Source organism: Plectropomus leopardus, chromosome 6 (assembly GCF_026936395.1).
Source record: "Plectropomus leopardus strain MGB_pleo_1.0 chromosome 6, ASM2693639v1, whole genome shotgun sequence".
Classification (NCBI taxonomy): Eukaryota; Metazoa; Chordata; class Actinopteri; order Perciformes; family Serranidae; genus Plectropomus; species Plectropomus leopardus.
Genome location: NC_142181.1, coordinates 3,909,208 through 4,183,724, shown reverse-complemented (window position 1 = coordinate 4,183,724; position 274,517 = coordinate 3,909,208). Strand labels below are relative to the sequence as shown.

At 38.9% G+C, this 274,517-nt stretch overlaps 4 protein-coding genes across 26 annotated transcripts; 2 read left to right on the top strand and 2 right to left on the bottom strand.

The window, feature by feature from the left end:
• Nucleotides 1-2,161: 2,161 nt before the first annotated feature.
• Nucleotides 2,162-14,760, bottom strand: LOC121943303 (porphobilinogen deaminase-like). 2 transcript variants are annotated; one of them, XM_042486811.2, is made up of 14 exons: nt 14,566-14,760; nt 11,793-11,846; nt 10,958-11,030; nt 10,834-10,883; nt 9,525-9,580; nt 9,016-9,093; nt 8,333-8,410; nt 8,163-8,238; nt 7,928-8,041; nt 7,792-7,830; nt 7,562-7,681; nt 7,423-7,476; nt 6,621-6,707; nt 2,162-6,526 (listed from the first exon to the last, which is right to left on the bottom strand). In XM_042486811.2, the coding sequence occupies exons 1-14, from the start codon at nt 14,587-14,589 to the stop codon at nt 6,353-6,355; spliced, it is 1,077 nt and encodes a 358-aa protein (XP_042342745.1). In that variant the 5' UTR covers nt 14,590-14,760; the 3' UTR covers nt 2,162-6,352. The 2 variants fall into 2 exon arrangements, with proteins under 2 accessions (XP_042342745.1, XP_087934661.1); XM_088078535.1 differs by lacking the exon at nt 14,566-14,760 and adding an exon at nt 11,987-12,222.
• A 4,480-nt stretch (nt 14,761-19,240) lies between these two features.
• LOC121943240 (coatomer subunit delta) lies at nt 19,241-34,535 on the top strand. Its single transcript, XM_042486720.2, has 10 exons — nt 19,241-19,450; nt 22,223-22,486; nt 25,679-25,858; nt 26,604-26,809; nt 27,282-27,443; nt 29,050-29,215; nt 30,502-30,649; nt 31,277-31,385; nt 32,297-32,501; nt 32,859-34,535. The coding sequence occupies exons 1-10, from the start codon at nt 19,448-19,450 to the stop codon at nt 32,946-32,948; spliced, it is 1,533 nt and encodes a 510-aa protein (XP_042342654.1). The 5' UTR covers nt 19,241-19,447; the 3' UTR covers nt 32,949-34,535.
• A 16,598-nt stretch (nt 34,536-51,133) lies between these two features.
• phldb1b (pleckstrin homology-like domain, family B, member 1b) lies at nt 51,134-191,381 on the top strand. Of its 18 annotated transcripts, none has more exons than XM_088078519.1 (26): nt 51,134-51,394; nt 75,776-75,871; nt 81,225-81,348; nt 83,574-83,744; nt 113,245-113,370; nt 123,850-125,342; nt 151,245-151,562; nt 154,277-154,423; nt 155,323-155,460; nt 157,640-157,768; nt 160,671-160,826; nt 161,560-161,670; nt 162,930-163,019; nt 164,375-164,509; nt 167,587-167,748; nt 170,509-170,649; nt 172,096-172,194; nt 172,661-172,763; nt 174,292-174,336; nt 176,957-177,299; nt 179,323-179,413; nt 180,741-180,887; nt 182,249-182,468; nt 186,103-186,188; nt 186,352-186,381; nt 188,777-191,381. In XM_088078519.1, the coding sequence occupies exons 2-26, from the start codon at nt 75,812-75,814 to the stop codon at nt 188,915-188,917; spliced, it is 4,806 nt and encodes a 1,601-aa protein (XP_087934645.1). In that variant the 5' UTR covers nt 51,134-51,394; nt 75,776-75,811; the 3' UTR covers nt 188,918-191,381. The 18 variants fall into 18 exon arrangements, with proteins under 18 accessions (XP_087934645.1, XP_087934646.1, XP_087934650.1 ...); XM_088078520.1 differs by lacking the exon at nt 51,134-51,394 and adding an exon at nt 57,117-57,264; XM_088078515.1 differs by lacking the exon at nt 51,134-51,394 and adding an exon at nt 73,819-74,028.
• Nucleotides 191,382-193,635: 2,254 nt separating this feature from the next.
• Nucleotides 193,636-253,644, bottom strand: a2m1 (alpha-2-macroglobulin 1). Of its 5 annotated transcripts, none has more exons than XM_088078513.1 (36): nt 253,339-253,644; nt 251,051-251,231; nt 249,123-249,279; nt 246,061-246,113; nt 244,513-244,533; nt 243,932-244,100; nt 243,740-243,824; nt 242,566-242,686; nt 242,358-242,472; nt 241,797-241,906; nt 241,061-241,216; nt 240,662-240,898; nt 239,186-239,249; nt 238,015-238,160; nt 237,037-237,186; nt 235,926-236,168; nt 235,108-235,195; nt 234,862-235,027; nt 233,007-233,232; nt 232,197-232,323; nt 229,751-229,872; nt 228,403-228,454; nt 226,903-226,986; nt 226,581-226,757; nt 225,839-225,920; nt 221,951-222,107; nt 219,301-219,375; nt 218,982-219,147; nt 216,556-216,752; nt 216,247-216,462; nt 214,902-215,020; nt 196,607-196,697; nt 196,342-196,410; nt 195,791-195,896; nt 195,648-195,689; nt 193,636-194,373 (listed from the first exon to the last, which is right to left on the bottom strand). In XM_088078513.1, exons 1-36 carry the CDS (start codon nt 253,419-253,421, stop codon nt 194,351-194,353), a joined length of 4,476 nt encoding a protein of 1,491 aa, XP_087934639.1. In that variant the 5' UTR covers nt 253,422-253,644; the 3' UTR covers nt 193,636-194,350. The 5 variants fall into 5 exon arrangements, with proteins under 5 accessions (XP_087934639.1, XP_087934640.1, XP_042342251.2 ...); XM_088078514.1 differs by having other exon boundaries at nt 234,862-234,994; nt 253,339-253,643; XM_042486317.2 differs by having other exon boundaries at nt 234,862-234,991; nt 253,339-253,643.
• Nucleotides 253,645-274,517: the final 20,873 nt, after the last annotated feature.

The following is a 274,517-nucleotide window of genomic DNA, read 5'->3' as shown; positions in this document are numbered from 1 at the left end:
AATCATAAATATCAAATATTCATTAATTTCATGAATTTTAACCCTTTAAATGCGAGGTTTTTGTCATGATGCTACTACGTTTTAGATGAAAAAACGCCCATAAAAAATGAATTATTTCATATATACACTCAGACTGCTCTGCACACAAAATTTACTTTTCAAAAATTAGGCTTTAAAAATATTATACACAAATATATACATATAAATATGAATATATATATAAGCCAGTAAGCATTTTGTTCTGTCTGTAGAGTAAGAATACGAACAGTTAATCTGAGTTAACACGTTATTTAGTTTTGATTTGAGTGAAATTGTGATCATTCAAACTGAGATGAAATAGAAATGTTTTGCAGTGTTGCTGAGCGTTGAGTTCATTTATTAGCTGTGTTTTTTAGCTCATAAAAGTCACGTAAAGGAAACAATCTGACCTCATTTTTAGGTCAGGTTTTCTTTGAGAGTCTTTGGAGGAGATCCCAGAGATTTGGAGAACCGGATTGTAGTCCCGATGGGGAGTCCAGGACCTGCTACTGCACTGAGGAGGCTGTGACCTGAACACCTGCGTCAGAAACGGTAGGACTGAAGTAAGGATGCATGATTTTGGATTTTTTTACTGATATCTGATATGCCGACATATTAAGACTCAACTGGCCGATGAAAGATATCAACATACCCGTTTTCTCCGGATATTTTTAGTGCTCACGGAGTCTTTTTTTAATTAAGATCATATTATTGTGATGTCCCACCAGCAGCCGAAGACATAAAATGCAAAGCTGTCCAGTGTATGTAGTGTGTATGTGTGTGTATACTATTGTCTCCCAATGTCCGCTCTGCTCTAATTCTCCGCCGGTGTCTCCGCCGGTGTCTCTGAATGTCCGCTTAGTCCTCATTCTCCGCCGGTGTGAGCTTTCTGTTACAAAAATGTGATTTTCCACTTTTTTGTCTGAAATGTGGTATTTTTTTATGAAAATGCACGAATTAAATTCATCTGTACTCGCCTCATCTCAGCCTTTCAGGTCATGAAAAACAAGCACAATTATCGGTTATCTGTATCTTATCGTCCACGAGAAGCTGGAAATGATCAGTTTATCGGTTGAAATAATCATTATCGTGCATCACTACACTTACATCGTCACCAGAGGACAGATCATTTTAGAGGACATGTCTCAGTGGCTAATGGATGGATCGCCATGAAATTTCATTACACATTTATACATTTTATAAATAATGGATTCGGATGACTTTGGCGAGGCCTGATTTTTCTCTGGCTCTGACGTTTGTGGTTTTGAGTGAAACGTCTCGTTTATCGGACTCTTTGCAGTTTGGTTCAGACATTCACGTCGGCCTGCTGAGTTGTGTATTTCGTCGTATTAACGTTCATGATTGCCTGTAGACTTTTCTATCCCAAGAACTGATATTTTCTGCAATAATATCAATACAAACTTTATTTATCCAGCACCATTAAAAACATGTTTACAAAGTGCTTTAACAGAGAAACAAAGGCAGGAACTCAGGGAAAAATAAAATAAACATCAGCAAACAGAGAAAGGTCTATAAACGTAAAGGCAAGAACAAAAATGTGAACACAAAAGGTCGACAAGAATAAATAAAAAAGGAATAAAAGTAATAAAACAGGCAAGTCTCAAAAGGCAGTTTCAATTCTGAATGAATAAAGTTTCAGAAAATATAAGAATAATGTAAGAAATATAAAAAGACGACATCACATCAGTGGCAATAAAACAAAGACAAGGAGATAAAAACAGATACATCAAAGATAGGTGAAGAAGTAAATAGTAAAGAATAAATAAAGTAAAAAAAAAGTAAAAACAGCTAAATTAATAAAGGACGAAAGAAAAAAGAATAAATAAAAGTGAATTTTAAGAGGTGAGACGCATTAAGCGGTTTTTGAACATTAAAGCATGTGAAAGTATTTTAGTAGACCCCCAAAAAACAAATACGATCCCCAAAAATGAGCATAATGGGGCCCCTTTAACTGATTCTGGGAGCCTCGTTTCAGACTCGAGAGGCCCGCATGAATCAACAATAGTGTATTTTTTTAATTACAATATATTAACAAACGCATATATTAGTCGAAGTTTATCATTAACAAAAACAAGAGAGCCGTCTGCTGATATCTGATTAATCACACACACGACAGACGCTGGACACGTATAACACACACAGCTTTATTGACATTTGTTTATGGACATCAGTGGTTTCATTTAACACGATGTTTGCATGAGCGGCAAAACAAAGACACTTACGGAGAAGACGTAAACATTTCGTCACTAACGGAGTGACGAGTACGGAGATGAATCTAAATACAGACACTTTCTATGTTTATTCATACAGAAATTAAAGCTGAAAAACAAATACGCCTCACATCGTCTCAGGAGGTTTAAATTAAGAATAATACACAATAAAGACCTATAAAATAAAAGAAATACAATATGGCATCACTAACTGTACATACTGTGTATACTGATGAATTATGTAAGGCGGATATGCAGAAACGATACGTTTACTCAGATGGCACTTTAGACAAACATTCAAAACATTTATTTTATTTGACAAGTCATCAAGGCCAACAAGTTTAAAAATCTATTGCTTTTGGAAACTCGTAAGTTTTGATATGTGGAGTACAGCATCTTGCACGGCAACGCAACAGCGAATATAAATGTTTTTCATTCTTGTCTTTGTCAATTTGATCTGAACTGGTTAAACTGTACAAACATGCATTCACCAGTATGTAGTCACACTTCTGTATCTCTCAATTATGATGTAGCATCTCTCAAAATTACAGAATAATAATGTCGTAATTAAGAAAAAAGAGCAAGAAAAACCCAAAACCAGGATACGCTTCTCGTACTTATAAGATTAAGATCTCGTTATTAGGAGATAAGGACAATTATGAGAATACTGTCTCATCACGACTTTATCTTGTAGTTCCAAGAAAAAAAAAATGAGATAAAGTTTCTAATTTTTGTTTTGTTTGTTTGATGTAATGACGCTTAAGCATACGAGCAGCATCTGCATGAACGAGTCCGTAACGGCCTTTAATCTCGTCGTCGGTCGGTGTAATGAGTGTGGCAATACAGCTGTAAAACACAGATGTGGTTTACAGAAATAATCTGTGATATTTTCAGTTAAATAAAGTTTATTTGTCTACTTTACATCTGTAAAATTCCCAGTTCGTGAAAGCTAATGAGGAATTTCGCCGCTGTGCCGTTTACCTCTTACACAGTCCGTTATATTACCGTAAGTCCATAACTGTAGCATGTATTTCTAATTTAAAACACGTTAAGTTCACAGTTGATGCTTTATGTTTCTGCGAGTATTTCTGTGGTGATATCGCATCCGAGACACAATATCGTGCACTTTTAAAATCAGAGCAGGAAACTGAAAACCGGTGCGGGGGATAGCTCCAGCATTAAAACTAGCAATCTCTAATCACGTCAGGACTGTAGCAGTAGGGGTGTGACGATCCATCAATATATCGATTCAGTGACCAATGTTCACTTATCATCGATGCAAAGTGTAAACATCGATCCATATCCTCTTTCGAATGCGCTTTTATTTTGAAATTCTGCGTCTCTGTCACACAGCGTCAGGCAGATGAAGGCGAGCGGCCGAGAGAAAGACGATACATCATCAGTGTGGAAATGTTTTGTTTTCGGAGAAACTGCAAAGACAGACAAGAGTACAAAAGGCGTACTCGGCAAATGTAACGTCCCTGCCGGGCATCTCACTTTGCTAACTTCGTGCAACATTAGCTGCTCTGTTTTAACAATGTGAGACTGAAAAAACGTGCATGCAAACAAAAAAAGTAAAATGCTATATGCTTATGCTAAAAGACAGTTGTTTTTGTCGACAATTATTATGCAGCCAAGTTTTATACTTTGGTTGTTAATCCGGTTGTTTTAAGCGCTTTAAGTCAGACGTCCCTTAAGTTTTAGGAAAAATGTCATGGTTTTAGTTAAAATGAAAAAAAGTTTTTCCAGAAATCTTTCTGACAGATTGAACCTGTTTTAATTATTTACAATTATTTAGATGTTGTTTTTATTTTTTTGGGCCGAAGCTGTGTTAATGAGCTGATAATATCGGCTCATATTGATCGCTGGCTCCTAAAGCGAATTGAAGTTGTATCGTGGCAGATTTTGTGATATCGGCAAATATCGTATCATTGTCCAAAGAATCGATATGTTCTCCTTTCATGATGAAACCAGTGATGTACACCCCTAAAAAGCAGCTTACAAACTAAGCATCACTAGCTGACCCACAGGTGAGTAAAAGCAAACGCTCCGTCTGTCTTCTCCTCATTTATATTAAATATATTCTCTCTCTGTAAAAGACGCAGCGAGCGTACTCTTAAAAGCAGTGAACCTTCTCACCTGAAAATGTTGCATTCAATATGAGCTGACTGAAGTGTCGACGCTATGCAAAAAAAAAAAAAAGTAGCTTACTTATATTTTTCAGAAGGCAAACAATAAAACACCACTCCATCTGAGACCTTTATTACTGCCATGTGTTGACTTGTGGCCATAGAGCTGATGACTTAACCACTAAATTCACATTTATATTTACATTTCTCAACTTTCACACCTAAATGAGGCCAATTTCACCGCCAGCTCTGAACCGCTAAATGTGCAGACGTGCTCGGAAACTCATCTTTGGTGCCATCAGAGGTCAGCTTCTCCAAACGAGAATGCAGTTAAGAGCTGAGAGGAGAAGTCTTGGTGCATTTCTCTTTTTGGGACACTTCTTTACTTATACAGTATAATGTCACGCATATACGTTTCACGAACTTTACGCCCTGTTAGCTCTATAGTAACGTCACCTTTGCCTTCGACTTTAGTGATCAAAGTTGCCTTTTCACCCATCAGTTAGTTACCTCACTTTTCATAGTTTGTACATATTGTTAATAGCATTTACTGTTTATTTTTATGTATAGTGTTTTCGATCTTTTTAATAGCGAGGTTAGCTCGTCAGCAAGCTGCTGGAATAAAGAAAAAGCACCTTCAGGTTTATGAAGGCGGTCAGCTCTGTGGAGCTCAGTGCTCGCTTTCACAAGTTGTTTTTATACCTCTGTGCTGCCATTAGTCGTGGGCAAGGCACAGGAACGCCTGGGAGAATTTTTTTAAATTTTGGCACAAACATCCACTTGAATTAAGCAATGAACTGATTAAATTTTTGTGGTCAAAGGTCACTGTGACCTCGCTTGATTCATTCTTGTGAGCACAATATCTCAAAGGCATTTAGAGAATTTGCTCAAATTTGGCACAAACTTCCACTTGGACCCAAAAATGCACTAATTGGAATTTGGAGGTCAAAGATCAAGGTCACTTCGACCTTGCATCCATCTCAATTTCATTAATGTGATGTCTCAAGATAGCCTTTAGGGAATATCCTCAAATTTGGCACAAACGTCCACTTGGACTCAATAATGAACTGATTAGAATTTGAAGGTCAAAGGTCAAAGGTAAAGGTCCCAGTGGCTTCACAAAAAAAGTTCTTGACTATGACTCATTTTCATAGCTGGCTGGGTAAGATGACTCACTAAATCTCGCTATTTAAAGATTGAGGTGATTATCAAAAGGATCAGTGACACTTTACAAACGAATGACAAATACGATCAACGTGTTCAAAGCTCGCTGTGAAAACGGAGGAAAAGCTGACGAACTTTCGGTGAAAAAGCACTTTGATCACTATAGTTGGAGGCAGGTTACCGTAGAGCTGACAGGAAGTTAACAAAAGTGAAGTTCGGAAAACTGATAGACGTCACACTACATTGTGCAAGTAGAGAATAATGGACGCTGATGCTTTTTATGGGGAACATTGAATTTTCGAGGCATCCCATTAAATATACTGACACTAATACTTCACTGGTGCGCTTTTAAATAAACATAAAAATAAAAAAGGGTTTCACAATGAGGATATCAGCCAGTGATGGTACTGAGAGCGCTGACAGCGATGTTTAAAGGCCATTTTGTGTTTCTGACTAATAATCCCAGTAGGGTTGTTTCTACGCGGCTCAGGAGATGGTTCCTTGAGGTACTGAAAGAACAGGCTGGAACCAAGACCAGGAGTGCTCCACGCTCTGACCAAGCGTAAAATAACAGCAGCATTGTATCACTAAGCACAACTTTGGTCCAAGTAGTGTTTTAAAATCCTCGAAAATTCATCTGCCGTTGATTGAGTTTACCGAGTGCGACAGGGAGTCGCCAATCTTTTTCTAACGCAACGTCAAAAGTGTAAAATAAAGAAGGAATTCAAGTTTTTACTTGACAAAAGGTTGTGACTGACTGCACTCGAGGACCCCGGGACCTCTGGAGCCTCGCGCCTCAGCTGGGCGGGATTATCTGGCGTCGTTGAGCTGCCTGGCCACCGTCAAAATCTCCTTGGCTCCTTTGCTCAGCAGTAAGTTGGCCAAGTCGACCCCCAGCCGCTCGGCCCCGTCCAGGGCTCCGCTGGAGATCTTAATGGCTGTGACTCCAACTCGCTGGACGCGCTCGTCCACCTCCTCTACGCTCTGTCACACAAACACACGATCAAAATTAAGTTTGTTTATTAGGGCTGACGCAAATCATTCAGTTTGATCAACACGCCGTACGCTGAGCGGTTACCTTTTCATCCGTAGCGATGCTGGTCTGCATGGTTTCCTTCAGACTGTCCGATCCGTCCAGGCTGTACACCGCCCCCGTCAGGTAAAGCTGCAAAAACATCAACAATTTGACTTTTAATTTTTTGACTTTCATACATAAAAAAGATCTCCATCCATTGTTCTTTCACCCCGTCTTTTATTACGGAAGTAAGGTTGATTAATAAGTTGTAACCAGCTCAAATAAATACGGTGAATTCAGACACTAATCATGGTAGTGGGCTGGACGAGCGTTAATATTTACGTTCCTCCAGCCCACTACCATTACAATGACAAAAACAGGCAGCTGACGTTTGCCTATATTAAATTAGCAAACAACATTAATTAACTACGCAACTAACAATCCTGCAAGAGCTAAATAATGCAAATTTTTAGCAGTTTGACATCCACTTGGCTATTAGGTGATCCCTTTGTGAGCTGGGAGACAAGCCTCAGCCCAACGTTCTGGGCAACAAATGGTTAATAACAGACACAGAAACATATAGAGAGCTGCAGGGATGACTTTTCTGTAGGCTGACATGGTAGTTAGTGTCTCCCTCATTTCCTCGCCAAAAACGTGTGATTTTACTGTTGGATTCGGGATTATTGCAGAAAAATAGTGAGCGTAGATATTTACTGAATATTAATATTACTAAATATTCTTCAAATTTTAGTTACAATGTGGACACTATGGAAATAATGGCTGACCTCGTAAAAGTGCCCTAAAAAGTGACTAATTAATAATTATAGACACAGTCTGTGTGTCTGTCTCTGAGTAGCGTTCCTACCTGTGCGTCTTTGACTTCGGTGTGTACGGCCACAGGAACACTGCAGCCGCCCTCCTATGAGTGAAGCTAAAGTGAATACACAGGGATTTCTATATTCTTCAAAAGAGACAAAAAACGTGTGTGTGTGTGTGTGACGTACCAGGCGTTTGAGGAAGGCTCTCTCAGCGATGCAGCGCAGCACAGTGTCTGGGTGATGGAGGACAGACACCATCTCCAGGATGTCTTCATCTCTGGCCCGAACCTCCACCGCCAAAGCCCCCTGACAACACAAAAATACACGGATTTATACCCCCAAGAACACATACGGACGCAGTGCGGTATTATGAGGTATAATTTAGCCTTCTCCTCTTTGCATATTTTCCATCTCACCTGTCCAACAGCGTACATGCAGTCTTCAGGCTCCAGGATCTACCAGAGGACAGAATCAGACAGTTGGGACTGTTACATGATAAATATCACCCCGAGAGACGTCGCTGCGAGGAGCTGAGAGGACGTTGAACTGTACCTGGCTGATGCGGTTGTCCCAGCCCATCCTCTTGAGGCCGGCTGCAGCCAGGATGATGGCGGCGAAGTCCTCCTTCTCGTCCAGCTTCTTCAGACGTGTGTTCAGGTTCCCTCGCTACAGACGCCAGCTCAGGAAAACACTTCACAGACAAATATTCCTACTCGAGAAATATTATTCTCTAAATCTCTTTAACTTCAGCTCTCAGCGGGTTTTGATTGACAACATGAAAGGATACGATGTCTTTGAACTCCAGGTGCGGGAATCTCTTCTTCAGCTGAGCGGCACGGCGCAGTGAGCTGGTGCCAATCACGCTACGCAAACACACAGTATGAAGGCGAGTTATCAATATTTTTAATACGAGTGAAAACCAAACACAGTAAGTGGAATTTTCTCTGGGGGCCGTACCTGTTTTCTGGCAGAGTGTCAAGAGTTTTCCCTGCATGTTTGGGGTGTAAAACCACTGCGTCATGGGGGTTTTCTCTCCTAGACGGAAGCAAAATGTACTTTAAACGAATGTTAACTATTAAAATAAAAAACAAAATTAACGAACTGCAGTTACAAAAAAGTTAAATAAAATAGCTACTGTCATAATAAAGTTGAATACACTACATGTTATAATAACATTTAATAAAATCTGGTTATAAGGAAGTTAAAGTACTTTTATAATGAAATTTTATTAATATTAAATAAATCAGAGTGAGATCCATGGTGCTTTTATTTTGAAGGACCTGGCTCGTCTCGGGCTGGAAGTGTATGTTTTTGTGGTGGACTTGAACCTTTAATGGTATTTTCATATTGCAGTAGTGCTCCGTGGTAGCAAAATGTGACTAAATAGTCGAGATTGGAGCTCTGCAAAAGCTCTGCTTTGTGTGTGTGTCTGTGAGAGGCAGAGAGCGAGGGAACCTTAACACCGGTGGCTTATAAAAATGACGTAACAATTTAAACTTGATGATCATTATATGTCCTTTTATATACTGCACAAGCCGCATTACATCGAGTATTTTTAACGCCCCCGCCTATCAAAAACAACACGTTACAGTGCGTGTTTAAACGGACGTGCTGTACACTACATGTTTAAGTGCACTCACTTGAGCACAGCTCCGATGGTGAATCCTGAAGGCAGCGTGGTGGGAAGGTCTTTGAGCGAGTGAACAACCAGATCGACCCTGCAGGACACAAAGGAACAGTCATACATACGTGCTTCGTTTATGTCTCGCGGTATAATACAGCCATTCATCCATTGCATGTGTTACATGAGAGCAGAGCCACCTGTTAGATCTGAGGCTGCGGGGGAAATCAAAGGGTTTCCCTCTGCATGGATTTTGTGTGAAGCATACAGTTATGGATTTTTTTTTAGTTGTAAGTTGTGCATAGACGAAATGTCCTGGAATCTGCTCATAACTGTATTATTTATCAATGTTTTTTTCTCCTAAAGGGATTTTTTTTGCCATAAAATTCCTACTTGAGTATTTGCATTTGTCACTGACAGCTACGATACAAAACTCCCGTCAGTGAGACTGTAATGTTTGGTGTCTGTTGGTGAAACGGTGGTGTGAAGCCAGCGGTGTCAGCTGCAGATGACGGAGGAAACACTCACTCGTTCCTCTCCAGAGCGTTCTCCAACTCTTTGGTGAACAGACTCTTCTCTCCAATCTGCGTTCAAAAGAAAGAACAAACTGTGATTTTTATTGCGTCGATACATGACGTTCATCGGTTACATTAGGCGGATTTCCATTAACCCTCAAATTGCGAAAATTGAAATTGCGAATGTAACATATGACTAATGGAAACATGTTCGAAAAAAACTCCCATTTATCGCAAAAGTTTTTACACTTGCATGAGTTGGTATTTAAGTTTGTTCGAAAAAGCCAGAATTTGCAAAACTGCAATGGAAACACTTTTTTGCTTTTAAAGGTCACGTGATGCTGTGACGGGGTGCTTGTCGGTAGGATTTGGCTCATGATGCAGCATCACATAACTCTTCAAAAGTTGAGCGGATCATCCAGAAGTTTTGAATCTACAGTTTCTCTGTGAAATTGTGGACTATCAGCTCCTGGAAATCCTTCATACGTGGCCGCTCGTATGTATAAGTGGCTCGCCTTTCCATTATGGCTCTTGTAACTCGCCTACGTCACCTTGGATTGGAAATAATGACGGTTAGTGCGGTGGCTGCAATAGAAATAAAGCTGCTAATGTTTTGAACATCCATCACCATGCTTCTTTAATGTTATGGCCAGAGGAGAAGTCACGTAACATCACTCAGTGGAAATGCGGTCAACTCGCGATTGTGTTTTATCGAAATTTTGAAAATAAAAAAAGATGCGTCGCAAGTTAAACCATTGTTTCCCTACAGTACAGCGGGCCTGCCGGGGGGCTCCTCTCCTTCGTGTTTTTTCTGGCTGTGTTTTGGTGCGCATAAAAGTTAAAATATTTTCAACTTTTTTGCTCGGGGTACGTAGTCGCACCTCGTCAGTGTCATTTTGGCCACGCGCACGCAGCGCCGCTGCACAGGTGCTCCCAGCTGTTTTTCCAGATGCGCTTTCGATGCATTTTTGGAGCGGACGCACCTGGCGCGGTGCGTCTCGGTGTGATCGCCCCCTAAGTTTTGTGATGGAAACCTGCCTACTGTTACATGACAATCGTCTGTTACACTGAAAATAAGCCACAAGTAGCAGCATTGAACCTCTTTATGTATTTACAATTCGCATTTAGTTTTTTGTCATCATGTTACACGTTTGCAGTCTACTGTGGATAATTTAAATACTGACTGCTAAAAGTCCATGCGTGCATAGTTGTATTATTTGAATAATTGCCTGATTATCAATCGTCTGCTTGAGTTTTACAGACGTTGGAAGAGGCGAACATGTCTGTTAATAACGTAGACTTGGATTTGTGACGATCCTCACCTTTGATAGAGCTGTGTCCAGGATTTTGTCTCCGGTCGTTGACATGCCAACTGAAAGAGAGAAGATACAGATTCAGACCAGTAAAAACCAGTAAAAACACCAGGAAATGATGGGTGATCCTCACCGATCTCTAAGGTGATGTCGGGGTACAGTTCTTTCAACTTGTCCGCCACGCTGTCAGTCTGGATGCGAGCCAGCTGCGACAAAAAAAAACACACTTTAGCTGGATTGTTCAACTCCCATCTACAGAGCGGGTGACCATCAAATCCGTATGACACGCTGGAGGTGGACGCGTTATCTCAAACAGACATTAGGCGGGTTTCCGTTACAGATTTGTGCAAAACTTGAGCGATAGTTTTTAAATGTGAGGGATTTTTTGGAGGCGATAGTCCACTATTTCACAGAGGAATTGTGGATTCAAAACATCCGGATGATCCGCTCAACTTTTGAAGTTATGCGATGCAATAACAGCTCCTGTAGCAATTTTTCGACCCTTTGTTGTACATCACGTGACTTACAAAAGCGAAAAAAAAGCGTTTCCATTGCATTTTTTAATTTTTTTTTTCAAATCACCTGAAATACCACCTCATGCAAGCGTAAAAACTTTTTGCGACAAATGGGAGTTTTTTTCTAAAATTAACACATTTCCATTAGGTGTATTAATTTATATTTAAATTTTCCAATTTAAAGGTTGATGGAAACCCGCCTATTGTTGAGCCAGAGCCGCGTTATCTCTGCAGGAGGAGCTGCAGACATCTGGCTCTGCTGTATCTACACCAGCATGAATGAACGCTGCATCAGATAATAAACAGTTAACTGACACAATGAGGCTCCGAAAGGCGCATTTTAATTGGACCTAAAAACCTAAAATCGAACATTTAAAAGTAGCAATGATGCTAAAAAAAAAACATTTCTGAAATATTAAGCAAGCGTAATAAAAGTTTTAATTCATACTGTACCTGGCTCTTGCGAGTTCCAATCCGGATGACCCGCTTAACCTTTCCATTTCCATCCTGCCAAAAAAAAAAATAGTTAAAATTCACTTTCTGCCAACCCCATTTAAGATTTTCTAATTAATTTCCTTCAAAAGTCCCAACACGTAACAGCCACCTCTATAACTGGCTCATACACGCGTTTTCTCTGCTCGCCTCACCCTGATGTACTTGTAAGGTCCGTGCTCCATGGTCCGTGTGTCGGCGGAGAGCGTGTGCACTGTGGAGCCTATTGTGTCGCTGTGTGTCTGGGACTGCCTGCTGTGTCTTGGTGAGGAGCCGCACTGAGGTCATATAGCCTCTTGATTCTGAACAGTGGTCTTTTTTTTAAACCGGACACTCACCCCTCCTCCTTCAGGACCTCCACCCGCTGATATCTCTGGTTCCTAAAGATAAGTGTGCCAATTCACCGAGTCCGTTATAAAAGCAGGGAGGGGCTGCAGAGCGAGAGGCTGGTGTGCGAGGTGTGGTCACGGCGCAAAAAAAAAAAAAAAAAGCTGTTTTAATGTGTAGTTTAGTGTCAAAGACACTGAATTTATATGAAAAACATACATAACTGGTTGTGCATTTGTTTGCTATTTAATCTGTTTCATCCTTTTTACTGATTTTATTGCAATTTGTGACTTTTGATTGCCTTTTTTTTAGCTCAAAGTCTCGTTATTTATATATGTGTGTATCTGAATGTGTGTGTGTGTGTGTGTGTGTGTGTGTGAAGCACTTTGTGTTACAATCTCCTTGTATGAAAAGTGCTGTACAAATAAAGTCTGATTGATTGATTGATTGATTGATTGATTGCTGTTAGTAGTTTGTTTTTGTTGAATCTGTTGATATCATATGTTGTTTATCCCTTTGGCCGACTGAATGTGAATCCAGTGCTGTAAAAGAGCTTAATGCTCAATCAGTTTATTATAAACAATAAAAGCAATGGTCAATGATGATTAATATAATTAATTATACATTATATTCTTGTAGCTAATAGCACATTTAATAATAATGAGCTCGGTTTTAATATTGTTATTTTATTTTTGCAATTTACTTGCTTCATTTATATATTTCTTTACATGTTTTAAGTATGTGATTTATTAGACATTATATTACCTTATTTATTTATGTATTTATTTATAGCATTGGTCGCTATGGAGTTCCATCAACAATCGAAATAGGATTTGGCAATCTGTTGTCTTTCTTACATCAGTCTAAAAGCTGCATAAAAATATCTATTAATATAATGTGTCTGTGCTAGTCCTCAGGTCACTACATCTTAAGAAATTTTACAGTTATCAGCAGTGGTGGAATGTAACTAAGTATAATTACTCAGGTACTATATATAAGTACAAATTTGAGGTATCTGTACTCTACTGGAGAAATGCCATTTCATGAGACTTGATATTTCTAATAAAACAAAGAGAACCAAGAACTAGAGTGCTTTGGTACTTTTCTGTTTCATAACTAAGAACATTGTAACATAATAAAACTCATTTGGATATAAAAAAAAAAAAAAGAAAAAGAAAATCTGTCTGTGGTTCCATTAAATCAGTTTCCCATTCATTGTTTCTTTAGCAGCTCCAAACTTAATACCCCCTGACATCACATGTACTGAGACTTATTCTCTGGAAATTCTCGGAAAATTTGCTGCTTTTCTTCTGTTAAATTACAGTAAACTGAATAATTTGGAGGTTTGGACTGAGGGTTGCACCAAAGACCTTTGGAAGTGCCATGAATAAGTAATAATACATCAACCAACTATATGAATATAATGCTCAAACTTTTAATGCACGAGTATTAATAATACTATAGGTACTATAAAAGTACATACATGTATGTATAATATACATGTAGGCTATATGTAACGTGTCTATGCATGTATATACAACATTATAACATACATATATGAATGTGTGTCTCTATATATACGTAATAATAATATTTACAGGCTGCAGTACATACTATTACTTAAGTAACGTTCTCAGTGCAGAACTTTTACTTATAATGAGGTATTTTTACAGTGTGGTGTTGGTACTTTTATTTAAGAACAGGACCTGGATGTTTCTATGCCTCTGGCTGTCAGTTGGTTGGCATTATTTTATTCGGCGTGCTTAAAGTAGGACAAACACGACTAACTGTGATAAAAAATGCTAACTTTAGTTAGTGTCGCATGTTTAAGACTCCCATATACATGTAACGTTAGTAGGCGGGTCCAGGCAATGCTGCTCATTTCGTAAAACTGAATTTAGGTTACAAAAACAGCTTAAATAGGAAACGCTTCTGTTTGTTTTGTGCGCCGAATACCAATAAACACTCACCTCTTCAGAGGTTAACCACCATAATGTGTTTTGGATGTGTTTTGGCAAACATTTTGGGGTGTAAAGTTAAGCAGACGATCACGGACACTGAGGTTTGGTTGGAGATAAGGAAAAAGCTTTTTAAACCAAACATCCGTAGGGCATATTATCGTGGATTATTAACCTAACTGGTTAACATAGTTCTCAAAACGGTGTAATTTAAAAGTCAAGCCTTATTATTAGCTTTCTAGCTCGTTTAGGTCACAGTTTGACAGACCGCTCAGCTCTTTTTGATCGTCCAATAGGAGAGCTGAGCCGTGAAACAGACAGACGCGTTAACCAATCACCGCGCTCCAAATGACGGGGCACGCGGAAATGGCGCTCGCTGCTCACCGCGAGCTGTGAAGGTGCTCCGTGCGTGCTGCAAAAACCACCGGGTCACCGTGGCTAAGACCTACCGGAGATCGTGCTTCCTCCGACATGTCGGTGATCCGCTTCACTCCGCCGATGTTGCCCAAATCAACAGCCCGCTCAGCGTCACACAGAGCCCGCTAAAAACATGAAGTCCTCGAGGACAGTCAGGGCTCGCGTGCTGCTCCTCTATGAATGAACGCGGAACCCTGTGATGTCATTGGACCGGCTAGAGGTCATTTCCTTGTTCCGTCTATCTTTAACCCTTGAAACCCCTGCTCCCTCTGCGAAAATCCTCTGCAGATATACTATATCACGTATTTTGGTAATGTCCTCACACCTCTACATTTTGGTAAAAAAATTATGTTTTCATCTCCCATCATATAGAAATAAATTTTACATATGAAAATATATTGTTTGGATTTTTTTCAATACCCACCTTTAAAATCTGATCAGTATTATATAATTAATCTCATTATTTTTTTTTAGCAAAAGCCCATTTCCACAAATCCAAAATTTTAAATCAGAAGCCATGTTTCGCCCGCTTCAAAAATGAATCTAAACAATGTATTAAACTAATTTATAACTCAGAAAACAGGAAAGCAATCAAAACTATAAACATATGTACAATATTCAGTGTTTTTGTGAACTAAGTCTGGTTTGTGAAATAAGTCTGTTTCTTGGTATATTATGTTGCATAACTTCTATTATTCTGAATCTCCCTGGCGTTATATTTTCTGTACGCAGTTATACTGTCTATCCCCCTTCTTCTGTATAAATGTTTGTTTTCAGTTTAAAAAAAACAATTACAAAAAAACATGAAATATCTTAACTTTCCAAAGACATCTCAAACCCCAGAGCTATTTTTGCATGAAGAAACAACCTGTCATTCATCCCAGACTTTATGAATATCTACATTTATAGGTTTTCCCTCGTCACAATGCAGAAAAACTGCATTTTAACAGTGGAATCCACTTTTTTATTACAACACACCTGTCATAATTGTTTTCTTTACTAAAGTAGAGGTTTGTTGTTATTATTATTATTAAATTAAAAACATGGGAAGAAGGTGATGAGCAACAACAGAAATGTCCCAAAGGTTAGCAAGAAATCTGTAAAAAAATAAATAAATAAATAAATAAAAATACAAGAAAATTATCTGACAATTTGCCAAAAACTTAAACAAACAAAATACACACCATAAAATAAAACAAATATAAAATACAAAGCAAGAAATGACCTGAAAAAAAGCTTAACAAATAATTCTGTTAAATAATTAATAATAACAATAATAATAATACTTATGAATATAGTTCACTGGCCATTTTTCCTTACCCTTTAAAAAAAATCTTCTACATCTAACCTCCTTTTTAGTATTTCTCCTGTAATATCATCTCCTTTGATGCTCATGGTTTCAGTGAAATTAACTGAATGACTGAATTGTAGAGAATCTTACGAAATTAACATTATTTGTTATTATGTCCTTTTTGTTTCTCTTTTTTTTATTTCACAGCTTTATTTTACATAAATATGTCCAAAATATATCAGGTAAACAAGAACACAAACATACATGAAAGCACAGATGACTGACATTCTACACATATAATAAATAATAATAATATCAATACAAAAATCAATAAAACAAAGAAATGTATCCATAAACGAAACATTTTTCCATCTTTTCTTAACTGATTTCAGCTGAACACTTTCTTCACTTGATAACAAAAAAATAACAAAAAAGCAACAGATTTTAAGACTATTAAAAAAATATTTGTATAACCGGCTGATGTGATATGAAGCAGAATGAGGTAAATTTGACTTATTTTGTTTTCGTTTCCTTATTTATTTGATTTCTTCCTTTTTTCAATATTTGGTTGATACAGAAATACAAATAAACTTCCATATAAATAAAAATTCTCAGTCATTTTTTAGTTTTACAGATGGAATTCAATAATTGAATGAACGGACGACACACGGACCATTACAGGTGTCTTTTTTCCCTCTCATGACCTGATGATGTGGCCATAATAAACATCAGCTCTGGACTTGTCTGTCAGGTTCCACGCCTTTTTACAACTGCCACAACAAACTGGAGCCAGGAGGCACGGACAAGGCAAGTCAGAGGATTTTTTGGGAGGAAATGGCAGCAGATTTCAAAGAATACAGCTTGGCCCACACCACTAGTTTTCTTGGATATATTAGGAAGAGCAAGAGTGAAATGTGTTTCAACCTCTTATTGATATGAAATAAACAGAGCTACAGTGTGGCTCGTTTCCCTTCACACACACTTTAAATAATGACATCTGCTGACCAAAGAAAGTTACTGCAACACTTTAAATTTTGAAATATGGCAGAAGAGCCTGAGATGAGAATAAATCACGATCATTAATCATTTTAAAGTTGTGACACTTTTTATGCTTTCTTTAAAAGAAGGTCACCTTTTTCCAGGTTTGCATAATTAAATTTAAGACATTGTCTTAGGAATATTCAATTTATATATGCACAAACTCAGGTCATGTCAGTTGATATTGTGCTTATTAGTGGAAGAACCAACTAAAAAACTCTGACAAAAAGTTTATTTATCTCATGATTATTTATAATTCATATAGACCAATCAAATACTCAGTCATTATTAAACTACATGAAACCAATATTTTTTTTAAAAGTTTGAGACTTTTAAGTTAGCTGGTTTCTGGCTTTGAAAGACAGCTTAAGCTAAAAAATATTAAATTTTCCTCAGCCATGGAAATGACAAATTTGAATTTTTAATGTAGGCAAGGTTCCCCTTTAATGCTTTCAGATTTGTTGCTTTTCTTGTGTTAAATAACAGTAAAGTGAATCATTTTGAGGTTTGGACTGTCGGCCGGACAGCATTCAACCACAAGAATAAAGTACATACTGTTAAACCTTAAAAGCATGAGTATTCATAAGTCTAGTTATACGTATATGTATGTGTATGTATGTATATGTGTATTATGCGCACACACACACACACACACATATAGATATACACACATTTATATATATACACATAGTTTTGCATAATATTTTTTTTAATTATCTTCTGTATCTGTTAAAAATAAACGTACGAGGAGTTATAGTTGTATTAATATGTATGTGTATGCATGTATGCATGTACCTGTGTATTATATATATATATATATATATATATACACACACACAATATTGCACAATGAAATTGTTAGTCATCTTGCGTAGATACGGCATGTATATTCTCTTCAGTTGTAGACATAATTTAGCTTTTAATGTGTTGATTGGGGACAACTTTTTGTTTATCATGTAGACGTAGATGTCCTCATTCTCTGCCCACATTGCATGCTTGAATATGTCATGTTTAAAAAAATGCCAGTTTTGAGAAAAAAATAAAATAATATATATAGATATTTGTTTGTTTTGTTTTCCTTCTCAAAACTTGCCTGGCATTTTTTAAACATGCCATATTCAAGCATTTATTTATATATATACATATATAAAGGTGTGTGAAATGTGTGCAAAATAAACATAATAACATGATATTCTCTATATTACAGTGCACCTGTTTATATGGACCACCTACAGCAGACACATATCAGGACCAGCTAACCCAGCATTTTAAGATTATCACCGTAAACTGACATCATCCCATAATTAAAATGTGAATGTGTGTGTCAGATTATCATGATGATGAGGCTCAAAGTTCATTTTCTGGCGCTGCAAACATCTTTAACCTGTTAAAGAAGTACAGGTACCTGGGTGTTCACCTCAACAACAAACTGGACTGGGCACACAAGAAGGGCCAGAGTCGTCTCCACCTGTTGAGGAGACTGAGGTCCTTCGGTGTGAGCAGGACTCTGTTAAGGTCATTTTATGACTCGGTGGTGGCATCAGCCATCTCCTATGCTGTGGTCTGCTCACAGCAGGGCCGGCTCAGTCTCGGACTGTCCCCTGGACTCCATCGAGGAGGTGGGTGAGAGGAGGATAATGGCCAGGCTGACATCCATCATGGACAACCCCTCTCACCCCCTTCATGAGACTGTGGGAGACCTGAGCAGCTCCTTCAGCAGCAGACTGCGGTACCCACGCTGCAGGCAGAAACGCTACCGCAGGTCCTTCCTTCCATCGGCCATCAGGCTATACAACACCAGCCTGAGCAGCAACAACCTGGACTCACCACAATCAAAAGTTTCTGCCAGTTGCATCTCTGCACATGTCACTTTTTTCTCTTTCAGTTGTATTTCAAAAATTGCCCCTGCCTAATTATCCTTATTATCCTTATTACTATTTATTACAATACAACAACAGTGCTCCCTCATTCTCCCACATTCTTACCTGCATCTTGTTTAATCTGTATATCTTTGATTTTTTTTCTGGTATATCTTTGATTTTTGTATTTAAAACCTGTACATTTTTTTTCTTCTTCTTTGATACATGCCTATTTTTGCACTTTTGTATATTTTATATTTTCTATATATTGATATTTTACATATTTTTTCTGTACACACGGCTGCTGTGACAAGTTAATTTCCCACAAGTGGGATAAATAAACGTGTCTAAGTCTAAGTCTAAGTCTTATACACAGTGAAAATACAGCTGTAAAGTAGATATACGGAGCTGCTAGGTTGTTTGCACCACCTGACAGTCTAAATAGCAGAGCTACACGCCTGTGAAAGCGGTGACAGTAACTTATTTATGCAACAGGGCCAACATTTTGGGGCCCACGTCATTGGTTTGCACGGTGGGCAGTTCTGCCGCCGCTCTTCCGGTGGAGACGTGGCTCTGTGCTGCTGCCATATTGACGCTAGCGAGCTAACAATCACACAACCTGAAGTCAGCTGTACACCCGCACCGCGCTCTTCCACAGGGACAAGAGATCACCAAACCGACACACACGAGAGACGGAAGATCGTCGTACCATAGAGAGAGACCAAAATGGTGAGTGACAGCGGGAAAAACGGGAGATATTAAGCTGGCTTTCATCGGGCCTAGCAATTATCATAACACCAGCTAACCTGGCAGCTAGCTGAGGCTAGGTATCAGCTAGCTCCGAGAGCGAGATACGAGGAAAGACAAACGTTGCTTTTCATCGGGCTGACAGTTATAACCGCGTGTTTAATTGTTAAAATCGAGCAAATGAATCGTCGTTTCATGACACAGAGTCAAATTTCAGGTGAGTAGGCGGCTCTGAGTGTGCAGACATTGCTGACGTTAACTAGCTTGACAAGCTAGCGCTAACGTTAGCTCCTGTCATTAGCCGGATCCGAGCTAACTAACGTTACCTGCTGTCATATATCTTCAACCAGGCGACACTGGATATCGCTCATAAATACACCTTATCCATGTCTTCATTTGTGTTATCGTCGTTGTTAGCCAGCTGCAGCAACATTTATTTAATAGTGTCGGTGTTAATTGTTGTTGCTTGTCCATATGAAGCCAGTTCAGATCCATCGCAGTCGATGTCTTTCATTTCTAACTTGTCAACGTGGATTGATCGCAGCTCCTTCATTCATTTACCAGAGCAAAACAAAGAGTTTGTCATATTTAACTCACTGAAATGAAGATAAACGTACTGGACATGTACCTGCTGCTGTCTCCAGTGTGCTGAGAACACCAAACACCATTAAAAATATTGGATATTTTAAGTTTGTTTTAGTATGTTGGCAGAACAATGCACATTTGATTTATTTAGGACATATTTAAAAAGACAGTAGAGCAGTATTGTTTTTTCAGGGCCGATACCGATTTTAAGTCGTCACCCTAATTCACAGCATACTTTCTATCATGTTACACCTCTAATCGTGCTCTTGGATCATCAGACTGGACTTACTTATAGTCCCAAAAACTAAAAAAAAAAAAAACAACCCTAAAAAAAGCTGCAAGGCTGTTTTAAGTGCCTGTAATTCAAGATTATGGAACAACTCCTCTGCATATTCAGCAGTCAGAGTCTGTGAGCAGTTGTAAGGTGTGGTTGATGCATTAGTATTTTTTTGAATTTTTTTGTGTGTGTTTATTGTTATTATTTTTTGCATGTTTTATCTCATAATCTGTGTACTTTGTTACTGCTTTTATGCCATCATGTATCTCTTTTATTTCGGTGAAGCACTTTGAGTTGCATTTCATGTATGGAAGGTGCTATATAAATAAAATCTATTATTATTATTATCATTATTATTATTATTATTATTATTATTGTAGTTAATGAGTCTGATAACCGATATTTGGAATCGATATGCATTTACAATGTAAATAAAAATCTTTGTCAATATTTAGAATTTGAATTATAACAAACTCCAACACAAAACTTTGTTTAAATGCCTTTGACAGATGTTTAATCAAAACGAAGACTTTCAGCATCATATCCAGTAAACTCCCAGCAACTTTTTTTATTAAGTCAAGTAAAAATTAAAATAAAAATAGCTCCCTGAGGTTGTACAAAGTAAAAGTTCCTCCCATGCTGACATTTTCTTTGCACGTTTTATTAATCATAATTTTAGTGGCGATCATTCAAATAAAATGCAGATACAGATTATTGGCAAAATGAGAAATATCAGTCAGCCCTTTAATCTGACATCGAAACGGCAGTGTTATACATTTTAAGAAAATGAGACATGCAGTGGAAACCCAGAAAACCCTCAAGGGGCTTGATAAGTGGGGTTCTCTATGAAACTATCAACAAGTGCATACAGTTTCTTAACATTATCATTAATAATAATAATAATAATAATAATAATAATAATAATAATAATAACATTTTGTTTACACAATGTATTTTAGACTTATCATGGGAGCAGAGCTGGAAATTCCAAGAATAGACAAAAACACCCTCTTTGAATTGATTAAAACAAACAATCTTACATCTTATATATGTAAAAATATAAATAAGAAGAGACAAGCAGATGACAACAAAAATAATTATGTTAAGGAAAGAGAAGAGGAACAGGTAAACATGAAAAAACACACATAAGGTTGGTCTATTGTTATAGTAGGATATTTTTCACAGATTTTTTTTGAATGATGAAGGAGAACGTCTAACCAGTTGAGGAAATGAATTCCATATTTTGGAAACTGTGTATGTGATACTACGTTGTGATGAAGTGGTTTGTGACTGGGGATGTGGAGTGCTTTTCATGTTGAGTAATTATGAAATTGAATGTTAGCGATAAAGAGATTATTAAATAATGGGGGAAAAAGTTTTAATTAAAGAACCATGTACAAATTAAGCAACTTGGAAGTTGCTGATGTGATAAATATTGAGTCAGAAACATGACTTAAGGTCTTCTTAAATCATCTGGCAGCTTTGTCAGATTGTGCATACACATTATATCTGTGGCAGAAATTATTTGGAATAAATTGTCAGGTTGCCTTGAGCAGTGCGAACCAATAATACAAGTTGTACTTGTAGCTGAGTGGGTTATGTGTATGCTGAATCTACCACAATTTTGTTTGAAGACAATAAGAAATTTGCTGATGTTTAACTTGGCAAGATTTATTCTCCCTAGAAAGATTAAAACATTAGTGGGAACTCTGCAAGTTGAAGTAAAACGGGGAACTATCAGCCTAATTTATGTGTAAAGTTCCTTTAGCTCCATAACGTAGTTTTACCTCTCAGTAGCATTTTCATGCCTAAACATATAATGCATGCACAATGTGTTATAACACTGAAGCTCTGTGGGCAGTATCTTAGACAACTTTATTATTCCCTTGCAGGTGCTGTTGGCAGCGGCGGTGTGCACCAAGGCCGGCAAGGCCATCGTATCGCGGCAGTTTGTGGAAATGACCCGGACGCGTATTGAGGGTCTTCTGGCTGCATTCCCTAAACTCATGAACACGGGAAAGCAGCACACCTTTGTGGAAACAGACAGTGTTCGCTATGTGTACCAGCCACTGGAGAAACTCTACATGGTCCTCATCACCACCAAGAACAGCAACATCCTGGAGGACTTGGAGACGCTCAGACTCTTCTCCCGTGTGGTAAGAAGACATGGAGCTGACGCTCTGTTTCTGTTTGTGTCTGGAAATTAAATTATGTCCATCATCTGTTTGGTGGAAAGTTAACATGTCTGGTGGCAGTATAAGGAAATGGTAATTGCTTTATTGATATCCCTTCTGTAGCTTTAGTTCGTAATAGTTATGTTTAAATTATTCCAAATTACCGCATGTAATAGATGTATACTTTTCACATATCCAGTCACTGAAACCTCTCAGCACCTGCCACATGGTCCTTGTTATCCTTAAGTTTTCTAACATGCAGTGATTAGAGATTTTTCCAGCGTCTCGGTATATTTTAGTGTCATGTCTATGTAGAGTAGGGGTTGACCGATATTGGTTTTTCAGGACTGATAGTAATTATCATTACTTAATTAGACCCATATCCAAAATTTGAATTATAGTAAGCTCACACACAAAACTTTGTTTAAATGCCTTTAGCAAATGTTTAATCAAAACTGAAACTTTTAACATAATATACAGTAAGTTCCTGGTGACTTTTTTTCTATGAAAAGTACTCCCTTTACAAAGTTTCCTTTACAAAGTAAAACTTCCTCCCATGCTCACACTTTCTTTGCATATTGCAGACGGCCTTTCCTGGTGTTGATTGGGAGTAATACACACACCTTTTAATTAATTGATTTTTATTGGTCATCATTAAAATAAAATGCGGATACAGATAATTGAGAAAATGCCAAATATCGGCCCCAATAATCAGCCAGGCTGATAATCTGTCGACCCCTAATTTAGGGGTGGGATTTTCCACCAGTATTTGAAGATTAATATTCTGGGATAAATTTGTTGGCACAGCCATTTATGAGCCATTACATTTTTTTCATGGTGTTTGTTTCCAGTTTAGCTCTCATGTTGTGCCTGACAAGCAAAGACCGCAAACACTTACAGGTTTAACGCAAAGCCATGTTCAGCACTACGTCTTATTATTATACGTCATATTGTAAGAAGTGATATTGCATTGAATTATGGGAATATTATTTGGGGAGTAAGCAGAAAAGTGGACGAGAAAAGGTTTTATATGTCGTAGGGATGTGCGCAATTAGTCGTTTAAACTTTGCTACCTGATTAGTTGGTACAAGAAATATTAGTCAGTTAGACTTACTATCAAGTCATTATTGAGTTATTATTTTATTAATGCAGACATTTAAATCACATTTTAATGCATATTTTTTTAAACCTCAGGATAGGCTGTGTGCTATGCAATTGCGTCACCCCTGAAAAATGCTGTTGTGATAATAGGCACGTTACCAAGAGCTTCATTTTCCAAAAGAATGTTATTTTCCAAAAATGTTAGCTGCTAACTGTCATTTAGTGAGTTGTTGTCATGTTTTGTAGGTGTAAGTGCCAAATAATTCAGCAGTGTTAAAAGTACGATTTGGATATTAAAACGTAATTAATAATTACAAATTATTATCTACACAGTATTTTTTGGGACATTATTTAACCTTGTAGATGAAATTGTGCTCAATCTTGACTGTTTTCTGTGTGTTTTCCTACTTTAAAACTAGTCCACTAATGTAAGATTAAACTTCTGTTTAACTGTGAGGTTAATTAATCTGACACCCATTTTGCTTTTTCAAAACTATTGTAATTTGTTGTATTTCTGCTTTGTGTATTAGATAAAAACTGGAATACAATCTTAATTGCATTCAATAGGTGTTTTGAGTGATCAGCTTATAGTGTGAATGAGAAAGAGAGTAGAAATAGAGTCAGGGTAAACTTTTAGTTATTAATGTTTTCTCCAGTGTGGAAGAACTTAAATTACAATCGTGACGGATTACAATTTCTTTATTTATTACAAAGTTTCCTGAAGCTTTAGGATACATGATCATGGGTTAATAAAAGGATGTTCATTACAGTTGCTTAGAGCATGACGTGTTTATGCTCAAGGTTTTGAACATCAAGCTCTGCTATTTATACTGTACAACTGGTGTTTGTTTAACATGCATAAATTAGGAAACTGTTAACAGCTTATCAAATGTAGGTGAAAGGTACACACAACAAAAACATACTGAAAGAATCCGAATGCTTGAAATAATCTTAGTGTTAAAAAGTTTTTCAGTATCAGATTGTGATCAGTGGTGTTGTCAGTAGTCAAGCTTTTTACCTAGACTGTATTGTAGAAATGGTTTTTCTGCCACTTTTTAAAAAGTTTCACATCTCTCCCTTGTTGTCTGGGTGGGCGATATGTCGTGTATATACTGAAGGTATCACGACTTGTTCCACGTGTGATATATTTTAAATGAATATGTCACGAACATCGAGTATAATTGTCAAAGTGCCTCTCACAGAGACACACACACAAAGCAGGGCTTTTGCAGAGCTCCAGACTGTGACTGTTTAGTCACATTTTGCTACCATGGAGCACTACTGCCATTTGCAAATACTATTAATACATGAACTGAAGTTTGTTAGTTTGTTTCCAGCTTACAGAGAATTAATCAAGTTTAACGGCGCTGTGGTGACAGTCTAACTGAAATCAGTGGGCATGGCGGTAGAATAAGCTGGTGAGGCGTCTGTTTTTCTATCTGCAGAGCTTCGATCGCGACTATTTGGCCGCATTTTTCGACCACAGAGCACCAGTGCAACTTGAAAATATTAACAGTATATGACCTGCAGAGCTGTTAGTTTGTCGCTCACAGTGAATGAAACCTCGTGGTTAAAGGAGCTGCGGTATCTGTTTAACTGTCTGCTAATGCTAACATCCAACTGTTGACCGAAATCTTTAAGTCCACAACAAAAACATCAACACTTCTGACCTGAGAAAGGCAAAATAAAAGCATCATGGGTCCCGCTTTGATTTACTTAATTATAAAAATACTTTACATTAAAGTTACATTATAAAAGTACTTAATTTAACTTCCTTATAACCGTATTTTATTAAATGTTATTTCAACAGTAGTGTATTTAACTAGTAGCTACTTGATTTAACTTTATTGTAACTGCTGTTCATCCAGTAATTTTGTAGTTTAGTAGTTAACATTAGTTTAAAGGTCATTTAAAAATGTTCATATATATATCATGTATTACACTAAAGCTTTAAAATATCATTATTATCATCATTATTTTAAAGCCATATTTTAATTGTCAAGTCCTAACTCGCAGCACGTTTCAGATGCTCAAACTTGTCGAATCTTCATTTTTCTTTCCCTGCCATTTCAGATCCCAGAATACTGTCGTGTGCTGGAGGAGAGCGAAATATCGGAGCACTGTTTCGACCTGATCTTTGCCTTCGATGAGATTGTGGCACTGGGCTACAGAGAGAACGTCAACCTGGCTCAGATCCGCACCTTCACAGAGATGGATTCCCACGAGGAGAAGGTTTTCCGTGCTGTCAGAGAGGTGAGATCACACGCATTTTTATGGAAATCTGGGTCTACTATTTTTATCTCTCAACACTGCGATAGTTTGCAGCAATTAAAACACCAGTGCAAATGCAAAACTGCATTTCCAGAGTTCCTGCCGATTCTTAAAAATCCTCAAAAGGCATTGAATTCATTAATCTAAAAAAAACGTCTTAAATTAAAGTAATCTTTTTCAAAAGTCTTAAAAGTTCTCAGACATGGGAAGTAGCATTTTATGAATTGTTATCTCTGATGTTGCATTGTAAAATTTTTAAATAATTGGTGACATCTATTTGTTTTTTTTTAATTCTTTTTAAATATTTTATTAAGTTCCTCCTCTTAAACTCGTCATGTTGGGAATCCAAGCAGTGAAATCTTACATGCAGAGTAAAAAAACACAAAATCACCAAGAAATCCAGATAGAGGCGGCAGATGTTTCCATTTCTTTTGGTAAACTAAATAGATACTTTTATAATGAGATAATATATTTATTGTCTTCAGTGTATTTCATCCAAAATAGGGTTTTTATTCCAATATGTGAGATAGATAATCTTAAAATTTCATATTTTATGTCATAACATTTGGGCAACATGAATTGTCCCTCTTCAAATTTGGTTATTTCATTCCGAGTGGCATTTAAAAAGTCTTAAATTTAACATGACTTAAGCTGCAGGAACCCTGATTTTGAGTGTTTCCGTGTTGTAATTTAGAATAAATTTAAATGTTGTTTTGTTAAACTACAGACTCAGGAAAGAGAGGCCAAAGCAGAGATGAGGAGGAAGGCCAAGGAGCTGCAGCAGGCCAGGAGGGACGCCGAGCGCTCTGGGAAGAAGGTGCCAGCTTTCGGCGGTTTCGGCAGCGCCGGCATGACCAGCGTCTCCTCAGGGTCCATCATCACAGACACCATCGTTGAGCCCGAGAAGCCCAAGATCACACCAACTCCAGTCAGGTACAGCAAGTGAAAGCCTTTCGGGTCTGAACGTCTCTTTTTGCACTTGTGTTGGGTTGCAGAGGGACTTTTGTGGGCAGTCACTGGAGTTTTTCTGACTGGATGTGTTTAAAAGTTGATGTTTTTTTTAATTTTTAAAACAATATTTTTGCTGAAGATTCAACTGCACATCAAAAAAATAAATTATGTCAATATACAAATATAAATCCACTCAAGTGACCCACTCCCACAGAGAAAAGAGAACAAACAATGACAATAACAATAAGAATTGTAATAATAAAAGATGACAAATAAACCAAATCCATAAATTAGTTAGATTAAATATGATAAATAAATAGATATTAAAAGTAGAAAAGAATTTTAAAAAAAGAATAGTAATTCATTTAACAAACATCAAAATAATAAAACAAAAGGTTCTTTTAATGGTTGAAGACCACCATGAATGTTGAGTGTTTTTTTGTTTTTTTTCCAGACCAAGTGGGCCCAGTAAGGCGCTCAAACTGGGTGCTAAAGGGAAAGAAGTGGACAACTTTGTTGACAAGCTTAAGTCGGAGGGTGAAACCATCATGCCCACCACAGGAAAGAGAGGCTCGGATGTTTCTAAAGTTCTACCACCACCAGTCAATGTGGAGAGGTGAGGACTCAGCTCCGTCTGTATGACCAAACGCTGTTTTTCCTCTGCAGATGTCGGTGTTTATAAAGGACTCAGTGCCGACAGAAATATACTGAGGAGTTTGTGTGAGCATAGAAGTGGTCATCACCTTGACAAAGCATTATTTAATCAGCAAATGTTGACATATTTATTAGTTCTGATAATCTGATGACAATGAGGAGAACAAACAGGTAAAAGAAACTTTCTGAATGTGATGACAAAAGTGATATTGAAGGTTGATGATGTGTGTGACACGCTGTAACTCAAAACCCAGAATTACGACTGAGGCTGCACCCTAAACGTTGATTATTCTAATAATAAGTTGAGCAGAAAAATCTTGTTCTAGATCATTGCACTCTTTTTAAACTGCTTTATTGTTTTTGTCAAAATGACCAAACTGCAAAACTAATGTTGGAAATGGAGGTTATTGTGATGAAGAACGGCACAATCCAGTGTTAACTCTCTGACTCTTATTCATGTTTTAGGTCTGTCAAGCGATTTAAAAAAATAATCGAATAATTAAATGCTGTGTGAGTAATTAGTCTAAATAATCGCTTACATTTTTGCTGTGAAAGTATTTTTAAAATGTCAGTTTGGTTGAAATTGGACAGATGAGTGAATTAAAGAAGAATCTAAGTGTCCGCTCTGTCAGTGACGTGTGCAGTAACTCGGAGGTCGTTGTGATTGTTACCTGAAGTGAAGTGATCCACAGTCAGCGCAATAAATTCAGCCCTCGGCACTTCACCTTCTTTTTTCCTCTTTTCTTCGCTGTAAAGCTGCTGGATTTTGGACACACGCAGAGCTCAGAGGATGCTATCTGTAAAGCCTCTTATAACCCAAACTGGTCTGCAGTCTACTGAATCCATTTTGCAAGTTCGTCGGTCACAGGCGGACTCAGTTTGCGTCTGAACGCCTGGTCGAGTGCGGTTCGACGAGGCTCATACTGTCAGAGGCCGTGTTAGCTCGGACCTCCTGGCTCTCTGCTAAATGCTTTGTGTTGAGGTGATATTTCATGTTTGAAGTACTCTGATGGTACGAAAATTCATTTCACAAAGCCACTGTGGCCTAAATGACGCACTGGGCCAAAAGGCAACAACGAACGCGATTAATCAGCGATTTTAACACGTTATTTTTCCTGTGATTAATTAACATTTTTTTTAACACTTTATTTTGACAGCCCTAGTACTTTTACATGATGTTAGAAAAAGTCGAATTGTGTTCGTCCGACTTAAAAGAACTTAAAATGTTCGACTGAAATCGGTCTAAATCAATTTTCTTAAAATCTGGCTACGCAATTTAGTCGTTCTTTAACTGGACTCTGCGTTCTGTGCGTGCACCCATAAATAAATAAATAAATGATAAATAACCCTCTGTGCTGCCCTCGGGTCTTCAGGCAGGCTGATCCACAAACATAAACCATCGTAACAACAGGATGCGTCACCGTGAGATTTTGTTTTCATATGAACATCTGACATTATAACATTATATATTCAGCAGAAAAAAGAAGCACTACAGGTCCCCTTTAAGTGTGACCTGATTTGACTGTTTATTTTAGTTTAAAACATGTTCGGATGTGTTTCCTCTCCAGCGTACATCTGCGCGTGGAGGAAAAGATCTCGCTGACCTGCGGCCGTGACGGCGGCCTGCAGAACATGGAAGTGCTGGGCATGGTGACGCTCCGAGTCACAGACGACAAGAACGGACGCATCCGCCTCGTCATCAACAATAATGACAACAAAGGACTGCAGCTGCAAGTAGGTTTACCAAATATTATCAACATCTTCCGCAGACCGTTTTATGACATATGACTGAGTAGCTTCAGTTAATATGATGGAAAAAAAATAAAATAAAAAATGATATTAGAGGAGGCTACATGTGGGAGGTTATCTTTCATGTTTTTCACACAGGCAACAGAGAGGAAAAAAGTGAAAGAAGACAAATAAAACAACAGTTACTGCAAAAATATTTCTCAAAACCTGTTGCCCTTTCATTTTTAGTATTTTAACCCTTTATTATAACACACACTCGTGTGTGCGCCTTTCAAAATTAAGTTTAAAAAAATATCATTCTTTAATATTATTTTCTATTTTCAGTCTTATTGATGAATATCAAATAATCATCAATTTTCAGAATTTTAACCTTTTCAATGTTTGGTTTTTGTCATGATGCCACTATGTTTTTAGATGGAAAAACACAAAAAAATGATAATTTTTAGCATTTAACATTGATTTTTACACATTACTGTTTTTTGAGCAGTGTCTGATACTCACACTCATACTGTAAAAAATATTAAATATTAATATGATTTTCTACTTTCATTGAGTTTATTTTTTAATCAGCAGCAGTCTTAATCACAGATATCAAATAATTATTAATTTTCAGAATTTTAGCCCTTTGAATGCCAGGTTTTTGTCATGATGCCACTTTGCTTTTAAATGGAAAAAAAACAAAAAATGAATTGTTTTCAATACATGCAGAGTAGATTTCTTTTTGATTATCACAGTCTGGGATATGTCAGTGATTTGCAGCAACATTGATTGTGACAGTGCTATTAGAGGAAATAGCACGTATTTCCTCCATATGCCAAATATGGTAAAAATTATGTCATCAGGTGGGAAATAGTAAAAATGACAAATTCCAAAGTAAAAGCCCAGAATGACACCCAGAAATAACAAAAGTCATGTTTTTCAGCTTTGATGGCTGTGGGATCAAAAATGTCAGTTTGAATGGGTTTCAATGGAGCATTTTTTGCACTTAACAACATGAATGTAACAGTTTAGTTTCCACTGTGTATTTTAGACCTTTTGTCGGAGCTGAGCCAGAAATCCCAAGATTAAACAAAAATACACAATCTTGCCAAAATGCATGCCATATGCATGAACACGGCCAAAAAAAAAGCCAAACTATCAAAGAAGATGAAGAATGAAAAGTGTGAAATGCACCAGAGTCCATACGGGTTACTGTTGTGTGTACATACATCAACACACAACCTATGACAGTATTTGTGATAAATCTGTTTCTGTCTGTCTTGTCTTCTCAGACACATCCCAACGTGGACAAGAAGATGTTCACAGCCGAGTCGGTGATCGGCCTGAAGAACCCGGAGAAGTCCTTCCCTCTCAACAACGATGTTGGTGTGCTGAAGTGGAGACTACAGACCACAGACGAGTCCCTCATACCTCTAACCAGTAAGAGTCAATACATGAGCCAAATCTGAGGACTAACTGTTCATGAGACAATGAGAGTTTTGTGGTTTACGGTTATTCACTGTAGGCGGGTTTTCAGTTATCACAAAGTTTTTACTCTTGCATGAGGTGGTGTTTCAGGCGTTTGAAAAAGCCATGTAGGTCTAAGTCGCATGATCATGTCTGTGCTTGTCAGTAGGAACTGGTTCCCTCATGATGCAGCAGGAGCTCCAAGAGCTGTTATTGCATCACATAACTCTTAAAAGTTGAGCGGATCATTTGGAAGTTTTGAATTCACAATTCCTCTGTGAAATCGTGGACTATCAGCTCCCAGAAATCCCTCATACGTGGCCGTTCCCACGAATAAGAGGCTCGCCTTTCCATTATCGCTCACATAACACGCCTACGTGGCCTTGGATTGGAAATAATGACGGCTAGTGCGGTGGCTGCAACAGAAATAAACCTGCTAATGTTTTAAATTGCATAACATCACTCAGTGGAAACACAGTCATCTTAAGATTATTTTTTATCGACATTTTGAAAAATTGCTTTATTTTTGTGCAAATCTGTAAAGGAAACCCACCTAATGTTTGTACAGTGAGACTCTAATGTGTCTTGTTTTGTCCACAGTAAACTGCTGGCCTTCAGAGAGTGGCACCGGCTGCGATGTCAACATTGAATACGAGCTGCAGGAGGAGAGCCTCGAGCTGAACGACGTGGTCATCAGCATCCCTGTACCGTACGTACATCTTTTTTAACACATGTAGAAGCTCTAAAAGAGTTTGTGTCGTTGGTTATTGACACATAAAAAGCCACCATTTGTCCCCGTTTTTGATGTCCTGACCTGAGATTAACATGAACAAACATTAAAATGTTTTTCTTCAAACTATATTCTTGTGGAAAAGTGTCTGAAATAGTATTTAAGTGATAAGACTTAACACTCTGGTTTGTATGCGAGTGTCTGTTTGACCGCACACTGGTTTACCGCTGCCTCCATCAGCTGTTAAAGGTAAAGAGGAGCGAACATGCAAATACAGTGTGAAGTTACAATTGTACTGTTTTTTTTGAGGTGGCTAAAGTATGTTTTGCTGCTGCCGCGTCCACAGCAGCAGGGGGCTGGGTGTGGGGTGTGACTTTTTTTTATTCAAAATAAATATAAAAAACTACATTTTCAAGTTGCTTACATCTTTCTAAATGCCTGAAACCTTCCTCCCTCATAAATGACAAACAATCACAATCAAACACTGAGAGAGGCCGGCGAGACGAGGAGCATGTGCAGATCACATAGTCCACTCAAAGTCCATATATAATATAAATATGTATATATATACTTCGACTTTCAATGAAATTATCTGCATGTGTTAGTCAGATTTCGGTTGCACTAACATGTTTGCATGTATTTTAGAACACAATAACTGCACTTTTCTAACGTCATGTAAACATGCCGAGTGTGAAGCTCCATCAGATTTTAAGGATGTGGCTGAAATGAGGTAAAAATAATAGTTTTATACGGTTTCAGAAATCTGTGTTTTATGTGACTGAGATTCTTCACAAAGTGTTTCTGACACCACGAATCTGTTAACACGCCAGTTTTTGTGCAAAACGTTGAATTGGGAGTGACTTGTTTTCTGTTTTGCTCTTCCTCTGCAGGTCTGGTGTGGGAGCTCCCGTCATCGGTGATTTGGATGGAGAGTACAAACATGACAGCCGGCGAAACATCCTGGAGTGGTGCCTACCCGTCATCGATGCCAACAACAAGACCGGCAGCCTGGAGTTCAGCATCGCCGGACAGCCCAACGACTTCTTCCCCATCGCCGTGTCCTTTGTGTCCAAGCGCAACTACTGCGACATCCAGGTGGGTCTGAGAACAACGTTACCTGTTCGATTACTGTCATGGTAGAAAAATCTGTTGATTGTTTTCCTGATTAATGAGTTAGTTGTTTGCTCTGTAAAATGTCATAAAATTGTGACAAAAGCCCGAGGGGGCGTCCTCAAATGTCATGTTTTGTCCACAGCACAAATACATTCAGTTTACTGTCATAGAGGAGAAAAGAGACAGGAAAGATTTCACAATCAAATAATTTTAACTTTTTTTCTTTAAAAAAATACTCTAACTCATTAATCAAATAACAGACTAGTCAGTGATCAATAGTTGAACTCACTCCCGCATGTTTCAAATGATAAACTTCCTTTTTTTCGTCTTTTTTTCCAGGTTACCAAAGTGACTCACGTAGACGGCGACAGCTCTGTTAGATTCTCTTCAGAAACCTCCTTTGTTGTCGACAAATATGAAATCCTGTAAAATAAGAAAATTCAAACAAAACCACAAAATCAAACAAAAAAATCACCAAGAAAAAAAAAAAGTCCAAATCTATGCTACAGAGAAAGATTGAAGATTTCTTGCCTGCCCACCCTGTATACTATTTCAGAGACTGTACATCGACAGGACTGCGTCAGCCCTCCGGCAAAGCCTCTTCCTGTGGTGGAGCAGAGCAGCGGTGGTGTATTTATATGTTTGTATGAGAGAGGATCATCTATATATAGAGTTAATTGAAGCGGAAAAACCAACAAACACACAAAAAAAGAGAAAACTACACTGATGCTGTTGTGTTCGCCGAGCAGAACTGTAAAGAGGACTTGAGACTTAAGTAGAGGATGACTGCGGTCTATCGGTTAAGACCCTGCCCCGGGGCGAGAGAGGGGAGAACAGGGACCACTGAGGAGGCCGCCGTGTCAGTCTCCACGAGAACGAGCGCTGGTAGTTTAGCATCCCGCATCCTCCACGCCCTTTTTCTTCTTCAGTCGCGTTGCAATGGTTCATCGATAAAGCCGAAACGGGGTTCTTGCTTTCTTTGTTTTCAGATTTTCTTATCCATAATAACTGCAGAACTGTAGCTGTCTCAATCATTATAAGCCTGTCACTCTTTAATCGTAAAACTATTGTGATTTGCTCTATTGATATCTCACTTCAGACGAGTTTTTTTTTTTCCTTCCTCGTGAGGACTTTTTTTCGTAGAGGTAACACTTGGCTGAAAGCAAAACATGGCTCTGTGCTCAGTATATTGTCGTACTGTCTGCAGTTATCATCAGCAAAACTTTTGTCCTTTTTATTTTTAACTATTTTTTACTGTTTGATGTATAATTTGTCATGTTTACCACTAATCTGGATATTGAAATTTGATCGTGAGGAGCAGGACTTTGGAAGGAATTCTCAGCTGCAGGGCAAAGTCACCCACCAGTAAATGCATTTAACGATTGCATCTGTTGAATTTTCTTATCTTTATTTTTTATTTTTGGTAACACCATTGCAGCCACTCCTCACTTTGTCCAAAAGAGACGCCGCGTTTCACTCTGGTCCATTTAAGTCCAGTGATCTGCCCTCTGATATCAGGGTAAAAAGGACTTTGAACGCAGCCCAGAAACAACATCTAAGCCCTTAATCCAACATCACACGAGGCGTTTTAGATCTGAGATTGGGGTGGATGTGTGTTAGCATGATGGTGCAAATCCATGCACGCGCACACACACAGAGCAGGGACTGCCAGCGTGATACTCGACCCACTCGCCTCACATCAGGTAAGCAGAGACGCCACAGGAGCCCTCCTAAACTCTGCTGCTCATCACCCCGTCATCCTTTACTTACAATCTCACAGAACATCAACATTACTCGAGATATAACATTTGTCTTTCATGTTATTTTTTTTTTTTTTTTTTTTCTTCCATTTGTACTCCCCAAATTTCAATTTAGCAATGGTTGTGTGGATGTGGGGTTGAAAATGACTAGATTGAGCATTTTTAACTAAATTACTGAAGGGGAATCTTAACATTCCAGTGTACAATTAGAAAAAAAGAATCTTTAATGGAATAAAATGTATTATTGAAAATGTAAGTCTGACTCGGGTTTTTGTGTTGGTTATGCGCCTAATTAGCTCGGCTTCATTGGGAATTTACTTAGTTGGTGGTTATAAATAATGCAAGACTGTGTTTTAAGTGTGGTGCTGCTTGCTCCCTCTTGTTCTGAGCATTTTATGATTTTGGATCCACGCAGGTGGAGATTTATTAAGCGGGGAAGAAGATTTAAGAATGACATGAATTTATTTGTATTTTAATGGTAATAAGCATTGAAGTGATTACAGTTTATTAGATATTGAATATGACATAGCAAAGCAGCAGTCTTTGAGTCAGAGATGGTCCATGACAGTTTTTGGCTGACGGGGCCTTCCATATACATAAACCCCCACAATTTTTTTTTGTTAACCCTTTGTGTGCTGTTTTCAGGTGCCTTTTGCAAGTATTTAAACCCTTGAGCCCTGAGCATTGGGGAAAAATGTGGGGTAAAAGGCAATGAGCAACTGTGTAATAAATGTTCCACATATTGCAAGAAAGTGCTAGATTTAGAAAGTTATTTTTTAAAAGTTTGAAAAAAAAATCATAAAGGAAAGAACAAAAAAATGGGGAAAAACTATGTTTATAACTACGTATTTAAACTTATGTTAAACTTTATGTTACTTAAATGTGTTTCCAGGTCTTTTTTTTGTTTTTAAACTTTCCTTTATTTCTTTACTTTTTTGTTTGTTTTGCTAATTAATTTTCAGGTAAATGTCTTTTTGTTGTAATGTTGTTTTTTATTTTACTAATTTCTTGCTCATTTTTGTTCATTTCTTCTTTTGTTGCTCATTGCCTTCTCATGTTTTTGACAGAAATAAAGACACTTTGCTCTGGTTTAAAAATCCAAGTAAAACATTATTGCAAGAACTGAATTGAAATTTGAGGAGTTTCATTTTGTTGTTATGACTCATCCTGTCTGGTCATGTTTGCAACCATTACAAACGTATCTCCAGGTCATTTATTTATTTAACTTTCTTGTTTTGTTTTGTTATTTTTCAGGTAATTTTCTTTTGTTTTGTTTTTTTATTTCCTGCTAATTTTTGGCGATTTCTTCTTTGTTGCTTGTTGCCTTCTTCTCGTGTTTTTGACTAAAATAAGGCCAATTGGCTCTGGTTTTAAAGGGTCAACCATCCCAGAAAAAAAAATCTTGCAAGAACTGAGTTGAAATTTGAGGTGTTTCATATTGTTGTCTTCTGTGATGACTAACCACGTCAACTTTCAGCCCTCAAACTGTCTCATCCTGTCCTCATGTTAGATATCATTCATTAGCGTGAACTGTGAGGGTCACTGAGGCCAGACTAAACATGGAGCAGTGAGACACACGGGTTGTATTTACATGCATGACTCATCTCCGAGCTTTATTGTACCGCTGAAGTACAGGCGCCTCTGGTGAATCACAGTCGTTCCCAACCTTTTCTGTTTGCAGCCCTCTTAAATCCAGCATTACAACTCCATGTGACCAGCTGGATAAATCCATAGACTGTATATAAAGATGTATATTTCTTTATATACAGACTGGATAAATCAAACACTTGTGAGCGATTCACTCTGGAAGTGTAATAGCGAATGTTTTACATTATGCAATAAATCACACATTTACTCCACTGCCATGCTCGTGGCTGCACAGCAGAGTTTAGAGATAACTGCTAATAACGACCTTTAGAGGGCGTAATGTTCACCATGTGCGCCATCATTTTGAATAATGTGTTATATTATTATTATTATTATTATCATTTAACATTTGTTAAATAGGACTTTACTCAAACCCCAGCTGAGGATGATGGGAATGCCATTAGTTTGCAGGTATTTGCTTGGACATATAAACTGTATAAAAAAGATTTAATTAACATTGCCAACGTGACGTCACCCAGTGGTTTGTGGGTAATTGTTTTGAGGCCATATATTTGGTGTTTGGCCAAAAGTGTTCACTAATGGACGAAAGGGTGGAGCTGTAGTTGAGTGACGTGTGGATCCAATTGGGGACGATATCCGCAGGAAGTCTGTCACTCAAACACTCAAAAGGGCCAAGACCTTAATCAGGGTTCCCATGAATCCTTAAAAAGTCTTAAAAGGCATTGGATCTATTAATCTCAAACTAAAGCCTTGATGGGCATTAAAATGTATCAGATCAATCTTTCAAAAGTCTCAAAAAAATTCTCAGACATTAGACGTAGGATTTTTTATTTTATTTGTTTTCTGACATTGTAATGAAAGAAAGCTTAAAATATAGGTAACATTAAAAATAATAATATTTTACAGAATTCCTCTTGCATTGACATCCCCAAAGAATCATGTTTTATGTTACAATAAATATTTGAAAAATACATTTTCCACCTAAACTACAGTAATTAATGTAGGTACATGTTTTTTGCCTTCAGTATTGGTTTCTGTAAAATTTGCCTTTAATTTATTTCCCAGTGGCATTAAAAGTCATAAAAAGGCTTAAATCCCACTTATTTTAAGCAGTTGGAACCCCATTAATTATGAATATCTTTAAGCCTTAATAAACTTCAAACGGGTGAGTTTATTTCTGCTGTAAAGCTAAACATTTTAATGTGGAGGTGTACAGGGATTGGCTCGTTGTTGGAGTCAGCCTCAGGTGGCCATTACAGGAACTGCAGTTTTTGGCCTGTTACTGGCTTCATTTTTCAATTTTTTAAAGAAAAAAAAGGTTCTGTAATCTTGAATGTTGATTTGAAAACGTTCTTCCTTTGTTCTCATGTAACACTGTGGGAGCGTTTTGTAAAAAACAAGTCTAAAATTCTAAAAAAAATCCTTAAAATGTTGCAGTTATAATTATGCATCTTAGTCACCATTTAGCCTTATAGTGACAGTTTTTAAAATGATAAACATCCTTAAAACATTTGTTGACTAAAATGTTCTCTTTTAAACATTATTGCAACTTCTGGGAACATTCCTCAGACTGCGCCTGCGCTGGTCTCAGAATTTAGTTAGGATGAGCCCATGACTGACAGGGGGTCCGAAAAATATAAAAACATTAGGATAAAAAAAAGAACATTATTAACATGACATATTAAACAGGATATTTTATTTAAAAATTGCTTACTAATACACGCGGTTTCTTTTTCCTTTCTTGTTTTGGGAAAAAAGGGTAAACATCCAGAGAGTTTTGCCTCTTCCCCCCTGTATTTTCATGAAATGGTTCGGTCCAAACCCTAAACCTGGCGCGAGCGTTAGTCATTTCTGGCGTTAGCTACGTGCTAACGGAGCATAAAGAGGAGTGTTGTCGGCGTTGAGCCTGTTTGTCAGCTTCTTAAAGAAAAGTTTGGCTACCAGAAATGAGAATAAAGAGGAGAGAAGTCACCCAGCTCTTCACAAAAAAAGGTGGGTCACAGAGAGTTGTGGAAATTAACCTGTTAAGTCCACACTGAAAAATAGGTTTGCTCCCCCAAAAGTTAGCTAACATCAGATCATTCTGTTTACATTTTGCTCCACTTTTAACTGCCGTTTATTCAGTGTAGCCAAACTTTCAGCAAGTTATTTTATATTAAATCAGCTGTCGCTGTCTTGTATTAGGTCAGAGTACAGAAATCCTCAGCGGCCTGGTCTCCACCTGTCCATGACCCGGACCTGCCCTCACCTGAGGAGAGGTGAGCAGCACTGTCCAATCACATGTCAGCTGATAGTAACTCAAATTTTGGTTATAATGTTATTTCCAGTGGTGGGAGATGTACTCAGACTTTTTCCTTAAGTAAAGGTAGAAATACCGGAGTCTAAAAATACTACATTTCAAGAAAAACTCCTGGATTATCATGAGCTCTTTAGGTTATGATAGTGTCATATATTCATATTAGTGTAATCTGTCAGTGTAGATACTTTATATCAGGAGTGGGTAACCTCTTCGGTATGAGGTGCCACGTTAAAAATGACCTTGCCAATCAGTGTGCCATAATAAATAGTTAATTGTTCCTCAAATACTTCATTAAAACTTTGGCTATGTTGTTTGAGGCATTGGTTTTATGGTTGCCGGTTTAACGGTTGCTGAACATGGTTTGTCATTCAGAAACAAGCTTTCATCAAGTGGGATGCTAAATACTGTTTTTTTTTCATATCAGCTGTCCAATGCACTGTAGTGGAGTAATAAGTGCATGCATTTAAAGTCATTTTAAGCTTTTAATAGGTCAATTTGGTCCCAGAGGTGTAGTTATAGTATTGTAGGGCCCAGTGAGATATATTTTCATGGGCAAAACATCCCTGGCCTACTGGGTAGATTAGTAGTATAATACTTAATACATCAATAAATAAATGATTATATATAAATATATTTTATTTGACATTTACATTATCTTTAATATATTGTTTGCAAAAGAATAAATCTGAAAAAGTTTGCAAATATTGCTCTAAATGTAATTAAAAAGGGACTTTGATACATCCACACCTTTTTTAAATTATGTTTTAGAGCTAAATGTGGAGAAATGTTTCTGTTTCTTTCAGAGTGCACAACTTTTAAATCCGCGCCTCATACACTTGGTCTCATTTTGTGTCACTACATTAACATTTTCACCTTTAGTAAATGTTCTCAAATCTTGATAAAACTCCAGATTATAATAATTTTACATTGCAGTGGCCATCCCCACCACTGACATGGAGTCTTTTATTTTAGAAATCCTTGCGGTGTAAATGTTGTGTAGCTGCAGAGTGAGGTTTATATTTTCGTACAGATGGATTGTGAGAGAGAGGAACAGCCATGAAGATGAGGCGAGTCAGATGTTGAGCTGAGACGCCGCGGCCCGACAGATGGGTGAATGCTGGGACATGAGCGTTGTGAGGGGGTGGGAGGGCTTTAAAGGGTCAGAGGGGGCGAGTTCAAGAGAGCTTAGCAGCACCCATATTTGGACTGTAGGGTGTTGTTAGAGGAGGGGGGTGTTAATAGCAGCCCTCCAGTCATAAAAAGAGGGTGTGTCTGTTTTCCAAATGAATGAGCAGGCTGATTAGCCTTGTGAAAGGGTCTCAGAGGGGGAGAGGGAGAGGGGAGAGCAGGGTGACACTGGAGCAGACACTGTTGTTTCTGGCACGTTAAACACAGTCGGCAGGCGGACACTGAGTTTGGATGTTTTGACTGGATTTGGATTCAGAGGATCGACTTGTTGGAATTTTGTGGAAGGTTTTCAGTGAATGGAGTGTAGAGTTGGAAAAGTTTGGTGAAGTTTGGCTCATTTTTGTTGCGTTGAACTCACCTGGAGTCGAGGATGATGCTCAAGAAAGTGCGATTTAAGGTAGGAAAACGCTCCTTACTGCGAGTCACAGTCGAGCTCGTCATGTTGTTGTGGATGGACTCTGTTGTGGTGACAAAGCGACTAGACGCTTGTGTTAGACACAGTCAGTCCACACCATCATCATATATGACAAACACTGTTGTTTCTAATGGAATACTGTTTAGAGTAATAATTCAACTTTAAACTGAGAAACTTTTAACCTGTTTAGGCCTAACTTAATTATTTTACCAAGAAAAATGTCCCTCAAAGTTTGTTATCCAATACTCTGTTACAAAACTAATATGTGACATGTTCACAGAGAAAACTTAAGCTTTAGATTACACAGCAGTGATCCAACAAATGCCGAACACTCAGTACGTTTACATGCACAATTAAGTGGAGTTACAGTCATAGCTTTATTAGGCCGTTTAACTGGACTACTACTACTACTACTACTACTGCTACTACTACTACTGCTACTACTAATACTACTACTACTAATAATAATAATAACAGATAGGACTTTTGTAGTGCTTTTCTAGGTACTCAAAGATGCTTAACATGAAATACAAAAAGCAAAAATAGAGAAGTACAAAATACTGAAAAAATACTTAGAACAGATAAAAGAGCAGAATATAACTTGTCCCAGTATACAAGCACCGGGGGAGAATCGATTTATTGACAGAAGTATGTCCGAGTCCGCCACAGTAGCTGGCCATATGCCCTCTTGACCTGTGGTTCTGGTTGACCTTTTTGCACCACAGACCAAACAAGTTAGCGAGCGGCAGACGGGTTGCGTGTGGAACAGTGAAACATGGATAACTCTCTGGCGCTGTACATTTTGTATGTATTCTTGGCTTTACTTGGTTTCTTCATCTTGCTTTGTTTTCTTCTCGTATACGTCTTTTTTTTTTCAAATATTTTATGAATTTATGCTGTTTGACTTCTGGGTCAAAGCCCAGTGTGGGGACTATGGAGCATGCTCAGAACGCATAGGACAGTTCAGGCCCAGTTGAGGCGTAAATCGACCTTTTAACACACGATCTGAATGTGTTAGTCCGACGTTGAGAAATTCCACTTAGTCCACGCAATATTTCCACTTTTTCCAACATCATGTAAAGACTGGCTGTCTGCTCCTTCCTGGTTAAATCCTTTGGCTCACAGGAAGTAATGTGTTTTACTTTATTTGGAAGAAACTCATGCCATTGTGACTCAAACACCATCTCAGACATGCTGGGCTGATGTGCCAAACCAACCCAAACCAACCCAAGAAAAGTGGAAAAGTGGTATTTGAGTGTTATGTGACCCCTGTAAAGCATAAAGGACAAACACAGCCTAACATCAGGGATAAAATACAAGTAAATGCAGATTACCAGTCTAACCTTCTCTGTATCCAGTTTAACCGTGGTGAACAACTCTTAATCCACCTGTAATGCACATGCTTTGTGTCCCTCTGCTTTTAAGAAACCCAGTCTCAGACTGTGTCTGAACAAAGCCATGTTGGCTCGTCAGCAGCAGTTCAAAGGGAGAAGCTGCTTCCCTGTGTGTGTGTGTGTGTGTGTGTGTGTGTGTGTGTGTGTGTGTGTGTGTGTGTGTGTGTGTGTGTGTGGTGACACTGAGGTGATAATTAGAGAACAGGGAGCAGAACAGGAGTATCTGCAGCTACAGCACTGATTTAAATACTAAAGATTTACCGTTGTCACTAATGCAGGTATGAGCCAGACAACTCCTATTATCTGACATTTATTATTATATATTATATATATTATATATATTAAGCCCATGTGTCTGCCTTTATCATCACTTTGCACACCTTTGAATCTTAACTTCTTTAGGTCTTTCAGGCGCTCCATTAATCCACCATTATTAACAAATTAACAGTAAAAGTTACCTTAAAAGTGCCTTAGAGACATTGAGGGAAATAATAAGATTAACCCTGAAAAAACCTGGATCGACATGTCTTTTCGTGTAGTACATTCATATGATTTTCACAAGTATTTAAACTTCTAAACCTCTGGAAAAAGGTAATAAGCAACTTGGCAAGAAGTGTCTTGCAAATTGCATCCAAACGTTTCCGTCAATGCTGATCGGAGTCAGATGCAATAAATACCTTTGACCACTACCGATTGTTACCGTTCCAAAAAAAAGTCAGATAGTACCAGGTCTTAATGTTTTTGTTGTTATTGTTGGTGGTGTTTTTTTGCAGTGGGAAAGGGGCTTAAGACTTGACCTGGTTTCCGGTAGAAAGTAAAGTGATGATTTCTATCCACTGTGATCTCTGCAGGAAATAAACAGACTGCTGGGTCACAGCAGGGAGGCGTGAGAGTCGGGGGATTCATTACTGTTAAAGCTGTAGTTGGTAACTTTGATGAGAAGTAACTTTTTGTCATATTCTCTGACATTGTCACTACTACTTTTCGATTCGGTTGGAAGACCACCTCATGCAAGAGTAAAAAGTTTGCGGTTTGCACAGTTACACACACTTACATCAACTGTGACTAAAAGTTATAAAGCTGTAACTGTCACAGCTGGCATGAGTCACGATGGCGTACAGTGAGTTTAGACGCCACAGATAATGTTGTCTGATGTCATTTACATTCTCACCTGTTAGTGCCAGCTGTTCCCGCCGTGCACTGAGAGGTGACACTTTTCTCGAGCAGTGTCACAGAGAGAGTGAGGAAGAGGGGCAAAAAAAAAAAAAAGTGAGAGTAAAAGAGAGTAAATAAACAAAGCAGCTTAAGAGAGAAGTGAAGGCTTTTCAGTAGCTCTTTAGTTATGTTAGTAATCAATATGTAAGAAAATAGTATTAATGATAACACTGTGATTTGTCGAATACAGTGATACATAGTGAGATGCAGATTCCCAGTGGTGGAAGAAGTATTTAGATCCTTTACTTAGGTAAAAGTACTTCTACCACACTGTGAAAGTACTTCAGTGCAAGTTAAAGTCCTGCATTTAAAACCTTGATGAAGTAAAAGTTTGTAAGTATTAGCAAAATTTACTGAAAGTATGAAAGTACTGATATGGCAGTAAAATGTTCCCGTCAGTGTTTTCCCATTCGCCTGTTGTTTTGGATTAATATTGCTGCTTTGTTAATGTGTATGAGTTAAGGATGTGCTCATTTTTGCTCCTTTGTATACTGTTGGGTGGCTTAATCTACAGCAATGCATTATGGTCTATAAGATCATCCTATGTATGTAGCACGGCTGTCCCGTGAGAACCAGGTATCTCTAAAAAGTCAGAAAAACAGCCCTGTTTTCAGCTTTGTGACGATACATTTTCCAGCTGAACTGACAGAGTTTTAGCTTAAGAAGGAGGAGGATACATAAAGGAGTACTTTATCATTCAGTTAAACATTTGAAATCATCATATTTGGAGGTACATGGTTTTCACCGGGGGAGAAGGGGAGGAAAAACTGTAATCTGAAATGTACCTAAAGCTGTCAGATTAAGTACAATATTTGTCTCGAGATTTTGTCAAGAAAAGTTGCATTAAGTGGAAATACTCAAGTACAAGCATCCCAGTTCAGTATTTGTGTAAATGTACTTAGTAACATTCCCCTACTGGGAATTCACCATCAGATGTGCACCTCTGTACTGAGATGAGATGATGAACAGTAAATTCGGCATACATACTGGCACAACTGGCTGAGCTTTACATCGTTACATCTGGCAAAGGTGACTTATTAAAGCTATGATACATGTATTTGTAGCATTACACAGATATTGGAGCATCATGAAGGCCTATTTATAACCATGGAGGCCTGGTTTACACTTTTCTATATCCTTCATAAAGGCCCCAAAAAACATAAAAGAATTGTGCAACAGTGCTTTCTTTATTAAGAGTAGAGCAGAAAGACAGACAGGATATTGGTTGAATTCTGTATCCATATGTGGAATTTCCTGTGTGAGCGTTCAAACGGCCGTGGCTCAGCTGACCGTCAACCTGTGCTCAGCAGCTTTTTGTTTGCTGCTCTGCTCACACTGTCCCGCCACATTCTGCCCGACACCCTGTCCCCGACACCCAGCTTCAGTTCACTTTATAAAATAAGGATCACCTCAGATGTTCATGACTTTTTAACTTGTTGCCAAACTTGAGCACAGATCCATCTTTTGTGGAGTTCAAGTGTCGTCTTTAACCATCAGTTATCATGAGAGCAAACAGTTTACTAGACTGACACTGTACTGCCCCTAAAAACAATACAGGCATTTACTTACTACCAGGGTTTCCATTATTTTGTGGAAAAGTAATATTTTCAAAATGTCGATTAAATCTGATTGTGAGGTGACTGCTTTTCCACTGAGTGATGTTGTCTTCCAGTAACCATGGCGATGGATGTTCATAACATCAGCAGGTTTATTTCTATTGCAGTGCACAGTTTTTTGTATCACAAAACTGTAGCTTTTTTAAATTAGCAACTTACATGCAAATATTTGCAGTATATATATATATATATATATATATATATATACACACACACACATATATATATATATATATATGTATATAGGCCAGAGGGGCCAGAGCTTGAAAACAGGTTAAAGAAATTGAAATATATTAAACAACAAAAGTAAAAACAGTAAAAGCGCATAAAAAGGATAAAACATTTTTAAGAAATAACTACAATATTAGATAAAAATAAATAGAAGGTGGAATAAGTTAAAAGCTGGAGCACAGAAATGGGTCTGGAGCTGCTTCTTAAAACTATCTGCAGAGGCTGCTTCTCTTATTTGTATGGGCAGTCTGTTCATTGATGCATAAAACATAACGCTGCTTCACCGTAATTTTTCGTAATTCACTTTTGGTACATTAAGCAGGTCAGCACCGGAGGACCTGAGAGATCGGGTGGGAACCTATTCAGATAAGCAGTCAGACAGGTAGTTAATCAGTACTGAAATGCGGTAAAAGAAGCAGAGGTAGGACCACACATCTGTAATTGGCTTCCATCATGTTTAATTTGGGTCCAGCTGCTTCTCGGCGTCTGATTTCTCCCGTCAGCGGTGATGCAGATCATATGAGCAGCACTAGATGGCACTAGTGCTCTGCTGTTTCCCCGCTCTCTCCCTCTCAGACAGCAGAAAGAAACGCCGCCTGAAGCTAAACTCTCAGTAATCCCTCCAAACAGCAGCACTCCCAGACTCTCGTCTCCATAAACCACTGCCGGCCATTGTCACAAACGGGAACAACATTTCGGCATTGAAAGATGGAGCATGACATGAAGATTGACATGGGAGTTATTGTAGGAATCCTCAGTCACTCGGCGATAGTGTCGTTCAATACAACATTTCTCTGGTGGCACATTGTAGGGCCCACAACAGAGCCGCAGCTTCCGACAGTATGGCCCCGGGCTCCAGGGGCAACATGTGGGAGTCTGATCCACCACCCATCAACTGCAAACACATCCTGCCAAAATGAGAAGAAAAAATGATGACCCATTTCCTTCAAATCTTTACATTCCTCCCCCTCTGCCGGCCCTGAATCGCTTGGTAATTGAATTTCCATCCCGCGCAGATACGTCCAAGCTTTTTGTTCCCTGAGTGAGATACTCCAATCATCTCAGAGGATCAAGTCAGCGCCCATCGAGGCCTTTGATGTTCATAATGAGCGCTTCCCTCAGCTCAGCCCCGCAGCGCTGTACTGTATGTTTCTATAAAGGCGTTAGGATTTGAATGGGTGCGTGGGTGCTGGTGTGGTGCAGGGGAGGAGGGGAGCAGAACCAAATATGCTTTTCATTAAAGATGAAAGGAGAGAGAGCTTTTACTGTCTCTGACGTCTGTTTATGCTAAGTGTGAGGGTGTGTGTGTGTGTGTGTGTGTTCACATAAAAGAGAAATTTGCCTTTGACCCCCAGTGATTTGGTTTCACCTGGAGGCTCGTCCGTGCAGTGTGACTGCAACTGCATGTCTGCTGCCTTTTTACTGCATCCATAACAAGGATGTGAGGCTCAGTGCCATGTCATCGCTCCATCCACACAGATATTTAACAGGAAAGACAATCTTCTGTGCACGTTTCTTGGTAGATTCACAGTCCAATAATAACCCTTTCAAGCATATGCAAATTGGCTTGTTTTCTTAAACAAGTAAATTTATAAGACATGACCCAAAAATTAGCAAGAAATTAGTAGAAAAGAAAAGAAAAAAAGAAAAACTAACTAAACATAATTTTAATAAATAATTAAGAGAATTATGTATATTTAGTTTTCTGGATATTTTCCCCTTGTTTTTGGTAGTATCTCATTATCTCCCCACACTGATTGTCAGATTAATTCCTTGTCACCTTTTAATTGTTTTTTACAGATAATTTGACATTTCTTGCCAAGTTGCTTATTATGTTTTTGCCGTTTTTGGAAAGAAATCAACCATTTCTTTTAGGTTTCAAAGGTTTTAATGCAAGCAAAAGGTGTCTGAACAAGCAGAAAAATAATTGAAAATATGAAAAACAAAGGAACAATCAATCAAACAAAACCAAGAAAATTACCCAGTGAAAGTGCAAAAAATTAAGAAAATCTATTTTCCTTTTTTCTGTGGCTTAATTTTAAATATATGAAATATATATTTAAGAGAATTCTATATAGTTTTCTGGACATTTCCGCTTGTTTTTGATTAAATATAATTTTTTTTATTTTATTTTTTTATTTTTGCAGTTAGCTTGACATTTCTTGTCAGGCTGCTCATTGTGTTTTCTGCCCTTTTTTTTTCTTTTGGGTTTCAAAGCTTTTAATGCTAGTAAAAGGCACCTGAATGCACCACAAGAAACCTGATATTGATCCACATGTTTAAGGTGCAGTCAGTAATTGCAATCCCACTCTACTCCCACTAGACGTTTTGTCAAACTCAGTAAAGATCTCCTTATAGTCCCATAGCTGTCCTTTCTGTGTGCGCTGAAAACAAGAAAAATCCTGTGTTCATTTATAGCCTCTCACTCTGTAAATGGGAAACTAATAAAGTGACCCAGACGCACAGCACCCGTCCAGCCAGTCAGCAGCAGGGGGCATCGGTGCTCACGCTCAGGACAGGGGAAAGACTGTGGATGTATATAGAGAGAGGCAGGAAGCAGACGGATGGTAAATGTAGCACATGCAAACGTGCTGAGTGTGCAATATCAACTATCTTTCTGCAGAATCGCTGACTCCACATTTAAAACAGCTCGAGGCGATCTTGTACATATTCAGCTCAGACAGAGAACTGTGTTACGTTTTTTTCATCCTGAGCTTCCAAGTACAAATCCAGTGATGTGATGTGTGTGTGCTCAGAGTGTGAGAGTAATGGAATACAAGTAACTGAGTTATATATTTAAAATACAAAACACTTGTAACCTTTTTAAGTTACAGTTTATATTGGTGGTATTCTTGGTGCGATTGCTTGTCTGTAAAAATGGATGACTTTACTTTATTTGTTTGGTTTTGTTTGCTTTAACAGATATTTTTAAAAAAGGGCGCCATATGGGGAGAAAATTTAGGATAATTCCAAGGGCTTATGACTGCTGGGGGTAGGATGCACATAAAGCATCCATGTTTTCACAGATATGTAAACTCTTAAGTGCAGCTTGACTGGTGCACATAGAGCTGTATGGCGGCATTTCTGTTTTTATTATATTTTTTTTGTTTTTTGCAAAAAAGGTCTGATAAATGAACTGTATGCCACCAGTAAGTAGCAAACATGTTGTTTTTCCCACAGAGGGGTGAGCTGACTACTAACAGCTAATACAAATGTTTAGTGAAGAAGGAATATGTACAAACTGATGTTATGGGAAGAACTGGAGGAATAAAAGTCCTTTAAGCTTGAGAACAGCCTGTCATGCATATTTGCTGAGCAGTTGAAAATGCGGGTAGGTGTTCATGGTGGGAGGTAAATTGAGAATGAGCAAGAAAGGGAGTTTTGAAAGCCTCTCAGTGGTGATTAACACTCCTATCAGCCCACATTGATATACCACAGTTATGTTCTGTGCAACTCAAAGTGTCTGCAGAGGCGATTTCCGACCAGCTGCTGTAACTGACATCAGAGTTTGAAGACGTCTCATTCAGTTCGGTTGGGATGTTTTTTCTCTGTAGCAGTGCAGCTGTGTGATTTAGGCCAACATATGATGAGTGTACTTCATATAAATCATGATAAATCCCATCCAGCCGTACAGGAATGTTAGGCATGTGCAGTTTGTCGTATCATTCAAAATGAAGCTTTTCCACACCGGGATATGCAGGCTTGTGCTGAACAATAGAAACACACCGATGCACGCTGTGGTTTCAGCAGGAATTTGGGCTCAGTGATATCACAGTGGAGACGCTGGTTCGATGACCAGTTTGGCCAGAGAGGAACCAGCAGCTATTCAGATGACAGTCTGCTGTGGTTCTGCTAACCTCAGCTGTACCGGAGACTTTGAAAAACAGAGACACAGCTTTACTTTTCCATGTAAAAAAAACAGTCTGACAGAATGATTTCATTTCTGTGCAGCATAACTCTGCATTACAGCAAACATCACTCAGACATCATTCTCTGGTACACTGTGGCTGTAAATATCCGTATTTGTGCAACCTTAGTCTGGACATTTGTTTTCTTTTTATGATGACTTGTTCTCGTGTAGAGCCAACATAGTGGTCTGTAGGCGGGTTTCCATTGAACCTCAAATTGAAACTGAATATAAAATATGCCTAATGGAAACACGTCCATTTTGAAAAAGCTCCCGTTTATCGAAAAAAGTTTTTACGCTCACATGAGGTGGAATTTCAGGGGATCTGAAAAAGCCATATTTCACAACACTGCAATGGAAACACTTTTTTGGCTTTTATAGATCACATGATGCTATGACTATGCTTGTCGGTGGGAACTGGCTCCCTCATGATGCAGCAGACCTCCATGCGTTAAAACCTGTAATATTCTCTGGCAACAACATGAAGGAACAAGAGCCATAATTGAATTTTTTTGTCGTGTATGTTGTCAGGACTCTTGTCATCAAAACACCAAATGCCTGTGCTTGTTAGGGTTGCGTTGATTCTGGTGCTGTTATTCCAGCAGTTTGTAGGCACCAAAAATGGGTGTTTTTTGGCAACCTGTCGCTGTTTTCTTGCATTTTCTTTTAGGGCACCAAACATGGATGTTTTTTACCAAGCTGTCGCTGTTTTCCAGCACTTTTCTCTGCACCAAATGTGGGTGTTTAGTAGTGACCTGTCACTATTTGTGCATCAGCTTCCTAGACATAAAACATCTGCGTTTTGTAGTGACCTGTGCTGTTTTAACAGCGGCTTTCTAAGCACCAAACTGTGGTTTACTGTAGTTACCTGTCACTGTTTTTCCAGTGGCTTTTTGGGCACCAAACATAGTGTGATTTGTGGCAACTTGTTGCTGTCTTTCCAGCACCTCTGTCGGCGCTGAATGGTAGTGTTTAGTACCAACCCATCACTGTTTTTGCAGCAGTTTTCTAGACACCAAACATCTGCATTTTGGGATTTTTATAGCACCCATTGCTGTTTTTCCAGCAGTTTTATAGGCACCAAATGTTGGTGTTTTCCGGCAATCCCTCGCTGACTTTCAGCTGATTTCGAGGCACGAAACTATGGTGTGTTGTAGTTACCTGTGACTGCTTTTCCAGCTGCATTTTTGGGCACCAAATATGGGTGTCTTGTAGCAACTTGTTACTGTTTTTCGAGCCCCTTTCTCTGCACCAAATTTAGGTGTTTAGTAGCGACCTGTTGCTATTTTGCAGCAGATTTTTAGACACCAAACATCTTCGTTTTGTAGTGACCTGTGTAGTTTTTACAGCGGCTTTCTCAGCACCAAACATAGCTGTTTTGGAGCAACCCGTCGCTGTTTTTCCAGCGGATTTTTAGGCACCAAACATGACTGTTTTGCAATGATCCACAGCTGTCTTTCAGCAGCTTTCTAGGCATCACACTATGGTGTTTTGCAGCTACTGGTCACTGTTTTTTTTCCAGTGGCATTTTTGGGCACCAGACATGGTTGTCTTGTAGAGACAGATTACTGTCTCTGCAGCAGGGATAGTAGCATGAAAAGCAGTGGGTTTTTTTTGTTTCTTTTTACCTAGGTATTGATGCATTTCCAGCAGGGATTGTGTCTCCAAAACCAGTGGTTCTAAGCTAAAACATAATCTTTCCTTAACCACAACCCAGTGAGTTTTCTGCCTTAAATTAACCACGTTAATCACGGTGTGGTTAACAGCTATGTTGAAGCTGCAACATATCAACTACATAATAACTTGCAAATGCGACATTTCTATGGTTTGCTGAAACATACAAGTCCATCTTTTCTTTTCTAGTGATTGGCTTGATTAGAAATAGCTGCTTTGTTTGATCTAATTTTGAATAATTTCTTTTGAATTACCATTTAATTACATAACATCTTTCATCATTTTGGACCCCAAAAGGAACAGGAATCCAATAAAATAAACACATGTGTAAAAGAATCTTAAAATATGTGCTTAAAAACTGTTAAAGACCGTATTAATGGGTAGAAGTGTTCATTATTGGCTTAGATGGTAGGCAGATTATACAGTTACTTGAGCCAGTGGTGGCACACATCCTGGCATTACGCAGCCTGTTAGCTTTCACTGAGGCCAGAGGAAACCTTTGCCACGGACAGAGCCTCACACACATTAGCAGATCTCACTCGTGGCATGAGTGTAGATGAAGTCATGTTTTTTCCAGCTCTTAGAGCTCAACATTTTTCACACACCAACAGACCATTTACATTTGTTTTTTGACTATCTGTATCTTTTCAGATTCCATTAAGGACGTACAGATGTTATGGTATAATTTAGCCGCTAACTGTCTTTGTCTTGTGCAGACAGTTGTAGAAATTAACACCAAATTCAAACACTGGATGAAATGTCTTTAAGTGATAGAGAGGAAAAAATGAGACATTTTATTTAGAATATAGCGGCGCATAATAGACCGAGGAGAGGTGAACATGTGGGGAAATGTGGCTCAGAGTAACAGTAGGTCCAGTGTGAGAGAAAAAATGGCCAGTTGCCCCCTCGCTGTGCTCCACTCTCTTTCACCACCTTGTTTACCTACGAGTCCCGTTTAAGGTGAACATTTCTGCAGGTTTTCATGAACAACACAGCGTGTCTTTATCCGAAAGAATGAGCGCCTTGTGCCCACGTGTTGGGGCGAGGCTGACCGGACAGGAAAGCCCAGAGAGAGACAGAGAGAGAGAGAGAGTGTGTGTGTGTGTGTGTGTGTGTGTGTGTGCGTGCGTGCATGCGTGCGTGTGTGTGTGTGTGGAGAGAGAGAGAGATTGAAAGCGTGAGCATGTTAGTCAAGGGAGAGTGAGAGGGAGGGGCCCAGCAGCAGCCAGACAGTGTGTGTCAGCAGCCACATGGCTTTAGCTCAGTGTGTGTTATGACAGTGACAGACAGTGTGTGTGTGTGTGTGTGTGTGTGTGTGTGTTTGGCGAGAGAGTGAGAGACCCTGACAACACGAGAGCGAGAGAGAGAGTGGGGACAAAACAAAGAAAGGAGCTTCCTCTTTGGATACCAGTCAGAGTTTTGTCTCTTTCTTTGTGTTTTGGAGTTTTTTGACACCGGCAGCAGTTTACGCTCCCGTTCTGACTTTATGAGCAGCAGCAGCGTGTTTGTTTAGTCCTGTGGTGTTACTGGACCACCGCACCCAACACACACAGCCTCCACTCCGTCAGGTAAAGTTAAAGCTTCACGTATTTAAGATAACAGACCGACTTTTCTTTTTATGTTGTTTTCAAGAAGCTCTGTGTGTGTGTGTGTGTGTGTGTGTGTGTGTGTGTGTGCACGTGCACGTGTGCACATGTGTGTGAAAAGTGCAAGTGTCAGACAGCCAGCAGGCTTGATTATAAAGCTTCTGTAACATCTTCTTTTAATCTTTTTTTGGTTAACACTTAGAGTACAGTGTGATTCAAAGCAGTGAAATTCTTATATCACGCTGTAATCATATTCATTTTCATGCACATGTAGTATAGAAGCTGCTGATGATGTCAGAAAGAAGTACATGACACAAAATATCCCTGATGATTTGGTGAAAACACTATAAAATTTGCATATTTGAAGTATAATAACTTCACAATTGTTACAGTAACTAATGATTTATAAGAGTTAACACTTATTTTTAAGTTATGATGTAGTTATAACATGACAAAATGGCTTGTATAAGAGAAATTATTGTTTTTTTTAGCCAAGTTAGAGTGACATTTTGTGATGTTTCTAGTGACACAGTCTGATAACTATGAGCAGTACTATCAGTGTCTAAATAAGTGATGTTAGCAAATGATGTAATTCCCAAAGGGTTGTCATGAACTTAGGGTTGTCTGTGTTGATTAAAGGACATATAGGGCAGTTTTCCATGTTCAGAATAACCATGGGTGTTTTATGTTTTTACTATGATAATCCACTAATGCATTATTATGATAATCCAAGAATGCAGTCTGCAAAAAAACTTGGAGTCAAACCTGATTAATGACCTTCTGTTACCACTGCATTCATCGAAATGGCTCAATAGAAGGTTAACATTGTCTTTGTCCAGTGTGGGATCTTTGGGATGTTTCCTTGTCTGGAAGTTGAGTGTGTCCTTTGCTTATCAGCAGCAGACACAGCGAGTCTAGCTGAGCTTGTCAGGTGGAGTCTGCTAACTGTAAAGCCTGAGACAGTTGGCTGGCCAGCATGTTGGATCACATACTGAGCGAGATAAGTTAGTTTATATATCAGCCACAACAAAGTCGCTACGGCTGGTGTTGGTTTCACTTTGTGAGTCTGTGTTTGTGTGTGTCATCTTGGCAAAATGTAGTCCTGGTCACACCTTTTGTGGTGGTAACCACCTCAGAAACTATGTGTGATACGGCAGGTATTATATGTCTGTCTTTCTGACAGATTTTTGCCAGTGTGATAACTAAAAGATGGAGTCATGAAACTTTACAGTTTTGTAGTCGAGATAAAAATGAAGGTCAAGTTCAAAGATGGGTTTGGTCAGGCACGGGGTTCAGAAGTAGGGGGATAGGAAGTAAGGAGGAGGCCATTGGCTGCCTACTTTAGGCCCCTGGCCCACGTTCGTTTGTCATACAAGGGAGACTTGTTAGTCATTTTTTAAACTTTGCATTTGTCCTTGATCCTGCTACATCTTTGGAGTTGAAGGATAAGTTGATTACAATCAGCAGCTACTATGAAAAATTCCATCCTGTTGCTTGAGCATGTTGCTGCTGATGACAATATTCAATTCCTGCAGGGCATTTTTTGAATTTGTATCGGAGTCTTCTGTCCTTTTGGCTCTGAACAAGGTCTGCTCATGCAGTGCAGTAGCTTTATCAGGGATTGTAGGGGTTAACCATGCCTCTGTGAAGATGTGTGCTGAGCAGACTCTGATCTCCTGTAGCTGAGTGAGCCTTAATCACATCTAATCCACTTTATTCTCCTGCGACCAGACATTAGCCAGAAGAAGGCTTGGTTAAGGAACAGCTCTTGGTCCAAGTTGGGTCAGCCTCGCCCTGATGTCGGCTCTCCTCCCTCTCTTTGTCTGGTGCTTTTGGTTTCGTTTCTTACCTCTGGTCGGACTGGCTGCTCTGCATGCAGTTGGTGAAGGTCCTCAAGTCTTTTGCTGCATTCAGTCCAAACCCCACGTAACTTTCCCCGATATTGATAAGTGCTTCTCTATCATTGAAAAGTCGTGCTTCAGCAGAAGGGGCCATGGAGTCAAACAAACAGAAAAATATAGCAAAAAAGTAGCAAGGATTTGAGGAGCTACTGGCTGCTGCAGCTACATTCACAGCTGTGGTCATAGCAACATTGTCGCAGATCATTGTATTGTGGTTTGACTCATCCAGCATGTTCTCATTTTAAAGTTGTCAAATATTGCTGCTTTGACAGTGCTTACGGCATACGATCCCGATGCCAAAGCCACCTTTTGTGTCCACACTGTATGCACCTGAACGGCATTAGCTGAGACTGTGGCCAAACTGAATCAGTTGCGTTGTATATTTTGTCAAAAAACACTCCACAGTCAGTCATGCAGTATGAGTTTAATCCCATCAACTATCATCAATTGCTTTAACCTGGAATGACCAGATCGACAGTGTTGCTGTACCTGAGTAAAGACGTTAGAGACGGAGAGTAAAACAGCAAAGCCTGGGCCTGAGAGAGAGGCAGAGCTCTCTCACTGCCACATTAGCCTCTCGGTCTTCCCACCCTTCTGAAACACTAGCTGCTTTATAGGCCGAGTGCGAAAGAGACCCATACAGGGATCGTTGTTGTTTGAACCTCCCGACCAAAGCAGAGCTGGGCCACATTTTTTGGGCGCCTGGCAGAGAAAACGGCTGTGCAGAGTTCCCAGACCACAGCAACTCTCCAGCTAGTGATAATAAATCCTTTGTTATGTGAACTCATTCTGTTGAGAGCATAATCAGGCCAGCACAGAAGCACTCTATCTACCCCCTCCGTCACCCTCAACCCCAAACCCAGCATCCATCCAGCCCCTTTCTGCCCCCCAGCCCTCCTGTGTTGGGTCTTAATGCCTCCTCTGGGTGCTCCGGGTGTCCCACTTCTGCTGTCAGCGATATGGGTGACCTTGAATGTGATCTGGCAGTGGTGTTATTTTCCTGGAGAGAGCCAGCCTTGTAGGATGTTCACCAGCAGAGGACTGTAATAAGCTTGTAATTTCAGTGCATCATGGCTGCTTAGTGTAAGAGCCATGGGAAATGAGTGCATTTATGGAGGAAAAATTAGCAAATGTTGGCAGTTGTTGGATATAAATTTGGAGTAGGAGTCTGAGCATCATTACATGCAGACAATTTGCATCAAAACCACTCAATTACAACATCAGGGTCTGGGTGGTGATTATTTATCAGTGCGGAGCAGTTTTAGTGGTGATTGACCTCCGTGTGTAAGCTCAAGTGGGTGTGTGCTTCTGATTGGTTCGTGTCCGTTCATGTAACGTGACACCATTTGACTGTATTCAGCAAAAACCGAAGGCGTGGTGAAGGATGAATCTCTGCAGTGAGCTGCAGAATTAACAATAATTGGCCTGATGGGTGTGCTATTATTAAAGTGAAAAAAGAAAAAGAAAATCTCAGATAAAAGAGATCCAACGTAGAGGAAACCTTGGGGGATGATCCCCTTTGATGATGCATGTTGTAATTTAAAAGAACACATTCATTGACCTGATGAAGTTGCTCCGTATCAGTCATTAGATAGGCTTTCAAGTTCAATTTCAAATGATGAAATAGTAATAATAACTGAAAAAATATTGCATCCATTTTGTTTTAGTTAAATTTTCAGTTTTCTTATCAACCCACATAAATTTTATATTGCACACATCACTTTGGACAATGCAGTTAACCCTTTAATGCCTCAGCAAATTGGCTGAATCTCTTGTCAAGACATGGGAAGAGAGGCATGAGCAATTTAACAAGAAATTAAGAAATTGCAAGAAATTATTAAAGGTTACGTGATTATAAAGTCATAGGAGAATTAATTGAAAATAAGAAAAAAAATCAAGAAAATGACAAGGAAATGCTAGTAAATAATAATGTTTTAATTTTTTTCTGTAACATAATTTGAAAAGCATAATTAAGATAATTATATATGAAGTTTTCTGGACATTTTGCTCACTATGAAGGAGGTCTGCTCTGCAAAGTCTCAGCTGTTTGCTGTCCTGCAAAGCAAACTGGCCCAAACTATCCAACTCCTACTAATACACAAGCTGTAATAAAGTGGAGTTATCCAAAAAATATCCCCAAAAAATGTAAAAAAAAAAAAAAAAAATCTGAATCTTACTGTGTGGGGATGATGCAGTTAGGACAAGCTCCCCATCGGGACAGCAGAGGTTACTATAGGTCATGACATATTGCTTACTTCACTGTGTTATTCACAGAAACAGCTGTACCATCTACAGTCTGCTGCCTCTGCAACAGCTGCAGCATGTACAGCTCTTACACACACACACACACACACACACACACACACACACACACAGGCAGCCAATCATAATGCATGTCATCTGCAGACTGGGATATGACCTCTGCAGATTTCTCTCCCTTTCTTTTGCCTCCCCCATCATTTCCTCCCTTCATTGTCTTTGTCTTTTATGTGCTGCATGCCTTCAGGCCGGCAATTCATCCCAAAACAAAGACATAATCATTCTCAGACTGCTCACCTCACTTCACTCCACCTCGCTCTTTGAAAAGCTTTCCCTCTATCACGCTCTCGTGCTCACACTCCGACATAAAGGCCGTTTGAGACACTGGTGGCTTATAATATGACGTTTTACAAGTGACTGCAAGGAATAATGCTGCAGTCACTCACACACACACACACGCACATGTACACAAAAACAAATACACACAGTGTTTTCCCTGTGGAGTTGCCATGGTAACAAAGGATTTGGCAGAGGCAGCAGACTGGTAAAGGATGATCTCATGGTGTTTTGGCTGCTGCTCCTTGTGTTCACCTGGCCTATTTGGACACACACACACGCGCATGCACGCACGCACACACACACACACTCACTCACAAGGCTTACGGGTGTGTCATAAGCTATAAAAGAAATTTCAGTCATCCTTTCAGGGATATTACAAAATATAGCAAGACACACCCAAAAAAGAGCTTTGTGATATCAATAGCAAATGTGACTTTTTGAAAAATACTGGGGTTCAACCACGAAACACTGTAGATGCATTTTAGAAAAAAATAAGTGGCCGGGACATATAAAGACAAATAAGTATGGAAATATGATATGAAATCAACATAAGGCAAGCAAAAGTTATTCCTTTGCTTTTTGATAACAGATAAAAGAAATTTCAGGATAATTCCTTATTTTCCTCATTTGTTAAAACGAGTGCCATTTTTTTCTCAGTCAGTTCTTTTTCTGGGAAAAAACTTAAAATTATCCTAAAAAAAAAGAAGAAAAAAATATTTTTCACAGATAAAAAAAAAAAATAAAAAAAATTCGGATTTATTTTTTGTCATTTTTTTAATGAATGTGGAAAAAATTTAGAAAATGATCACGAGAAAAAAAATGCCTCTATGACTCAAAAACATTCAGTACATATAGGAATTATAACCCAACAGAAGAAAATGAAGTGAACTCCATCATATTAACCGGTGAACACAGAGAACGTGTGTGTTCGGTAATGACATTATGCCTGTTTTCCATAAGGAAGTACAGTAAGTGTTTCCAGAAGCTGTTGAATGTCCTCTCAGTGTAATGAGGCTGAATGACAGGACAATACAAAGAGACACAGAGGGCTGTTTGGCTGTCTGTGAGCATGTCTGCTCTTTGGATCAGTTTCCATGACTCAAAGGGATATCCCACGCTGCCTCCAGCGTCCCCTCCTCTCCCCTTCATTTCCCTTCCCTCCCCTGTCTCCACCTCCTCCCTGTCACTCCCTTCTTTCATAGTGTACCACCAACAATGTTCAATCCTACATATGACTGAGCGGGGTGGATTTTGGAAGTATTAGTAAAGGGACCCTCGATGGATTTTGCAGCTTACTTTTGGATGAGTTGATAGTTGCGAAGGAGAGCATCAAGCTGAATAAGAGAGAGGAGGGTGAGTGACACCGTGAATATGTGTGTGTGTGTGTGTGTGTGTGTGTGTGACTGCTGTATATAGCGTTGAAGTTGAAGCTCCTCCTTCAGGAGCCCTGAGAGAAACACGCTGCCTGTTTGTTTTGGGGACAGATAGGATGATGTTGGCTCATTAGTGAACCTGTTTTACACTGGTGGCATCTGTTGGTTAAACTTGTTTATTGGCAGGTTAATACATGAGGTTCTGTTAACGCTGGTCAAGTCAGATCTGACATGATGTGGTTTGATTTATTTCATATTTATTATTGAATTAATCAGTATTGTGCCAGTTGCCTTTCGGGAACTTTTAATCCGAAGTACCTCTAATGCACAACAACAAGCACTGATGTGTTTATGTAGAGAGTGGAGTAATTTAGTTTTTTAAGGAAACTAATGAGACTCAGTACGTTTACGTGCACAGTTTAGTTGAGCTACGGTTATGGATCGATTAGGCCATTTAATGGGACTGTTATCCTTGTCCCAGTACACCAGCACTGGGGGAGAATTGATTTATTGATTTCAGTGATATATGATACGAGATATGCCCTCTTTCAGCTCGTAGACCAGACATCACCAACTGGTGGACCGTGGTCCGGATCTGGAACAAAACTTCGTCCTGTCCGGACCCGTGGTCAAGTTGTAACGAAATGTAAGAATGAGAACAATATTTTTTAAGGAGTAGTGCTGGGCACATAATTGAAAACAACATTCAGAAATTATTGTGTTAATCCCACTAAAATGGATTTTTAAAATACTTGTAAACATGTTAGTCCGACTGAAATTGGACTAAATCGAATTTCTCAAACTTGGACTAATATCTAGAACATTCGAGCTATTCTGTCATATAAACACCTTAGTCGGACTTTAAGTGGACTAGATGTTCGGCTCGTCATCATTGTGTCGGCCTCCCTCCGTGGTTAGCAATAGGGACTGTTCTTCACTTCTGAAGGGAAAAGGGGTGCTGCAATAAATCTGAGCACTGGCGAGGGACTTGTGTTTTTAATTTTGGTTTAGGTGAGGGACATACAACTTAAAAAATTATTATCTCACATTTATTTTGAATAAAGCCTCCTCTCCTCTGATAAATAAAGTACAGTCCCTCAACACTGTCACAGAAGCTAAGTGATGTACTGCTGTGGACAGGGCCACAGCAAAACATACTTTAGCCACCTAAAAACATCATATCTGCTTAAGTGTACATATATTTAAATATTAAGTAGACAAGTGGCCCTGAAAAAACAGTATTGGTCAAAATATAATGCAGATATCTGCTTATAGAGATTAGCTGAAATGACCAGTGGACAAAAGAGGAAATTTTGTCTCCGATATCCTCTGGCTACACCAGATCAGCCCAAATTATTGTCCCTCATTGTCGTCAGATGATAGCCAATTGGTGCCAAGATTGTGTTGAAGATAACAAGCCACTTCAATTGACAAACAATTGCATAACTGACAAAATATTAGAAATGTGCACAGTGCACAGCTTTGAAATATATCCACTGTTTGATAAAAGCCCAGTTTTGGTCCCAAATATATCGGTCCAACCCTCACACACACACACACACAGTCCTGTCTCTGGTGCGTTGTGGTCGTGCAGCCTCAGTGTGGGTCTTGTAGTCCAGTATGCAGCAGCAGGCCAGCAGCGCTCCCACTCCTCCTCCAGAGGATTACTGCTGTTGAAAGAGTCTCTTTGTCCCCGTAAGGCTAGAATGCCCGTCCAGCTCCACGTCTTTGGGAAAACTGAGCCAAAAGTCAACGGAGCCACTGAGCAATGGATTACCTCTGGAATACCAGATTCCCAGTCACCCACTTCCAGTGATTTCACTGTTCAGTCACCCTGCTCAAGGGGGAGGTAAAACACGACAGTTCTCTCACTGTCCCAGGTGTTTTTGTCTTCAGGTCTTCGTGAAGGTTGAAAATCAAATCAGTGTTTTGCTGGTCGGTCTACTTGTGAGTGGGCAGATATTCTTTCTATATTTGTCACTGAAAGTACAGAAATACACATATAACTTGTTAGGTCAAACTACATTCCTGGAGGGATGTTTTAAAGTCTTTGTTCTGGTTTACAGCTTGCCCCCCCGATGACCATTTGTATACCACTTACTCACATGTGTTGCATTGAATTCACGAAGAAAACTTTCTCTTGCATGCCTCTGTGGTGAACCGAGCATCCTAAAACTGAGAAAAATTCTAGTTGAACTGAAGTCATAGGGGTGAGTGTTAAACAACAGCAAAGCTATATTAAAACATCAGTTTAGAAACTCTCACACGACTCATGCAGTATAATCCAAGTCTCATTTATCCAGTTTAATGCTTAGTACTTTACAAACACAGACCTTCCCAACAGGCGAGAGCACAGGCAGCCTCCATGGCAGCGGCTGTCCCCGCTGTCGTGTTGTGCCACACAGTGCTCTCGCCTGTTTTATGGTTTGCTGGCAAAATTTTTATTTCTGTAATATAATATCCCCATTCTCATAAAAATATGACTTTATTCTCGGAAAATTCTGACTTTTTTTCTCATAAATTTACGACTTCATTATTGTAATATTACAACTTTATTCTCATAAAATTCTTACTCTTTTCCCATAAAATTACGACTTTTTTTCTTGTAAAATTCTGACTTTATTTCATAATATTACGACTTTATTCTCATAAAATTGCAGTCTTTTTCCTGGTAAACAGTGACTTCATTCTCGTAATATTATGACTCTTTTTCTCACAATACTACGACTTTATTTTCGAAATGATTTTATTCTCATAATATCATGACTTTTTTTTCTTTAACGTGGCCCTAATCCTCCGGCGTACTTCCACAAAACACGGCAGTTTGTTTTCAGTATTCTCGTAAAATTACGACCCACGGGGGGAGATTTGATACTCACTCTGGACTTTGAGTGGTGTAAACCTTTCACAGCTAACTTACTGCAAGTGGAAATAATGAGCTAATGCAATATATCTGCAACTGGAGTAGGGAGGTGGTGCTGAATCAAATTTTTAATAATTTACTGTAACAGAGGCGTGCCTTTTATAAGTAAAAAAATTATATTTTACAACTGTTTCCACCCCTGCTCCTGAGTAAAGAGGCAGCCAGAGAAACACTGAGTCATCTCCGCCTGTGGCTGCAGCTCGGGGTCTTAGTCAAAGTTGCCACTTTGCTGGATAACAGTGGTTTGGATACTGACAACAAGTCGTGGAAGCTCTGAGGTATAATTTCTGCTGTCACTGGAGACAATAATCTGATAATGACAGGCTCTGTGATCCTCTGAACTGCTGCGCTGCAGTTTCACACATCTCTGTTGGCAGTGATTTCTCAGCTTTGATGACAAACACGCCCCAACATATAGGTTTTTGTGTTGTGTTATTTGCTCGTTTTACCTCTGTATTTATGCCATGGCCTGTATTCATGTGTGGAAAGTCACCTGAGGATCATTTTTCAGTCAAAGGTAGTCGTCATTGAGGAAGGAGAGAGGTATATTCATTCACTCTGTTCACCTATTTTTCCCCATTCAGTCCTTGGATTCATTTCTGTAACCTCTTATCTCCTGCCACTCTAGTGTGTACGTTATATTTGTGTGTAGAATTGTGCACGTGTGTGTTCACACCGCTTTGTGTTGGTACAGACACGGTTGGGGCAGCTGGTGTGTTTAGCTGCCGGCTGATGATGGCGTGTCTCCAATGCTTAGCGTTTCGTGCCAGAATAATGAATCAGTGTTTACTCATGCTATCAGGCTACGAGGGACACACTGGTATCGTACTGAGCATACATTTGCATTTTAATGTGTGGTGGTTAGGCTCAGTTTTATCTGTGGAAAAATACTACACTGCGTAGAGGTAATCATTCAAATGTGATTCATTGATCAAACTGATATATTTGAATGACCTTTTTAAAAAGGTCTGAATAATGTCTTTATGCATCCCTGGTTTTGCACAGTTTAAATGTCAGCAAATAATTCACTGATTGGAACAAGACCATGCTGACAGGCTGATCCAAACCAAATCTCATATAAAAACAGAGTGTAGCCCAAAAGAAACCATTTTCTGCACCAAATATCTCATCGCCAGGGAGCTTTTTTAGCCAGATTAGGCTTTGCTTGAGACAGTCCTTTCACAAAAACACTGAAACAGCAACTTCCCTATTTTATACCAAAACAAACGCTGCAAAACAAATGCTCCATTACTGAATTAATGAGTTATAAAAGTGGTTTCCATCTTTTTAATACTGTACATGTTTTTATTATAAGGTGTTGCAACATTACAGCAGCTGGTATTGGTTTCATTTTGTGAGTCTGTGTGTGTGCAATCATGGCAAATGTGGTCCTGGCGACACCTGTTGTGGTAAGAACTACCACAGGAGCTGTTTTTAGTCCTTTGCCAGATTTTTATTTTATGCATATGCATAAAACAGCGCTGGACAGAACCAGTCACAGTGTTGTGGCTGGTGGACGGCTGGATGGCTCCTGCCTTTGTCACTTGACAACGTGGAATATCAGGAATGCCTGTTGGGTAAGCGGGCGGGTAGGTGGGTCCAGCAAACCCCGGACTTTTAATGCGGAAGTCAGGTGTTAGCTTTCTCTCTGAATGGAAATTACAAAAAAATTATTAAAAAATTATTAAAAAATTTAAAAAAAAATAAAATAAATTAAATTAAAAATTAGTAGAGTTTTATTTTTTAAAAAAAATTTCCAGAGAACTTTATCTTTAGTTATCATGATTACATATTTAAAACTAATTTACATATATATATATATATATATATATATATATATATATATATATATATATATATATATATATATAATTTTCTTATACTTTTTAATTAAATTTTTTTGCTAATTTCTGGGTCATTTCCTCTTAAGTTGCTCATTGCCTTCCTCCCATGGTTTTGAAAGAAATCAAGCCAATTTGACCAGTTTTTAAAGGGTTGAAAGATGTTGAGAGGGGTTATTAACTTTTCACCTCAGCAAGAAAGACAATATTATGAAAGATACTGAGAGAATGAGTTGAAATCAGCTGTACTCTTTTAAAATACATACGTAGATGAATACATGTTAGTGAGGAAAATAAATTTATTTTATACAAGTATGAAATTAAGGCAGCGGAAACCCTTTTTCCCAACAGTACCAGTTCCACCACTCAAAGAGCAAAACTAAATTGAAGAAGTCTGAGCAGATGTGATAATAACACAGCGGTCGTGTTCATAGCTGAGGTCAGTCTCGTCCCACAGCAGAGGTTAACCCTGACCTTGGCCCGTGTCACTAACAGGAAATGGGCCCTGGCTCGGCTCTCTGTACAGGAAGTCTACATATAGTGACACTCAGACTGCTGGATGAAGCGTCTCTGTATGTCATCTTCTTCCTCTGTCTGTCACACACTTCCTCCTGTTTCTCCCAGACTCTTTTTCTGCTTTTCTTTGAGTCTGGCCATGTGCCTGAGTACAAATGCATTGCTTACAGACAAAGGTTTGGCAGGAGATGTACGTGTAATCCCATATGCCAGTGTAATCTACATTATTTCAAATATGCAAATATATATTCCAGTTATATTTTTTCTTCCTCAGAGTAACTGGTCAGTTGGTTTGTGTTGAAACCTGGAACCACACCAGCTTTCACATGCATTTAAACCTTTAAAACCTGAGCAAATTGGTTTCTTTTGAAAACATGGATAAAAAGGCAATGAGCAACTTGCAAAGAGATGTCCCACATTAGGAACAGGTGTCAAGAAAATGGCCTGAAAATTAGTTTTAAAAAAGAGGCAGAGATAGATGGAAAAACGGTTGGAAGTTAATAAAGTTAATGATAATTTTTTAAAAAATAATTCTTTTTTTTTTTTTTTAACCTTTTTTGTTCTCATTTTTAGGTAATTTTCTTGTAATTTGTAACTTCTTGCCATGCTTTTGAAAGAAATCAAGCTGATTTTGCTCAGGTTTCCAGGGGTTTATTTTACCCTGCCTTTTTCTGACATTAATTATGTAAATTATTGACATTTAAAAGCATAAATATGACACAATTAAGATAACTATATCATCCTATAAGAGAAAAGAAAGCTTATTTTCTTTATCAATTACATTTTTTTAACCTTTCTTTACATTGTTTGATGGATTTGCAACAAGATGAACTGTAAAGACTCACAGAAGAGAAAGTTGTTGTTTTTGTCGCAGTTGTTTCTTGAAGCCGAGACGCCACAACTGAGGACGCCACCTAACCACAGCTATTCAGCATCGGCCCATGAAGCTCGTAAATGCCATGTTTAGGTTTGGATGCCTCCTCTGTGTGGGCACAGAGCAATGATGCTCGTGCAGTCTGCCATTATGTAGTAAAAAAATGTGGAAAAAGAGTCGAAGAACATGAATTGTCATACCTAAACTTCCATAAGTGGACTTCTTCCTGTGTCATTCATTGTGTTCACTAGGGCTGGGCGATATGGCCTAAAAATAAAATCTCTGATTTCTTACAAATGACAGAGAAATTACTCAAAACAAGTTTCGCTTTGATTTTAGCAATAAAAATGAGCAAAAGCAAACTGAAAAATGTAGTCAGTCAGTGTTGCATATTGCACAGTTTTGCAGTTTAACCGTAGAGTATTGAAAATGACCGATTCTGAAATGATACAACTGTCGTTCAGCGTTATTTCTTTGTTAAATAATGTTATTGGTCGTGTTTAAATGACTGAACTTAGGTCTGTTGTAGTGGAGTTAAATGACATCTCCAGCTCTCTGTGATCTTTTCACGTGTACGATTGTACAGACGAGGCAGGGCGGCTTTGTAGCACATACATGAGGGTTGATAGTTTTCAGCATGTGGATAAACCTGCAGGCTTTTCCACCATATTTAGGGGTATCGTATCTTTAGTGATATGCAGCGCGACCACATCGGTAATAGCTTTGCAGCGGGTCGCTTCCCTGTCATACAGGACACAACGAGAAAATTATTTCACTGATGTTGGCTTCTTTTCAGCTGGCTGTTTGTGGACTGACACGGTCTTGTTCATCTCGGAGTCAGACACTTTTCTCACACTCAGCTGCTGCCTCTGTTTGAGGTGTTGAAATAAATCCGTCATGCTGCTGCAGTTAGTTGCAACAACCTTTAAACAAACTTTGCAGCGGACTGTGGTTTGTTCGAGATCTGATGCTGCAAAACGACAGATGAGGCGGTGCTTTTTTTTGGGAAATGTACTCGTCATTGTCAGTATAGCTTGCTGTTATGTTGTCGTGTGTCTGTATCTCTAGGAGGGAAGCCAAGCCCCCAGGCAGTGCACCAGGCTCTGATGCAAATTTTACATAGTGGCCAAAAGTGGAATTACAGCATCCGGGTTGGTCTCATGATGCCAACAGGCCCAGAGAAACATTTCCCTACCGACGTCCATCGGGAAAGAGCCGTCTGTAAATCATCTTTTTTGAGCATCAAAACCCCCACGAAATGACTCATTTCACCATCTAGATTTAAGCCATTCAGTTTGATAACTTTGTGAAAGTCTAAAAGAGCCGCAAGATTAAACTGGAAGTCAGGCTCTGCCGCCGTAAGTCTCTAGTGCACATGCCTTATGGGCCAGTAGATCCGGGTATTTTATACCTGGAAAAATAGCTTTTTTTGCCTCATGAGCAGCTCTCATAGGAGTGAACGAGGCCCCACCTCTAACGCTGTATCCAGATTCTTAATACATCCATGAGGTAAATGCATGAGGGGAGGGCGCAGCCTAGCGGCTTATAAAACTTTCAGAGAAAATCTAGATTTTCATTTAAAAAAATCATCTTAAATAGATGTATCCCCCAGCCCTGGTATTCAGTGATAACTCTGATGTCACATGTCTGTCCTGATCTGGCCGAAACACTTTTGTCTCAGTTTAAGAAATATTTTGGCTGCTACAAATTGGCAACATTTGTAAATGAACAAATGTCTCACTCTGAGTGAAAGAATCTGTTGGTGGGCGTCTGAGGGGTTTGGAGCTGAGATCAGTTGAAGGCCGTCTGCTGGGATTGTCAGACTGTGGTTTCATACGTACATGTTGTGTTTGAGCTGTGCTGCCTCCTCCTCGCTGCCATAAATTCACTCTCAGCTTTGAGTCTGGCTGTGTGTTGAGTTTATGTTGTGGTTTCCAGATGTTTAATTATCTTGTCATTGTTGTTATCGTGTTTTACCAAAATCAGTTACCTCATCTCATGCCATTAGTTTCACACACTCAGCGTGTAAATGCAGCTGAAAGAAGCACTTACCCCAGAGGATTTTACAGCTGGAAAAGAGTGATTGTATGCTTAGTTGCGCCATCAGTAGCAACATTTTTAGACAGTTTACCTCTTGTGATTGGTGGAATTTTTACGCAGCATATGTTCGGCACGTCGTCGTGTTTGAAAAGGAGCCTATAGTGAATCCACCCTTCTTCCCACGGCACAACTTACTGCATATCTGTGGTTTGGTTCTAAAAACAGAATGTGTCATTTGGCTTTGGCTGCACGCTGAAGAGAAAAACAAAAGTAACACTGCAGCACACGGTGTCCCTGAAATGCCAAAAATTTTCAACTCTTTTTCTGTGCAGAACGCGCTGTGATACCACTGACACACACTTACTCTCAATCAATCAATCAATCGATCAGACTTTACTTGTATAGCACTTTTCATACAAGCAGACTGTAACCCAAAGTGCTTCACACAGTGAACGTAACCCCCCCAACACACACGCACACACACGTTCAAATACACACATGCATGAATAATTGCAGAATTGAGGAAGCGCTGCCATAAGTGAGGAAACACCAGAGGCAGAATAAACCTATGAAGAAAAGAAATAAAATAAAAAATACATCAAATAAGATAAAATACGTAAATAAATAATAATCAACAGGTAAAAAAGAAATAAACAGGTAAATAAATAATACACAGGTAAAGATACTGATGAAATGATAATAGTAATAATAAAAGATAAATAAGTAAAATACTCAAACTGTAGATAAGAGGCAAATGACAACATAACAGCACAAAGTAAAAAAAGTACATATGTTAAAATGATATGTAAAATATTAAAACTGTAAAACAGATTTAAAAATAACTAAATAAAATATAAAATAGAATAAATGTTCATAAAAAATAAAAAGTTCAGTTGAAAGCCAAACTAAACAGGTAGGTCTTGAGCTCTGTTGCACAACTCAAAAATAAACAAAAAAATGACCACGCATCAATCAACCCGTCCTTCAAGTTGTGTCTTTTGTCTGTCGCTCTGGTGTGTATAAATAAAACCCCAAAGTCAGCGAGAACGCAGGCAGAGAAAACTGTGAAAAAAGCTAAAGAAATGGAGGAATTAAGAGGAGATTAATAATGTGAAATAGACAGACACAGAGACATGTGGACGGATGTATGGGAAGATGTCCCTGCAGAAGGAGGATTACCCAACAGGCTTTATTATCACAAGTCAGGGGACCCGAGCAGAGCTGTGTGGACGAGATAGAAGCAAAACACACAGTATCAGCTCCTCTGCTGCTACTGTCTGTCCTAATACTCCTCCTCCATCATCCTGCTGTCTTCTCTCTGTCCCCTCCTCCCTTCATCCGCTCTCAGCTGATGAAGTAGAGGAACAGTCATCCTTCGCTGTTTGTTTTCCGTCTCAGTTGTTTCTGCCTCCTTGACACTGAAAAAAGGTCGTTGTTCACGTGGGTCCATGGCTCCGTTTGGACATGGTGTCAACATGTGTCCTCTGTGATCAGATCGTAGGTGGACAGCTCTAAATGCAGTTTTGGATGCAGCAAATGTGTCCTCAGTGTGTCTTGAGATCTCAGGGCTCAGACCACAGTTGGAGATAGTCTTGGTCTGTCTTTTTAAATATATGGACGCCTCAGTGAAATGAATCAGTCACTCTCATGTTCTGTGTAACAGTGCGCCAAATATTGATCCTTTTGGCAACTGCAGACCTGATTTTACTGGACGTGTCTTATACCCCAATTACATGACACAATACTCCTCTTTTTAAGAAAGATGTCGTAATAGCATCAGTTATATTAGAACAGAGGAGTATTTCTTCATTGAAAGAAGAGGCTGTAACCAAAGCTTTTCCCAATGAGAAAGATGTTTTCGCTCTTCTCTCGACTGGCCTGTGATTAGGGATCGACAGATACTGGTTTTTCAGGGTCGATACCGATTATTCAGAGTTTGTTTAAATGTTTTTAGCAAATGTTTAATCAAAACTGAAACTTTCAACATCACATACAGAAAGTTCCCAGCAACTTTTTTTTTATAAAGACAAGTGAAAATTTTAATTAAAAATGAATAAATAAAAACAGCATCCAGGGGTTTTACAAAGTAAAAAGTTCCTCCCATGCCGACACTTTCTTTATACTTTTTAATTAATTAATTGAATCAGCAATCATTCAAATAAAATGCAGATAATCGGCAAAATGCCAAATATTGGCCCCAATAATCAGGCCAATAATCTGTCGACCCCTGCCTGTGATAGATGGTTCATCCCATCAGCTGCCAAGTACTTTTTGAGACGCCCTTTCCCAAACTGTCTCCTGTGACGGCTCAGATGCTTCTGTGTAACAAACCATCTGGCACGTTACGTTATCGTTTGGAGGCAGACCAACTAAAAATGGAGACAAACCCCCCAGCACAGCGGGAATCAAACCCCCCAGCACAGCGGGAATCAAACCCCCCAGCACAGCGGGAATCTTGAAGTCAGGTTACTCCCGACATAGAGAGCACAGGCTGGATTTCCTCCCGGACACAGAGATGTGGTTTTGGAAAAGAGCTTCTTAAAGGATAAAGAGCAGCCAGTTATTTGATGTTTCAGGTGTCTTTACAGGTGTTGTTGTATGCTTTGCCATTATTTGCACACAGACTGTCGTCCGTTGGACCTCCATAAAGCAGCCAGGTGTGTTTGCAAGGAAGTTTGTGACACATCTGCAAAGCCCCGATGCCTCCTTCCTCCTCTTTCATTAAAATGCTCATCGCCGTTTTTTCTAGCATTTTCCTGCTATGAGCATCTCACAGACACGGCGTCTCGCCTTTGGCTACAAATTGCATCCAGCCGAATAATTTGAACACATGATCAAACCTGCAAATATGTCACAGGCTGGTAGGAGATTGAGGAGTATTGCTTCTATCATAAAGAACAAAGGCTATAAAGTTGTTCCTGGGTGAATGTTAAGGGTTAATGTGACCAGACGTGCTTTTGTAGCAAGTATGTACATTTTATGAAAGTATGTGAAAGAATCCATAGATAATACATATAGATATGTAAGATTTTTTTTGGGGGGGGGGTTAAGGCAGTAGGATAGTGTATAACCATGAAAGGGGGAAGAGAGAGGGGGCCACACGCAGCAAAGGGCCACGAGCTGGACGCAAACGTCAAAGATATTACCTTAATACACGGGCGCCCACAATACCCACTGAGCTCCCCTTATTTATGTATGTATGTATATATATATATATACTGTGTTATATATATGCATATGTGTGGATTTTATGAAATGTAAATGATATAATTCTTAAAAATGTTTGAAATGGACAAAGACACATTTTCTCCAATCACACGAAAAATACAATTGCAGTTTTAAATGAATAAAAGTAGGTGAATTTGGGGGATTCAGTGACATCTAGTGGTGATGATGGCAGATTGCAACCAGCTGAAACTTCTCCTGGTTACAATTCCTTCAGTGTTAATTGTACAGGAGGTTTTTACCAGGAGCCTAAATACCTGCACAGGTCTATTCCTCTTCAAAACATGGGGATTAAAAAGTGGTAAAATCACAGAAGAAAATCCAGTTTGACATATCCAGCCTGCTTAATACCTTCAGATCTGTGCCCTCTTTAATTCTGAGCGAGATCAGGAGATTTTTAGTTGAAGCCAAATTATGCGCAGAGGTCTCTGCCTCTCAAAAACAAATGGCCCCGCTAATTAAAATGGGTAAAAACACTGAATAATGCAGTTTCACATAAATAAATCAGTGTTTTTTCGAAACTGCTCATTGCTGAGGGGCTGTTTACTGTGGCGGCCAATGCCAGCGCGCGACTGATCCTATTTAGTGCCAGTGTTTGGTTTGTCCAGTCTGTAGAAACATGGACTGGCTCCCTATGCAGATTTAAACGGCTTATTCTAAGGTAATTAGAATTTCAGGTAATTATACGCTAAAGAGAACATAGTCACTATATTATATTCATAGTTTGAATTACGGGGAAGCTAAGGGGAACTCCAAAAAATTGTTCATTTTTGTGTTATAGATTTTCTGCACATAAAGGTTCCGGAAATAATTAAAATAAAATTGAATTAATGTCAGTGTTGTAGTGTTTATTCACTCTTAAATTCCATTTCCGAACATCTGTCGCCTCTATTTAACTTCCGTGTTTATCCTGCTGTGGCCACCTGTGCGTGAAGCGGCGCTGCACTCAAATCCCGACATTTAGACACCTGAACTCCTCATCATCACAGAAGGGACAGAGGGAGAGAGGTTGTTGTTATAAACTAGTTTGCTAAATAATGCTCAGCTTTTTTGTTCTCGTGATGTGTTGTTCTTGAAGGGTTGTGTATCAGAAGCAGAAAGATGTTACCTGCGCCCTCTGCTTTATGATTTTGGTTTTCTCCGATTAGGTTATTGAAGTTCTTGGTGATTTTTATGTTGTTGTTATTGTGCGATGGTATCAGCTGCTCACAGTTTTTTCGCAGTAACCTTGTTATTGACCGCACGCTGCCGCACACTTTGTGCATGTGACATGTTTTAGTGGCGCCCACCAGAAAATGAGGCTCTGTGTAATTCGAACCCTGATTATATTCCACTTCTGCCTGTATATGTTCCTTTAAATCCTGCACAGTGGACCTTTAAACAGCTCCGAGTGGCCCCGCAGCTGTGCAGCAACCAACTGAACCTCAACATGTTAGACTGACATAAAAGGAAAGGCAGATTCATTCCTGAGTATGAAGTGACCCGTCCATTTTTCTGTTTTCACATTCCCGATTATCTCCACATTCTCTGAGATGGCCCCTCGTCTGCTTAACTGACCACTTTATTTGTCCCAGATGAGTGACTGCTGTCCCGGATGAGAGGGCGGACAGTAGATCCTCTTCACACACTCGCAGCTCAGGAGCTACGTTAGGTTACTGTGGTTATGTGGATATGCGTGCTCCCCAGATGATTCATCTTTTCATTTTTGGCACGGTGTGAACATTTTTGCCTGCCATCAAGACAAAATGTCTAATTTGCATACAAGATATCTAATAATCTAGAATTATTTCAACAAAATTTGCTCATTTTGCTCTTAGGAAGATCGAGTCATTTCATTTGGATCAGTCTGCCGTATTTGTGACAGGACAACCTTTACATCTTTAGTCCAACAACTGGTATTGGTGTTTATTTATAACCCAAGTGGGGGTATAAATGTTTCTATTTTGTTTTTTTTATTTTAAATCTAGATTTTAGAATTTGTCTGCACCAGATATTAACTCTTTGAAACCTGAGTAAATTGGCCTATTTAAAAAAACATGGGGGAAAGGCAATGAGAAATGTAAGCAGACCCCCCCCCCCCCAAAAAAGTATAGGAAAATAGACAATAGAAAATGTAAAAAAAAACCCCAAAAAAACCCAACAACAAGTAAACAAAAAAACACACAAACAAAAAACCCAATCAGACAAGAATATGACCAGAAAAAGTGTTTAAAAATAATTATAATAATTAAATAAAACATTTTAAACATCTAATTATGATAATTAAAAGTATTGTTTTTTCTCTTTTTCATTTCTAAATTCATTTTTGAACTTAACAGCACATTGCTCTCCGTTCTCAGACATTAAAACAGACAGACAAATAAAATAAAAGTAACAATAATGATAATAATAAATACACAAAAAATTGACAATTACTAAAATAAAGACAAAATAAAGGGGGAAAAACATCATCTACATTTGAAAAGGCAGATATATTAAGAAAGATGACCAAGTTCTCTCAAATAGACCATCATCCCCTTTCACTCGTGCCGTTAGTCTTCCTAAATGTAAGACGTATGTAAGTTTCGCAGTGCCACTGTGTGACTGAGGGAGGTTAGTCACTTACTTTAACTGCTTTAAAATACATCTCCAAGCAAGGAGACGGAGTTAGTCGCGTAGTTTGAGTCCAGATTTACTCGGGGACAGTGTTTTAAATGGCAAACTCAGTATGAAGAGTCCTGCATCTTTGGTTATTACTTGTGCAGGTGCTAGAACGCAGCACGCTTCGAACGGTAATAAAAAGGCGTTGTGCACCTAAAAATGAAAAAGTTTGCATCTATGAAGACATGCCACCATAATTAAGGTTTTCACTTGTACTTCGGTGATTGATGCACTGAAAAAGATAACCCTTTGAAAAACAACCTGTCTGCAGCTGCGTTTCATTTCACCTTTTCTTTTTATCTGTCTGTCATCTCTATTATTCATCCCATCTACATTTTTATTCACCATCCAGTTGGCAGGCTGTCAGCTTCCCTCCCCGCGTCTACATTTTTGCATTCCAGCTAAATGGTGAGCCTCCCTCCCTCCCTCGCTTTCATAACCCCTTCAAAAAAAAAAGAGAAGAAAAAGAAAAGAGAGATTCTCTCATGTGTGAGGAGAGATCCATGCCGGCTCTACAGGAAACAATGCCAGCCTTTCTGCCCTGGCATGAGGGGGACAGAGGGAGGGAGGGACAGAAAGAAAGAAATAGAGATTGAGACTTCTTTGTGTGTCCAGTGAGAGTTTGTGGATGTGAGAGAAAAGAAAAGCTGCTGATTTCCTCCCACAGTCGCAGAGAAACTTTGATGTGGTGGGAACAAACAGCCATACCACTCACATGCAATATGAGAGTTCAGTTCTAGTTTTAATTACATTTAACAGCAAAGAATGAACTCTTCAGAGAAAATAAAAATGGCAGTAACTTCTCTTCTTTGTCCTTTGGTCACTGTGGTATTTTGAAGATCAGCAGTCCAGTTATTTGGCATATTTAGGCGACGTTTAGACGAGAACGGCACTACTGAAAACATAGTATTTGTATAATATGTATCTAAATTTATGCTTTTGTTTTACTTTTTCTTACTTCGGCATATGCCTCTGCATTCTTTTCTTTTTTCTTCTCACTTATATTATTGAATACAGTTTAGAAAAACAGAATCAGAAAACCTCCTTGACAAAAAAGAAACTGCACTATAGGGCCACTACTAAGGCCACGTTTAGATGAGAACAGCCCTACTAAAAATGGAAAAGTTTTTTCTTTGCATTTAAAAAAAATCTGCATTAATATGATAACATCGTGAAAATAATCCTCGTGTACACGGATCTGCAAAAACGACTGAAAATGCTGCAGTATGCATGCCAGACCAGAAGTTGGCGGTGTATCTTTGTAATGACTCACTGTTCTTCTACAGAGCGGAGAGTATAAACAAACACAAAGACAATGGCGAATGCACGCATGAGAACCAACAGCGTTAGCAGCTAAAATATGTGTGAATATGTATCTACCAACCTGTTTTTGAAATTAAATGTTTAAGCTGCAGTGATAATGATGATTATCAATAATGCAATCAATAATACACAGAGACCACAAATAAAAGTTGACATTTGGCAGTAATTATGTACTAATGAAACAAATCATCCACACACACACACACACACACACACTTGTCTGCTGCAGAGCCATGTACACAACTCTGCTCTTCTGGCGATGGGACAAAAGTCTAAAGCCTTTTTTTAAGCAGGTTTACACGTGCTAATTTGGGTAGTAAAGGGGTCTAAATTAACTGCTTAGTCAAGAATAATATTTTAATTTTTTTCTATTTTGTTTTGTTTTGTTTTATTTTATTTTCATTTATTTTATTGGTAGTTGATTGATTAATTGGTGCATTAATTAATTATCTTTGATTACTATTTTCAATGCAGTTGTGTTTTTGTATTAACATTATTATTTTTATTTTTTCCACGTATTTATTTTATTTATTACTATTATTACTATTCATTTTTATCACTGTTTTTTGCTGTTGTAATGTTATGTTGTCTTGGACCCCAGGACAAGAAGGCTTGTTGCTGTTGTCAGCTAATGGGGATCTTTTTAATATACATATAAACAAATAAATAAAATCTGCCTAAATTACATGTAAATGTGTATCTGCAGACCTATTTTGGGGCTGAAATGTTTAAGCTGCAAGAAAGTGATGATTGATTAACGTTAGCATCAGGGAGCTACATTCGGCTATTTTTCTCTTTCTTTTACAAATAAATAATTCAACAAGGAAAACATACCACTATATCATAACCTGTGTTTTATTCACAGTGGCGCGTTCAGTCAGGCGTTGAGGTTTATTTACATTGTGCATATTTACAGAGCTCCTCCTTCCTCCCTCAGCATGTTCACCTCTTTGTTTCTCGGCTTTATTTTTATCAAATCACTTCAGTCATCACTCTCTTCCTCCCTTCCTCTTTTTCTTCTCCTGCTCTCTTTTGATCACGGCTTACACACACACGCACACTAACACACACACTCATGTTTCTGTTATCTGGGACTCAGGAATGTAGGTCTTGGTTTAGTGGAGCAAGCAGCAACAGGTCCACCTCCTGAATGGGAGTTTGTGGAAGATACTGCGCCGGTAGACAAAGAACCGAGATCAGGACAAAGAGACAATCTGTGTTTCATGGGAAGAAGAGACGTTGAAGACGTAGTGTTGAAAGAGGTGTCCTGGTCAATCAAGCTCACACTGGTAGGATTGAGTCAGTAGCCAGGAGCAGCTCTTTGCCATGGAGGCTATGCATGTGCTGGACAACTGGAGGAAGGTAATTATTATATTTAGAAACAAAGGACAGGTTAGCACTTAAAAAGTTTCACATTAGAAGCATTGCATAAAACCTGAGGGGGGAAAACAGTTTGCAGAATGATTGCAGCTTCTGGCTCAGAAAAGAGTTTCTTTTTGCACAAAAGTGTTTCCAGAAAGAATTTTTCTCAACATTTGTTTTTATTTTCTGGCTGTTTTGTGATTTACTGTTTGAGGCTTCCCCGAGGCTGACTCCGCTGAATATCATTTCACGGGTCTGTCAGAAGAGCAAATATGATGATATTGCAGCAGTGTTTTGTTCTCCTGAGGGCAGAGTACATCAGAAACACATTTTCCATCCCCGCTGCACAACATTTTAGGCATGCAAATGACTCCGGGTACACTCTGCTTCTCTGTGATTGCTGTAATTATGTGTTTTCTAACCTTACCGTGTGGTTTGCTGTGCTTCCTCACAACCACAAGCTTCTCACATCTCATATAATGACTGCAAAAGTGTTTTCTCACATTTAAATTTACCCTCATACAGAATCTGGACACTTAACCCTTTGAAACTTGAGCAAACGGGCTTGATTAGCAAGACATTATTTTATTTTGTTTTATTTGTTATTAGGGATAAAGTGAACAAAACAAACACATGTATACAATACAACATGAAGAACAAAACTGAAAAACACATAAGAACAAAAATTACAGACAATAACATTTAATAAGATATGGTATAAGTCCAGGAGTAGATTTAATTATATGTGCAAGAAATTAGTAAAAATCTACAAAACAATTACTTGAAATTAGCATTAAAATGAAAAGTAATATATAAAAATGGGGTATGACCTGAAAGAAGTGATTAAAAAAAAAAAAATAATAATTGTCATTGTTATTATTATTATTATTATTATTATTATTATTATTATTATTATTATTATTATTATTATTATTAATTCATTTTTCTATTTTTCTCTGTAACCTTATTTTAAATAAATAATTATAATAATTAATCTCGTTTTCTTGATATTTTCCTGAGTTATTTGATTATTTTCCAACGATTATCTCTTTTTCTTTTTTAAAACTAAGTTTGAAGGTTTACATGCTCGTGAAAGGCATCTGAAAGCAGCAGAAGAAAAGTTATGTTGATCCAGATTTTAGTGGGTTAACAAGTGTCCCAAGATAGACATAGAATATATTTATAGCTGATTGCTTAGTGCTGACTTGATGGAAATACCCCAAAATGACTGAGTAAGAAGAGAGGAATTTGTGGGATTTGGGTGCAGTGTGTGTGTGTGTGTGTGTGTGTGTGTGTGTGTGTGTGTGAGTGTGTGTGTGTGTGTGTGTGAGTGTGTGAGTGTGTGTGAGTGTGTGTGTGAGTGTGTGAGTGTTTTCATAAAGACTGAGAGACCAGAGAGCAGCCAAGGTGGCTGATTTCCCGTGAATGTGTCAACTACCAAGAGATTTAAATGTGTGTTTGTGTTTTAAGTGTGTTACTTCCTCAGAGTGTGTTGCTAAATGCTGACAACCATCTGTTACGTGTGTGTGTGCGCTCACACTATGAATCACACCTTGACACATTAGTGTCGGTGGAGAGGGGAGGGGGAATCCCACTAAATATGGTCACACTTTGACCACGGCTACACAAAACACACAAAATGTCGATGCTGTAACTTAACCGTTTCTGTCCAGCAGAGATGAAGTCACCCATGACGACATTTATCGCTCACCATCCGGCTAATAAAGTGTCCTCATTTCCTTCTCAGGACCTTCATGTGTCGCAGGGAGACAGCTCAGTGGACATGGACCGACTGAACAGGAACATGCCCGAGTGTGGACGGCAAACCCACCAGGTGTTACAGGTGAGTGTGTTTTTGGAGATGTTAAAAAAGGAACAATAGAGAGAGCAAGAGTTGGCAAAAGTAACAGAAAAACAATGTCATATGTTCTCAGTGTGTCAGATTTGTTCCATGTTTCCAGTGTGAACTCATTCCTACACACAGTGCGCGCTCTCTTCTTCTGATAACAGCATCCATTGATGCTAAATGTCAGCACGTCGGCCGCTCTGGCAGATTTTTGGCGCTCCGTGATGATGTGATGAATACACAGCTGGAGGTCTGACTGAGGGAAGAGGCGGCAGGTCGGGTCAGGCAGTACAGCTGGGACGCGTCCTGACAGCATATGTCAGCGTGCTGTAAAGCAGGAATCTTCAGCCAGAGTCAGTAATTAGACAGAGCCGGAGATTGGTTGTGTGCGTTTCCCACCTGCTGGGTCCGACAATCCTATCAGGCATTAAAGGGAAGGCAGTGTGTGTGCGTGTCCAACTTAGGCTACCTTCTGGGACACTTAAGACTGAAGGCCAGTTAATTGGGGACAGCTTGTGCAAATGGGGCCAAAAGCTGTGTCCCCAATTGGGGAAAAAAACAGGTTTGGGGGTCAGTGGTTAGGGTTACGGGCAGTCTCCAGAAATTTAATGTAAGTCTATAAAATGTGACCAAAAATGACATAAGTTACTGTGTGTGTGTGTGTTTTCAGACTTTTTTTTCTGTAAATGTATGGCAGTTAGAAGCTGCAAGAAGTGAAGATAAACACGACAAGATGAAATTTTAATGATTCATGTGGGGAAACTGGGACGCTGCCGATATTTCAAGGAAAACGGGAACATAAATAAGAATACAGCAAGAACGTAATTTTCCAGCATGTTCGACAAAAGAATGATTCTGTTGAGTTGAATAATGAAAAGTAAACAAATTATTATTAATGGAGAAGAAAATTGTTTCTCTGTGCTGACAGTTAGCTTAACCATTTACTTTTCTTGTGCTGCTTTTAGATGCTTTTCACAAGTATTTAACCCTTTGAAACTTGAGTGAATTTATTTGATTTCTTTCAAAAACACAGCAAAAAAAAGCAATGAGAAACTTGGTAGGAAATGTTCCACAAATTCCAAGAAATAAATAGATTTAGAAAAATATTTTTTTTGAAATAATTCTTTATATAAAAGCTACGATCCAAGAATGGGAACAAAGGTGAAGCGGAGCGGACACTTGTGGAGAATGAGAGCGAACATTCGGAGACACCGTCGGAGAATGAGAGCGGACACCAACGGGGACACCGTCGGAGAATGAGAGCGAACATTCGGGGACACCGTCGGAGAATGAGAGCGGAGCGGATACCAACGGAGACACTGGTGGATAATGAGAACTTAGGAGACACCGGCGGAAAATAAGAGCAGAGCGTAGCCTACGTATGGAGACACAGGCGGAGAATGAGAGCGGTGCGGACAACGGCAGAGACACCTGCGGAGAATAAGAGCGGAGCGGACATTCGGAAAGAGCAGAGCGGACATTCGGAGACACCGGCGGAGACACATGATCGGGCAGATAATTGTCAGTCCTGATCATTATCGTGCATCGATAATTTACATACATATACAAAAACGGTCTGTAGTACAGATGTGTTCTGTAAAAACCTAATCAAAAACATTATTTTAAAGTTACAGATGTAGAAACATCTGGTATTTACTGCGTATGCAGATTCAGACCTGCGCATTACATGTTGTGTATGAACTGACAGACAGAGGCTGTTGCTGCGTGCACCACATGGGAGCAGCAGCACACAGCAGATGAGGCCGTATGAATCCTGCATTGTTGCCCCCACACTGGCACATCTCCCCTCTCCTCCCATTCCTCCCAGTAAGCCTCCCAGTGCCTCCCAGCGAGTCTCTATCTCAGCAATCCTCTTAGGCTTGACCCCACTCCACCGACGGCACCACCACAATCACATAATCCTATTAGCACACACACGGCTAGCTAACCAGGCGAGAGGCTGGGTCAATGACCGCGTACAGGTTGTAAATAAGGAATGTAAGGGCTCCAAAATTGGGACAAAAAGTCACTTTTTTAAAAATGCAAATCCCATGCCAGTGAGTGACTCCACGCCCATCACAACTCATTTAACACTTCACCTGGCACAGAGCGTTATCAGCACTATGGAGCACGCTCTTCTTCAGTCGACTCAAAATAAATGTGAGTGAAAAATCATTTGCTGTGATGTGAAACTAATTTGTAAAGTAAAGTGAATGCTAAGTGATGGAGGCACACCTCGCTGTCACTGGCATGATATGCTGAATTTCCAGTGATGCTGAATTATAAAAGATATCAAATCATCTGTTAAATCATTAAATTATGAAGCAGAGTTGCTCCGATCACTACACAGGATCACTTGATAAATAGACAGGATCCTGAAATATTTATGCATTTTGATGTGTTTTTAATCAAGCAAGCAGGGGTGAAATGTTCTGTAAATGCTATATGCAGAACACTTCATGCACCAAAGCATAAAACACAAAATTAAGCAATACTAAACAATATACAGCTTTATAATTTTGTCAAACTGGCGAAGGCGCCGGCATTTCCAGATGCCTCTCTGTCAGTTCCAGTAAAGTTCTGCTAAATTTAGGCTCTTTTGTCTATTTTGCAAGAAAAAATTATCATTCATGGAAACAGGTTCCAGCTTGTGTGTTCTGAGTGTGCACAGTCTGTGGTGCACCGTCCTCACCACAGTGTGTCCTGTGTTTCACCAACATGCAGCAGCTGATTAGAGAGTTAATACCGAAAATGCACAGAAATAGTTTTGTTTTCATGAAACGTGCCTGTATACAGAGTGTGTGCCAGGTGTGTGCGCATGTTGATGCGAGAGCGAAGCTCAGTCTGGCCATTCCTCTGTGAACCCAAATAACTGAGATTGATTTTACTATTTTCAACAAATGACAAAAAAAGTAGGCCTACTGAAAATAAGTGACACATTTTGCTGATCGCACGACTGATGGATAGATCGCAGCAGACTGACAGAACAGTCAAAATTTACACTGTGGAAAGTGACTTCTGCAGAAGTTTTACTCTCAGTGCGTCGCTCCGTCTCTCATCCAGCTGCTCTCTGCTGCTTTAGTTGTTATTTTTTGTTATTTTGTGTGTGTGTGTGTGTGCGTGCGTGTGTGTGTGCGTGCGTGCACGTGCGTTCCTATTTTTTTATATCTATTTTGCATCCTCCCTTATCTTGAGGTCTCAAGGTTGAAAAGTATGTTCATACCTTCCATGTGACAGAAAAATGATTGGTCGATTTGATTGATCTAAATTATCGGATAGTATGGCAAAATCGGACAATTGAAATAATTGGCTGTTGCTAAAATGTATGCACCATACACAAAATGTAAGGGGAAGGGGCGATCAGTCCTGCGGGCTGTACTGGCGTACTGCCTATTTCTCTCTGATACACCAAAATATATATAACTCTTTTTCTTTTCTCTCATTGGAATAACAGGAGAAGTAATTTGTTTGATTATGTCAAACCCTGGGAGGTAAAGCTGCAGAGAAAAACCCAACATAACACATTCTGCTGCACCCCTGCCAGAACTCCCCTCCGCACTCAGTAATTTGACAATGAGGAGACGACTAAAAAGCCGGATTGTCTTTATGCTCAGGCATCGCTGTGCTGAGAAGTGCTCATCACAAGTTAGCTCGTTGATCGCCCTCCAGGAGCTTCATGTTTCTTAATTGCGGAGTGCTGTTGCTATGGTGACATCCCTTCCCCCTCGCTGTGCCGAGAGCACACGGTGGTGCTTCAGGCAGAGCTGCAAGGGGGAGAGGGGGGAGAAGGGGAAGACGACACACACAGACACACACACACACACACACACACACACACACACACACACACACACACACACTTCCTTCAGTGTGTGGAGGAATATGTAAACAGCCAGAGCAGCCAGCTATGGAAATGACCTCCCATAGTGAAGACATTCAGACTCCTCTTCTCAGCTCCAGAGGGGAAGATGGACCGCTTGCTGTAGGCCTGGTGCATTAGTGGAGCAGTAAAACTGCCATTTGTGCAGGACAGAAATATGAGTGTTATCTCTCCTCTAATAAGAGATATTCACTTTGTTTGTGTCATGCAAAACCAATTAGTTCAGCTAATGGACAGGAAATAATTGCTGATGAGGTCCCATTCACGGTGTGCCGTTCGTTGTCCAGACAGCAGCACTTTGTACACAGAGATCCTGCTGTAGGGCTGCAGGTCCATTTTTTTTAGCCTCTTTTATTTTTTTAGAACCAAATGATGGCAGCATCATCCCACTCAAAGTGTGTAATATTAGACAGCATGCCGGCATAGCAGAATCAAAATAGGCGTGAGGGGTGTGACGTTTCACACAACATTGTCAGCCTCTATTGTGACATATAACATAAGCATTGGCAGCACTTTCTAAACAACAAAACAGCTTCTCATGTGTACAGATTACACTCTCGGTATCCTCCCGCGTCTGCTGTTGATGTTCCGGGATGCTACAACCAGTGCCAGGATGTTAACAAAAGCACATGGTTAGGATTAGGTAATAAAAGCATGTGCTTAGGTTTAAAAAAAAATCATGGTTTAGCTTTATATTCGTTAGAAGTGAAAGTCCTGGGTTTGTTTGACCCATCCATCGTCCCTCCCATCTGCCCTACAGGGACCTTCCAGCTCCTTATATTACGTTGTAACCTGCAGCATTTCAACCTGAAGCTGTCCAGCGGCGTATCCACACTGTTACTACCTCATGTGACGCAGGAAAGACAAGACAAATTCTCTAATTCTGTAATTGTACCTTATGTACACAATGGCGAGGTGGCAGAGTGGCGTGATATTCCCACCTTGAACAGTCAGTGATAAAGGGGCTAGAGTTTTGCCGTAGAGACAGAAAATGTGACACACAGTATGTTGCAATGTCTGCAAAGCTGTGATTGACATTTTCTTTGTGGAGACTTTCAGTGTAGGTGTTCCCAGTCAGTCTCTGATTTATAGCACCTGTAGCTTGGAGTGAGTTTGTACAAATAGTTATTTAGTACAAAATAAATACCACTTTATTTGAATGATATAATGCAATTTGTGGCATGTTTGTGTGGAAAAAAATGCAACAATAAATGGCACTAAAATGGTAGTAAAGCCTACCAAGAAGTGGGATTTTTATAACCACCCTTATTAAGAACATCCCCCTCTATGATTACAAGTAAACCACATTTTCCGCAAATGTTTTTATTTTCCTGGCCAAAGAAAGGAAAAGCCTCATAATCAGTCAATTTGAACGGTACATTTACAACAAACTGTTGATTTAAAAAAAGGCACATTCATCCAAACTCAAGATAAATGTAATTAACACTTTATTTGTGACCCACTTTTTAGAGCACTCCACTGGATCTATTTGAGACTGGAAAGGGGCTGAAGTTCCAGGCAGAGCGCCCCCATCTGGTCAGCCTGGGCAGTGGACGACTGAGCACAGCCATCACCCTGCTGCCCCTGCCTGAGGGTGAGATATAATCTGAATTATATTACAATAAAAATAATATAATAATTGTTATATTATTATTTTTAGATAAAAGAATAGAATATCTTTATTGTCATTGTAAATGTAACATGAAATTGGATGATATTATTTTCATTATTATTTTTGAAAACTTTTTAGGACACTTTTAACATTTCTAATCACACTTGCATTATTCAGTTGTAGTCAAAAACAGAGCAGTAAACGTATTAGGTTTCAACCTCACATTGATTTTCGATATTAACTTTTTATTGTGCTGCCAGCTTTATTACATTAAGTGCATTTTAGATTACTTTTATTACATTTATCAAGTTTTACAAAGGGCCACAACAACAACAACAAAACACACACTTATACGTCTCTGTTGACCTGTTATCACCTCTGTCTATCTTTCAACTTCGCCTGTCTCAGTCTGAGCTGCAGGCAGGCTTCATCATGTGTTTCTGTCTGCTGACTTCTTGGCCTTTGGTTTGCCTTTTTGCATGATAGTCTTTTTGTTTTCTGTGTGTGTATGTGCGCGTGTGCGTGCATGTGTGTTTGTGTGTGTGTGTGTGGGTGTGTGTGTGCGTATGCATGTGTGTGTCTGGCTGTACCTGTGCGTCTGCCGGCCTTCCTGTCTCTGTCTGTGCCTCTGCAGGCTGGTATGCAGGGGGATTCCAGAGGTTATGTCCAGGCAAGGATAGTGTGTGTGAGTCAGTGTGTGGGGGGAGTGTGTGTGTAAAAGTGTGTGTGTAAAGTGTTTTTGTTTGTTATGCTTGCCTTTGAGATTTTACCAGACTCTGAAGGGCAACACTGCTACTATTGTTCCTACTACTCAAGGTTGATTTTCTTAGGGTGAAAACTGCAGGTTGACAGCTACATTGAAGAAAACCAAAGACCGATGAAAGCAGAACAAAAACTCGCACACTGCAATCAAGAGTGAACTTTAATAACAACAGTTTGCGATTGGTGTGACCTAATTGATCTACATGGGTCAAACAACCTATTTAAAATTATCATATTGTCTTTTAAGATAACCCGATGAAAGTCTTTGTACTGAAACGTTTGATTAAACTTTACTCTTGATCGCAAATGAGGTGTGCGGGATGTCGATTTTCTCACTAAAGTCTCTCTGAATGTTGTCCTCTGACTTTTGGGACATCACAGTCCAAATGAGAGAGGATTAAATGTTGATACACGCATCTGAGTCGCCTTCACTTATAACCGTGTGCACAGAGCAATAAGCTTTGCAGCGAGTGGTGGGACAAGTGCGTCCTCTTTTTGCCCTCGGTTTTGCCTTTCAGGTCACAGACAGGCTGCACTTCCTTATTGTTGGCAAGGCTGTTCAATGAAGGCTTGGATACACTCTTTGACCCCATGGCAGCTATGTGGTATGACATATGTGCAGTGTAACTGGAGATTTTGGAGGGTTACAGCAGACAGCCGAGGAATAAAGAGACTGTGGCAGCGCAGGTGCTTTTGGGTGGAATTTTTTTCTCTTATAATCCAGATTTTTTCCAATAATAACAAATTTGGAATTCTTGTCTATATCTTTATTTTTCATGCAAAAATATTCTGACTGAAGGAGGGTTAACACCTGAGTAAAATGAATCAATCATCCCAATGTTCTATGATAGTGCACCAGCTATTGAGCCTTTTGGCAAGAGCAGACCTGATTTCATTGCACATGTGTTGCACCCCATAAGTATGATGTGATGTGAGGCTATGACTTCTCCTTTTAACCAATTAAAAACAAATTATTTACAAGTGCTATATTTAATCATTGGTCAAAGATAACACAATCAAGCAGTGCTTCTTGTAGTTGTTTGGAATAAAGAATATATATTAGGAATCTACATATAAAGAAAAAGGTGTAAAGTAGGATTATGATACAGAGGTTTATAAAGCATATAAAACACAATTGTTGTTGGTGTTGTTCATTTCTGCAAACCACAGATTCACAGATCATGTTTTGGCATAAAATCACTATAGAAACACTGATATGACATGTAGAAAACGTTGAATTGTAGATCATTTGTGGTTTGCAGAATTGTACAATGTCGACGTCTTCTTGGAGACCCGGCTGCATTTTCTTTATTATACTGTCTTTGTTATGGAAAGAAAAAAACAATAATCTGTTTTATCTGAACTCCTTGTTAGTTTATTTTTGTATATTATATTATCAGAGGTGGACCACTGGTGTTTTCCTAACTCTTCCTCCCTTCCCCCAGGCCGGACCACACTGGGTCATGGTCCCATGGACATCAACATCCAGGGCCCCGGAGTGGCTGCCCAGCACTGCTACATAGAGAACAGGTCAGGGGTCATCACGCTACACCCCTGTGGGAACCTCTGTGCTATAGACGGGCGCCAGGTCACACAGCCCGTCCGCCTGTCACAAGGTAGGAATTGGCTCAAACGCCTGTCCCATGATGCACTCTGTTGCACTGGATGCTCTCTGTTTCTGCAAGTTTGGTCGCACTTTACCTACCTGCCTGCCTGCGTGTATGATCTCATTTCCATCCGCTCCGTGCCTGGTCAATGAAAACGCAGCGTACAAGGCAGTAGGTTGGTTCAATAAAATGCACAGTCTGAGCTTTTAAATAGCTACAATTGAAGAACAGCCAGAGGTTCTGGTGTTAATGAGTTAACAGCTTGAGCTTTCAGGCACGCAGATGTCGAAGAAACCAGAGGAAGAGATGAATTGATTTTCTATCGGCTGCAGCCTGGGTGGATCTTAGATTTAGATGCTGTGTAGAATTTTACTAAAATGACCCCCTGGGATTTGGCATTTAAAAGGTAAAGGATTGCGAGGAAGCGAGGGCAGAGGTTAACTGGATTTTTCAGACTCCAGAAACACAAACCCAGAAAGTAGACAGACACAGGATAATGTAAATGAGTAAAAAATGGCATGTTGTTGCTGATGACATCATTCAATTCCTGCAGTGCATTTTTGAATTTGCATCAGAGTCTTGTGTCCTGTCGGCTCTGAACATGGTCCACCCATCCAGTGTAATAGCTTATCTGGGGTGTTAGGGGTTAACCGTGTCTCTGTGAAGATGTGTGCAGAGCAGTCTCTGATCTCCTGTTGCTGAGTGAGCCTCAATCACATCTCATCCACTTTATTCTCCTGCGACTGGACATTAGCCAGGAGAAGGCTTGGTAAAGGAACAGCACTCAGTCCAAGTCGGGTCAGCCTTGCCTTGATGCCGGCTCTCTTCCCTCTCTTCATCCGTCACTTTTGGTGTCGTTTCTCCCCTCTGATCTGATTGGCCGCTTGGCAAATGCCATTGGTGGAGATCATTTCGTGATCTACTCCATTCAGTCCAAACCCCACACAGCTTTTCCTGATGTTGAGAAGTTCTCTATCATAGAAAAGTTTTGCTGCAGCAGAAGGGGCCATGGAGTCGAAAAATAGAAAAATATACCAAAAAAGTTGCAAGGATTTGAGGAGCTACTGGCTGCTGCATCTACATGCGCTGCTGTTGTCATAGCAATTTTTGGGAAGGCCCACAAATTACCAGAAATGTTTTTGTTCTGTTTGATGAAAATATGCATCACAATCTTGCAGTGTTGCTTTAATAAATCAGAGAGGAAGTAAAACTGTAAACTGTGCAAACGTTTCAATTTAATCATGGAAATTCATACAAGATTACATCAGAGCCTCTGATGGAGCACAGTGTGTTACGAGTTAAAGGGACACTACTCATCATTACTCACAGGATGTGAACTTCCCTCTGTGCGGCTGAGAAATCACACACTGTTGTGTTATTTCTCATTTTCTTGTCTGCCTTTACTTTGGGCGACGATTGTAAAGATATGAACTCTGAAGGTAACAGCAACTTTTCTCTGCATTTCATAATTAAAAAGTGATGCAAATTTTTTAAAGTCACTTTTAAATCACATTTAGAGTTAGATATGGCATTTTTAACATTTCAATTTAGTATTTTACATTTAGATTTAATGCTTGACATTTAGAGATAATATTTAACATAAAGGTTTAACATTTTGACTTAATATTTCACAATATAGATAAAACATTTCAAATTTAGATGCAACACTTAAAGTTTAGATTTAATGTTTATCATTAAGAGATAATATTTAACATTGAGATTTAACAATAAATATTTATATTTAACAATTAACTTTTAGATGTAACATTTAACATTTAGATTAAATATGTCGCGTTTAGATATAAAGTTTAACATTTTTTCATATATTTTTAACTAAAGAATAAATCTAACAAAGTTCGTAAATATTGCACTTACTTAGAATCATTTTTTCAGAGCTGAATGTGCAGAAATGTCGCTGTCACTTTCAGAGTGCACAAATTAACAATCTGTGCCTCGTACTTTACCGTGCACCAAATTCTAACAACACAAGCATACTGCATGGATTCATGTCACTCTTTTCTAAATGTTCTCTGCAGACAGTGTTAGTGTCTCTCAGGACTTTGCGACGTATCCATAGAAGAACATGAGTGTTGTCTGTCACTGTGTCCCTCTGTCTTTTGGTATGTCAACCTGGACTCTGGCTGGGTAACCTGAGCAGGGAGACAGGGCTATTTATACTGTCCCTCTCCCACAGACAGATCCCACTTTAGCCCCAGAGGGGGTTTCAGGTGGAAGAATGAGTGTGCGGGTAAACCAGAGTTCACTGACGGCGTCCTGGAAGCGTTTTAATGACGGAGGGAAGAGCTGAAGTAGACATGAAAGCTGGCTGTTGACAGGGCGGTATCGCTCTCTTTAGTGTTAATGGAGGCTGATACAGATCTAATTTTACAGCAGGAAGTGGATCAGACACTATTGGTTACACAACAACTTGCCACTCCCATGGGTTATGTACATTATATGAGTTGTAGTGCACTTAAATGTTTCCTGCAAAACAAATGAAGTAAGGTCCAGAGGATGCATCATAAGCTATGACGAGACGGATTGTGTGTCACAGATCTGGTGCTGCCTGCTCTTTTTTCCTTTTTTTTTTGGTAGATGGCTTCAACTTGTCAGTGTTACAATTAGTAGAAAATCAAGCAGTAAAAAGTCAGTAATGTTACAAAACGAAGATGTGCTTTAGCAGTAATCTGTTGGATTTGGAACATAAATCAGAAGAGCTGGTGGAGAGAAATCCCAACAATGAAAGGGCATGTAAAAACTAAGCCAGTTTGTTCAAAGCGGGATGAGCTGATGTTTTAAAGGGATAAAGGTTAGTCTACTTGATTCAGTCAGTCATGAGGAACTCAAAGGGAAGAGGAGTGAGGACATTAATACCCGTTTCCAGCAAAATTAGTGAAAGCACATGGGTTTTTGAAATACTGGTAAACCCACTAAATATGGGTGATTGGCTTTATTCCCCCTGCCAATGAACACACAGCTGCAGCACATGAGTCTGCCTTTCTTCTATTGTTGGCGTGTCCATGCCGGAGAACAGCAGTAGGATCAGCGGTCTTTGAAAACTTTTCATCAGTTGCTTCTCTTTATATATCTCGTATTTATTCAGTCTCTCTCTCTCTCAAACTCAGTGCAGACTAATTTTGAATAATGTTTGAACGCAGCTTAGGAGTGGGACAGTAATTGGTGACGGTGATGGTCATTGCATCTCGCCTGTTAACGATCTGAAATTACAGCGTTCACACGGGTGTTTTGTTCCCATCAATGCCCATTTGAACGATTAAAAACCCATGTCTACTGCACAGTCATTTGACCCGGGTGTGAATGCTGATCGTACGCGTTCCCATTGCATTAAAAAGCCAGTCGTTAGCAGGTTTTTTGTACATTGGGAATGAAGCGTAAGACAAGCTGGTTTTTAAACATGATTGTTACCATTAAAGGTCCCATATTGTGGTCATTTTTAGGTTCAGACCTGTGTTCTGGGTTTCTACTCGAACATGTTTCCATGCTTTAATTTTCCAAAAACACATTACTTTTCTCATACTGTCTGCCTGAATATACCTGTATTTTCTCTCTGCCTGAAACACTCGGTTTTAGCGCCTATCTCTTTAAGCCCCCCTGCTGAAAAAGCCCAGTCTGCATTAATTGGTCAGCGTTTCCAGGTATTCTGTAACAGGTAGTGTCTAACAAAAATAACTTTCTCATACTGGGTCCCTAGAACTGGGTAATATTGTACTTGAATGCGATGGATATTTACTGTAGATACTTTTGCTTAGATCTTAGGTACTTGTATGTTACATGAGTATTTCTTGCTATTTGATGTTGTACTTTTTACTCATGATATATTTTTTAAATGTTTATGTTTACACGTTATTCATGTTTATGCTTACTAATACTAATACATAGTTCAAACTACTCCACCAAGTCAAGCTAGGACTGAGGACTTTTTGACTTTATACTTTTTGCCCATAATATTCCTCTATTTTTTAAAAATTTGAAATATCTGACAGGAGCATTTTTTGGATTTGAGGACACTGGGGGCTTAGCCTAGACCTCAGTAGGAGGTCCAGGGGGTCTTTCCCCTGAACTTCTTGTGATGACCAAGCTCTGTTTTGATGCTTTTTTAAAATGTACTCTGGCACCTTATTTACCATTAAATTTTATTTTATTTTACTTTCGAGATGAATTATTAATTATTGTGACAAAAACAGTATTTGCTGTATTGAGTACAGAATACTTAACAAATGCTACCTTTAAAACTGTATTGACTAGAGATGGAAAAATAGTTAAATGTATGTATTTAGTGGAAGTGTGAATAGAATGACATATTATTAGATTTGTATTATCAGGCGTATTTGTATGTATTTGTATTTTTGAAAAATACATATGGTCTAGGCTATATATTTAGATCTAGGGCCGTTTAACTTACAATTAAGTTTTTACACAGTTTCACACAGTTTTATTGCTACTTTAACTCAAGTAAAACATCTAAATACTTGTTCCACCACTGAACTATGTGGCCTCAAACTATTTTATCTTTCTGCCTTTTTGTTTACACTGTTTTTTTTGATTCAATAGAAACACACCGACTCTAATTCAAGTCAGTTGGGCAGATAAATATCATAACCAAGCAAGTAATGCCAAACCGTTATCGTAATATTTATAGCAGAGGCTAATGTGTCTCGAGGGAACACTTACCCCGAATACTCCCTTTAATGTGTTTTTTTATGGCTCTCAAATGCAGAGGCTTCACCTTTGTTCTTTTATATAGTGATAAAAGTATGCTATGATATGATAGAGGGAGCCACACCTTGACATGTACTGTGGCACTCTGTCTGTTCAAAACAACTTTATTGACATAACACTGTAAAATCTGACAAGCTGATTTTGCTTAAAATAACCCTGGAAACTGATTGCCCTAAAACATGTAAGTAAATATAACTCTTTGTCTTGATTTATATTTACTTTATATCTAATTGTTAAGTTAACTTAAAATTTAGTTATATTTACTTAATTTTGTGAAGTTCTTGCAGCTTAAAAACAAGTTTATTTAAATCAGTCTTTTTGAGTTTAAGCAACCTTAGTATACTGTGCTATATATCTGTATTTTGTATGTTTGTTGCAAACTACAAAATCACATTTGTATTTTCTTAAACATGTAAACAAAACAGAACTTTCACTTCGTCATTGGCAAAATCCTTTTTGTGATGATCGAGTTAAGTCGGACTAATTTGGTTTACTGAAGTTGTTAACACTTAAAAAACAAGGTAATTTCACTTGTCATTTCTAAGCTGTAACAACTTCACAAAATCAAGTAAATGTAACGAAATGTTAAGTAAACTCAACAATTAGTCAGTAAACATAAATTAAGACTAAAAGTTTGCTTACATTTTTTGAGGCATTTGGTGTCCTAGATTTTTTTAAATAAAATCAGCTTGTCAAATTTCATCAACCTCACAAAATTAAGTAAATAAAACTAAATTTATAAAGTAAACATAATTTAATTGACTAATAAGGTGGAAAGGTGAAGTAAGGTGGAGTTTTAGAGCCAGCTTTAGGATTTTTTTTTTTTGAGACTTTCAGAATAAAGATTTAATATTAAGAGAAATATCATAATAATTTGAGAAAAACAATAGTAGTATTATGAGAAAAAAATTGTAATGTTAGGAAAGTAAAGTTGTAGTTTTTACGAGAAGAAAGTCTTGATTATATGAGAATAAAATGTTGCAATTTTACACGAATAAAGTCGTGCCACTGTGGCACAGCTGAGACCGGGGACAGTGGTTGCCAAGGAGACTGCCTGTGGTATAGTTTGCTGGTGATATGTTTATTTCCGTAATATAATATCCCCTTTCTCATAAGAATACGACTTTATTCTCATAAAATTAAGCCTTTTTTTCTCGTAAAAGTAAGACCTCATTCTCGTTATGTTACAACTTAATTCTCATAGAATTACGTTATTCTTTCTAGTAAAATTGCCTTTTTTTCGTAAATTACAATTTCATTCTAGTAATAATACGTGTTTTTTCTAATTTTGCTACTAAAAAAAAATATATATATATTGCAACTTTTTTTTTTATATATTGCAACTTTTTTTTACCATAATATTATAAGTTTATTCTTGTAATATTATGACTTTATACATTTTTGTCTTTAACATGGCCCTAATCCTATATACACGTGTGTGTGCTGACATTTTTCAAGGGAATCTGTTTCCTAGATTAGAAAAAAGTCTGACATGAATATAATCAATGAATCAATAAATGTTATTGATCAGTTCCTTTATTGTGGATGAAGATGTGTGCCACCCAGTGAGAGTTAGTCCCCCCTCCACCGCCGTCTCTCCTCCCCTCTCTTTCTCATTGCACAGCTGTGACTCAGGATCTCCACCTTTTTCCCCTCCTGCTCCTCCTCTCTAGTTTCTCTCCTTCAGTCTGACAGCCCCAGACTCTCTGCGGGCTCAGAGATGACTGTGAGTCAACTGTCTCTCACCGGAGCCCCGGCACTGTGAGACAGCGTCTTCGCTATCCGAGCAGCGCGGAAGGAGACAATGGACAGATTACAATGACTGTAAACTCCCGCACTGGTTTGAATGAACTGGGATATACCAACGCACCAGTGGATGAGCCCGTGTTTTAACAAAGTGGGCAAGCAGACAGCTCCCTTTGTGAACACTCACATATCTGCAGCATATATTAAGAGTCTATGGGCTTTTAGGATTATCATAACAAAAGCGCGTCGGGACAAAAAGCCCATAAACGATCCTGTTGTTCCTCAATAATTCGCAGAAACGGAGAAAAAAAAAAAAACAACACGTGGTTTTATTTAAAGGAGCTGAAGCGATGAAAACAGCGGAGGGAGAGAGGAGTTTCATTCATTGGAGTTAAAGTAAGTTGGTTTCTATTTAATGTGAGCTCGTTTGAATGTGTTTTGGTGGTTTTAGGTCGGTTGTAGTTGTGGTGGTGTTTGCTTTCAGCACTTGCTGGGCTTGTAATTAGTTGTAGCCGGCGGATGGAGTTACGGACTGTAGGGAGACACGAAACAGAGCAGAGCAAACTGGAAGTGCTGCTTGTAGTTTGCGCTACTAGACAGAATATTTTGGGTATTATATTGTCAGTCTTGCATTGCTTCTGATGTCTTTTTTTAGTCTTTGAAGTCAGAATAGACGCTTTCGCCAAACCACGTTTAAAAATATAACAAATTTAACATTATGCTCTTATACGGGCAAACTACGCGTTAAAGAACATTTATTGCGGCTTTCCATAAGTGAATTTGAGTTTATTTGTAATTCGGCATATATACAGTAAACATTACCTACTCACACTTTTAAAAATCCTACTTTTATTGTGGTCTTTGCCCGTTATTCTCAACTTGCTCGTCAACTAAAGTTTCCCCTTGTGGGCGGTAGCTAGCTGTGTAAAAAGTGTATATAAAGTTCAGATTTTATACTGTTTCGGATTATTTTTATGCCGAATGTTTATAAACACCCTTTTGACATTTTTGAATTGCTTAAATCACACTTGTATGCAGACACATTTTGCATAACTGCGAGTAAAATTAAAGAGGCGAGAGTTTTAAATGGAGTTTGGTCTGTCACTTCTCGCATGCAACACAAACACCTGCTTTTAGCGCTGCTGTCTCCAGTCAGCTCTAACTTCCCAATGCCTCCATGTGAGTTCTGTTTATAGACTACAAACATATACAGGTCTGCCAGATCTGCAGATACCCCCCCATCCAGCCTGGCATGATCAGACCCCACTGTGTCTGTCTACTGTTACACTGCTATTCCTGGTTGCCAATGTGACCTAACCAGGGCTGCTAACTGGAATAGAAGTGAGCTTTCCTTTCTGCTTGTTCAGAGGCCTCCGGGTCCATGAGTTCTCTCATCTGAAGCTCCCAGTCAGCCATAGTGGGCAGTACAAAACCAGCACCTTCTCACTGCGCCATTGTTCCATCCCACATTACTCTACAAGTGTGGCTATTCTCTGTCTCCACCACACCTCCTCAAACATCTGTCTTCTCTGACACATTGTGTTGACCCCCGGTGTAAAGAAAGGATGTGAGGAGTCAGATAAAAGCCCCTTCTCAGACAGTCATGAGGCTGCTGTGAATGTGATGTGGGCTCCCAGCGGGCCCGGAGCACAGGTCAGACATGTGTGAGGGGCAACTGGGGCACTGCAGCTCAGAGGGAGAGGAAAGGGGCTGGTAGCAGCTGGTGTTCATACGCTGGGTCAGTGTGTGTGTTCCTGTGTGTTGTTGTTGACACAGTCCATGACCGAACATCCTCTGACTGCACCGAGGTCAAGGCAATGTGTCCAAATGAGACGTAGCAGGGCCTCGGGTGGACCAGGTTGTGTTGTGCTGAATTCCACTCTGCTCTCCATGTCTGATTTTTGTAAATATGTAGTTTTGATAGGAACCAGCAGGACAAGCTTGTTTGGAGTGGGAGTAACAAAAAGGCAACTCGTCTCTTCTTGTGTCTACGCCCACGTCTCACAACACATTTTAATTAGCACGTCAGCACATGTCCTTGAGTTTTATAGAAATAATCTCCCACCCAGAAATACTGATATATACAGTTCTTGTTTTTTAACATTGTGTCTTATCTTCAGACAAAGTTGTAATTAGTGCAGTTGTTACAGTTAACCCTGAAACCTAGACAAATTAACTAAATTTCCGTTAAAAAACATGGGATGAAGGCAATGAGCATGTTGAGAATACATGACCCAGAAATGAGCAAAAAAGGGCAAGAAAATTACCTGAAAATTGGCAAACGAATTAGAATAAAACCCCAAACAAACAAAAGATTAGGAACGCTGAAAAAAAGGAAATAACTTGAAAAAGCTACATAAAATGTATAATTAATTTTTAAATATATAATTATGATAATTTTAAATGTTTCTTTGTAAATTTCTCCCTAGCTTTTTTTAAAAACGATTTTCCGTATGTATTACATTTTTGCAGTTTGCAGGACATCTCTTTGCCAAATTGCTCATTACCTGTTTTCCCCCATGTTTTTGAAAGAAAAAACAAACTGTAAAAAAAGGAAATTACCTTAATAACAACTTCAAATTTACAATAATTCTATAAAATAATTAAAAATATATATAATTATGATAATTTAAAATATATTTCCTCTGAAATATTCTCTCTACCTTTTAAAAAACAATTTTCCAAATTTTTAATCATTTTTTTGTAGTTTGCAGGACATCTCATCGCCAAATTGCACAATGCCTGTTCCCCCATGTTTTTGAAAGATCTCAAAATTTTGCAAAAAAACCCCCAAAAATCAAACAAAATCGGGAACGTTAAAAAAGGAAAGGACCTAAAAACAACTTAAGATTTTAAATAATCCTATAAAGAGAATTTTAATTAGATAATTCTGATCATTTTAAATGTATTTCTCTGGCAATTTCTACCCAGTGTTTGAAAAAAAACTAAATACAATTTTGATCACAAAAAAAGTTCAATTAATTACGGAGGCAGTGATTATTACATGGGTAATTGTGCAGGGAGAATAAACTAGTCAGTGCAAAGTGATTATTTTTTAAACCTGTGGTGTCTGGACTTAACCTGAATCAGACATTTAGCTCCAGAGAACTGATTGGTTGTCACATACGAAGTGAAAAATGAAAACAAAACATGAAATTAGACCACTTTGAGCAACAGTCTGCCTCTAAACCACGTGTAGATCACATAGTTTGGTTTGATATGTATTGATGATGGTCCTGCAGCCATCTGCCTCTGGGAGCATGTTTAACAGCAGGGGATTGGCTTTGGTCGGTCTGACAAAAGAAAGGGGGGGGCAGGGAACATCTGTTCGGACAAGCGGTAACCAGCCTCCGACACGTTACTGTGATGAGCGTCGGCTAGAGACGGCGGCCGACAGCATCTGTTGCGTGTGTGATGTGGATGCTGAGAGCAGCGTGATGTGATTAAGAGTTTTAAAGGGGCACTCTGCAGATTTTAACTCATGAGGCTCAGTGCACTCCTCAGGAGGAGAACCACTCAGACTGAGAAATTAGCTGTAAGATGCCTCCTGTGGCTCCCAGAGCAGCTTATTGAAAGATACTAACTTGTTGCATTATGGGAAATGTAGGATTCAGGGTTTTTTTTAAAGCTTGACTCATACTAGGAGTTAAAAGACAGGATATCTCAGCTTATGCTGCTTTAATTTTGACCTTTTTTTTCCAAATCTGTCCCCCAACTTCATGAGAGTGCAATGCTGGAGTACCGCTTTAACTGTTATGGCTGATTTTGATGAATAAAATCGAGTTGCAGAACTCTTTTATCACAAATTTAAGTTGTTACGCTTTTAAATGGACGTGTCACATTACTGTCCTGTCATATAAATTACATGCGTGTTTAGGTCTTTATAGCACTATTAACAACTCTTACATTAGACGCTACACTAACTGGAATCGTAAATGTTCGGGGTGGGAAACACCAGAGGCCCCATGAGACGATATCACAATGTTTAAGTCACAATACAATAATAATGCAATTTTAAATGGGCTGTGATATGCTGAGTATGACGAAAAAAATACTTTGAGATATATTTTAATCCATATCAACATCTGTATTATCTGTATTAAGAAGGACATCATTTTTTCGGCTGCCCTTTGGGACGCCTTTTGCAAGTATTTAAACCTCTGAATTGTGAGCACAGTGGCGCAATTTCTCCCCCCCAAAAAAATGTGAAAAAAGGCAACAAGCAACTTGGTAAGAAATGTTACACATATGATAAGAATTAAGTAGATTCATTTTTTTTTATCTAGGGAAAATGTTTCGGGAGAAAATCTAAGAAAATATATTTATAATTATCAGGATTATTTACAATTATGTTACAGAATTATTATCATTTTTAAGCAATTTTTCTAAGTCTTGTTTGCCTTACTTTTTTTTTCTTTTTTTACTTTACTTTTTCATTTAAAAAAAAATAAAAATATTTTTAGGTAATTTTCTTGTACTTTTTTACTAGTTTCTTGCTATGTTTTGGGTCATTTCTTCTTTAGTAACTCATTGCCTTCTTAGAATGTTTTTGAAGGGTTAATAAGATAAAGTTTCAAAGGGTTAATAAGATAAAATTTTCAGTCTGTTCATCTCACTTAAATATTTTTTATTGCAGCAAAACATATCTGTTGGAAAAAACAATTGATTACATTATTCTAGTCGGCTACCAAAGTTTAATTTGTATTTCTTCATAATTTACATGATAAGAAAATCAATACTTGGCGTCAGTGTATTGATATGATATTGCAATGCAAAAATATCACCATACTTTTCTGTATCGATTTCTTTTTTTTACCCCACCCCTGGTAAATGTGAGCTTCTTCATTAAAAATACCTGAACCTTTTTAGCTTTGATGTGGTAAATCATGCTTAATTAATAATTAAATTGCAAAAAAATCACAATTTTCAAACCCGCTTAACAAGATGCAAAATCCATATTTTTATTCCCCGTGTAATATTATGATCACAGATTGTAAAATACCATAATGAGACTCGACCTATTCGCCTGATTTTTCCATGAGACCCACATAATAACTACATTTGCTGCGCAACAGAAATTCAAAAGCACGTGCGAGAAACGGCTGCCCGGGAGCAACCGCTGTCTCCAGATATCTTCCGTCGTGGCATCTCGCTGGCGTCAGGCTGCTCTGACATGTGATCACTTCTTCCAAGTCATCTCTTCCAACCTTTTATTTGTTCAGACAGTTATTCCCACATGCTGGGAATGCCGGGTTTGACCTCTCCTCCTCCTCCTCCTCCTCTTCCTCCTCCCCTGTGTACTCCTTTCATAGCCGTCCCATATCTTCCTCTGGTATGTGCGTCTGTGTTTGACGGCCTCCGGCTCTGAGAACTGGAGTCATTGATTAACTGGTGGGTTTGACTCCCTGGCCTTTGCCGAGGCTGTAAACCATCATCTTGCCATAGCAACCGTCGGCCGTAGTTTTGGGCATCTCTTTTGTCTGCAGCTTTAGTGACGTCCCACGCTGGTAGTTTAGAGGTGACGCCTTTGTTTGTCGCGCACAACAGTTAAATCACAAAAAAGTTTTTCCTCATCGTGAGCTGATTGTGAAAAAAAAAGTTGCGGTACAGAGACTTGGCGAGGAGAATGGATTTTGGCTGACAGGATGTGCGGAGCGAAGTGTGGCGAAGCTTCATAAATATATAGCTTCAGGGTAATACGGTGATTTTCTGCTTTTTGAATCACAGTCGGGACTTAGGAAGGCTGATTTCCTCAGCTGCTGCTGGTATGTGCAGTGCTCTCATCCTGGTATCAAGTGGAAAGCTTTATAATACCAAACTGCACCTTTTAGATTTCCACTAAAGCTTTTGTAGAAGAGCTGACTGTACTGCATGCTGTAAAATAACTTTGGATGTGCCGTATGTAAGATCTCACATGTTTAAGGCTCCACCTGTTAAAGGATTAAAAGCCACTTTAAAGCCAGTCTGCCAAACTTTTCAGAGAAGGAATATTTATTTTCCTCCTTTTCAATTAAAAAATGGTAAATAGTAAGAAATAAAATAAACCCTTGTCCCATTTAGTGCACTCAGGTTTTCTTTTGTTGCAACAGCCTCACTTGGTCTGGTCGGATTTCAGTTACCGGATTGGATCAAATCTTGAAAAAGGAAAAAAATTAGGATTCTTAAATTGGGTTAGATCATGTAATCCAATCTTGTTTTTGATCTGGATCAAACCTTCAGTGTGTTGTTCAAAACTGTTTAGCAGGATTGAGATACCTTTGATCCACAAGGATCCATCAGGATAATCCTGATCCCAGCAGAAGGGTGGATTCGGGGACAAAATAATAAAACTTCGAAATCGGTCAAATATATATACAGTTGTTTTTATATATTTTGTCCTTGATTTGTTTGACAGTTGCAGTGATAAGACAGATAAAATAGATATCAGACTACCCATTAAGCCTTTCAGTAATGTAAATAAAAAAATAAAATAAAGTATTTTCTCCCCATAAAATAATCCCCTAAATAGCTGTCAATATAAAACAAAAATGATTTAAAGCTATAATAACAAAGATCTCTGTTTCGTTGTCATGGCAATAAGCAGTTTCTGCAGTGTTTATTTGTTGGCAGACTTGAAAAGTCTTGAAAACAAGCTGGTGAATTTATTTACTATACTATTACTATTACCAGAAGTCCAATCTTAATACTGCAAATGCAAGGGCTTCATCTCACTAAAATATAAACATAATATTGATACATTGGCCAGCCCTATCTAAGATGTAGCCCTAAAAACAGACTTAGTTGTAACCTTTTTTTTGCTTGTACTCATGTTTGCAGATTGGACTGATCAGTAGTTACGAACATATTTGTCTGGTCCAGTTGAATCAGAGGTAGTTAGGTGTAGTGGTTGCAGCAGCAGTAGTTAAATTAACATTTTTCATGTCGATCAAAGAAATTACTGTCGATTTAAGAGTTATTATCTCTGTAAGATGACTATCAATAACCTGTCCTAGCTCTGGTGCTGGATATGATATCCCTGTTCTTAATCCAACCTATAAAGCTCTGATTGGCTCATTTTTTCCCAAATTAAACAGCAGTAATGAACACAATACTAGAAATGTCTGAGTCGCTGAGCAAAACCAAGATGTCGTGTCGAACCAGGCTACCTAAGATGATCTCTGCTGGCACTTTTTGCTCTCTAAGAGATGGAAATAAGAAAAGGCAAGTTAGTGCACTACTTTATCCAACAAAACAGATTCAGACCGTAGCCCTTTGCTGTCCACAACCCTCAGTAGCTGGTAGATTTTCCCTGGAAAAAACTCCTCTGGTGCACAGAAATGTTGATGTGATTCATGATTCTGGTTAGTTTGGAATAAACAGAAGAGCTTGATCGTTGGCATGAGTGCTGATAACCAACAGAAACCTCATCAGAGAAAATGCGATTAAAAGAAACATCACAGTGCTGAGCAAAATACCATTATTCCTCCAGTTTATGTCCTTTTTGCATGTTCTTTTTGCTCTGGTGTGTAGACGACAGGAGTCCTGTGAACATGCATTAGATGAAATATGTTTCACTGCTTCTGACAGGCAGCATGGTGCACAGCGAATAACATGCGACAGCAGCCGCGATGTGCTACGCCAAAGAGCCAAGCCACTGTTACGAGCACGTATTTAAATAACAGCATGCGTTTGTCATATCATGATATGTGTTAGAACACTTTAACGTACTGTCCTGACTGTGCATGAACTCACTCTGGTAGTATGTGAAGCCTTCTCGCTCTGACCACCTCTGGTTCCTCTGATCTAATCTTCTGGGAAATGTACTTGAGGCTAAGCCGACACACTGGAAAGATTTAATGTGGTCATACCAGAGTGGAGGAAAAAAAACACAGAGATGTTATTAGAGAAATGATGGAATATTTGCTGCACACACACACATGTCAGATAGGTTGAGCCGCTAACCACGTCTCCTTTTAATGCCACGATACCCTTGAGGCACGATTTGGCATTAATGCTGTTTGGCCCGAATGGTCCCAAAGGAACGCTCACAAGGCTGTGCAATGATCATTCTTGTCAGCTCTGGTATTAAATAAATAAATACTGTCTGATGAAGGTCCAGTCTTTTTTTACTTTTCAGTATTTTTCCTGTTTTTTTTGTAATAAAGACCACTGTGACACAGAATTGGAAAAAAAATCTTTAAAATGCTTATTTATTTGACTAATTTGAAGACTTAAATCTCACATGCAGAAGAGTCAGTAGACCTTCTTTGATCGACTAAGGCAGCTTTTGAAATTAATTAGTTACTTAACGAGGAGCAGAAGGCAAAGCCTTCGATTTACCGGTCCATATGTGTTGTGACCCCCAAGAACGACATCGCTCATACATGGATGAAATGAGTGGCTGGTTTTGGCGGGTACTCCCCCACTGCTGATACCGCTAATGCGCAGACTCCGGCTCTCAAAAACATCATCCTCGCACGATGACGATGCCTGTATCTTGGATATTTTAGCCTCACTTAAGCATAGTGGGGGTAAGAGGGGGCGTGTCGTTCATCTATATAGTCTATGCGTCCATCGCACCCATCATGCCTATCGTGCTGCCCGCTATGAATTTGCATCTTTGCATTGACTTTGTATGTAATTGTGCCGCACAAAACACTCTAATCGTGTCCAGTGTGAACACGGCATTAGAGATGTATAGTACATTTATAGTTTTTATAGTGCACCTTTAAGTACAAAATGTGGAAGAGTTGTCTTGTTTTTGTCTTTTATTTTGCTGACAAATATTAAATCTAGATTTTCACCTTGACTCAGTCTGTATCAATCCTTGTTTGCATTACACTATGTGCTCTATAATCCACTTAGGTGTCCCTGCACTTTTATTAGAGAATGGGGTTACAGTGTCCTTGTGTGACAGTGCTGGTCTTTATGTGTCCTCACTCCTAACGATGTGCTGTGTAGAAAGCTCTGTGCTGGTAACACAACATGATGAATGACAGCCCACGAGTCCTTTACTCTAGCTCTTTAAAAGCATAGTCCTTTGGTTGTTTCTTGGTTAAAGTGGAGCCACTCTGGAGCCCAGTGCGGGGCAGAAACATGCTGTTCTTGCAGTAATACTCAGAGTGCACTCACTGTGATGAAGGCCGTGATTGGACGAATCATTCCTGGAGTGCTGAGGGTTGAAATTGTTCTCCCTCACTGAGGTCAGCGAATCAATCTAAGTGATTACCTGGGGGGGATTTCACATCACACGCCCATACACTTATCCTCCAATCGCTCTCACCAGCAGCGCCTGTCCTTACCTTTATGACTTCTTTAGAATTATAAAAATGGCGCTGTGCCATGTTTTCCTGTTGGAAAGTGTTCGAAGCACAGCCGTTGATTAAATGGATCTCAATTTCGACCGCAGCTGGTTTCGCTGAGCTCAGCTTTGGAGAAAACGAATCCTGATCCGCTGGTTCTTGGAAGAATCCCTACATGCTTATTCCAGGTCAGAGGGTTCTTATGAAAGAGTGAAGGAAGGGAAGAAGAAGAGATAGTGGCGTGTTTTAAATAACTAAAGCCAACATGAATGTGCCAGATGTGGAATGCAGGCATGGTATGAAAAGCAGGTAGCAGCAGCAGTGATCACAGTTAATGAGCTGTTGGTGATTGGGCGATAGGAGTGAGTAAATGATGCTTGTTATTTTGGGACACGGATCATTTCTCCAGTGCTGCTTTTACAGTCCATCCCTGCAGTGATGTTTGGGATGAGCACCATCCGTCATGATGCGTGAAGAATATGGAAGATATTTACAGTCACGACCCTCACATCCCAATAAAATAATTCTGCACCAGAGTCTTTTCATGCCTTTTCTCTTACGCAGTAAAAGCAGCCCATTGTCTCCTGAAGAAGCTGTCTGTCTGCTAATTAAAGTCAGGAGTTTAACACAGATGAAGTTGAGCCATGCTGTCTGTTAGTTGCTGCAGGGGTATTTAAAGTCCTTGTAAAACTGTATTTTCAGACCAGTTGCCTCTTTAACTTTGCCAAGTTAAAGATGCACTCAACAAATTTACACATCAAGTTTAGTTTACTTGTTATAAGGAGGACTGCTCAGTCTATGAAAACAGCTGTATAATGTCTTCTGTGGCTCTGTGGGGAGCTCTTTAATGTCTGAAAAGATACCCCTGATGATGCCTCTGAGGGTATCTAGCATTAGGTTTGTGACCTAGATATTTTAACAGAAGCCCTGCGTTACATCTGTAGACGTGGAGTTTATTGGGTGTGGGCAATTAGGAGGGGATTGTTTTCGTTTGTAAACTTAAGAGGTTGCGTTTTAATTAGGATGAGTGGAGACAGACTTTTGAAAACATTGACACAAACACCTACATTTGCTTCCCGATTGGGTCCTCTCAGTCAAGCCAAAACATTTCAGCCAGGTCTACAAACCTTTTAGGATCTTGTGTAGGTACTCCTTTCCCATTTCCATGGCGTCCTGTGGCGATAATGCTCTGGTACCACTCTGGTATGTCCCCATAGTTGTTTTTTCACTGCCTTGACCACCTTATAATGTTGTCGGTCCAAGCAAGGACATTTCTGGTCTTACTTTTTCACCTTCTCTGTAGTGTTTTCTATAACGAAGCAACCAACTACAAAGTAGACAATCTGCATCCTGTGCTTCCATGTGATATGTTTAGTCAGACATTAGTAAGAGATTATTTCTGAAATGGTGATAAATTGCTTGTGTGCATGGCTATGATTTTCTTTTAATAACGCAACTTCTAAATGAAAACCTGTTAGTTTGGATGTCGCCTGAGTTGCATCATGGGAAAAGTAGGATCCAGTTTTGGGGGGTTGACCCATTGTAAGGACTTGAGGTCAGGATATTTATTTGCTTTGATATTTACAATTATCTATTTAAACTGTCTCTTTTGTTTTCTTAAACTTTATGAAAGTGCCAGAGGGTCCCTTTAAGTTCTGTTTATGATGGGATGGGAGTTCTCAAAAGGAGTTACTGCTTAGAGATGTAAACCAGATCTAACGTGGGGAAAGAAATGCAGTCTGCATTAATTGGACAGGCAGAATTACTCAAAAACTGTCATGGTTTTATTGGTTGGAATTTGTATTTATGCCTCCCAGTGCACCATGTGGTAACCATCACATAGAAAACAGATTTTCAGTTAAAGTAATTGGACTTTCATGTAAACTAATTTTGTGACTTCTTTAACATTTATTGAGAAATAGTTGAACTCAGAAAACCACGCAAAAGTAGCTAATAAAGTGACAAAATGAGCTTTTCATTTCATCGGGACTTTCAAAAAGCCCGATGGATGCTTGGCATGATGCAGTCAACATGTGTGCTGTTGTGTAAGTGTTTTCATCAGACTGTGAACCGAGGTAACAACACCAGGAAGATACTGAAGCAGTAAGGCATGATATAAATGTGTTGACTTCAAGAGACACCCTGTGGATCTATTGTCATGGTGTTTTTCTTCCTTTGGACATGTGTCTTTAATTAAAAAAACTTTGTTTTATCTTTTTTTTCGGGGGGGCTGCGCCACTTTAAAGCTGCACTAATGACTATTTTTGCATGAACAGTGGATCAAAAGACCTAATGCAATGTGAAAGGGGACTAGTTTGCTGAGAAAAATCACCTGACTCTAAAGCTCCATGGACATTTTAGTGCCTTTCAGCTCATTGTTTTATTTTTCTGACCTGCAGCTTTTTTTGGTTTAGCCTCATGGATCCTTGTTTCTAGCTGCAGCTCATGTCTCTGTCACCAACTGCCCACCAGCAAACAATAGACTTGACTAGCTTTTGTGCATAGTGGAGAGCGTTTAGCAGCTATTTTTCGTAGGAGTTGGTGGAGACCAAAAATAGAGCTAAAAAGGAAAGTGTATTTTATACTCATATTCATCAGGTCGCCCAAAACACTGAAGTTTCTTGTGTCTGCTGGATATGCTAATAAGCAGTTGTTTTAGCCATATAATCTTTAGATGGTGATAATATTTTGATTTTGTGTTAATGCTCCTTTAACAAAAGATCAGGCAAAATCTTTGTGTTAGGGGTTATGTTTAGAAAAAAAAGTATCCATGATCCATGGTCTTATCCATCCACGGTCTTAATTTTTATCCTGCTTATGGGGGGGTGAAAGAAGTGTGCGTCTGTAGAGACCACTGTTGTCAGTAACAACATTAAATCGTTGAATAAAAACAACATAGACATGCAGATCTGAATCTGCAAAAACCCATTCTGTGGTGTTCAGTCTGATACCCCTTTTCCACCATCATGGAGCTGGTTCCTGAAAGTAAATTGGTTCAGAACCCAAAAAAATGTTTCTCAGCTGGGGCCAAAAAACAGCAGGTTTTCCTTGACCTGAAATGCGAACCATGACTGCATCAGAGGGTGTTTCTCAGGTAGGAAAGAAAAGATGGCAACAATGGAGAAGTCAAACAAATATCTGCAATAACAGAACAAAGGTTTGGCGGTAATCAATGTGATCTGCGATTTTGCTGCTACTGTTTATTTCAGTGTGCATTTTGTTGATTAATACTTGAATACAATGGTTCAGCGCAAAACTGGTGGAAACTCGGGCTGGTTCACTAAATGGCACCAACAGTCCAAAACTCCTGATTGGAAGTTGTTCGGGAACTAGTGCTGATTTGGTCGAAAAGCTTTACGAATGAACCAAGAGCCCATGTTTCAATATTTATCCTTCACTCACCTCTGAGTAGCTTTTTTACATTCCCTCATTAAAAACAAGGTTTGCAGTTTTGAAACTTAATTCCCAAATGTCAGAGAGACCACCCTCCCTGCTGTGGGGAAAGTCGATCACCAGAGAGCTCAACCTCCATCACCCATGGGTTCACCTTCCCTGTCACCTCAGCCGATTAGCTCCCGTGATGACTGATCACCGTAGAGAACGTGACCTTTGAGGCGTCACGAGTTAAATTCAGAGTTTGCCCAGGCCACCTAGGGAGACGTGTGCTTAACGCGATACAGGGAAAGGAATGTACGGTTTGCTTGTACAGTATTGTACGTCATCACCATAACTCAGTGCTAACAAGGTGAGGTCTGGACAGCAATGCGGAGATTAACTGACAAATATTGTGGCCTGTCGTGTAGTTGAGCAACATTCAGAGATGCCAGAATAATCCCAAACATCTTTCACTTAAAGCCCTTCCAGTCTAAATAAAGGACTTAGTGTTTGAGGTGTGGTTAATTTCTCTGCGTGGTTAGGGTTCGGCATCTCTCTGGTGTCATCAACCGCCCCCACCCAGCTGTCTGTTTAATATGAGATCGGCACGTCTGCAGCACATCAGTTCAGAGCTGGAGATAAGGTGGGAAAACCCCCGTTGTTTGGGTGGGGACTGGTGTTTGAGACCAGAAACAGACGTTCCCATAAACAGTTGAGATGAGCTATCGATGAGCGCCTGTCTTGCCTGCTCCTTCTAGAACATTTTATATGATGATCTTGAATGTTTGAGCCAAAAATGTCCCAGCAGACCTTTTTTCATACATCGGCGATATCCAGTTTATTGATTTTACACCAAGTGCGTCTATTAAATTACCTTTCTGTCCCGTAATTGCAAAATGAAGCACTGCAGTTTCTCTTTGTCAACACTGTGTGGGTGCTCTCTAATGAATAAGTCTATGATTTATGATCCGAACCCTCCCCGCTGAGTATGATACACGGCTCATTTAGAGCATCTCCATATCCTCACCCTGCCAGGGACCTGGATAAATACTCCGTGTCTCACAGGACCATAAATCTACACTTTTTTTTTTGAGATCTATTGTCTGACACTCCCTGAAGTGTCTTCTCGCTGCGGGAGGATCCATCATGATAAGTAGCTGTGTGCTGTTGTAACGGCTGAATTGATGAGTGCTAATTGGCATCAGGAGACTGCCAGTAATGGACTTCAGTGGCAGCGTCTCACTGAAAGCTTAAACCAGATGGATTGATTAGGAAAATGTCATGCGTTTAGCAGCAGCGCATGAATCGATGCCAGTGACATTGGCTTTGATTTGTGATTAAACCATAAATTTGTTTTTCTTTTTAATGAAAACCTCTTTTAAAGGTCAGTTTTCACTCTATTTACTGCCTGTATTAATGGTAAATGACATGATGTGAGTTATTGCTCAACGTATCCTCATACAACAGTTACTATGGCATCTAATGAATTATTGCCCCATGAATGGCATTGTTGTAACATACTTAAAGTTACATAGGTTAGGTTTAGACAAGATAAGTTACATTGGTTAGGGTCAAGAAATAAAATTATGTAAGTTAGGTGTGGGAAAAAGACCCATGGTTGCACATCACCATATTGCATACTTATATTAAGTTATGCAGGCCAACTTAACATAAAGCGTAGGTTAGGTTAGGTTTAGGAAAGTTAAGTTACGTAGATAAGGTTATATTTTAGAAAGTTAAGTTATGTACATTAGTTTTAGGAAAGTAAAGTGGCTCATGATAAAGTGGGTTATATAAGTATTCTGGTAGTTGTACATATACCTAATTTTTGTAGGTATACGTACAACTACCAGAATACGAATCCCTACATTTTGTAGGGATATGTACAACCAATGCACGTAAAAGGACATTTTAGCAATTTATATCATCAAGAACAAAGAAAAATATAACATAATTGGAGTCCTGCTCATATCATGCAATAACACTCGACTTTATAGTTTGAAGATTTTCACTGGATGGCAATATTGCAAAATACATTTTTTACCAAAAAAATGTAGTAAAATCTATTTTGCGTGTTAAAAGCTTGGTGAACTTTTTGAGTAGCTTTAGCTTCTGTTACATCCCAAAAATAAATAAATAATGTGTCAAAAAATAAATGAAAATGACAAAAATTACAATATTTATTTAATTTTCCATTTTATTTATCAATTTATTCATTTTCCATTTAATTTTCCATTTTATCTATCAATTTATCATTTTAATACTTATTTGCTTATTTATCTATGTTTTTTTATTTTGCACATAAATTACCCCAGTTTATTTAATTACCAATTTTATTTTCCATTTTCCATTTTTATTTATTTATTCATTTTTATATGTATTTGCCTCCCTCTCCATTTATTTCCTCAAACATAATTACCTCTGTTTTACCTTTTCAAATTAAATGGGAAAATTAATAAATAAAAGGGAAAATTAAATAAATATCATCACTTTTGGCATTTTTGTTTATTTATTGACACATTTATTGATTCATTTTTGATTAAGTCAGTTTCAGTCCTCCATACAGTACAATACTGAAGTGTGTAATGGTACACAGTGGCCACTGTTTGTGACAGAGCATGTGTTTGTGTGTGTGTACAGCATGTTTGTGCTCTCTGGCTGTCTGTATAGCTGACTCCTCATGTGCTGATCCTCAGTGGTCTCTTTCCTGACAGCGACCACACACACACACACACACACACACACACACACACACACACACACACACACACTCACTCACTCACACAGGGCCGTAGGTGCAGGGTCAGGCTCCCTGGGGGGCAGCAGAGGACTCAGTGAGTGAGTGTCAGCTGCCTGCAGCAGTTTGTGCTGAGAACATTGTAGAGGAGGAGAAATGTCTCCCTTCATCCGTCAGCTCGCAGCAGCATCTGCATGTCCACACAAACACACAGTAACACCACACTGAACAATGCTGTCGCTGCTGGGTGGGACTCTCCACAGACACCTCTCAGTCTGTGGCAAACACCACTTCAGTACATCGCATCTCGCACCAGAACGAGTAGTTTGACATCTGCTGGGTGTGCAAGGATTCCTGAGTGTGATTATTGAATCATATATTTTGTACAACATGTAAGTTTAATGAAGAACTATAAATGTTGTATCAGATGGACTGAGTGTAATGTCACAGTTACTGACGGCTTTTTATGGCTGCAGGCTTCTTTATGGTGCTTTATGCTGTATACAGTGTCAATGCTAATTAGCAGTGCAATGATTAGTCAATTAATGGATTTGCCAATTGAATGAAAATGAATCGCTAACTATTTTGATAATTGATTGACCTTTTCAGCCATTTATCAAGGAAATGCATGAAAGCTTTGGTGGTCATGGCTTCTTAAATGTAAGGATTTGATTGCTGTCTTTGGGTTTTGGAGAAAAGAGGCAATTTGAAGATGTTCCTCTGGGAAATTTAGATTTTTTGGCTTTTTATAGATAAAACAATTAATTGTAGAATAATCAGCAGATCAGTCAATAATGTAAAAAGTTAATTGCAGTCCTATTGCTAGTGTTTGTCATAATGTAATGTTAACCATGTTCGCAGTATTAGATATAACATATAGTGTTCTAATATCACTAAACTGTGGCCTCTTGTGGCTCATTGATTAATAAACCCTTTTAGCATGATAAGATTTGCTAACTAGAACTAAATAAAGTACAGCTGATGTTGATCGGACATACTACATACGGCATTTCCACATGTTTATTTATCATTTTTTTAAGTTAAGGGTTTTTGGCCGGTATATTATTAATTAATAATGCAATAAATGAGCAATCAAACAGTCTCACATTATATGATCTTTATCTGATCTGATAACAGGCTCATATTTGCACAATAACCACAGTTCATAAAGCGCGGGGCAGCTATTAACCTTCGTCATCATTGTTTTCCCAAAACCCTAACAGACACGTTCATTGTCTGACAGAACTGCTGAGTAAAAGTGACGCAGTGTGCCTCCGAACCGTCAGCAAACCCCTCCAGATCTCTCAGGGAGGGATGAGTTCGCCATGACTGTGTCAGATACACACCGCTTCAAGCTATGCTCTTTCATCCGGCATTTTCTTTGGATGTGGCTGAATTGATCTTCACCGGGGAGATCATGTTAGTGCAAGTCAGATGTGTGAGTGTGTGCGGTGAGTCAGGGAGGTGGAGGAGCGGAGCGCCGCTGCCAGAATCCAGAGGAAACAGGAGCTAGGTGAGGGAGTCGGATGACTGCTGAAGTGGAGAGCATGAAGACACGGTGGCTGAGCTGACGTGGCTCTGCAGACCGCAGTATTAACGTCCTGATGACTGCTTTCAAATACCCTATTCAGCATCTTTTTTTTTGTTTTTCCCCCTTTCATGACCAGACTGATGGTTCACTCATTTTCCTGCTGATGAGACTTCCAAATATCGACAGAAACAATTCCAAATGTGGAAAATACCAACCAAAATTATGCTGGGGATGGTGTCGTAACCACTGAAGGAAACGCTGATGGAAATTTTACAAACGGGCCTCTTCACTCCACATACAGATACTGATGGTGAAAACGAAACGCTAAAGCAAACAAGCAAAGTGCTGCATTTGGACGGCTTGCGTAGGCATGCGGCATTTATTGTACAAATAAAAAGTATCAGTGTAACCGGTATTTAGCTCCACCGCTGGACAAGTCAGCAGTTCTTCACAAGCTGGTGAAGTCCTAACTTGATTGCAGATTTCCTTACTGTGTGCAGGGTATAGATAATAGACTTTAAAAATGTTTTGTTTTAATAAAATAATACTGCATATGAACAGAAGAAATAAAACTAGAATTGCTGTCTCATGGTTGAATGCCTTTGCTAACTACTTAAATTGCACTTACGTTTGACGTACATGTCCATAAAAAACCTGGATGCTTACATATGCACACATATCTACCACTTCATCTGTACAATCTGTACATTTTTAACACGGGCACCCAAGATTAGTGTTACCCAAACTATAGTTGAACAAATATCTTCCCTTTTTGGATATAAAATGTCATCACTTTATAATTTTATTGTATTATATGAAATGTTTTTTTTTTTGAGTTATGGCCAACAATATGTTTTGCGAGGTCACAGTGACCTCTGATCTTTGACTACAAAATTCTGATCAGTTCATTTTTTTAAATTAAATAGTGCAAAGACGTTTACATAATGTCAACACTATATTTACAACAATGAGCATACATTACATTTAGAGATAATGCTTATTTGCAGAGCATAAAGGGGTATGTAATGGTGTGTGTGATGTGTGTGCAGTTATGACATTGTGGGATATAGTGGTCTTGTGGGTATGTGAGGAGATGTTAGTAAGTAGGACAATGACGAGACAAATCACTTTATTCTTAAGTCCAAGTGGACATTTGTGCCAAAATTAAGGAAACTCCCACATGGGCCTCTTGAGATACTGTGTTCATGAGAATGAAATGGACGCAAGGTCACTGTGACCTTGACCTTTAACCACTAAATTCTAATCAGTTTATTTTTTGAATCCAAGTGGACGTTTGTGCCATATTTTAAGAAATGCCCTTTAGGTGTTCTTGTGTTATCTCATTCAGGTGAATGAGAGGACGTCACAGTGACTTTTGTCAACTCAAATCACACCAGTTCATCCACGTTGACGTTGGTGCCAAAATTGCCTCAAGGTGTTCATGAGATACAGTATAATGGGACAAGGGGTTGAAAGATTATCAGCCTGGCCGATTATATTTTGCATTTTGCCTCTTATCTGTATTGCTGTTTTATTTTTAATTAATTAATTAATTAATGAGAAAGTGCGCTACTTTGGCTCAGCTGCAGCTGTCTTTCTCCCTCTGGTCTGTTTTTGCCATAGACTGTACGTAAAGATGCTAAAGAAAAGATCCAAAAGTGCAGTATGGGAGTTTTAACCGACACCAGTGAAGGCAGTCTGTAATACATGCAAAGAAAGTGTCAGCATGGGAGAAACTTTCACTTTTAAAACCTCAGAGAGATATTTTTATTCATTTACATTTTATTTAAATTTTCACTGAACTTCATGAAAAAAAGTTGCTTGCGAACTTGCTGTATATGATGTTGAAAGTTTCAGTTTTGATTTGACATTTGCTAAAGGCATTTAAACAAAGTTTTGTGTTGGAGTTTGTTGTAGTTCAAATTATAAATATTGGCAGGAAGATTTTCATTTTTATTGTAAATGCAAATCTGTTGCAAATAATTAATTATTAATAATCGGTATCAGCCATGAAAAACCAATATTGGTCGATCCCTAAATGGGACAGCCAGACTGACGGACAACTTGAAAACATAATGCCTTTGGCCAGAGTTATCGCCAATGTGGAGGAATAAATAAAAATATATATCTATATATATTTCCCTGAAAAACTGGTCTATGTGCTGTATATCACACCAGTTGTCGAAACTGAACAAACACCTATTTTCCATCGTTGTCGCTGTCCATGATGTAATCAGGTGTTTTCTTCCCAAGCTGTCAGTGTGTGCCTGCCCAAAATAAAAGGGCATCTGGCTTTGCTGTACGTCACCTGGCCTCTTGTATAATGGAGAAGTTTCTGTCTTTACCTTTCGCCTCATGCTCTCCACTGACGACAGGCAGGGACGTTATCTTTACCCGGGCCGGAAGACCTTTCCCTCGTAATCGCAGCAGGACAACGGTGCTATACTGAGAAAGCAATAAACATGAGATTGCTTATCTGATATCGAGCTCGTGGCTCATGAAAGGGATGGATTAGTTATGTGCATTATGTGTTTTGACATTTCAAACCAGGATGGTGAGTGGATGCGATTGATAGTGACATAAGAGTGTTTGTTATGTTGTGTGATGTGAATACAGGCCTGAACACAGGCAGATGCTTCACACTAGAGACGCCTTCAACCAAAAACAGCTTTAACAGGTTATTTTTCTTATTTATTCCTCGCAGTCAGCGTACATGGGTGACGCCACCAAACAACCACCACAGGGACAGTGTTTTATTTCGAACATGTAAAAACAAAACGCACAAAAAAACCCCAAACAGGCCTTACAGCAAGTACAACGAACAAAAACAAAAAGACAAAAAACACCTGTACATCTATCTCAGTTACAAATACTAAAGCCACTGAAACTTAATTATTAAATGTTCAAAAAGAAGTAGGAAGAAGTACACACTTATTTAATACTAACCCATTCATATCCTACATAAACAACTTCACAAATTACTTAGAACAATAGTTAATCATGGGAAGAATTGCATACAATTCAAATTAGCATTGGACAACTTGAGCCAGTAACCAATTTTTTGTCCCCTTTGGGGCAGTTTAAGCAAGCTATAAACACAAAACTGACATTATCATTTTATAAAGTGGGTATGTTAAACCTTATATTTGAAAAGTTGCTTGTTTATAAGAGGCCACATTAGTATTTATACAGAGTCATGTTTGTGTCCACATGATCAATATAAATCAAAAGTCACTCTCCTTTTAGCTCTGTTTTTGGTCTCCACCGACTCCTTCAGGAAATTTTGGCTCTTTAGCTGTTAAACGCTCCACTATGTTCACTAGCTGCTGCTGTTCTCTGTCTGTTGTTTAGCGCTGGGCAGTCAGCATACACTGATTTTATCAGAGGATTATTGCTGCCTGCTGCAGATGCAAACAAATCTAGATCAAACCATTTTTTTTTTAAATTGTCAAGTTAATCAATAATGGCTAAAATCCTTAATTGCGGCCTTAATACCAACATGCAGCGGTATGTAATGTCTACCATGTTTGCAATATTACACTTTCTTTGCTTTTTTAAATTAATTATTTTTATCAGCGATCATTACAATAAAACGCTGATACAGATAATCGACAAAATGCCAAATATCAGCCCTCAATAATCTGTCGACCCCTAAAAAATAATGCAATTCCTATTAAGCATTGTCTTGTTACTGTTAATTATTACGCAGCTTTAAAGCAATATAAAAAATAAACCTTAGGCCACATTAGGTCGGGCTGGGCAATGAATCAAATTTAATTTTCAGTCACAACTTTGGTTTCCAACAATAATGAAAACAAGATAATCAATCAGTTTGGCAATTATGCTTTTTATTTGTCTCTAGCGCACCTCTTTTGTTCATAGCTGTGCATTCAGTGTTGCCAACTTTTTGCTAGATTAATGGACTTTTCAGGCTCTTAGTGACTTTATTTTTGAAAAGCAACTAACAACAAATTTCCCCGTCAGTGCTGAGATGGCAGCTGTGCGACCCTCACGCACCAGCAAACCTAAAATAAGTTTTAAGCTTTGTGGACTGGCACTTTAGCCGCAGCTAACAAACATCTAACAAACTGAGCGTCCTTTGAAAAGAAGATTCATCCGTTTGTTTACTGTGGGCTTAAGTACGTCCCAAAACAGCATTTTTACAGCGTCTTATCTCTTTAATTGGATGTATTTCCTGTAGATGCAGGATGTCGGGGAGAGGCACATCAGATAGTTCAACTGTGTGAGCCGATGGGACTTCATTTAACGAGAGGAGACAGATTTATTTGATGTTGGGGGTATTTTACTAATTAAAAATGTCATTTACACTTCTGATGCAGCCTCCTGCTTTGCAAAAATGAAAAAAAAACAACACATTTTTAGATATGTAATATAAATACAAATATGCGACTTATGAATATCTTATTTTGGTGCAAAGCGCCAAACTTCTGTGATACCTAAAGATCTTTACTCCGCTCTGTCTTCTGTCTATAGCTCAGAGTGTCATCCATCATCACTCTTAGTGACCAGGGACCGTGTGCCCTCGGGCTTTGTTTTTCAGTGTGATGATGACGGTGAACACGGTGTTGTCTGAGTCAGCGCAGCCTCTGTGTGTCGTCGGCTCCTGTTTGAGCACTTTGCACTGTGTTCACCCCCCGACGCTGTCAGAACAACTCTGAGGCCTGATCTTCACCTCACTTACCTCTCTGATGGCTATTATGTCACTCCTCTCTGTCCACCGTGTGCACACACACACACACACACACACACACACACACACACACACACACACACACACACACACACACACACACACACAGTGTTTGGATGACTGCTTTGTTGGTCACTTTAATCCTTTGAAACCTGGACTGACATCAGTTTTCTTGTGCTGCATTCAGACACCTTTCACAAGTATTTAAACCTTGAAAACCTGAGCACATCCATCTGATTTCTTTTGAAAAAATGAAAAAAAGGCAAAGCTGGTAATATAACAACAACCTGCAAATGTGTTTTAAAAGGAAAAAGAAAGAAAATTATATATTAAAAAGTAGGGAAAATGTCAAGAAAACATTTTTTCATTATTCGTTTCATTATTTATTTTCTATCATTTTTCTCCCTGGTAATTTTCTTGTTCATTGTTGTTTTCACTTTTGTTTTCGGTCCAATTTTTAAGGTAATTTTCTTTTGTTTAGGTAATTTCCTATTTATTTGTTTTTTAACTTCTCTTTTCTTGCTAATTTCCAGGTAATTGTCTTGTAACTTTTTATTTATTTATTTATGTATTTTTTGCAAATTTATGGGTCACTTCTTGTTAAGTTGCTCTTCGCAACTATGTTCCCTTGTTTTCGAACGAAAATCAAGCCAATTTGCTCAGGTCTCAAAGGGTTAAAGAAACTGACATTTTGGAAAATGAGATTCTTGAGCTTTATGTTTAGCATATTCACGCGTGAGTAGTCGCCGTGTCCGAAACACGACAGAGTAGATGTGAGATTGCAGGGACCATTTAACGGCTCAGTGTCACGTTTATTCAGTTTTTCTAACTTTATTTAAAAAAAGTTGCAGTGAACTTGCTATATGATGTTGAAAGTTTCATTTTTGATAAAACATTTACATTTTCAAACATTTTCTAGTTTCTACCAAAATATTTTCATTTTTATTGTAAATGCAATCCGTATATTTGTTATCTCATTAACTACCAATAATCGGTATCGATATCAATCCTAAAAAAAAAATCAAATATCTGTCGACCCCTACTCTGCTAACACGTTAGCACACTTTGGATGAGAGTGGGCCACATTTTTTTGACATTTAATATACATTGACTCACACACTTTGAATGAGTCATTAAAACATTGTAAATACCTTTTAGCTGACCTTTCTGTAACCTATTAATGGTTGTTTAGTACGAAATTAACCCAATGATGTCTGTGCTGACGTCTAAGGAAGAGAACGTCACTTATTTGTGAGCATCTCAATAAAAAAGCTGTAAAGGGAGCTGAAGTGTGCGGACCTTCTTCTGTCCAATGTTTGCACTTAAATGTGGTTCAGCCTCTTTATGGATGTGTGCATGTTTAACTGTTTGCATGTGCTGTTTTCCAGGCTGTATGCTGTGTTTTGGCCAGTCCGCCTTCTTCCGCTTCAACCACCCTGAAGAAGCCTTCAGGATGAAGAGCATGGTGCCCCAGGGAGGGAGTGTCTCCACCGGGGACTACAGACTATGTCCAGGTACTGCGTGCATGCATCATGTCACACCCACTCTGTATTTTACTGCAGTTTCAGCCCCGGCAGGATCGGCGTTTCCTGACATGAGCCCAGAGTGAAGACAAGCACACTGACCTTTTGTCACATGAATAATAAAGCCTAAAAAGACGATTTCCCTCCTGGAGTTTCAGTTTCAGCTTGACCTGAGTGAATGAATGGACCAGATTGTTGCAGAGCTGAACAGTCGGGTGGTGAGGTGGAGCAGCAGGGCAGTGTGTTTTACAGGTGGATGTTTGCACAGCAGTAAATCGCCGGCATTTTTGCTTTTTTAATAGCCTGGTGAAGGTGGAGGAAGTGTACAAGCACAAGGCTTATTCATTTGGTTACACACAATACTGGCCAATACATGGCTCTAATAATAGTCAGTTACCTGCAATTAGGGCGATAAAACGATAACCCTAGCAATTGCGATGTAACTTTTCCTCGATTGAAATATGAGATGTAGTCGATAGAACCCATTCCAGCCATGTTCGCTCGCTCTCATTTGCCGCTGGTGTCTCCGCCAGTGTCTCCACCGGTGTCTCCAAATGTCCACTCCACCCTCATTCTCCGCTGGTGTCTCCACCGGTGTGTCCATTGGTGTCTCCGCATGTCCACTCCGTCCTTATTCTCCGCCGATGTCTCTGCCAGTGTCTCCAAATGTCCATATGTCCATATCGCTCAGCCCTACATGCAATGCAGTTTGGTTTTATTGGCAGATTTTGCCTTTACTTTAATTAATCGTTGTTTTTTCTTAAGTTACTTCCTGTAAGTTTCCATTACTACAGCTGTAAGAGCTGTAAAACCACTTATACTTCAACTTCTCGTCACATTTAGGCCCCAAAAAGGTCATATTTGAACACAACTACATAAAAAAAGCCTTAACTTTCGCAGTAAGCCTGTTTGCAGCTCTGCTCCAGCAGTGCTGTTGTCAGTATCAGCCTTTAAAATGCAGTACCCGTTGAACCCTGCAGCCTGAATGGTGCCCAGCTGGGACCTGGTGCTGGAGTTCACACCATGCATGTTTTATGAGCATCTCATTCCTCTGCGTCTCCAGGCAAAGTTTTCAGCTGCTTGCGTGTGTGTGTGTGTATATGTTGAGTGTTCCTCCTGGCAATCACACAACTGTTAGTACGTGCACCTTTTCTTGGCCAGCTCCACTACCAGGGATCTGTCATAGCATCTTGTTATGTCCCTCCTTTAACTGTTGACGCTGGCTGCCACTGGGGGGATAAGTATAGCACAGCTGGCTGCTGTGGACCTCCTGATCCAGTAATGAAAGCCTTCCGTTGTTTAGAAACGTACCATTTTCCTCAATTATGCATTCCTGAGTTGCTTATACCACTCCCATGATAATCTGGGCATATCCGTCATATCTGCTAGGAAGCACTTTGAAATTACACTCGTTATCTGTGTTTGAATTCAAGAGCCGGAGCGATTATGGAGGGCAGTTAAACACAACTGCCCTACTTTTTTGTAGACAAATACATTTTCCAGCTTTTTGTCCATAATTTAAAAAAATCAACTAATTTATAGTACATGTAAATCACAGCTGAACCCTGCTGGTGTGCTGTAATACGGTCAGTTTGTGTTATAAGGCTGTAAAACCACACTCAAAACCCTTTAAAATACCTCAGAGTACAAAAGCATGTCACTGTTTTATATGTGTGTGTGTGTATATATATATATGTATATATATATATATATTTTTTTTTTTTTTTAATTATGGGGATAAGGCTGTAAGAAGCTTAAGAAAAAAATGACCCAAAAATTCACAAAAAAGTACAAGAAAATAAGAAAAGTAGAAATAGAACAGACAAAAAGGTTAAAAAAGCAACAATGAACAAACAAGGAAATGACTTGAAAAACTTGCTTAAAAATTATAATAAGAATTCTGTAAAACAATTTTAAATACCCAATTATAGATATGGTTTTTGGACATTATTCCCTAACTTTTAAAAAGTAATAATTTTCCAAATCTAATCATTTCTTGCAATTTTCAGGACATTTCTTTCCAAATTTCTTATTGCCCTTCCTGATGTTATGTTAAAAAAAGCAAACCAATTTTCAGGGTTCGAAAGTTTAAACACATCTGAAGTCGTCAGAGCGCAGCACAAGAAAGTGATGTTAAAGGGTTAACAGAATACTTTATCCCGCCAAGTGACAATTTGTATATCACTTATTCATCCTGTGTTACTGAATTTATGAAGAAAACTGACTTTTTCTGGCATGCCTCAAGTGTGAATGAATTAAAATTGCAGTTGATGAATAATTAACATGCAGATGGTCATTTGGGGATGTTAAGAATTCCTTTAAACAAACTGGATACCATATCCAAGAAGCATTCACTGAGCAAAAAATAAAGGACTTTTTTATTTATTACAAATATCTAAAAATTAAATTAACAGAAAATAAAATAAATTTGCACATGCGATTCACATAAAAATGTAACTAAGAGAAACGAATAAAGGAATAAAAAAAAAGGATGACAGACAGGATGGTATTAACCATAATGACATGGTCTTTTATAACACTACTGTGGTGAAAATAGGCCGTTATTCAGTTATATGGGATGAGAAATTCTCATGGCGTTAATAAAAGGTTGTCATCTTTTATAGAAAAGATGCATCTTATTCAAATAGAGGATTTTTTGAGCTTCCTTGGGATTTGACAGATGGAGTCTTTCTCCAGTTTAGCCACACACACACACACACACACACACACACACACACACACACACACACACACACACACACTGAAACTACGATAATTTACTAATGTGGGTCTTAAAGTCTTTTTTATTTTATTGAACGTAACGGTTCAAATGTTGGCCCGACTCTGTTCCCTCGGGTTTGAGCAGTACCTTGTAAAAGTACAACTAAGAACCTTTTCTTCCAGTGCAATTTTTATACCTCTGTAACTGCAGTATTACTGACCACAGTACCACAATGTACCTATAAATGATGGTATAATTATTAGGGAATGAGAAACCGGACCTACCTGTATTTATTGGTGGATTTTCCCCCTCAACTCACCATCTGAAATGAGCCATGCCCAGTCTTGGCCTGTTCAGATGTAAAGGACTGTGGAGACCACACAGTCGGTCCCGAGTACCTTAACAAGGACTGGATCCCTCACAGGCTTCCCACCTCCTGAAACCTCAGTCAGTGAGTTACTCCTGCTGATTTTAGGCTGATCTAAAGTGACTCATCTGCTCTTGTTGTAGCTCCTCACATGCGTTTATTTGGCATTCTGTCCCTCTGCAGCTTCACCATCTTTTCACTGTATTTTAAGGATAAACATAACAGAAAATACATCAAAACACAGCTCACGATGTAACATAAAAAGTCCAAATATAAACTAAAAAAGTAGCAGTAAGTGTAAATATGAACAACAGAGTGGAATAAATACCTCGTTGGCTGCTTGTCATAAAAACAAAACCTTTCCAAAGTTGCATAAAGTCCTTTTAACGACTCTCTGACTGTCCACTTCAGCTTTACATGTTCACCAAGTCGAATTTAACGAAACTATATCCACACAATGCTTCACAGAGTGGACTATACAGAGTCTCGCTGCAGCTTGTTTCAGCGACGTTAGAAATACAGAAATACAGCTAAATGATAAACTAATGCTAAAACCTTTACAAATACATATTAAGGGTCGATTATCAGCCTGGGTGATTATTGGGGCCGATATTTGGCGTTTTGATGATAATCCGTGTCAGCATTTTTTTTTTATTGATAGCAGAATAAAATGTATTTATTAAAAGGTGCAAACAAAGTGCCAGCATGTGAGAAACTTTTACTTTGTAAAACCTCTGGAAGCTATTTTTATTTATTCATTTTTTATTTAAATTTTCACTTGACTTGAAAAGTTGCTGGAAAATTGCTTTATATGATATTGAAAGTTTCAGTTTTGATTAAATATTTGCAAAAGGCATTAAAACACAGTTTTGAGTAGGAGTTTGCTATATTCCAAATGTTAAATATTGACAGAAACATTTTAATTTTTATTATAAATGCATATCGGTTCCAAATATCAGTTATCAGTCTCATTTACTGCTAATAATCGGTGCCGGTATCGACCATAAAAAAACAATATCAGTTGACCCTTAATAGATGCATTTTACATTTTGATACCAACTTAACAATATGAAATTAAATTTTTCAACCTTTATGAATTCAATTGTTTTTACATGTTTTTATTAATAAATTATGAACTTATGCGTTTTTAAATTGAATATTTTCAAACCACACTTAGTCATTATGTGCCTGTCGTGATACATTTCTGCAGAATATACGTTTCAGTGTAAAATCTCCATGCTGTGTTTCTGTTTCGGAAACACTGCAGTGCTGCTGTGTCTTTAAGATGCCGCTCACATTCACCTGTCCGTTGTTCAGTTTGGTGAGCTTTGCCCGGTCAGTGTCGGTCCATTGACCAGCTGTCTTCGGCCAGCCGTCTTTCAGCAATCACGTCTTCGCTGATTGGACATTTCCTGTGCCTCTCTGCCCGGCCAGCAGACGACGTTGGAGCCCGGAGCTGTTTGCTTAAAGCGGCCGCCGGCTGGAGTTACAGTATCTTTTACAGAGACTATTTATAAACCCCTGGTTCCATTCTGCTGTCTGCCATCTCTGCACCCTCCCTCCTGGGTTTCCCCTCCAGTCCCTTCCTGCACCCACCCACCGTCCCTCTGTGTGTGAGCCTCACTGTTCGATGAAAGGCCTTTATCTCCCCGTGATTTGGCCTCTGTATCTGTCTCTGGCTGCTTGACAGTCTGCAAAAAGCCGTGCTAACGGCACGGCTGAACGCTGGTGATGCAGTTATTATGGGCACCACCACATGTTGAATCTCTGGTGCTTGAATGTTTTTGCAGGGGAAACAATCGTCCATCAGTAAAACAGGACTGGACAATTTTGGACAACAAACTGAATGTCTTTGCCACTGAGAGCAGTCAGCACCTCTTCTCTGCCCCTTCATTTCCATTTCCAAACCAGTTAGAACCCGCATTTCCATCCCTGAGGAAAATCGTTTTTTTTAAATGAGACCTCGACTCAGTGTTTGTATGGAAAAGTTAAGCCAGAAAGCAAAACACACAGTAACCCTTCCAAATGTATTTTTTTTAATCTACATTATACTTTTAACCATATAAATGTCAGTTTTTTTTGTCATGATGCTATTTTTGTTAAATGGAAAAAACAAAACAAAACCAAAAAATGGATTATTTTCAACATACTACATGCCATGTTAAGGAAAATAAAGTTAGTTTTTGAGACTAAAGTTATCAAATTACGAGAATAAAGTCATTATTTCGACAATGAAGTCATGATATTATGAGCAAAAAGACATAATATTCCGAAAATAAAGTTGTAGTTTTATGAGAAAAAAGTTGATATTATGAAAATTAACTCGCAATATTACAAGAATTAAGTCGAAATTTTACGAGAAAAAAAGTCAGCTATTAAACAGGAGACTGCACAGGTAGCCACTGTCCTCGGTGTCCTGCAGTGCCACATAAAGTCAACAGGTAATCTGTTGACCTGTGCTGCCGCCATTTTTATACTTTGCTGGCAAAATGTTTATTTCAGTATTATGATATCCCCTTTCTCATAGAAATTCTACTTTATTCTCATAACATTACAACTTTTTTCTCGTAAAATTACAACTTAATTCTCGTAATATTACGACATTATTCTCTTCAAACTATAACTTTATTCTTGTAAAACTACGAGTTTATTCTCAAAATTATGACTTAGTTAAAATATGTAATATTATGACTTTATTCTTGAAATCTAACAAAAATTCTTTAACATGGCCCTAATCCTGCGTTGTAATTTCTGTAATATATCATTTAACCTTTCTTGTAAAATTACGACTTTATACTCTTAAAATTATGACTTTTTTCTTGTAAAACTACGACTTTTTTCCTCGTAATATTACAACTTTTTCCCCATAATATTATGACTTTATTCCCAAAGTCTTTATTTAGTCTTTACTTAAATTCTATTTAAATTCTAAGTTTTACTTTCCTTAGTGTGGCCCTAAAACTCCGTCGTAATAGTGACAATAACAATGACAAACCATAAAGCCCACTGCTGTGACTCTTTAAAACAGCGCTGTAAATCTCGCAGTATTTCACGTCACCCTGAAAAGGAAGAGCTGTGTGAAGGTAAACATGCCACTGGAAGTAAGACGACTTTACTTTCAAAATAAAATACAGTCCTCACTTGAGGAAAAATGCGTGTCTGACAGAGTAAGAGAAAGTGGACAATGCAAACATGTCAATATAATATAAAATTCATTATTCACCTTTATTATGTAACTACACATTTACAAAGCATCTTAATCATGGACTTAAAGTAAGTTGGTTTTATTTTGAAGGTTTAGTCCGGTATTGCGGTGTTAGATTTTAAGTAACTTGACACGAGCGGTACCGGAGGCAGCAGCGGTGCCTCGCGCCCCAACCAACCCCCGGCTGAAATATCACCTCGGTGGTGAATCTCCACATCTCCCCGCGGAGTGTGCGGAGCCAGGCGCGACAGGGCTCCGTCACAGCCGCTCTGTCAGCGGTGTCCGGAGGATGTGGGCCCCGGTGTGTGTCACATAGCAGGTGAACTGACCGGGTCACGGTTTTATTCCTTCATGTGAGTACTGCTTAACCAAGTGATACGAACCGGTCACACGCCAAACTCCATTAAAAATCTGTCTGTTTTTATGTTCATGTGTTTTTCTGGAAAGATGCTCACAGTGCAGGACATTAATAAATACTTACTGCGATTCAGTGGAATTTCAGTATTTATTCGGCATTTAGGTGATCAATAAATATGACTTTCGTTTTGAAATATAACCACGTTTCTTTTGCTTGGAGTACAGTTTCACGGTGTGTTCTGATGAGGGGAAATTTAGGGGATATCAGTGAAAATAAGCGTATTTTTCCAATCAGCTAAAGCTAAACTGACGATGAAATTGATGCCGAATTTTAGAGGTCCTCACGTGTAAGATAATGACGTAAGTCGTGTAATATTAAACACGCAATTGCACCGGCAGTCAAGCTAACATTAAATTGCAAGATTTTCCAATGAAGTTTGGCACGGCGCACTGGAGGCGATAGTCTGTATCCCATGACATCATTGCACGGGCTTTCCCACAGCAAACGGTTGCTTTTATTTTTGTCACCCCACCCCCCCTTTTCACTCTTTACATATAAACCAAGCCGGTTTGTTGCCTGTGAGACACGATGTGACATTGACATTCACGCGTTGCTCCACGGTTACACTGCAGCTGTTATTGTGACAGGCTGCAGACAATAACACTGTCAAAAAATTCGCATGAAAAATGTAATGAGATTTAATTGTAGTCAGGCTGTTGTGAAGGCACAGCTTCATTGTATGGCAGTCATTATAGGGGAGCAGGCAGGAAGCTGCTCCCATCTCTGTTGAACAAGCACAGCTAATGCATTATTTGTGAAGCCTCTATATTTCAGAGCAGTTTTGCTCCTGGGACATTTATTCCTCTCTGACATCATTTCTGCTGAGAGACAAAATTGACTTCATGCTATTCTATTTTATGTTTGCGTTATCATCACACACAGTCGTCATGTCTGATTATATTACATCACTAGTAACATGACAGCTCAATCCTCTGTTGTTACCCCTCGGTGTTTGCGCTGATGACTCCACGCTACATTTATCCTCCTGTTTCCATTCAAACAGACAACAAGTCCATTTAAACAGATTTCATTTAGCATTAATAAAACCTGATCTGTGCTCTGATCCCTGCCTCCAGGCCACGCTGGTGAATCTCCCACGTGGCCGTGCGTTTCTGTTGTAATAATCTACTATACTGACATTAGAGAGAGGCGGTTCAGATTAGATTACTCGGTCTGTGTCCTATGTTGCTTTTGGGCCACACAGTAATTGGGTTATTTAGGCACATTTTCTCCTGATCCCCATCCAACGCACAGGCCTGTCTGTCTGCTCATTTCCTTGGCTGCGTCCTTCCTCCTTACCTTGCCACTAATCCCTCCTCTGCCCTCATGCTTACCTGTTTGCATTGCTTCTACACTGGCATGGAAAACATGTTGATATTCAGTATATCGGACACGTAATCGGGACGAGGTTGCAATTTGACATGAGGGTTTTTCAGTATCATGAAGTTAAAGGAAATTTGTTGAATCCATTGACTTTTGCCGCGTATTCTCATCATTTATGTTGTAAATTTGCATCCCAGTATCCAGTCTTCTCGGCCCGTTATCAGTGAATGTCAAACAAATGTCCAGAGAACCTGTTGTTCTCTTTGACACTAACCTCACAATCCAGCATTGTTAGAATATGATCTATTCTGAGTTTTAATGACACCCAAACCATGCTTTTATTTTCTCACAATTGGATTTCTGCAATGGTCTTTCAACAGGAATAAGTCAGAGAGCAATTCATAGACTCGAAATTGTTCATAAAGCTGCAGCGAGACGTGAACACATTATTACAATTTCAGTGAATTTAGGATTAATGGCTCTTGCTTGATACATCACTATCTTCTTTTAAATCACTTTTGAAGACTTATTTTTATCCAAAGGCATTGCAATAAATTCTCTTTTAATGATTATTATTATATTGTACTTCTGACATTGCACTTAAGTCTGGCACTGCTCTGTTTGATTCTAACTGCAACCGTCATTTTTGTCTTTTGTGTTGAATTTTTGCTTTTTAAAATTTTGCAAGCATGTGTTGTATTGTGATTTTGTTTGTAAGCACTTTGTAACATTACTTTCGATAAGTGCTATATAAACAACCTTCATTATTATTATTATTTTCAGCATTGTCTTCCATCAGATGTTAGTCAGTCAGACTGGACAGGAACCTTTAACCTCTTTGGATACTTTCTTCACTAAAACCAAACATAAGTAAACCAGGAGGGAAAGAACATTTTGTGGGGATGAAAACACCCCAGTCCAGAGTCCAGAGTATGCATCACATTTCTCTGTACTGTATTGCCTTCTTCTTTACCTTTTTGACTCCCTCTATCGCTCAGGGAAAGTGTGGTAAGATTGAGTCATTCAGCAGATTTGTATGAGACCTTATCACAGACAATAGGCAATCCATAGATAACAGAGTATTACGCTCTCAGAGTAAGAGTGTTGGAGGTGCTTGTGATAAAGAGAACCGTGAAAAAGCTGTTTTTCCTGACAAAAGGCAAAGAATGACATTGTAATGCACTCTTTAAAAATGTTGTGAGACAGTATTTTACAACGCTTGGATGTAATCATGGCGACAATAGGTTCATGCTTCAGCTAATAATTTCCAGGTAAGCGTTATAATTAGATGGTTACAAGTAATCTGCCAAGATTACCCAGATTATGTTGCATTAGCATTGTAAGGGTCAACCAGGACCCCCTCTGCTGATGGATTGCTACAGATGGAGGCTACATTTTTGACCCTCTCCTAATCTTGAGCCTCATTCTCGATGCAAAAAACAAAAAAACGCTAACACTTTCTGACATCTGGGTTTTTTGTGCAGTGGGAAAGTGAACGATTGGCATTCACACCCGGGTCAAATGACTCTGTGGTAGTCACAGGTATTAATCGTCTCCGGCTCTAATCAGCATTGATGGAAATACAACATCCGGGTAAACGTGTTAATTTCACTTCCACTGCGAAATGCAATTATGGGCCAACACTAAGTACTGTTCGTCTCCTCCTCGGCAACGCTCAAACATCGCTCCAAATTAGCGTGTGCTGAGTTTGAAAGACAGACTGAATAAGTAAGAGATATATAAAGAGAAGTAAACACAGTGAGGTTTTCACTGACCTCTGTCCCTGCTTCTTCCTACTGTTTACCTGTTTATTGGCCTGTCTGTGATGTGGGACCAACATACCCAAAATAAAAAGAGCCCAAACACAGAAAGGCATACTTGCGTACACAACTCTACTCTGACAGTGAGGAAGCAGCTACAACCTATTTGTTAGTGAGTTTTGTTTAAAAAACCTGTGTGCATGCGTTGATTTTTGGAAAAGGTTTATTGGTCTGAACGAGCTTTAGGGACCTTTGATATATTCAGTGAATTTGCTTTGAATCAAGGAAAAACCTTTCTGACAAACTGCTATGTTGAGGTTTGGTTTGACATTCAATGACGTAGAACCAGGTTTGGAAACTATCACCAGCCACCAGCCAAATGCTGGTAAAATACGCAAGTGGCTGCTAGATTTGCTTCAATTACTAGTCAAAAAAATCCAATAGTAATCTGTTGAGTGGCTTGTAAATTTTGTAATCCACCAGCCAAAAAGTTAATTTCCTCCCCTGCACAGAACATTGGTTAAGAATTTGAATTTCTCAGTTCGAGGACAAGTTAGACTCCCAGTTCAGACTCTTTTGCACAAGAGATTAAATATTTGTATTCTATTTTGTACCCATTTTTTGTTGTGAAAGGTAAAACCCACTGACGGTTGTTGTCTGTCTTCTCCCCCTCAGACACGGAGAGCCTGGTCAATGGGAATCACCAGGCCAGTCCAGCCCAGTCTCCCCCAGCTCCTGGAGAGAGAGTCCAGTCTGAGCACAGTGCAATCGTCAGCTCTATTGAGAAGGACCTCCAGGACATCATGGACTCCCTAGTCATGGATGACCCCCAGCCTTCGTCCTCGGAGGGCAAAAAGCCTCCAGGAGGCGTTCCCCACTCCCCCCTGTCGCCCATGGTCAATGGAGGGGGCCGGTACTTGCTCTCCCCTCCTACCAGCCCAGGGGCCATGTCCGTGGGGTCCAGCTATGAGAACACATCCCCACCCTTCTCTCCGCTCTCCTCCCCCTCAGCGGCCAGCAGTGGGAGCTTCACAAGCCCGTCTCCTAGTGGAGGACCCCAGGACCAGAGTTCCTCTCTGCCGCCAGTGCCTGTACGCTCCTCTAGCTACAACTTCACCACCCAGCCTCCGCCTGTACCCCAGCCACGGACCATACTGCCTAACTTCAGCAGCGGTGGGGTGGGTCAGAAGGTTCAGGAAAGCCCCAGGCTGCAGAGGAAGGTCTTAACCGAGGCCCCTCCAAGTCCTAAGCCGAGTCGCAGAGGACTAGGCCAAGATGGGTCTGAGAGCCCTCGACAGACTCCTCTGTCTTCTAATGAATCTCTCAGTAGTAGAAACATTGTGCCAAGTAGCCCCAGACTCACCCCCAAATTTCCTACCTGTCCATCCCCGTCTCCCTCCAGTTCCAGGACCAAGGCAACCACAGTGCTCCAGGAAAGGCCTGCCAGCCCTTTCAGAGAGCAGACCAGTCTAGCTGATTGCCCCCTAACCTCCAGCCCCTCCAGGCAGCTTTCCCAACCCACCAGAGCCTTCCAGCCTCCCCTGGACCCCATCGTCCACATCATCCAAGGATCGCCGCTCCAGCAGCATCAGCGCTCGCTGCAGCCCCCTGAAAGCCCTCGCATGGCCAGGAGAAACATGGAGCTGAATGGCGGCGGTGTAGGGGTCAGCAGTATGAGAGAGCTGCCACCTCTTAGCCCCTCAATGGCTCGGAGAGGGGTCCCGGTACTCCCAGGGGCGCTCCCAGGGACGGTCCCCACCTTGAGGACTCCAGATAGCCCCTCAAGTCTGGGCAAGCTTATCCCAGAAAGTCCCAGGCTCCGACGCAAGACTGGATCTACATCTGAGGAGCTGACGTGCAGCAGGGGGATCCGGGACCGCAGTCCGTCGCCCACCTCCATGATGATGGAGGGCGGCGGCGGTGCCGGTGCACGGAAGGCTAGCTTTGGGAATGCCTTGTCACCTGCTTACAGTCTGGGCTCCCTACCCGGCTCGTCTCCAGTCGCCAGCCCCAGGACCCACAGAAAGATGTCCGCAGGGAGACCTCACCCCGGGATGAGGGAGAGGAAGAACAGCATCACGGAGATCAGCGACAACGAGGACGAGCTGCTGGAGTACCACCGACGACAGAGAGAGGAGAGGCTCCGAGAGCAGGAGATGGAGAGACTGGTGAGTCTGGAGCACACGCCACCTGAAAACTACTCTTATTTAGTTTACAATTTAAAAACACGTTTAATTCACGTTCTTGTTACAACATTATGGCTTAAACGTTAAAGCAGATTTACTTGATACATGATGATTTCTTACTCATGACTTTGAAACCGCTTGATGACCTCGATACTGATTATTAGTAGTTAATGAGACCGATAACAATATTTACACAACAATAAAAATGAAAATATTTCTGTCAATACTTAGAATTTGGAAAATAACAAACACCAACACAAAACTTTGTTTAAATGCCTTTTACAAATGTTTTATGAAAAGTAAAACTTTCAACATCATATACAGCAAGTTCCCCGCAACGTTTTTTTATAGTCAAGTGATATTTTAAATAAAAAATAATTAAACAAGTATAGCTCCCCGAAGTTAAAGTTCCTCCCATGATGACTCTGTCTTTGTACTTTTTAATAAATTAATTTTATCTGCGATCATTAAAGTAAAATGCAGATACAGATAATCGGCAAAAACCAAATTATTAAACAATATAATATAATGATCGGCCAGGCTGATAATCTGTCCACCTCTACTGTAGACCAAGGCAAAACCTTTAAAGTTATTATATTTATCTGAGCAATAGTCCAAAAAGCCGAGGATATTTGTCTATTTTTTTCTTTTCATTGACTAATAAATAGATCAACAGGTGGTTTCAGAGCTACACGTCAAGTTAACCCACAGTTTAACCTCCTCTGTAGCTTGAAAGGCTCATTTTTTCCTGTAACAATGAGCCTTCGGAGCCTTTTTTTCATATTTGCTTTGACTGAATATGTTTCCAGTGTGATGTGAGAGCACCGAGGATCCGTCTCAAGCACCCTGTAACCCATCTGAAACAATTTCAGTCGCATGATTATTGCTAGAAGAGAGGAAATGTGAATGTTTTTGCAGGGGCTCGGTCTAACTGCAATGTAGTAAATGACCTCCTGGAGGAGCGCAGTGTGACGGTTGCTGTACCTCCATGTCTGTTTGGTAGGAGGAGTAACCGGGCCCGTAAACCGTCCCAGTGAGCCATCTGTAACCTTGCTGTCGGCCGTCTAAACTGCTGCTGACATGCGGTCTCAGGGCGCCCAGATGAGCCCATAGCAACCGCACTGTTTGTTGTTTCTTAAACTGAAGGGGGGGGGTTAGACATCTTGAACTTGTCTGCCAGTCCGAATGAAACCACGGAGACAAAGTCCTTTAAAAGGCCTTTATGTGTGTTTGTGCCTGCGTGAGAAGGCGTTTGTCTGCTCCGCGTGTTATTACAAACTGGGCGTTTTTTTAAAGTGCAGAGCTGAGTGAAGGTTGGATAGACTGAGGCGACTTGTCTCCGAGTGCCAGGTCTTGTTCTGGTACCTCCTATAGAGGCATGGCAGTCAAACAGTGTGCCGGCAGCGCCACTTCCACACAATGAGGCTGCGTTTAACCCTTTGGGGTAAAGTGGGCGATGCTAAATGCTCCGGGGCCAGACAGAGACTCACTCAAGTTATCATCAAAACAGGAAGATCTGTTGATCAAAACAGACACAGCTGTTTAATTTCCTCAGACACAAACACTGATTATTAGCATGTGCTGTTATTAATAAGACGCTGATCGTTGTCAGCAGGTCTGAGCCTCCACAGATACACGCAGCCAACGTCAAACTGGTCCTGTGTCCATCTGTTGTTATGGTCAGGTTTGGGTGAAGTTATGGTTATATAGGCGTTAGGGGTGTAAATCACTGGTTTCATCTCGATATGATATTATATCAATACTTTGGACAATAATATGATTTGTGTCAATATCACAAAGTCAGCCACGATACGATGTTGATTAGGTTTAGGGGCCGGTGATCTATAAGAGCCGATATTATATCAGAATCAGAATCCGAAAGCACATTTACATTTACATACATTACATATACAAGGAAACTGAGTTGTTTTGATGCAAAACAATTAACATGAAGGAAGAATAAAAATATTAAATGGAATATTATAAAAGATAAAAATATAGAAGCAATTTAAAAATGAAAAAACAGAATATAAATAACACAAAACGTGTGTACAAAAGGTGCAATGGAGGAAGCACAGATGTGCAGAAGTCGTTTTTCAGTGCAAATATCTTCAGTCTAATTAAATAAGTGAACTGACAGTATGTTCATTTTACACAGTCTCTTACAGAGGAAGATGCCACTCCTTTTTTGCTTCTGGCCACAAAAGAATTAAAAAAAAAATCTAAATAATTGTAAATAATTTAAACTGGAAATGCTTTCTGGAAAAAAAGTAATCTTTTTCCTAAAACTTCAGGTTCAACTTCTGATTTAAAGACAAACTCACATCCTGAAAACATGCTTTAAAAACAAGATCTTTTAACAAAAGTATAAAAGTCCTCCCAATAATAACTGTCAAGGATTGCAGACTAAACAACTGCCTTTTGTAAGGCATGTTTTTTTTGACAAATAATCAGTGACAAATAATTGATATAGGGAGAAAATGATTTATTCATAATATTTGTTAGTTGTAGCCTTTCTCTGTATTATCCTCTGTGATTCAGTCACATAGTGCTCCAGACGCTACCTGCTGCGTGAAAGTCAAAATGTTCATTTTCACCAGCTGTCTGCATCTTCATAGGTATTTTTGTTATCTAACAGATGTCGACTCTCCGCCCGGAAACGTCAGAAGTTTGCTCAGAGACATTTAAATGTTGGATTTTAACATTGGCTTCTCTCTGTGAACAAACGTTATCATTCCGGGCAGACAGTGGACATCTGTGGGATCCCGAAAACACCTTTTGAAGATGCTACCTGCTGCTGCATTAACGGCATAAAATACTCACATTTTGAATTTTCCCTTAAGAGTTGAGTGAGAGAATCATGTAAAGAAAACAGTAAGAAAACCTCACACTGTCATTTGTAGTAGAAAATCATCAATGAAACATCATGTTGACAGATTGAGGTCAGCTGAGAGGCGACCTTTGAAGGTCATCCCCATAAATGTCCCTTAGATAAGAAATTCCAGAAAAAGGTGGAACGGTGACATTACAGCCGAGCGTAGATGTTCAGTAAACGCATGCCGCACTGGAAACATTTCATAGAAGCTGTAGATTTTTTAATGCTTTTTTTAACGAAGAAGTTGTTGTTTAGCTTCATTAAAAATACCATATAAAATACCACGAACACCTGAAACACATTTCACTTTTTCACAAAAAATAACAGTGGCCAACCCGTCTTCAGGTCCCTAGAAACCTGCTTTTATTTGTATTTTCTTTACACATTAAATAAATTCAATTGTTCAATGTAATTTTTGGTAGTTAAACATACAATATGTTGTTTTCTGCTGCTGGGGGATTCAATCAAAACAAAAAAAAGAGCATTGCGTCATTGCAGTCACTTTTTATCCGATTAGATTCCTTATCGTTCATTGCTGAGGAGGTTTTTACTGGGAACCAAATTATCCGCAGAGGTCCTTTTCTCTCCAAAACAAACAGACCCAGTGATTTAAACAGTTAAAAATGCTGAATAAAGTAGTTTCACATTAGAAATCAGTATTTCTCCGACACCATTCAGCATAGCAGGAGCTGAGCTGCTGCTGTTTGCTCAGCTGGTTTCTTTAATAACCACATTACATAACAACCAAGATATAAAAAGTGTGAAAAATGAGGCTTAAAATTGGATAAAAAGTCAATTTCTAACAGTTTCTGGTTGACAACCACAATTGTGACACCCTGACACAGCGATATAACGCCACTGACAGGCGACAGCGACCAAATGATACGGACCACGTGATGATTAAAATAAGATTTCTCTGGGTTTGAACATAGCTGGAAAAATTTTGGATTATGCAAGTTAACAACTCAACAAAATATATAACATTGGTCCAGTCGTTTTTTGGCATTTTATTGCAGAAATGTTGCATATAATATTTCTTACTATTCATTTAACCCTTTGAAACCTGGATCGACATCACTTTTCTTTCGCTGCGTTCAGATGCCTTTCACAAGTACTCAAACCTTTTTCCAACTGTAAAAAAAGAAATGAGCGGCTTGGTAAGAAATGTCCTGCGAGATGAACAAATTAGTAGCTTTAGGAGATTATTTTCTAAAAATAAAAGCTTAGGAGAAACGTTCAGAAAACAATATTTCTAATTATCATAAAAATATATTTTAAAATATTTTTGCAGAATTATTATCATTTTAAAGCATTTTTAGGCCATTTCTTTCTTTGTTTGATTTTTTTACTTCCCTGTTTTGTTTTAAAAAAATATATATATATATGTATATTTTTAAATTTTTTTGCTAATTTTCAAGTAAGTTTTTTTAAACTTTTTTTAAACTAATTTCTTGCTGATTTTTGGGTCATTTTTCCTGAAATTTCTCATTGCCCTTTTTGCCATGTTCTTGACAGAAATCAAGCCAATATGTCCGGGTTTCAAAGGGTTAAAGGCAATAACTCAAACCATAACTAATGGAAATGTGTGTGGGATTACACTGTCAGCCAACCTAAAAGTATTTCATTAGGGTCGGTTCAGTAAAAAGTCAAACAGCGTTTTCGCTCTTACAACAATAAGATTTGTACTCCGTCTGCCTGATATATAATGCAGCTGCCTGTATTAGCCTTCACACACCCCAATCACTCAAACCCGAAATCTTTTGTTCTCGCTGAAAGGTTATTAGCCACAGCCACCTTTGGACCAGAACAACCTTCAGGCAGACAAAGAAAAATATTGACATGAGATATTTGCAAATAGCACATACCACATGAGGTCAGGAGCACACTCACGTCCAGTAAATAAGTCATCCCGGGACAGGCGAGGGCTGCCGGGGACTCAGAGGCACAGATTCCTCAGCAGCCTCTTATGTTATTGTATTTTTCGAACGCAGAAACTCGCAGCTCTTTGAGGAGCGAGGGCGTGGAGCTGCAGGGCCTGTAATTAGTCACAGTTGACTCACTGTCATGACAGATTTTTCTTGCCCCGGAGCGTCTGCATTTAAATCATTTCACACACAGCCTGCTACTCATTCACACAACTGATTACCAGAAAACAAAGTTATGTGAACAGGGAGTCTCGCAGAAGTTTATTCAGGAAAGAGAGCGTTATTGTGAAATCAACAGGAGTACACAGCTCAGAGGCAGCGAGGCTGCTGGGAGTCTGCAGCTGCACGCTGATACGCTGAGGCAGATCCGGCTCGTGGTGGACTTGGATTTCGGGTTTGGCCTGTTGGTGTTGTTGAAATGCAGTTTAATTACACCGTGTAATTGATTAACACCCCATCTGTTATGTAGTGCTTAATGTGGAATATTTATAGTGAGGTATTTGGGGGTTTTCAGCCCAATTAGTGGAAATTTTTGCATAATCTGTTCATGAAGTTTTCAACATTTACAAAGAGAGTAAAAAAAGAGGAAGTGTCAATATATATATGTATCTGTATATAAATATTTATATATACACACATACATACATATAAAGAACATACAAAGCACAATATGTATGAATGTTTACAAAAGTCCTGAAATTTCTTTGAGGTATATACAAACCCTTCTGTTATTATAGCACACACACTCACCCGTGTATACAAAATAAATAAATATGAACACAACAACTGCAGTAAATAAATACATAAATAAATAGAATAGTAAATGAAAAGGAAAGAGAGAAAAAGAGAAAAAACAAACATTATGAGTAATATATGACATGACTCCATCGCATACTGTAAAGTACATTTACTTTGCATACGTCAAGTTTAAATGATAATTTGGTTATTGTAAAATTGGTCTTAAATTTCAGTCTGAGTGGCAATAAAAAAGTCTTAAACAGTCTTAAATCTAACTTGCATTAAGCCGTAGGGACCCTGAAATCATTGTCGTAAAAATCTTCTCGCGTCTCTCCGGTGGACGGAGAATGTGACCGTATGTTCAGACCGAGTTTGGCTTTTCTGTTTCTTGTCGCTCGGCTTTGGCTCCTGCTGTCTCGTAACGCTGAGTGCTTTTGACTTTGCAGCAGTTACTTTGTCCTATTTGACCTCTGTGACAGATCATTTTTCTCCGATGCACTTTTTATTCATGTTTTGTGTTCAGTACATTAAGGATGATATGTAGTTTGATCATGCTTTGGGGGCGCGGTGGTGCTGATGTTATTAACAGATCATTTTTTTAACCCTTCTTTGTCTCACTGTTCTCTGCTCACTGATCTCTGGATGTGCGTACTGGGCATGTTAAGTGCACATTTTGGGTGCGTGCCACATCAGTATGCAGATATATCAGACAAATATTTCAGTATATGGCCTCCTGACACATTCGATATCGTTTGATTACAGTTAACCCTGAAAAGGCTCTCCACCAATCACACATGAAGGTCAGTTTACTTGTAAGCTGTTGTTTGATGTCCCTTTGCGACTCTGAAGGAGCTTTGTTACGTCTGAGAAATGAATCGTGTTGAATTAGTCAAGGTTACGTTGAGTTAAGCTTGACGTTTGAGGACATTTGAGTCAGTGAGCACCCCCGTTTCCACGGCAACCAGCACGCCAGACTCCGCAAACTGATCCTCCCTGTGAATGCTCGCGGTTTGGAAGATTTTACAAATAGTGTTTTTATTTGTCGGATTATTATTTCTGTTTTTGTAAGTTGCTTATTATTCAAACGATACTCAGAACATGATATAACTGCTGTGATGACGTCCCGAACTCTCTTACTGTTAATACTATAATTTCAATCTATTAAAGTCATGGAGACCACAGAATTATATTTTAAAGGCTTTTTCAAAACAAAACACAGTCTGATCCCTTCATTACTGTCACATCATTCATACAATAAGCAAGCAATACCGCAACGCTGGTTATATTATCAAATCCATTTTAATTTATGATAATTAATTGTGATGCATTCAGCTACTACAAGAATTTGACTTTAATTCGTTTAATTGAAGCATCTGAGGGAGCAGAGCAAAAGAAAAATCCCCGTCTCTTCCCAAAGGATAAAAAGAAATGTTGAGTTTTTATCAGCAGTGACTTAAACACGACTCCTGGACGTCTGAAAGCAAACATGAAATGGTAAAATAAAGCAGACATCTAAAGTACAAACAGGACACAAGAGAGAAACTAAACTCCAAACCACAGAGATTCAGCTCGAAGCTACAAAAACATCGCTCCCTCTCTAGTGTCCTGCACAGACAGACGTTAGCTGAGTCTTGCAGCACGAGTGTTTTAGGGGGAGAAGGGGGGTCTTTGGTGGTTGGCTGGCAGCAGTTAGGCGCACTTATGTCCTGACTGCAGAGAGGGTCCATCTCTGGCACGGATCGGCGTGTTTTGACTGATAATGGAAGGACAAATCAGCACGACGTAGTTTGACTCGGCCAGAAGTGGTAATGGAAAAATGATGTTGTTTTTTAATGGTGGTTTGGTGAGTTTGGGCCTCTAAACGTATCATCATCGTTTGGAGCGGTCGTTCTGAAACAGGGAGCGTTTCCCCCCTTGGCCCAGTTTGTTTGAGCATATGTGAACACAGCAATCGCTCTCTGATGCAGAACAAAACGAGCGAGCCGAGATCGCCGAGAAGGGCTGGTCTCTGCTCGCCTACAGTCGAGTCCTGAAGAGCACCGCAGGATTTTCTGATAGGAGGCATGTGATTTTAGCATCATTTCAACAGCTAAACCGATAATAAATCCGTCTACTGATGGTGAAATCTCTCCACCGTCTCATAATTGATCATGATAAAGGCCAGCGCCGCCGCCACGGGCAGGTGCATCAATATGTTTGTTTTTCAAAACTTCACATTATTTAAACGTACCTGCGTCCAACAATATGACAGGAACGTCTAACTGATCTTTCTGTCATCAGCGTCACTGCAGAACTCGCTCAGAAGCCGTCACATAGTCACCCGATCGTCGACCTGACAGCAGGTGATGAAGACGTGTCTGTCGAGACTCCAGCAGCTGCTGAAAAATGTCTTTTCTATAGTTCGTCTTTAGTGGAACGTATATGCAGAATTTATAAAAACTGTGTGATTTTTCTTCTGTAATGTGTGAGCAGAACAACGAAGCACCCGCAGCGGCCCTGATTACATGATCGATTTACAGTCTGATAACAGACGCCTAATAATGCTTACAATCAGTTTCATCATTTCTCTGTGAGCTCTTTGCAACACCAGAGATCATAAATATAAAAACTCTATAAGCTTTAAAGTGCTGCGTGAACTTCTGTCAGTCACCTGAATTTTATTTCCCCACGAGGGTCCCGATGATGCAGGAGGACAGACACAGAAATGTCCAATCAACGAGTTACCTGACAGTCAGTAGAGCCTCATGTTTACTCCTCTTGGTCCATTTTTAAAAAGTCTGTGTGAACACGAACTGAACCAGAATTAATATGTAACAATGTATAATTTTTTCTGGACCAAATGAACCCAACTTCAGATGTGAAAGCAACCTTAGACTTCGCCCTCGGCTGCCTCTGGACCCTGGCTCAGAATTTGCCCCTATAACTTAATACAAGCTCTGTGCTAAATCACTCGACTGACCCTTTAACTGGAGCATATTCTCATGCAACATTGTGATTGCACGTTATATTTTAACCCTTCTGAGTGTTTTAGTTTCTCAAGACTTTCCTACACTTAAAAGAAAAAAGCAACCTGCAAAAATAAGTCATGAGAAAGCAAATCTTCACATTTAAAAATGTACATCAGACTGAAATATCCAGTGTGGGAAGTAACATTTCAAAAGATCACGCCACCCGTATCGGTAAAATGATATCAGTGTCAAACGAGCATTAAACCAGCATTTAATTCAGCATAATTACGTTTTTTTCTTTGGCGCCTGGCGGTAAGCGCTCTCTGATGACCAGTCAGCAGGGACGACTGTTTTCCTGCGTCCTGTGATCCAAGCTGTCCGGTCTGGCGGCGCTCTCTCCACATGGCCGTCTGACTGACATGCTGTTTTGGCAAACACACTTGGCACATGAGTCCGGTCGCAGCGTGCGTCGTCTGCGGCCGACACATGCGCGCCGCTCTGCTGTCCGCTAAAGATGACCTCATCCTAAGGCGTTGGTCAAGAATAATAATCATTTTTAATGAGCAGCTCATTCGGTATCCTTATCACTTTTTGTAACGTATTGAATCAGACTTTGACTTTGAAAAGACATGAAGTGAGATTTTCTCTCATAATTTTGTTAAATTTTTGTTTTTATTGGCAGCCAGAATATTTACAAAAAATTACAGTTACAAAAGCTTCACTTCAAGCCTGTTTTGGCGATAATTAATCACAAAATCAAGTGCTTAAAAGTAATAAATAAAAGTACAAGCCAAAAGACAAGTTGGCAGTTAAACAAGCAGAAACGCACAAGGATAGATACAGTTAAAGAGGTATATTAATAAACTAAAGAAATTAAATAATCAATTAATGAGAGGAAGGAAAGGGAGAACAAGAAGTAGACGAAGAAAACAAAAAGGGGAGAAAAAACGTTGTGGTTCAAGTTCATTTCCAAGAAAGCGTCTCTGTTATGTGGAGAATATTTTGAATCAAAATCAAATTCCCGCTTTGATCAGTTTTGTCTCAACTAAAGAGAGAAAAACTTAAATAAAATCACAGAGTGAACAAAAATAAAAAAATAACGCGATATCTCAACAACGACTCGAGGAAAGTTCCCCAAATTTGGCACAAATGTCCTTTTAAACTCAAAGATGAATTGAGTAGATTTTGGCAGTTAAAGGTCAAAAGTCAAAGTCACTGTGACCTCATCCGTCGCAGTCTCGTGATCGCAATATCTCGAAAACACCTCAAGACAATTTCTTCAAATTTGGCACAAACATCCACTTGGATCCAAGAATAAAACTGATGAGAATTTAGAGGTCGAGGGTGAAGGTCACCGTGACCTTGTCTTTTGCAGTCTCATGAAAGCAATATCTTGAAGACCCAGTGATGGAATTTTTTTCAAATTTGGCACAAATGTCCTTTTAAACTCAAATATGAATTGAGTAGATTTTGGCAGTTAAAGATCAAAAGTCAAAGTCACTGTGACCTCAGCCGTCGCAGTCTCGTGATCGCAATATCTCGAAAACACCTTGATGGAATTTCTGCAAATTTGGCACAAACATCCACTCAGGAATGAATCGATGAGAATTTGGAGGTCGAGGGTCAAGGTCACCGCGACCTTGCGTCCGTCTCATTTCGTGAATGTGATATGTCAAGAAGGCCTTAAGGGGATTTTTTCAAACTTCCACTTGGACTCAAGAATGAATTGATGAGAATTTGGTGGTCGTACGTCAAGTGATATTTTTTTTATATTTCTTTGTTTATTGTTTATTCCCCATTAGCTGACGCCTAAGCGACAAGCTAGTCTTCCAGGGTTCAGAAACAACATAACATAACATCACAACAACAAAAAAAACAGTAATAAAACTTAATGATAATAACAGCAATCATGAAAACATACAAAATAAGTAAACAAATACATAATAATAATATTAGTGATGATACAACAATACAATTACGTTAACAATAGTAATCAAAAGATGATCATAATCAATTCAACAGTAATCAACCAATTCAAAAAATAGATAAATAAGTGAATAAAATAAAACAACAACAACAAAAAAACAAGTCTTATTCTTAACTATCTTGTTCACATCAACATAAAACAATCCATTAAAAAATAATTGGCAAAAAACCAAACACCAATAACTTGTGCATAAGTCCTGTTTGATTTCCGCTGTAATTAGTGAGCTTGATTTGATTGTGTGCTGACGGCTCAGCGGGGGCAGCGTCCTGTGGAGGAGGAGGTCTGTTGTTACACTCGTTATTGGCCTCTGCTGGAGGTTGTTAAAGGTCACAGATTACTAAATGCATCTTTTATAAAGGCCCACTTGAGACAATCAGGTCTCTTTGGACTAAAGTCGGCTTTTTGTGTGCGGAGTTGCCCTTGAAATATCAGCGACGGGACTTCAGCTCTGAGTACTTCGCCTGAGGCTGGTATTTGATTTAGTGGCAGTTTAATAGGAAGTTCAACTCTGGCCTTTATCATCATGCAGCAGGCCGCCGCCAACAACCCGAACCAGTGTGCTGCTCTGCTCTCCTTCTCTTTGTGCCTTTGTGTCCGCTCCGCTCCGTCATTTTCCAGCCCAGCAGGATGTCACCCATGACGCGGAGAAATGTCTCTCCTGCATGGTTGGCATCTTTGCTTCTGTCCACGAGGCCTCTGCAGACCAAATATACCCTCGCACCGTCCAGCAGAACGCCACATATGTATAGCAGCATCTTACAGAGCGTGACCAAATATATCCAGCTACTGCGGGACACCAGACCTGCCCACCTAGGCTGCCAAATATATCCTGCACCTACACTGATACAGAGTGCTGTGCAAACCCACTGACCAACTCTGTTTACGCTGGAGGGGACTTTTTGCAGATTTGCACACAGTCGTCTGTGCACAGATAAGACAGTTGAGTGGACTCTTAATCTGGGACAGCGATAAATCTGTTTCCCAGCCCGTCCAAAGAAAAGCTGCAGTAATCCAGTCTTGAGACAGCACCAACAAATGTGCCACGTTTGGATTTTCTCCACTGAAAACAAGTTTCAGATTAGGACGCATCGTGTCACTGATGCAGTGTGTCTGTTATTCTCTTCATAATGTTTAATGATCGTCTGAGATTGTACAGCAGAGGAGACGGGGACCTGGACCGACTGGTTCTGCTCACTGTAAACACTGTAAGCTTTGTGTAGAAGCTGCAGCAGGGCAGTGTGCTGTGTTGTTACCTCTCCACTAGAGGGGGTCGTCTCACTGTTTAATGCTCTGAGGGGAAATCAAGCCAAAATGTTAGAAACAGAAAAAAAATGCTATGAAGTTTGTTATTGTAGGAGAAGCAGACTTAAAAAAAACATTTCATAATAATGAGCTGAGTTGCAACATTTGTTTGTGTTATTTCACAATTTCAGGCTTTGGCAAGAAATGTCCCACAAAAAAAATTAGTAAAAGGTGGCAGGAAAATAATCTGAAAATTATTGTTATTATTATTGAAAACTGTATCCATAATTATCTTAATTATATATTTAAAATGATGTCACAGACAAAATAATTTTATAGCACTTTCATGAGGTAATTTTTTTCTCTTTATTTATTTATTTATTAATTTTTTGCTTATTTTCAGGTAATTTTTTGTAACTTTTTACTAATTTCTTGCTAATTTTTGGACTTTTTTTTTTTAAGCTGCACTTCGCCCTCTCCCCATCCTTTTGAAAGAAATCACCCCAATTTGCTCAGATTTTAAAGTGTTAAATTCGGGATAAGCAGCCTCCCTCCTCTTATGTAACACATTAGTCTCACTCTGACTCCTGGAAACCCCTGATACCATTCAATTAAATATAATTGCCTGTAGTTCAGTTTATATGCTGCTGCTTAATGTTGAATGCATCACAAACCACTTCAAAGAGTTTTCCTTACACGCTGCATTATTAAACAGTCAAAAGAGAAATAATTGCAGGAAGTCAGATTATGTGCAAATATGCAGCAAACTTAGTTTAACTTCAAGTTTAAATGTACTGTGTGTTCAAACATTGTTTAGTTTCCCACATTTAGCAGCTGAAACTGAAGTCATTGTGCTTCTCGCTCAGATTAAATCCATCATCCTGTTTGCAGTAAAGAGCAGAAGGTGCGTACATACAGTGTGAAGTTTGACTCTGGATATAAAGTTAGCCCCTTTGCTTTTCTTAGTACCAACAGGCAAGCCGCCTCCCACTTCAGGAAGTCCCTGAATATTATGATCTCTAACTCCGCCCCTGTTCCCACAGAGTCCTCACCTCCTCTCACAAGACCTGGGTGGGTGTGGGGGGCCGAGGTGGTGGTGGGGGGGGGGTCGGCTGCTCTCCATCCGTCCTAAAGTAGCACAGCCAGTTGTGAAATCACTTTACAGTGCAAGAGGAGCTGTGTGGAAGCAACATCTTCCAGTGCTGTTATACAGTATAGAGGACAAATCCTGAGCGTGTGTGTGTGTGTGTGTGTGTGTTTTTGTGTGTCATGGACCGGTATCATGTGCTGGCTGGCAGCAGGACTTTACCGGCGCTGAGGCGGAGTCCGAGCAGGGAGCAGGCCATGGTGTATCTGCTCGCTCTGGCTAAAGAGAAGCCGGTGTTTCTCAACAGTGTGGCAGCGCTCATGAAGGTAACCGATGCCGCGGCTAATATTAACAAAGCTCTGCTGCTCTCGGGCCGGATTTAAATAGACGGAGGATGTTCTGTGACGAGGTGTTTGGTTTGATTTGGAAAATACACGCAGTGTTTGGGGAACACTGCGGCCTCCATGTGATCCTGTGGTTACTTGTCATCAACAAGAGGAGCTTTCAGGCTCTCATGCTGCTTTTCTGCCTGGGAAACAAAACTCAGGGTCCCCACAGATCCTTGAAAAGCCTTTAACCCTTTAATAGCTGAACAAATTGTCTTAATTTCTTTCAAAATGATGGTGCGACAACGATGAGCAACTAAACAAGAAACAGCCAAAAAGTAGCATGAAATTGATTAAAAAGTTATAAGAAAATGAAAGGAAAATAAGCCAAAAAGTAACAGTAAAAAACAAACAGAAACTAACCATAATTTAAATATGCAATTAAGATAATAATAATATTAATAAGATAATAATAATACCGTTTTTTGGGATGCCACTGTTATTTAAAAATAATAATAATATTTTTTTAATTTTTTACTTTGACAATTTTGTTGCAGTTTGGGGGACAGTTTTTGCCAAGTTGTTCATTATGTTGTTCCTGTGTTAAGGAAAGAAATTAAACCCATATTCTGAGGTTTCAGAGGTTTAAATGTTCACAAAAGGCCTCTGGATTTGGCACAAGAAAACTGACGACTGTCCAGGTGTTTAAGGGTTAATTGGTCTTAAAAGTGCTAAGACATAAAGGGTTTTTATGGATTTTATTAATCTTTTTTCTGGCATTGCATTGTTTAATCGTTACTTAATTAATAAGTAACTAAAACAGAATTCACAGAATACCACTTGCACTGCTGTCACCCAAAGTCATGTTTTATATCAGAGTAAACATTTGGACATTTTTCCCCTTAACCCTAAGTAATTAGTGTCAGGTCTTTTTATTTCTTTCATTTTCCCCCCAGTTTTGTTATAGTGAAATCAGTCTTACATTTCATTCTGAGTGGCACTGAAAACATTTTAAGACGTCTTAAATTCCTCGTGTGGTAAGCTGTAGGAACCCTGTTACACGTCGATGTTGAGAAATATGTTACGTGTTTTCACATTGTGGCAGGTTAGGTGACGTAACCTGGAGTGTGTGGAAATTTCACTTCTGTAGTTAACCTGAGAGTCAGGTAGAAAATTTGCTGTTTAGGCACATTCAGAAGTGACATAACCAAGTGAATCAGTTATATACACAAAAAACTTTTAGTTTTAATGACTCATTAAGTATATGTAATGAGCCTTCATTGTTCTGACTTAAATGTGTATGTTTAATCCTTTGAAACTTGGAGCAACGTCACTTTTTTGCTGCTTTCACAAGTATTTAAACCTTTGAACCCCGAGCTAATTGGTGTTTTTTTTCCAAAAACATGGAAAAAAGGCAATGAGCAAGTTGGTATTAAATGTTTCACAAACTGCAAAAAATCTGTAGATTTTTTTTAAGCTAGGGAAAAACATTAAAAACAATATTTATAATGATCATAAAATTAAATTTTAAATATCTGTAAAGAAAAAAAAGGTAGACAACAACCAATAACAATAATCTGTAAAAAAAATATTATTATTGATAATAATAATAATAATCATAATAATAATACATTTTAATTGTAATGAACTTTACATTTTGAACAAATCTCAAAGTGCTAAATCTCTTTGCTTTTACATAAAAGACAAATTTTAATTAATCTTTTTACAAAAGATTACATATTAAAAATTATTTTACAAAATTATTACATTTTTACACATTTTATGAGACACAGAATCAAAAATTTCATTATCTAAAATTCTTCCACTTATAATAAACGTGAAAACACTAGAAAAGGTACATTTTAACATGTAATGATGATAACTAAGAACCGGCTGTTTCCATCGAACTTCTGCAGAGAGATAAAAACGGAGGAGCTGAGCTAAGGAATCCTCATTTATCCGAATATGCTAATACATGTAATCGTTGGATGATAAGACCTGACAGAACGAAGTAATAATGCCAGAGTGATTCATCACGGTTTGAGCTTGCTGCAGAGAGGGGTCAAGAGGTCACCGAGTCGCGCTGTGGCTCCGCTGGTGCAGCAGATCGACACGGAGCAGAAAAGCGTTAAATGTTTTTGTAATGATGACGGATACCAGAGATTTTTCTGAAGCAGGAAAACTCAGTTTGCTTCACCCGGGGTTCACTTTTGGAAAGTGACAGGCGGAGATAAATGTTCTTTATAAACATTAAGAATATTTATCATGTATAAGTCATTGCGATGCATTGCGTGTTTTCAACCTTTTGACGTTTGCTGTTCACACTCATCTTTGTCAAGAGGCAAATCCAGTCACAGCAGCTCTCTACGCAGAGGGGACGTCCACCTCGGTCAAGGGGTGTGGGCGATCTTCCTCTGGCACTTTTTTTAACAAATAAGCTCTATTTTGATGTGTTTTAATCACTCTGGCACCTTATTTAAATTCAAAGTACAGAAAATTTCACAGTGTGAATTTCTTTATTTCTATTGTGAAATAAATGGTTGGTGGTGAAAAAAATGAAAAAAAATTGAAATAATTATAATTCTTTAACATAAATTTAAACATATAATTGCAATAATGAATATTTTTTCTGGACATTTTTACCTTTTTTTTTTTTTTTAATTTCCCCTAATTTTCATGTCTATTTCTTGTAACCTTTTACTAAGTTTTGTTGTAATTTGTTGGACATTTCTTGCCAATTTGCTCGCTGCCTTTTTCCCCCATGTTTTCGGAATAAATCAAGAAATCATATCTGAGGAGGAGCTAACGCCCGAAACGTCACACGTGCGGAAGTAATCTGATAAATTTTCATGGGAGCATGCACTAGTGTACAGACTTTATTTATTCTTTCAAATCTATTTCTGCTCGGTCCAGCATCTAGTTTTTAGCACTTTCGGATGTGCGCGCTGCTTGAACTTTTCTCGATATAAATCAAACCAATTTCAAAGGGTCAACAGTTTGTAAAAGGAATCTGAACGCAGCACAAGAAAACAGATGTGACTCCAGGTTTTAAAGGGTTAACTGACTGAAGGAAAAACACAAAATGCAGTCGATGAACTTCTGCTATATTGTTGCTTAAACTGACCATCTGAATGCTAAGATTGAGCATAAAACGTGTGGAAAAGTCGGTGCAGTCGGGTTTTCTGATAGTAAACATGCATAATAATGGACACAGGTCGTCACCTGGCCGTGAGCTCCAGGCGTCTGTCTGCATCCTCCAGTTTGTCGTCTGGGTAACTGTTTGCGTGGTGCTGCTGTTTACTTTGGCTAATGTGCTCTCTAAATCTCCTCTGGCTAAACAGTCTCACATGTACAGTACAGCGGTGCACTACTGCACCAACCAGCTGCTGTTGACTCACAGTTTTTGGGGGTGGATATTGATATTTAATCTCATAATTTCTTGTGCACGGCAAATTGTTTGACTTAACAAAGCTGATGTAACTGGCTGCAGATCTTGCAGACTCCGGTTTTATCTCCACCCTGTGACAACAATCAAGCCATAAGCCCGCTTATTATTGGCAGCGGTGTTTAGCGAAAATTCGACTCCCATCTATCCTTTAATCACTGTATCTAGTCTTTGATGCTCTCCTCTCTGCGCTGGAAGTGTTTGACATGATAATTGGAAGCCGGTCGTCACTTTTGAGAGACTCCTCCGGGGTTTGGATCCCAGTTGAAGGGGGAGCTTCAGCGGTTTAAATGCCGGCCGCCCCCACCGGGAGCGCAAAACTCCACAGTTTCATCTTGAGATCAGTGGCAGTGACATCAGCGCGGAGGACCACCGGCTTATTATTCAGAGAGGTTGGCTCCCTGCTTCTTGTCCTCGTCCCCCTGCCTGGCTTTGATGCCTGTATGTTCCACAGGGGGAGGAAGAAGAAGCAGCAGCAGAAAATAAAAAAAGGATCTCTTGTTAGGATCATCTGTTTGTTCCTCCTCTGGGACCTGAACACCACAAACCCCCCAAGGATCCGGGTCTGATCATGAATGGGGTTTGTTTTGCAGACTGTTACGGAGCCCCGCAGATATATGTAGAGAATAAGGCTTTGTTGAACTTTCTCCGGTGTACTCTCCGAATACTATGAGATTTCTGTTTACGCCTGTGACGTAGGCGAGCGCGGCAAAGAAGAATATGGCTGTACGCTTATAAAGTAACTGCTCTGATCAAAGGTACACAGGCGGGGAAATGGCCCCGGGGCGCTCGGGGAGGAGGAGGGGAAGAGGAGGGGGAAACATTAAAGGGCATGAGAGAAAACAGGAGACAGCGACTCTCTGGGGAGCGAGGGAGACATGAGGAGGAGATGCTGACTGCTGGGAGGATGAAAATAAGGAAAGTAAAGAGTAAAAAGAGGAGACCAAACTGACTAAATGAGGAGAAACTGACTGAGTGAGATGTAGGATGTCACATTTGAAAACTGTCTGCATGAGAAGGAATCAGTGGGATTATTTCTTAATTGCTGCAAAACGACATTGTTGCACCCGTTAAAACACAAAGATGAGAAAAAATACTACATAAAGAGTTAAAAATTATGCTTTAACTTTACAAAGACGGAATAGCATAGTCTTCATCTTACTTATTAAATGTTTAATTCACAAGCAAGTAAAGACACCCTGCCCAAATAAATACTCTCTTGGGTTTTTGCATTATAGTCTTTCCTGATCTGGTATGAACAGCAGATTATAGAAGCTATCGATAACTGACAATACTGAGCCAGTTTTTTTGTTTGTTTTTTTATTCAGTTTAGGTGCAATGTTAGCAGAGAGCAATTTCACCATTGACCAACAAATACTTGCTCTAATTTTGAGCAGATTATTTCCTGTGAATATTGCAGCTTCAGCTACTTAATCACTAACTCACTCAGTCACTCACTCACTCATTCATACACTCACTCATACACTCACTCATACACACTCACTCACTCAGTCACTCACTCATTCATACACTCACTCATACACTCACTCAGTCACTCACTCATTCATACACTCACTCATACACTCACTCATACACACTCACTCATACACACTCAGTCACTCACTCACTCTCTTACACAAACAAGCACTCACCCACTCTCTCACTCATACACTCACTCATTCATACACACACTCATACACACTCACTCACTCACTCATACACTCACTCACTCATACACACACACTCACTCAGTCACTCACTCACTCTCTCACCCAAACACACACTCACTCACTCTCTCACTCATACACACTCACTCACTCATACACTTAATCACTCACCCACTCACTCATACACAACCACTCACTCATACACTCCCTCACTCACTCACTCATACACACTCACTCACCCACTCACTCACCCACTCATACACTCACTCATACACACTCACTCATACACACTCATACACTCACTCACTCACTCACTCACTCATACACTCACTCACTCATTCACTCATACATACACACTCACTCACTCACTCATACACACTCACTTGCTCACTCACTCACTCACTCACTCATACACATTAACTCACTTGCTCACTCACTCATACACACTCACTCATACACTCACTCACACACACTCACTCACTCGCTCACTCACTCACTCATACACTCACTCACTTACTCACTCACTCATACACTCACTCATACACACTCACTCACTCACTCACTCACTCACTCACTCACTCACTCACACACACTCACTCACTCACACACACTCACTCACACACACACACTCACTCACTTGCTCACAGAGTTTTGCATTTATAGGGCTGGCCCCACATGCTGCGATCCAGCCAGAATGTGCTAACAGTCTTACTCCTGTGTTTAATGTGCCTCATATGTCGACTGCTGTGACCTGACAAGTCACAGTTTTATAATCATGTGATCAATTTTGTATTTGCACAAACAGTTGATTTTTTTTACATGAAATTGCCAAATTTTAAACAATACGTAAACAGTATTAAAGCAGCAGCTTCAGCTGTCTTTATCAAACCCAGTGGTCCTGACAGCCACCCCCGGGGTGAGACTCGGAGGACTGTGGAATGTGTGAACCGGTGTCTGGGGGTGGATGCAGGCTGGAGCTCGGAGATCTCTGGGAACCAGGCATTCCTCCCCAAACCTGCGGTTGTCTGGAAGTCTCACCCCCTCCCCTCTGATAGACACGGAGTCTAGAGGACTTTCAGCCCGCCTGCACTCAGCCTTTTCAGAAAATCTCACGTGTTATGGGATTAACATGAGCTGTTAATGTTGCAGCCAGAACAACCTGCCTACTGTAAAGGTTCATTGCTTTACTTCTGACGAGTAAACCTGACAGTTAATACATGAAAAGCGTAAAACTCCAGTTAATTATTATTATTTGCTTGAATCACTGAACTCAACAGGCTTATATACAGGCTCTTAATTCCTGTTACACAAAACTTGCTCAGCAAAGATGGAAATACAGTCAAATTTTTCATTTAACCTTTTGAGTGACAACAAAACAAAAGAAGACGTGACCCAGAGGTTAACAAGAAATCTGTGAAAAATACAAGAAAATTACCTGAAAATTTGAAAAAAAAAGAAATTACAGAACAATTAGGCAGAAGAATGAGAAAGGGCGCTAACAGGCGCAGCAAATTATTATTGTATTTATTTATTTATTTATTTTTTGAGCACGACCAGCGGCGCCCCTCGTGCGTGTGGTGCTCTTGGCGACCTCCTATATCTCCTCTGCCAAGGGCCTCCCTGGACAGTGTATTTCCTCCTTGTTCACTGATGATCTAAATAAGTCACTAAATGTTTCTCTCGTTGCCGCTGAGAGGGTCCGATAAAGTCGGCACGTCAGTATTCCTCTCCTCCCGTCACCCTGGGTCCTTAGATCGTCTTCTTTGTTTGTTTTTGGACGTGGAAATGTTGTTTTATTGCATGACATCCGTAACAGTGTCCCCTACACTACAGTGAAAACATTGATTGACGGAAAATGGCGGGGAAAGAGTTAAAAATAGAAAAAGAAACAATGGGGGAAACCCTGCAGCTGACTGATGACGTGCTGTGGACTGATTCAGCAGCGCAGCAGGCAAAATCAAAGCAATTTATGCTTATTATTATCGGCTCTGTATGTCGGCCAAAAGTTTTATTATCGGAACTATCGGTATGACATCATAGGTCCCGTTATCGGGCCGATAATTCTCGTGCGTCCCTAATATATACATATTTGTATATATTAGAGAACCTCGATTAAAATGAAATGCATAGCAAAAGTTAAGTTTCACACCAAGCCAGTAAAGAGGACTGGGAGTTTAACTGGGACTGGGCTTTTATTTGAAGTTTTATGGTATGGAGATTTTCAGTGTTTATGTGTTCTGTATATACAGGAAGGCTCAGAGTCAGTTGGTGTGTAGACGTGGACATTAGTGGAGAATCATCAAAGGAAACATCGTCTGCGTTCACAGATGGTTATGAAATATTACCCCAGAGTATGACCGCACTGGTTCTCAGGGTGTTTAGCAAACACGGCTGAACTAAGCTGTATTTGTGTGTATCACATTGTCGGTGGTTTCAAACTTGTGACTTGGCTTTTCTCGCTGAGGCTGTTTCTACTGCTAACAGATAGAGATCAGCTTCCTTTGGACGAAAACATTATATTTGATGATTAACTCCTAAAAACATAAACATAAACATAAAACATAAACACTCAGTTGGCATAATTCCAAAAAGGAGCCAGTAAACCCACATTTATCAATGCTACAATACGTATCAATACTAATTTTGGCTTGTTAAAAGTCCTTATATAAAGGGTTAAACACATTTCAGAGTGCAACAGTCATAGAAGCTGCAGGTTTTCTGGCGGCTCTCCTGCACATCTTATCTAATGGAGGTGTTACAAAGGGTGTCGTGTGTGAGCATTAATTGGCTCAGGTGTGAAAGAAGAGCTGGAGCAGAGTCTACGCCATCAGGTGATGAGACGCAACCTCTAGTGACTTTATGCCTTTGTTTGAAAAGACAGTTCAGGCAAGAGGCCAAACCTCAAGAATTCATATGCTAATTATCGCAAAATTTCACTCAAATAAAATGATAAAGTGATAAAAACACTTTTCTTGTCATTTCTCAACATCATAACTCAGGAGCAGAAGGGGGGGTGTGTGTTTGTCTGGTGTTTGTCGTGATAAATCTCTCTCTCAGTGCTCTGTGCTCCTCTGCAAAAATAGTCTCTTAGTGACGACACATGTTCTTTCACCGAAAATAATTCACTGGCATCATGTATGTCAATATAGTGAGAATTTCCATTTTCACCCAAAAATGCACTTAATGTTTTTTTTTAATTTTTTTTTTAAATTCCCTGAAAGTCTTCCCTATGCAAATTATACGAGTCTGGACAGACGTGGATGTAAACTGCAACGTCAGTGGTTGGCGCCTGTATGGCGGATGCTTTTATACATCTTTTTATACAGTTTTCTGTTTTCGTATTCAGCTGTCTTTGTTTTGAATGTTTGCCCTCAAATACATTTATTTGTACATAATTTATTAGAGTCACTCTATAGTTAAACTTTGTATCTCTTCACAACTAACTCCTCGGTGTTCATTTTCTGCATGTATTTATAAAAATAGAAATATGTTTTCCAGTCATTAAATTTAGCCTTGTGATACCTGCTGATGCCCTAATGACGTTCACGAATGACTCGCACTGTGCCCGCGAGCCTGTTTTGGCACCAGTGTTGTACATTTGAAATCTGTTCTCGCAAGCTATTTTTGAGCAAACTGGTTTGATTTCTTTCAGAAACATACGGAAAAGAGGAATGACCAACATGGCAAAAAATTGCAATAAATTTTACCTCAAAATTAGTTTTCCAATAGAGGGGTGGATAATTAGAAAATATGTCCAGAAAACTAGATTTTATGTAAAATTATGTTATAAAAATGTTAATATAATAAATAAAATGATATAATATAATATGTTTTTTATTTATTATTTCTTATTTTTTAGATTATTTAGAAAAAAGGGCAACATGTTCCAAAAACTATACAATATAATAAATAAATTTAGATAAAATAATAGAATAAAGTAGGTTTTTTGGACTGTTTTTTAGATTATTAGAAAATAATTTAAAAAATATGGAAACTTGTCCAGAAAACTATATTTCTAATTATACAAATTTTATGTTTAAAATCATGTCATATAAAAATAATATAATAAAATATGTAGAATAAAAACTCAAATATATTTTATTTTCATCACTTTTTTAAGGTTATTTTTGTTTTTTTCTTGCTTATTTTCCGGAAATTTTCTTTTTTTTCGCTAACTTTTTGCCATGTTGTTTTCAGTGACTTGTTGCCTTCCTCCTATTTCTTTGAAAGAAATGTAAAATAATTTGCTTAGGTGTCAAAGGGATTAAAATACGACAAGTAGAGATAGTTTTTTCACACCTGACATATTCTAATAGTAAAAACAGCTCAGATTCGTATCCACACGAAGCCTTTTGGCTGTAAGAAGTGTCTCTAAACAGCAGATGACTGAGCGTTGCCGTGGCGCTCTGTCATTATGACCCTCTGATCCTGGTGGAGGACGGGGGTTTGTTGTGATGGTGGTGTCACGGAGGGGGTGGTGGGAGGTTGTACTGCCTTTTAAAGGCCAGTGTTTGTTCATCTGTCTTTTGGCCACGCTGCGCTGGCTCGAATGTGTGCCTCATTTCAAGGTTTGAGCTGTTACTTCTCACAGTGTCCATCATGAGAGTGAGTAAACCCACATTTTCATTCTGTATTTCAGGGTCCAGGTGCTTTTTTGAAAACAGATTTTAATGATACAGAAACATCTCTTTATAGGCTATTTTATATAAATCAGGGGAACTTTTTCTTAGTCGTTCACCAGGGCAAACCAGAGAGGCCTGTATTTGCTTTTCACTATTGTGGAATCAGCCTGTTTTTCAAGTCAAAATCTCCCTGTTCTGGGACATGGAAGCTTGGCGTCTGGTAAAAAGGTTTGGATTAACACACTGATGTACCACCTTGTTCCTTCCCAGCCAGCTCTAGGAGCCCTGAGGGACCCGGTCCTTAAACAGAGACCCAGACTCTTATAAACGAGGAATTTTTAGAGCCTGTGGAAGCCACAACCTCTCAACATAAAAATTCCTCTGGCATTAAGAAGTCCCAAAAACACAGAAAATATAGGATTCAAACCAATCTGTCTACATGATCAAGAGCATAATTTGAGTGCACTTTGCAAGTGTCAGGCGTCAAATTTGATGCTGCGTCAAGTTGATTTATGTCGAGGCTAAACGCATTTAATGGTAAGAAAATGTGTCTGTGATCCTGCGACTCATCCATACAGGTTTGGTCGCCTCGAGGCTGTCTGGCAATCAAACGAGACAATGATAGCGCCGGCACTCAATCAGCTTTCTTGACAAAAAAAAAACGAGACGGGGCGTCAGAGAGCTCGCCGGTCTAATCTGTGTGGATGTTCAAGCAGATGTTGAGTGGGAGGACTCACGAGTGGTTGTAGACTTGCCAGTAAATGTTGGAAGTTTGACTTCTCTTGAACATGTTCAGCAGTGCTCTTCGGCCCAAAGGGGTCTTTTACTCCCACCCGCTCAGTTAAAAGCTAACTGGTCCCAGATTACAGGTTAGAGCTAATGGTGGGGCTGCAGCGCCTAATCATGCAGATGCTCCCGCAGTGGGAAGATGCAGCAGGGCATTTACTCGTGGGTGAAATCCAGTTTGCTGCCAAGTGTTCCTACACAAACAGGAAACAGATTTGGCCTAAACCAGAGCTTAAAGTAGCACGGAGCTTATTGGCTCCAAAATCTTGCCCTGGTGACGCGGCCTTGACTGATATTTTTGGTTTGAATTGCAACTTATGTGAGTATTCAGTTAAAATTTCACTTTTTTATACCAAAACAAATTCTGTAACAGTATAAATGTTGATTTGATTTTGTCATGATTGTAGCTGAAACTAGAATGAAATACAAAAAAGAGATGCGCCAAATGATTATTTTCATTGTTGATTGAACTTTTGAACCTTCAGCATATTGGTTACATTTGTTTTTCCAAAAACATGCAAAAAAGGCAATGAGCAACTTGGTGAGAAATGTTACACAAATTTCAAGAAATTAGTAGATTTAGAAAATTATTGTAAAAAATGTCCAGGGATAAAAGAATAAAGCCAGGAATAAACTGTATTTATAATGATCATAATTAGATGTTTAAAAATATATTACAGAATTATTATAATTTTTCAAGCACTTTTTCTGTGTTAGTTTATTTTTGTAATTTTCTTTAATTTTTTTCTGGGCTTCAAAGCATGTTACACTCCCTGCTATGGAGCAGTCACAGACTTTATACCCTATGACATTTTACAAATTTGAGTTTTAGCACTTGAGGTTTTCGTGTTTACTAATATTTTCAGGCTTTCTTAGTCGTAGTGATGACGTGAGCGTTTTGAAACGGGCCGTAGTTCCCCTTTAAGCTCACAGTGCTGCGTAGCTGGTGTTTCTCTGCAGACTTCAGAGACGCTGTGTCTGCAGCAGAGGGGTACAGCGGCAGACAGCAGCTGACATTTAGAGTTCAGAGGCCACCCTGTCGGCCTGGACCGCCAGGGCCCCCATAGGTGGGCTGACCCCTCATAGTGACAGCTGGACAACCGGTCACAGAGTCTGACTCCCATGCAGCACCCGGGGGAGAGGCCAGTATGAGCTCCTGTGTCGTTTCAGAGCTCAAACAAGTCATGACAAACTCCATGTGTGCTCTTACTGAGCCTGAGACCGGGTGGAGAGTGTTCCTGCGGGTTAGACTGGGTTTTGTACTGGTATTATGTTGCTGCTTATCAACCAAAATTTTGAGCTGGAGTTTGTTATATTCCAAATTCTTAATATTGACAGAGAGATTTTCATTGTTATTGTGAATGCATGTTGGTTCCATATATCGGTTATTGGTCTCATTAACTACTAATAATCTGTATCGGCCCTGAAAAACCAGTATCGGTTGCCCCCTTGTGTAAATGCCTAAATGTTTAATCAAAAGTGAAACCTTCAGCATTGTATACATGCCATGTTCCCAGCAACTTTTTTATTATAAAGTCAAGTAAAAATTTAATAGAAAAGATGAATGAATGAATGAATTAATTAAAAAAAAAAAAGCTCACTGATGTTTTACAAAGTAAAAGTTCCTTCTATGCTGACACTTTCTTTTGTTAATTATGTTTGTTCATGAATTTCTCCTGCCAGGTGAGAACTCTTTGCATCTGATTAAGTCAAGTTTGTCATCGTGAGCATCACTCCCGTTCGATCATTTATGTAAAAATCGAGAGCTCTGTTTCTTCAAACAACAGCGTTCTCATTTTAGCGCAGAGCATCAGATTAGACAGACGAAGGCACCCAAAATATAAAACAATGTTCTGTCAGCGTCAGGCCCGTTTTCTGATCCTCTGTTTACGATTTGCTATCTTCAGATTGTCATCAGACGCTGGTTTGGCCCCATAACACCACACACACGCACGCACGCATGCACACGCACACACACACACACACACAGGAAATGAGGTAGAACATATTGTGTACCATGACTGGAGGTTACCTTCTTTTTTTTTACTTTGTTATTATTGAGGTTTGTGAACAATAACAGGTTCAGACATGAAACAGATCAAATGGTTGCAGTTCAGTATCACATCTTTTCAGCCTTTAGTCCCCCAACATATATATCACTTTCAAACACAGGCCGATGATAGCTGATGTGTTGCTTATTTGTGATAAAATCCAATATTTTTGTATTTTTCTACAGGAGAGACAAAGACTAGAGACCATCCTGAACCTCTGCGCTGAGTACAACAAAGGAGAGAGCACCGGCCTGGACCCTCTGGGCTCAGGAAGGACAGGTTTCCCCGGAGGACTCGCAGATGGCATGGGGCGGAGACCGTCCATGGAGAACGTCCTCGGAGGGACAGCGTCCTCGGCCACGCTTCGCCTGCTGCAGAGACAGAGAGAGAGCGACGAGGAGAACCTGAAGGAGGAGTGTAGTAGTACAGAGAGCACTCATCAGGAGGTGAGGACATCTCCTGCTCTCAGCTCAGCATCCGCACTGCACAATGGAGACAGACAGGTCAGAGGGAACGCTTCTTTCCCAAAAAAAAGACGCTCTCTGCATGCCGCTGCAGGACCAGCATGTGCAAATAATGTGCTTGGCTTTGCTAAACCAGTGTTTCTTTAAACCCTTTGAAACCTGAGTGAATGGCTTGATTCCTTTCACAAACATGGGAGGAAGGCAGTGAACAACACAAGAAATGACCCCAAAATTACCAAGAAACTACGAGAAAATAACCTGAAAATTAGTCAAAATAATAATAATAATAATAAATCTCCACTGCCTGCATGTCTGCAGCTGCAAAGAGTTGCGTGAAAATCAAGAGCCCTCACTCAGCAGCAAAATCTGGTGACCAAAACATCCCCAGAAGTACACTGCATGGAAATAAAACATGACTGCTCGACTTGAAGCAGTCTCAGTCGACTGAGGGTCTCCGACTGATGATTCGAGTCTCCGGCTTTCAGGGTTGGCCCCAGTTTCAACAGTTTCAACGCGGTCCTGTTCAAATACAACATGAGCTCACAGATTCATCCGCTTTAGGTTGTAAACTTTATGAACATCAAATCCAGGAACACCAAATCAATAGTTTTAGCTTTGTGAAAAGCTCCACTTTTCAGCTCCACTGTAATAATAATGTTAATAATAATAATAACTTTATTTATATAACACTTTTAAAAAGGTATGTTTACAAACAGATAAAGCAAAGGCAGGAACTCAATGAATGATAAAATAAATGTCTTGAAAAGTCAAACAAAAAGGCAAGAACAAACTGCGTATACAAAAGAAGAATAAATCAAATAAAACAGGTAGATCTGGAAAGGCAAGTACTAAATTAATAACATTTTATTTTTTTAATGTGAGAATAAAAGCAATACAAGATAATAAAAATAATAAAAGAAGACTTTCTACTAGACTGTGCAGTTACTCAGACAGGCAGACAGATGAATCATGAGCCGAGTCACCGCCTGATGGATCCTCTGTTAATAACTTTGCTGCCAGGATTTTAAACTGCACTTTGCTCTGAAACTCTTTGCTGATGGCAACAGGCAACTTATGACAAACCCTCAGAGCTTCAGAGTACTTGAACTGTTCTTTTTCCAGAGTGTCAGGGTGCACAAAGTCGCTGTTATTATCGAGAATTTAGTTTCACACAGATGCGAATGTGCTGTTATCATCAGCTTGTTATGTATGTTGAACTCACACAGCCTCAGTCAGTACGTTTATATGATGTTAGAAAAAGTCGAATTATTGTGTTAGTCCGACAAAAACTGGACTTTTAAAATACATCTAAACATGTTAGTGTGACTGAAATCGGACTAAACTGAATTTCTCAAAATCAGACAAAAACACCCAGATAATGTAAACACCTCAGCTGGACTTTAACCAGACCAGGTGTTCTGTGCGTGCTCTTAGTCGCCATACCGGCCTCCATCACTGTTTACAGATAGGGACTGTTCATTAATTATGAGGGGGGAAGGGGTGCTGCAAAGTGTAAGCACTAGGGAGGGACTTGTGTTTTTAATTTTGGCTTAGGTAAGGGAAATAAAACTTGAAAACGTAGTATTTTATATTTGTTTTAAATAAAAGCCACAGTCCAGGCGCGCCCCTCCTCTGATAAATAAAGCACAGTCCCTCAACACCGTCACAGAAGCTAAGCGTGTCCTGCTGTGGGCGTGGCCGCAGCAAAACATACTTTAGCCGCCTAAAAAAATCTGTGTCAATATCATCACCGTTCTCAATGGAGTCTGGGGTTTTTGATAGAACGGCTTCAAATCTCTGTGGGAAGGTAAAACTGTGGAAATATATTATAATATCAATGAAGGCAGAATTTGATCAGTTTGATTATATTTACGTGATGCAGCGTTTTTTTACTCAGACGTTACTGTAAATAAACAGTTGTGATGGTGATTGGGTCTGTATCATAGACTGTATAAATGATAAAGGTTTATAGCAGCTAGCTAAAAGTAGCATGTCTCTGCTGTGGAGGAGTCAGACGTACTTCCATAAATAAATTGATTCTCCCCCGGTGCTTTTATATTTGGACAAGGACAGTAGTCCAATTAAATGACCTAATTGAGCGTTAACTGTAGCTCAAATAAACTGTGCGTGTAAACGTACTGAGTGCATGACCAGAAATTAACGAGCGGGAGGTAAAAAAGGTGTTCAATAATGCAGTAACGTCTGTGCAAACATGAAGCATGAAGTTGCATGATTGTAAATATTTTTTGTATTTGTGGAAAAAAGTCTGCACGAGAACACATCAGCTACAGTCAGCTCCTTTCTGATCCTTAATTTCCCGTTTATTTGCATTTTGGGCCGTTTGTGGGAGGCATACAGCATTCAGTTTTTAATGTTGCTGCTGCATGAACCTCATTTATCAGTCGCCTCCTCTCTGTGTTTGTTTGTCTGTTTCTTCTTCTGCGCCATTATCCAGCCATTTTAAGTCGATTGGAACTGATCATTTTTTCATGTGGGAGGCTTGAAAATCCACCGTAACTGGGTTTGGAGACATTAATTTTCCACCCGAGGCACATAAAACTGTTAAAGTAATAACAATAATCATAGAATACGTTCACTGATACGGGTACGTGAACAGATGAGCACGTAACAGTACAGAAAGTATAAGTCAAGTCAACTTTATCCAATAGAGCGATTTTTTTTTCTCCCCCCTCTTCCTCTGGCTTCTCTTCATCTCCTGAAAGCCTGACCTGCTGCGTTCTCTCTCCCTGCAGCACGAGGACTCGTCCAGCTCAGGCAGCGCAGGTCGTCAGGAGCTGGGTTACCTGGAAGACGAGCGGGTTCGCGTCCTCGCTCGGATCGATGAGCTCAAAAGCCGCCTGACAGAACTGGAGCAACAACTCCAGGAGTCCAAACAAGAGGTACAGAGAGTGGGAGCTCACAGATGTGACTCTCAGGCTTACACCCAAAATAAAAACTACATTTTTACATGGAAGAGAAGTTTCCGCAGCACAAGCAGATTATGGTCACAGCATCCTTACGATGAGGTTTTACTCTGTGAGTTAGGGAAGGGAATCGTTAATTTCAATTGAAATTTATTTGCGCAGTAAAAACAAAACAGGAGAACAACAGCATAATAAGAGCAGATTGTGCAGGTGAGATACAGAAAAGAGAATCTCACCTCAAAATGAATTTCAAAAACAAATACAGAATCGGACAGTATCAAGAAATAAGCACAAAAGACACAGGATCAATAAAGTACACTTAAAAGGCCGTTTAAGAAATAGCAGAAACATAAAATAAATGAAAAAATGCACTGAGGGTGTTATGATATCATTATCGAGACTCCTTAACGATCAGAGTCTGTATCGATACTTAATGTTTGTAACACAACTGGTTTTGCTTTTATTGCTTAACAAGTGACTGTTTTTTATATTGCTGGGATTTCTTACACAAAAAACTGTATTGTTGAAGTTTCTTCCCAAAAACGAAATTTTCTTGATGTTACATTTGAACACATCACGATGACGTTTTATTAACCTTTGCCTAAAAGTCTCTTTATTGAGCCGGCTTAGAACACATCACAACGAAACCTTATACAATCTCGTTTATTTAGCCAATTACCTTTTATTCTGCTGATTTCAACGCATATTTCAACACTGATCACTATTTTTACCTGATGGGACTCGCTAAAAAGTTTGGGTGTGTTTATCACTGCTGCTGTTAGTTTTTTTTTTCTTGCTCCGTCCCTATTTGTGGGGGCCTGGAGGCTGATATTAGGCTCGCAGCTCACCGGTGACTCTTTGGTCCGCTCGTTCAGGCAGAGATGGAGCGCGCTTTGCTGCAGGGCGAGAGGCAGGCGGAGCTCGACCAGATAGAGGCCGAAACGGACATCATCACTCAGCTGCAGCAGAAGCTGGACGAGCTGGAGAGCGCCATCCAGAGGGAGAAAGACAAGGTACAGAGAGCCGTGGGTGATTTAAACGCTTTATTTGAATCCACCGATACACACAAGTGGATTCAAATATCTGCTGAGGTTATGTTGATTTTTAGGAAAGAGAGAAAACACACACACTACACTCACTGCCTGTTCTTTTTCTTCTCTGGTTTCTTACATCCCCTGCTGGTCCGTCACTGTTGGTGTCCTCACATGAGTCGGTATCACTGTCTGTTCGACACGTTTAAATCTTTAAGTCAAGAATGTTTGATACAGACAATAACAGCCATATAAAGGGCTGAATGAAGGACTGGATTGGTCTCCTTGGGTTCCCTCCTCTGCATGTTTCCTCCTCAGTGGCTTTCAGGTCGAATCTTATCGCTGTTCTCCTCAGCTGGACTCCGCTGACTAACTGACATCCATTAACCTCTAATCCTTCCTCTGCTTCTTCAGCACTCACAATGATCTCTCGTCCACTGTGCTCACCTGTTTCCTCACTGTCTGCATGACAGACCCTGTGGGCCAGGAAACCCGTCCTCCTGTGGCTGTTTGGGCTCTGTAGTCTTTGGTTCTGTAGTGCACGGGTCCTGAAAGAGACTTTAGATAAGGTGTGATGGTAGTGGACAAGGGAAAACTACAAGCATGTTCTTCACCCTACCTGCATCCACCACATCTAAACTGTAAGCGAGACAGAAAGCTCATTTAGCATCTTGACTTTTGGTTCTTTAAATTTGTTTTAATATCAGCTCTTGTAAAAGTACCAAAGTCAAATGTTTTTGTCTGTATTTTCCAAGTGTTCCTGAGAGGCTCCCAACAAAATGTGAAGGTGTTATTCATGATTGTTATATTAAAGAATAATGCTGCCTTCACGTTCTGCTCGGTAATATCATACTTATCGTATTTTTGAGTTACGACCACGTGTATGGCCCTCTAGAGTGGTGGGAAATTGGGAAATCTCAGCAGCTTGTGACTTGCAGGGGGGATAATTGACTTTCATTTACAGCTGATCAGATCAGACCAACGAATGAGAGAAGCAGCTGCTGCAAGTGAATGCAAACTTTTAGACCCACCAGAATGAACGGTTACGTTTTACGTACACCGTGCCCGATGTTCTGCTGCTCCATCTGTGCCCAGAGTACGGTCTGCACTCCAAGAGTGTGCCATGAATAACCAAATGGTATAAAAACTACGACCGTGCCGCTAATGAACCGTCCAGCTCCAAAACTAGAAACTCATTTTGGGTTGGCAGATGTTTTAAACGTGGTGGGCTGCCACAAATGCATGAACCCTGCATGTTTTAAAGGTAATGCAGAGGCTGAAGAAGCACTCAGATCCTCCTCTTCAGTAAAGTGGTAATAACTGTGTGGGCTCTTTGTTGATTTGTTGCACAGCGACACTTCTTGTTGGTGCTACGGGCGGCACTTGACGCATGTCATATGACACTGTGGCGGCAGTGTGTTTTTAGCTTGAGACTACCCTTTTCTCCAAAGACACAGGACAGAGCCCTGCCGTTTATTTCAAATAAAAACTCCTGTCAGTGCTGGCAGTCCTGAAAGGTGTCAGCCTTTACAGTTTGACACGTCAGAGTGAAGAAAGTATGCCTTTGGTTTAAACTGGAGCAGCACCAAAGAGACGTGATGTCTCTTTGGTGGAGAGCAACTGAGACGGCGTCACTCCTGACAGACTTTGCTCGGGATTATAAATAAAGAGCTTAGAAATGCTGTGGGACCAATAAATGTCAAGTAAATTATGGGCCAATTTTCCTCAGCTCATTGACGTTTTATTTGTAGGAAGATTTACGGATTCTTTCAGGATATTTACAGCCAATATTTGTCAGTGAATTTAGCAAATCCTGGAAGACTTTCTAATGTTTTTATTGCTTCAAATTAAACTAATTGGATTGTATTAGAAAAATTAGAGTTTGAGTGATGTTTTGTGGCTATTTTAAGACCATGTTCCCTCTGTAAATCCCCGACCACCAATCGTAACATCCCAGCAGTTCTGCACCTACTTCCTGCGCCCTGCTGAGCCTTAAAGATCTGTCCCAACGTGTCTGTTGCTAACACCTCACAGCTTTTTATTTGCATGGCGTGGATTTTGAGCAGTGTGTTTCTCTCTCTCTCTCTCTCTCTCTCTCTCTCTCTCTCTCTCTCTCCTCGTCCATCCATCCTGTGTGTGGGTGTGTGTCGTGTCTTTCTAGGAGAGGGCTAATGTTGAGGCCGAGCGCCGGGCCCTGCAGAGCCTCCAGGAGGGCTACGCTGAGTTGGAGAACCAGCTTCATAACTGTCCCGAGTCCCTGCGGGAACAGTTGCAGGAACAGCTCAAAAGGGTGGGTCGCCAGTCCAACAGAAGCACCTAGAACCCCCCCGCCCCACCTACAGACTTCAGTCTGCAGAACCCCGCCCCTTTGAAACTACAAAACCAATCCATCACTGCACGCACACGCACGCACACAGTCACATCACCACCCAAAATACTCCTAGTGAGTGTAGCATCAGCTCGTCCCTCCAGCCTCCACACAGCAGCGTTAACTTCTAAGCTGCAATTTAAGTACATTTGCCCGACGCACAGAAGCAATATTTGGCATAAAGCACCCATTTGTATTTGGTCTTACAATAAAAGTACAGCATTGTTTTATCAAGTAGCACCAAGTCCAAAGTGTTTGCATTAGTAAAGATCCTGCATTGTAAACTGCTGATGGACTGAACGATGGACTGTAAATGATTAAATTGAACAAAGTTTATTTGGCTTAAAGGGAAAAAAAGGGCTAAAAACATAATCTGCTGTCCTGCAGATGATACTTGCATTCTGTAAAGTTTATCCAAAGGCAGAGATCTGTTTTTAAGGTATAATGTTCGTTTATTTATTTTTGGGTGGGGGGTTAAATAATCAACCTTGAAGGACACAGAATGAGGGTGTAACAAGTTTTCTATCCGGCACAAAGTTTGCCAGCCTGACGACTCTAAACCCCTTTTTCCTCACTCGCACTGCTCCTAAGTCTTAGCAGAGCAGCATATGTGCCTCAGCACATGCCATCACACATAGTGCTACAGGCACCTTTGACCCTTCAGCAGGGGCCCACTGCATATGGTTTTAGACACACACACACACACACACACACACACACACACACACACACACACACACACACACACACACACACACACACACACACACACACACACACTCAGTGTGTTTATAAGAAGCTCCCACACAGACGTGCTGTTGCCACAAGATGCAGGAATTTAGCCTCCTCCTCACCACACCTACATGCTATAGAAACCCTCAGGTCAATGCTCACACTCACACACTCTCACACACACACACACTCACACTCACACACACACAAACACACACACACACCCACACACACACACCCGGCTCCTGGTCCGTGCAGCTGCTGGTGATACATTTTGGTAAAATGTGCGACACAGTGACGCTGCACTTGCATGTGTGACTCTGATCTGCATCTCTTCTGTGATTTGTTGTGGCTCGCATAATTTGTATAACTGCTGACTAATCAATTAACATAGGCCCTGACTAGATCCATTCTGTCTCCCCTCGCTCTCATGCTGTGACTTCTCTCCTCTAAATGAATGCTGTTGTTTGGAAAAATCGTTTTTTACGAGTGAGAATAGTTATTCCAGGCTGCGTTTATTTGTTGACAGCGATGCTCTGCGTGCAGAATCAGACCATGACGCTGCATGTCGAGCTATCGTCTTTATTTAATTTGTTGTGCTCACATTGAGTGAGAAAGTAAAGCTTGAATCAGTGTTTATTGCAGGGATTTCAGGCTGCACAAGCACACTTCACCTCTCGACATGAAACAGAAGTTGCTCCCAAGGTTTTGAGACGCCCACAGTAGATGTTTGACACTTTGAGTTCTTTGTTCTGGTTTTGACCACTTGAAAAAATGAGTCACATTCATCTCAGTCTGCATGTCGGCGAATTGACATTGCAGGCTGTCGGGTCCTTTGCAAGCGCTCCAAAGATTCTCAAGAGCTCATAGACTCAAATACTCGTCTTTCTGCTGCTGACAGAAGTTAAACTGGTCTGCAACAACAAGGGCTGACACCTGAGATAAACCTTTGGAATCACACTGTAGTTACATATTTACATTCAAGACAGCAGTGTCTTATATTTATATATATTTTGTAACTAAGATTTTTTTCCATGTTGGAAATGTTCTATAGTTTTACTAGTCTATAATGTAGGTTAGAAAGCATTCAAATAGACGTCCCTGCATACACCTGACCCGCACAGGCCTGCTGTGTAAGGACTTTCCTCTCAGCAAAGATGAGTGAGGACAGCGTACCTCAAAAGGCAATTTATTTATTATACACTGATAAAATATTGTTGATGTTTTGTTTTTTATTCAGACCTTTGAATCCTAAGCAAATTGTTTTGATGCATGGATAGAAAAGGCAACTTGGAAAGAAATGTCCTGCAAATTGCAAGAAATCATTAGATTTAGATCTTTTTTTTAAAAAAACAAAAAGATAGGATAGATATCTAGAGAACTATATTTATAATCCTAACTATTATGTAAAATTATTTTACAGAATTATTCTAATTTTTAAGCACTTTTTCACACCTTGTCTTACTTTTTGTGTCTTTGTTTTTGTTTGTTAATTTTCTCCTACCTTTTACTAATTTCTTGCTTATTCTGGGGTAATTTCATCTTAAGTTGCTCAATGCCTTCATCCCATGTTTAAAAAAAATAAAAAATAAATAATTTGCCCAGGTTTCAAAGGGTCAAGTGGCCCCTAGTCTTCATTCATTTTGCAAACGTGGCCCCCAGGCAGAGCAAGTTGAGTTTTAATGCACTAGGTGTGTATACTTCAGCAGTTTACATGTAGAGTGAAAATGAGCACACATTTTTTTGTAATATATATATATATTTCAGTATAAATGACTGTCCTTTGCCTCTTGTTTATCTCGGTTTATGTACACACACCAGCTGCTGTGCTGCAGTAGAAGCATGTTCTTCAGTATTGTCTGCTTGACTGAGCACGGTGTGCTTTTAATTCCCCCCAAAAAAGCTTCAGCGATGCTGGGAAAAAGTTTTCAGCTGTTTTCAGATGTAAAAGTCAAAGTGTTTTTCCTTTGCTGTCAGCAGCTGCACTAGTCGGAGAGTAGTGAATGGCTTTAAAATCAGCAATGTGTATATATACAGCGTGTTTCTCTGTTTATGATGTAAGCGCTGATGTTTGTCTGTGGGGCTCCATCAGGACGGCGAGGTGTTGGAAACGGGAACCAAAAAGTTTGAGGACTTGGAGTTTCAGCAGCTGGAGAGAGAGAGCAGCCTGGAGGAGGAGAGAGAAACCATCAGCCAGCAGCTGCTCCAGGAGAGAGCCGAGTACCACAGCAGCGTGGCCAAGAGGAAGGTGAGCAAACAGAATATCCTCATCGTGCTCTGGACAGTACGGGAGCTGATGCAGCCAGTGGCAAAGATTTCTGCAGACATTGAATTAGTTTGACAATGTTTATACCTAAAGGAGACAGTTTTCTGTTTTTATTTTTGTTTATTTATGTTCAACACATTTTCTAAAGCACTCTGCTCAGGTGAATAAGTTTCATTATGTGTTAGTGACAGCAGGCAGAGACAGCAGCCGAACAGGCCTACAGGCCCACTTTTTGTTGTTTACACCAAGAAAATACCAACACAGACTCATTTTGCACATTCTTATCCTTCCACTCCGGCATTTAAAAAGTTATAAAATACTTTCTTTCTGTATTTTTAAATGTTTTTATTTATAATTAGATGATGCAGGTACAAAACAAGTGAAGGACATTTCAAAGACAATATTATGTGGGGAAAAAGACCCAATTGACACAACAGACAAACAGTGTTAATGGCATATATAATGTTTATTGAGGGTGTTGGATGGGTGTGTGTTTGTGTGTGCATGTGTGTGTGAGAACACGTGCATGCATCTGTTGGTGAGGCAGGTAGGACGTTGGGATGAATTACAGCAAGTGCAGTGGGCAAAAGGGAAAGATTGAACAGAATAACGTAAGGAGAAAAAAAATAGAGAAAAATAAATTTTCTCCCCTTAAATACTCTCCATGCTGTTGTTACATCACAGCTGCATTGAAGACTTTCTCTGCCCCCCTTAGGAGAAGGTGTCTGCTCTGGAGAACCAGGCCAACCAGCTCGGTCTGCAGGCGTCTCAGGAGTGCGAGCGGCTGGCCAAAGACAGGACTCTCACACTGCAAATGCTCCAGAAGGTACCAAGTGACCAGTTCAGACTCACACTGTCACCGCTTATCCACCAAATTAGCTCTGGATTTTGAACCGGCTCTCTTCAGGATTCTTTGAATCTTGGTGCTATCAAGCGAACGAGCCCGCGTCTCCACCAGCTTTGAGCAGAACCGCTGTAATCAGTGATGTGCCATCAAAGGAGGACGTCGATCAATACACAACAGAAGTAAACAGTAGCAGCAAGATGGCAGATTACAGCAGGCGGGTTTCCATTAACCCCCAAATTGCACAAATTAAAATTGTGAATGTAAACTACGCCCCATGGAAACACGTCAATTTTGAAAAAAACTCCCATTTATCACTAAAAAGCTTTTATGCTTCCATGAGGTGGTATTTCAGGCAATTTGAAAAAGCCATATTTTGCAAAACTGCAATGGAAACACTTTTTTGGCTTTTCTAGGTCACATGATGTTATGGTTATGCTCTTGTTGGGAGGATCTGGCTCCCTCATGATGCGGCAGGAGATACAAGAGCTGTTATTGCATCACATAACTCTTCACCATCATCCAGATGTTTGAATCCACAATTCCTTTTCCATCCGCTCTTTCCAACCTGCAGAATATGACACAATCGCTGGTGTCGTCACTGTTTGCATTTCAGTTCAAGAAAAACCTGCTATTCTTTCGTTCCAGCTGAGAACCAACTTTTTGGGTTCAGAACCAGTTTATTTAGGGTAAAAATGCTCTGAACGGTTCAAACTGAGATGTGGGAACCGGAATAGAACTATAGTATGTGAGTGTATTGATTAATGTTTCACCCAAAGTAGGATTTTTGTAGGAGAAATGCAAATAATTGCAGAGCCTGTATTTTGTCTGTATCTAAAATGAGACGTTTACAATAATAATCTTTGGGCCTCGATTTGAATGAATGAATGAATCTTTAGTTTAAACGTAACAGAGCAAAACAAAGCAAAACACAGTTTTATGGCCAAGTACAACTAACAAAACCAAAAAGACAAAAAAGAAGGCCTATACCAAACCTGTACATCAAATACTCAAGCAACTTAAACTTAAATATCACATGTTTGAAAAGGAGTAAAAAGAAGTACACACTTATGTATTCCTACATGTACATTCACATTCCACATAAACGACTCCCACATTTCATATACAGCCTGCTGTGATATGGACAACGATCCCAGTTTTATATACAACACAGAACATTATAAACCATTTAAAGCGTTACTCCACAAACAGCTCACAACGCTTCTGTTTTTATGTTCCAGGAGAAGGAGAGGCTGTCGGCGCTGGAGAAGAGATACCACAGCCTGACGGGTGGGAAGAGCTTCCCCAAATCCTCCTCTGCAATGAGGGAGGTAAGAGAACGACTGAAAACACACACACACACACACTCAGTGCTGCCGGCCTGAAAACAAAAGGGCGATCTGATGACTCACAGCTGACTCCTCACCACATTTACCGCTGTGACTTGCAGCGATTTTTGCAAACTCTGTGATAATCTTTTGACTCTTTTGGATTTGACTGTTCAGCACGCCTGGTGTGATCAGACTAACTTACAGCGTTGTGTGTATAATGTCGAGGTGTTGATGAGTAGTGTGTGAAGAGAATTAACCAGCTGATAATTAAAGGCCCTGTTTGCACCTGGTATTAACATGCGTCCTGAGCAGGTGTAATTGCACACAATTGGTTCTCAATAGCTGCTCTTACTCAAAGATCGCGCTTTAGTGCTGCAGAGAAGTCCCCCCTTCATACCGCCCCTGCACCTTTACACAGAACCAACCAACATTATACACAATCATTATCTCCTGTGTGTGATTATACACCACATCGTGGCATCCTGCGATCAAAAGAGGCATGACGAAATTAGCTATAGAGACCAACACTGTTCGTTTCTGTTCTAAAGTATTTTAACGTGGGAGTCTACGGGGAGTCACTCTGTTTTTAAGTCGGCCTCAAGTGGCCATTAGAGGAACTGCAGCTTTTGGCGTTGGCTTGATCTTTCAGCCGCGGAGGTTGCTGCTTGCTCAAACACATGTGGAGACGCACTCTTAATGCCAGGTGTGAACCGAGCACCCAAAACCCATGTTAACCCTTTGAAACCTGAGCAAATTAGTTTGATTTCTAGAAGGAAACAAGCGACTTATCAAGACATGGCCTGAAAATTAGCAAGAAATTATTTTTTTAAAAAAAGAAAATTATCTGAAAATAAGCAAAAAATCAAATAAATGAAGGTAAAAACAAACAAGAAAATGACCTAAAAAGTGATGGAAAAATATGTGTATATTTTATCAATCATTTTACCAAAATATGAACTATAGAAATATTATATTTATAGTTTGCAGAACACTTGTCCCTATTTTATAGATAGTTTTCTTATAACACCCCCCTCTTTTTAATACCAAGTGTAATTTTCTTGTCACATATCACAAATTTCTTGGAATTTGTCAGACTTTGCTTTTTCCCCACGTTTTTGAAATAAATCATATCCATTTTCTCAGGTTTCAGAGGGTCAAAAAGCTGAAATGCATCCAAACACAGAACAAGAAAACTGATGTTGATCCAGGTTTCAAAGGGTTAATACCAGGTGTGAACGGGCTCTAACAGGGAGGGCAATTGACAGAACACCTGTTTCACACGTTCCCTTTAGCTCTGCTTTGTCCAGTGAGTTTCCTGCAGACATTAAAAAGCCCTTCTTGAATCGTTAAAACAGGACGCGCTCCACATCAGCGAGGCCGACCTGTTGTTGGAGGATGTCCACTCCTCCCAGCATTCCCTCTGTCGAGCCTCTCCTTCCTACTTACATCCCTCCCCTCTCTGTCAGTTGTACCCCAGCAGCCCTACGGAGGTAACCAGACTAACAATCGCTGCATGAAGCCCAAAACGCTTCCCCCTCTGCTGTGTGTGCAACTCACCCCGAAGCTCACCCGTTGAACTGTTACGCTGCGTTCTGCTCAAAGTCGGAGGTCAAAATTTTGCTGTTTTACCAACTTCCAAGATGCTCAACTCCAAACATAAAGACAAACATGTCAGACGGTGACGCACTTGTGTTTCTGTGGCCAGTCCACAGACATCTGCACTGTCAGCGGCTCTTTGCACATATGATGTGGCAGCATACACCGTTACACATTTTATTTTACGGCAGTTTTTTTACTTGCCGATACATTTTGACATCAATTTACAGAACAGGTTTTCCTGTGTCATAGCTGATGTATTATTTTGATTAAATACGTTCAAATATACTTAATGCTGCCTTTTAGTTGCATTTACAATGTGCCTCCATGGATGCTGAAATTGGGGTACGTGGATTTGCCCTGAGTTCATAACTCCGACTTTAAAGTGGCGTTGGATTGTAGTTTTTCCTGTAGGAGGTCAGAATATCTCGACTCCGACTTTGATTGGACGCAGCGTTAGCATCGTGGTCACACTTTAACTGCACCTGTGGGTCGGCTGTGTTCAAACAGCAGCTTTCAGTTGGAGTTGTGTTTGTTTCTGTGAGCTCAGGGATGTAGTGGACGATCCAACAATATCAGCACCTCCTCTTGGATCCGCTGCATCGCTGCTTGTTGTAACGGCCCGAAAAAGCACCTGCGTGTGACGTCGTGTGTGTCAGCCAGGCGTGATGTTGGAGATGTGCTTTCTGTTTCTCTGTGTGATCCTGTCTGTCTGCCGCTCAGCTGTAACACCAGCACTGACAGGCCTGCCTTTCTTTCCCTCGACACCCTGACCTCCCCGGGCTCTGCGCTTGAGTGTGTGTTCATATACTGTACATAATAAGTACGGCACAGCGTTGTCCTCATTGCTTCTCATCCTGTCTGACCGCCGTTGGCTGCTGGCTGCTGCTCAGGAGTACTTGAAGCTGTCGGATGTCTATAAGCTGTACGGCGGCAGCGGCCTCCGTGAAAGCAGCAAACCCGCCTCTCAGGGCCGCTCGTTTGCCGTAGATGCTGCATTAGCTGGCGCCTGCGAGGTACCATCACTTTCTGTCTGTCTTTGTCCTGATGACTTTCTGTCTCTCTGCTCTCCTCTGTCTGTCTCTCTCCATCCTTTCATTTTCATGTCATGTTGCTCCCTCTGCTGGTTTGCTGTTCATCCAACTGTTGGTGTTGCTCTCTGCTACATGACGCTGTGCTTTAAGCATCTTGTACTCACGCTCTGTAGCCGGAAGGCAGCGTTCACTTACAGTAGACACGTAGGCGCCGTGACTGCATCATGTCAGCAGCACCGAGGGTTCGACCACGGTTTCACGGACAAATGTAGATTTGCTTCAAGGCAGCCAGAAGATGGTATTCTGAAATAATAAGTGCAAATGTAAAATTACATACCAAAAATATAAAATTTTTCCCTTTTGTGATTTTATTTTTGGTCCTGAAAACAAAACTGGGCTGGCTGTAACGGTGTTTTCTCTTTATATTAGTGTCAGTACAATATCTGAAATTTGACACTTGGCACTAAAACAAGGTATTTATTAGACATTTTTATGCCTACATTCAAAAACTGAAAATAGAGACAAGACATGAAGTGAGGGAAAGGCGATGGATGGGAAGGATATGTAACAACCTTGAGTTCTTGAAAGGCGCTGTATAAATCCAATTATTATTATTATTATTATTAGTATTAGTATTAATAATAAATGTACCCTAAAAAGCTCATAGTTTGTGCCTTAAATCTCTCCTGAGCCCTCACTTCACCTAAGAACCTCCACTGAGATATCGCAACATATTTTTCGACACTTTGACACATTTTTTATTAATCTTTATGATTTTATAAAGGGAGACAGGTGAAAACTGTTTTTCCATACACTAGTCAATTTTGACATTTTTGGCTATTTTGCTTCCAAAACATTGTGTTGCGCTAGTGGAAAGAAAATGTCCAAAATACACATTTAAAATTAACTTAAGTACAGATTTCTTCTTGGATATTTACACACAAATTGCATATTTGATTAGATAATGCCCCCTTTTCACATTTAAATTTGTAGTACAAAAATAATTGTAATTAATGTAAATAATTAACTGGTGAAGTTTCATGGCGCAATATGTTAGTTAAAATGTTTATTTATAGAATTTACAACACATCTCTTAAAAGGCCTTTTTCCCAAAATGAGTTTTTACACTGAGCTTGAAATCTCCACTTCAGTAGCACTTACACACAATAAACTTTGTCGTTTTATTTGTATCTATATTATGAAGGTTTTCACAAAGGGATTTGATCATATATCATTTATAGCCTGATTTATAGAACATTCTATTCCCCAAACATGGGAAAAATGTTGTTTTTCTGGCTGTTGACACCATTTCTGATTTATGGAGTGGTAAAAAAAAGAGGTATTCAAAATTCCCTCTGTAAAAACCGTTAACTCTAATATGACAAAATGAAACACAAATTTTGGCTTCATCAAATATTCAGATTTCAGTTCTGGAAATGTATGCAAATTAGCATGTTTCATTCATATTTAAATATGCATCATTTGCATATTTCAACATAAAAGTCAGAAAACTTAGGTTATCAGGAGGGGAGGTTTCACGGTGATATCTGTTTGGTAAATTTTTACTCGTGTCTCCCTTTGATACGATAAACAAAAGATCTGATTTAAACGAAGCGATATCTGAACCATCTTTGATGTGATGCTCGGCTCTGTTAACATGAGACAAAATTTCAGTGTGTACATTTTGATATGTAAAGGGATCAGGCGTGTTGGCTCCGTGTATCGAAGTCTGAAGTCGATGGTGTGAGAGGTGTCGCCTTGTGCTGCGTGCTGTGATGCTCCTCCCACACACACGCCTTCACGATGCAGAAGGTCACTAAATGTACTTATTATGTTCCCGTCCTGCTTCCTGTCTCGCTCACGTGTTCTTCACTCCTGTCTCTCCTCTCCTCTCCTCTCCTCTCCTCTCCTCTCCTCGCTGTGTGTTGCTTTTGAAGGAGTATGTGACAGTGGGCCAGTTAAATCAGATGTACGGGATGCCAAAGGTGGAGTCGTCCCCGACTTCCCCGCTCCGCCAGCCCCTGCAGTCTGGAGCAGTAGACCCCGCCTTCTCCTGCCTCCCCTCTCCTCACGGCTCCTCCCTCTCTCTCTCTGTGGAGGTGTGTGCTGTCCTCCTCCTCCCTCCATCCTTCCTTCCCTCCTTTATTGGCTGCTTTTGTTTACCAGCTGTCAAAAGTTCAACTAAAACTTTTTTTTAGAGATGAAAATATCCAGTTATTAGTGAAACAGGAAAACTTTGTGTAGCTGATACATGTTTTTAAAGTTTCTCCTACCTTTTCAATGATCCTGAATCTCGTCAGATTTGTCTTACAGCTACTTCATCCGCTTCATCTGCATACGCCAACTTGGCGCAGTTTAGGAAACAGCGAAACTGGGAGTAAAACAAGCTAATATCTGCTCAAATTAACGGCAGCTGGACTCACCGATGATCCTTTAGACTAACCGTAAACCGGAGGTTCATGGACGTTGACATGTGGCCAGAAATCGATTATCCTGACATTTATATGTACTTGATTTCGATGCTGGTAAAATAAACAAAGCAAAGCCTGAAGGCTGAATGGATTTATTTAACCAGCCATTAGATTTAAAAACAAAGCAAAACTGATAACAATTATTAGAAAAATGCTGATCAGCTGATAATAAGTCAGTTTACAGTATACAGTGTACTGATGTGATGTAAATACTTACATATATGCATAAATGCCAGAAAATTACTTTTGATACTCAAGTACCGTTAATATATAATGAGAACCACAAATCCACGTTTCAGTGTCTGGATTCTGCATGTTTCTGCAAACTTCAGTGATCTCTTTTCTTCACTTTGCAGTAAAAAAGCTCAGACTGCTTATTTAATCTATGAATACAGTCCGTCGCACAACAGCTCCTCCCCCTTTTAGATGTACTTTTTGTGATTTTGCAGCGTTTAAGCTCACGCTGCCGCTCGTCTTTCTCAGCGGGCGTAACCGCAGTGACTGTGACGACACGTGCACACCCCCTATAGATAAAAGACGAGAGCTGTTATTTAAACATGAAAACATCTTCAAAAGAGGAACATCTGTGTTAATAACATACATAGAAAGTCACCATATAGCATGAAGCTGACAGCTATTGCAGAAGCCTAAAACAATTTTTGTGTTTCCCAAATTCATGCTGTATATTATACAGTGCTACATGCTGACTGTCCTTTTCTGCTGCTGAAGCAGTTAGTACAAACAGGAAATGAAACATGTGGCATCAGACTGACATAAAGAGAAAGCAAAATGTGTCTCTAAAGATTGAATGCTGATTTTTCTGTGTCTGTTTCACCACTAACAACAAAGCTTTTTCCAAGCAGCTCCTCCGCTGCTTTTGTGCGTCGCATTGTAGGAGGATATTTTACATTGACCGCATACTTCAAAATGAATTTAAGTATTCTAAATTTTGTCATTTTTCAGTTTTGTTGTATGGATGAACAGGAATGGAGTGATTTGATATAAAAAAGGAAGTGTAACTGTTACACAGTAACAATAAAAATAATAATAGTTACTTCATTTATATAGCAGCTTTAAAAACAAAATGCATTGACAAATGAGGCAAAGCAGAAGCAAATAACAAAGAGAAACAACTTACAGAACAAAATAACTGCCCTTACCAATTAAAGTAAATGCCGTTCAAAGAATATTAGCAGTAAACACAGAAATATTTTAATTAAAGAAAAAAACATGATTGGGGCAGAATAAATGAACAGATACGGTGAAATACAGACTAAAATAAGTGAATTAAAACAGACACATTAAGATTAAAATAGTGTTAAAATAGACTCATATTGCTTTAATTGTTACAGAATCAGAATCAGAATCAGAAAAAGATTTATTGCCAGGTATAGTTAACACAATACGAGGAATTTGTTCTGGTGGGTTGGTGCAACATAAATATAGAAAAAGAAAACAGATAAGATAGAAGATACAAATATAAAATATAAAAAGTATGAGTCTTACAGTGCAAAACAAAACAAGTAACACAACAGTGTAACAGTGCAAGAAACAGAACCATGGAATTAAAGTATATACAAGAATGGTTGGAGTGCAAGATATATATTGATATTTACATTGTAGTTCACATTTATACAGGTTTGAGTGCAAAATTTTATGGTGTGGATGTGCCACATGAACAGGACAGTTTTAGGACGGTTTTTTTTTCTGTTGTGTTGCAGTTTTGGCTCGAGTCACAGAGTCTGATCATCCAAAGCTTCACCAAACGCAGCTCACAGTCAAACCGTTGATTTCACTTCTATAATCCATTACATCTGATATTATGTGACTTAAAAGCAAAGAACAATTAGCTGCACGGTATTCATGATAGTCAGCAGCGTGTCTCAACCAGCTGTATTTATTTCCCACATCAAGAGTAAACAGCTGTCGCGTCTAACTTTGGTTAGGAAAAGTCGACATCGAAAAAACCTAAATGTGGTTCTTATCTCAGATTTTGTAAACTGTAGAGATACTGTATGCATTAGGCTCCGAGGACCGCTGAAGCGAAACATAAAATTAGAAGAAAACTTCAATGTTCTTGTGAGAAACTGGGTCATTGCAGCAGCGACATAGAATGAGAATAGACATGTAAAACAGGGATATAACAGCTGCAGGCTGTGCAGCAGTATGCAGCTGACAACAATAATGTGTTGAACACATTTAAGAATAATTTGCAAAGTATGAAAAAAGGCCTTAATTACAGGCTGTGAGGGTGTCTAAAACAAATGTTCCTGCTTCTTCTTACTGTCTTTGAATGCTTTCTAATCTCCTCTTGTCTTTTCTTGTCTTCTCTTCTTTGTTCTTCCTCCTCTCCTGCGTCTCTGTGCCGCTCCGCTGCGTGCTCTGCAGTACCAGTCTGAGGGCGGCAGGCCTCACCTGCCCAAACTAGATTTAGAGCAGTGGTACCAGGAGCTGATGGCTGGCTCCAGCCCGCTCTGTGCTCCCCCTCTGCCAGCCAAGTCGCTGTCAGGCCGCAGGCCTGTGCTGCAGGTAGAGGGACTCTCTTCTTTCTCCTCCTTTCCCCACTCATTCGTCTGCTGTCTGTGTACTGTTATTCCATCACCGACCTTTTAACCCTTTAAAACCTAAGGGAATTTTCTGTATTTCTTTAAAAAAAAAAATGGGAAGAAGACGATGAGCAACTTACGAAGAAATGACCAAAAATTTGCAAGGAAAATGTAAAAAAAAAATCACCAAAATTAACTGAAAATTAGAAGAAACAAAAACAAAAGAAAAGAAAAAAACAGAAAAAACAAACAAACAAAAAACAAAAACCTAAAAAAAAATAAATATGAATAAATAATTGTGATAATTATAACTATAGTTTTCTGGATGTTTTTCTCTGGCTTTTTAAAATAATTACAGAACTCTGCTAATTTCTTGCAATAAAGATATTTCTAGCCAAGTTGCTCAATGTCCTCTTTGATAACAAAAAAGACCCTAGATAACTAAAGCTGTTATGAACTTCCCTGTCAGATGAAAAGTCGTGAAAATACTCAACATAGTGTCCACTTTAACTGTTTTGTTGCTGGCCCCCATTCACAGCAGCATATTTGAGGTTTCACGTCAGACTTTAGCCTGCTTTTCCAAACTGACTGACATTTACTGCACTAATTATGGATAAGCCTGCCCAATGAAACCTCCTTTAAAAATATCCAAACTGTCCCTTTAACTTGTTTTAACTGCGTGTGTGTTTAAAGAACAGCAACAAAACATCAGGTGTTGAATAATGCTGCACTCACATCGGAGCTGTCGCAGAGAGGCCTCTTCATTTCAACAACACTGACAAACGAAAACAAACGCCACGACACAGCTGCATGCTGGGCTTTTTGTTGTGACTGGAGCTTCAGCGTTTGCTTTGGTGTAAAACACAAAGCCCGTTAAGTTTGTGATAAAGCTGAGAGTAATTGCCCGTAGCAGAAGAAGTCCACAGAAAACTTCAGTAGGCACTTAAATAAAGTTAGAAAAGAGTGAACACTTTCATCGCTTTGAACATCGAGTCATTTCACACAGATGCTCCCGCGGTACATGAACGCAGCATTAACTTAAGTGGGCCTGATCAAAGAGCTGTTCAGTGCCAGAGATGAGGTGCTTGTTTCAGGTGTGTGTGTGTGTGTGTGTGTGCGTGTGTGTGTGTGTGTGAGAGCAACTGCAGCCTAACTGATTTGTCTTTAGGCTCTTTGATTTGCTTTTTGTGAGTCTTTGATACTGATTTTTTCTGCTGATTGAACCTTAAATGTATTAATTCCAGCATTTTGTTTTAACAGCAGCACTCACAGCATGATGCTAATCGTGCTTTTAACCTTTGTTTTCCAGCAGCTGTTCGCAAGTCGCCCGTGGCGGATGTCATTGTACTTCTAACGTCGCTGTAAAACCCTCCGTCTGCCGTCACGTGCATCATCAGCACGTCCTAATCTTGATCTTTTCCTCCGTCAGGTGTTCCGCTCCAAGCTGGACGGCGATCAGCCTAAACTGGGCTCTGCGTCCCCTCTGCAGCACGGAGCGGCGACACTGGGACGCAACTCCAGCTCAAAGGTAGGTCAAAGGTCGTTCATTTTCAGCAGGTGAAGTGTCGTGGCAGCGATTTCTAATTCATCGCCTCAGAAAATGTCCACACCTGTCCTGTTAAAAAGGATAACTGTTTAACCGTGAGGGGCTTTTTATGCACTTTTCATTCTTCATGGCTGCGATGATGCATATGGCATACATTTTGGCAAGATTCTTTTTTTTGTTTAATTTCTGAATTTCCAGCTCAACTCCTACAATACGTCTAAAATAAATTGCACAATTGAAACCCATTTAAATTGCAAATTTTGATCCCACAGCCATCAAAGCATAAAAACTTGCATTGTAATATTTCTGGGTGTCCTTCTGGGCTTTTGCCTTGGAATTTGTAATTTTTAATATTTTCCACCCAATGTCTGTTTTTTTAAACATATATTTTTCTTGTTTATTTTTGGACATTAAATCCAAATATTGTCTGCTCCCTCTGACCCATCAGAGCCCCCTGCTGGTAGCCAACAGCACTGGCAGTCTGCCCAGGAACCTGGCTGCAACCCTGCAGGACATCGAGACCAAGAGACAGCTGGCTCTGCAACAGAAAGGTAAAGCTGTGTGCCTCTGAGCTCCTCTACACAAACACTAACCGTCCTGAACACAGACAAATTCATCATGCAGTGTTTATTATTATTGTTTACTCACAAACACTTCAACACCTGGATCAGCATTAGTTTTCCTCTGCTGCATTTAGATGTCTTTCACAAACATTTAAACCTCTAAACCTCTGAAACTAAAGAAAAGTGCTTATTTTCTTCAAAAAACTCAGGAAGAAAAAACACTATAGACAACTTGGCAAGAAATGTCCCACAAACTACAAAAAAAATAAGTAAAAGGTGACAAGGAAATGATCCAAGAATCAGCTGGGGGAGGGGTATAATTAGATATGATAAATAAAATGAGGGGAAAATGCCCAGAAGGCTATATATATATATATATATACTTTTCTCAATTATTTATTTAAAATTATGATATATAGCACTTCCTTGAGGTCATTTTTTTCTTGTTTTTTAAAATTTTTTATTTTTTTAAAAAAAAATTTTAAAAACTTTTTACCACTTTCTTGCCAATTTTGATTCTCGGCCTCTTGCCATGTTTTTGAAAGAAATCCAGCCAATTTGCTGAAGTTTCAAAGGGTTGGTAAGTTATTTGTTGTAAATTATTAAAGAATTAATTAATAAAATGCTGATAAATCTGCCCTTAGCACCAGTCGCCATAGATATTACATTAAATAAACACTGAGAGTGTTAGACAACAGGTTACCTGTAAAGGCCTTTAAACGTAATTGTTCTATTTATGTGTACAAAAACATGTTTTCCAGGTTTAATGGCTGCATTACAGTCAAATTATATAATTTTCATTTCTCACAAGTCTGCTCTATTTGTTCTATTATTTGTATTTACCCATTTAGTCATTATATCCAAATTACTGATGATTATTTATCACAAATCTCATTGTGTGAACGCTTGTGAAAACACCAAAACTATATCAATATTGAGGTATTTGGTAAGAAAAAAAACAACTTTTTCCCATATTGCCCAACCCTAATGTTATTTTTACAACACGATTTATGCATTGAATGTCGCTCAAACTGCACACAAGCGGAGAGGAGAGAAAAATAAAAAGAGAAGTGCCTCTTCCAGCAGCAGCCGGCTGCAGGAGCTCATGTTAATGTTATTATTACATGTGACAAGTGATTCCACTTCAAGATAATGGAGATAAAAACTCTTCTAGTATTTTCTAATGAAGAGTAAACTCTGTAGTAGACAAACTGATGATTATACATTCAGCAGTAATTAGTGAGCTTGCCTTCAGTGCTGCACTCTCATATTCTCATTAGCTTGTTAGTGTTGGTTATTGTTAAGCGTTAGCCTGCTTTTCCTCATGGAGCTGTGTGCATGTGTGATAGAGAGCGTTACAGAGTTGTTTGACTCAGTGGCTCAGAGGAAAGCAGTCTGGTGTTTTAAGCTCAGCTGGCTGCCACCCGTGGGTGCTGGGCAGGAAAGCTGATGTAGTCACATTCATGAGCGTCTGCAGCTCTTCATGTCTGTCTCTTCCTGCACGGCTGCACCACAGAGCCCCAGACCTCCAGACTGATCTCCATGGAGGGAAGCTCAGCAGGTAGATGGATCGCTGCGTGCAGGAGTCGATCATTTCTTTTGCTTTCTTTAGTCTGTGCAGGGGGACTCGTCCCATTGGTTCATCTTCTGTCTCTCCTCGTGTCACATGCAGTGTCTGAAAATAACTGTTTTAAGTGTCGACAGATTATTGGGGCCGATATTTGGCATTTTGCCGATTATCTGTATCTGTATTTTATTTTACAGATAAAATTAATTGATGAAAAACTGTGGGAGGAACTTATACTTGTACTTGTAACTGGGAGCTGGGATACTTGTAACTGGGAGCTGTTACAGTTATTCTTTTTTTTTAATTAAAATTTTCATTAGACTTTATATAAAAAAGTTGCTGGGAACTTTCTGGAAATGATGTGGAAAGTTTCAGTTTTGATTTTTTTGATCTGCTAAAGACATTTAAACAAAGTGTTGTGTTGGAGTTTGTTGTATTCCAAATTTTAAATATTAACAAACATTTTCGTTTTTATTGTAAATGCATATCGGCTCCAATTATCTGTTATAAGTCTCATTAACTACTAATAATCGGCATCATTCCTGAAAAGCTATCATCAGTTGACCTCTAAACTTGTTTGTCTGCCAAGGGCCGACAAAAAACGAGAAAATGATTTCCAGGTCAAATTCACCCTGCCTGCTCTGTTGCCTCATTCATTTAAAAATAGGTTAACTCTCTTGTAGAGTTATGATAATTTACATTTAAAGGAATACTTAAACCTGAAACTGACCCTTTATATATCAGTCACTCACTTTACATTACACTGAACTCATGACGAAAACGTTCTTTCTCTCACGTCTCCATAGTGAATTAAAAATCCCCAAAATCTTGATGAGTTGAAGTCAGTGGGATCCACGTTAAACAACAGCAAGATTATATCTAAACATCAATTTACAAACTTAAATGCAACTATAATAATAAACTTTATTTGTATAGCATCTGCCATACAAAAACCTCACTGACAGAAACAGTAATTTTACCTCTCTGAACACGGGAGCTGCTGGTCAAACACTCAGTTCATTTGTTTGTGTTATTGTGAAACGCTGTTGTTTAAAAGGATTAATTCAGATTTATCAAAATCACACAATGACACAGACAAACCACCACCTGAGGCAGTGGCAGACCAGCAGCTCGCACATTCAGCAAGTTAAAATGACGCTTTTAGTTCAGTCCAGTTCAGTTTTGATATAGTTTAGCTGCTGATGAAAGCGGACCCCCTTTACAGCACCTTTCCAACAGGAAACTGAACCTAAAGTGAAACTAATCTGTGCTTTCTTGACTTCATTGTCAAAAACAGTAATTTTACCTCGCTGAACACGGGAGCTGCTGGTCTGCCACTGCCCTGATCGGTTAGTTTGTTTGTATTAATTAGTGATTTTTATGAATCTGATTTGAACTTTTTAACACCAAAGTCACATAATAACAAACTAGGAGCTAAAACCAGCAGCTCCGTGTTCAGTGAGGTAAACTGATCATTTCCACTTTTACTTCAGTTCCCCTTCAGAAAGGACTGGAAATACTGAGCATACGATAAAAAAGAAATAAGACTTGGATTATTCTGTTCGAGTTGTGTGAGAATGTGTAAACAGATGTTTTGATGTAGTTTTGCTGTTGTTAAATGTGGACTCCCTAACTTCTTAATTCTTCATTTAACGTGAATGCATGCAAGAAAAAATTACGTTTTCTAACAAATTCAGCCTAAAAGTGGGCGAATATTTCATATACAAACAGTCTTTTGGAGGCTGAAGTATTCCTTTAAACTACCACGGGGTTAATTAACCATCCAGACAAAGGAGAAGTGGAGAATTAGATGGCGGCACTTTGCAGAGAGCGCAGCAGGCAGCCAATCAGAAACCTGCTTCAGCATCAAAGACTGCATCTGCACCTCAAAAATTCAAGATTTATCCAAAACTTAAGCCGGTCTAGCAGGTTGCTTTTATTGATTTCTCCATCAAAGGTGATGTTTACCATAACTCGACACTTGGCAGATGTTAATTTCAGACCCTGTTCTCGCCTAACGCTCCTCTCTCCGTCCTCCTCTCTCCGTCTCTTCCATCTCTGGCGCGTCATTAACTCGTCTCCTCACAACCTTCCTTTTCATCTTTTCTTTTGTCTGTAACACCGAACGCTCTTTCTTCCCCCATCAATCTTCAATGAATGCTCCTGCTGGTGGAGAATAAATCTTGCATGTTCAGCATTCGTTGAGCTCCTCCTTCGGTTATCGACCCGGGCGTTTCTTTTCAGACGCGTGCGCCCATTATCAGGTGCGCAGCAGCATGGGTTTGAGATCAGAGAAGTTGGTAAGGCGCTGAACTTTGTGGTGACGGGATTTTATGGGTTTTTGCAATTACCCTCAAGCCTGTGTTACAGAGCGAGCACATACTTGTGTGTGGTGCATGGTTTGTGGTGTGTGGTTTGAGGGCTGGTGCTGGTGATGGTTGATGTGGTTCTTCCGTGGTTCGGGGTGACCTTCTGTGTAGCGAGCATGGTTTAAACAAACGGACCTGTGCTGACTTGTTGATGGAGTTGCTCGCAGGTCAAATGCTCAGTTCGTCTTCCGTTTCTGTTCAAAATCACAACAGCAGCTCATCAGCACTCACCTTCCTCCCTCCAGGTCAGCAGGTGATCGAGGAGCAGCGACGCCGTCTGGCGGAGCTCAAACAGAGAGCGGCGGTGGAGGCTCAGTGTCAGTGGGAGGCGCTCCACGGCTCTCAGTCCCACCTCATGACGTCGTCCTCCCCGTCGCCCTCCTACTCCCCGATCATGTCCTACAGCCCGGCGCTGAGCCACAGCTCTGCAGGCGCTCCGCCTCTGGTTCATCACTCCATCCTGCACCACCAGCCCCCGTCGGCCGGGGAGCAGCCCTACGACACCCTGAGCCTGGAGAGCTCCGACAGCATGGACACCAGCGTGTCCACGGGGAACAACTCGGCCTGCTCGCCAGATAACTTGTCCAGGTACAACACGGTCATGACCAGATTTTTGACGTGGACTTAGACGTGAGTGAGAGAACGTCTTTGTGTCCGAATAGCAGAGGAGCACCACGAAGCTGTTTGCTTGGCAGCAACTTTGAGGATCATTGAGAATTTCTTTTTGTCTCATTTATGCAGATTTAGCTGCTCCAAAAGCTGCACAGTCCTTCAGTAAATTTGCCACCAAAGTCTCACCGAATGTGGCAAAATAAGCAGAATTATTGAACCACAACAACGATTGAAACCACTGTTTTTGTTATAAAAATCCAAACATATCACTGTCCACATCAAGCTACTGAATGAAGTGTTCAAAATAAAGTAGTATTAACACACACACACACACACACACACACACACACACACACGGCTCTGCTCACACCAGGTAAAGTCTCTTTCCACAGGTCGGCTAATTTGTAGACCATCTGTTAATGTGTCCAAGCTGTGTGCGGCGTGTTCAGCTCAGCGTGTTCTCAGCTGCACCTCATGTTCAGATACCTGTTATAGCTCTCAGGAGCCAAATTCCAAAAACAATTAGCCGTGTTTTTTGAGCTGACATTAACGGGACTCGTTCTGTAATGAACAGAGCAAACTGGAGACACGAGGAGGGAGGAGATGAACGTCTGACAGCAGCCAGATTTTTTAATAAGTTGTTGTTTTTCCACATCCTAACAGCGTTCTCGTCGTAATTTAAACTGAAAAGAAGAAAAAAGCCGTAAAATGAACCTAAATAAATCTCATTTGTTTAACAACTAAACTAAACAAAAACTATATTGCATTTTTATTAATTAATTTTACATATATCGAAATGTATGTAAAATCTTTTCAGTTTTAGGTTTTTTATATAATTTATGATTATATCAATTATTTATAATAATTTCTATAATGTATCACTACCGAGAAAAAAAAGGAGACACTGAATTTCCATCAGCTCTCTTGACATTGAACCAAAGAAACTGTACAGATTTAACATTAAATTGCTTCACTTTGGACACAACAAAAATCACAAAGATTGACATTAAAAGTTAAACATTATGGCCATTCTTTTTTTTTTTTTACATGATACTTGGTCGAAACAAAAACAAACTAAAACTAAAGTAAAACTAAATATATACATAAAAAATAAAACTGAAACTAAAGATATAGAAAAACTAAATCTAAACCTTTAAATTTCAGAGACCTAAGTGAGGATACATAAGATCAACCCTCAAAGAAGTCTTATTAAAAAAAAAAAAAGAATTTGGTTATATTGGTGCTATTGACTTTTATTTGTCTTTTTTAAAAAAAAAAAAAACCCAACATTTTATTGTTTTATTGTTGCGGTTTTTAGCACTCTAAAAATACTCATATTAAAGTAAAATAAAACAAAAAGTCACAACTAAAACACAAAAAAACTAACTGAAAATTCTAAAATAATTCATCTTTGCTTTTTTAACTATAGCGATAAATATTCTTTCCACCTTGCAGGTTTTATTTTGTATTAAAATTTTGTAAAAAGACACGGTTGTGCTGGTGAACACAGAGACCAACAAAAGACTTTATCATCACATCTCTACCTGCAGATCCTTATCGTAAAATAAGATCCGATTTGAAAAAATGATTTACCTGCTAAGCTCTTATCAGCCGTAGCAGCTGCACAAACTGACTCTTCGGTTAGATTTCCTTCAGTGAAGTCAGTTATTAAAAGTTAAACTGTCTTCATCAGTGTGTCGCTGCTGTTCTCTGGATTTAAAGTGTGTTTTTAGTGCTTTTTTTTTTTTTTTACGCACTTTTACACACGTCTGGAGTAAACAATGAAGCACGAGACTTCCCTCGAATCTGCAGGGAAATGAATTCACAAACACCGTCTGCCAAATCGCCCTGCAGATATTGTTTGAACCCTGCTTTGAAGTAAAAGGTTAACTGGGTTGATGCGCAGTTACGTGGTTGTTAGATGCAGAGTTTGTTGCTCCGGATGAAAAGTGTCCGTGTGTGCGCTGTGTGGTAACGCTGTCGTTGTGTGTGACCTCAGTGTCGGAGGAGTGGACGCGCTGAAGATCGAGGAGATGGAGAAGATGCTGAAGGAGGCGCAGCTGGAGAAAGCCAGACTTATTGAATCGCGGGTAAGACGCAGACAGTGTGAAACCGCAGCTACAGTGTGATTGATGAGAGCTGCCGCAGCGCTGCTGCCAATAGCTTTAAATTGATCATGAATTTGGAAAATTAATCAACTCAAGACTTTCATTCATTTTTATTGGCTTCCGTGTTTGAAGCGTCTTCATCTCTTTGTGTCTTGATGAAGAAGCTTCGGCTGAAATACCGATAAAGACGATCAAATCCTTTCTCTGCTCTCAAGCTTTTCTCCCAAACTCCTCCCGTCCCTGAGCGTCCGTCAGTCCGGAGTTCCTGAAGATCCTTAAAAAGTCCTAAAAGGCATTGAATTCATTAATCCAAAAATAAGGCCTTAAATTGTATTAAAATGACTGAAATTAATCTTTTAAAAGTCTTAAAAATGCTCAGACATAGCAAGTAGTATTTTAAGAATATTTTTTTTCTGATGTTGCATCGTAAAATCTCAAAATAATTGGTTACATCTATTTTTTTGGTTAAATAGTTTAATAAATATCTCTTTATTAAACTCATCATGATGGAAATCCAAGCAGTCAAATCTCACATTCAGTTAAAAAACACAAAATCGCCAAGAAAACCGCACAGAAGTGCCAGATATTTCCCACTGTTAGTAAACTAAATAGATACTTTTATGATATTATAATATATTCATTGTCTTTCATGTGTTTTGCTCAAAAAAGTTGTTTTTTTGCAGCAAACTTCAGTTTAACACCGAAGCAGAAAGACAAATAATAGAACCAACTCTACATCTCATTTCTCTAAAAAGATGTTTTCTGAAATGCTCTCTCTTCACATCTTATGCTCACGTCTCCTCCTCGCACCTTCAGTGGGAGAGACTGAGATTTTAGGAAAAGATGCAAGCAAGGGAACGTCGATGCAATTAAGGGAACTGGCGTGTGCCCTTATTACAAGTCAAATTCTGAATTTTTCTGCTCAAAGAGTATCAAAACATTGTTGCTCCAGTGTGCAGGATATTTCCCGTCAGGAGTTGCATAAAAGACAAATGTTTTAATCACACTGGTTGCCCTCTGCAAAGCTCTGTTTTCTTTCCGGTCCCTGCATGTCCGTATGAATATATTGTAAATGAACGTGTGTGTTGTCGTCCACAGAGTCGATTATTGCTTCTCCAAATAGCCAAAATCAGTGTGTTCACAGAATCGATCGGTGTGGTGGAGCTGCGCGGTGGCCAGCAGCTCTCAGCAGAGACAAATGAACATGAATTTATGAATGTGAAGCTGGAAAAAAAAACAGCGGCATGCATGCTCTGCAAAGCCCTTCCACAGATCAAAAAAAATATGAAATGAAAGCTCTCTCCTCCAGGAACGAGAGAGCCTGGCTCGCCGTCAGATGCTGGAGGAGGAGAGGAGGAGGAGGGAGGAGGCGGAGAAGAGACTGCAGGACGAAACTTTCCACCGGCAGCAGCTGGTGGAGAAGGAGGTCAAGATGAGGGCCAAGAACTTCTCTCAGGTCAGTTAAATGAGGCGTGATGGAGTCTGCATGGTGGCAGAGTGCAAAATGACTCTGCCCACCCGACTGACAGACACGCTGCTGGTTGGGGAATATTTTGTGCCAGCATTCAAAAATCATTCAATTTGTGCATTTTCATACTCAAGTCACCAGTTTTTCATCAGCATTGAAACATTTCCATTACTGTAACGCACTTTTTACCGAAAAAAATCCAGCGAGAGACTTCAGCTGATCCCAAACTCTGCAGCTCGGCGGTTAACCAGAACCAAAAAGAGGGAAACATGAATCCAGTTTTAGCTGCTCTGCACTGACTTCCTGTAACATTTATAATCAATTTTAAGGTTCTTCTAACATACAAAGCCCAACATTACATTTTCGCTGTTTCTCTTGTTGCTCGCCTGCCTTCACGAACGCTGAGTTCATCTGCAGCTGGTTTATTGTTCCCAAAAACAGCCAAAAGAAAATTACACCTCAAACTCGGGAACACACTGCTGATAGATATCAGAGAGGCCGCCTCGCTAAATAATCTTAAAAGAAAACTAAAGACGTATTTCTTCACTTTCGCCGTTAACCGTTTGAAACCTGAGAAAATTGATCTTTTAACGACATTGGCAGGAGGCAACAAGCAACTGCTCAAGACATGGCCCAAAAATTAGCAAAAAATTAATTAAAAATTTAAAAAAAAAAGAAAATCACCCGAAAATGAGGCAATATATATTGTATATAATATATGTAATATATATATGTATATATATTTGTTTATTTTATATATGTTATTATATTTTTCCTGTAATGTAATTTTAAATATAAAATTATTATAATTATAAAAATAATTTTCTGGGTATTTTTACTCTATTTTGGGGATAATTTCCCAGTAATTCTGCCTTCTTTTTTAAAACATAATTTATTGGTAACTAATTAATTGCACTTTGTGGGATATTTCTTGCCAAGTTGGCCATTGCCTTAAACCAAAGTGATCAGGTTTCAAATATTCAAATTGTTTGTGACCGGTGTCTGAACGCTGAGTGTCTCTTCACGTGAAACACTTGGTTCATGTCATTTTTTTGTTGTAAAGCACGTTGGGCTGCATTTCTTGTATGAAAGGTGCTATACAAATAAAGTTTATTATTATTATTATTATTATTATTATGTAGAGGAGCATTAGTACCATCACGGGGCATTAAATCTCTTTAGGGACAAGAAAAAGATGCAAAAATAAAACCTTCATCATTCCATAATTTTAGTTTAAATACTGTGTTAATACTTTGCCGTTTACGTCTCTCTCAGTGGCAGTATTCCTCCGTCCTCTGCTGGTTTTTTACTCTCCTGTGTGTTTTTGTCTGATTCATTTCTGCGACCAGGCGCGTCCTATGACTCGTTACCTGCCCATTCGAAAGGAGGAGTTCGACCTGCGCTCCCACGTGGAGTCGTCGGGCCACAACGTGGAGACGTGCTACCACGTCCTCCTCACGGAGAAGATGTGTAAGGGCTACCTGGTGAAGATGGGAGGCAAGATCAAGTCCTGGAAGAAACGCTGGTTCGTCTTCGACCGCCTCAAGAGGACCTTCTCCTACTATGTTGGTAAGACGCAAGATACTTTTTCTTTTTGAATTATGCCATTTTTTATTTATGTATTCAGGAAAACGACAGTTTTGTTATTGCATAGCTACACTTTAACACTTTCTTCTTACACCAAATAATAATTTAGCAACTAAACAACAAATCATTACAGTGCAACCAAAATATTACAAACAAAACCGTTGACCTCCGCTAACGTGTGTTCATGTGACACAATCTAACATCTTTCCTCCATTTTTTAAAATCTGAGGATCACTCGCTCAGCTTTGACGACCCCTAACATTTATCACAACAAGGTCAGATTTTGAAACGTTTGGTACTTCTGTTCGGTCCCTCGTAAGGGACAAACCACTTTTTCCCAAAACAGTCAAACAGCTTACATGACATAAGAACTTTAAATATTTGGGTCATTACTGCTGTGGTTTCACTCTGGGAGGTGACGGCCAGCACCTTAAAGGGATAGTTCGGGTGTTTTTGAGCACACACAGCCGATGTCAGTCGCACGTCATCAGTTTGGAAAAGCAGCCAGGAGACACTGAGGCAGCAAAGACACATGTTTTAAATGTTTAACGGACTGCACTCACACTACATGTTACACTCACTCTTCTCTCACACTAGAGGTCCACCAATATTGGTTTTTCGGGGAAGATACCGATACAGATTATTTCTACTTAATGAAACCGATATTTGGAACCGATATGCATTTACAGTAAAAATGAAACTCCAACACAAAGCTTTGTTTAAATGTCTTTAGCAAAAGTTCAATCAAAACTGAAACTTTCAACATCAAACACAGAAAGTTCCCTGCAACTTATTTTCATTGAGTTCAGTGAAAATTTAAATAACAAATGAGTTAAAAAAACAGCTCCCCGAGGTTCCCCCCCCGCTGACTCTCTCCCTGCTGTTGGTTGAGTGTAAATCACACACTTTCTCATTTGTAATTTTATCGGCGATCATAAAAATAAAACGCTGAAACGGATAATTGGCAAAATGTCAAATATCGACTGATAATCAGCCACAGCAAACACTAAAACTGATGTTGATTTTACTGTGACGTGGGACTTTTTTAAGTGTCTAAAATACATTTTGTTTCTGTCCACAGCAGCACATTTCTCAGCTTCTGTGGAAATACTGTTGACTGTATGAATACACTGACTATGGACAAATACAAACATCGTAAAAGCCCACTTTAATAAATCTAAAGTATCGCTTTGACCCTTACGCCATCAGGACGCTCCTGGGTGGTGCTCTTTTGTCTGCTCAGCGGTTAAAAATTTTTATTCCCATATCTCAAGTATTTTCATAAAACATTAGATAAAGTATCGACCCAGATATCAGACAGGCCCAATTAATCCTCCACTTTTCTAAAATCTGTTTTTGGAGAATGACTTTTTAAAGAAACGCTCTCAGACGAGTCCTGAAGGGAGGATTTCTCTGAGATGCTGTTTGTCTGAGGAGAACTTCAAGTTAAACTTATGTCCTCATATTAAAGCACAAGTCAAACCGCGAGTGTGTGTAGCGTGTCCATCAGTCACAGCGTCTCCTGTCAGGCCGCTGAAGCGCTCAGAACGATCTTCTGTGTTTTCTCCAACGCGACACTCCGTGACTCCGGTAATTGGACTGTGTGACAGAAGATTCGATCGCTGCTGTTTCTGCAGTGAAGACGACATTTTTACCGGTCAGGGTTTGATTTCACGTGACAGCAGATCTCAGAAACTGCTGCAGGTTAAACTGGAAACCTTTAACTCTTTCAGGGACGGTTAACTCCAGCAGACAAACTGTTAACCCTTTGAAACCTCTGAAAAAGCAAATTCGTTTGATTTCTTTCAAAAAGATAAGAAGAAGGCGAAGAAATCAAGAAATGGCCCAAAAATTAACAAGAAATTATTAATTACAAGACTAAGACTAAACTAAAAAAGAGCAGAAAAAAGAAAGAAAAATAAATAAAAAATGAGACGAGAAAATGACCCCAAGAAAGTGCATAAAAACATTTTTAAAAAATTGTAACATAATTTAAAAAATATTCTAGATATTGTTTTCTGGACATTTCAGTGAAAAAATACTTCAGAGGTGTTACATTATTCAAAAAAATAAAAATAAAAAGTTTGAGGACTAGCACTCTAGAAAGTAGTATTTATTGTAAAGTCCTGTTGAAAATGTCATTTCAGCAAAAATTAACTTAATAGACCTCATAATGTCACCTCATAATAGACATCTTAATGTGTATATAACATTTTACTGTTTATTATGGTTATGCAGCACTTGTCTGGGAAACCCCGAATTTTAGCAAAACATTCCATCAACTATAATAATAATGATATTATTATTATTATTATTATTATTATTATTATTATTATTATTATTATTATTATTATTATCGCACTTCCCAAAACCAATATTACCATCAGTGCTTTACACTTAAAATCACAAAAAAACATACAATTCTTTTTAAAATACAGCACATAAAAATATATAAAAACAACACACACAAAAGAATTAAAAAGCAAAAAATACAACACAAAAGAAAAACACATAAACAGTGATTGAATTTTAAATCAGCAGAAGACTTGAGTGAAACCTCGGGAGTGAAGTACAGTAGAATATAAAATGCAGCTGTATGCAAATATATCCGAGGTCACAGCAGTAAAACGGTAACGGAGCTGCGGTGAGCTCCGGCGTTTAACATGTAAAGCGGCAGACGTTTGCCGGCGTGGATGAGTGACAGACGGAGCGTGCGTCCTCCAGACCTTGAGCAGCGGCGGTACATGTAGTATGTAGCGTGCACGGTCGTGTAATTTGAGCGAGCGCTGCGAGCCATGGGACACTTGTTCACCGTCAGGCCTTTGAAGTCCTCAGAAGGTTCTGCTTAAAGCTGCTTAAAGCGTACCTTGTTGAAAGTGAGCCAGGGTGAGGAGGTGTGCTGAGATTACTTTGGCAGGAGTTAAAATGCGCACAGCGCTGCGCTCTCTGAGGAGGCTGATTGAGATGCACCGCTTTGCCCTTGTCTCTTGACCTTGAACAATGGGGGAACGAGAGGTGACGAGCATAAGTCATGAGCGCCGCTAATCCGCGTTAATCAACCTCAGCCGCAGCCGGAGTTTTGGTAATTTAGATGCAGTGAAATGAGATGCAAATGCAGGGCTATTTGAATGCTAAAGAGGTCATTAGCAGATAATAGCTGCGTATTAAAAGGAAAGTGTTATTCCTCGAAATGAAGCGCTGCGTTTCTACCTACTACTCTTAAGTTGGCTTGTGGAGTGTTTGTGCCTGGAGGTAGAGAGGGGTGTTGAGTTCCCCACCGGTTCCTCACTGCAGTTCTGCAGTGGCTGATGAAACAAACTGCAATGATGTACCAGAGTAGCGTAAGAATGCAGTCAAGTCTGAAAATACAATGAGAGCACCATTGGTTTTAAAAACAGAGGGAAAAGTGCTGTGCTTGTCTTTTTCCATCCATCATCGCAAACCATAAATTGGTCATGATCAAAGTTTGATTCCCTCTTCTTTTTTTCTTTTTTTTTTTGATGAGCGTATCGCGTGTTCCTCCCGTCGTTATTCTAGGTGACACAGAAGCGATGCGTCTGTCTTTGTCAATATACTTGAGTCTTTGACCAAACCCACGTTATTTTCCCTCCCACAGACAAACACGAGACCAAGCTGAAGGGTGTGATCTACTTCCAGGCGATAGAAGAGGTCTATTACGATCACCTCCGCAGTGCCACGAAGGTACGGAGTGAAAGAAAATAAAAAAAATCATTTTCTCTCATCTGTTTCACTTTGTTTATGTTCATCCTGCATTCTCTTTCATTTAAAAGTTGTCTCTGCACATTCTTTGCTTTGCTTCTTTTCTCCCCGTCTGTGCTTTTGCTTTGGCCGGCTGCTGTCACAGAAGGGATTTTTCAACTTGAATATTTCCAGTGTATGTATCACTCTCTCCTCCCGTGTACCCTCCCTGAGCCCTGTGTGTCCAAACCGCAGACTGTGCTTTGTGACGAGGCTAACAAGCTCGGCGGCTGCTGATGCATGCTCAACATCTGAGTTTGACTCGTGTGTGTTTGTAATCTGAATTGCTAATCCTGCCTGATCCCCCGTCCATCCCAGTGTTCCCAGTGTAAACCAGTCAAGTGGTTAGAAAACAAGGATCTGCTCATGGATGTGGCTCTATAGAGGACAGGAAATACACTTACTAATTTTATTATGTGCGATAGCCGAGGCCCGAAGCGTTTCTCATCAACGCGATATCTCAAAAACGCTTTGAGGGAGTTTCTTTACATTCGGCACAAACGTCCACGTGGACTCAACAATGAACTGATTCGATTTTGGTGGTCCTAGGTCAAAGGTCAAGGTCACTGTGACCTTGTCTGTCTCATTTTTGTGAATGCGACACAATGACTTTCTTTTTCGACAAACTGTACTATGACTTTATTATCACTTTTTCAACATACTTTACTGCAACTTTTTTTCAGTTTTTCGACAAACTATACTATGACTTTTATATAAAAAGACTAATATACTATACTGACATTTAAAATTTTTTTTAAACATACAATGCTATTAATTCTTTTGATATACATATATTTCAATATATATATATATATATATATATATATATATATATATATATATTTATCATGCCATATTAATTCATTACTTTTTTTCAACACACTAAACTACGTCTATGTACTATACTGTCGCTGTTCATAAACGTTTAAAAAAATGAACTTATTGAGCTCACTATGATCTCCCAAAACACATTTTTGGCCATAACTCAGGAATTCATAAGCTAACTTTGACAAAATATCACCCAAATATCAGAAAGTGTAAAATAAAACTATGCGTTTTTTTTATCTAAAAGGTCAAAAGTCAGCTTCTCGGTGACATTATAACACTATAACACACTTTTCTGGCAGTTATTCATTGTCTTAGCTCAGGAACAGAAGGGCAGATATTTGGTCAGATGCAGAATTGACACGGATGTAAACTGTAAATGAAACTTGTGAGGCGGTAATTACAGTTTTTACGCAAAATATGCTGAGCAATAAGATCCAAGTCAGGAAAAAAAACACCCGACTGATTTAAGTTATTAAGTCATTCTAAGGCTCGACAGAGGAGCGACCTTGTTCGAGCTCTGTTTTCCTTTCATTAATTTTCAAAGACTCTTCTCTGATACGGAAGTTTTAATGTTCCGTAGGTGGTGTTTTTGGCCATTTTTGTGTTCTTTATGATCCGTGCTGCTCGTCTTGAGCCTTACACGTCTTGTCATTTTTTTTTTATTTTATTTTTTTTATCTCCAACATAAAGCCGAAGCTGCTGCTGCCTCCTCGTCTTCAGTGTGCGTTTGTGTTTGATGGCCTGTCGCGACGCTCCGCACTCTGACTTACTGCGCGGCTCTGATCAACTCTGGAACTTTGATTTTACTTGTCACATCCAATGTCACATTACAGAGGAGAAACTTTAAAGTCTGATGCACTTAGCAGAGAGAGAGGTGACGGTTTAGAGAAGGGAAAGCGATGCAGATGAGCGGGGGAAATAAATTGCACTGTAGTTTGTTGCGTTGCTCTTCCAAAAAAAAAACGAACAACAGTTTCATTGGAAAAACATCAGTGGATTTTTTTTTCATGTATTTTGTGAAGGACTGTTGCTGAATCTGTGCAAAGTCAGAGCAAACTGCCGAACATTTAGGATTAGAGCTCCACACAGTATTTTGTGCTGAATTAAATTCTAAAATAGCAGCTTTTCAGTGTCCTCTTCGTATTTCTCACTAACCTGAGTTTGTGCTTGTCATACATCTCTGTCATCGAGCTGAGCAGCTCCTTTAAAAAAAAAAAAGTTTAAAAGTGTATCACAGTTCATTTTTTATTTCACCGATTTGAATCTTACATATTTTTTAGTGATTTTTATCTGCCTCGTTGCATCCCTACATATGGACGCAGATTTTTTTTTAAACGCAAAGGAAAGACGTTTCATCAGGGTCGTCGTCGTCCAAACACCCCGGTTTCAAAAGTTTTCAGACCCCCAAAATGCGGTTGTCATGTGAACGAAAGGTCAAACAGCAACAAATGTTTTATGCAAGAACCGCTGCTGTGTAAACGGCCCCTAAATATTAATGTAGACACAGAGAAAAGTGTCAGATTGAATTGAATTGAATGTCTCATTGACAACTAGTGCAGTTAAACAAATATTTAGCTCAGTTTGTGAAAAGTATATCTTAGATTTTCATCCATAACTGATACATTTGAGAGCAGAGAGCAAGAGGAAAGCAGGGAGTCGGCGGGGCTAAAAGTCGGATCCTAATTTTCTCTCCCGTCTTCCAGAGCCCGAACCCCTCCCTGACCTTCTGCGTAAAGACCCACGACCGGCTGTACTACATGGTGGCCCCGGCAGCAGAGGCCATGAGGATCTGGATGGACGTGATCGTCACGGGAGCGGAGGGATACACACAGTTCATGAACTGAGAGACGCGGCACAGAGAGCACAGGTGACGAGCAGATCGTTTCGGCAGGGACTCTCCCATCACTGACTCTACAGGTCCTTCCTGTTTCCAGTCCGCAGCGGACACAACGCCTTGTTTGTTACGTTTCATTTCTAATCTCACACTTTGATTTTACTATGTAGACGTTTTCACCTCCACATTTTCTACGTGATTCAGTTTGGATTGAAAAAGGGAGCCCTCGGACACACAAACACACACACACACACACCTGTATATAAACCAAAATGTATACCCGTCAAAGACTTTAAAAAAGCCTTTCTATATTGCCAAATGGAGATCTTATAGTTACTGTTTGTTGAACCTTTTGTATTATTTGTTTCCTTCCTTTTTTTTTTTTTACGTATAGAGAAAATTGCCAAATGACATAATGCCAATGTTTTATTTGAGTGTTCCATCGTGATTATGCTCAGTTTAGACAGAAAGAGTATAAAAGATTCAATTTTAAGGGTTAATTAATTAAGAAATGTATTTGAAAGTATCTTTTTCAAAATGTATGAATTATATGGGAAATAACTGAAATCAGTCAGCGGGGACGAGACATGATCTGTAACACGGTAAAACATTGCATCCTCTGCAGGTCGCTTCACCTCAGTGCTGCTCCAATAAACTAAAGACTAAATCACGAGCATCATAAATCACGAGCATCATAAATCACGAGCATCATAAATCACGTGCAGCGTCCACAGCGCAGAAAAGTGTCCACAGCTACATCCTCCTCACATTATTTCACGCAGGCTTACCAAAGTAACTGTAGGTATTTTGTTTGTTACAGCTCAGGAGTTCACTCTGCAGTTCTCACTGTGGTTCAACCAATACGGGCTTTCAAAAGCCGGTTCTGGCGTTTAATATATTTAAATATCACAAAAAGCGCCAGAAAACACCGAATAATGAAACACTGAAAGGATGGGCACGTGAGTTTGACATCCTGGAACAAGTGATAAATGAAGTGTAATTCTACAAATGTCAAACTTTTCCTTAAACAGAATCGTTTGACACTTTACTCTCAAGATTTGCAAAGTTTTTTTTGCAAAAGAAAAGATTGGTACCACTCTCATGTCTGTATGCTAAATATGAAGCTGGAGCCAGGAGGAGACAGTTAGCTTAGCTTAGCATAAAGACTAAAAGCAGGGGGGAACTGCTAGCCTCTAAAGATTTCCAATGAAAATGTTACATCTCATTTATTTCATTAAATTTTATTTATTAATAAAAAAAAAAAGTAAAAAGTACAGTTTTGTTGTTTAGCAGGTTGGTGTGTGCTGATATTTCCAACCGTAATGCCAAATTAAGCTAACACGTTTTAGCGGCATTCTCTTCGCTCTAGCCGCTTTCTTGCCAAGAGTTAGATGAAAAGATTGATACCATTTTTAATATCTATATGCCAAATAAAAAGCCACAGCTAGCAGCTCATTAGCTTAGCTTAGCGTAGCTTAGGGTGAAAAAGGTCTGTTGTATCTTGCTAGTATAATTGGTAAGCTAGTTAACTGTGACTGTATATAAAGATGGACGACACGTCTCCAATTCCTCCAACTGCTCAAAAATGAAGCCAAAAATCCCTGGTTATACTGATGTAATTTGGAGCCGCAGTCGTGATCGGTGGGCGGAGCCACGTCGTTGCACCATATCTACCCCTGACTCAAACGCAAGTCAATCGCAACAGTCAGTCATGATGATCAAACCCCATTTAGTAATTGATTTAGTGATTAAAATAAAACTTAGAGAACTACCCAAAATGACAGAAACCATCTTTACCAAAAGTTTATTTGACGTGTACTCTGAATTTATTAGTTTGGTCCGTGTCCCCTTTGCTAACATGGTCGGGCAAGTTTCTGAGCTATACTGCAGCCAGCCACCAGGGGGCGATCGAGACGTTTTGGCTTCACTTTTGGAGAGCTGTCATGTCCACCGTCTTTTTATTGTCTGGGTACTTTTTGACAGGCTAACGTCTTCTTCCCTGGCGTCTAGTCTTTATGCTAAGCTAAGCTCCTTGTCCAAGCTTCATATTTACCATATAGATGTGAATAAGTGTTTTCCCCAAATCCAACAAATTTTTCAAAGAAAAACTTCCTTCATTAATCACTTTTTTGACCGCTTCGGAACAGGATTTTTGCCTTTTGTTTGGTCGGTGGTTTCAATCGGATCGGCTCAGACGTCGACTCCCAAAAAGCCCCGTATATTGGTCTAACCACAGTTGCGGCATTCTCAGTGTACTTGTGAATATGTCGAACATATCTCACTGTGTCTGTATGCCAACTCGAGGTGTCCATGTGTGCACACGTAAAAAAAACAAAAAAAAAAAACAAGAAGCTCATCTCTCTTTGCCAAGTAGCCTTTAGCTAACTTGATGATGCAGCTACACCGCTGGGAAGCAGCCATCATCACTGCCAGCCTAAAGCAGCAACCACTGGAGAGCGCCACAGAGACCACACCCACACAGGACCGCACGGGATCAACAATACGGACTAATGCAATTCTGAACTGTGCCTTGACTAAGTGTTGTCACTGATGCCGTGTTCGAGTCCAGCGCAGCCTCGCTGGAGGGCTGCAATTGTATGAATGCATCGTAATTAGTCTTACTGCGGTATTTGGACAGATTTCGTGGGGACGTCTGCCTGTAGTGTCATTTCAGGCAGAGAAACTGAAGGCCCTGTGCACAGTGGGGATCAAAATATCCTTACATCCTTTACATCCTTTTATGTCATTTATGGTATTTCTGCTAGTTTTTCAATTTACCGATCATGTGGAGAACACTGCAGCCTGTGAGAACAATTTTATAATGTCTTTGGATGTGAAGACGAGCTTCGGTTGTGGGGAAATAACACGGATGATGTCGTTATTGAGGAGAGTACATGTGAAAGATGAAAGACTTTGAGACTACACGTCATTAAATCTGCATCAAGATGACGTTAGCATGAGCTTTGGATAACATAGGATTTCGGTTATGTAGCAATACAACTTAAAACCAACAAAATATCAACGTTATCAGTATTCTGTCAAATCGACGTTGGCATTAGATGATTTCGTGACATTGAATTTTGGTCACCTGACATCACAACCTAAATTCAACCAAAAATCACTATTCTACAAAGTTGGTGGCCAGTTTGGAAGGAAGTCAAAGTCAATGTGTTTTGACCGATGCTGCTTTAATTTTTCAATTTGTATCCTCCAAGACCCGTTAACTTACAATACTAAATTAATGGAGTGCTACTTAAAAAAATCAATCAAAAGTTCAGGAAATACTAATTTATTTCAAAACATCTAAAATCTGCTGTGTGCAAAAGGAATTTGAACCCGGAAAAATGTACGTAATATTTTGTACATTCAGAGGTGAAGCGTTGACGCGTCACAACTTAGCTTGCTGACTTTTTATTTTTCTCCTCAGCTGCAGTTTGTGATTCACGGGGTGGATAATTGATCTGTCGATCCGTTCGCAGCCGATCAGGTCGATGGATGAACGCAAACGTTTAGACGCAGCAGAATCAACAGTTAAGTTTCACTTTTACTGCACTTGATATTCTGCTGCTCCACCTGTACCCAGAATACACTCTGTTCTCCGAGAGTGTTGTGCAGCCGAACAGTATTTCAGCAGCACTCCGAATAAAACGACCAGCTCAAAAAAATGTAAATCTATTCGTGGCAGCGGATGTTTTAATAATCGCTCCTTTTAAATATTAACCAATCAGAAAAGATTTGATTTTAGATACTCAAGCATCACATCAGATTATACTGTATATTGTAAATTTTCCACAATTATTAAGTCTTATTAGTAATTATTTATTGCAGTTGTTTGCTTTTAAACTAAAATCTGTTAACTTTTAATTTGAAACCACATCACGGCAATAGTTGGCATCGTCCCCTCACACCAAAAAGGTTTTGTGTTCGGACCCACTGGCTGGTTTTGACTGCTTCTGTTTAGTTTGCATGTTGTCTCCAGGTTTTCTCCACCGTCTTCTCACAGTCCAAAGACGTGCAGGTTCACCGTTGACCTTAAATTACCCGTAGGTGTAAACGTGAGCTCCAGCCCCGTGAGCAGTTAGAGAAAGTTGATGGATAAATTCCAACATTTGCTTAACGTCATAAAAACTCGCCTCCCTGCTTTGAATCCCCACTGTGCGCTGACGCCTGCGTTGCACGATGGCGGATGAGTTAATTTCATATCTCGAGCTTTAACAGACTGTAACGACCGGGCTCGCCTTGTGTCTTTGTCGTCACGTGTTGCTCATCAGTTAGTGAGTCTATGGATCGGCCGTGAGCACGACGGCGTGTAGTTAACAGATGCTGTTTTGTAGAAGCAGAGGACAAACTACTCTGTGATTTTCGGAGCATGTGGAACTCGTTTCATGTGTTGGTACAGTAATGATAATTTATGGTTGTTGTGCCTGAGATAGTGACACGTTTACTTCGAGTTAAAAAAAAAAAAAAAGACGACTAGTGAAAAGACCTTAATATATTCTGTCCCCCTTGCCTTTACTTTCCTTGCACAGTTAAAACTTGTGCAAACCAAACTATTCAACACTGGCAAGGCTGTTAAATCATGTCTGTTGATAGTAGCTGGTATATAAATTACTGTTGTTATCTATGTTGAAAAGAAAGGAAAACTAAATATACTGTAAAGAGGATGCCTGAATGAAAAAAAAAATCTTACTATTGATATGAAACAGTATTGTATGAAAAGAAATACAATTTTTACTTATTTTTGTCATTTTAGAAATTTTATTGTCTGTCAGTTACATTTCAAAATTGTATGGTAGTGATGTATCAATCTACCTTTTTTTTTTTTTTACTGGTACAGCAGAACACACACCACACAAACACACAATAACTCACCAAGCACTCATGAGACTGTACTTTTGTTTTTCTAGAAAGTAGATCCTGTTTCTCACACACACACACATGCACACACACACTCACAATCAGTACTCGGACCATACTGTGTTATTGGTACCCTGTATGTCTCATGCGTTATTTTCACGTATGAATAATATGGATTTTGTCGAATCTATTAAAAACAGAACTATTACAGAACATCGGCTGCTGGTCTTGAACTCGGTGGGTTATAATGTGAAGGTTCCAGTGTTGAGGCGAGAGGCTGCAGAAACTACGGTATGGGTTGTCGCGCTGACTAATTATCGCTTTGTAATAATTTGGCGGACAAGTACGAGCCTAGCATAAAACAGCAAGTAGAGCAACAACAATTTAAAAAGAAAAGAAAACACATTTGTTCCTAAAAAGTTGAATTCGCTCACAATTAAACACAGCGAAAACGTTTAAAAGGAGTTTTTAAAAAAAAAAATTATACAGAATAGGTCTAAGAAAAAAATAAACATCTAGAAGTTTTATCTCTGATACAGTGATTCTTCCAACCGAAAGAAGTCCTGGCGGGGCTTTCTGAAGGATTTTACAGCTGGTTCAAGACGTCACCTGGAAGAAAAAAACGCTCAGTTATCACCTGTTGTTGTTTGTTTACCTGTATCGGTTTGAGTTGTTGAGTGTTTGAGATATTTGCCGTAGAGACGTCTGCCTTCTTTCCTATTCAATGGAACTAGGTGACACTCAGCTTGTAGCGTTCAAGGCGGCAAAAAACACGTTTGAAAAAACTCACTTCAGATTATGGAAAGATCTTGTTGTGAGCAGGTTCATGTAGGAACTATTTTCTTTCTACCGAACTACACCCTCCAACCGTATCACCATGCAGAAGGAAGAGTGCATCTACTGCTAGCTCACTTAGCGCCACCCAGCTAGCTAACGTTACAACTCAGCCAATCAGGACGCCATTAATGTTTACATCTCATGCTGTCACCAGCTCAAGCCTCTTGTCCATGAGTAGATGCACACATCCTTCTGCGCAGTGATACTGTTGGTGGGTGTACTGAGGTAGAAGAAAGTAGTTCCTACATGAAAGTGCTCACAACAAGGTCTGTGATTTCTGGAAGGAGACGTTGCTGTTGAGATGTTGAGATGACGCTCAGCTCAGTTAACTATTTCCTTTCCACTAAACTATACCAATGCTAACACAGCTCAGAAGGAAGTGTGCATCTACTGCTAGCTCACATAGCAGCACTAAGCTAGCCAACATTACAGTTCAGCTGAGGAAGATGTCAGTAATTTCTCACTGTCACAAGCTCGTCTGTGAGTAGATGCACACTTCCTTCTGTATCAAATGTGGCATGATAGAAAAACTAACTCAATAACCACAGAGCTCGTCAAAGGCTAAGCTACAGTTTGCGTCAAATTATTCGTGCTAATATGAGCGCTGGGGTGTTTTTTGGATTATTTAGAAACTAGCAAACATTCACCCTCAACAAATGCGCTAACTAACCATCCGGGGAAGGCTGCTAACGGCTAACTTAGCAAAGAGCTGCATGCTCTGAACGAGAGTTTGTTTCTAAAATAAAAAAACCTCTTAAATTGCAAACATAACAGCTTACAGAAACCACACGTATTTTGAGAACTCTATTGTTTCGCTTGCTTATCTCTCAGCCATCTCTGTTTCATTTTGTCCTTCGTTTCTGATTCTCTGTAACATCAGAAGAATCTCAACTAGAACGCTGACAGGTTTTTGTAAAACGGTTTGCATGCAGTTCTCGGTCAAATTGAAAACTCTCAAATAAGCGAATGGTCCGAATTTCACAACTTGACATCACTGACTCGCTTCGCCCGTTGGGTTTGAACACGCTATTAAAAATGCTACTTACTCTCTGCACAGGGGGAGGTGTACTCAGTGACCGCCTCGTCGCCTGAAAACAGCAACACGTCAGATTTATAGCAGCAGCGTGTGACAGTGAAATGTATAAAAATTGAACATTGCACACATTAAGAAAAAGAGGGAAGCTCTTACTTGTCTGGTAATAATCGTAGACTTTGACCACAGCTGGTTTCAGGTTCCTGACGGGCTGATCCTCCTCTAGTGTCACACTGTGGATCTTCGTCTCATCCTTCTTCAGCTGCAAACGCAAACGGGCCGATAGTTAAATCTTTCCACTATCAATATTTTCCTATGAAAATATTTTTGTCAAAATCCGACACAAAGCTTTGTTCAAAGTGGAAACTTTCAACATGTACAGCAATTTCCCTGCAAATTATTAGTATATTTTTTACAAAGTTCAGTGAAAATTGAAATGTAAAAAATGAATGCATGTATTGCAGACTTCCCTCCCTGGTGTTGGATGAGAGTAAAACTTTTTCCATTAAATAATTTTATCGGTAAACATTGAAATAAAATACACATGCAGATAATCGTCGAAATGCCAAATATCGGCCCCGATAATCGTCCATGCTGAAACTCTGTCGACCCCTGAGGCACACAGTAGACGGACTGTACTGATGTGTATTAAGTGTTGATGAAACTTTTTTTTAAACACACACAGTCATCCTGTGGATGCGTCTTACCCCGTCTAAGTAGATGTTGATGTATCCTTCCTCCACGTCCACTCGCTTCACTGAACGGTCGCTTTTCAGCTGCCAAAGCAAAGCGCGCACACGGCCATGAGTACACAAAAACACAGAAAATATACTGCACAGTAGAAGAAATCAGGTTCAACAGGAAAGTCTGACACGATTAGCACGAGCAACATGGAATAAAAGTCCTGATCATCCAGGACACGAGTCCAGCAGGTGACAGTTGAACAGTAATTTTAGCTTTTTAAGAACTGACCAGCGTCAGCGAGCTTTTATCCAGAATGTATCCAGACAGCAGCTTGATGTTGATGATGACCATGTTTGTTTCCTCTCTCCTGCCCTGGTACCTGCAAAAACAAACAAACAAACAAACAAACAAACAGATCATGTTCTGCAGCTTCACCGCATCTGATGTGGTTTCAGTTTTCAAGACATACCACGATATGATTTTTTTGTATTCAAGACACTGTAAGATAATGCTATACAATATTTATTTTTATTTATTTATTTATTTGCATTTTTAAGACACAAAAAACTGATTTTTTTTAGTATTTTTAAGTGATATACAATATTTTCTTTTCTTCAAGTTTTTTATTTTTATTTTTAAGCTTAAGATTCTATTTTTTATACAGATTTTTTTTTTTTTTTTAAGGACAATGGATTTTCACTTATACTGTAGGGATTTTAAGGATTTTAAAAATAACAGTCATAACTCCTTCAAAATAATTATATTCTAAAAAGTTCAGTAAAAATATAAATCTGAGCTAATTAACTGAATTTTATACTCAATTTTTTAAATTTAAAATCCTGAAAAAAAACCTGACTTGCCCCAAACCAAGATTGTTTAATTGTAACCTATCAATGTAACAAAAAACATCGAATTTTGACATGTCAAAAAACAGCTGACAACCGCAAAAAATAGCATGCCAAGACACGGCAGAGTATAAAATGTTAGGATAAAAGTAGTAAAAAAAACGGCCAAAAATACCTTAATATAGCATATCGAAAATGACTGAAAATGCCATACTACAGTAAGGCGAAAAACGTCAAACAATGAAATCCCAAAAACAACTAAAAACTGCATGAAACAGAGACACGCCATAGCACAGAATAGTGCAAAAACATCCCAAAACGCCATAATTTAGCATATCAAAAAAAAAAAAAACGATTGAAAATGCCACACTAGTATGGCGTCCAAAAAAACAGCTTGCTCATGAGCTGTTTTAACGTGTGTACTGTTTGAGCAATCGCTGACAGGAAACCACGTGCGGAGGCGTGGAAATCCCGAGCAGCAGGAGAAGGAAGCTTCGACCCGAACACGACGCCCAAAGCAGGAGGAGAAAGTTTCGAACACGCCATCCCACGGCCGGCCAATGAGAAGAGAGTGACGCTGCGACAGACCTCCAGACAAACAGCAACAGATCGCCGTGTGTGCTTTTTGGGGCTTTTTGTGCTGTTGGCTCGCTGTGAACGAGTGACGTAACCTTAGTTTGGATTTACGCTTTTGACATCTTTCAATAAAGCCTGCCTCGAGCAGTTTGAACCTTTTTCTACCATCATGGTGTGTTTGCATTTCATCCATCTCAGAGTCTGGTGATTGGCTATGTGCAAAACACGTCCAAAAAACAGCTTAAACCACATAAAATAGCGTGCCGAGACACGCCATGGTATTGAAAGATGCAAAAACAGACAAAAATGCCAAATTAAAGTGTGTCGAAAAATTACCCAAAAAACAATGTGACGAAAAAAGTGTCATAAAATGACATGCTTTTGTGGTCATTTGGTGTTTTTTTGGCCATTTTTGTACATTTAAATGCAATGGTGTGTCTCAGCACACTATTTTATGCTGTTTTGAGGTGTTTTAAGCTGTTTTTAGGACATGTCATTTTTCTCCATTTTTGCCATACTATAGCCTTGCTATTTTGGTCATTTTTTGGACGTCCTACATAATGGTGTTTTTGGTCATTTTTGCATATTTAAATGCTATGGCATGTCTCAGCACGCCACTTAACGCTGTTTTGAGGTGATTTAAGCTGTTTTTGGGACATGTCATTTTTTGCCATTTTGCCATTTTTGCCATACTATAGCCTTGCTATTTTGGTCATTTTTTGGACGTTGTATATTATGGTGTTTTTGGCTATTTTTGCATATTTAAATGCTATGGCAAGTCTTAGAACACTATTTTATGCTGTTTTGAGGTGTTTTAAGCTGTTTTTAGGACATGTCATTTTTCTCCATTTTTGCCATTTTTGCCATACTATAGCCTTGCTATTTTGGTCATTTTTTGGACGTTGTAACTTATGGTGTTTTTGGCCATTTTTGCATATTTAAATGCTATGGCGTGTCTCAGCACGCCACTTAACGCTGTTTTGAGGTGATTTAAGCTGTTTTTGGGACATGTCATTTTTTGCCATTTTGCCATTTTTGCCATACTATAGCCTTGCTATTTTGGTCATTTTTTGGATGTTCTACATAATGGTGTTTTTGGTCATTTTTGCATATTTAAATGCTATGGTGTGTCTTAGCACGCTATTTTATGCTGTTTTGAGGTGTTTTAAGCTGTTTTTGGGACATGTCATTTTTTGCCATTTTGCCATTTTGCCATACTATAGCCTTGCTATTTTGGTCATTTTTGGACGTTGTATATTATGGTGTTTTTGATCATTTTGCATATTTAAATACTATGGCATGTCTCAGCACGCTATTTTATGCTGTTTTGAGGTGTTTTAAGCTGTTTTTGGGACATGTCATTTTTTGCCATTTTGCCATTTTTGCCATACTATAGCCTTGCTATCTTGGTCATTTTTTGGATGTTCTACATAATGGTGTTTTTGGTCATTTTTGCATAGTTAAATGCTATGGCGTGTCTTAGCACGCTTTTTTATGCTGTTTTGAGGTGTTTTAAGCTGTTTTTGGGACATGTCATTTTTTGCCATTTTGCCATTTTTGCCATACTATAGCCTTGCTATTTTGGTCATTTTTTGGATGTTGTATATTATGGTGTTTTGGGCCATTTTTGCACATTTAAATGCTATGGCGTGTCTCAGCACTCTATTTTATGCTGTTTTGATGTGTTTTAAGCTGTTTTTAGGACATGTCATTTTTCTCCATTTTTGCCATTTTTGCCATACTATAGCCTTGCTTTTTTGGTCATTTTTTGGACGTTGTATATTATGGTGTTTTTGATCATTTTTGCATATTTAAATACTATGGCATGTCTCAGCACGCCACTTAAAGTTGTTTTGAGGTGATTTAAGCTGTTTTTGGGACATGTCATTTTTGCCATTTTGCCATTTTTGCCATACTATAGCCTTGCTATTTTGGTCATTTTTGGACGTTGTATATTATGGTGTTTTTGGCTATTTTTGCATATTTAAATGCTATGGCAAGTCTTAGAACACTATTTTATGCTGTTTTGAGGTGTTTTAAGCTGTTTTTAGGACATGTTGTTTTTCTCCATTTTTGCCATTTTTGCCATACTATAGCCTTGCTATTTTGGTCATTTTTTGGACGTTGTAACTTATGGTGTTTTTGGCCATTTTTGCATATTTAAATGCTATGGCGTGTCTCATACGCTATTTAATACTGTTTTGAGGTGTTTTAAGCTGTTTTTGGGACATGTCATTTTTTGCCATTTTTGCCATACTATAGCCTTGCTATTTTGGTCATTTTTTGGACGTTGTATATTATGGTGTTTTGGGCCATTTTTGCACATTTAAATGCTATGGCGTGTCTCAGCACTCTATTTTATGCTGTTTTGAGGTGTTTTAAGTTGTTTTTGGGAAATGCCATTTTTTGCCATTTTGCCATTTTTGCCATACTATAGCCTTGCTATTTTGGTCATTTTTTGGACATTGTAAATTATGGTGTTTTTGGCCATTTTTGCATAATTAAATGCTATGGCGTGTCTCAGCACGCCACTTAACGCTGTTTTGAGGTGTTTTAAGGTGTTTTTGGGACATGTCATTTTTTGCCATTTTGCCATACTATAGCCTTGCTTTTTTGGTCATTTTTTGGATGTTCTACATAATGGTGTTATTGGCCATTTTTGCATATTTAAATGCTATGGCGTGTCTCAGCATGCCACTTAATGCTGTTTTGAGGTGATTTAAGCTGTTTTTGGGACATCTCATTTTTTGCCATTTTGCCATTTTTGCCATACTATAGCCTTGCTATTTTGATCATTTTTTGGACGTTGTATATTATGGTGTTTTTTGCCATTTTTGCACATTTAAATGCGATGGCGTGTCTCAGCACGCTATTTAATGCTGTTTTGATGTGTTTTAAGATGTTTTTGGGACATGTCATTTTTTGCCATTTTGCCATTTTTGCCATACTATAGCCTTGCTATTTTGGTCATTTTTTGGACATTGTATATTATGGTGTTTTTGGCCATTTTTGCACATTTAAATGCAATGGCGTGTCTTAGCACGCTATTTAATGCTGTTTTGAGGTGTTTTAAGATGTTTTTGGGACATGTCATTTTTGCCATTTTGCCATTTTTGCCATACTATAGCCTTGCTATTTTGGTCATTTTTTGGACGTCCTACATAATGGTGTTTTTGGCCATTTTTACATATTTAAATGCTATGGCGTGTCTTAGCACGCTATTTTATGCTGTTTTGATGTGTTTTAAACTGTTTTTGGGACATGTCATTTTTTGCCATTTTGTTATTTTTGCCATACTATAGCCTTGCTATTTTTGTCATTTTTTGGACGTTGTAAATTATGGTGTTTTTGGCCATTTTTGCATATTTAAATGCTATGGTGTGTCTCAGAACGCCACTTAACGCTGTTTTGAGGTGATTTAAGATGTTTTTGGGACATGTCATTTTTTGCCATTTTGCCATTTTTGCCATACTATAGCCTTGCTATTTTGGTCATTTTTTGGATGTTCTACATAATGGTGTTTTTGGTCATTTTTGCACATTTAAATGCTATGGCATGTCTTAGCACGCTATTTTTTGCTGTTTTGAGGTGTTTTAAGCTGTTTTTGGGACATGTCATTTTTGCCATTTTGCCATTTTTGCCATACTATAGCCTTGCTATTTTGGTCATTTTTTGGACATTGTATATTATGGTGTTTTTGGTCATTTTTGCACATTAAAATGCTATGGCATGTCTTAGCACTCTATTTTATGCTGTTTTGAGGTGATTTAAGCTGTTTTTGGGACATGTCATTTTTTGCCATTTTGACATTTTTGCCATACTATAGCCTTGCTATTTTGGTCATTTTTTGGACGTTGTATATTATGGTGTTTTTGGCTATTTTTGCATATTTAAATGCTATGGCAAGTCTTAGAACACTATTTTATGCTGTTTTGAGGTGTTTTAAGCTGTTTTTGGGACATGTCATTTTTGCTATTTTCGCCGTTTTTGCCATACTATAGCCTTGCTTTTGTTGACATTTTTTTGGAGATTGTATATTATGGTGTTTTTGGCCATTTTTGCACATTTAAGTGCTATGGCGTGTCTTAGCACGCTATTTAATGCTGTTTTGAGGTGTTTTAAGATGTTTTTGGGACATGTCATTTTTTGCCATTTTGCCATTTTTGCCATACTATAGCCTTGCTATTTTGGTCATTTTTTGGACGTCCTACATAATGGTGTTTTTGGCCATTTTTGTACATTTAAATGCTATGGCGTGTCTTAGCACGCTATTTTATGCTGTTTTGATGTGTTTTAAACTGTTTTTGGGACATGTCATTTTTTGCCATTTTGCCATTTTTGCCATACTATAGCCTTGCTATTTTGGTCATTCTTTGGACGTTGTATATTATGGTGTTTTTGGCTATTTTTGCATATTAAAATGCTATGGCAAGTCTTAGCACGCTGTTTTATGCTGTTTTGAGGTGTTTTAAGCTGTTTTTGGGACATGTCATTTCTTGCCATTTTGACATTTTTGCCATACTATAGCCTTGCTATTTTGATCATTTTTTGGACATTGTATATTATGGTGTTTTTGGCCATTTTTGCACATTTAAGTGCTATGGCGTGTCTTAGCACGCTATTTAATGCTGTTTTGAGGTGTTTTAAGATGTTTTTGGGACATGTCATTTTTTGCCATTTTGCCATTTTTGCCATACTATAGCCTTGCTATTTTGGTCATTTTTTGGACGTCCTACATAATGGTGTTTTTGGCCATTTTTGTACATTTAAATGCTATGGCGTGTCTTAGCACGCTATTTTATGCTGTTTTGATGTGTTTTAAACTGTTTTTGGGACATGTCATTTTTTGCCATTTTGTTATTTTTGCCATACTATAGCCTTGCTATTTTTGTCATTTTTTGGACGTTGTATATTATGGTGTTTTTGATCATTTTTGCATATTTAAATACTATGGCTTGTCTCAGCACGCTATTTTATGCTGTTTTGAGGTGATTTAAGCTGTTTTTGGGACATGTCATTTTTTGCCATTTTGCCATTTTTGCCATACTATAGCCTTGCTATTTTTGTCATTTTTTGGACGTTGTATATTATGGTGTTTTTGGTCATTTTTGCACATTTAAATGCGATGGCGTGTCTCAGCACGCTACTTAACGCTGTTTTGAGGTGTTTTAAGATGTTTTTGGGACATGTCATTTTTTGCCATTTTGCCATTTTTGCCATACTATAGCCTTGCTATTTTGATCATTTTTTGGACGTTGTATATTATGGTGTTTTTTGCCATTTTTGCATAGTTAAATGCTATGGCATGTCTCAGCACGCTATTTTTTGCTGTTTTGAGGTGTTTTAAGCTGTTTTTGGGACATGTCATTTTTTGCCATTTTGCCATTTTTGCCATACTATAGCCTTGCTATTTTTGTCATTTTTTGGACGTTGTATATTATGGTGTTTTTGGTCATTTTTGCACATTTAAATGCGATGGCGTGTCTCAGCACGCTATTTAATGCTGTTTTGATGTGTTTTAAGATGTTTTTGGGACATGTCATTTTTTGCCATTTTGCCATTTTTGCCATACTATAGCCTTGCTATTTTGATCATTTTTTGGACATTGTATATTATGGTGTTTTTGGCCATTTTTGCACATTTAAGTGCTATGGCGTGTCTTAGCACTCTATTTTATGCTGTTTTGAGGTGTTTTAAGCTGTTTTTGGGACATGTCATTTTTTGCCATTTTGCCATTTTTGCCATACTATAGCCTTGCTATTTTGGTCATTTTTTGGACGTTGTATATTATGGTGTTTTTTGTTTTGCATCGTTAAATGCTATGGCATGTCGTTAACACTGTTTTGAGGTGTTTTAAGCTGTTTTTGGGACATCTCATTTTTTGCCATTTTGCCATTTTTGCCATACTATAGCCTTGCTTTTTTGGTCATTCTTTGGACATTGTATATTATGGTGTTTTTGGCCATTTTTGCATATTAAAATGCTATGGCAAGTCTTAGCACGCTGTTTTATGCTGTTTTGAGGTGTTTTAAGCTGTTTTTGGGACATGTCATTTTTTGCCATTTTGCCATTTTTGCCATACTATAGCCTTGCTTTTTTGGTCATTTTTTGGACATTTAATATTATGGTGTTTATTGACATTTCCGCATGTTTAAATGCTATGGTGTGTCTCAGCATGCCACTTAACGCTGTTTTGAGGTGATTTAAGCTGTTGTCAGGACATGTCATTTTTGCCATTTTTTATATACATTAATATTATTTTCTCATGTCATTGAGTTAATTTTTTAATCAACATCAGTCCTAATCAAAAATATGAAATATTGATTCATTTGAATCGTTCATTGATTCAAAAATGGCAAAACTGGAGAAAAATGACATGTCCCAAAAACAGCTTAAAACACCTAAAAACAGTGTTAAGCTGTTGTCAGGACATGTCATTTTTGCCATTTTTTATATACATTAATATTATTTTCTCATGTCATTGAGTTAATGGCAACATCAAAATGACAGTCCTAAATAAAAAATATCAAATATTGATTCATTTGCCATGGTTCATTGACAAAGACTAAAAAAACAAATATAGTAATGGAAAATGGCCCAAAAACAAGGCATATTAAAAATGCAAAAATGGCTTAAAAACATGGCCAAATTTGGTGGAATTAAAATGAGACGTGCCATAGCATTTAAATGTGCAAAATGGCCCAAAACACCATAATATACAGATCAAAAATGACCAAATAGCAAGGCAATATAGTAGCGGCAAAAAATGGCAAAATGGCAAAATGAACATAATCCCAAAAAACATTTAAAACACCTCAAAACAAGGTATAAAGTAGCAAGAGACATTTATAGCGAAAATGTGCAAATGCCAAAAACACCATTATGTAGAACGTCCAAATGACCAAAATAGCAAGGCTATAGTATGGCAAAAATGGCAAAATGGCAAAATGACATGTCCCAAAACAGCAAAACACCTCAAAACAGCATAAAAATAGCGTGCTAAGACACGCCATGCATTTTGATGCAAAATGGCCAAAAAACACCATAATATACAACGATCAAAAATGACAAAATAGCAAGGTTGCTATAGTATGGCAAAATGGCAAAATGATATGTCCCAAAAAAATGTGCAAAAACAAAACACCCATCAAAACAACATAAAAGCGTATGATGACATGCTATAGCATTTAAATGATGCAAAAATGGACAAAAACACCATTATATAGAACGTCAAAATGACCAAAATAACAAGGCTATAGTATGGCAAAAATGGATATGGCAAAAATGATATGTCCAAAACAACAAATACCTCAAAACAGTAAAATAGCATGCTAAGACACGCCATAGCATTTAAATGTGCAAAATGACCAAAACACCATAATATACATGTCAAAAAATGACCAAAATAAAGGCTATAGTATGGCAAAATGGCAAAATGAAAAAAAATGACATGCCCAAAAAACAGCTTAAAACACCTCAAACAACATAAAATAAGCGTAGAGATATGCCATTAGCATTTAAATGCAAAATGACTCAAAATACCATATATACAACGTCAAAAATGATCAAAATAGCAAGGCTATAGGTATGGCAAAAATAGCAAATTGGGAAAAATGACATGTCCCAAAAACATCTTAAAACACATCAAAACAGCATAAAAAATAGCGTGCTAAAAGACATATACCGCATTTAGAATGTACAAAAATGGCCAAAACACCATTATGTAGACGTCAAAAATGACCAAAATAGCAAGGCTATAGTATAGCAAAAATGGCAAATATGTAAAAAATGACATGTCCCAAAAACATTTAAAACACCTCAAAACAGCATAAAATGCGTGCTGAGACATGCGCCATAGCATTTAACTATGCAAAAATGGCCAAAAACACCATATTATACATCGTTCAAAAAATAACCAAAATAGCAAGGCTATAGTATGGCAAAATGGCAAAAAATGACATGTCCCAAAAACATCTTAAAACACCTCAAAACAGCATTAAAATAATTATTGCTAAGACACGCCATAGCATTTAAATATGCAAATATGACCAAAAAACACCATAATATACATCAAAAATGACCAAAATAGCAAGGCTATAGTATGGCAAAAATGGAAAATGGCAAAATGGCATTCCCAAAAACAGCTTAAATACCTCAAAACAGCATAAAATAGAGTGCTAAAGATAGCCATAGCATTTAAATGTGCAAAAATGACCAAAAACACCATTATGTAGAACATCCAAAAAATGACCAAAATAGCAAGGCTATAGTATGGCAAAAATGGCAAAATGGCAAAAAATGGCATGTCCCAAAAACAGCTTAAAACACCTCAAAACAGTGTTAATTGGCGTGCTGAGACACGCCATAGCATTTAAATGTGCAAAAATGGCCAAAAACACCATGATATACAGCATCCAAAAAATGACCAAAATAGCAAGGCTATAGTATGGAAAAAATGGCAAAAATGGCAAAAAATGACATGTCCCAAAAACATCTTAAAACACATCAAAACAGCATTAAATAGCGTGCTAAGACACACCATAGCATTTAGATATGCAAAAATGACCAAAAACACCATTATGTAGAACGTCCGAAATATGACCAAAATAGCAAGGCTATAGTATGGCAAAAATGGCAAAATGGCAAAAAATGACATGTCCCAAAAACAGCTTAAAACACCTCAAAACAGCATAAAATAGCGTGCTGAGACACGCCATAGCATTTAAATGTGCAAAAATGGCCAAAAACACCATGATATACAGCATCCAAAAAATGACCAAAATAGCAAGGCTATAGTATGGAAAAAATGGCAAAATGGCAAAAAATGACATGTCCCAAAAACATCTTAAAACACCTCAAAACAGCATAAAATAGCGTGCTGAGACATGCCATAGCATTTAACGATGCAAAAATGGCAAAAAATACCATAATATACAACGTCCAAAAAATGATCAAAATAGCAAGGCTATAGTATGGCAAAAATGTCAAAATGGCAAAAAATGACATGTCCCAAAAACAGCTTAAAACACCTCAAAACAGCATTAAATAGCGTGCTGAGACAAGCCATAGTATTTAAATATGCAAAAATGATCAAAAACACCATAATATACAACGTCCAAAAAATGACCAAAATAGCAAGGCTATAGTATGGCAAAAATGGCAAAATGGCAAAAAATGACATGTCCCAAAAACAGCTTAAAACACCTCAAAACAGCATAAAATAGCGTGCTGAGACACACCATAGCATTTAAATATGCAAAAATGACCAAAAACACCATAATATACAACGTCCAAAAAATGACCAAAATAGCAAGGCTATAGTATGGCAAAAATGGCAAAATGGCAAAAAATGACATGTCCCAAAAACAGCTTAAAACACCTCAAAACAGCATAAAATAGCGTGCTGAGACATGCCATAGCATTTAACGATGCAAAAATGGCAAAAAACACCATAATATACAACGTCCAAAAAATGATCAAAATAGCAAGGCTATAGTATGGCAAAAATGGCAAAATGGCAAAAAATTAGATGTCCCAAAAACAGCTTAAAACACCTCAAAACAGCATAAAATAGCGTGATAAGACACGCCATAGCATTTAACTATGCAAAAATGGCCAAAAACACCATATTATACATCGTTCAAAAAATAACCAAAATAGCAAGGCTATAGTATGGCAAAAATGGCAAAAATGGCAAAAAATGACGTCCCAAAAACAGCTTAAAACACCTCAAAACAGCATAAAATAGTGTGCTAAGACACGCCATAGCATTTAAATATGCAAAAATGACCAAAAACACCATTATGTAGAACATCCAAAAATGACCAAAATAGCAAGGCTATAGTATGGCAAAAATGGAAAAAATGACATCCCAAAAACAGCTTAAAATACCTCAAAACAGTATTAAATAGCTTGCTAAGACACGCCATAGCATTTAAATGTGCAAAAATGACCAAAAACACCATAATATACAATGTCCAAAAAATGACCAAAATAGCAAGGCTATAGTATGGCAAAAATGGCAAAATTGCAAAAAATGACATGTCCCAAAAACAGCTTAAAACACCTCAAAACAGCATAAAATAGTGTGTTAAGACACACCATAGCATTTAAATGTGCAAAAATGACCAAAAACACCATTATGTAGAACATCCAAAAAATGACCAAAATTGCAAGGCTATAGTATGGCAAAAATGGCAAAAATGACATGTCCCAAAAACAGCTTAAAACACCTCAAAACAGCAAAAAATAGCGTGCTAAGACATGCCATAGCATTTAAATGTGCAAAAATGACCAAAAACACCATTATGTAGAACATCCAAAAAATGACCAAAATAGCAAGGCTATAGTATGGCAAAAATGGCAAAATGGCAAAAAATGGCATGTCCTAAAAACATCTTAAAACACCTCAAAACAGCATAAAATAGCGTGCTAAGACACGCCATAGCATTTAACTATGCAAAAATGGCCAAAAACACCATGATATACAGCATCCAAAAAATGACCAAAATAGCAAGGCTATAGTATGGCAAAAATGGCAAAATTGCAAAAAATGACATGTCCCAAAAACATCTTAAAACACATCAAAACAGCATTAAATAGCGTGCTAAGACACACCATAGCATTTAAATGTGCAAAAATGACCAAAAACACCATAATATACAACGTCCAAAAAATGACCAAAATAGCAAGGCTATAGTATGGCAAAAATGTCAAAATGGCAAAAAATGACATGTCCCAAAAACAGCTTAAAACACCTCAAAACAGCATTAAATAGCGTGCTGAGACAAGCCATAGTATTTAAATATGCAAAAATGATCAAAAACACCATAATATACAACGTCCAAAAAATGACCAAAATAGCAAGGCTATAGTATGGCAAAAATGGCAAAATGGCAAAAAATGACATGTCCCAAAAACACCTTAAAACACCTCAAAACAGCATAAAATAGCGTGCTCAGACACACCATAGCATTTAAATGTGCAAAAATAACCAAAAACACGATAATACACAACGTCCAAAAAATGACCAAGATAGCAAGGCTATAGTATGGCAAAAATGGCAAAATGGCAAAAAATGACATGTCCCAAAAACAGCTTAAAACACCTCAAAACAGCATAAAATAGCGTGCTAAGACACGCCATAGCATTTAACTATGCAAAAATGGCAAAAAACACCATATTATATATCGTCCAAAAAATGACCAAGATAGCAAGGCTATAGTATGGCAAAAATGGCAAAAAATGACGTCCCAAAAACAGCTTAAAACACCTCAAAACAGCATAAAATAGTGTGCTAAGACACGCCATAGCATTTAAATATGCAAAAATGACCAAAAACACCATTATGTAGAACATCCAAAAATGACCAAAATAGCAAGGCTATAGTATGGCAAAAATGGAAAAAATGACGTCCCAAAAACAGCTTAAAATACCTCAAAACAGTATTAAATAGCTTGCTAAGACACGCCATAGCATTTAAATGTGCAAAAATGACCAAAAACACCATAATATACAATGTCCAAAAAATGACCAAAATAGCAAGGCTATAGTATGGCAAAAATGGCAAAATGGCAAAAAATGACATGTCCCAAAAACAGCTTAAAACACCTCAAAACAGCAAAAAATAGCGTGCTAAGACATGCCATAGCATTTAAATGTGCAAAAATGACCAAAAACACCATTATGTAGAACATCCAAAAAATGACCAAAATAGCAAGGCTATAGTATGGCAAAAATGGCAAAATGGCAAAAAATGGCATGTCCTAAAAACATCTTAAAACACCTCAAAACAGCATAAAATAGCGTGCTAAGACACGCCATAGCATTTAACTATGCAAAAATGACCAAAAACACCATAATAAACAACGCCCACAAAATGACCAAAATAGCAAGGCTATAGTATGGCAAAAATGGCAAAATGGCAAAAAATGACATGTCCCAAAAACAGCTTAAAACGCCTCAAAACAGTATTAAATAGCTTGCTAAGACACACCATAGCATTTATATATGCAAAAATGACCAAAAACACCATTATGTACAACATCCAAAAAATGACCAAAATAGCAAGGCTATAGTATGGCAAAAATAACAAAATGGCAAAAAATGACATGTCCCAAAAACATCTTAAAACACATCAAAACAGCATTAAATAGCATGCTAAGACACACCATAGCATTTAGATATGCAAAAATGACCAAAAACACCATAATATACAACGCCCACAAAATGACCAAAATAGCAAGGCTATAGTATGGCAAAAATGGCAAAATGGCAAAAATGACATGTCCCAAAAACAGCTTAAAACACCTCAAAACAGCATAAAATAGCGTGCTAAGACACTCCATGGCATTTAAACATGCAAAAATGTCCAAAAACACCATAATATACAACGCCCACAAAATGACCAAAATAGCAAGGCTATAGTATGGCAAAAATGGCAAAATGGCAAAAAATGACATGTCCCAAAAACATCTTAAAACACATCAAAACAGCATTAAATAGCGTGCTAAGACACACCATAGCATTTAAATGTGCAAAAATGACCAAAAACACCATAATATACAACGCCCACAAAATGACCAAAATAGCAAGGCTATAGTATGGCAAAAATGTCAAAATGGCAAAAAATGACATGTCCCAAAAACAGTTTAAATCACCTCAGAACAGCGTTAAGTGGCGTGCTGAGACACGCCATAGCATTTAAACATGGAAATATTGCCAAAAACACCATAATATACAATGTCCAAAAAACGACCAAAATAGCAAGGCTATAGTATGGCAAAAATGGCAAAATGGCAAAAAATGGCATTTCCCAAAAACAGCTTAAAACACCTCAAAACAGCATAAAATAGAGTGCTAAGACACGCCATAGCATTTAAATGTGCAAAAATGGCCAAAAACACCATAATATACAACGTCCAAAAAATGACCAAAATAGCAAGGCTATAGTATGGCAAAAATGGCAAAAAATGACATGTCCCAAAAACAGCTTAAAACACCTCAAAACAGCATAAAATAGCGTGCTAAGACTTGCCATAGCATTTAAATATGTAAAAATGGCCAAAAACACCATAATATACAACGTCCAAAAGATGACCAAAATAGCAAGGCTATAGTATGGCAAAAATGGCAGAATGGCAAACAATGACATGTCGCAAAAACAGCTTAAAACACCTCAAAACAGCATTAAATAGCGTGCTGAGACAAGCCATAGCATTTTAATATGCAAAAATAGCCAAAAACACCATAATATACAACGTCCAAAGAATGACCAAAATAGCAAGGCTATAGTATGGCAAAAATGGCAAAATGGCTAAAAATGACATGTCCCAAAAACAGCTTAAATCACCTCAAAACAACTTTAAGTGGCGTGCTGAGACACGCCATAGCATTTAAATGTGCAAAAATGACCAAAAACACCATAATATACAACGTCCAAAAAATGACAAAAATAGCAAGGCTATAGTATGGCAAAAATGGCAAAATTGCAAAAAATGACATGTCCCAAAAACAGCTTAAATCACCTCAAAACAACTTTAAGTGGCGTGCTGAGACATGCCATAGTATTTAAATATGCAAAACTGATCAAAAACACCATAATATACAACATCCAAAAAATGACAAAAATAGCAAGGCTATAGTATGGCAAAAATGTCAAAATGGCAAAAAATGACATGTCCCAAAAACAGTTTAAATCACCTCAAAACAGCGTTAAGTGGCGTGCTGAGACATGCCATAGCATTTAAATGTGCAAAAATGACCAAAAACACCATAATATACAATGTCCAAAGAATGACCAAAATAGCAAGGCTATAGTATGGCAAAAATGGCAAAATGGCTAAAAATGACATGTCCCAAAAACAGTTTAAATCACCTCAAAACAGCGTTAAGTGGCGTGCTGAGACACGCCATAGCATTTAAATGTGCAAAAATGACCAAAAACACCATAATATACAACGTCCAAAAAATGACAAAAATAGCAAGGCTATAGTATGGCAAAAATGGCAAAATTGCAAAAAATGACATGTCCCAAAAACAGCTTAAATCACCTCAAAACAACTTTAAGTGGCGTGCTGAGACATGCCATAGTATTTAAATATGCAAAACTGATCAAAAACACCATAATATACAACATCCAAAAAATGACAAAAATAGCAAGGCTATAGTATGGCAAAAATGTCAAAATGGCAAAAAATGACATGTCCCAAAAACAGTTTAAATCACCTCAAAACAGCGTTAAGTGGCGTGCTGAGACACGCCATAGCATTTAAATATGCAAAAATGACCAAAAACACCATAATATACAACATCCAAAAAATGACCAAAAAAGCAAGGCTATGGTATGGCAAAAATGGCAAAAAATTGCATTTCCCAAAAACAGCTTAAATCACCTCAAAACAGCATTAAATAGAGTGCTGAGACACGCCATAGCATTTAAACATGGAAATATTGCCAAAAACACCATAATATACAACGTCCAAAAAACGACCAAAATAGCAAGGCTATAGTATGGCAAAAATGGCAAAATGGCAAAATGGCATTTCCCAAAAACAGCTTAAAACACCTCAAAACAGCATAAAATAGAGTGCTAAGACACGCCATAGCACTTAAATGTGCAAAAATGGCCAAAAACACCATAATATACAATGTCCAAAAAATGATCAAAATAGCAAGGCTATAGTATGGCAAAAATGGCAAAATGGCAAAAAATGACATGTCCCAAAAACAGCTTAAATCACCTCAAAACAACTTTAAGTGGCGTGCTGAGACATGCCATAGTATTTAAATATGCAAAAATGATCAAAAACACCATAATATACAACATCCAAAAAATGACCAAAAAAGCAAGGCTATAGTATGGCAAAAATGGCAAAAAATTGCATTTCCCAAAAACACCTTAAATCACCTCAAAACAGCATTAAATAGAGTGCTGAAACACGCCATAGCATTTAAACATGGAAATATTGCCAAAAACACCATAATATACAACGTCCAAAGAATGACCAAAATAGCAAGGCTATAGTATGGCAAAAATGGCAAAATGGCTAAAATGACATGTCCCAAAAAACAGTTTAAATCACCTCAAAACAGCATAAAATAGAGTGCTAAGACACGCCATAGCATTTAAATGTGCAAAAATGACCAAAAACACCATAATATACAACATCCAAAAAATGACCAAAAAAGCAAGGCTATAGTATGGCAAAAATGGCAAAAAATTGCATTTCCCAAAAACACCTTAAATCACCTCAAAACAGCATTAAATAGAGTGCTGAGACACGCCATAGCACTTAAATGTGCAAAAATGGCCAAAAACACCATAATATACAATGTCCAAAAAATGACAAAAATAGCAAGGCTATAGTATGGCAAAAATGGCAAAATGGCAAAAAATGACATGTCCCAAAAACAGCTTAAAACACCTCAAAACAGCAAAAAATAGCGTGCTGAGACATGCCATAGCATTTAACTATGCAAAAATGGCAAAAAACACCATAATATACAACGTCCAAAAAATGATCAAAATAGCAAGGCTATAGTATGGCAAAAATGGCAAAATGGCAAAAAATGACATGTCCCAAAAACATCTTAAAACACCTCAAAACAGCGTTAAGTAGCGTGCTAAGACACGCCATCGCATTTAAATGTGCAAAAATGACCAAAAACACCATAATATACAACGTCCAAAAAATGACCAAAATAGCAAGGCTATAGTATGGCAAAAATGGCAAAATGGCAAAAAATGACATGTCCCAAAAACAGCTTAAATCACCTCAAAACAACTTTAAGTGGCGTGCTGAGACATGCCATAGTATTTAAATATGCAAAAATGATCAAAAACACCATAATATACAACGTCCAAAAAATGACCAAAAAAGCAAGGCTATAGTATGGCAAAAATGGCAAAATGGCAAAAAATGACATGTCCCAAAAACATCTTAAAACACATCAAAACAGCATTAAATAGCGTGCTAAGACACACCATAGCATTTAAATATGCAAAAATGACCAAAAACACCATTATGTAGAACATCCAAAAAATGACCAAAATAGCAAGGCTATAGTATGGCAAAAATGGCAAAATGGCAAAATGGCAAAAAATGACATGTCCCAAAAACAGCTTAAATCACCTCAAAACAACTTTAAGTGGCGTGCTGAGACACGCCATAGCATTTAAATGTGCAAAAATGGCCAAAAACACCATAATATACAACGTCCAAAAAACGACCAAAAAAGCAAGGCTATAGTATGGCAAAAATGGCAAAATGGCAAAAAATGACATGTCCCAAAAACAGCTTAAAACACCTCAAAATTGCATTAAATAGCGTGCTGAGACACGCCATAGGATTGAATGCTGCAATAATATAGCAAAAACACCATAATACACAACGTCCAAAAAATGACCAAAAAAGCAAGGCTATAGTATGGCAAAAATGTCAAAAAATGACATGTCCCAAAAACAAATAGCGCAATAAGACATGCTATAGTATAGAATGTTGCGAAAACATTCGAAAAACGTCAAATTATGACATTATGACAAAAACAGCTGAAAACAGCTGAAAACCGCATAAAATAATGTGCTGAGACACGCCATAGCATTGAATGCTGCAATAAAATAGCATGTCGAAAAATTAACTAAAAATGTCAATGTGTCGCTTGATCCGCTTCTGTAGTAGTTGTGTGCGAGGTGGTGGCCACACGAAAATGAGGATTACAACCTGTAGATTGGGCAACGGCCATTGCTGGCAAATGATCGGGGAAATCAGGGCACTTAGCACAGTTCATTTACACATTCTGCTCACATTGTTATGATACAAACTGGCTGAAAATTGGGGACGTGTCCATAGTAGAATAAATTAACAGTTATCGTAATCATAAAGTTTACACATTTAAGAAAGGTTTTTCGTAATAAATTGCAGTTAATGCAACACTAACAAGTATGCAGGCTGGTTTATGTAAAGGTCATCGCAAAGGTCGTTCTGGGTTACATTATGGTGCTCTTTGCTGATGCAACAAAATCTCCTGAAGAGCAGAATCATCATTCAAAATCACTTTTAATAACAAAACCTATTTATGTATGAATTGCACTGAAACAAAAATAAAACAGTTAGCAGTCATCGCACACGCAAGCACACATATACGCGCACACGCACACCTACCTGACGTGCACAAAGAGGATGAGCTGAGGCCGGCTGATGTTGCATTTAGCCATGGTGTTAGTGGAGATGTTGAAGGCAGAGAAGTCGGGGGGAGGGGGGATGTTGTAATGCATGGAGATCTACGGAGAGACAGATTATCCCAAAAACATCAATAAACCTTCATTAATGACATCACTACAATTTAAAGAGATACAATTCAATGTATTTTATTTTTTCTCAGAAACGACCATCGTTACAACTTATCAGGTTTTTTTCATTATTCTCTAACAGCTTTATATATGTATATATATATACACACACACACACACACACACACACACATATATATATACATATATAAGCGTGGGGAGGGACTTAAGTGTTTTATTTTGGCTTTAGGCTCGGGGCAAACAACATTAAATGGCTGTATTTCGTATTTATTTTACAAGTGGGTTTGAAGGCTTGTTTTAATTGAAAAAATGCCTTTTTTTCTTTAAAAATGTTGGATCTTTTTCGAAGAGGAAGAAGACTTTTTGGTGACCTTTAAATAAATCATGTTTAGAAGGCATGTTATATGCAAAGGTCTCCAAAATCACAGCATTTATCATTGCCAGAAACTGTAAAAACAAAAATTATCATTGATTAAATACAGTTTAAGTTTTTTTCCAAAACTTTTCCAGGCCTGGAAATTGCTATTTGCAAATTTAATAAATTTTCCAGGTTTTTCATGACTATACGAACATTGTTCCTTGATAAATAGCTATAAATAAAACCTTTTTCAAGTCTATTGCAAAAAAACATCAAGTTAAATATATATACAAAATACTGCCTTTCTGAAAATCCTGCGCATCATTATTGTTTGCAGATCTGACTTTTTTTTTTATTACCCAAAAATCTAAAATTCATTGAAAATATCAGTCTGCTTGGATTTATTTGACGGTAAATTACAGGGCCTTCAACATACTGCCTGTATATATATTTATGATATTTATGAGTATTTTTAACTGGTGTTTTACAGCTTTTATATATCCACACAATTTCACAAAATATCGTCGTTGTCGGACACAAACCTTCACATTTGACTGTTTGCATTTTTTTTTTCAGAAATTAATTTCATTAGTTTCCCTCTATGTCTATCGGTAAATTTCACAATTTCTCAACCAATTAAATGTATTTTAATGTACTAAACCTCCTGAAAAGTAGCAATTCTGGAGATACAATTTTGCGCCCGACAGCAGCGAGTTTTGATCGACTGTGGTCCAGTTTTTATCTTTGCCTCCAAGTTCTCCTCCTTCTCTTTTGCCTTTCTCCTACTTCAGCTCAGTGACATGTTCGTGCTGCACACGTGGTGTTGACCTGATCGTACCTGTGCCAGCACACAGCTCTGTCCCTGGGCTCTGACCGTGTACTCCCCCGGGACCTCGCTCAGCCTCTCCTCCTGGTACAGCAGCCTGTTGCTCTGATCCACCATGAACTCTTTGTTCAGGCCTCCTAACGACGTCACCGTCACTGTAGTGCTGCCCTCCGAGCTGTAGGTGGCAGCGCCGTACTTAGCCAGAGCCTGGAGGGCCACCACAGTGTCCTGAGGAGCAGAGAGGTTAAAAATGCGTCATTAATGAACAGTTAGAGGCTTAAAGGCTTCCCTTGAAGCCCCTCTGTGTGTGATCTGTCGTACCTGTGTGGAGGAGAAGCCCCCGTACGGATTCTGCTGCTGGGCGAGCCAGCGGACGATGCTGGAAGAGTAATCCAAACCGAAATCCTGCATAGCTGGACCGGAGAGCAGAGCCAGCAGCACGTAGGAGGTCATCTCCACCTCCAAAGAGTCCAGGCCTTTCCCAGAAGCCCCTGCTCTGTCCCAGTGACGGGTGCCACCTGCCAGACACATTACACTTAATGCACTTTTGTCCTCTGTATGAATTGTTGCAGTGTTTTATTTTGTCTTCTTTTGTCTGTAAATTAGCAGTCCTATTAACTCCAGCATATTACATTTGGATTTTATACTGATGTTCATTAACATGATATGTCTCTTTTAAATAAACACTAAATAAATAAATAAACAGTGGAGTCATTAATCAGGACGTTGATGAATGATTAACTTGCACTTCAGTTAAATTCAACATGTACTGCAGAATTTACCACAACAGATCCCCGTTCTGTAATGTATGTATTACAGAGGTCGTTTTAGTGCGTCAGTTTTAGACACGACATTCATCGAATGTTCAAATAACACTAACAGCCATGTTACAGCTGTTAAAACTCATTTTTGAATACCACCCTTTTATTGTAATTTTGAAACTACGAAGTTCAAAGATAATATTTGATAAAAACACAAATGCCACAATGAAGAAGAAAAAACAGGCAAGATAATTTAAACAATATAAAAATAAGACCAAAACATTAACAAATAATCTTTTAACATCACACTCGCTCAGCCTTTAGCTGGAGAGGCATTCTTTTGTCTGATAAACTTAACCTTTAAATGACATTTCAAGTGCTTTCATCACTTACACTTTACTGAAACTGCCTCCACTCACTGCATTTCAATTGACACTTGAACAGATCTTTTATCCTCAACTGATGGTTCCACTACTTTCAGATCTTTGTGCGTGTGTCCACATGGCTTTTTTTTCTTTTGCAGAAAAGTGATGGCAGGGCACGGGGGAGCACTTAATTCTTGCACTTCATAAAACTAGAATTGACCTACGACCTCCAAATTCAAATCAGTTCATTCTTGAGTTCAAGTACACATTTGTGCCAAATTTGAGGAAACTCCCTCAAGGCCATCTTCAGACATTGCAGTCACGAAAATGAGACATATGCAAGGTCACAGTGACCTGGGCCTTTGAATACCAAATCCTAATTAATTTGGTGTTGAGTCCAAGTGGATGTTCGTGCCAAACGTGAAAAAAATCCCTAAAGGTGTTCTTGAGATATCCCATATACAAAAAGGAGACAATCGAGATCACACTAACCTTCAACCTTTGACCACCAAAATCTAATCAGGTCATTGTTGAGTGTAAGTGGACATTTGTGCCAAATTAAAGTAAATTCCCTCAAGGTGTTTTTGAGATATTGTGTTCAGGAGAATGAGACACATGCAAGGTGAGAGTAACTTTGTTTTTTGACAGCTAAAATCTTATCAGTTCATCATCAAGTCCAAATGAACGTTAGTGCCAAATTTGAAGTAATACCCTTGAGGTGTTCTTGAGATGTCACATCCATCAGAATGGGACAAACAACCTGAAAAACAACCACTGACACAGAGGCATTAAAAGCACTCCCAGCCTGTTTTTAAGGACACGTGGATTTGCTTCTGTTGATGCTGGGCACATTGCTTTTTCTTTAAGCCGCCGCGTACACACTCTTCTCAACGCGAACAATTAAACTCTCTCAGTCAGACAAAAAAAATCTACATAAACGCCGGCCCTTACAGTTCAACTGTAACTTCAACTGCTTACAGTGAACACACCTCAGCACTTCCGCTAAAATTTTTAACACTTAAAATTTGCACATAGACTGACATTTCAACTTCATTCACATTCCTCTTCAACTTACATGTCAACTCTGTTCAATGTTCACACTTCAAACCATCAAATTTTAAGTTTCTCCTATAAATACAAATTTCAGCTTTCAGTTCTTACACTTCAACATCTCTCAGCACTTCAACTGAAATATTTTAGTGCAATTTATCATCTACATTTAAAATGACACTTCATCTCCTTTCAGTGCTTAGACCTCAATCGATACTTCCTCCTAAATCGACTTTTCAACTTCATTCACATTCCTCTTCAACTGAGGCGTCAACTCTGTTCAATGCAAATGTCGAGTTTCACCTGAAATTTCAGCTTTCAGTTCAATTTACTACAATTTCATTCAGATCTTAAACTTCGAAATCTTTCACCACTTCTGCTGAAAGATTTTAGCACAATTTATCATCTACATTTAAAATGACACTTCAACTCCTTTCAGTGCTTACACCTCAACTTCGTCACTTCGTTGTCATTTCAACGTCATTCAGCGCTTGAACTTTTGGATAAATTAGAGGGGAAAAAAACAGCTGAAAAGCTAGAAGTGCAGATGTTGATGGTTTCTCTGCCTCACCCTGTGTGTTGGACTTCTGGTGCAGATAAGTGATGAGTTTGCTCCTCATCTCTTCGTCTCCAGCCAGAGTGAAGGTGTAGGACAGCAGCGCCGTGGTGTACAGGTTGTCCATCTGGCCGCCCACTGCTGCCTTCAGACAGTTCAGGCAGTTCTGGACCATGGGGTCCTGTCGCAGCACGAGCAAACACAAAATGTGACAACGTGACAAATTAAATTGAAGGAAAGACCCTTTAGAGTTCAACAGATGAATGTCTCAGATGCGTCAATGTCTGGGCTGATCATGAAGGTCTGAGCAGGAAGAGGGTGGCGCCAGACTTACCGAGGCGTTGCTGTCCAGCTCCAGCAGGGCGGCGGTGATGTATGCAGTCAGGGACACATCGTCACTCACTCCTCCCTGTTTGAACAATCAAAAGCACTCAGGTGTATTTTAAACTTTCATTTACAGTCAGATTTGCTAAACTAAAAGTAATAACGCAAAACAAACAAGTTGTAAATGCTGTTTTTGCTTTGAATAATATACTTTTTTGTATTTCTTTTTCTTTCTCTTTTGATATTTCTATTGTTTGTTGCCTGCCAAGGCACTCCGTAAATTAGCAGTCCCGCTAACTCCGGCATGTTTACATTTGTATTTTATACTGATGTTCATTAATATGCTGTGCCCTTTTAAATAAACATTAAAATATAAACACTGATGTTTCCTGTTCATGTTCTTACAGAATGCTACAATATGTTGCCAGTTTCAGGTCATTCATCATTACTAAACTGAGTACTTAAAAATTAATACAATTAGTATTTGATGTTTTTAAATCGTTTTTATGCATTTAATTCCTTTATTAGTGAGACAAAAGGGGAAAAGACGACAGGAATTATAGGAGATTGGGAACAACATGCTATAAAGACCCCTGTTTGGGCTAAAGCCAGATAATAAAGATGGACGACATAACAGCTCCCCCAAAGTATAACTTTTGGATCGCCCCCTGGTGTCTGACTGCAGTATAGGCCATAAAGCCCGGCCCTCCATGTTAGTAAATGTGGCAAACTAAAAACTCAAAGTACACGCCAAATAAAATTATCCCAAAGATGGTTTCTGTCACTGAAGGTGGTTCTCATCACCCTGATGTTTGTTCAGGTGATCATTTTTATAAGTTAGGTTTTAATGAGATATTAAATTATACTAAAAGGGGGATTTTCCACCATGACTGACAGCTGTGACAGCCAATCTATGCCCTAATATTGTCTACAGTGAGAGGAGGTGAAAGCCCCTCATCTATATTAACACACAGTTATTGGTTTGCACTATAGATTGTATATAAAGATGGATGATGTGCCCCAACTTACCCCTGCTATGCTTGAGTGAAGCTAAAACATCCTGGTTACGGCCTCTGCCATTTTGACATTTGTCATTTGTCATTTCGGAGCCAGAGTCTGCGCTGTAGCGATATCTGCATTGGCAGTGTTCCCTCCAAAACACCCGTCCAACCAATTGTGAGCAGCCCCATTGAAGGCAAGCACATGGATTGGCTTTCATAGCTGTCAATCATGACAGAAAATCCCCTTTTTGTGGATTTGAATTACTCATCAAAATCAAACTTGTCATAAAACAAACACTTGAACAAACATCGGGGTAATGAGAACTACCTTTGGTGACAGAAACCATCTTTGGAAAATTATTTGGTGTGTACTTTAAGTTTTCAGTTTGGCCGATGTCCGATTCATTAACATGGAGGGGCGGGCTTTATGACCTATACTGCACACGGACACCAGGGGGCGATCCAGACTGAAAAGTTACACTTTGGAGAAACTGTCACGTTGTTCGTCTTTATATACAGTCTATGGTTTGGACTAAAACACCGATCACTGCAGTTCAAGGTTGACGCCTCGTTTAAAGCCCCGTTATCCGGGAACAATGTGTGAAACTCATACTTTGCCACTGAGCAATAAGTGTGCAAGTTTTCTAACGTGGAGATAAATTGATTCAGTTACTGCTGATTAGAAGCATTATCACTTTATTGCACAAGCACACCCACCGGCCATTAAACTTGATTAAACTGAAATGAACAAAACTGAGCACACTTCACTTTGTCTCTTTGGTTGCCTGAGAAAATAAACATGATGAAACACACACACACACACACACACACACCTGTCTACCCTCTACTTAGCTTGTGTGTAAGACGAGTAAAAGCTAAGCCCGAGCCGGTACAGAAACTCCTTTCTGTACCCTTATCTGGCCGCTGGGCCGCACCACTTAGATCATCACTCCTCATAAAAATAAATAAAGAAATAAACAGAGCACCAATGTATTTACAACACAACCAGGAATACTCTGCAAGTACGACTGTCTTTAGACTGTCCTTGACTTCTTGCTTATCAGTGGTTTAACAGTGAAAATATGAATCCGCAGTACCTGGCATAACTTGTGCCTGTAGTTTAAAGAACAACTTTATCGAACCAACCCGAAACGTGACGGTTCAATAAAGCTGTTCTTTAAACTACAAGTGTTGCTGAAGCTCTTTGACCTCATCAAGACTTTCTTCTTTTTCCATGCACCTTGGATATTGGTGAGGTTGTGCCAAAAACCCCCATTCTCCCTCTAAAGAACTTATGCCCGAAAAAGGCTTCTTTTTTTTTTACCCATAACAGCTCCTTATAAAAACATGAGTAGCAGCCTCGGACACAGCTGTCATTGCTTTGTGGTGTTACTCAGCTCCAGAAAATGCTGGACTTTAATAGAGACTGTATCGCAATAATTTGTTTGGGATATTTCCTCCTCTGTGTGTGAGCCTCTTGCCTGCAGGCCGGGGGCAGTCGCAGCTCTCTGCACACACTCACAGCTCTCAGAAACTCCATGCAAATTGCTCCTCACTAATTCTGTGGTTTTGTCTTACAGGAAAAATTCACCCAAGCAAACGATGTTGAAACCAGATAACTCCCAACTGAAAAGTCTACATTCAAATGTTTGTCATCACCTTCATGCCGTTGTGGAAGAGTTTCCCCACAGATCTGATGCAGCCGTCTGGCCGCTGGTGTTTGAACAGCCACCTCTTGGCTTCTTTAATGTGCTTGGCGTGCACAAAGATGTATGGTCTCGCCCCGCCGAAGGACTTCATCACAAAAGAGGTCAGCCTGAAAGCACGCACACACACACACACACACACACACACACACACACACACACACACACACACAGAGGTTTTTAGAAAACAGATCTAACTACGTGCACCCGTGTTAGTAACCCCACACTGAACCCAGCTTCAGGACAATTACATAACAGCCGCCTGTCTCACACTAACACGGCGCTCGGCCCGAGCTGCATCTACAACTAAACAATCATCTTCCTCCGAGCCGCACACAAGCCCGGCAGAGTGAAGCCAGCTGGAGCTGACGGAGGCGGCAAAGGTCGTCTGCAAAGTAAAATATCCACCTCTGACATATTTGGATCCTAATTCAGACACAATACGTCTGAAGGAAGCCACTGAGACACTTCATATTAAAATACACATATTGTATTGCAATGTATGGGCTAGAGGTTGGCAGATAATCAGGGCCGATATTTAATATTTTTACTGATTATCTGTATCAGCGTTTTAATAATTGCCAATTAAATAATTAATTCAAATGTTTGCATGGGAGCAACTTTTATTTTGTAAAACCCTTTTTTTAAAATTCATTTTTTATTTAAATTTTTCACTTGACTTTATACAAATTGTTGCAGGGAACTCGATGTATATGATAAGAAGTTTCAGCTTTGATTAAACATTTTCTAAAGGCATTTAAACAAAGTTTATTTTGGAGTTTGTTAAAAACCAAATTCTAAATACTGGCAGACAGATTTTAATTTTTCATTTTAAATACATATTGGTTCCAAATATCAGTCTCATTAACTACTAACGATCACCGACCCCTTGTATGAGCAGACTCTGCTAAACTCTGATATTTAAAGGTGCACAAAAATACGCATATATTAATGTTTTCAGCCATAGAGAACGACAAGTCAAGGCTACTATTAACATTAGTTGGTGAGCTAATGCTTAGTTAATGTCATAACAGTTATTAAAATGTTATTAAAACTTGAATTCTTATTGAAACTTAAACTTTATGAACTGGGATTTATGTGCAAAGACTTGAGACTTGCTTGTGACTTGCACAACAATGACTTGGTCCTCCCTCTGCCAGCTCTCTGCTAATGTTTTTTTGTGGTTTGGTGCTGGGCTGCTGATATAAAGGTGATTTTTCAGAGCATTTTTGCAAAACAGCTGCCTGCTACATCTGTAAATGGGGTCAAGTGGGAAGTTTTTTATGGCCTAAAAACCAAAATAATGAGGCAAGAGAGGCTAAAAAGCTGCAGCACGCATTGAAATTTCTGTGAGTTCATCATTATAATCAACACCTGTCACATTACATGTAGTTCTGTTTATATAAAACTCATGATTAGTGCAGCTTTAAATAAAAACAGTCTATTTTTAGTGAACAATTGGGTCCAATCTTCTGTTGGAATTCTAATCTAAATGAACACTTGAGAGCCCTAGTTTCTCCCAACCGCAAACACACACCCACACACACACTCACCAACTGCCAAACTGCCCAGCACCCTTTCAAACAGCAGAGGGTTTGTTAAATCCCCCGAGGCACTGCGCTTTAAGCCCATTAAATGCAAATATTAATATTTTCTGGCAGGTTCCCCACAAAGTAAATTATTAGGACGTGTGCTGGTGCCAAACACCAGAAAGGACTCGCTCTGTGTGTGTGCGTGTGCATGTGTGTGTGTGCGTGTGCACCTCCCACTGTGTCTGCATGTCATTTTTTATTCTCTCATCAAATGAAGTGTGAGATTTGAGCTGAAAATATTGAGATGAACAGAAAAGCTCGAGATAAATGTTTGAAAATGTTCTCGAGCCACTGATGCAACTGCAACATCTCACGAGTTATATAATCATAAAAATATTCTATTATTCATACTATTTTGGTACTTTTCAAGTGACAGGTGTGTCGCTAAAACGAGCAGACAGTGGGTGGGATTTCTGGTTCCTCCTCAGTTTTTAGAAGTATTTTTCTTAAATAACACTCAAATAAAAAAGAAATGACTCTTTTAACGAACCAGAATTACCGCTTGACGATTGTATGTTTTCAATTCATTATTTTATCCTATTAGACATTTTGGTTACATTTTGTCATAATAAGAGTATAACTTTTTGAGATATGGCAAAAACATGTTTTTGTGAGGTCAGTGACTTTTGACCACTATAATATAATCTGCTCGTAGAGTGCAAGTGAACGTTTGTGCCACATTTATGGAGACACTTCCTTTAGACATCTTTAGATATCTTCACAAAAATGAAACGGATGTAAGGTCACAGTGACCTTTGACCACCAAAATCGAATATGCTTATCATTAAGTCCAAGTGACCGTTTGTGCCAAATTTGAAAAAAAATCCCCTTAAGATATTCTTGATATATTGCAATTACAAGAATGGCACAGAAGAGGTGACAGTGACCTTGACCTTTGACATATTAACACCAAACTCTGATCAAATCACCATCGCGTCCAACTGAACGTTTGTGCCAAAGAGTTTGGAAAAATTCTTGAGGCGTTCTTTAGATATCGTATTGATGAGTGGGACAGATGGACGGACATTATTATCTTATTTTATTATTTTTGTTTTACTTTAACTGTGTGTTGTGTTTCAATGTAATCTTTATGTAAATATTCACATTTTGGTCTTCTTTTTACCCTTTTTTATTGTATGCATGCTGGTGTATGTAACCTTGATATCTACTCTTTTTTTTCTTAAAAGCCTAACTAGGGAGAGGATTTGGAAACTAGCAATAGCTTTAAAATCTCTATATGTGAAACATCAGTTCAAAGTTGTACTTTTATTTTGCATTGTCTCAATAATAATAAAATGAATAAACCTGAAAACATGATGCCTTGGGCCACCGCTGTTATCAGCTTAAAGGCATTAAAACACAGAATTAATGTTTCCAAAAGATCCAATGGATTAAAATACTTTAAATTTTCTTTAAATGTTTGCGCCAAATTGGAAAAAATTCCTCCAAGGCGAGATTTTGCGTTCACAACAGGACAGATGGACAACACAAAAAATGCCAAAAAATAATATCGCTGGCATGGAGTTATATAAAAAAGTGTATTAAATATATATAATATAAATGATATAAATGATAATAAGGCAGTGCAGATGGTCTTATATTCACAAAAATGTTGCACTGGTTTTGATTACAACCCACTCGCTTTGTTTTTTAATTTTTAAATGGTAAAAAAACTTGTGACCTATTTCTGTTTGTACGCTCATAGGGTTAGGGTTAGGTCATGGATATTGCACGTCATTATCTGTATCCTTAACTCTTTGAAACCTGGATTGTCACTTTTCTTAAGCTACAGTCACATACCTTTCACAAATTTCTAAACATTTGAATCCTGAGCAAACTGGTGTCATTTCTTTAAGAAACATTGGGAAAACGGCAATTTTTTAATATTTTTAGAAAGTTATGTTTTTATAAGCTAGGGTAAAATGTCAAGAAGACTTTTTAGAATCATCACAATTAAATATTTAAAATATTTTACAGAGTTATTACAATCTTTTACATTTTTCAGGTAGTTTTCCTGCTTTTTTTGTTCTGTTTTGTTCTTTCCCATGTTTTTGGTTTGTATGTTCATTTTGGATTTTTCAGGTAATTTTCTTGTACTTTTTACTAATTTTTTGCTTATATCTAAGTCATTTCTTCCGAAGCTGCTTATTTCCTTCTGCATGTATTTGAAGGAAATCATGCCAATTAGCCCAGGTTTTAAAGGGTTAACTGCATTTGCTCATTAATGTCGCTGATGCGAGTTTACTGACCAGGTGTTTCCAGACTCGTCGTTCTTCCCAAAGGCGCTGTAGGAGCCGTCATCATGTTTGTAGGTGAGCTCCCTCTGATATCCTGCAGCACACAGACAGACACGAAGAAAAACGTCACATTTACACAATAATGTCCCTCTGCAGACACACAGACGGACACACAGACGGACACACAGACGGACAGACAGACGGACAGACAGACAGACAGACAGAAGACTGCGCGGGGGGGGCCTCGCCGATGAACGCCTGTTCTTTCACATATCGGTGAGACGATGAAATGCAATCCCTGAAGGCTGGTTTAAATAATAGATCCAAGAGAACGAAGGCGGATCAGACGTCAGAACACTGCACAGCAATTTACACCACTATGAGACAAGATCTGAAAACTTGGGAAAGTTATCCCTGCAAAGATCATTTTGTCTTTCATTGAGATGACCGTGAGCTAAAAAAAATGAAAATATGGCTTTCGTGTCACACAGTGATTAACGCTTTGAAATCTGAGCAAGTCGGCTTGATTTCTTTCAAAAACACGTTAAGAAGCAGGCGAGCAACTTAACAAGAAATACCCCGAAAATGAGCACGAAAAAGTTACTGGACATTTTTGTCCATATATCGAATATACATATCGAATAACTATTTTTCCATCATTTTCTTGTCACCCTAAAATGACAACCCTAAAGCCCAACCTTAAAATGAATCTACATTTTTTTCCGACTCTCACAGACGAGACGGGACGACTCACCGCTCTCCAGGAAGCGCGTCGCTCTGTCCTGGATGTCCTCCGTCAGCTGTCCCGTGCTTTTCAGGTAGTTGAGGATGAAGATGTTGGGCGCAAACAGCACCATGTTCTGCTCCCCGCAGCCGTACGGCATGGCCAGGAGCTTGTCCAGGTTCTTCATGGCCCGGCCCATCAGGTCACCTGCAGGAGGAGAAACACGAGGCGGAGATACAACACTGCACTGAACTGACAGCGTTTTATTTTGATTTATTTTCACAAGCCAGAAAATAAATAAAAAAAAAATGAAATAAAGAGGACAGTATTAGCTGATCGTCGCGTCACTGACCGAGCACAGAGACAGTCGCCCTGGCTGATCCAGCCACAAACATCTCGGGCATCAGAAGAGAGATTTTCTTCTCCACGGGCGCCTCTGACAACACAGAGAGCAGAGGAGGCAACACATAAATGATCCATAAAGAGTTCAAAGAAACAGCTTGACATTTTAGAAAATAAGCGTGTTCTCTTTCTTGAGTTAAAAATGAAGATCGATACCTCCCTCATGTGTGTACGGCAGATGAGACTACAGCCAGCAGCTGGTTAGCTCAGGATATAAACCCCATAAAACTACAGCTTAGCATTATTTTATTCATGTGCAGCTGAAATAATATCAAATCCTATCCAAATATATTTATAAATAATGACCAAAGTGCTGTACATCAGTAAATAGATTAACAAATACAATAGCAATAAAAATAAATAGCATAAATATCACAAGAGGATAAAAGAAGAAGAACTTTTTTTTTGAAAACTGTCGAAATCTCATACGTAATAAAATTATAATTCATGAGTTTCAGAGGGGAGGACACGACCAGGTTAGATGTTTCCGAATGTTTTCAGTCTTTACGCAAAGATATAAATTCTCCTGGCAACCAAAAAGCAGCCGTTATTATCCTTTTATTCTGATGGAAACCGACGACAGTCATAGTGAAACAGGTCTCCATGACAGAAGAACGTGTTGATCGAGCGCTCCAGTTTTCGCTCTATTCTGACGAAAAGGGTCGAGCTTCGATCGACCTTTGACCCAGACAAAATGAGTCAGGAAACTAAACACTAAAATTACAACAAAAGAATGTCTTAATATGTATATATATTTATATACACCTAAATCACAACACACCTGAACTAATTCAAAGATATGGACATATATATGAACACTTCATTACACCTCAAATAAAAAGTACACAAAGTGGTTTCACAACAATCATGTTGGCAGATATGTGGAAACACAGAGGTAAACCACACACACATTTTTTTGGGGGGGGGGGGTCGCCACAAGTTACACGGATTCGGGGAAGATATGAATACTAACATATATTTTTTTAAAAGTTATTTTTTGGGCTTTATGTGGAGCATTCACTCCACCAGCTGAGCTACCCGGCACCCTGTGCATGCTGAGATTAAAAATCCTAGATATGAAATACCAAAGGAATGCAAAGTTAAGTTTAACCAAAATATTATTGATTACAAGCACAAAAAACAATAAGAAGGAGCTGAGACAAGACTGAAGCCTCTACTGCAAACAAAAAAGGTTAGAAATCATAAGAGATATTTATACCACGGGAAAAAAATGACATGCCAGCTGAGACTGAGATGTTTTTGATGCCAAATGGAGGAAACGGATGATCTATAACTCAGTGGAAAAAACATTTGGACTATTGGATGTATGAACTTACAGAGACTGGAAACAAACACGCCCCTCACAAAACACAATAAACATTAAAGTAAAAAACAAAAGACGGCCTTTGACCCCGGAGCTTTGATACAAAGGTCTTCTGTGAACGCTCACCTGTTGGACAGAGCAGCGCGTTGTGACTGACCATCTGTGGGGTTCCTTCAGCCTTTTGGGGAGACAGACAGAAGAGCGTCAATAAAACGCAACGTAACAAGCCTCACTAAGCATCGTGTGTCATATTTCTGAGCTCCACTGTGGTTAGTTAGTAATTACTGAGCCACATTGCTGCGCTGGATTTTCCTTCATTACTAGCCGGCTTTTCATAAACCCTAAAATTGCACAAATTGAAATTGTGAATACAAAATATGTCGGATGGAAACATGTTCAATTTCGAAAAAGCTTCTGATCATCGCAAGAAAGTTTTTGCATGAGGTGGTTTTCAGGCGATTCGAAAAAGCCATATTTCGCAAAACTGCAATGGAAACATTTTTTTCACTTTTGTAGATCATATGGTGTGAAATGCTGAGTCACGGTAATGCGACTTTAAGGATGTCAACCACTAATAAACCATAGAAGAAGAGAAAGAACAACAAAGTCACATGACATTATACGAAGCGTGGCTCTGTATGTGTGGATCTTCTTAACTCTTAAATGAGACAAAGAAATTACGGCGATATCCGTTTGGCTTTAACGAGTATCTGCAATAGAAATACACCTGCCAATGTTTTGAACATCCATCGCCATGGTTACTGGAATGATATCGCAAAAGGAAATTCGCATAACATCACTCAGTGGAAACGCAGTTGGTTTTTTTTTTATCGAACTTTAGAAAATAGCACTTTTCACATATCTGTCACGGAAACCCAGCTACAGTGAACAGAGTCACATGTCCACCATCCAGCTGCCCCAAAGAGCCACTACAGCATCAATAGTGGATTACTCCGCAGCTGAAAATAGTCCCCAACAAATGCACTATTCTGCCCTCTTTGAGTAAAACTACAGCTGTTTAAAGAGGTTTTTTTTAAAAAACAATAAAATTATATTTAAATGTCCTCTAATGTCATGTAAGGAAATAAAATACCTCACCCCTCATCTTACTGATGATTTGAGTGATGGAAACTTCATGCTCAGGCTAATATGTTGATTCGTAGGTTCAGTATGTGTTATTATTCAGAGCCCTCTGTGCACGCATGAAAACAGTCACACGTTATAAAAACTATTCTGATTCTTTTGTGAAATGTGATTTATTTATTTGAAACTTTGACTAATATAAGTTAACAGAGCAGACCGGTTGGATGTTTAAAGTTATTCCCAGTTTTCATAGAAAAAAACAGCGTCCTTCATAAACAAAAACAAAAACAGCTACCTTCCTCCTGACACTTTTATTCGTCTTCGCCATTAAGTATTCAGGCGAGTCACCTTTGTGCTCGTCTGATCGGTGTCGTGTTTGACCGTCACTGACCTCCACCAGCAGGGTGCGGACCACAGTGTCGATGCGGCCCATGTCGGGGACGGTGGCCACCTCGTTGCCGCAGAGCGTGTCAGTCTTCAGGGCCTCTGCGCTGACCTTCAGATTCACCTGACCTGCATGGACACATAACACAGTCTTTACCTGAGAGCCGGGCTGTATTGATTAGCGCTCGCACTCCCTGTCACGCTGTCACATTTTGTGTACGGAGGCAAAACAGCTGCCTGTCTGCTTTTCAGTCCAACTCATTATCCTCCATCCCTCCTCCCTGTTTTCCTTCCTCCCCCTGTTTCCCATCTCTTTCGCCCTCATTAATCCCTATTTGTTGCCTTATTATACCGCTCCATCTCCCACCCCCTCCCTTTCTTCCTTCACAGCCCACAATCCTTCACACGGAGGACAAGTACAGATCACCCCCCGAGGGAGAGGTTTCTGAGTGTTTCGTCAGAGATACTACCTGACTTGTTAGTACAAGTGATTGTCAGCATTCCTCTAAGGGGGAGTTAGAGGAGCGCAATTTGACATTCATCAGAGCCTCGTCTCCATCCGTGCTGATGGAGGCTGATAGAAATGCTCTGCTTTCAGGCCAGGCAGCGTTACAACAACAGCCCCCCCGTCTTTGCTTCCAGCGGTGCAGACGCAACAGCTGTCAGTGCCCTTAATGCAGATTAATTAGCCTGCTCTGTCTCATCTGTGTCACCCAGAGTGGAAGTTTGGCGTCGGACGGAACAAACAACATCAGTATTTAATTATGAAGATGTGAAGACTGCGTTAGATTATTAGCGACACCAATAACAGTCACTTGGAAATGTTCTTTGTCGTAATGAGGAGGCAGGGGGAGCGGAGCCGGGGGCGGGCTGACGCCGTTCGAGACGAGCTTCACTCAGTTTTTGAGGAATATTAACAGATTTTTGTTTTGACTCCAGAGATGATAACAATCAATGGACGATTGATTGATCTGTCCTTAAGAACTTAATAGAAAACGTGAGATTTAATCGATTATACTAGAGGCTATAAAATGCTGTCAAAAATATATGCAAAGTGTTTTTGTCAGCTGAGGAAAAAAATGTTTGGTATTGTTTGAAACGGAGCTAAGTTTTTTTTTCCCTTTTCTACAAAAAAACGATTAACTGCCAATTTTACCAATTAATCAATTAACAAGTGTTAACAATTGCAATCCTTAACTGAATCTAATCTGATCTAATCAAACCTGATATTTTGCATGGATTTTAACTCTTTGAAACATGAGCAAATAAGCTTGATTTCCTTACAAGACTTGAGAGGAAGGCAATGAGCATATTTTTATGATTAAAAAAACAAAAACAAACTGGAAATGACTTGAAAAAAAGTGCTTAAAAATAATAAAAATTCTGTAGCATAATTTTAAACATATAATTATGATAATTATAAATATGTTTTCTGTATATTTTCCTTAGCTTATTTTTAATAATATTAATATTCACTATTTTTATTCTTCCTTCATGTTAATTGTTTTGCACCAAAACACCAAATCACATTCCTCGTATATGTGAATGTACTTAGCAATGACACCAGATTCTGATATTTTAAGGCAACGAATGACAAAATTCCCAATATTAGATATTATCTCCAGTATAACTGTTTTGTTATTTTCTAACATTTTTTTTCTAAAACAATATCCTGAAATCTTAAAGTCCTTGAAAACACATTTTCTCAATCAGCTTTTCGAGTTATGGTTTTTGCAAATGCAAAACTGTTTTGGTTATTTTCATAAGAATTTTACGTTTTTTTTCTTACTGGTTTAAAGTGGGCAGAGGTCATTTTTGTTTTGATAGCAGCTACATAAATAAAGTTATTATTACTATTTTATTCTTGTTCATGTTCACCTCTCCAGTCAGAATTACCGCCTGGAGGTTGTCAGCCTCCAAAAACTTCGAGCTGCACTTAAAGTTTATATCACGATGTCAGTGTGAAGCTGACCTTTGACCTTTTCATACTTAGCGAATAAATTCACCAGTTACAGCCAATATAACATGTTCTGTGAGGTCACAGTGACCTTTGACCACCAAATTTGAATCAGTTCGTTCAGGTCATCCCTCGATGTTTGACCCCTAAAATCGAATCTGTTTATCGTTGTGTCCATGTGGACGTTTGTGCCAAATCTAAAGAAATTCTCAAGGTGTTCTTGGGATATCACGTTAACAAGAATAAGGCGTACATAACGACCTCCTGACGGATGGACATACGGACATCCGAAAAACATAGTGCCTCCAGCCACGACTATCATCGGCACAGAGGCATAAAAATTTAGATCCATCAACAGAAATCCAAAGAACATTTACACAATAAATCCGTTATCCATGTAAATGTGACTAGCTATGATTGCAATTAAATTTAAAAAAATAAAAGCATGTTTCTGAGTCAAACAGAATTCAGGGTGGTAATATTTCTGTCGTCATACCTAACGCAGTTGGAGTCACAATCCATGAGAAGGTCCTGCTCTCCTCCCCGCACAAACACACACTGTACTGGCAGCCATCACAGTTTCTGAAGGTGTACTGGTCTGAGTCAGCCAGCGTGATCTTCACCTGCAGACACAATTAAAAACACACGTGCCCTCACAAATTTCAATATTTGAAATATATGAAACACTTAAGCAAAGAGATGTAAATGAAAATGTAACTTTAATGTTTTTTACCCATGAACTATACCCCAAGAGACCTTAAACACGGAGTCTGATGTCATGTATTGCTCTGTTAGTTGCAAAAATTCACAATATGAGACGAGATTAAAAGACACATTTGCTTTCTTGTTTCTCAACACCGAAGTTGCCTCCCTGGCGACCTGAAGGTGCAAAACTATCCCCTCTTTGTCTCCGCACTGTCCCTCTCTCTGTCTCAGTCCAAATCCTCCTCCTCCTCCTTCTCCTCCTCCTCCTCATTATCATCATCATCATCATCATCATCATCACCCTCCTGAATATAACTAACTATCTGACCTGCTGAACGTGAGCTATCCCAGTTATGAAATGATACTGTGAGACCCGCTCCTCTCTGTTATTGTATCTTTGTGTCCCGCCGCCACATTTTCTTCACTGCTTCTCAGTCAAATAACTCTCGAAAAGCTCCTCGAAAAGAAATTCAAACCTGTTCAGAAAACTTTGAGTTTTTTGAATTTCAGACAAAAAAAAAACAAAAACTCACTGTGTGAAGGCGTTCATACTTGTGAAACCATTTCAATAAATTCCTTCTGTAAGACTCAAAATACTTACCATGATGCATTTGGAGAGATAGTTGAAGACGGTGGCTTTGAGTGTGAACACCTCCCCTCGGATGACAGAGTACGGCAACGTGAGACTGACGAAGAACGGCTGGAAGGCGGTCAGCCCAGTGTTGGGCGACACGCCGAAGCCCACAGAGGAGACGCAGAAAGCTCCGGCCGCCCACTTAGTGATGGTGTCAGGGACGGTTTTCTCCACGTTCACCGACCCGCTGTCTCTGAACAAACACGGGCGAGAGGCAAATGAAAAAGTTCATGTCATGTGGAGTTACTTTAACCCTTAGGGCCTGAATCAATATGACACACACTCATATCAAAATCAAGCTTTAAAAATTATTACACATAACTATCATTTTCTACTTTTGAGTTAATTTTCTCACCAACACCAGTCCTTATCATTTGTAGCAGGTTTTTGTCATGATGCCACTATTTTTTTTAGATATTATTAAAAAAGAATTATTTTCAATATACTACATGCAAACTACTTTTTTGATAATCACAGTCCGGGATGTGTCAATGATTAGCAGCAACATTGATCGTGACAGTGCACATAGTAGAAATAGCATGTATTTTCTCCATATGCCAAATATAGTAAAAATGAAACAGGAAAACAGTAAAAATGACAAAGTCCAAGGCAAAAGCCCAGAATGACACCCAGAAATAATACAATGCATGTTTTTATACTTTGATGGCTGTGGGATCAAAAATTAGTTTCCATTGAGCATTTTTGCACTTAACAACATGAATGTAACAATTTATTTTCCACAGTGTATTTTAGACTTATTCTAGGAAATATTAAACAAAAACACACAATCTTGCCAAAGTGTGCCATATGCATGAACACAGCCAAAATTATTTAAAAAAAAAGAAGAATGAAAAGCGCATAAAATGCACCAAACAGCCCTTAAGGGTTAAAGGTTTATGAGTAAAATTATGTATCTGTTTAGCAAATGGAGAACATCAGCACGCTAACATGCTCACAATGTCGAGCTGCTGGTGTCGAGCAAGCGTACGTGTGTATAATGTGTGTGTGATGAATACAATTTATAAAATATTTTGATCTGCTGTTGTTTCGGCTTTTTCCTTTCATTATATAGGACAGCTTAAGCGGAAAAGAGATAAAGAGAGGGCATGACAAAGAGCTGCAGGTTGGAACCGAATCCAGCAATCACACACGTACGTGGGTCTACCCGGTGAGCAACTGCTTTTTGGGCCACGGGGGATTTTTTTCGCTGCAATAATGTGAATTACCACTGGGAAAAACTTCCTGCAAGGCTGAGCGGCTTTCCTGGTGGTCTGGGTTAGCGGTGTCACAGAGACAGCTGCAGACACATTCTGTTAGTAGCATATGTGAGATGCAGTATGTATATAAACAGCAGGGGCAGCCTAGAGGCAGAGTGGATTTGACAAGATAAGCACATTGGAAGCAAAAAACGTCTAATCTAAATGGTTAATTGGAGAAAAAACACAAATCTACAATTTAACAGATAATTAGTTGAAGTTTTGAAATAAATAACAAATGACATAAAGAAACAACATTCTTGTGAAAACACACTTTCTATGTTCAAAATGTACAAATGTCTGAAAATATGAGGGAAAAAAAAAAGGGGATGGTATTCGACCCTTTTTTTTGGTAATATATATGTTATTATTACCCCACAGAAACAAGGTCCCAGATCCAGGTCTCAGGGAAGAACGTCCGCACGGTCTCTTTCTTCTCCTCCTCTTTGCCTTTCATGAAACCACCTGAACTCTGTGGCATCATGTTGAAGGCCATGGGCACCGGGGAGTCTAGGGCATCTAGAAACACATTGATATAAAAAGTCCAATTACACAAGTAAACTTACCCAACAGAAACCAGCTCCCAGATCCAGGTCTCAGGGAAGTATGTTCTAATAGTCTCCTTGGTTTTTCCAGACCATGGTTCTTCGTCACTGGAGACAAAAGCGATGCCTACAGGCATATCAGAATAATCTCCTGCTTTCAATGGAGACCCAAACCCCTTTAAGACTTCTAGTTGACATGATATCAGAGTATAATTATTCTGAGGTCCAAAGAAACAGACAACAACATTGGTAAACTCTAAAACATACCAGAATCATAGTAAAGCTCATAGTTTCTTTCAAGGCAGTTATAAGGTTTTTTCACATCCGAGTTGGTCACAATTTTGATTCCAATTTCCTAAAATGGAGAGAGAGACATGATTAAACCCAATTAAAGATTGCAAAGTTGTATACTGTTTATGTTTGGGTCACTGCTGATGAACACACGGGATACAGCACAAGACTATTATATTTTTCAAGTAAATTGTTATAAATGAAAACTGAATTACCCAGATAGATATAACTGTAAACAAAAATCCTTTTTGTAACACTTTCTATAAGGACCACGTCTATAATGCATTATAAAGGCATTCGTAGTGAATTATAAGGCATTCATAATGTTTCATGACGAGGTTGAATAATGGATTACATGCAAAGTATTCTGGTACATGGTAGCGTAATTACAAATACATCAAAGTGTACCTAACTTTACTTAAAACGCACAATGATAACTTATGATGCTGCATGGACTGTTATAGCACACTATGAGCTGATTGTTGATGTGTGTATAGATGAGTACTGGTAGTAATTATGCATTATAAGCCCCATCAGCCAACCTTCAGTTTATAACTAGTCAAGAGACACTTGATACTTATAAATCAATACAAGTCACATCTATAATGTTTAATGACTGTTGATACCAGAAAGCATTATGTGTTTATGAGTGTAGTCATAAAGCACTTTGAATGCATTATAAATCACTATGAATGACTTCATAATGTATTATAGACGTGGTCTTCAGAGAAACTCTAAATATATACTAAATATTATACAATCAATGTCAATATTCGAAATAACTGAATTTCTACTTTAAAGATGCTGTAGACATCATTCTTCTGATTGGTCGGTCCATAGTAGAGTGAGCGCTTTGCTCGACCAGCTGCCTCCACATCGGCCGCGAGCTCCTGTTCTGGTTCCAGTTCCGGTTCTACTTCTGGTTCTGGTTCTGGTTCGGGCTCTGGCATCGGCACTGAGAAGCAGGGATACGGCTCAAAGTCTTCAACCTCATAGCTGTATCCTGACAGCTTCTGTAAAGGCAGCTGGCTGTACACCTGCACGAAAACACACACGAACACGAGCCTGGGTAAGTCATCAGTATTGGCAGGAGGTACAGAAACTTCACCCTTCAAATAACTATATGAACTTCAGTTACTCACTATATGTTACTCTGAATTTGCCAAGGTAATGCAGTTTTTCTGGCATGCCTCTCCAGTGAAGAAACCGATAACGAAAACAGCTCTTGCTGAATTGAAGTCATAGAGGTCCACATCCAATTACAAACTCTCACAGAACGAATGCAGTATCCAAGTCTCGTTTATCCAGTTAATGCTGAAATACTTCCCAAACAGAGTACCCTTTCCTACAGGGAACTGAACTCTATCGACAGTCTATTGACTAGGCTACATCTCATGTTTCAATCGAGGAAAAGTTATAGCACGATTGACGTGGTTATGGTTTTAACGCTCAGCCTTAACATGACTGGATGAATAAGACTCGGATAATTCTGCACAAGTTGTCTGAGAGTATGTAAATGATGCTGTATTTAATTTTATGACTTCAATTAATCCAGACTTTTCTCCGTTTTCTCATCAAAATAAACACAAGACAAAAAAAAGACTAAGACTAACCTCTTCTTATTTATTTTATTTGTAATTTAAATTTGTATCTATCGGTTTTTGCCTGCCAACTATTGTTGTACTGTCTGGTTTTCAACAGTAAATAACAATAAAACTAATAACTTAAACTGAAAATAAAATTAAATAATTAATAAAAAAAAGATGAGCTTATCATTATCATGACTTGATCTCGTCCAAATTCTACCGATTTTGACTTTACCCATTAAATTAAGTAAAAGGTTGGTGAGGATTTGTTATATGCACAAACGTTAACGTGTTGTAAGCGTTGAGGCTTATGTCATACAGAGTCGACTGTGAGTTCCTGCTCCGGCTGCAGCAGGAGGATGCTCTGGTCGATGGCTCTGACGGAGCACATGGAGCCTGGATGAGCCTGGAGACTGAGCGTCGTCTTCTCTGCTGGAAGCTGCTGCAGAGAGGAGAACTTCAGGGACACCTGCGCAAGAGACACCGAGGTGGACGGTCATTAGTTTCAGAGCTGACTGGAAGATATCAGGTCAAAAATACAGACTTAAACTAATTTAAAATTCTTATATTATTATATCAGGGTTCCTGCCGCTTAAGGCAACGTAGATTTAAGACTTTTTTGGACTTTTTTTAATGTCACATGGAATTAAGTGCAAGACTTATTTTGTGATAACCAGTATTACAGGACAATTTTTTTGGCCCAAATGCTTATTTTAACTTAAAACATGACTTTTTTGTCGCTTGAGAAAGTTTGATATTCTACTTCAAATGTTGAAAAAACAACCCTTTTTAGAGAGGAATATAGAGAATACAATGAACATATTATATTATCATAAACATATCCATTTGGTCTACCAACAGAAGCGGCAAATATCTGGCTTTTCTGGCCTGTTTTCGGAGCGATTTTGTGTTTCTCAATTTGCATGTGAGATTTCACTGCTTGGATTTCCATCAAGACAAGTGTAAGAAAAGGAATCATTAAATTATTTAAACAACAACAACAACAACAACAAAAGAAAAGATTTTACTATGCAGAAAAAATGCCCCTTCCCTTGTCTGAGCATTTTAAGACTTTTGAAAGATTAATTGATGTCAATCTATTTTTTTCATTTTATTTTATTTTTATTTAACCTTTATTTTAACAGGGAAGGGGACACAAAGGGAATTTGATACCAATTAAGGCCTTTTTTCTAAATTAATGAATTCAATGCCTTTTAAGACTTTTTAAGGATTTGCAGGAAACCCTGTGTATGTCAGAACAGCATTGAAGACTCATTTATCGGTTGGTTATTGGTACCTTGTTATTGAGGCAGAGCTGAATGGGGAAGTCCCGGCTATCGGCCACGGCCTCTCCACTGGGCATCACGGTGTAAACCACCACCTGAGCAAACGGGGCCAGGTTTGTCACCTGACGGAGGGACACGGACAACTCGCCTTTGTTGACTGAGGCAGGAAAAACAGACAAGGAGATGAGACATATGATCATGTGAAAGTATTAAAATACATAAAATGAACAAATGATATCCTTTTTCATTTTGCATGTATCAAATTAGATTGTTGTATTTTGTTTCAGCAATAAACGTAACTGTACACGGGAAATAGGGACCTGCTGCAGCCCTATCTATGAAACTACTGAGGTGCCCCACAAATTAGCTATTTGATTAATCTCAAGCAGCTGACGCCACAATTAAAGGACAAAGATGGGCATTAGGGATCGATCGATGTTGGTTTTTCGGGGCCGATACCAATTATTAGTAGTTAATGACACCGACAACCAATATTTGGAACCAATGCATTTACAATAGAAATGAAAGTCTCTCTGTCAATATTTAGAATTTAGAACATAACAAAGTCCAACACAAAACTTTGCCTTTAGTGAATATTTAATAAAAATTTTATTAGTAATAAGTATTAGTAATTAGACTTTCAGCATCATATACAAAAAGTTCCCAGCAACTTTTTGTTTTTTTTAAGTCAAGTGAAAATTTAAATAAAAATGAATAAATTAAAAATAGCTTCCTGAGGTTCTACAAAGTAAAAGCTTTTCCCCTGCTGACACTTCCTTTCTTTATTTTTCTTAATGAAATAATTTTATCAGCGATCATTAAAACAAAACACTGATACAGATAATCAGCAAAATGCCAATAATCGACCAGACCAATAATCCGTTGATCCCTATTGGGCATACAATAATGTTTTTGTTATTGTCATCAAATCCCAAGATAAACCAACAAAATATCAAAGGCCATTTCTTAATACTGTTTAGTTTCCTGCCGTGTTAACAAAACACTGACTAATGTCACATTTTCAGTCCAAGTGAAATTCAGAGCAAATAAATTGTCTTTGCTCTGAATTATTGTAGGTTATTATTGTATTATTTTCTGGATTTACTGACAACGGAAATGCAGATCATCATCATCGGACACATCCTTTAAGATGACTGACTTAGTTTAAGAAACAGTTTTTACCAGTTCCTGCTTTAACCGCCACCGGGACACGACCGTGCTGCACGATTCCACCTCTGGACATCACCTACAACAGAGCATAACACCGGCAGATAAACTACAGGTTTTATCTTGTGTGTGTGTGTGTGTGTGTGTGTGTGTGTGTGTGTGTGTGTACAGAATCAACCCCACTTTATCTCTACAAAAAATCCTTTGGAGACTGAGGTGATGGAGTCGTTTAATTATCTACTATTCACCTAAAAATGAACATAAATGACTTTATTCTGAAACATGACGACACTGGCGGTAGCTTGTTTTCAGTCATGTGATCCCGATGATGTGCAAAAATCAGATGGGAGGCAGGGCACCGTTTGGGAATCGTTGGGAATGAAGAAAAAGTGAATACGCTAAAACCTTAAAAGGACCTGCAGGCAGCAGCAATCATCAGAAAATTTCTAGATACACTGGATATGATCTCTGAATGGGCAAAAATTCCCACTGACACACTCCAAAATCCTGCAGAAAGCCTTCCCAGAGGAGCAGAAGCTGTTATAGCTGCAAACGGGAGACCAACTTCATATTAACGCCGATGGATTGAGAACGGGATGTCATAAAAGCTCCTGTAGGTGTGACGTGCAGGCGGCCCGATACTTTTATCTACAGAGTGTAGCTCTTGTTTTGACCGGTTTGCACAACCGTAAACAACACATAACTTTGCCATTTTTACAGAGTGGTGAAGAGATGACATATTTTTGTAAGCCAACCAAGAAGTTAGCATCACACTGGTTCCCTCCTTAAAACCCTTCTGAATCGATTTTTCGGTTATCGCCAAAAACAAGCTCTCTGACAAACACAGGTTTATGATACTTGCACGTTTCGTTCAGCATGACAGTCTTCACAGATGAACACCACTTTTGTGAGTTTTTAAGCATAAATGAAATCACCATTAGTAAAAAGCTATTGTTAGGCTACACACGAACTACATCGTGGTCACATGACGTAAACATCACAACTACGGACACTGTAAAAACACGTTAAAACACAACCGAAAAATATTATAAACAGATAAATCTGCCAGTTTGAGCGTGACTGTTGCATAAAGCTGCAAAGGCGGACAAGTGTGTTTAATGAGTTTCTGTGTCGCTGTGATGACGTCTAACGTCCCGACAAACACGGTAGTCCCATTTAGCCGCTTGTTAGCAACCGCCTTTTTTTAAGACGCGTAAAACCTTAAAAGTTCAAAAATCGGTTTATACAGACTTTATTTATGTTGCAGAACAGAACGTCTAAATATCTTTAGCAGGTGCTAACCACAGACTTTATTTAAGGCATTTTACCAAAAACCCATTCAAAAACCTCTGAGACTTTGAGACGAGGGAACCGGAAGTACAAAAATGCAAACAAACTTCCGTGTTTTAGGACTCATTACGTCACCACTCTATAGCTTCTCCGTGCAGAAATCATGTGCAAAAACTACATTGCGCATCACATAAGACTCACCAGGTAAAAGAAGTCGAGGACGTCCTGTCCCTTCTTTAGCTCCTCTCCTTGGATGATGTACTGAGCACGTACCGTCGCATCTTTGTCACAGGAGATCTTCCCGCTCACCTGCATGAGCTTCAAAAAACTGCTGCTCTTGGAGTAAAAGGCTGCGACATGGTGAAAGGCCGACCTGTACTCCGGTCTGCGCAGATTGGCCACGTACGGCTCGTTCTCCTCCGTCTTTCTCGACCTCGCCTGTTGAAACATCAACCGGAGGTCACATTTTCACTGCAAAGTTTTCACTGTTTTTCATCTCCGACAAAATCCACAATATAGTGTTAAGTTTCTTTCATTAGATGTAAATTGTATAAATTATTCAACTACAGAAAAAAGGATCTCTGACGAGCAGAAACCAACCTTTAGATTCACACTGCCTGTCCAGTCGGCGGTGTCCAAAGAAAATGACGCCATGCCTTGCGTGTCTGTAGTGAGCGTTAAGTTTTGGGAGTCTCCGGCGAACAGATATACTGCCTCGTTGGGAACAGCATTGTTGTCTGGACCGATCACTTTGACCTGCAAAAAAGAAAAATCAGAAAGCAGAAGCTTAACCCACAGCAGACAACGTACTCATGGTTTTACCTCTCTAACGTCTAAAGCAAAACTGAAAATGTAAACTCTGCCGTGCCGGCCATTAACGGTTTATCGCTAAAGGAGTTATTCCCTCTGGGAGCCTGAATGTGTTCAGAAAGAAGAAAAGTCAATCTGCATTTTGCAGTATGAGCACCACAATTAGGGGGTCCCCATCAAATCAGTAATTTAAGTGTAATGTGGAAAAATGGTTAATTGAAAAGCAGCAATATCAGCACAGATTTTAGGCTGCATCCTCTATTTGGATTTTACACACTCATATTGTTAAATTGTGTTGTATATTCTTAACTTATACATGTTAAAGTATGTTGTGTGCCTTTTTATCTGAATGTTGTTTCTCTTAACCATTGCCTATACTGTTATTTTAGGACAGGCAAGAGACTACCGATGAAAATTAGCTCCCCGGCTAACTCGGTTGCATTTATATTTGTTTAAATGTGGATTCATTTAAACTTTTTTTTAAGTCGTTAATATTATTATTATTATTATTAATTAGACCGCTTACCTTTCCCTCTAATGCGATGCCAGGCTTGTATGCTGCAGGTACGTCCTCAAAGCTGACCGTCCTGATGTGGCTGCTGAAGCTGGTCTTCCCGCTGCCTCTAAGAGTGACGCCTGGATGGCAGAAAATATAAAGATCAGATTTTTTTACCCCCTTTACTTTTGCTTTGCTTTGTTTTCCTTGTTTGTTTACTCTCTGTTTTATCGTGGTTGCTGACCTTGACTTATATTTATTACTACTGATTTGTCATCCCTATGCAATTTTGGTGCTCTTATCCTGTGACAGCAAGGTGGGAGATAAATGCTAAATTACCTAATGCATAGAGGGAAACTGGTACTTAATAATGTTAAAAATGGACATGAAAAGACCAAAAATGTGAAGAGTATGTGGATATATTGCGAACATCTCCTCTGCGTCATATGTAGTTTGTGTTATTTCTAAGTTGAATAAATGAAAAAGTTAGAAAAAGTAAGAAAATATACAGATCACTGCTTATTCAGAACTGTACTAATGAGTCGATGAACAGTATCGGTCAGCCTACCTGCGTGTATTCGGTCAGCTTACCTGTGCCGTACTCTTCCATTTCAGCATCCAGCTCAAAGCTGTCATCATACATGCTCTTCTCGAGGGAAAACTCAGTCATGTTCATAACTTGTGTAGCGCAACCACTTTTATCCGTCTACAAGATAATACAAGTCCATTTAAACAAATTAAAGTAGATAAAGTGAAAGCAAACTGTATCAACAGCATAAACTTTTGAATTATTACTCACTGTCAGTGTGTACAACTTGCAGAGGTCACTTTGTTGGGTAATTGGAAACCAGTAAAACCTGACGGCGTTTCTGCAAAACGTTGCCTTGACTGAACCAATAACAGGTTTACCGTACGTGTATCTGCGGGAGAAAAAACACAAGAACATAAAGAAGATTTTTAGAAGTTGATCCTGATTTTAGATTTAAGCATTTCAACTTAATATAATCACACAGACACAAAGTATATTATTGTCTGAGAAAGCAGAACACAGCACGAAAACCACTACTCAGCACGAGTCCATATACTACCTCATACAGCCGTCCCATTTGTTACTTTGTACATTACTCTGTACACAGTCGATACAGTAATCCTTTTTGTTACTACGTATGTTGCTCCCTTCACTAGTCCATACAGTAGTCTATTTGTTACTTTGTACATCACTCAGTACATTAGTCAATACATCAGTCCATACGTTACATCGTACTGTAGTCTACTTATTACTGAGTACATTACTCTGTACATAGTACAGCAATCCTTTTGTTACTCCCATCGTTAGTCCGTACATTAGTGTGTTTGTTGCTTTGTATATTACTCCTTACGTTCGTCCATACAATAGTCTGTACAGTAGTCAATATCTTACTTTATACATTACTAAGAACAGTAGTTCATACATTAGTCATCATGTACATCACTGCGTACATTACTCCGTACAGTAGTCCATTTGTTACTTTGACGTTACTCCGTACTGTACTCCAACTGTTACCTTGTACATTACTCCGTGCATTAGTCAGTGCGGTACTCTTTTCGTTCCTTTGAACGTCGCTGCAGGTCATTTCACACGGCACTCATTAGTTCACACAGTAGTCCGTTTGTTACTTTGTACATTACTCCATACTTTACTCCACACACGATTTTGCTTGTTACTTTGTACATTACTAAAGTTGGCGTTTAGTTTAGACAGTCTGATAATATGCTGTTGCCACATTGGAGCCATAAAAGAGGGACAGCTGACTCATCGTGAAGTTGACAATATAAGGAGCACTCAGAGAAGTATTATAAGTACTATTATTATGGTTAAAATGTTACAAAAAGTAAGGAGAATTCAATTTTCAGTTTGACTTTGACAAAGCCAGTAAATTTTAGGGTAGCAGCCATTTATTAAACTCTTTCTGTCCTATTTATGCGGGACTCACTTTCCACAAATCTGAAACGTTGCCTCCTGGTCCAGGATGGTAATCACACTCGGTAGATGAACCTTCACTTCGTACTTTGGCAAAACTGCAGCGAGGGAACCAAAAGTCTCAGCACAGAAAACTTACACAGATCAGACACATCAGTGTTTTGGTAAATGTGATCATCTATTTTTGTTTTAGCCTGCAACAGACCGTATTCCTTGATGTCAAAGCTGTGGGATATTTGCTCTCCTTTGTTCGTCGTGGCCCTGATCGTGTAGCTTCCTTGTACGGCCTCAGGAATCATGGGGTGGGAAAGATCAAGGATGCCGCTGACAATGGTCTTATCCAACCACTGGGCAATGCGATTGGAATTGGGATCCTTTTAAAGAGAGAGGCAGATTTCAAAATAAAAAATACACTGTGGTTTGATAGTGTTTTAAAGTATATAAGCACTAAAGAGCTTTTTTTGTTTTTATACCCTCTGTAATACAGAAATGTAAATTCTACTCCACTCCACTAGGTGTGGATTTTTTCCTTTAGTTATACATTTTCAAATTATGTAGTTGGCAGAGCTTTTTGTTTGTAGAAAAACTACAAAAAACACTATATAAATTAGCATGCTACTTTCAGTCGTTCCTCAGACGACCCTTTCCCACCAAATTAGCTCTGCTTCTTGAACCGGTTCAGTTCAGGACTCTCAGAACGAGTGTTACTGTAACCAAACTTGATTATTAGGTCGGGTAGTTCAGCACTTCACTTAGCCCCTTATCTTGATTTTAAGTGAACCTTACCTGGAGCTCCACCACTTTGTACTGAAAAAGAAAAAATATACACAATTAGAATATATCGTCATCGTTGGTTCACAGAAGAAAAATCATTATCATCTTGAGTAGTTTTTCACAGCAAAACTTGCGATGCACGAGAGAATTTTTTGGCATTTTAGCCTTTATTAGATAGGACAGATGAATAGTGATAAGGGGAGAGAGGAGGGATGACATGCAGTGAAAGGCCTCGAGTGGGACTTGAACCTGAGGCTGCTGCAGTAAGGACACTGCCTCTGTGCATGTGTCTGCGTTATCCACTCAGCCACTGACGCCCTGGCAGAAATTAGTTAATAAACAAGAATACAATAATTGGACACTGAAATTGAACGCCACTTAAGACCTTTTCACAATAATTTTAAGCCAAATCTAAGACTGATTTCTGGGAAAATCTTTTTTTTTTTCCCTTTCAAGCACTGCAGGCAAGCATGAAGTAAAAGATGGTTCAGTGGTAGGTTTGGACATGAAAAATGTGGACTTTTGACAGAGTTTGACTTAACAAAAAAGAAATTAAAAGATGAATATATTAAATTTGAAAAAATGATTGTGGCAATGAAGACTTCACAAATTCAAATTTAAGACTATTTAATGATTTTAAGACGTGGTATTTATAATTTTGACAGTGCAAATGCAGAACCACAAACTCATACTTTGTAGACAACCTTTGTTTATCCCACACAACTTTAATTTAAATCTTTAGTCAAGATCCCAAATTTGGAGGGAAATGTGTATAAACTGGTGTACAAGCCAGTATTTTGGTGTTTGTCATAACAGTGCAGTCACAAAAATACTACCAAGGAAATACTAAAATTTGACGGATACATCTTTGGTGAAAAGTTGGAAGCAACAGCTACACACAGTGGCGGCTGTGGCTCAGAAGCAGAGCGGGTCGTCCTCCAATCAGAAGATCAGCGGTTCAATCCCCAGCTCCCCAAGCATCCTTGGGCAAGATACTGAACCCCAAATTGCTCCTGATGTGTGAATGTGTGAATGTGACATGTAGTGTTAAAGCACTTTGAATGCTATACAAGTATAGTCCATTTACATTGTTGGGCCCTCTCACACAGTTCAGGTTAATTTTACAAATTAAAGTTTCATTGTTTTCAACGTGACCAAGTGATTTAGTCTTTAGAGCTACTACTATTTAGCAGCCTACATCATCGTCTGAATTAATTTCATGTTGGCTGCACGCAGTCGTGTTTTCAGCCTCTCTACACAAACGGAAAAGGCCTTGAGCCCGTATTGATTCAGATGTTTGGGTCAAATGCAGTGTGTGCCAAATGAACTCTGACAGCATGTTTATCACACTACTCCACACAGCGCTTCACGCCCACGCTGTCTTCAAAATCAACAAACAGGCCTCCTTTCACCTCCCACTCTCCTGAACCAAAATAGACCTCGCTCTTCACATTCACCGACGGCTGGTAGAAATCACACCAGATTACAAAGTTCACAGGTTGGAATTCGCATCATACAATATCACATCATTTTTAGAGGCAAAAATCGAGTAAAACCTACCGTTCGACCCACGGGGATGAAATTGGCATCCATGGAGGCAATACGGAACTGGACTGTAAGAAGGGAAATAAAATAATTACCATCAATTTATTTTCTGGATACAACAAACAAGCAGCACATATGTAACATCAGTAAACAGAAAAAACTCAAAATACATCATCATCAACCATCGTTTATTCAGGGGAAACTGACTGAGCATTAAGCTCTTTTACAGCAGTGCCCTGAATTCACATTCAGTCGGTTAAAAGGGATAAACAACATATAATAGCAACAAATTCAACAAAACCAAACAACGAGCAGCAATAACTATCAGAAGTCTGCAATAAATTCAGTTAAAGGATGAAACATTAAAAAGCAAACAGTTTTGCAAATTGAATAAATTCCCACATTACAGCAGGTGGGACGATCCAAAAGGTGACTTACATTGCACAAAACAAAAAGACGGCGCATTCTTACGGACAAAAGTCAGCTAAAAAGTGCAAAGTGTCCAGTAATGATGAAGATGTTGTGAAACAAATTTGTAAAAAAAAATAATAATAATCTAAATTTTTTATTGTTTCACTGAAGCCAAAGACTGAGAAATGGTTCCTAAAGCTTTAGGGAACATGTAATTTAAGACTTTTTAATGCTTTTTTAAATGTCACTTGGAATCAAATTCAAGAAAAAACTAAAAAGTTAATTAATCAATTAATTAAAAAATAATAATAATAATAATATATATATAAAAAAACATAAACCCAATTTGACATAATGTGAGAGGCACTGTTTTTTTTAAGTACCGACTGTTTACATCTGTGATATTTTACAGTCCAATTTCAGAGTTTTGAAAGGTTGATTTAAGACATTTTAATACCAATTAAGGCCTTGTTTTTAGAGTAATTTAATTACCCCCTTTTGAAACTTTTTAAGGTCCACGGGAACCAAGCCGAGTGTGCCAGGAAGCAGCATTTTAGTATCACTCTTTCATGATACTGGAGCACAGACTAAAACAAGAAAGGTCAAAACTGAAGCAGCCGAGACCGAGAAATCATGAATCACTAAAAAAGCAGTGACCGAAGCTTTACAGACACTGCAGTCCTGCTCAATAGCACGCTCTTGAGAGACGTTCCTCGCCTGGTAAACACCCATTTGTTATGTTTGCTTTCCAATAAAAATAAAAATCCCCAAGCAGAAGCCAAAATAACCGTGATGAGATCATGAAGAAGTCATCAAAGCTCAAAGCTCTTCCAGAGCCTTTGGCAGCGTCTAATGAACGACACCATCAAGACTCAGTGTTTTCGGAGCTCGACCCCTAATTCAGACTTAAAGTCTCCTCCTCTAACTTTGGAGGTGCAACCCTAAATGTGTGAAATACTCCTTAAATAATACAAGTGCTGGAGCGCTGGGGAGCTCAGGTGGCAGAGCACGCGCCCCGTGTTCAGTGGCTGTGTGTCCTCGTCACAGTGGCCCCGGTGCGAGTCCGACTCCAAAAAAGAAAAACCATAGGCCACCATGTTTCGAGGACCGTGCTGTGTTGGGCCAGGACACCTGCCACGTCTTTAAGAACCTAAAAAAACACGAGGATGGGAGCTATTCGGTGCCAACTGTCAATGGCATGGAGGCAGGTTGAGTCTAAAGTTGCTAGGCAACCATAACTAGCACCCTTGTCATAGCCTTCATACCAAAAATCCCAAGTTTGGAGTTGATCTTCTTCTATCTTCTTGTTTTATACTAATAATATTTACAGATGAAAGAAAGGATATCTGTTGGCTGTGATTGGTTCTTTGTCAAAAGTTAAAACTCTGTTAATCTCAGGGTGCAGCCATCGTGCCCTAAAAAACAGGCGCATGGGAACAATTGTGTGCCACGATAGCGTCGCTCCCACTCCTGAGCGCGTCCTCTGCACATTAAAACAATAGGTTTGCGGTCCCCAAAAAACTAATTATGCCTGCTGCAGTGGTAAAACAACAGTATTTGGACAAAATTAATCACAATAAACAACATAGATACATTTGACTCGGCAGTCCAAGGCTGAACTACAGACCCTAAAGGCGCTACCTCCACTCACACTCCCAAATGTTGTAAAATATCTGATTTTGGTTTGAGTGCACACATCCTGGTTAAAGAGATAACATGGCGGCCCCGTTACATGTTGAGTGATATAACTTTACATTCTCTATGAAGACAAATACTGTGATGGTCTTTTATAGTAAATATGACAATGTTATATATATGTATCCTTAATTGAACCAGGTAAAAGACTTGAGATTTAAAATCTCTTTTCCAAAAGTGACCTGGCAAAGAGGGAAGCTTAACAGGTTACAACAGAAACTACAGACAGACAAATACAACTATCACACAATACAAAGAGCGAGCACAAACTTAGTAGAAAAGTAGCAGTCACATTGACCAATATTGCTATTTTCTCGACCTTTTAAAAGTGACTTAAATTCCCCCAAAGTGATCAGCTCAGACAGTTTTAAGTCCTTCTGGAAGTTACTCCAAATGGGAGGGGCGACAAATTTAAAAGTATTTTTGCCACGTTCTGTGTGAACCTTGGGGACGGACATCAAAAGCGTACTGTGAGAGCGCAGGCCATATTGATTCTGGTTTTTACACATATATGTACATAAATAAGGGGGAACCAGCCCAAGTAGACTCTTATGTATAAAGAACGACAGAGAAGGCCAGTTAGCAGCAGCGTACAGAGCTCAGTGGTGTCTTGATGGTTCCAGAAATTAAATAAGATTTACTAAAAAAACAACTTTTCAACTGAAAAAGTGCTGTCGGCTTTTAATTGTGCTTTGGTGGATGGGTTTTATTTCATTGCCAGGAACTCTTGAGGAACCACCACTCTTCTGTGTGCTGAATTTAGACATTACTCTTAAACTTATCAAGTAGTGGCTCAGCATTATGCAGATATTGCAATTTAGTCCAAAAATTTTGCAAGTGCAGCTGAATTGGTAAGCATTGCAGAGGGAGTAATGTGGGCTGTGTGAACAGCACGACTGAGCAGCAGCAATTCTGCCTCACAGCAGGAGGGTCGCTTGCAGAGTAGTAATACCGCAGCTTACGACACTTACCAGTCTGTCCAGGTTTGTAGATGGGTTTATCAGTCTGGATGATGTGGATGAAAGCGGGAGGCTCAATGAGGATTTTGCTTTTCTTGCTCATCGAGTCGCTCTCACCCTGAATCGTGACATTTATGGTTGCCACTGTTCTGGTGCGCACTGCAGGGACCTGAAACACCAGAGAACACGTGTGCACAGTTAAAGCTACGTCATCTGCAATTTAACTGGACTACTGTCCTTATCCCAGTATACAAGCACCAGGGGAGAATCCATTTATTGACAGAAGTACGTCCGACTCCACCACAGTAGGTGACAATATGCCCCCTTTCAACGAGTTACTATTGGACCTTCTTCCAGTTGACCAATTGTGTCCCCACAGACTGTATACAAAGATGGACAACGTTATGGTCCCCCCAAAGTGCAACATTTCAACCTCAATTGCACTTTTGCTATTTTTAATGGTGATTTTTAATTTTTAAAAATCATTCAGTAATTATTTTCCTTTTTCTATCTTATGTATTTACTCTTTTATTGTAAATCTCCGACAGCCAATCCATGTGCTCTCATTAAATGGGGTTGCTCGCCACTGGTCAGACGGACATTTTGGCGTAACTTCACCACCACAGCTCCACTTCCAAAAAATTTCACCAGCCCAAGATAGCAGCGCCCGTATGCCTGATATTTTAGCTTCACTTCAGCATAGCAGGGGTTAATGAGTCATTATATACAGTCTATAGTGACAACATACTCTATGCTTTACGTGGTACCCTTGTCTCATTTTTTTTCCTCTTCTTTTTTTTGATTTTTTCTGACTTTTTTCTTAAACTTTATGTTAAACGTCCGGGTCAAAGCGAGACTTTGGAGCATGCACAGAACGCTGAGGCCAGTTCAGGTCCGGTTGAGGTGTAAACATGAAAGAGTATCTTCTAGATGTGTTAATGATCTAACACATCCAGATGATTTCAGTCCGATTAACATTTTCGAGTGTATTTTATAAGTCAGGTTTCAGTTGGACTAACACAATAACTAAACTTTATCCAACATCATGTTCTGACAGAGAACCAGAGGATATTTGAATCCCGAGAAGGAGAAAAAAGGAAAGAAGGACTTTTAAATTCAGTGTTGTGCAGAAGCACAACTTGTGCCCAGTTGACGAGCAATTTTCTAGATTGTACATTTTGTCTCTGCGGTGCAACATCTGTCAGCTATAATAGCACAAATGAAGTGCTTGGAAGTGAGTCCATCTGCTGAAATTGAGCAACAGACCTCTTCCACTACACAAGGTTAATTATAAAATGCCGTCATACTTGTGTAGCATATGTTTTCACTTGCTAATGGAGCTGCTATTATGTAACAGGGACTGGAACCACTTCTGAATTTGTGAGGGGCGTTTCTGCTTCTGTGTGTGTGTGTGTGTGTGTGTGTGTGTGTGTGTGTGTGTGTGTGTGTGTGTGTGTGTGTGTTGCGAGAGTGAGGGTATGGGGTCGGGGGCGGAGACGTAGTCCAGAGGAATGCAGGTACATAGCTACATAGCTAGCCTTTGGCAGAAAGCAGCCTTTGTTTAGTTGCAAATAGACAAATGCCAGACTAGGCCTGCAGCAGGGCCGAAAACGGGGGAGTGAAGTGAAACTAAGTACTATTGTCACTGAGCTGATTGGGGTCGGCGGGTCGTTTTGCATCAATATGGAGCAAGGCCCGTAAGTTGCATAACAGCGAGCAGCGGTGTGATGGAAAGCAGAGCACTAATTTACAGAGAAGCATTGGTGTTGACAGCCCCGGTCATGGCGCTGGCTGGATAATTAGGTCCATAATGACTCCAGTATTTGTGCCATTAGTTTAATAGGGGGCATTAGGACGAGGAGAGGAAAGAACACTGAAAGCTTCATGGATGCATTTAACCTGCAAATAGCCAAACTGTGTGTACATATGCTGAGTCACACCTGGAAGTTTAGGCAGCGGTAGAAGTCCTTTTTGACAGCCTCCTCTAGGACAGTGGTTCTGCCAGAGTCCATTTCGAGGGCGATGGTCAGAGAGACTGGCTCTGTGGGGCCTTGAATGTGGGCACACAGGGTCTCCTGTTTCCCTGCTTTCACCTGGGAGCTGACGGTCACTGCGAAAATACTGCAAATAGAGAAAGACATTAGATTAGTTGGAAAAGGACATGATGTGCTACAGATCCCAAATAACATTTAAAAAAAACTGTGCAAGTGCAAAAGAAAATAAAAATCTTGATGGACACTTTTTTGACAAGCAGAACAATAGTCATTCGTATAGATTTTGTCATTGCAATATTTTATTTTATCAATTATTGGAATCCAGAAACTATTCTAATGCCAGCTGAGGCTGAGCAGGGGAAATTAATGTCACCTATTTGATTTTGACCTTTTTTTTTTTAATCTTGTGTGCATGTCCCGTTTTTAAATCATTCTGTTTCATCTCTAAATTTGCACATTTTTACTGTAAACGTAGGGAAGACGAAACTTTTGAACTTTGAATGTGAAAGTGTCATGTTAAGACTGTTAAATTATGTTAAGCCATGTATGTGGTGGAGGAGAACAGTTGGAGAACTGTTCAAGAAATCTGTCAAAAAATGGGCAATAACCAATATTTTTTATAACAACAATGGGTTAAAAGATGTGTTAAAGGTGTCTCTCATAGCTGTAAAAACACACATACACTACCTGCTCAGCAGCAAGTGGCAGACAGACATAGTGGGACAATATTCAATTTTCTCAATATGTAGAACATGTTCATTTGTCCTGCCTCCAATAAAAACATGAAAGTAGCAGTGTCATTTCATTCAGACAAACTTAAGATATTTACTAGGGGTTACTACCGATTTCCAATATGCTGATAAATAAACAACTAATTGGCCGATAACCAAATTCACTATCAATATATCCACTTTTTCCCCACCTATTTTTAAGCGATCATCAAGTCTCCTCTGTAGTGGAGTTAATATCATATTATGCATACTGTTATGTTATTGTTATGACCCACCAACAGATGAAGACATAAAATACAATGTTTTTCTAAATCTGTAATATTCATTCATTATGCAAAATAAAAACAATACTTCAACTTAGGGCTAATGTTTTGCATGTTTACTTTGTCACTTAAAAAAAAAAATGTCTGTAATACAAGCAGAAGTTATCATGTTTGCCAATTCCAACATTTCATTTTACAGTCAATATTACCTGATCCAAGATATTTACACAATAAATTGATGCACAAAAGGCACAAATTGGTGCATAAAGTCAGCAGAATACACAAAATTAGGGGTTTGACACCACAAACCCAAACCACCATTTCATATGTGGCCTCCACCTAAATATTGAAACAAAACCTACACCCCTGCTTAAGTGAAAGATCCGAGTGCTTTTTGCACAGCTAAAAAAGACATATGTAAATCAGTACTTGAAATGCTGTGTTTTTTTAATGTGTTGACCATGTAAATTGCACAGAAGAACACCCGAAATAACCTCTCTGCCGAATATGCTGTTTTGAGCCTTGTTGGCATACAGGGGCCTGCTGCTGCCAATGAGAAATAAAGGACACATTTAATTGAGTTTTGGGTGGTGCTGCTGAGAATATTGATGCTGTTTTATCCAGAGCGGAAGTTGCATGATGATGAAAAGTCATTGGACACTGATACAAAACTATGAAAGGCATATGAGTTAAGATGGCCACAGTGCAGACAACACACAGCTGCAAAACAAAGGTCACAGCAGAATCAATATGCAGAGACAATACAAAGACGAGTTTGGCCTCATAAACAGCAGCATGTGTACCCTTTAAACTGACAACTGGCCTCCACTTCAGATAATTTAGTAGGTTAACCAAATAAGAAGTTATCAGTCATTGTTCTTAATAGCTACAGCAGATATGAGCAGCATAATAATCAAATGGTTTTAAGTGGTAGCAGATGGAGGTGCTTTCTCACACACACGCACACGCATACACACACACTGGTGCTCAACAGATTGCATAACAGTAGCCTATCCTGAGGCCAACCACTGGACTTTGCAGATACTGGGTTGTGATACTTGACCAAACACACAACAACACGACATGAAATCAAACTTTTCGCTAACTTCATGACGTGCAGCTACTCCTCAACAACAGCGCACGCACTTCGCGTCTACTCGCGTGACGCACGAAGCAAACTTTTGCAAACAACAAAAGATGCGACAGTTTAGCAAGACAACAACCTTTTATTTTAACTCACGTGTCATTGAGGTGGGCCGATGTCGCAGTTTGCAGGAGCGCAGAGGCGATGATGACAGCAAACATTTGGAGGACAGGTGCCATGTCTGCACAGCAGAGTCGGTGCTTCACAAGCAGCGGGACAAGTTGAGCGGACCGGACTGCACCGGAGGAGGACGGACTACCAGCTTGTTCCCCCCACTGCGGACAGGGATGTGCAGGGCAAGTTGCTCAAACGGAGGGGGCGGTTTGCTGTTTATACCCTCAAACCACTGCCACCTCCTCCCTTCCGAGTCACTCCCCCCCAACTTCGTTGGAGCTTTGCAGCCTCCTCCCTATTCCCAAAAGAGTTTCACTTCCCAAAAGTTGAATCACACAGTTGTGTCTGCTGCCAGCACGACTCCTCCAGTTTCTACGGAAATTGAGAAAAGTCCACACTGCACTGAGTGTGGGGGTGGGGGGGTGGGGATGGGGGTGGAAAAGAGTGGGTGGGAAGATGGAAACTCAGGAGCAGATGTGACACAGGCATGATGACCATGCAAATTTCAGTGTTGTTCAAGAAGCCTGGCAACATCAGGCTGTATGAATATTAAAGGAAACACTCTGTCTTAAGGATCTCACCGTCGTTGGGGTCCTGAGTGGCTCCATGGAGGCCCCCAGCATTGTGTGGGTGGCCGGGGAGGTGGAAACACAGGAGCCCATCTGATACAGGCATGATGACCGTGCAATTTCAACAATGTTGTGCAAAAGGCCCGACAACAACAGGCTATATAAGTATTGAGGCAACACTTTTTCTACAGGATCTCACTGTGTTTGGGGTCCCGAGTGGCTCCATGGTTAAGTCAAGTAAGTTTTATTGACTTGCATGCAGATAAAACAAAACAAGCAACAAAAAGCAAAGAACAAAAAAGCTGGTACATCCTAGGGGCAAATGTTTTAAAAACACGCCATCATGGCATGAGGCGTGCACCTGCCTTACTTCACGGGCCTGAACCAACACTGCAGCCTGCGTTCCTCTTGCATGTATTTCTGAATCTAAAAGAACGTCACTAAGTTGTACATCTCCCCTTTGTCTCTGTTCAACTGCCGCACATCACCCCTTCAAAATGAATGGGCGCCCTGAAGATTCATGAAAAAAATTGAGAAACTGATGAAGATTTTACTTATATATCAATTACCACTGAGAATACTTTATCATGATTTGGTTGTACAGATCGACTGGGGTTACCTGGTGTTCACCTGTGTCTTTTTGAGGCCCTCAACTACCACTGGGTACTCTAATGTTTTTACAGCTTGTGTTGGTATCAAGTTAAATGATCTCGATGTGTAAAATTTTAGGAATGCTCCTTTAATGCTGTTCACTATTTGCTAGTTTTTGATATGAAATACTTGAGCTTGCCCTGCGGAAACAACATCATCATTATTACTGTCCTCCCTCTACACAAACATCAGGATCCTGTAAGCAGGTGTGATGAAGTGATCCTACCTGTTTCTTGGCAACAACAGGAGTCAACCAATAACCAGAGGGAGGTGAGTAAATTAAGCACACATCATGAGTCAAGGACAACTGAGATGAGGCCCATCAGCCTCTGAGACGCAGCAGAGGGTAAACACGAGGGGAATTTCTCATAGGATATTAAAAATCTTCTCTCTGACCCACCACACTGCCTCTGTTCATTCCCCGGTGAGGACAGGAAACAGAATGCAGATCGGTTGAGACTTTACAGGGCTCTGAAAACCTTTTTCCATTGACTAACATTGGGAAAGAGACATCTGTAAATCAATGGATAAGATAACGTTTAGAAAACTAGAAGATCCGCAAGATTGAATCACTTTATCTCCATCTCAGTTAGCAGAGTGCTAAACCGGAAGTTAGTCAGCTGGTGGAAGTTGGCCGCACTCGTCGACTGTGACTGTGATGAGCCCTATAGTGTGGAAGATCTGTGCCCTAACGTACAACGGAAATAGAGCATTTTTTGCACCATGCAAGCAGCTTTCATAGAAATTAACAGGGTCCCGCCTCTGATGCTGTATCCAGGTCCAACCTGATCTGCGTCAGGTAATAATGCTGCTGGTAATCACGTAATATAAGGAGTTAATAAGGACTTTAGAGTGGGAGTCCAGAGTTTACTTCCTTACATGTGCATTTGTTGGCATCACCGTAACGGCATCCTACATCGTTAAAAGCGTGCGCACAAGGATATCTAAAACGTCAGGGGTTGACCTTGAAGGTTCAGACAGAGTGGCACCATGTGAGGAGTTTCCAGTGACAACATGTTTCCAGGTCTCTTAACACATCCATGAGATTGACCCTGATGTGAAGCAAGTGTCAAGTGGCCATTTGAGGAACTGCAGCTTTTAGTTGGTGACAGCTGAAATGCCAAACTCTTCAAAACAGCAGTCCACAAAGCAATGGGTGCTGTCACGGTAGCTTCCTCCATCATCTGCACGGTCTATGAGGCGACTCGTTTCTGAAACCAGCCTCAGGTGGCCATTAGAGAAACTATAGTCGTTGGCAGCTCTGCGTTTGCTTCATTTTTCAACCCAAGAGGTTGCCGCCAGGTGAATACCATCAGAAACCTTCATAACAATACAAAGGGTAAGTGCTGAAAGTGTATTGTGTTGAGATTTTCATTCACATCAGGTTTGCCACTACACTGGAGGTGACACTGTGACAGTTTCGAGGATGTCTCTCCTCCAGCTCTTCTTTTATCTTCTTTTATCTTTTGTCTCCTCCTGCCTTTGATCTGCGCTGCTACAAAAATCAATCAAAGATACGTCTGAATGGAACAGAGACGATAACTACGTACAGTCTCTCAGTCTTTGGTTACTTACTGCGAGCAGCACTATTCTTATCAGATCTTTCCTCACTGGTAGGTTTGTCTAAGAGGTTTTTTCTCGGTAAAGACGGACGTCAGGAACATTCCTCCGCACAATTAAAGGGTATGACATTTTTGGACCAAGGTAGTACACAAGAGTCAACATTACCACTTTATGTGTCCACTGGGGAAGGTGATTTCGGGAAATAATGGAGCGTGACAAAGAGTGTTTAGGCCTCTGAATCAGCAATTCAGTGGAATCAAGTCGTCCATTAACGGCAGTTTATGGGCTAATCGTATGACTTCCGTAGTGGAGTCAGCGCAGTCCAAATACCAACATCACATTTCTTGTGCGCAAAAAGGTAATTAGCAATTTGGTAAGCAACAGACTATAAAAGGATAGTATATTTGGAAAATTTATTTTTAAAAAGCAAAAAAAAAAAAGGAAAAATGAACAGGGAAAAAGCTAGGGAAAACTGTAAAATTGCAGATTTAAAATTATATTACAAATTACAATTTTTTAAAGTATTTTAATCAGGTCATTTTCTGTTTTGTTATTGTTATTGTTTTGTTTTAAAACTTTTTAAATTTTTTTTTTACAAACTTCCATGTATTTTTTGTTCTTTTTGCATCTTTTCTAACTTTTATTTGATTATTACTTAAATTAAATGTTTCACTTTTTATTTTTTTTGGATCAATCTTTGCAGTCTTTCCATGGTTATGAACAAAACACACAAATAAATAAATAAATAAATCGAATTTGCCAAGGTTTCAAAGGGTTAGACACATGTTCATCCTCAGCTACAGATATAGCCTGTAGGGGAGAGTCAAATGTCAATTGTTTAATTGTGTTTTGGGTCAAACAAAAATGTACCTCAGCAGGCGGAGTAAGACAGAAGACTTTGGACTCTGATGATGTGAAGACGTCTTTTGTTTGCGGCTGATAAAGGCCAGGCTCAAACTTAAATGGTGAGCATGATGTATTATGTTCTTTTGTAGGAAATAACCTGGTTTATGGACGTATGTTTAGTTAAATTATAGTTTTGTGTCTATTTTTTCTTTCTCTGGCTTTGGGGAGAGAAATATACATTTTGTATTTTTTATTTTTTATTTTGAGCAAATAAAGGGGTCTTTCTTTCTTTCTTTCTTTCTTTCTTTCTTTTTTCTTTCTTTCTTTCTATATTTTCCCCCACCCTTTCCTCCTCGAGTGATCTCAATGCACAAAAAGCTGGAGATTAAAAGTCTTTTCACAGCGAGATTAAAGTCTACTCTTCTTGTTTACTTTGCACACTCGAGTAAATTTTACTCCTACGTGTTTACTCTTATCTTAAATGCAGCATTTTCTGCCAGTTGTTGCCATTTTCCACTTTAGTTTTCCACATTTCACCCCGATACTTCAGATCTTTTTTTTCCTCATGTTTCTCAAACACAGGTAGTGTTCAGGTTAGTAGACAGGCTGTGGGTGACGGTTAGGTCCCGAAAAACTGATCTTCAGTCAGTCTCAATACACAGCTCATTCAAATGTTTGGTTTTTTTTAAATTTCTGTTTGGCTACTTTTACATGACAATTATGATAAAAAAAATACTTTCACATTATTAAATGCTTTAATTTTGTTGTTTTTTGATTAAAAAAACAAACTATTTTTCCCAGTCGTGCACATTTTCATCAACAACAAGCACTTTGCTCACTGCAAAACAGTGACCATCATAATCATTTGTGTATAACTAAGACCTAAAAACATATTTTAAAGAAAAAAAAGTTTAAAACTTCTGCTTATTAATTAAGATATGCACAACACCAACCAGCTTCCCATAGAAATCCACTTGTTTCAAGAATTTCCTAAAAATAAATATTTGTGTCCTGAACCAATAATGAATAAAACAAATCACTGGGGAAAAAAATGCGGCCAAACAGGCATCACCTGAGCTGCATACAATGCCAGTTATTCCAGTGTGTCGGGGGGCTCAGCACTGCTCCACCCTGCCTGCAGGAGCTGCCAACATGAAAGTGTTTCATCAGCAAGACTTCTACAGATACTCAGTGTCTCAGGAATGAAGCTTTGAATATATTTGGTATTTACCAGAAAAAGGCTGCCAGCTATTGGTAGCTCTGTATAAAAATGATTGACTCATATTAACCTTTTAAACTGACACAGTTTGCACGTCACATAATATGAATTTATTGCCAAAAAATGTCTTGTCAAAAAAAAATGGGAAGAAGGCAGTGAGCAACTTAAGAAGAAAAGACCCAGAAAACAGCATAAATTAGCTAAATAAATAAATAAATAAGTACAAGAAAATTACCTTAAAAAAAAGTTAAAAAGGTGAAAAACAAAAACAAACAAAGGAATTACTTGAAAAAGTGCTTAAAAATAACAATATTCATACATCACCATTTTAATATATTATTCTGATTATTGTAAATAAAATATTCTGGACAATTTTCACTTTTAAAAAACTCTTTTAAATCTGACCATTTTTGAATATTTTTTAAAGAAATTATTTAATTATTGAAATACTTGCAAAAGGTGTCTGAACAAAAAAAAGAAAATAATAATAAATAGATAAATAAGTGATGCTGGTTCAGGTTTCAAAGTGTTAAACACAAGGCCACAACAGTAGTTTTTAATGAATGACCTGTATTGGTGGGTATGTAATTTTAGTCATGCCAATTCCCTGTTAAATCTGAACTTGAAATTGATAAAATGACCACAACCAAGAATCCAGCCTTGGATTTTGCGCTCGGATTAAAGGCTGCACTATCTGAGTGAGGATGAATGTAAACACTCACAGTTTTTCTCCTCTGGCTCCATGTGGATGTGATGTGTGTGCATGTTCACAGCAGCAGGCAGGAGAGGGCAGCAGACATTCGGGCTGAGAGCAGACTGTTTGTTTCATGTCTCCAATCCAGGGAGGGGCTCATTAAATCTGGCTCCCCATCTCTGGGTGATGAATTCTTTATTAAAACAATATGTTCACCCTGCACTCCTACAAAGATATCATATAAAAGTTCAATTAACTGGAGCTTGATGATCTCAATGAGATGATCTTTTACAGCTAAAAGCTCCCCGTGCACGGTCCGCTGGAGCCTTTCCAGAGCGATAGTACAAACGGAAAAAACAGTGAAGGAACATCCACCAGCGAATAACAAAGGGAAGTCAGACGCTGCATGGGGATTTAGATGTTCAAAGGAGCAGCTTACGCCTCTGGGCCATGCAGGGCCCTCTTGAGTCGGAGAATGAAATCTGTTGTTTAACAAGCCTTTATTGGAATCCACACTTCTACCAAAATGTTGAAGATCAGGGACAAACAGAAGCGCACAGCGGCGGTACATGAGCCGGCGATGAGCACAATCCCACCGAATTTTTGTCAGGGAGGCCATATCAGAGTGTATGATTCCCATATTGGTATAACAAAATCCACGAGTTGTGTGTGTGTGTTTGTGTGTGTGAGAGAGTGTGTACAGAGCTTGAGCAGGGATATGTTGAGCTTCAGGTGGTGGATATAGCAGAGAGCTGGCTGCCTTTGGTTCCCTCAGTTCTTTTGGCCGTGTCGTTTCTAGAGGTTTATTAAGCGCCGCCTTGGTTTGTTTCAAGAGTCCCATGGGAGCTCCAGAGACCCGGACACTGCCTCTTAGCTTCAGTGTGCTTTGTGAGGCTTAATATTTAAAGGAAAACTCCTCCTTATGCTGCGTTCTATTGAAAATCGGAGGTCAGAGTTTCCTAGTTGAAATTTCCGACTTTCAAGCGTTTCAGGTGCACAGCACCAAACATACAGAAAAAACATGGGAAACCGTGACAAACAGGTTTTTCTGTGGTTAGTTCATGTGCAACTGCACCGTCAGCGGGGCCGCCTCCTTGCACATATGAGCAAAACAGAGGAAAAACTGCATAAGTTAACAGACGTAGATTTTTTATACCTGGAAACATATCAGAACATGCCATTCATTACCCTTTGTGCTAATATCTAAGCTAATGTATTTTAGTGCTTCTGTATTTCTGTATTTTTCTGTTTTTTCTCCATGGATGCCGCCATCATTGTGTGACATCAGACCGCTGAAGGACAGGTACATGGATGTTTTATATCGTTAGATATCTTCATTTTGTGACATTCGAATGACTCCAGTTAGTTTCGATCGTGCTTGGATCTCCGTCAGGTCAAATATTTGAAAAGATGAAACCACACCTATATTTACACATAATGCACAGCGATAAGTGTGCAGGCGTTCCCTTTTTCCTCATGTTTAAATTGAAATTTGGATTGTCGTAAGTTTTCTTGTGCCTTTCCCAAGCATTTCAACCTTTGAAACATTGAACAAATTTGTGGGATTTTTTACAAAAGCATAGGAAAAAAGGGTAATAAGCAACTTCACAAAAAAAGTCTCACAAATTGCAAAGACATTATTAAAGGTGATAAGAAAATTACCTTAAAAACTAACTGAAAAAGGGAGAATATTAGAGCATTTTTAAAATATTATCATTTTATCTATAGTTGTTAGAATTATCATTTATATATATATTAGCGCTTTTGCTGGTCATTTTTGGATTTGGGCCTTTTACTTTTATTTTTACTTTCATTTTTGTTTGGCTAATTTCAGGTAATTTTGTTGTAAATTTTGCTAATTTCTTGGTCATTTTTTAGTCTTTTTTTAAGTTGCTCATTGCCTGCTTTCTATGTTTTTAAAAGAAATAAAACAAATCTCAGGTTTCAAGGGGTTAAATTCTGTGCTGAGCAGGTGTTACGTTTACCATGTTACCTGTTTTGCCAGAGTGAGTAGGATTTATCCTCTGGGCACTAATTCCAAGCACCCAAACATAAAAATGTCTTTACAGTGAGTCGGCTAACTCATACGAACAGGTCCAGCATGGTTTAAACGCACATTCATGAAAATCTGGTCCAGATGGGCGTAGTAAGAGTGGACCAAACCACTGTGAGACAGATGAGGAATGCAACATAAAAACACACTGATTTGCATCTATGATTAGCACAAGTAGATTTATTGCATTGTATTATATTAGTTAAAATGATATGATGGCATTGCCATATAGAGCCATGGAGCTTATTTGGCTAAATAACCTTATTTTTATTGACAACTTAGAATAAAAAAATCTGCAGCTTGTTTCAAATAGAAATCAACTTGTGTCATAAGACGGGTCACTGCAATGTAATCAAGGAAAATGACAAAAATAAATAAATAAAAGTGAATAATTGTACAGCACTGGCTGACTTTGGGAAGAAAATAATGCTTAATCATTACATTTCCTAGAATGCCAAGTGAAGTAAAGAAATGTGTGTAAACTCGAAGCCAGTATGATGTACAAGCATAACAAGATATTGTTATTCAGTGCAGAAATATTGCAGAAAAACACTAAGAATCCATGTTGCAATGGTTGTTTTTTGTTGCAGCTGCTTCCTCATTGGCTGGGTCGTGTGAGATGATGACATAAGCATCCATGGTGAAAGCTCAGTGGAGCAGTGACGTATAGAAACATGACAGAGCTCCAAAGAGCTGTCAGTGTGCATGTTGAACCAACGCACATAATGAAGTTATTAAACTAAAGTTCAGGGACAAAGACGAGGTCTAATTTCTGGTCCATGGCATCCCAGTGACTGTTTGTATGAAAAAGTACCGCTTCATGAGTCCACAGTGAATTGTCACCTGACTGTGCAGTTTTTTTTTCATTTCTTTATTGTGCTCATGCAAACAGACAATTAAAATCAAACCACGAGTTATTTGGTACATTACACTCCATGATGGAAAAGGCGCAGGGAGAAGAAAATCTCCTTGTTCACCCACAAGTTCACTCGTTTGGTTAAGTGTCGCTGCTCTCATCGAATCGTTTTTGACCCGCAGAAGGCAGCTGTTTTGATATCACTCTCTGGTACTCACTGGTTGTTAAATATGAAGCAACAATCAGCAGCTTCTTGGTTTAGTTTAGCTTTAATAAAGACTGGAGGCAGAGGTAAGTAGCCAGCCGGGGGTCTGTCCAAGCTGAAAAAAGATCCTCCTAACAGCACTTTAAATCTCAGAAAGTAACACTTAATACACACAAAAACTGAAGAGTATGAACGAGTTGTGTTTTGCAGCGGCGTCATGGAGTCCATTCTGGTTAACCCCACTGGAAAAAGCAAGACTTCTTATGTTGTGTTGCTGCTGTGAAAAATTGCTGTTAGGCTGATTTTTCAACCTTTAAAAAGAGCCACGGTTATTTTCTGCCTCTGTTTGCTGAGGGCATTGTGTTTTTGGGTTGTCTGTCCTTCAGACCACCCAATTCTTATGAACACCTTGGATGATTTTTTTTTTTTTTTTTTAAATTTGGCATAAACGTCTGATTGGACTCAAAGATGATCTGACATTTTTATCATAGGTCAAAGGTCAAGGTCACTGTGACCCTTGCTGTTGCAATCTCATCTACATGATATCTCAAGGACACCTCAAGGGATTTTTTAAAAAAATTTGGCACAAACGTCTGATTGGACTCAAAGATGATCTGACATTTTTATCATAGGTCAAAGGTCAAGGTCACTGTGACCCTTGCTGTTGCAATCTCATCTACATGATATCTCAAGGACACCTCAAGGGATTTTTTTTTAAATTTGGCACAAACGTTTGATTGGACTCAAAGATGATCTGATATTTTTATCATAGGTCAAAGGTCAAGGTCACTGTGACCCTTGCTGTTGCAATCTCATCTACATGATATCTCAAGGACACCTCAAGGGATTTTTTTTTTAATTTGGCACAAACGTTTGATTGGACTCAAAGGTGATCTGATATTTTTATCATAGGTCAAAGGTCAAGGTCACTGTGACCCTTGCTGTTGCAATCTCATCTACATGATATCTCAACTAACGTTCACTTGGACACAAAGATGAACTGAGATTTTGGTCATAGGTCAGAAGCCAAGGTCATTGTGACTCTGTCTTTTGCATTCCTGTCTACGTGGTGTCTCAAGTAAGTGATTTTTTTTTTTTCAAATTTGGCACAAATGTCAACTTGGACTAAACACTGAACTGATCAGGAAACTGACGGCCTGAGGTCAAGTTCACAGTGACTCTGTGTCCGTCTCATTCTTGTGAACACAATTTCTCAAGAAAGCCATGTTTGTTTGTCAAATTTGGCACAAACGTCCACTTGGAGTCAAGAATGAATTTATTGGAGTTCGGTGGTCAAAGGTCAAGGTCACTGTAACCTCACAAAACATGTCTTTGGCTGCAACTCAAGAATTCACGGACCAATTATGACAAAATTTCACACAAATGTCTAAAAGGATATAATGATGAAGTGCTGCCATTTTGCATCCAACAGGTCAAAAGTCAACTTCACTGTAACATGATAATATTCTGCAAAAATACTCAGCCTGCTTCTTCAAACACGGCCGACGACTGACATCTGCTGTATGAAATAAACTGTCTATGGAAAAGCATCTCGTACAACCCCACTCAAAAAAAATCAAAGCTATCCCTTTAAGAGGCACGAACAAAGCATTTGTGATTGACTCAAATTGACCCCGGTGGAGGAATCACCTGTTTAACCTCAGACTCACACAGACAGCATCTGTGTTTCTGCCTCACCTGCATCGAGCTGCAAAACAAACCATTTTTCCGTCTCTCAGCGTCAGGCTGCGGCTCCTCAGCTACCACAGGGCTCCTGGTGGAGGTGCTGAGGGAGCACGGAGAACATTGTTTAAACTACAGTAAAACACAGCTCCCTTCAGCTCCCAGATCAAAGGCAGAGGATTACCAACAGCCTGCTGTAATGAGACCACAATGACTTGAAATCGCTGGGACGGCTCGGTGCGCTCTCCCCCAACCACAACATCGTTACGAGAGGCTGCGGTGGAACACCCTGAGAAAGACAACAGTAATCTAGTAATGTGGGTTTCTCTGGATGTAAACTCATCTGCTCCGCTCCGTTCTCAACTCAAGACTTTCAAACCGGAGCTTTCACACATTTGTAATGAAAGAATCAGTATTCCTGCACAGACGTGATGTTATTTAACCGTCACACCTGATTTCCCATCAGTCCACTGGTGGACGGCCTGTCTCGCTCAATAAACCCCCCCACGCGTCCACATAAATGTGTCTGTCTTAATATAAAGCATGAGGCGCTCTGCGTGTTTGTGTGGCTTTGATCAGTTCGGCTTCGTGTCAGGAGGTTCGGACTGTTTTTTTGAAGGTCAACACTGATTTTTTTTTCTTTTGAAGATTGTGTTGTTGGCATTTTGCCTTTATTTTGGCAGTGACACAAACAGGATACTGATACTGATAATTATTCAATTTGATGAACGCTTAAACTTTCCCCTCACTCTCAGTAAAGTGCATCTTTACATCGAGTTTAACTCAAAAGTTGCCTTTATATCAGATTAAATAGACTTTATTGTCCCAGTGGGAAATCTGTGTTGGACTTCAGTGTCTGCAGTATAAAAAACAATAAAAACAACAAAAAATACAACAATTAAAAGCAGCAAATACATTAATTCATCAGTTGCACGTGCCCATCGTTAAATAATGCACATATGTTACACAATACTTTACTGAACAGCAAGAAAGAGGTGCAATAAAGTTTATTCAGTCAAGGTGGTATAAAGAGCTTGTGTTTGATTTATCTTTTTCTCTCTCCGTGCATCACTTTGTCATACAGATAAATGTAATTTTATCATGTTGATCTGTTTCGTTTACACTACATCTTCTGCACGTCTGTGACCTGGAAGAGGGATCCCTCCTCTGCTGCTCCTCCTGAGGTTTCTACCGTTTTTAACTCATTAAAGTTTTTTTGGAGGTTTTCTTATCTGCTGTGAGGGTCCGAGGACAGAGGGATGTCAGATACTGAGGTAGATTGTGATTTGTGATATTTGGCTTCATAAATAAGATTGAATTGATTGAGTCAGCGGTGAAAAACATTTCGATTTTGGTAAATAAACTTGCTTTATCGAACAGATCAGGTTTTTTTTCTTGCTTTTTCTGGAAGAGAAAGAATTGATTCAAATTGTGATTTTAGGCTATAATTCTTAGTAGTATTTATTTGTGATCAGTGGTGTAGTGTAAAAAGTAATAATCCTTTGTCACAATACTTAGTATTTTTGGGAGTATCTGTGTTTTACTCGAGTTTTTATATTTCTGTCACTTTTACTCCACTACATCTCTTAAAAACACTGTATTCTTTTTCTTCCACTACATTTCCCCCAAACATTTAGTTACTTACTACAAAATTGGGAAAAACGAAGAAAGGGAACGATGGACAGATGAATAAAGGAATGGGAGGGAAGGAAAAACTAGATTTTGGTCTTTAAATCCTGTAAGTCATAAAAAAGACTGCGTTTTCTTCGAGTGTGTACGCTCCATTTTTCAGGTGGTGTCTGTTACAAAGAAATAAACTTCATAATTCTCAGACCTATTTGTTATTACCAGCATTTACTTGTACTTTTACTTTCAATACTTAAGTACATTGAATATAATATGATTACTTTTTAACAATAAATATCAGACACTTTAAGACTTTTACTCGAGTAATATTCTAATAGGCGACTTTAACTTCCACCAAAGTCATTTTCTTGTAAGCTGTTTGTACTTTTACTCAAGTGTGAGTTTCAGGTACTTCATCCACTACTGCTTGTGACGTTCTGATGCAAAGTATTGTTTGCCAGCCGTCCTCACAGAGTACACGTGAGTTTGAGTTGTGAGCAGCTGAATCGAAAAACGACTCTTTCTCTTATTAGACTGTTTCATTCAAACACTTTTCTGAGTCTTTCTGAGATAAAACTGTGCAGTATTTCACGAGAAAACACAAAATCCCAAAGAAGTCCTCTTGCAAAAAATAGTATTTTGTGTATTTTTCCTCTATTCATCTTACGGCTCCTTGTGGGGGCCCTGACCCCTACGTTGGGCACCATTGCAACAGACGATCAGCTATAAGCTGGACAGTATTAGTCTTTGTGCATTTATTTTGTGTGAATATTTAGATTTTTTGTGAAAAAATTTAATTAAGTTGAGTTGCTGTGAACTTCAGTGTGAAGCTGTCAGAATAAAACGATTTCACTGCAGTCGCACCAAAGAGAGAAAAACGTGGATGAGATGATTTTTGAAGAAACGTCAAATTTTGATAAATTATTTTAATATAAAAGAAGAAATCACCATTGGGATGGTGTGTGGTGTTTCTTGTGTGTTTTCGTGTAAATGTGTGTTTAAGAGGTGGGGTGTAAAAAAAAAAACAAAACAGATTTTATAATGAGACCTACAGTTATCTTCATTTCATCATCTGAAAAGACGTTCACGGCCAAACTAATGGGTTAATTGAATTCATCTTTATTCATGTTGCTTCTGGAATTTGCATTTGTAAAGCAGAAACGTTAATTAAAGTTTTCACAGCCACTGTAAACAAATGTAGAATTTCCCGAGTGTTTGACACTGTGTTTTGTGTTTTGTCTGTCTCACAGGCGCTGATACGATCACCGCGATGAAAGCGGATGTGTGTGTGTCACGGGGGATTGGATTAAATTGTCTACATTTGCTATTCTTCCTCGCTCCCTGTGCAGCAGCATTATCATCACCATCTCAGGGTCTAACATGTTCATTTAGGTTCATGTTTAAAGCACATTAATTCGTTTGTGTGCTCTGTGTGTGTTTTAGAGGCTGCCGTGTGTGTGTGTGAGGCAGCCGCTCTGCAGCATTGTTGCATGAACGCTGTAATTACGGCTGGTTTTGACGTTCCCTCGGTGCCCGGCTCCCTTTTCGCAGAGATGAGAGGAGAAAGTGACACGCTCCCTCACATGTTCTCCTCAGGGAACACTTATCAAAACAATACGCCAGCCATCATTCAAACACAGCCCTGCATACTTTGAAGTCTCCCCATCCTCTTGTTTTTTTAATCCCCCCCTCGCCTTTTCTCTCAATGTAATCCCACTGTAACTGCAGGGATTGTGCACAATTCGCACCATTTGTTCATACAAATACAACACACTTCATCAACAAATAACAATATGTTGGGACCAACTATTGAAAGGAAGGGGTTCAATCTAAATGGGTTCAAGTGCTGGCACTGCCATGCATGTGTGCGTCTGTGTTGCCAATCCCTGTAAAAAGTTAATGTAAGCAGGATTCACAGGGAGCTGCTGGTGATGAAATTATGGTGTAACTGATACCAATGTGCCATAGTAGAGGAGTGCATGGCCGCCTTCGTCTTTGAAGGAGGCTCTTCCCATCCCACGATGCACTGCTGGAGAGGGCTCCTGTATGGTTGTACAGTACAAACGGACAGATGGAGGGCAATACTGCACAAAAAGCAGGCAATCGTTTTGCCGCAATACAGAAAAACGGCTGCAAGTTAAGGAATTCAGAGCAGATTCACTATTGCACACAACACTGAAATATGTGGACTCTACTGTAAATATCTGTGTACAGAATAAAGTATGGGAGGTTAATGTCGAACAGATTTGTATTATTTTTGTACCAACGTCACTGAGAATTTTTAAGAATTTAAGATGCAAATATCTATATTTGCTTTTTTAAAATGGAATATTTTTAAAATATGATGGACTCAGTTATTTTAAATGGTTTCTCCATTATTAGTTATTTCCAGGATTCAAGAGGATGCAGTGGTAATATCTGACAATAAATTGCTGCAAAAATGATACAGTATTTTACTGTGAAAGTAATGCAACTTGTAGCCAGTAATTTGTCTCAAATGTACAGTCAAACATTCTCCAGTATATCCTTATAAAAATATCGTTTTTACAGTAATTTATTGTGAAATGTTACAGTTACACCCTGTAAAATCCTTTAAAAATCACAGTATCTTCATATCACTGTATCATTTTTAAAGTAATTTATTCCAAAATATTACAGTTGAATCCTGGAAAATCCTTAAAAAATCACAGTATCTTCATATGTGTATCACTGTATCATTTTTACAGTGATTTATTGTGAAATGTTACAGTTACATCGTGTAAAGCCCTGGAATTATCACAGCATCGTTGTACATTATTTCCAGGATTTTAGGGGATGTATGTAATGTTTCACAATAAATTCAAATAATACAGTAACTTACTGTTAAAGCAATGCAACTAATAGCAAGTAATTTATTGCAAATGTACAGTCAGGCATTTTACAGTGTAATTATCTGTGTATTCACTCTTAAATCTTAAAGTTTTTGCAGAAATATTGTCACAAAAACATTGAAATGCTTTGACAAAGACTGTGTTGTTGATACATTCATAACTGATTTAAATAGGTGATTTGTTCGAGGTGATAAACCAGATGAAATGTAATATTCTTGCAGGGGCATTGCACATATCAGGAACAACTTCCCCTGATCCCCGCGACCTCACATGATTACAAATTCATGCGCGACTAAAGAGGTGCATCATGCATAATAAAAAAACTGCACCGTCTGCAAAAATAGCAAAACTGTAAACAATGGGGGTGTAAGAGCTCCGAGGGGGAGGCCGCTGAAAAACCCACGGCTACAGGGGTGCCAAAAAAACATGTTTTCGAAGGAGAGGGGTGAGCCAGTGTTGCCTATTACTATAGCAACAAGAAGACCTGGCTGCTTCAATCAGCTTTTGGTTTGCCGGGGAGGCAGAGGATAGGCAGAGGAGCTCCAGCCAGGGAGCCATGCAGAGTCGTACTGGTTTTACTAATGAGGGCCAGCCTGTCCGACCTCCACACATCCTGCAGGAGCTGTCACACAGCGGCTGGCGTGACACACAGGCAGCCTGCAGAGGTCAGGAGCGAGGAGCCTGAAGGAGGTGACAGCCAGGAGAGAGACAGCACAGAAAAACTACAAAAACTACCACCAGTTTGTGTTTTATTCAAACACTGCATTATCACTTTATGGCTTTATTTCAAACATAAGTGGTTGACACACACACACACACACACACACACACACACACACACACACACACACACACACACACACACACACACACCTGAAGAAAGTGATAGCCAGCAGAGAGACAACACAGAAAAACTACAAAAACTATCACCAGTTTTTGTATAAAACACTGAATTATCACTTTATGGCTTTATTTCAAACATAAATGGTTGACACACACACACACACACACACACACACACACACACACACACACACACACATTTCACCAGAGAGCAGCAGTTTCATCGCCCCTGTTTGTCAGTTTGACTCCATCATCATGTATCTGTTTTACTCTTTTGTGATCAGTTAATTTGGGATCAAAGTCTGTCCTCCAGTCGCCTACAAATATATATTTCTTTTAGAATAAAAACATCTACATTTTGTGTGTAATATTTAGATTTTTTTAAAATTACGCATGCAGTGGTTGCAGCTGTTTATTGTTGTTCTGCGGTTCATTAAAGCTCATGATTAAATGAGGATCCTGTTTCTGAGCAGCCTGTGAAATGATAATGATGTTATGACAGAGAACAGATTTATCACAACGGCGTCAGAGTGTGAAGTGGCAGCTGAAACTGATCGGTGTGTGTGTGTCAGAATTACATGCAGCTGCAACACACACACAAGATTTCAGCCCAAATACTTACGTTTTAATTAGATCATGCACTGTAAAATCTGACGGGTTGATTTTACTTAAAAAGATAGGAAACCAATTGAAAGTCTATAAGTCTTAATTTAATTATTTTTATGTAATTGTTAAGTGTACTAAAAATTCATCTGTATTTACTTAATTTTGTGAGGTTGTTGCAACTCAAAAATGACAAGTTTAATTAAATCAGTTTTTTTTTAGTTTTCACAACTTCATAAACCATTTTTTTGGTTGCAAACTAATCAATCATCAGATCAGATGTCTTCACTTCATTGTTTGCAAAATCCTTTTCGTCATGACGAGTTAAGTCAGACTAACTTGATTTACTGCACACTTACACTTACACTTGTCATTTTTAAGTTGCAACAACTTAACAAAATTAAGTAAATACTGCCATTTTTTAAATTAAACTTAACAAGTAGCTATAAAGTAAACATAAATTAAGTTAAATAGTTATATTTACTGTCATTTATCAATGAAATTTGTTTCCAAGTTTATTTTAAGTAAGATCAACTTTTCACTGAAGGTAAAGTCAGGAAATTTTGGGACATCCGGTAAAATAAGACAAATAAGGTTTTACTTCTTGGGCTCTTTAAATATTATCAGCCACTCACCAAACATGTTACTGAGTCGTTATCACAAATGTGCTTCACATGAAACAATCGTTTTGATTGGTTCAAAGAGAAAAGAGTCAAATAAAGACTGATCCCAGAACTTGTGTCCAGGTGACGTGTTGATTTTTTCATGTTTGTATTAAAAATATTGCAGCTAAAATAATAAAAGCGTAACAATAAAAATGGCCAAAGGATATTTTAATACATGTTTGACGTATAATGAAAATATTTTTCACAATCCGCTTTTCTTTTTGTGGGAAAGTGTTTTGATCGCACAGATAATGCATTTAGATAAAAAGGGACAAAATTTGAGGGAAAATGGGACATTTTTCTGAGATGAAACCGGGATGTTTTTAGTCAACAGGTGCCATGCTACTGTGACATTTTTAATGTTTGTCAATTAAAAATATTATAGATGATGCAGTGAGTCCATGTCAGCCAGATTACTCCACACTGTAAAAATAGACTTTTCATTTTAACTTAAAAAAAGTTAATGTCAGGGCTTATTTAAAATTTTAAGTTGTCTGGAATTGAAAATACAAGTTTTGGTAATTTTGTAATGATTCAACTTGTATTTTCAATTTCAGTCAACTTAAACTTTGAAGACACTAACTTTTATAAGTTAAAACAAATTTTTTATGGTGCGGAATAAACTGTCATTATTGCACACACACACACACACACACACACACACACACACACGTCTATTTTAGACAATGTGGCACCAACGTAACAGGCAGCGAGAGAACTGAAAGCACGGCAGAAAAGTCGGACGATCTTTTTTTAATGAATAACTGCAGATTACACGAATGGTTTTCTGTGAATGAACTGATGGATTTAACCCTTTAAAAAACAAACAAACATGATTTTCCCATTTTACCTGAACGTCTCATCGGAGTGAAGTAAGGGATTATTCTGCGTTTAAAGATCCACGGTTTCTAAATTATTTCACTTCATACTTCATCATATTTTCATTATAGAAATACAGCAAAGAAGCATAATAAGTTCTAAAATAACACTTATTCAGAGTTTTAGGTGCTTTTCTTGGTAATTTACCAAAAAAGTGTCCCAAATACACCAAACATACCTGACTTCATCTTTCTAGTTTGCATGAATAAGCAGGATACACACATTTAATGAATGGATTATAACACACTGTTATGCACACAGAAGCAAAACTAAGGACATTTTAAATTCGTATTAAAGTAGAGTATCTGTCAACGTTATAACTTCTCTCATGAAGACATATTTAATATCATTACAAGTGTGTTTTACAATATTTTTATTCATTATCAGCTGGTATCACATCAACAGGAGGTGTTAATACTTTGATATCTGCCTAAAACGACATTATAAAGTGTTATAAACCATTTATTTATTATGTATATGGTGCTTACAAAGGCTAATGGGGGGTTAAAATTTGAGTTTTACTTTGATATTGATATGAATAAATGATTTTTTTAAAATAATTGGGACCTGTAAACAGTTACGGCCAGCACACGTGGGCTTACAAAACACCATAACATTAAAATAAGCCAGGAGCAGAGTCCGATGTTCGTATTTTCAGACAACATTAAGAAAACAGAAAATGGAAAATGGGGTAAAGCGACAGAGTTCATGGATCAGTCACATTTACTGCTGAAAATGACCAACTTGGCAAGAAATATCCCACAAAGTGCACAAAATTAGTAAAAAAAGTGACAAGAAAATGATCTGAAAATTAGTTTCAAAAAAGATGTGAAGGATAATCAGAAAATTATCCAAAAATTTAAAAAATAAAAAACAATTAGAAGATAAAATGTCCAGAAAACTATATTACTTATGTGTTTGAAATTACGTTACATTAAAAAAATAAATAAAATATATTAAATAAATAAATATATTTTTATTTTCAGCACTTTTTTAAAAGGTCATTTTTGTTTTTGTTTTCATCATTTACATTTTGTGTGTGTTTCAGGTTATTTTTTTTATAAGTTTATTAATTTATTTTTAAATTTTTTTTTACCTTTCCCCCCATGCTTTTTTTTTAAGAAATCAAACCAATTTGCTCGGGTTTAAAGGGGTAAAGTTTCAGTGCTGTCGAGCATACTCTCTGAAGTGATTATTTTCAAAGGATGAGATGGTGTTGAGATATATTTCAGCTTCTTGAGAGTGTGTGTGTGTGTGTGTGTGTGCGACTTAAACTGAGTTTGATCAGTCTGAAACTCTTAACTCTGACTGACCAGTCGGTGTTTCATGTAAATAAATGCATTTTTCTGTCGCGCTCTGATTCTGATCAGCACTTGAATCAGTTACATTTCATGTAAAAGGCTGAGTTTATAATAAAGCACAGCGTGATCGTATTGTAGAGGAGATTTTTGAATATTCTGTATATCTCTGTTTGTGATCTGTGCACAGATGAAGCTTAATAAACCAAAATAAACAGACCAAGCACCGTTTCATGATATACAAATATAGAAAATGACTTATCAGAAATGAAATACATGGTGAGCAACATCTTCCTTCATCTCAGCTGTAACAGGTGGCACGGATGCTTTTTCTTTCTCCTTATATGTCAAAGAAAGTATAAAATTAAATATTTAAATCCTGCAAACTTCTCATATTATTTACAGATTCAAATAAAGCGTATTGAGTGTGTGTCTGTGTGTGCGGCCGTCCGACTCTTCTCTGTGTGGAGTTTCTTCCACGTCTGCGCTCCACAAAAGACATAAATGTTACAGAAAAACATATAAACACAGAAGTTGGATTAAAAAAATGCTGTTAAATAGTTAAGATGTGATGCAGGGGTTAAATACACACGAGGACGAATAAGTTATATCTTAAATTTAAAAGAGCCCATCTGTTTTTAAAGCAATATGCAGCTGATGAAGAAACATAGTGTTTTAGGCATTCGTGTAATTAGTTTCTTTATTTCTAACATGCAAAAAATGGGAAGAAAGAAATTCTAAGAAAACAACATCAGAATATCAATCAGACATTTTTATTTGAATACTTATCAAATCCAACGCCATCGCACATTTTTTAACAAAAAATAATAAAAATAAACATGAATAATCCCACTTTCCAGTCAGTCTTCACCATACACACAAAAATAACAGTCACACAAAACAAGAACTGATCACTATGAATAAAACACAGACATAACAATAAAAATAAAAAATTAAAAATTTGTCTTCTCGGTTCAGCTATCCTCGCAGTGAGATTAACATCGGTACATTTCTCCTAATTTTATTAAAATTGTTTTTTGAAATACTGCTTCAGATTTTAAAACACCTTAACAATAACTAACCTTTAAAATTTCCTATGTATTTATGAAGGAATAAATGAAAATGTATTTCAGACATGTGATAATAAAATAACAAACAAACAAAAAGTTAAATTAGTTGCAGCAAATAAACAGAATTAAGTAAAAAAAAAATGTTACAAAATAAATTCTATTTACAAGCATCGACATGCCAGAAAAGGAGTAGGAATAAGTTTATGTTTGAATATTAATAAAAACCTCCCAAAATGCAAGAAATCATGTGGTAAAACATATCACTTATGTAAAAAAAAAAAAAGTTAAATAAAACTTTAAGTGTTTTTTTTAAGTATTCATCTTTAAACTGTTACTGAAAAAATGTCTAAATTAAACCCACTCTGGAGGATTCAGTGAGTAAACTGATGTTAAAATATGGGAGGAAATAAACACAGCTCAGATGGTAATTGATTTGAAGTGGCTGTTAGTGGTTTTGAGCCCAGCTGGAGTTCATGGTTTCACTCTCATACTGGTTATAATTTAAAGCAAACCAGTCCCAGGCTGGTGCTAATGCGTAATGATTAGCAATCTGCAGAAGACCGATGGCAGGCCAATAGAAATAAAAAAAGTTCCCCAGATAAACCAATGGTGTGGCCACATTGTTCAGCGAATCCCCTGCGGATCTGATGCAACAGGGCTGCAACTAAAGTTACACCTTCAAACTGCAACACGGTGTCCTTCCGCTGCGGAAACTAGTGCCGGCTGCATCCCTCAATTCTCCGCACCGTCTCTGTTTTAAAGTGTGTTTAAGGTTTTAATAACGTCTTGTTGTGTTATTATTACTATGATTAGATAAAGTTAATGTCATTTTTCTTTAGTATTTAAGTTTCAATAATTGAATATTTTCACTTTTCCAGTATTTAGAGAAAGCAGAAATGACGTAAAAATTGTATAGTTTCTTATTTCTATCATTATTAATTTGGGAAAAATATAATTTTTTATGTAAA

What these genes read in the sequence shown, in the direction of transcription:
- LOC121943303 (XM_088078535.1), bottom strand. Translation starts at nt 12,016, where the DNA reads ATGGAGCACGGACCTTACAAGTACATCAGG. An exon ending in CGACATCACCTTAGAGATCG is followed by an intron (nt 10,884 to 10,957) that starts GTGAGGATCACC and finishes TCTCTCTTTCAG; the next exon opens with TTGGCATGTCAACGACCGGA. An exon ending in GACACTCTGCCAGAAAACAG is followed by an intron (nt 8,239 to 8,332) that starts GTACGGCCCCCA and finishes GTGTTTGCGTAG; the next exon opens with CGTGATTGGCACCAGCTCAC.
- phldb1b (XM_088078529.1), top strand. Translation starts at nt 73,993, where the DNA reads ATGGAGGCTATGCATGTGCTGGACAACTGGAGGAAG. An exon ending in AGCAGGAGATGGAGAGACTG is followed by an intron (nt 125,343 to 151,244) that starts GTGAGTCTGGAG and finishes ATTTTTCTACAG; the next exon opens with GAGAGACAAAGACTAGAGAC. An exon ending in TCCAGAGGGAGAAAGACAAG is followed by an intron (nt 155,461 to 157,639) that starts GTACAGAGAGCC and finishes GTGTCTTTCTAG; the next exon opens with GAGAGGGCTAATGTTGAGGC.
- LOC121943240 (XM_042486720.2), top strand. An exon ending in ATCACACCAACTCCAGTCAG is followed by an intron (nt 26,810 to 27,281) that starts GTACAGCAAGTG and finishes TTTTTTTTCCAG; the next exon opens with ACCAAGTGGGCCCAGTAAGG. An exon ending in GTCATCAGCATCCCTGTACC is followed by an intron (nt 31,386 to 32,296) that starts GTACGTACATCT and finishes CTTCCTCTGCAG; the next exon opens with GTCTGGTGTGGGAGCTCCCG.
- a2m1 (XM_088078513.1), bottom strand. Translation starts at nt 253,421, where the DNA reads ATGGCACCTGTCCTCCAAATGTTTGCTGTCATCATCGCCTCTGCGCTC. An exon ending in GGCGGTTAAAGCAGGAACTG is followed by an intron (nt 238,161 to 239,185) that starts GTAAAAACTGTT and finishes TTCCTGCCTCAG; the next exon opens with TCAACAAAGGCGAGTTGTCC. An exon ending in TGGGAGCTGGTTTCTGTTGG is followed by an intron (nt 233,233 to 234,861) that starts GTAAGTTTACTT and finishes GTGTTTGTTCAG; the next exon opens with AGACAGCGGGTCGGTGAACG.